We start from the raw sequence: 229,987 nt of genomic DNA on the forward strand, positions 1-229,987 counted from the left end.
CTTTTTTTGAGTTTGCAATTTTAATGTTCTGAATAGAATTTAAAAAAATTGATTAAAAGGAACATATATTTCTGGTTTAAAATGAGGAACAAGGAGAAAGTTGTCATTCAGATGTATAAGAAAAGCATTCATTTTATTTTACTCTATCCAACAGGGATGACTACATCTATCATAATTTTACAACACAATTATCACCAGCAATCCTAATCCAATGTTGCATATGATAACAGAGGACAAAAGGAAGACAAACATCTATCCTGGCATTATTTTTAATGTGGGTTTTTTGAGGGGGGGAGGTGAGATGCCTTTAAATATCTAGCAGCATGTCTTATTGTATTCAGATCTACTACTAAGTACCCATGACAGTAGCAAATGTTATTCCTATTCCTCAACTGAAATTTGCAAAAATCCAAAATTTAGGCAAATTAAAACTTGTTCCAGATTTTAAAAAACCTCAATTCTTTCCCATAGTGTCCAACACATTTTAAGATTGCTTTTAAAGATATTTCAACTATGTACTGTACATTCCTTTCATTTAAACAGAAAGAAGACTGGAAATAATTATTACATGTTTTTGGCTTCATTACATCAATTTGGCTTCAAATTTAAAAATAAAATATGGAACCAACTTGGAATAAGAAAAACTGTAGGGATAAAAATCCATCCACACTGCCACTATTTCCTCTAAAAAAATTAAAAATGTTTCATGGAGTATTTAGGCAAGAAATGATAATAAACATAGCAGGAGCTCCATGCTATTCTGAACAACCCATGCAAGGCTTCAGAGCTATGTTTTGACTCCTTTGGGGAAGGCCAGGAGAGGGGAGGCCTGACTCACCTATAAAGTGAGCATGGGGACATTTCACAGGCTGGAGGAAACAGCATAGAAGACTTTCTTCTTGGACCCCATCAGTCGAAGTTATTTAACTAATGGCGCCTACAACATACATTCTCTACCTGATGAGGTGGGATAGGCCATTGTAATGGATCAAAGATGGTAGGTAGTTTAGCCCCATGCTATGTAAACAGTATCTGTAGTGCAAACTGGCATTAAAGCATGGTCACCTCAAGCCTGCAGTCACTGTAGCACTGAAAATGTGCCAAGTGGAATGGGTAGAAATGGGAATCAGCAGCAGCTTACTTGCATGTTTTAATCAGAATAGTTAACTATTTTCAAGAGGGCAGCTGATGTCATGGCGAAACGATGCAGACAAGTAGAGCTCCATGAAGTCCCACCAATTTCTTCAAGCTAGGAGGCTTTACGGGACCAAAGTCATCCTATAGGGGTGATGAAGACAATGGGGATGCTTCAATGGTCATGAGGAGAGTGCAGTCTCTCCATTTTGACCCAAAGAAAGCCCCTTTAATTGGCAGAAGAGCGGACGGCCATTATGGCTGAACCAAAGCTGTGACAGCTGAAATGGAAGAGAAGAAAGAAAAGATCCTGCAATAGTATGGCTGATCTGGGTGAGAATCTTCTAATTTTTGCTGTGGAATTTCCTCCAGAATACCCCGTATGGAAAGTGGGACTCAACTGAGATGGTGGTAGGATTTTTCCTTGCACCCCAAAGAATAGTGGCAACCAAGACCTGGATCTACTGTCAGATCTGGAAAAGAAATAAATAAATTGTAGGAAGAAGCAACCTTAAAGATAAAGAATAAACTGGATTGGGTAGTTTTCAGCAATTTAAATTGTTTTAAAATATTGAATTATAGTTTTGTTGTCACCTTGATTTGAGGGACTTTGAAAAATTATTTTAAAATACTTTTGGAGATATTTTACTTGCAGCACAAATGGAGAAAAAGAGTAAGAGTGATACCTACTGGTTGGGGAAGACATTATAGAGCTGAAAAAAGTGAAAGAAGAACGTTGTTTTGACTGAGATGGATAAGCTAAATACACTAAATGCACTAAACAACACCTGCAAATTGATGATACTTTTTGAGACAGACTGTGAAACCTTTAGAACCTTTGAGGATTACATATATGCTGGACAGTGTGAGAGTGTGAAATAGTTTGAATTTGTTTTTAAACTAAGTGGAGATTGCTAATGGATTATTTAATGGAGTGATTTTGTGAACTGCTCTAATATTGCTTTTTTGATGTGATAGACAATTGGGACATTGGGATTTTGATAGATTACTGAGTAATTTTTTAATTCATTAAAATAAGGCAAAAAGTTGCAACAGGAAAAAATAAGTGTATTACTAAAAGAAATATTACTGATGATAATAATAACAATAATTTATTAGATTTCTAGACCGCCCCCTCTCCCCGAAGGGACTCCAAGGTATGCAGGAAGTGATGACAAAGAACCACAGGGAGATAAAGGAACTGATACATGATATAGTTGTGAGATCAGAAAACTATGAGCAAATGACACTGAATAATGAACAAGAAATCCAGGAAATAGAGGAGGAAATAGAAAGAACAGAGAAAAGGACAGGAGAGGAGAAATGACAAATAATACAAAAAGATAAAAAGGAAGACATAGTAAAAGCTTATGAAACAGAAAAGGCAAATTACACCATAAGAGATCAAAATATAAAAAAGTATATACAAAAAGATATTCCTGAAGTGAAGAGCGAGCCATTGAATGGCATATTGAAGGCTCAACAGAGTGAAGAAGCTGTAGAGATAGATGAACTACTTAGATCAAACATGAACAGTGTAAAAAGATACAAGATCCCAAGGGAGGAGCTTGGGAGATGTGCCAATAAGTCAATAAAAGTTGAAATGCGAAAATGGGCAAGAGATAAGGGATAGATACAGAATACTTCTTAATACAGGAGTTGTTTTATTAAGAGTTAGCATAGAGTTAGCATGGAGGTAAAAACTAGAAATGGGGAAAATTTTACTGTGTATATTCTTATAGATGTAAAGATTAGAAGTTGAAAGATGACCTTATGTGTTTTATCAATGGTTAGATAATAGAAGCAAAAGTTAGAAACTAAAAGATTAAGAGAATGATTAATCAAACAATAAAAATGTGTTAGTATAGAGAAGTAAATATTACTACCAACATGTGACTATAATTAGTTATGATTATTACTGTCATTATTAGTAGTACTTCTTAAAAGGTACCCAGTCAACACAGTTCATGTAGATATTGAGATTTTATATGTTTTTAAAAATATATAAATTAATAATTTAAAAAGAACAGTTAATTATTTTAATTAAAACAGACCATCTTTGGTTGAGTAATTATGGCTTTTTAAATGTAAAATTATCCTTTTGATTTTCAAAGCAGTTAAGAATGTGTGGTTAATTTGATGTATCACATAAGATGGATTGATTAATCATTATGGGCCCATTTTAACCGATGAGCCTATTTAGGAGATTATTTAGTTTCTGGTGTGTTAGTGCAGTAGAGAATTTTAATACAGAGCACCAAGTTCTCTGCTGATATATGCCATTTCTATCACTGTTTATGTCTCAATGGAGTAATTACAAAATTCATAAAAACAGTATTAATCCCTCAGGAAATAAAATTTTCAGAATTTGTTATAAGCTTAAAAGAAACAAAGACTAATTTTAATTCTTACATTTTTGCATGACACTTTGGGAATTATGATAATAGTCAGTAATTCTATTCCATCCTAAATTGTAAAGAATATCTCTCAGGTCAAATACTAGTTGTAGTATGTTTTATCCATGATTAATGTTTCAGCAGAGCTATAAAATTCTATAATCTAACAGCTTTACATATTATGGTAAAATGTAAAGTTTCTCATGGCACTCAATCACCTACTGGACAAAATATAATGTAAGTGTAACTGTAAAACTTAAAAGTAGTATTTCATTTCTCGCATTATAATCCTTTATGTTTTCATCAACTCTTTAAAAAATCCTAGCCATCTGTTCATGTTCTGCCATTTTAATTGGCTCACCTTGCATCATTTTTTTGCTGTCTAACTTATTTTATTTCTTCAACTCTCTAGATTTGGCCTAAGATTCCTAGGAAAAAGGTTGCCCATGAAAATCCCATAATATTAGGTAGCCCTATATTATATGCCTATTAATCAATACATCCGATACAATTCAGGAGACCTTAGTTCTATGTAGCAAAATCCAGATTGAACTGTAAATATATTTTCTGTTGCAAGCATCATAGATCAGTACCTTGGACAGCTACATTGCTGTGTGTTTGGGGTTCTCGGTATTTGGGACTTGAAATGTTGAGAACACATGCAGAATGGCTACTGAAGGACATTGTTTCATTATAGAATTGAGAGCAGAATGCTAAACATATCACTGAGTTTATGCCATTCATTAGGTTTATTTGCTAAGACTGACAGTCGGGATCATTTGGAGCCAGCAGCAAACATAAATATGGACCTGTAAGTTCTAGTATCTTACTTTCTAACATATTCACTTTCTGATGTGTTGGATTTCTATATCAACTTTCTGTATGGTTTCAGTAAGAAGCCAACATCAGTTCAAAGTTCATGGGTTTTTTTTTTTTTGGGGGGGGGGGGTTAATGACAAAGGGTTATCCAGTATATATCCTTCAAAATCATAGACTTTGGATACATTTTATTGAATGATTTGCCTTAACTTGATTTTAAACATGCACGTGTAAATATAATTAATAAGAACGGAGAAAGAGACACAAGCTGCACTATTTTAGTCCAGGAGGCAACTTGAGTTTCTTCAGCTTTGATAAACTTCAATTCCCAGCATCCCTCTGGACGAGGAGATCCTGATTTCACTCAACCTAGATTTGTCGCCTCCCCGGTTTAATTATATACAGGTGAAAACTCCTCAAAACTTTTTCCTGGAACTTATTGTCGTGTAATTTTGTAATAAAATGAAGAGAAAGCTCAATTGCTAGTACGCTTCTAGGCAGCAATATGGAAGATAATTCTCTTCTTGCACACTTCCAGGACTTAAAAAGATACGCGTCGGCCTAACCTCAAAATCGTAATCCCATGAAATTCCTTGTGGCCTTACGCAGGTTTTTTTGGGGTGGTAGTGGTGGTAAAAGAACCAACAAGATGCGCTAGGCGTTACCACATTGCTGCAAGCTAATTTTTAAGAAGTATGCTTAAAACCGTAGTCTTCCAACTTCATCCTTCCAGTCTGTCGGATTGTGTCATGCGTGATCTTCTCAAGCTCTCTCTTTAAGTAACCCCCCTTCTTCCCTATGGCCCTCCCCCTTTCTCTTTCTCTCGCTCTCTCTTTCTCTCGTTGCTCTCGCTCTCTCTCTGCGACTCGGCCTCGTTTCTCTCCTTCTTACAGTTGTGTTCTTGAATTGCCTCCGCATCAGGATTCTTTGAACCAGCCATCATGGCTGACATGAAAACGGGCATCTTTGCGAAAAATGTCCAAAAGAGGCTGAACAGAGCACAGGAAAAGGTAAGCGAAGACGCAGCAACTGCTAGACAAAAAGCTGAGTCTGTGCTCTGGGATTTCATGGCGTTGGGGAGGAAGCGTAGAAGTGCGAGGGGAAGGGGGGGAACCTTGCATCAGAGCCTTCAATAAATTCGGGGGACAGAGATCAGCACCCCGCGGATCCATCTGAAAAGAGCTGCACAACGAAGCTGAGCCAGAAGACGTGCAGCGCTGCTACGGAGTTGCAAATGCAAACGCTGAGCGCTTCAATCGCGATTTCGGGCAAGGCAGCGTCTGCGGGTACCGGCGTGGATCAACGTCTGGCTTTCCATAGCTGCGCTGCCGCCCTCGCCCGATCCGTTTTCTCTAGACTGGTTTGCACAGAGGGCATTATCTGTATGACTTGGAGCTCTTACAAGATGGGGTGGAAGGCCGGTAGGGCGAGGGACAAACAAGTGTCTGAATTAATCAGAAGGACACGGGCATTTTAAGTGCTGTATCGAATCCTTCCCTGCGGGAAACCAAACGGAGATATTCAAGGCTGTCTGGCCTGTGTTGCCCCATTTGCCTCAATGCCTTGCAGGGCAGTTAAAGGTGGCGTTGTTTGTCTTTCTGCAAAAACAAAAAAAAATAAAAAATATCAGAGGAATCGCGTGAACCATCAAAATCGCGCCCCCTGCTCGCGTACAGCGCACTTTGGGAAAATGGTTGAATTCGGGCTCAGTGGTCTGGGGAGCTGCGGCACAGAATCTTAGTAAAGAGATGGTGGATTGCGGAAAGATGCCTCCCTCCCCAAGGAACTTTTAGTTAATACCAAGTCTATAATTACCGTGATTACTCCCTCCCTCTTCGGTTGGCAAGCTGCCCTCATCAATGGTGTTATATAATATCTCTTGGCCCATTGAATAATTACCATCTTCATGAAGCCCTTTTAATCAGAGGAAAGATGTAGGGGGCAGAGTTACATTCAGGCTGCCTTCTACCTTCTCTTCTGTCATTAACCCAATAATTATGTATTATTTCCTACCACAGAAAATCAAACAGTTGCAGGTGATGTGCTGTTTTGCCTGGGCCAAGGGTTTTGCTTTTGGGGTTAGCTTGCTCAGAGTCAAAAACTGTTTGCCAAGAGATAGTGGCCCCAGATTTTTGCAGCTTCTTGGCTAATGAAAGAACCTGCATAATAATCTGTGAACTGTTTGTGTGCTCCATACAAAACACTAGAGTTTTGATCCTTTTCATTGAATAATAAGGCCCCTAGAGATGTGTGACTTCACTATTTTCTGGAGATAGTCTTGTTAAGACCATCTTTTTTTGTATTTGGGAAAGACATTGGGTCCCTCAGTCTTATACTTCCCACTTTCCTTTTCCCGCATTCTGGTGCTTTGTTAATACTGCAGCTGCTATCAAAGGATCATAAGTCTCTTGGTAACCTGAAGCTTGGAAGGAAAATTAGAACCATAGTTCTCTGCATAAAGATTTGGTTCTCCCTAAGCCTCATCTTTATGTGCCCATTTCACTAGACTCTAAGAGGATTGTGTTTCTTTTAATAACTGCCCAAGCTTAGTGTAAAGTTATTTGATCTTCTGTCTGCATTCATCTGAAGAGTAAAGCAACTTTAATCAGAGTGGCCTTCTCCAAATGGCTTCTGTCAGTAATCCACAATGGCCACCAAAACACCCCCTATTCCAGTGTTTTATCAGAAACTCTTGCCAGGTTTTTATTCAAGATTCAGAGTTCCAGCTGTTTAAAATATGTTAGAAGGAAACAAAGTCCATATTGCTCAGGTTCCTGATGATTTGCAGCTGAATCTGGAGGTCAGTTCTAATTCTCAGGAAGGAAGGCCCAATAAAGACAAATAAGAGATGATACAAATGGAGTAGAAGATTCTGGTAGCAACATGAGATGGAAGAATATGTGGGCTTTGGGCTTAAATTCAGGGAAATCAACTTTTCATGTCTTGCCATATTTAAAAGCAGTGCTTTTTCTCTTAGTAAGACAGGATAGTTTCCTGTAGGTCTGAATTAAATTGCTCAGATATATGGCAACTGAATAACTGCATCGTTATTGGAATAAATTTTGAAATCTGTCAAATATCAATATTTTAAAAAATGATGCTTATTTAAAAGCTATCAAACATTAAATTACTGACATCTTTAGAGAAGGCTGAAGGGCTGCTACCAGTAAATAAATAAACAAATATGAACATTCCTGCATTCAATTCAAATGATAGTTGATTGGATCTATGGAAATCAATGAGAAATTAGTGTGACATTGTTTTCACTGATCTATTAATAGCAAACTTAAATCAGAATGCAATTTATTTGCTGGTTTCATAGATCAGGTTAAGCTAATCATAATTTGTTGACTGAACTGTAACAACCTAGTTCCCACATAATGTTAATTGTGATATTCTAGATTTAAAACCAAACAAACCACATTATGGCTGTGTGTACAGGTAGGCATGTGTGCATATATTGTTATGAGTAAGATATTCAGAAATTATGTAGAGCTTGTTTAGGATTTGTTTTGTAACTCTTTTTTTTAGTTGAGTGATTGAATTTCCAACTTGTTTATTCATTTTCTATTTGGTTATTTTTTTGTTCTGTTTTGCTATATTGTGAGTTGCCCAGAGTACTTTGAGAATCTGGGAATGCCTAAATTGGGAAAAAAGAGATGAATGGCTTAATATGGGATGGAATGGGATAGGATAGGATGGAACACGACCTTGGAGGTCTTTTATTCCAACCCCCTGTTCAAGCAAGAGAACCTATACTGTTTCAGACAAGTGGCTGTCTAGTTTCATCTTAAAAACCTCCAGTGATGGAGTATCCATGAACGAGTTAGATAAGGTTATTTTGAGAAAAAGGAATCAAGAAAAGAAATTATTGCAATTTTCAAAGATCTGTAAAATTATTGTGTAGAAAGTGGAATAGATTGTTTTCCATTTCACCCAAAAACAGGTGATCATTGATTGAAACCAGATTTTGGTTAAACATTTAGCTCATTCCTAATAGAAAACATGATTTGAGATAGAAAGAGCCTGAGAAGATGATGAGGTCTTCTGGAGATGTTTAAGCATTCAATTTAATGAGATGCTGAAGCTGCACCCAGTGCTCAGATACTACATTGGCTGAGAGTTAAGCCAGATAAACAATCAGGTCCAAATCAATGATGTATGTATGTTTATACAGTAGAGTTTAATGTTTTAAGGTGATTTACAGCATAAAAAAACCCAATCGGATCCAAACAAAGTATTAACATTCTCTTCTTATTTAAAAGAAGAAAATTTAGACCAGCAAACTCTTTAAAGAGGATAAAGCCAGAGAACTAGAAAATCAGATCAAATGCAGACAGATTCCTCCTGCCTCCCCTTTAGCTGGAAATTATTCCTTTACAAAAGCATGTGAAGAGATTGGAAAACATTTTTTACCAGCACTTTTCTTTACAACATTAAAAGGCCATCCATCCCTTTATACCACGAATCCAGACTTTCCTTTCAATGCCAAGTCTAGAAGACCCTGCCAACACTCCTTTTCCTATACTTGTAAACAGACATAAGGTGTCATTCTGCCTGTTTTTAATATTCATTCATGAGTGGCATATAGCCTGAAATGATACCGTGTGCATCATCAGCATCAGAGTCAGGGTATGCAGACGTACAAACAATTTTAGAAAAATAATTTTTTCAGAAAGAAAAATTTGATCATGATGTGTTGATAACAGACCTGCTTTCTAAAACAACTGGTTGGGAAAAGGAATGGAATAGAATATCCTTGAACAGGGTGGGATTGCTTCACCGGACAACAATAAGAGCATTCCCATGCTGCAACCTTGAATGGTTATATAGTTTTATAATATGTATTATAGTTTACTGTCATTATTTCCAGTTGTTTCATCTGGCAGGTAAGAAGGGAACAATGGTATTTATATCCACCCTTACCTTGTATTTGTGTGTCTGTGCCTTGGAGGCAGGGTGCTTTACTGACAACTGCATGGAATAGTGCCTGCTGTTTTCTTGACAGGATTTCAGAAGTGGTTGCCATTGCCATCACCTTCTTAGGGCTCAGAAACAGTGACTGGCCCAAGGTAACCCAGCTGTTATACTTAAGATGGGTCTAGAACTCATAGTCTTCTAGCTTTTATCCTGATGCCTTAATTAGAACCCAAACGAATTTAATTCATTACTTGCATCTTTACACAAAAGGAAAAATAGTCCAATCAAAGGACAGATTAGGAATACAAATCAAGTTAGGTAAGAAAAGATAACATCTATACTTCAGATGAGTTCAAATTTTCATGACCAGATGGATTATATCTCAGGGTTTTGGCAGATGTGATCTCAGAACCATTAAACCATATTTTTCAAAGATCATGGAGAACTTGGAAAGTACTAGAGGACTGGAAAACATTGATGGGGTTCAGATCTTCAAAAGGGGGGAAATGGGCCAGGAAATTATAGACTAATCAGCTTGACGTCAATTCTTGTGAAGATCCTGAAAAAGATAATCAACCAACGAATATGTGAACACCTAGAAACAAGCTGAACTAACTTACATGATTTTTGTCAAAAGCTGAACATAGCAGACAAACTTTGCTGCATTCTTTAACAAAGTGATACTTTGCTAAAGTGAATACTATGGACATTATTTACTTAGACATCAGTTAGTCAATTGAAAAAATAGACCACAATCTACTTCTTGATAAGATATAAAAATGTGGGATAGATGGCTGACCATACTCATCATCTAGTTCTCAATGGAACTACATATAAATGAAGGTTAAGTATGCGACGTGGTACTTCAAACTTCTGTCTTAGCCCCAGTACTCCAATATCTCCACCAATGATTTAGATGAGGGGATAGAAGAGGTGATCATCAAATTTGCAGACAACATCAAGTTGTGGGGAATAGCCAACACTTTAGAAAATAGACTCAAGTTATAGTTGTTTTTTAACAGACTTGAACACTGGGACCTATCCAACAAAATGCAAATCAATGGTGAGAAAAATAAGGACTTACACTTAAGCAATAAAATCAAATTCACAGATATAGAATAGTTAGCACCTACTGTAACTGACAGTAACTGTGAGAGGGATCTAAGTATCCTAGTAAACAATCACTTTAAGTATGAACCAGCAGCATGCTGCTACTTCCAAAAAAGCCAATGCAGTCCTAGGCTGCATCAACAGAGTGATAGTATCAAGATCACATGAAGTATTAGAACAACTTTAATTTGGATTGATAAGACTATACTTGAAGATTGCATCCCGTTTTGGTCACCATGATACAAAAAAAATGTTGAGACTCTTGAAAGAATGCAAAGATGAGCAACAAAGATGATTAATTGACTGGAGACTAAATTGATGAATGATTGTGTGAACTAGTTATATCAAGTCTATTGAAGGGACTAGGGCTTACACAATAGCAGTCTTCTAATATATTTGTGAGGCTGTCACAGAGAAGCAGTGGTTCAACATATTCTTCAAAGCATTTGGGGGAATGGCAAGAAGTAATAGAAGTTTATCAAAGAGAGATTCAACCTGGAACTAAAGACAAATTTCCTGACAGTGAGAACAATTAATCAGTGGAATGGTTTCTCCTAAGTTGTGGGTGCTCCATCACTGGACATTTTTTAAAAAGAGCTTGGAGAGCCATTTTTCCAAAATAGTATAGGATGCCCTCCTGGAGCAGTAGGGTGGACTAGAAGACTCCAAAATCCTTTCCCAGTTGTGTTATTCTGTATTCTATTCTTTAGTGCAAGTAAGAGGAGCACAATGCACAGATTTCTCTACTAATATAGAAGAGGAGGAACTCCATCTAAAATACTTATTGCCCAACTCCCTTAAAGAATTTGCTCAATTCTGGGAAGGTTTAAAGTGTATTTGGATGAATTGATTATATTTTAGCAATAAGAACATTCCTAAATGGATATGAGTAAAGCAGAGTATACTTTATAGTATAATCTTTATTGTCATTGTACTTAAATACAGCAAAATTGGTTTTAACCTCACTAGTGCAAAAGAAAAGATTGGCCCATTTGAAATAAATTATGTGAAGAAAAGGTACAAATGGTTTTATTCTCATGGTTAGTAAGCCTGATCGGTATGCTATATCCATCTGTTACATATACATTTGTCCTACCTGTATTAGTCCTGTATTAACCTTGATTATTTAAGGAACTACTGCAACAAATGCTTAATTTCTCAAAACATTCTATATTGCAATTATATATAGGTGTACCTCTGTTGCCTACTAATGTAATATTAGATATAAAAATATATTTAAATGCAGCATAGTTCTGATATACCATCTTAAAAGTAAGCTCCTTTTCTTTATTTATGTGCTGCATTTCCATAACGTATATCCAAAGTTGTACACAGCAATCATGATACACAACAACAATCCTGACCAAATATTAAAGATGGAATCCAAATTAAATTAGATGCACTTATTTTTAGTTTAGATCTATGGAATTAAATCTAGTTATTACTAAATTATCTCATGGATTTTATATTAAACACTGATAGATACCATTCCTTTCCCATCTTGTAGCTTTATTACTTTAGAAAGATTTCTGCAACCTACCGTCCACCATATATATTTGTCTTCAATTCCAGGACTCCAATTAGCGGGGTTTTCTCCAAATTCACACTACAGCAGAAGGAGCTGTCAGGGAATCCAGTTTGAAACTATTTAAGATTTTATTTATTCATGGGCTATGATAAAATAATAACTGTAAGAACCTGAGGTCCCCCCCCCCCCGCAAGTTGAGATAAAAATATCAAGAATGATAGTTCCTTTAGAGGACATTAACCCTGCAGTATTTCAGCAAATAAAGGGTTTCACTGTAATAAATCTGAAATATTCCTTGTGATTTTCTTTTAAGACAGAGGTGACAAGGTGCAAAGGACAGAATCTAATGTTTAAATTCTCTGGCAAAGACTTATAAAAGAAGTTATGCTGAACTAATGCAGAAAAAGTAGCCTTACCATTTTTTTTAAAAAAATGCAAATATTGTTAAGCTATCACTGCTAGTTATATAATCTATCAGTATATGTATGTATGTATGTATGTATGTATGTATGTATGTATGTATAAAATAAAATGCGAAAATCATTTTTGCAAAATGAGAAAATCTAATTATCCTCTGAATAACCTGTAAAGCTCTCCAAATAAATTCAAAGCTCCTGGAAATATTTGATACAATATTCAAAACAGTTTAAAAATCTGAGACAAATCTTATTTGAATCAAATAATTCATTCAGAATTGAATATACGTTTATCAGACAGGTAATGTGAGATATTGAGCATTGTTAATGGGAGATTCATACTTGCAACCTAAGTTGCAAAGCAAAACTAAAAATAGAACAAAGGTAGAAAACATATTTTTATGTAAGATTGTAGGCAGCACAGATGGCTACATCCCAAAATATAAATAACTGAAAAATAACTGTGCATTTTTTAAAAACAAAGACAGTATCATGACACTTTAATATATTTGTTCTGACACAAATTACATTGCATTTGTTCTCATTGCATTGTTCTCAAAGATTAGGAAGTGTAACAGTATTAGAGTTATGTATTCGATGGTCACTGGGAATATTCAGTGTTAGGGCTGTATGTTATAAATGGTTAGCTCATAAAACATCATACTGTAACTTAATTGCAAATAATAATCCGAGGTCCCTAGGAGGATCTTGATAGGTAGATTGAAATGCCAAATCCAATCTTGGAAAAGACTCGCTAGGTGGATAAAAATGCCAGTCCAGTCTAAACATATACTGATCCCAGAATTCCTCTTTCCCTTGCTCAGCTGCTATTTAATTTTTTAATTTAATTAAATTAAAATTTTAAACCGCGCCCTTTCCTAAACAGGACTCGGGGCGGTGTACAGTCATATTAAAACAGTATAATACAAAATATAGATATACATTCAATATACAAATATAGAAATGGGTACGTGGAGGAGGTAGGATGTAGACTGTACAATATGTAAAATAAAATACAAATAAACATTAAAATACCCTTAAAAACTGCCCAATAAGATGTTTGCCAGGAGGTTAAATGGGACTATGAATCGGTTAAGCCAGCTAACTGGAACAGGTGGGTCTTAAGCTTCTGTCGGAAGGAGCGGAGGTCTGTGGTAGTTCTAATATCGGGGGGGAGGTCATTCCAGAGGGTTGGGCCCATCACAGAGAAGGCTCTACTCCTGGGCACCGCCCGTTGACACTGCTTAGTGGACGGCACCCGGAGGAGTCCCTCCCTGTGAGAGCGGATTGGTCGCAGGGATGTATGAGGTGAGATGCGATCCCGCAGGTAACTAGGTCCCGTGCCATGGAGCGCTTTGAAGATAGTAACCAACACCTTGAAACGCACCCGAAAAGCCACAGGCAGCCAGTGCAGCTTGCGCAGGAGTGGTGTTATATGGGAGTATCTTGTCCCTCCCATGATGGCCCGCGTGGCTGCATTCTGAACTAGCTGTAGTCTTCGGGTGCATCTCAAGGGGAGCCCCATGTAGAGAGCATTGCAGTAGTCCAGGCGAGCTGCTATCACTGGGGTGCAGCCAGGACAAGCGAGATCTTGGGAGGGACCTTCCCTCTCCCCCAGAGAGCCTATGCTGGGAGAGAGGAGTGGGATGGTTTGAATGCAGGTGAGTGGGCGGTTAAGTGGCCAGTGCCTCCTTCACTTGTTTGGGCAGAGAAAGAAAAAAGTGCCAATAGCCAAAGGTGAAGGTGCTCCCCTTTGCCCTTGGTGGCAGGGGTACTTTATTGCATGCCTCCTTTCTCCTGCCTGAACGAGTGAAGGAGCATTGGCCACTAAACCACCCACTCGCCCACGTTCAAACCAGCCTGCCTCCTCTCTGCCGGCATGGGCTCTCTGGAGGGTGAGGGAAGGTCCCTCCCAAGACCCATTTCTTTCCTTCCCTCTTGCAGCATCAATCCATAGGGGGAGGGCACTGACTGTTCCGTAGTGACAGGGAAATGGAGGCTTCTTGAAAACAGACATTTTCATAGTGGCAGCTGAAGCACAATCCTGGGCAGTCAGTTCCAGCTCTCTCTTCCCCAAGCATGTCCCGTTGCTGCTGGTGCTGCTATTGGTGAATCCACTGTGGCGGCGGGGCTCTTGCCATCGCTGGCAGCTGCTTCTTGCCATAGCCGCCATGCTGGATTCACCAAAAGCAGAACCAGCAGCAAAGGGACATGTTTGGGGAAGGGAGAACCAGAACTGACTGTCTGGGATTGTGCTTCAGCTGCTGCTGTGAAAATTTCTGTTTTGTCAGCTGGCAAAAAAGCATCAATTTCTCAGTTGCCACCAAATGGTCTGTGCCCTCCCCCTACGGATTGATGCTGCAGGAGGGAAGGAAATAAGCCAGTCTTGGGAGGGACTCCCCCTCCCCCTCCAGGGAGCCCATGCCGGGAGAGAAGACAGGCTGGTTTGAACACGGGCAGGCAGTTTGGAACCAGCACCTCCTTCACTCATTGGGACCAGCAGAGAAAGATAGGAGGTGCACGATAAAGCACCCCCGCCACCAAGGGCAAAAAGGAGCGCCTCTGCCCTCGGCTATTGTGTGCCTCCTTTCTCCGCCTGCCCGAACAAATGAACGAGGCCCTGGCTACTAAACCACCCATGTTCAAACCAGCCTGCCTCCTCTCTCCAGGCATGGGCTCTCTGGGGGGGGAGGTCCCTCCCAAGACCTCACTTGTCCTGGCGGCACCCATTCGCCCTTGGCTATCGCACACCTTCTTTCTTTCTCTGCCCACCCGAACAAGCAAAGGAGGCCCACCCTCCTGCGTTCAAACCAGGCCACCTCCTCTCTCCCCACACAGGCTCTCTGAAGGGAGAGGTAAGGTCTCTCCCAAGACCTGCTTCCTTTACCTCATGACACAATTCTGGGATGGCGGGATATTCTTTTTTTTTTTTGCCAGTACGGGGGCATAGCCTTGACCCCTGTCTTCCTGCTGCTTCCAGTCCAGCACCGACCTGGGGACACTTCTGGTTCTGCTGGATGGCTGCTCCTTCACGTCCCATTCCGGCTGCAATTGGGTTTCTCCTGGCTGGGAGAGACTCTCTGGGTCAGCCTCGCCACTCTAGCCGCACACTGCACCCCCAGAGCGGTCACATGGCGGTGGCACACGGGCTGCTGACCAACCCAGGGTCCACTCCAACCTCAGCTCCTCTGAAGAAGCTCCGGACCCGCTTCCTTCTCTTTGAGAAGTGGTTTGCAAAGTCCAGGTTTTGCAAGGCGCTTGTCAAAGAGAAGGAAGCGTGGGCTTCTTCCAGCAGCTGAGTCCTCCGCTCCGGCAAAGGAAATGGGAGAGCAGGGCAAGCATGATGCAGACAAGTGGGGCGAGTGAGCATCGACTGGGTGGGTGGAGGGAGTGAGCAGGGGGGGCAGGCCAGGGGAGGGACCATTCCGGTATGGGGCCTCTAGAGGCCCCGATATGCAAACGGATACCAGATTTCCGACACCGGTACACATGTACTGGACCAGACCAGCTGAAACCCACCTCTGAATACTGATTCTGTGGTAATATTAATAGATAATAGACAATAGGTAATAGATAAGAGATAATAGAGTAGAAGACAGAATTGGGCAAGATCACAAAGTACCAAGACCTTAACATCAAAATTGGAAGAGTAAAACATGAACTAGCTGTGATCCAAGAAGTTATAGGAACAATAGGTACTATATTGGCACCCACAGTTATATCTTACACTGTGTTTTAAATCTTTGACAACATTTAGATAATTACTAGATAATTCCCACTGCCTTTTACCACCTGAAAACATGATGCGCGGAGGACAAAAATGTAACGCGCTGAGGCGGTGATTGGCAGCGATGTGCTGTGGCAATCCCAGCAGCCTTGAACAGCTCTGAAGCAGAGCGTTCGGAAGCTGAAAACATGAGGCATAGAGGCCAAAAACACAATGTGCAGAGGCCGAAAATGGCTGAAGGTTGAGAGCCGGTGGGTGGGTGGGGCTACATTTGGTATATAAGACACATCCAAATTTTCCCCCTTTTGGGGGGGGGGGGAATATGTCTTATGCTCAAAAAAATACGGTAATTCACTTATCTTCTATTATGTAAGTGATATACATACTTTAAAAGCAATTGGGTTTTTAAAGCCAGCTAGATATTCTGTAAATATTCTAAGACCTCACATTACTTTCAAAATTTGATTTTTCAATATGGACTGTACAGCTTGAAAATTACTATTACTACTATTAAAATTACTATTACTATTAAATTTACCTATTAATTTAGATATTGATATTGATCTTGCTGTCTTTAATCAGCAAAACCAGGTCATTGTATAACATGTTGGATAACAAAAGAAGAGAGAGAAACTTAAATTTGTATTTATATACATAGATCCAGCTGTGCAGTTTAGTAAGCAGTTGGATCCTACTAATCCAGAAGTTTGTATCTGGGTAGTAACACATCCACATTTAAAAAAAACCATGAATTAGTTAAAACTGAATGCAAAATGTTTGCTTGCATGAAACCATTTAGACTTCGGTCTTATATGTGGGACTTCTGTAGTTTAGTGACCTCAATCATGATAACCTAGGTGGTGTTATCCTGAACATTTGGAGAACATAAAGTTAGAGAAAGATAGTACATAGATTACATAGATTAATAGGAAGGGCCATAAATGGATTGTTGTAAAATTGTAGAGAAAGGAAATTAATCTTAAGAATATTTAGTTGGTTGGAGAATAACATGGCAAACTACTCCAGAGTTCTTTCAAGAAAACAAAATGGATATTCATAATCAGGATAATGTCAACATACCACGGAAAAATGGACATTTTATTTTGGAAACTATCCTAGAAGTTAATTAGAAAGGGTTGAAGACAAGTATTAAAAATTCAGTGTTTGTGATAAGGTATTATTGAATGAAAGGATATGCAGAGTTGATATGGCCAGAAATAGAAGGAAATGTTGATGCTAAAAAGATACCTATGCCAGTGGTATAGAATATGGAAATCATAAAACATGATTAATGTCAGAACAAAATGTTAGAAGAAATGTTAAGATTAAATATTGATATTCAGGGAATCAACAATCTTAAATGGAATTGGTTATTTCATATCACAGGAACACCAGATCTTCTACCAAGGACAAAAAAAAAATCATACAAGAAATGGAGTAGCCATTTTTGTTTTTAAAAAAAGAGTCAGTGGGTGCTTTCTACAATGTAGAAAGTGACAAAGATTACAATGCAATTGCATGACAAGCCAAATAATTTTAAAGTGATTCACATCGAACTGCAGACAGAAAGAAAGTAGAATAATTCTGGAGCAACTTGCAATACATTATTAACACACATTTTTTTAAAAAAATCATACTAATTAAAGAAATACTGTAATAAAAGAGCATGGTGTCCAGAATAATGCCAAAAATTGAACATAAAAAGAGAAAACAATCTAAATGAGTTATGTTAGTAAAAATTAAAGCATACAAATTGACTTTCTTTCAACAATCCAAATACCATGCAATACATAGACATTATTGGATGGACAATAAAAAAATGATCATGTACATAATATCTTAGCACAAGGATGGAGAAATTATTAAGTAAAAGCAATATTTGATACCGATTATAGATTATATTTTGAAGATCTTGCAAAATTATAACTTAAAAGTAACTAATAAAATCATTGTATCAACAATATATATCTTCAAGAATTTCTACATGATTTATTTAATAAAATAAAGAATAGATTTAGTCAAGCACAAAAGATTTATCTAAGAAAATTATAGAAGTCAAGTGAAATTCATGGAAAGAATGGATATAGTAAAAGCAAAGATCTACAAGAGAGAGAAAATACAAAAAAGAAATGATGCAAGGGTATAGAACAGTAGTGTCAAAATCAAGGCCCAGGGGCCGGATCCAGCCCGCAGGGTGCTTAGATCTGGCCCACACGGCCACCTTGGAAACAGCAAAGGATCAGCCCACCGTGACTTTGCCAGCGAAAACAGAGTTCGGGAGGGCCATGTGTGGCCCTTCCAAGCTCCGTTTTCATTGGCAGAGGGTTGCAGGAGTCTGTCGCAGCTGAAAATGGAGCTCACAAGGGAGCTCCATTTTCAGCTGCGACATGACACCTGCAAGATCTTTGCAGACAGTCCTCCCAAGCTCCATTTTTGCTGGGAGAGGATTAAACCCATTGCAGCCAAAAATGGAGCTCAGGAGCCCATTTTTGCTGGCAGAGTGCTCGGGCCACCACAGGTGCCCCCAACATGAGTGACATTGAGCTGGCCCTGCCCACCCTGGCTATTCCCACCCCCGCCCCCCAAGGTCAAACACAATCCTGATGCAGCCCTCAATGAAATCAAGTTTGTTTCATTGAGGGCTTAATTGTTAATTTATATTAAATTAGAGGCAGATATTCTGAAAAATAAAATTAAATGAGCCATAGAAAATATTCCTAGAAGGAAAAATTCAATAGCTAATAGAATTGTTTTAAAAACATTACAAGATAATGCATTTAAAGTGGCATTTTATAAAATAAGTACAGTTGGCTGATGGACTTATTTTTATAATATAACTAAATGGCCAAAAGTGAAAAAGAAGAAATCTCTTATTCAAAGAAGAAGAAGAGATTGCAGTAGCTCAACCAAATGCAAATAGTAGAGTAATTCTCAGACTTGGCAATTTTAAGACAGGTGGATTTAAGTGCTGAGATTCTCAGCATGACATCCATGCATCCTAAAGTTGTTAAGTTTGAGAAACATTGAGATAGAAATAGTGGAAGTATGAACAGACTTTATATTCCTAGAAACATAAAGTTATAAGGATGATGACATTAAAAAGTGCTTTGCTATATGAGAGACAAGCTATATATGTGATATGTTAACCAAACCTGTTTCTATAGAAAAATATAAAAAATATGTCAAAGTGTTTGGATTATCAGCTGTACAGCTTTAAATGGGAGGAGTGTCAAGGTACTGAGGATTTAATAGCTGCCAGCTGATGTAAAGTTGTAAACTGTAATCAGTAAGCTAATGCAATGAGGCTGATTCATTGCATCTATGGTATAACCCTTTTAAGACTCTGATGGGTGGTCCACAGAAGTCTATATATATAGGTAGTCATTAGAGGGAGTTTCTCTCTGTCAGAATGTATTCAGTTCTCTCCTTGTGTCTGTAGTGAATGGTAAGGGATTTTATCTCATGCATGTGTTTGCCTATATATATTTGTAGATTAAACCACTGTTAATTGTCTGAAGACACTGTATTGTGTTTAGCACCTGGGTTTATCTCATAATACTAGTCACGCTACCAAAACTCTGACAATTTTGCATTATTTTATATAGAAAGTTTTTGCTTGCAGACAAAATGCACCAGTGTTTCTACTTTGCTATACTATTGTTTGTAATCAGTCTCTGTTATCTTCTTTGAGCAGTTAGCCAGGGGCCCTTCCATTTCTTTAGCTTCTTTGCTGAGGTGGCACTTTCTGTCTGCTGCTGTCTTGTTTTGTATGCATTTGTTCTTAATGCTTGATCTTGTGCAGCCAGAATTAGCCCCTCTGTCTTCTTCTTCAGCTTTCATCTTCTTAGCCAATGAGAACTAGAAATTTAATACTTTATTATTTTCTCAATCTGGGATTTCCAGTTACAAATTTCACAAAACTTAATTTGGTTAAAAGATATTTGGCTCCCCAGATAGTAATTGCTCTAGATAAGCAACCCTTCCTAAAATATTTATTTGTGACCTTTGGTTTGCAGAATGACAGTGAGTCACACTGCAATTTTTGCCTGTGTTTTTGCTGATTCTACAAGATGTTCAATAGATTGTATCTCTGCCAACAAAACAATGACAGCCCATTCTACTGCTCTGTACAGTGCAGCAAAATATCCAAGCCATCTTTACTTTTAATACTTGGAAGGACAGTATGGATATTTACTTCCCTCAGTCCTGCTTCCAGTTCCGTAAACAGACACCCACACACAGAAGGCTTAATACATCTGCTTCAAGTTGTTTGCTACAGCTGCCGCATTTAATCTTGCTAATTTCCTTCCCTTTTTCTATACAACGTATGCCATGTACTGTCCTTATAGTTTTAAGAAATGAAAACAGAATTCAGTATCATTACATTATGATGCATAGTTACCAGCAATCAATATACGAGGGTATGCAGTATTCCATTTGTGGTCTGGAATAGATTTGTATCTTCAAATCTGTGTAGATTTGAAGGTTGGTATGACAAGATTCTGTATATTAAGTGTGAACAAATAAAGAACTGGACCTGAATGGACTTTAGCATGACAGTTCCTGCTCCCAGTGTCTCTCAGGGAGTTTGTCTCTCATTTACCTCTCATTTACGTTTAAGGACTCAGTCATCCTTTCTCCTACAGAATTTTAAGAGCACCATTTCCTTCTGCTAGTACAGCAGGAGGTCTGACCTCATCACTTCCAAGAGGACTTCATCCAAGCAAAATCTCAGCAGGCTATCGGAGATGCAGTAGTTTGATTAGGGCTGTGATGGCAAACTTATGGCAAGCGTGCCACAGGTAGCAACTTGGAGCCCTCTCTCGGTCATGCAAGCAGTCACCCAGCTCAGCTTCACTGCTTATTCGCATGCGCGCCTCCTGCCAGATAGCTGATTTTTGGGTCTTTGCTGCGCATGTGGGAGAAGCACAAGGGGTGGGGTTTCACATGCATATGTGTGGGGGTCGTGCATATGAGCGTGGAGGGTTCTGCATGCATGTGAGGTGGATGGCAGTCATGTGGACCATACAGGGGGTTGCAGCATGCCCCCCATGCCCTGTTTTTGATTTCAGGAGGCTTCAGGGAGGCCTGCTAGGTCCAAAATGGGGCACGGGGGGTGTTGCGCACATGGTGGGGGAGCGGGAGGGTTTGCATGCATGCACAGGGATGTGGGGAGTGCGGGGGGTCATAAGCATATGAGCAGGGGTGTGGGGCGCATTGGCACACGAGGAGAAAAGGGTTAATGATCCCTATCATAGGACATACTATAGTCAACCATGAAGGCCCATTTCATCTGCCACACGCAATCTTTTTTTTTAAAGGAAACAGAAAATATGACTTGGATGGTAAACAGAGAGCAGGGACGTGCGGTCAGGGGAGGCAAGGGAGGCAGAGCCTCACCTCTCTTCATGAAATAATAGTATATAATATTAGTAAACTTTACACGGGAAAAGACCCGAATACAACAAAACCAGCATATATATATATATATATGTATTTGTGTTACAACCCCTGGTATGACTAAATATGGGAGGAAGGTCACTACTCCCTCTTTCTGTCCTTCGGCTTATCACAGAAGACCATGCAGGCAGAAAACCATCTTTTTTTTATTTTTAATGTTGCCTTTTTTATATTTGTGTTGTATTTGTACTGATAAATACTAGTCTCTCTTTATTTATTTATCAGTACAAATACAACACACACACACACACACACACACACACACACACACACACATATATATATATATATATATATATATATATATATATATATATATGCTGGTTTTGTTGTATTCGGGTCTTTTCCCGTGTAAGGTTGAGATTGTCTTTGCAATGTTTCGGCAGGATCACACCTGCCATCTTCAAGCTGTGGGCTTAAAAAATTTTATACAACAAAACCAGCATACCTACACCCGTGAAAATCTACGAAAACAAATATATATATATATATGTGTGTGTGTGTCTGTGTGTGTGTGTGTGTGTGTGTGTGTGTGTGCGTGCGTGCGTGCGTGTTGTATTTGTACTGATAAATAAATAAAGGGAGACTAGTATAGATCTATTTCGAGTCTCCCTTTATTTATTTATCAGTACAAATACAACACGAATATAAAAAGGCAACATTAAAAATAAAAATTTGGTTTTCTGCCTGCATGGTCTTCTGTGATAAGCCGAAGGACAGAAAGAGGGAGTAGTGACCTTCCTCCCATATTTAGGCATACCAGGGGTTGTAACACTAATACATATATATATATACACACACATACACACACATCCGCCTAGCCGCACCCGGGAGCTGCGGAGGCAGGAATGTTGTTCCCCAGTCGCTTTCGTGGCTTCGTCATCCGGGAGCGTCGACAACATTTCAGCCTCCGCAGCTCCCGGGCGCGGACGGACGGATGTAGCCAGAGCGACGCTGAGGCAGTCCGGGCGGACGAAAGAACGAGCGAGCGATGGAGGTCCTTGGTCGCTCGCTTGCCAGACTGCCTCGGCGCCACTCTGGCTACGTCCGTCTGTCTGTGCCCGCGAGCTGCGGAGGCAGAAATGTTGTCAGCGCTCCCGGATGATGAAGCCACGAAAGCGACTGGGGAACGACGAGAACCTTCCTTTGCAGTCCAGCAGAGGCAGGAAGGTTCTTGTCGTTCCCCAGTCGCTTTCGAGGACTGCGGAGCGCGAGCCAGCGGAGCACGCTCAGGAAGGCGGGGAATGGGATCATGTGTGCTGGAGGCTAAGTCAGCCTCAGCTTCCAGCACACGTGGTCCCATTCCCCGCCTTCCTGATGACGTCACCAGCCTCACCAGCCATAAACCTCACCGCACGTCACTGATACATACATACATACATACATACATACATACATCACACAAGAAGTCAATGGAAACTATCAACAAAATGTATGAAGTTTTTAAAAAATGTTTTATTGTTTTTGCATTTAAAATAGTGCAGCGCACCAAAGCCGCTATAGCCATACAATCACAGTATATACACATAATTTCATCTATTAGTTGTCAGTCTACTTAATACATTATCTATCCTTCTATACAATCACATTATTTACAATTTGTTCCAGTCTTGTCACCTTGTCTTATACCAATAATAAAATCTGTTCCAAACTTCCTAATATTCTGACTCCCCTTTATTTTTTAATTCTAGGGTAAGCCTATTTGCTTCCGCACAAGCCAGTTTTTTTCTAATTATGTCTAACTCTGATGGGATACTTTTCCCCCCAATATTGCACATAGGTTATTCGCGCTGTAGTCAATACATGGATAACTAAATAAAGCACATCCTTCTTATACCACTCTGGTATTATGCCTAGGAGGAAAATTTCTGGTTTCAACAGAATTTGATCCCTCACCATTTGTTCCAGCCATAATTGAAAATACGAAGTTTTGATGAACTCTCCAAGAACATTTTCTCTATCCCTAGTGCCTTAAAATGAAGGCGTGCAATGTGGGAGTTTGGCTAAATTTTTAAACATAATGAGTTTACTGAAACAGAATTCCAGATGATTTCCCATAGGCTTTCCACCAAAAACATTAGTTTTGGTGGTACAGTTCAGTTCTTTAGGTTTATTCTAGATGACTGCATTTAACAATCTCTTTCTCCTTAGAGAAGAACAAATGGCCTTCTGCATCTGGTTTCATAAATATACCAAAAGGGAACAAAATAGTTTCTTTTCTATGTTAAATTTCATAAGTTGCTTAGTAGAAAAACCATATAGATGTTTGAATTTTTTTTGTTTTTTACAATCCTACACTGCTGTTGGTTTTTGGTTTATTTGTTTTTGTTATACTCAGAAATGGTCTTATTCTTATACATTCTGGTTTTCAGCAATTCAGCAATTCACAGGTCACTATCTTAACTTAAAAATCTGCTTCTGTGCACTGTTATAACATCATCATTGAAAAGAGAGATCTTTATAGTTACAGGATTGATTAGCAGACAGCTGTGAATCACTACAGTTTTCCTTTAAAATGAATGGGAATCCATGTGTGTTACCTATGGTCATTAATAAGTCATCTGGCTGACTTAGTATTTGTTTTAGAAGATCCACTAGAATCCAGTCCAAAATTAATTCAAAGATTAGAAGAATATGGGGAAGTGGCAGGATTCAAAATTAATAAAAGCAAAACAAAAATGATAACTAAGAATATGACAAAAAAGCAAGAAGAGGAATTGGAATTAGTGACTAAAATGCAAATAACTAAGACAGTGAGATACTTGAGGATTTGGGTGTCAGCAAAGTATTCTACAATTAAAGACAATAATTCTAATAAACTAGTGACACAAATAAAGATTTGGAAAGTTGGAAAAATATCCAGCTATCACTAATGGGATGTATAGTCACAATTAAAATGAATATTTTACCAAGAATTTTATTTTCCAGAGAGCTTTGAATCGGATCTGCTGGGGAGTTTGCCTCGCTCTCCGCAGGCATCCGAAATGCCTCTCCTTGTGCCCTATCCCTTCAGGACGGGTTCCAGTCCACAAAGGACTTCTTGACGACGGCTTGCCGGCTGGGTTTTCACTTAGCTTAGTAGAGCTCGCTATTTCCCCAGCCGTTTTAGCCGCAACACTTCCAAGTTCCTCAAGAAATTGCATTTTTTGTTTGTGTCGCAACATACTATTTCCATTTATTGGCAGATAATGGATCTGACCAATAAGATCAGTAATAGATCTGACCAATAAGACAAGCTTGGAAATAACTTATTGCCTCTTTCGTTTAAAAAATTTGAAATCCAAGGCACGCTTGCTTTTATTTTCTGGTACAATAATGGCACATGTAGTAGCTGAACCAAAAATAAGTTTCAAGTAAGAAGCATAAAGAGCTAACTTCATACAGCAGATGGCAGTAGTTACTTATTACTTGAACAATGGGAAAACATGTGGATGAAGGATTTAAAATTTACATTAAATTATAATTTAAAAGAATTTTTAATTAAATAATGTGCCATTCATATTTAAGACCTGATAAATTGTAAAAAATATATAGAAGTATTTCAAATGTATGTTTGAAATGTAAATGTAAAGAAGAAACTTTTAAACATCTTTAGTGGACCTGTGATAAGCCCAACAATACTGCTTACAATCACTCATAACCTAATCACTTGTCTTGACTATTGCAATGTTCTCTACACGGGGCTGCTTTTGAAAAGTATTCCAAAGCTTTAATTGGCTCAAAATGTGATGGCCCACATAGTTTTGTGCAAGCCTAGATTTCCACTTATGTTACCTCTCTTGCAGGAGGAATTGGCTGCTGATTTGCTTCTGGATGCAATTCAAGGTTCTGGTTGTCACCTTCAAAGCCCTACATCATTGGGACCAAGTTATTTGAACAACCATTTTTCCCAATCAGATCTATTTAACTCACCAGAGTGCGAGACAAGAAATGTTATGGGTTTCTTCTTTTAAGGAGGTCCAACTGATGGCTCCCTCCATGTGGAACATCATCTCAGCAGAGATAAGATTGGCCCCCATTTTGACAGAATTGTTGCAGAAAATTAAGGGACTCAGATTTTGGGATCAAGGAAAAGTTTTATTTGGCGCCAAAAGTTCAGAAAAAGCTAGTCAAGGCAAGGATTTAACATCTGAATGAGGTTCTTAGGGAGAAGCGTGTTCTTATAACTTCCTCAAAACAGTTAACACGGAAATATGCTAAAATATTTCTATTGGCAAGGCTCCTTATTGCTAGGCAGAGAAGCATGCAGGAAGCACTAGTTTCATTCTGATTTATGTGGTTTTAACTTTGCGCTTTGACTCAGAGGTGAGAAAGCTAGTCTGTAGTTTGACATTTTAAACTTCCTTTGTTCAAACTTCAAGCCTAGAAAAACATCTTTCACTTTATAGCACGGTAGAAAGGACCTCAGGAGATCATCCAATCCAATCCTGTATCATTTCACTCTTATGTCCAAATCTCACTTTATGTCCTGCCTTATTCCCCCCTTCAAGACTCTATTTTTAGCTGCAATTGAGTCTTGCCTCTTATTGAGCCTTGTTATGACATTTGGCATTGTATATGGCAAGATTAATATTTCAACAGTACATATTAGTTAATGCAAGCATGTAATACAATCAGTTCAGGATAATGATACATAGCTATGAGAAGAAAGAGACAAGTAATGCATGTAGGGTGTTTCTCAGACCTCATTCTCTCAAGGCACCTTTTCCAGTCCCCAGGGTGCATGTTCCAGTCCAATTGCTAGGTAAGCAAAAATATGCATTTTCCCCACATAAGAATAAGACTCCAATTTCTCATACACACACACACCTATGTTCATGGAGAAGGCATGGGCCAGGAGGTTCTTTTCATTAGTCCAAGCCCCCAAGGTCCCTGCCATGAACATGCCAGTTGTTGTTAAGTCTATCCCCGTTAGGAGACTAGAGTTCTGCAGCGGAATATAGTAATGAATAAGCCGTTGAATAGTCACTCACAGCCACCAAAGGTAAAACAAAGAATAGCTTTACTTGCGTAACAAATATAGGATAAATAGTCTCCAAACAGACTATAAACAGTCTTGAAGTATATACAGTCTATTTACACCTCGTTGAAGTTACAGTTGCTCAACTCACAATTCACCATCTAGATAGGTAACTTAGTTACAGACTAGCCACCATCCAATACACGGTTTTCTCTCCAATACAAAGCTCATACAGTAATAGTCAGGAATAGTCAGGAACAATCAGGAATAGTCAGGAACAATCAGGAACATCAGTAGCTGGGGGGGCATAATAGTTCCTTCCTCCTTATATGACTGCTTAAAGCAATTAGCATCCAATTACATCTCTCTAGCATTTAAAGTAACAGATACATTTGTTACAATCATGGCTTAGATACATTGCCAAGCCAAGACTAGGGTTACATACCTAACATTCTCCCCTCTTGGGTTGTCAATGTATTTACACACAACTTCATATTTTCAATCCATAATCATCATAGCATTTTTTGTATTTTATAGCACCTTGTGCCTTAGTAAAATGGTCAGCTATATTGTGTTCAGACATATAATATTCCAATGCAATCATTTTACTTTGTATACACTCTGTTCCCATATCAAGCAACAATTGTTTTTAACACACAATACAGTACATAATGTAGGTTCAAGATACAATGGATAATGCATCCCTTATCAAACATAGAACCTTTTATATCAACATCGCCAAAACTCCTAACTCATCGGGGTTTACTTAATTCCTTTCCATAATGGTTTACAGAATTCCTATTTACTCTGGTTTTACGCTTATATATCTGTTCGCGTCCCCTTGTATGTTTACCTGAAGGTAAATCAGCCTTGTCAAGCACTCCCAAATCCTGCAATGACTTAAACTCCCTATCCATTGCAGCTTGCCCTACCTTTTTATCCTCAGTTGAATACGTAGTCAGCTCATTGTATGTAGCAGGTACCTTATCCACCTTACATGCAACAGATGCCTGATACCTATCAGGTGGCTGCGTTACACGGGTTGACCTTCTGGGTAACTCAGGATTTATAGGTGGACTATCCTGAACGTCCTCCTGCTTTATCACTTGCTCCTCCTGAGTAGACTCCTTCCCTTCATAACTCGTTTTTGGTATTCCTGTTTCATTATTTTGGTCTGCTCGGGTTTCAATTACTACCTGATTATCAGTTTCTAGTTTGTTCCAACCAACATGCTCCAGAAACTTTGCATTAGCACTATGGTAGATCTTTGTTGTCCCTTGTTCCCAAAATCTATAAGACCTATGGTTTGAGTCATAACCTACAAATATTAACTGCCGTGCACGAGTTTGTCCCTTTGATCTGTGCTGGAATATGAACCCATGCAGGAACTCCAAACATATGTAGGTAGCTAAAGTCAGGTTTCTTACCATGCCACCTAGTAAATGGTAATTCTCCAGTAAAAGCATTTACAACGTTGTTCAGAAGATGATTAGCACACATCATTGCTTCACCCCATAGCTTATCCGGTAAACATGAATCGGATAACATCGTCCTTACCATTGCCTGCAATGACTGTCCTCTCCTTTCCACAAATGCATTGTGTTGAGGTCTGTATGGTGCAGCACATTTATGCTCAATCCCAGTTTTCTTTACCATTTTTTGGAAACTTTGGTTTACAAATTCAGTTCCATTATCAGTTACAATGGTAACTACCTTAAGTTTTATTTTTCTCTCAGCAAACTTTATCCAATTGCAAAATTGCTGAAATGTCTCAGTTTTGTCCTTCAGTAAGTAACAAAACCCATACCTGGAATAATGGTCCACAATACTCAACACATAACATGCACCCCCAATACTTGGTTTCATGGGACCTATCAAATCTGCAAATACTACTTCTAGAGGTTTCTCAGTCTTAAAGCTGTCTAGCCTGTTTGCAGAATTAGCCTTACTCTTTTCCTTACTGCAAACGTTACAGTTCAAATACTTAGTACATGGCTTCAACTTAATTCCTTCCACTAGTTTAGCCGTTTGCTGTAATGTTTTAAAGTTAATATGCCCCAGACGCCTGTGTAACAAATGTATGCATTCATCATGCGGTTTAACATTTGTATACACAGAATTAACTACACTTTCATCAGCCATTACATACAAACCATTCTTTAAATTAGCAGTAACCATTTTACTTGCTTTCTCTATGAGACATGTATCTCCTTTAAATGTTACTGTGTAACCGATACTGACTAAAGCCCTTACTGAAAGCAAATTGAACTTAAGTCTCGGCACATATAACATATGCAATTTCTCCTTTACACATTCACAGTGAGCAGTTCCTTCCTTAGCTGCCTTTAGCTTTTGCCCATTAGCCAAAGACACATGTTGTTTGCTTGCAGACATTTTAACAAAGTTATGTCTATTCCTAGTTATGCACATCGACCCTCCACTATCTATAATCCACATATCGTGGTTTACAGGTGCATTACCTAACCTAGTCAAATTAATGTTAGCTTTCTTCTTAGCTTCTCTAGAGTTCTGTGCCTTTGCCTTCTTGCAGAACCTAGATATAACCTAAACATTTCTTTACAGTGTATGCTGATTGAGTCAAACTCATATCCTCAGTTTGTTCTTCTCTCAATGTTTCTCTCTCCACTCTCCTTCTGGACTCTTCTAACAGTCGTGATGTTACATCAGTCAATGTTAGGTCCTGTCAGGATAGAACCTCGAGAGATGAAACAAACCCATCATAACTCCCATCCAGCGACGACAGTATAATGTAGACCTGGTGCAGTTCAGAAAATACTAACTCCTTCTCATGCAGCTCCTGGAACATTGCTTTCATGCAGTTCAAATGAGCCAACATGTCACTTCCTTTCTGGAGCCTTGTTCTGAACAGTCTACGTGTCAGATTAATATGTGCTCCCACAGTGTCTCATACATATATTCTTCTCAACGTATCCCAACACTTCGCAGCTGATTCCTCACCACAGATATGTACAAGTTGTTGGTCCGCTAATGTGAGTCCAATGATGCACATTGCTCGTTCATTGGCCCGGTTAAACTCAGCTAACTTCTTGGCATCATCATCATTCTGTGGATCCCAGGCAGACACATCTGGCAGATTACGCACAACATTCCATAGCCCTTCACTTCGCAATAGCAGACTGCATGTCATGGACCATGAAACGTAGTTTGTGCCATCCAGCCGGGTGACGGACAACAAATTCATCGCCTGTTTTTTTGCCATCATCTTAGGGATATTCATTACCACAAATAGCTATCTTGTTACGGTGGTGTGCAGCGACTACAGCTTCCCTATCGCTACTAATGGTACTCTGGGCAGACTGGGCCTTGAACCAGTGGTCAGACTGGGCCCATAACCAGTGTTAAGTCTATCCCCGTTAGGAGACTAGAGTTCTGCAGCAGAATATAGTAACGAATAAGCCGTTGAACAGTCACTCACAGCCACCAAAGGTAAAACAAAGAATAGCTTTACTTGCATAACAAAAATAGGATACATATTCTCCAAAAGGACTATAAGCAGTCTTGATGTATATACAGTCTAATTACACCTCGTTGAAGTTACAGTTGCTCAACTCACAATTCACCATCTAGACAGGTAACTTAGTTACAGACTAGCCACCATCCAATACACGGTTTTCTCTCCAATACAAAGCTCATACAGTAACAGTAACAGTCAGGAACAATCAGGAATACCAGTAGCTATCTGGGGGGAGACAGTAATAGTTCCTTCCTCCTTATATGGCTGCTAAAAGCAATTAGCATCCAGTTACATCTCTCTAGCATTTAAAGTAACAGATACATTTGTTACAATAATGGCTTATATACATTGCCAAGCCAAGACTAGGGTTACATCCCTAACATTTGTAATGGAGTTTCTTGCTTAGAGTCCTTTTGCTTATCCCTGAGAACTGGACCTTCAAAGAGATAATGGGAACTGGTGTTTCCAAGGCAGAATAGAACACATAATCCTGATGACGATTGAATCGAGAGCCAGATTGGGAATCGGGGTGGCTAAAATCGCCTTGGGCAGTTTTCTGTTGTCACATTCCCTCCCCATCTGGTAATGGTGAAAGGTGGCAGAAGCGAGAATGTGACCTTCTATTGGAAGAGGTTGTGGGCAGAAGGAGAAATACTGCGGGTTAGTTTTACGTCCATAAGTGTCTCTCTAGGGCTAAGATATCATTCTGATGGACATTGCTCTTCTGCCAGTGACCCTACAGGAATGCCAGATTCCTGATATAATTGGACACACACGGAGGGTGACTCTAGGATCTCCACGCCAATGGCTATAGGGCTAACAATGGGAAGGCGGTCATCCCCAGCCTTTTGAATGCATTGTAAAAGTCACCTTGTAACTTGGCTTCTGCCGCTTCTCCATCTACCACCCTTCTCAAGGACCACCGTGGCCCTGGTCTTTACTCAAAGGTCTGGCTCTACTGGAACAGCATTGTAGGATGAAGGGGCAGCAGATAAGCACAGCCAGCATTTCTGGCCTAGGTCAAGGTCCGACTGATTAATAAGGCTTTGACCCAGTTCCAGTATTTTTAACATATAGTTTCCTTTTCTCAATTGTTGCAGGAGCCCATTCTCCCTTTGTTCTACCCCACACTTCAATGGGATTTTCAGGCGCTTGTCTTTAGGACTTGGGGTTGGCTTAGGTCCAGGATACCATCCCCACTGATCAATAATGCATTGTTGGCGGGAGCGAGCCTGCCTCAATACTTCTTTATCCACCAACTCCAGGCCTCCCATGCCCAGCAACCAGATCCTGTCCTGTTCTTTGGGATTTCCACCATCCCTGGAGCCTCCTTCAAGGATGAAGGGAGTCACTTGGGAATTCTCACAGTATTGGGAACTACTGTTCAGGATGTTATCACACAGTAGGTCATAATTGTCTCTTAAAGGGAACCTTTCCAGTCACAATTTCCTCAACTCACTTACTTATGAAACTATCACATCAGGAAGAAGGTGGGGATCTGATATGACTCGAGGAAGGGCAATATCAGTTTTGGGAGTACCACAGAACCAAATCTTATTTGTTAGATACAATGCCCACAGTCCTAGGACTACTATTGTACTATAGAGAGCCCACCCCCAGGTTTCCTCAAACCTAAGTGTCCCCAGGGAATTCATACACAGGGCCTAGTTACCTGCGGGATCGCGTCCTGCCCCATACATCCCTGCGACCCACTCGCTCACACAGGGAGGGGCTACTCCGGGTGCCGTCCTCTAGAGAGTGCCTGGGGACGGTGCCCAGGAGTAGGGCCTTCTCTGTGGTGGGCCCTACCCTTTGGAATGACCTCCCCCCAGACATCCGGACAACAACCGATCTTCGCTCCTTCCGTATGAAGCTGAAGACCTACCTGTTTTGTCAAGCCGGCCTGGCATAACGTTACTATCTTGCCACCCCAGGTCATTTTACAATGGGAAATTTTGTTTTTAATATTTTTGGGGTTTTAAACTTTGTAAGTATGCTTATTTATGGACTTATTTTTACCTCCTCTGCACGATTTTATGGTGCTATCTTGATTATTGCTCTGTATGTCGCCCCGAGTCCCTGTGGGGAGAGGGGGCGACTAATAAGTTCAATAAAATAAATAAATAAATAAATAAATACTGGTCTCTGTCACAGTCAATTATTTTTGGCATGGCACCTGTCTCTCTCGGGAAGGGGTGATTCCAGAAGAATGAATATCCAATACAGCAAATCACAATAAGGGTGAGCAAACTCACTAAAGCAATGCAAAGTGCAGTTATGGCTATGTATGCTCGACTTCCATTCCCTGACAGGTACACAGCCTTCCTAATACATTTTACACCTAACAAATAATAACTTGTCTTCCTCCTCCAAATCTTCAGCCATACGTTGAGGGTCAGCTTCCAGGAGTGATTACCAGTAAGACCTCTTCTACCCTGTATGTTTTTTGCCCTTGTAGGACAGTTATAGGGGGCGCTTCTTCAAGGATACCACTAAAGGACGGGCTTCATCCTGGTCTGCCTCCCAATACTCATCAGCAGCTGGCTTAACTCAAATCCAATGAATCCAAGACTTGGATTCCAACACTCTTACTGGAGAACACATGACCACAGTATGCAGGCCCTTCCACTTGGGTTTCAAGTTCTCTCCTTTCCAGTGTTTTACCTATACTTGTCTCCCACCTGGATATTATGACTAGAGGTGCTCAGGAATGGTGGGCTAAGGGACACACAATATTGTTGGATTTCTTGTATCTGTTTGTTTAATTCTCCCACCATCTGACTCACCCATGAGGCTCCTAGTTAGGCAAGAGGGTGGCCAGATTTAGGGCATTTGTCTGTTTCAATGTCACTTGAGGATTATAAGTGAAGAGAGTTTGATATTTATAAATTAGTTGGTTGCCCAAAAGTCAATTTACTAGCTTCCTCTATCAGAAGAGCAGTGATGCTGTATTATTCTTGTGAGTCCACATAAAAATTAAAAGGTTTCTTGAGGTTGGGAAGTTCCATAACAGGAGCTTGAGACAATTTTTACTTCAAGGTTTCAAACGCTTGTTTCTGTTTCCGCTCCCAAACAAAGGATTCTTTTTCACCCCCCTTTGTAGATTCATAAAGTGGTTTGGCTAGCAGGGCAAAATTGGGGATCCATTCCATCCTGTCTTTGGGTTGTTTTGTGCACAACAGAGGCGGGCACTTTCTTTCCAAATAGCCGCATGAGCACGTAAAACTCTAAATACATATTTTCTATCTGTGTAGACATTAACCATCTTCCCTTTTGCCAGCTGGAGGGCTCTTCCTCTGACCAGGCATGGGATTCTAACTACTGATCCCTCCTTGTACAATTCATCTGGCAGTTCCCCTGGCCTCCCACTCTTTCTGTCTAAGAGCCTCGGCGAGGAAAAAATGTGTTTCCTCTTGTCTTTTGAAGTTCCTTCTTCTCTGAAATTTGAGCCCAATTAATATATGCTTTGTATGCTAATTCCACAAGTTCAGAGATGCCTTTCCTTGGGCCCTCTCTGTCTTCTGTAATTTTTGCCCTAATGTCATCTGCAGGCTGACCAATGAAGATCATATTGACCATTCTCTTATTTTCTTCAACCTTGGGATCTAATTCGTATATTGCCTAAAGGTTTGATAAATGCATTCTAGGATTTTCCCTGGATTTTTATCCTGTTTCTTTTGAATGTGATAGACTTTCCTTAAGTTCTTAACTTTTGTTTGAGTCCTAACAAAACTAAGGTCCAACCATTTTGCAACTGAATGGACTGAGGTTCCCAATCTGGTTCCTTCAGTAACCATGTCCAGTCTGGATCTTTTGCATGATCCTTCTGCAAAGGCTTATTCATGGTTCCCTTCACCAACCTTCTTTTCTCTGGGGTTAATAAAATTTCCATCAAACTTTGTATGTCTGCCCAACAGTGGTGGGTTTCAAATTTTTTAAGAACCTCTTCTGTAGGTGTGGCCTTCTTTGTGGGAGTGGCTTGCCAGCCATGTGACTGGGTGGGAGTGGCTTGCCAGCTATGTGACTGGGTGGGCGGGACGAACTTGTAAAATGTGGTGAAACTCACTTAACAACACTCTTGCTTAGCAACCAAAATGTTGGCTCAGGAACTCTGGCATTTGAAGCACGCAAGTCTTAAAGCTGTCAAGTTACAAGACCCTTGCACCCCTAATCCTTTAGAAAAAAAACCAGGGGTGTTCAAGCTTTAAGACTTGTGGACTTCAACTCCCAGAATTCCTCTTCTCGCTCTTCATCTTGATGATATGCGGACGGGTGGGAGGAGGGAGCAGGAACTGGTTCTAAATGGCACTGTAGATTTGTGGAACCTCTTCTATAGAAGAGGAGCCCTATGCATGCATTCCTTTTGAGTGCTCTGTGCTTGCATAATATTTAGATTGGGCCCCAAGTTCATCCTGGAAGATATGATATAAATCAAAACAATAATGTTGTTAAATATGTCAGTTTCCTTCCTGTGTTCAAGCATGATTCTAGTCAGTACCACAGTTTATTGATGTAGCTCCTGGTGTAAAAAGTTTTCATTTTATAAACAGCAACAGAATTTAAACATGTTTTGAGGAAGAGCCAATGTCGCGACGATACAGACGTGCGATCTCGATGCTCCGAGACCGCAGCTGATACTTTTGCCACTGGGTGGTCCAATTGGACCTAAACTGTCCCGCAGAGACGGTGAACAGGAAGAATACGTCTTGCTGATCTCAGGGACATTGCAAAGTCCCTGATCGATCCAAGAGAAGTTCTTCAAGCCGGTGACAAAAAATCTAGCCATTAAGCTGATGAAGTTGGGATGGCTCCAAATTGGAAGGATACAGAAAGAGAAAGTGTTTCCAGCTGGTGAGGAATTTTTACCGTTTTAAAAGAGACTGCCTATAAAACACTTAAAGTTAATTTAAATTTGAGAACAGAAGAAATAAGCGGCGGAATTAAGCTTTGAATGGTTTTGGACAGTGGGTTATCTTACTTTTTAAATGCTATGTTCATGGATGGAATTTATGCAAACCTTTTAAAACGAATGGGTTAAGTTTTCTTCTATTTTTTATTATTATTCTTTGTAACATATGGACTAAAATTCTCCTTCTTCATTACTGCAGGGGTTTTTCCCCTTTTCTTCTCTAACTCATTCAAGAATTTGACTTTTTTTTTAACTTGAAATATAAAAAAGATACAAAAGGAAACGAAAATTGTAACAACAGAGGGAAAGAAAAACACTGCTACCCTGGAGGCTGGAGGTTTGTGTATTGGAAACAAAATCTTCCTTACTGATTATTCTGGCTTAGCACTTCAAGGTCTCACTGTTTGTTTACAGAGAGTGATAAGAAGAAAAAAACACAGATGTTCCTTTGAAGTATATCTTTAACCAGAGAAAAGTGAAAATAAGACCTTATTGTGAATTTATGCTTAATCTTGTAAAAACCTTCCAAGCCAGAGCAGCAGTGTTTGTCAGCGGGAGATAATGGCACAATTTCAACAGCAGAAAGAAACTTTAAGCCTGCAAAAGATATTGTTAGAAATTCAGAAATTATCCAACACATTTGAGAGGATGGAGAAGAAGTTGGAAAAACTAGAGTACCTAATAGTAAAATATGATGAAGAAGTTGGAGATGTTTATCAAGTGGAAAAAGTGGTTAGAGTCCTAAAAACCGAAGAGGAAAATGACCATAAAGAAATCAAATCCGCTGATATCTATGGTGATTGGCTTGTGTCTGGAAATGGAAAGAGTGGAACACTGAAAGAGGAATTAAATGGAGGGGAACTCTACCCCAGATGGCAAGATACAGAAGAAGAAAAAACAAACAAATTTATGGCTTTAAAGAGAGAAATTTAGTAGCAACATCATTGATAACTCTACTGACAATTAAAGATAAGCTGATTAAGGAAACAGAAGAAGGGCATCGAAATTACATGAGAGACTTAATAAGCAATGAGTTGCTAAGAGGAGTCCATACAAATTTGATTAAGGAGATGATTAGAGGACTGATACCACAAATGGCAGAAGACATGAGATTGTTTTGCTATTGGAAACATACAAGTTGATAGATGGAAGTGTATAATTTAAAACTAGTTAAACTTAGTGAAATTTAGTGACAATAGATATAGTTAAATAAATAATTGATAATGATAATAATGTATACATATGTATTGTTATGGTAACTAATAATTGGATATGAATATTGAATAGTATCCATGAAAGGAAGATTAGAAATCTTTTTGGTTATATATAAAGGCTAATAAAAAAGAACTAAGTTAAATTTAGTTAAGTTTTGATTATTAGGGGGGGAAATGTTGTGATACAGGATACAATCAAATAAAGGAGGGATAATGATAACAACTACCTGGAAAAAACCACCAAATCCAAAATAAAAGCCTCTCCCATCAGTGAAGAGATCCAGCAAAGAATCATCCCCAGAGATAAATCTTCCAGATGCCCCAAACCCTATGGCCTCCCCAAGATATACAAAGAAGGAACACCACTCAAACCCATAGTCAGCTCCATAGGCTCCCCTCTACAGAATCTTGCCAAATTCCTCGCCAAACAACCCCAACCCTACGCAGAATCCATCACCTCACACGTACAAAACTGACTCCACTTCATAGAAACAGTAAAGAAAGAAAACCTACAACCCAGCGACCTACTCGTGAGTTTCAATGTCATATCCCTCTTCACCCAAGTGCCTATAAAAGAAGCATTGATAGCTATCCAGAACAAACACAATCCCCCTAAACACATCCTGGACCTGACCAACCACTGCCTAACCAACACATACTTCATCCATAATGGACAAAGATTAAAAACAGATAGAAGGAGCACCCATGGGATCACCCCTCTCACACGTCATTGCAAACTTATACATGGAACATTTTGAAACTAACGCCTTAGATAAATCTGAACAAAAACACAAACTCTGGCTTAGATATGTTGATGACACTTTCGTGATTTGGCCACATGGGAAAGAAAAACTGGATAACTTCCTCACACATCTCAACAGTCTGCACCCCAAAATACAATTCACCAGGCTCTCCTCCTTATCAGCTGATAAGGTTCTGTAATGAGCCGAAGGACAGAAAGGGGGAGTAGTGAGCTCCCTCCCATATTTGGGCATACCAGGGGTTATAACACAAATATAAATACATATACATGTACATGTGTATGTGTATATGTATATGTATATGTATGTATGTATACCTATACCTATACCTATACACACACACACACACACACACACACACATATATGCTGGTTTTGTTGTATTCGGGTCTTTTCCCGTGTAGGATTGAGATTGTTTTGGCAATGTTTCGGCAAGATCTCACTTGCCATCTTCAGGCTTGGGCTTAAAATGCAATCGGAGCTGCCATCTTTCTGTAAATCTTGGTGGGAGGGGATGGGGTGCTGGCTTTGTTTCAGTAAGTGGAATGATTGGTTGTGTGGTTGTATCATGATTGGCAGATTGGTGCTGATTGGTGCTGGCTTTGTGTGCATTGTTGTTTTGCATTGTAACGGCCTGGGTGGTGGGTGGTGTTCGTTTGTTGACTAGGGCTGGTTTCCAGATGTTTGGTAGGCGGGAGGTATCATCACGTTTATTCATGTTGTGGGGGTGTTTCTCTATTTCGATGGCTTCCATAATTATTCTCTTGTTGAGGTGTTCTGTTTTGAAGATTAACCTGGCTCCTTCAAAGTTGATTTCATGTCCTGTAGCTTTAAGGTGCTGGAAAAGGGAGGAAGTTTTTTCTTTTTTTCTTACTGCGTTCTTGTGTTCTGTGATGCATGCATTTATTCTCCTGTTCGTTTGTCCTATATATGTTGCTGGGCAGATTTTGCATGGTATTTCATAGACTCCTTGGTTTTCTAGCTGGATTTTGTCTTTGGGGTTTCTTAAGATGTTGGCTATTTTTTGGTTAGTGGTGAAGGCTGTCTTGATATTGTGCTTGTGGAGAATTTTGCTGATTTTATCTGTGGTGCCTTTGATGTAAGGGAGGAGGGTGATGCCATTGTCCTGTTCTGTGTCTTGGTTTTTTTGGGGAGTCTCCTTTTGGATTAGGTTGGTGATTGTTTTTCTTTGGAATCTGTTGGAGATTAATACATTTGTGAGTTTGTGTAATTCAATTTTCAGGTGGTCTTTCTCGGCTAGGCATTCTGGAGATGAGGGTCTTGGCTACAGAGTTGATCTGTGCAGGGTGGTGATGGGATTGTGCATTTAAGTAGCGGTTGGTGTGTGTTTTTTTCTGGTAGATGGTGTGTCCTAGGGAGCCATTGGGTTTTTTGTAGATTAGGACATCCAGAAAGGGAAGTTGGTTGTTTGCTTCTATTTCCATGGTGAATTGTATTTTGGGGTGTAGGCTGTTGAGATGTGTGAGGAAGTTGTCCAGTTTTTCTTTCCCGTGTGGCCAAATCACGAAAGTGTCATCAACATATCTAAGCCAGAGTTTGGGTTTGTGTTCAGATTTGTCTAAGGCGTTGGTTTCAAAATGTTCCAGCACCTTAAAGCTATAGGACATGAAATCAACTTTGAAGGAGCCAGGTTAATCTCCAAAACAGAACGCCTCAATAAGAGAATAATTATGGAAGCCATTGAAATAGAGAAACACCCTCACAACATGAATAAACATGATGATACCTCCCGCCTACCAAACATCTGGAAACCAGCCCTAGTCAACAAATGAACACCACCCACCACCCAGGCCATTACAATACAAAACAACAATGCACACACAGCCAGCACCAATCAGCACCAATCTACCAATCATGATACAACCACACAACCAATCATTCCACTTACTGAAACAAAGCCAGCACCCCATCCCCTCCCACCAAGATTTACAGAAAAACGGCAACTCCGTTCGCATTTTAAGCCTAGCCGACAGCAGCCTGAAGATGGCAAGTGAGATCTTGCTGAAACATTGCCAAGACAATCTCAATCCTACACGGGAAAAGACCCGAATACAACAAAACCAGCATACCTACACCCGTGAAAATCTACGAAAACAAATACATATATATATATATATATATATATATATATATATGTATATGTATATGTATATGTATATGTATATGTATATGTATATGTATATGTATATGTATATGTATATGTATATGTATATGTATATGTATATGTATATGTATATGTATATGTATATGTATATGTATATACGTACGTACGTACGTGTGTGTGTGTGTGTGTGTGTGTGTATACAGTTAGACTATTAAGGATTGGAAATTGTGGGGATCTTAAGATACACTCCTGGGATTGATCAAAGATTGTTAATACTTGGTGTTATTAGTAATCCTACACATTTGGAACATTGAAGGTATGGTGGAATAATGAGAAATTTGTAAAATATTAAATAATAGTATTTAACAAATACAAGGTGTACAGAAATGTTATTTATGTTTAAATGAATCAATTGGAAAATGATAAAGGATTATAAAAAGAGAATAGTATTGTTGAAGTCATATCTATTTGTATTATTGTTGTTTAAAATAGACTTGACTCAGTCAATGCACTGTCTACAAAATAGGTATGGCATGAAAATTAAACTGCAAATAAAAATGTTTTAAAAATACATTTTTCCTATATAGTTTGATTTTAAATATTTTAATTTTTAATTAGAATATGTCTTTTTTAAAGTTTTTCTTGGTTTTGCTCCTGAATTTATGAATCAATTTTAAAAAGTATCCTGGTAAACCAGAATTTCTCTTTATATTTTCAAGAAAATATGGTCACCATAAGCACACAGAGAAAGGCAAAGAATGAGGTGATCCAGAAAGATGGTGTCACAGAGAACAGACAGAGCTTGTTGCCTCTAGCAAATGCCTCTTCCACCTTTTCAAAGCTGTTATGGTCGAGATAGTTCTCACTAAAGCAACAGTTGTCTCTCTCTAGATGCCTCTACTTTAATTTTCAGCTTTTGTTTTTCTAGGCAGAGAAGTGCCACTCTTGGAGGCTCAAGGATGAGTCAGAGCTGTTTTATTTGATGAGGCTTCAAGGCTCTAAGCCATGACATCTTCCCTCTCATTTAAGGAGATCTATCTAAGTCTTCACCTTCAGATATCAGATATCTTCTGTTACAGAAGAAATTGTCTGTGCGTGTGTGTATTCATAGTCTCTGATTGCACATGAGAAGACCAGGTCAGACAGATGTGCAATGTGCCACTCTTTTGTCTCCTGCAGAATCCAGAAATATAAAAACAAAAGATGACATAATCATGTGACTTTCTCCACCAGCATTCACATTTATTGGCTGCAGGTGTGTGTGTTTGTGTGTGTGAGACCCTAACCCTAACCCTAACCCTAACCCTAACCCTAACCCTAAGTCCCTCCCACATTTCAGCAATGCAGGAAACAGAAACTTTATATAGAGGAAGAGGAATATATGAGACCTACAAAGTTACCCCTGCATGCCCCCAAGGGAGTCTGACAACCAAAGAGAATAAGAGTTTGCAGAACAAGCTTTAAATGTTCTTCTTAAACGTTTCTTTAAATGTTTACATTAACACATTTAAAGAAATGTTCTTTAAACCTTTTAATGTAAGTGTGCAGTTGTTGGCTGTGTGCATAACTGAGTTCTGCCATCTAGGATGGCATGCTGCAATTTTGTCTGATTCATATGCAGCTGATCTTTACATTATTCTATGAATAGCAGAGCAAAACTCTTCAGTGCCTAAGGTGTTTGAAGTCTCTTTCTGGAGAAATATGTATGTCTGCATTGCACTTATTTCAAATCCCATTCCATTTTATTTCAACTTGTTCATTAATGAAGTACTTCTATTGCCAATGTGTTGGAAATTCACCCACAGATGTTATGCCTTACTTAATTGAGATTCTGCATCTTGGTCCCTTCAGCATACTTTTGAGCAATGCAAATATTCACCATAATGATTTTGTACATATTTGTATGGCATTAAATATACTTGAAGCTTAATGTGGGTGACAAATCCCAAAACTCATTTGTCAGTTCATGTTTAAGATTTCATACCTCATTAACTGGCAAGGCTATTTATTTCCCTGATTCTCTATTGCTATGTGTTTAAAATTAGACGCAGATTGAAGTAATGTTGATTACTGTCAGGAATAATGAACCATAACATGTAAGGGAAAGCTTAATACAGTTTGGCTTCAACATCCTGACTGGCATAGCGGTTTATTATTCTGCCAGATTTCTTTCTCTATTGTGTTGCAGTGAAGCCTTTGGGATCATTAATCAACAGAAAGTTTTATTGCGTCAAGAAAATATGCCAAAGCCCTTGCTAATTTTTAAAATATTGCCAGGCTATTGATGCAGGAAGATAAAATGGTTATTGCTTTGAATCAACACTTCCTTCTTGGAGACTGTTTTTTAATATTAGCATCATAGCTACTATCGTGTTTCCAGGAAATAAGACAGGGTCTTATTTTCTTTTGACCCCCAAAATAAGCAATTAGTCTTATTTTCAGAGAGGTGTTATTATTTTTGAGGTACAGGAGGAGGCAAGCATGGTCACCTCATGGCTGCTGCTGTGTTGTAATATTTTCAGGAAGGGCTTACTTTTGGAGGAGAAATAATTTTAGCGCATGTGCTCAAAAACCCGATTGGGCTTATTATCCAGGGAGGTCTTATTTGCAAGGAAACAGGATATTGTATAAGTATTGTGAAGTAAACTGGTGAGAAAAAAATAGTAACACATTATCAAAATGAGATGAATATCGATAATGTCAAAGCAATGTAATCACTCAACTGATATTTGTTGAGATCTGCTCAAAGTAACAATGAGTTATCCTGTTTGTCACTTGCAGGTGCTTCAGAAACTAGGCAAAGCTGATGAAACAAAAGATGAACAGTTTGAAGAGTATGTTCAGAACTTCAAACGGCAAGAGGTAGGAGGTTTTTGTTGATTTGATTATCATATAAGTTATTAATTCATTAGATCTTAACCCATAGACTAACAAATACATTAACTAGAAATATGTTTGTATGTAATTTATTCTATGTTTAGGTACTTAATTGCTTCTTGTCCTACCCTCAGGTGCTTTGGAGAATAGCATGACTCCCTCTTCTTTGTAGCAGACCCTGAGATAGTGGAACACTGCTATCATGTCTCCCCTTGTCCTTCTTTTCAACTAGACATATCCAGTTTCTGCAACTGTTCTTCATATGTTTTATCCTCAAGTCCCCTAATCATCTTTGTTGCTCTTCTCCGCACTCTTTCTAGAGTCTTGACATCTTTTTTTACATCATGGCGATCAAAACTGAATGCAGTATTCCAAGTGTGGCTTTACCAAGGCATTATAAAGTGGTATTAACACTTCACGTGATCTTTATTCTATCCCTCTGTTTATGCAGCCTAGAAGTGTGATGGCTTTTTTGGCAGCTGCTGCATACTGCTGGCTCATATTTAAATGGTTGTCCACTAGATGTAAGGGCATCCCAGATGGCATCATAAACATTCCCCCAAAAGGTGATGGGATCTCAGGCATTTCAGCACCAGGAAACCAGATGTAAAATATCAGTTGTCACAGGCAGTGCTAATAAATTGACTCCAAGGCCCCCCTCCTCCCAATTTAATGGCAGTATCATTTTTAGGGATCTGACATGCTGCTGTTCTTTAGAAAAAGGAGAGATCCACCTGTGAAAAGATAGAAACAGAAATTCCATCATAGCATTTTAACAAGATTTGTCAGGGTATAGGGAGTGAATTTTTTTCAATAAGGTAGGGGCCCTAACATGGTGTTTAGCTACCCATTCATTTTGGGATGAAGGTAAATGCTTCCAAGCAACTAATTATTGGGTCTTCCACCTGTGGATCCTAGAGTCCAGGATTTCCTTGATTTCAAAGTATTGTTCACCTTCTATCACAATAGGAACAGGTGGTGTAGGTGCAGGTGGTCTGAGTGGTGAGGTTACTTCTCGTTTGAGTAAACTAATGTGAAATACTGGGTGGACCTGCCTGAGTGTCTTTGGAAGGAGTAATTCTACTGTTACTGGGTTGATGACTTTAGATATAGGGAAAGGTCCAATGAAATTTGGCCCTAATTTCTTTGATGGTTGCAATGATTCCAGGAATGTTGTAGATAAGTATACTCTATCTCCAACATGGAAAGGTTTGGGTTCCACTCTTTTCTTGTCAGCTTGAATTTTAAAAGCCGCTCTAGCTTCCTCTAAAGCTAATCTAACTTCTGGCCATGTCTCCTTAAGTGAGGGGATAGTGGGTTCTTCTGTGGGTAGTTCAGGCATGGGGCTGAAATCCTGGCCTGTTGCTACTCTAAAAGAGGTGAAACCAGTGCTTGAGTGCACAGCATTATTGAAGGCCACTTCAGCAAAGGTAGAAGATCAGTCCAGTTATCCTGTTGAAAATTAATAAAACTTCTTAGATATTGTTCTAGGACCGAGTTCAATTTTTCAGTTCGCTCCTTAGTCTGGGTGTGGTGTGACGAGTTCAATCCTTGGGTGGTGCCAAATAAAGTTAAAAATGCCCTCCAAAATTTTAAGGTGAATTGGACCCCTCTGTCAGAGATGATTCTCTGAGGAGCTCCATGAAGGTGATAAATGTGTGTCAGGAATAACTTGGCTACACTTTTGGCAGTTGGGATTGTTTGGCAAAGTATAAAATGTTCCTTTTTTGAAAACAGGTCTGTTACAATCCAAATGACAGTATTCCTTGCACTTTCTGGTAGTTCTATAATAAAGTCCATCACAATCTCTTTCCAGAGTGCTGAAGGTTCAGCTACCTTCTGTAATAGCCCTGGGATTTTCCCTTGGCGTCTTTTAGCTGCCGCACAAATAGGGCAGATAACTACATAGCTCTCTATGTCCTTTTTAAATAATGAACACCAAATTGCCTTTTAATTAGGTGTAAAGTTTTCACAAAACCAAAGTGTCCAGCTAATTTGGAGTCATGGCACCTTGCCATTAAGTGCAGTCTTTGGCTAGCTGGAACATAAACTTCCCTCCCACCCGAGCTAAGTTATCTTTCACCAGGCAGCTGGATTTGTGGCTCAAAAACCACTCATCGGTGGCTAAAGCTTGTTTAAAAGTTTGGGTGTGTCATTGTCCATCAAAGTTTCTTGTTTTGCCTGGGATCTGGTGGTTACTTTAGCGGCTAGTTGATTGTTTTGTATCATAGTTTCATTACATCTGAGCGTAAATTCAAATAATTTAAAGTACTGAGCCCATCGTACTTGTTTTGGAGAGAGTTTCCTTGTGGTCTTTAGGGCTTCTAAATTTTTATGATCCGTCCAAACTTCAAAAGGGATCTTACTCCCCTCTAGGAAATGCCTCCAGGTTAAAATGTTCTGCTTTGGTCTCAGTATATAGCAAAATGTCATCTAAGTATACCAAACAGCCCTTATATAAATGCTCATGTAGCACTTCATTTATTAATTGCATAAATACTGCAGGGGCCCCTTGTAGCCCAAATGGGAGCACTTTGAATTGATAGCATCCAAGAGGGGTGTTAAATGCCATTTTCCATTCATCTCCCTCTTTAATTCTGATATGTAGTAAACCTCCCTTAAATCCAATCCCTTAAATTGAAAAAAAATCCCTTTAGTGAGGTGTGCTAGCATGGCTTTCATGAGGGGGAGGGAGTACATGTTCTCCACACTGATCGTATTTAAGTTCCTAAAATCTACACAGAGACGTTTAGAGCCATCTTTTTCTTCTCTAAATAACACTGGGGCTGCAATTTTTGGTTCGGCTGGCTCAATGAAACCCTTTGCTAGGTTTTTCTCAATGAATGTCCTCAGTTCTTCCAGCTCCCTCGGGGACATGCTATACTTCTTGGGTTTAGGGAGTTTGGCACTGGGTAGGATTTCTATCACACAATCAGTGGAGCAGTTGCGGGGGGAGCTCATCAGAGACTTTTTTGCTAAAAACCTCAGCCAAGTCTTTGTATTCTTTGGGTATGCCCTGGGTTGGCATAGTGTAAGCGGGCATTGCTGTTTCTTGGTGCTCTGCCCCCTCAGTTTCTTTTTGTGGATTCTCAGCAAAAGTCACGTGCATCTGAATTCTTATGGTGCCTTGCTTCCAATTAATTTTGGAGTTCCATTTTTTCAGCCATGCAAGACCCAAAACTAGTGGTCATTCCATGCCAGGCACCACTATAAATGTAAGTATTTCCTCATGGTTTCCAATGCCTATCTGTAGAGGCTCAGTGGCAAATGAATCTGGCTCCCCCCTGCTATTGACCCATCTAGTTGGCAAAAAGCTATGGGGCTTTTCAGCTTCCTTACATTAATCCTCAACTTTCTTACCAGGGTTGGGCTGATCAAACAGCGGGTGCACCCTGAGTCCACCAAAGCAGATATTTTTATCCCCCTCTCCCAGATGGGGATAAACAGTCTTAGGGGGAGGTTAAGTGGTTTAATTGGTTTGCTTACCAGTAGTTCATCTTCTGGATTGCTTCTGGATGAGTATGGTTCCTCCTGCTGAGAAGCCAGGGTTTCCACTTCAAAGAGGGGAGGGGGTGGAGATTCTATGATCTCCCTGCTCCCATCTCCTTCCCAGTCTGGCCAGGTCTCATAGGTTTCTCCCCCCCCCCCATGGGCACTCTGGTTTCCTTGCCATTGCTTGAAAATGGAATTCTGCAGCTCGATGCCCCTCCTTTCCATACTTGAAATAGGCGGAGGTTTTTGGAGAAGATGCTGTTTGCAGATTGAAAGGCTCTTGCTTCCATTGGGTTGGGGATTTCTTCCACATTCGCTCCACTTGGTACTGGTTCCTGGCCATGTCGATCTCTGCCTCTTCCGCAGTGAGATACCACTCGTGTAAGTGGTTCGGTTTGCCTCGGGCTATGCAGGCATTGTAGAGGTCATCACTCAGCCCATCCTTGAACCAGCTTCCCAAGATATCTCCTGGCCAGTTCACACAACACCCTAGGTCTCGGAATTCTTCGAACTGGCCGGTGTCCCTGCTTCACAACTTTAATGCAGTTGTGTGCTTTGCGGTCTGTGAGGGGTCCTCGAAATGTTGTTGCAGGGCCATCATGAAACAGTTGAAGTCCCACAGTTCTGGCGCATTGGCATCATGTAGAGACACCATCCATCTGGTGGTGGCTCCTTCCAGGGCTAGGGTAACCACTCGCACTCAGGATCCTTGGATTTAAAAATCACGCCCATATTCTTGCATGTAGGTGAGCACATGTGCCACAAAGAATCCCAATTTTTTCGGGTTCCCATCAAACTTTATTCCAAGGGAAGGAGTTTTTCTTTCTAATTGCAGGTTTTGGGGTTGGTTGGGAATGGCCCCCAATCCATGCACCAACTGGGGGGGGGAGGGTTTGCTGGGTTCCTTGCTGTCACTGCTGTGCCATCTGCTAGATCAGCAGGTCCCAGAGGGGGGTTAGCCCCCCCTTGCATCATCCCCAGCTGACGCCCTTCCAACACCCCTTGGTTGTCTTTCTGGCTCCCCCTGGATGTTGAGAATTTCCAAAATCTCCATCACCAACTGGATTACATGTCTCTTCAGATGGTCCTCTCTCAGTGAGGCTTCATTTAGTTCCACCTGGTCAGACGGGGCTTCTATTCCCCAATTTCCAATTTCCACCCCGGTTTTTGGTTACCATGGGTGAGAGTGACTCCTCTGGCCCTCCCATTTCAGCTGTCTTTTGTCCCGATGCTGATTGACCAGTGGGGCTATTTGGGACCCTTCAGGTTCATTTCATCCTCTCTGACAGGATACATGGAGCAGGCCTCCAGGTGGGGGGGGGGAGGTTGACGTCTCCCTCCAGCATTCAGCTTCCCCTTGTTCACTGTTTTGCTCGGACATGATTTGCACGGTCCCCTCGGTAGAGGAAATGTTGCTTCTCTGGGTTGACCGTTTTGCAGAGATGTTGCTTTATGTAAGGGCTCCTCTCCTAACTTAAGAAAGTGAAGACTCATGAAACGGAGTATTTCAAAAGGAACCTTTTATTAATAAGAGTGGAAGCCATTAAAGTCAAAGCAACATTTGAATCCCCTTAGGCAATGCAAGTAGAATTAAAGCAGTAGAGACCCCTCCCATTTGTTAGAATGCAGATTCTAGCCAATACACAAGTGTGAAGATGTTTCCTTTATCAACTGCCCTGAGAGCCGAATAAACATACATCCCCATAGCTATCTTCTGTTACACAGTAAAGTGCAATGTCCCAGATGGTCATCATAAACGTTCCCCCAAAGGTAATGGGATCTCAGGCATTTCGGCACCAGGAAACCAGTTGTAAAATTTCAGTTGTCACAAGCACTGCTAATAAAGTGACTCCAAGGCCCCCCTCCCAATTGAATGGCAGTATCACTTTTAGGGTTCTGACACTATGATTCCAAGATCCCTCTCATAGTTACTACTATTGAGCAAGGTACTACATATACTGTACCTGTGCATTTTGTTTTTCTTGCCTAGATGTAGAACCTTACTTTTTTCACCATTGAATTTCATTTCGTTGGATTGTGTCCAGTGTTCAAGTCTGTCAAGATCCATCTGTATCTTAAGCATTGGCTATTCCTGCCAGCTTGGTGTCATCTGCAATTGTCTATTCCCTTGTTTAAGAAGATGTTGAAGAGTACTAGGCCTAAAACAGAGCTTTGGGGTACTCAATTGCATACTTCCTACCATGCACATGCACTTCCATTGAGGACTACATGTTGAGCATGGTTGGTGATGCTGTCTAACCCACATTTTTCTACTTTATCTAGTATAGGTTATGGCCCACCTTATCAAATGCCTTACTGAAGTCCAAGTAAATTATATCGACAGCATTCCTCTGGTCCATAAATTTTGTCACATCATCAAAGAATGCAATAAGATTAGTCTGGCATGATCTGTTTTTGACAAACCCATGTTGGCTTTTGATTATTATTTTCTTTGCTTCTAGATGTTCACGGAATCGTTCCTTGATTATCTTTTCCAGAATCTTCCCTGGTATTGAGGTCAGGTTGATAGGTCTGTAGATTCCTGGATATATTCCCCCGCCCACTTTTGAAGATGGGAACTACATCTTTAGAGGATTTTCCAGTCCTCTGGTAATTTCCCATGCTCCAGGATCTTTGAAAGAGATAGCAATCAAAATTATTGCTAAATGAATGGTTGTAAGCTGAGGACAACCTGTATTTTCTATTATCTGCCTTTTTAGAATCATCTGCATTCAAACAAAACGCTTTAGTGACAATTTGTATTAAAGAGTGAGTGTGAAATAGATTACTTTGTTCTGTATCTCTATTATAATAGAGATAATGTGTATATCATGCTTCATATATTTATCTCAAGCATCCTTCTAAGGTAATTCTGAAAATTATTACTATTGTCATTATTATGATTTACTGCACAGTCAGCCAGATGTGCAGATTGGATTTGGCATTTTTGTCTACTATCAATCCTTCCCAAAGATCTGGGGTAGGCTGATTTCGTGTTTGATAATGTTATAGATATTGTCAAAGAATGTAAGCTGTACAGAATAAAGCTGTCTTTTACAATTGACCAATGGTGAATTTGTTAATGCCAATTATTATTATAAGCCATCACATAGTCAGCCAGATGTTCAGATTGGATTTGGCATTTTTTGTTTTTCCCCCCCCTCCTTCTTTTTCTTCTTTCTTCTCTTCCTTCTTTCCTTCCTCATTCCTCCCTCCTTCTCCTTCTTTTCTTCCTCCTTCTCCTCCTCCCTCCCACCTCCTCCCCTGCCCCTATCATTAGCATCAGCATCATCAAATATTTACATTCACTTGGACAAAGTGCTTTTTCTCAGTTTTGGTCTAACTCAGGAATGGGCAATTAACTTTCCTAAGGAGCCACATGAGGAACTGGGACTGCTGTGGAGGACAAACCAATAGCTCCTGGCTTCCCTTCACCTACTTGCCCACACTTAGACCAAAGCAATAGTGGGTGGCCAAGCCTGGTTCCCCTCACACAGTGATTGCTGTCACCACCTCAGACTGTTCCTGGTGAGGGGCAAACACTACACATTTGCAGAAAAACACCTTTTCTCTTCACCCTCCTGCAGCTACCTGCCAACGGAAGGAATGCAAATGGACATGCAAAGCTGGACCCAACTCAGTTTCTTCTCCCACCTTTTGCAGCAAACTTATTTACATTTGATTTCTAATTTCCAACTGATCCCACAGAGCTGTAATGTTCATGACTGGAATACATTACATATTGGAATTTGATAAAAATGAAAACAGCCCCCATACTTGTATTTAATCTAGCAGATGACAGAACTCACAAGCACCTTAATTTAATGGCTTTCTTTTCTTCTTTAAAAAGAGGTCATGGAGCATATCTGTGTTTAACAGCCTGTACTAATTGTATTTATTTCAATTTTTCTTTTTAATCAACCAAACATAATTGATTTGTGAGTGTTTGTAAAAAAGGAGACTCTCTGATTAGGCTCTTCTGATGTTCCCAGAATCTCTTGTATGGTTCAGGCCAACTGAAGCACTTCAGTGGAAATATATGCTCAGGCAATGTCTAAGAAATATTAATTGTGGTCTTTCTAACAGCTTCCTCTATTGTCCACCTTTCAAGGCATCAATGTAAATATTATGTTAAGAGATGCAAACTGCAGTTGTCTGAAAGCTTCACTCCAGTAATACTTAAATTAGGAGGAGGAGGAGGAGCTTCCTGGAGGATGGCGGTCAGCCTCTGAGCTCCGTGTTTTTTCGGGGCTCTTTTTGACCGGGCTGGGTGCTGCTGGTCCTTAGATGAACTGGAGGACCACGAACCTACCCAAGGACCACCCTGGCTTATTTCAGGACCCTAGTGGTCCCCCAGGGTGGCCAGACGGCACAGGAGAGTGGAAGAAGCAAACCGGTGTTTTTCGAAAATCTGTAGTGAGCCGGGAAATGGTGGTCGGCGTGCGCGCGCGTCGGCTTATTCCGGGAGACTGCAGGCGTCGACGGCTGCTGGAGCTGGCGTCTTGGCGGTTACGATCTGCTTGGCCGGCGTTTGCGGGCGTTTTTTCAAGCCACGGCAGCTACGACAGCCCGAGGTGAGACCAGCGACGCCCTGAGCGGCTAGCGACGGGGACACGATGGCGTCCCACACGAGAGAAGGCGGAGGGAGGCGTTGGTGGCAGAGGCGGCCTGGAAGATCATCGGGGGCTCTAAACATCAGTCCCCCGACCCGCTGGACCTGCTGGGAGCCCCGAGCCTACCAGAAGCCCAGTGGAGGTCGTGGGAGGTTTGAGCTGGGCTTGAAACATTGAAACATTGAAACATCGGAGTCGCCGGAGTTGTTGGAGGGCGCCGGAGGCCGGCAGAAGGTGTGGAGTGAATAACAGAGGCCGCCTGAAATGGCGCTTAGGCGACGCTGGGGCTTGAAAGGTTCACGGGGAGCCGTCGACACCACCTCCCTCCCATTATGGATTATCCGCTTGTCTTTGTATAGACTTTGAGGACGGCTCAACCCCTTACCATCTGGGGCTTGGAAGGACTGCGGGGAGCTGTTGAACCCCCCCCCGCCTGCTATGGATTATCTGCTCACTCTCTTACGGTTTTTTAAGAACTGCCTAACCCCCTACTATTGAGAACTGTAGATTATAGGCCCTACTTATTTTTTAACCACTTCTACCTATTTCTTTACCCATCTCTCTCATCTCTCTCATCTTGTAATCTTGGTTGCCGTTCTGTCATGATTTTTAACGGGTAGACTTATTTAACACCTTTAGCACCCAGTATCCATCTTTAGCCCGGTGTATTTATGTATTTATTATTTATCATTTATCATGTATGCGAGGGCTGACCTTATTTTAATGCGGGAGTCCCCCCTCTCGCAGTTATGGCCTCCTGCCCTCTCAAGGGCCCACCTCGAGGACGGGTTCATTAACCCAGAGAGGTGGAGGAAGCGCACATTGAGGGGTTTTTTAATTAATTGTTTTTTAAAAATTGTAAGGGGTTCCAGGGGTGGGGGGGGGAACAGGTCAGGAGGGATGGGAGAGCCAGGCACCTAGGTGTGGTCGAAGGAGGAGGGAGCGGAGTGGGGGAGGAGAGGAAAGATAGCATTCCTGCGCAGGGCTCCTTGATACCAACGGTCGTGGGGAGGGGCAGGTGCGAGGACAGATCAAGAGCGCGTAGTCGGTTGGGAGACCGGGGTTTTTGGTCATTCCCGGTCGTTCGTACCAACCCCTGCATACTAGGTGGTCAGGATCTACAGACCCAAGGCCTGAGACTGCTGTTATGCAACACGAGGTCCGTTGTCAATAAGGCCCCCCTCATCCACGATCTAATTTTGGAGGGGGAGCCGGACCTCGCAGGAATAACCGAGACCTGGTTGGGCCACGAGGGTGGTTTACCCCTCGTGGAAATGTGCCCGCCAGGTTATCGAGCATTTCACCAGCCTCGGGCCCAGGGAAGGGGCGGTGGGGTAGCAGTGATTATCCGGGAAGACTTAGAGCCGAGAGAGTTCACCGTGCCACAGACATCCGGGTGTGAGTCCCTTGTCGTGAGATGGGGCCCAGGGAGGCAGTTGGGCCTGCTGATAGTATACCTGGCTCCTCGCTATACATCAGCGGCCCTGCCTGAACTCCTCGAGCTGATCTCATCGGTGGCGGTTGAGACCCCCAAACTTTTAGTGATGGGGGATTTTAATCTGCCGTCGATGGGAGAAGCGTCTGAGGGGGTTCGGGAGTTCATGGCTTCCATGACAGCCATGGACCTGACCCAGTTAATTCAGGGCCCTACTCACGAGGGAGGCCACACGCTGGACCTTGTCTTTGTCTCTGGCCAGTGGACGAGTGATCTGGGAATAGGGGATCTAGCCATTATTCCCCTGTCATGGTCGGATCACTCACTTCTCCAGCTTGACTTCCCTGGTGCTACCCCCCGCCGCGAGGAGGCGGAACCGGAAGGTATTAGATGGTTCCGCCCCAAGCGACTGATGGAACCAGATAGGTTCCAGACGGAGCTTGGGCCACCTCCTGTGGACCTGACCCGCCCCCGAGTAGAGGACCTGGTGGACGCATGGAATAGTGCGACTACTGGGGCCCTAGACCGGGTGGCGCCTTTGCGGCCTCTCCTGCGGCGACGAACCACCCTGGCCCCTTGGTTTACTGAGGAGCTAAGGGTGATGAAACGCCACAAGAGACGCCTAGAGAGTCGTTGGAGATCCTCCCGTTCCGAATTTGACCAAGCACAGGCACGAGCCTATTTGAGGACGTACCTTGTGGCATTAAGAGCGGCCAAACGTCAACATTGCGCCGCTCTTATTGCGTCCGCAGATAACCGCCCTGCCGCCCTGTTTCGGGTGACTCGCTCCCTCTTGTTTGAGAGACCGCGGGAAGCCCCTTTACAGGGCAGAGCAGAGGAGTTTGGGAAATATCTACAGGACAAAGTCGCTCAAATCCGGATGGGATGGGCCCCTTTCAGTGGTCCAGTAGAGACGCCCGTGGCGAGTCTTGAGGGACCGCTTTGGGAGGAGTTTGACTCGGTTGCCATCGAGGATTTGGACAGGTTGCGTGGACGTCTGCGACCCACCACATGTTTATTGGACCCGTGTCCCTCCTGGCTTGTACTGGCATCCTGGGAGGTTACGCGCGACTGGCTCCTGGGCCTAGTGAACGCCTCGTTGGGTGAGGGGTCTCTACCGGCCGCCTTGAAAGAGGCGGTGGTGAGGCCCCTGCTCAAGAAGCCTTCCCTGGACCCAACGGACCTAGTCAATTATCGTCCAGTCTCCAACCTTCCTTTTTTAGCGAAGGTTGTAGAGAGTGTGGTGGCACAGCAGTTCCCACGTCACCTGGAGGAAAATGATTATCTAGACCCGCGCCAGTCCGGCTTCCGACCCGGGCACAGCACGGAGACGGCCTTGGTCGCATTGGTTGATGATCTCTGGAGGGCCAGAGATAGGGGTTGTTCCTCTATCCTGGTCCTATTAGATCTCTCGGCGGCGTTCGATACCATCGACCATGGTATCCTGTTGCACCGGCTAGAGGGGCTGGGAGTCAGGGGCACTGTTTTACGGTGGTTTGGCTCCTACCTCTCTGACCGGACACAACGTGTGTTGGCAGGGGAGCAGAGTTCGACCCGGAGGTCACTCACATGTGGAGTGCCACAGGGATCGGTGCTCTCGCCTCTCCTGTTCAACACATACATGAAACCGCTGGGCGAGATCATCCGTGGTTTTGGGGTGGGATATCATCTGTATGCTGATGATACTCAGCTATACATTTCCACCCCGAACCACCCCAATGAGGCCGTCGAAATGATGTCCCGGTGTTTGGAGGCCGTACGGGTCTGGATGGATGGCAACCAACTAAAACTCAACCCTTCCAAGACGGAGTGGCTGTGGCTTCCGGCCCCCCGGTTCAACCAGGTGCTTCCATCTCTGGCCATTGGGGGCGTGCAACTAGCCCCCATGGAACAGGTGCGCAATTTGGGCGTCCTCCTAGATGCCCGGCTGTCCATGGATGACCATGTAACAGCCGTGGCAAGGGGGGCGTTCCATCAGGTCCGCCTGATGCGCCAATTGTGCCCCTTATTGGACCGGGATGCCCTACGCACAGTCACCCATGTGCTAGTGACGTCTCGCCTGGACTACTGCAATGCTCTCTACATGGGGCTTCCCTTGAGATGCACTCGGAGACTACAGTTGGTCCAGAACGCGGCCGCGCGGGTGATTATGGGGAGGACTAGATACTCCCCTGTAACACCTCTCCTGCGCGAGCTGCACTGGCTTCCTGTGGTCTACCGAGTGCGTTTCAAGGTTTTGATTATGATCTTTAAAGCGCTTCATGGCACAGGACCTAGTTACATGCAGGATCGCATCCTGCCTCACACATCCCTACGACCAATTCGCTCACACAGAGAGGGACTTCTCCGGGTGCCGTCCACCAAACAGTGTCGGGGGGCGACACCCAGGAGCAGAGCCTTCTCTGTGATGGGCCCAGCCCTGTGGAATGACCTCCCCCGTGACATCAGGATTACTTCCGATCTCCGCTCCTTCCGTGTACAGTTGAAGACCCACCTCTTTCAATTATCTGGCCTGGCTCAACCGTAATTTTTCTTATTCCTCCTGACTGTCTTTTTTAAATTTTAAATTTTAATTGTACATTGGGTTTTTACTATTGGGGTATGTTAATGGTGATTTTTAATTGTCTAAATGTTGTAATTTGTTACCTCCTCCGTGCATGTATGTCTTTGTATATATGTATGTTTATGTGTTTGTACACATGTGTTATGTTCTATATGTTCCATTGTACGCCGCCCCGAGTCCTGCCTGGAAAGGGAGTGGCTAATAAATTCAAATTATTATTATTATTATTATTATTATTATTATTATTATTATTATTATTATTATTATTATTATTATTATTATTATTATTATTAAATGAGAAATCCTGGTTGAAACTCTTGTCTTAAAATTTGTTAAATTTATTGTAGATTTTATTTATTAGCCATTCAGTATACTTTATATTTTTTAAGACCCAAAGGAATAGATCCAACCAAAAAAGTATCAGAGTTTGAAGTTAAAATTGTATTTGATATTATGGGATCAATTTTCAAACATCAGCGTGAAAAAAAATGTGATTAAATTATGACTGAGATTCAACTTAATTTGCTGTTGATTACAGATAAGTTGTAGTTTTCTGTTGTTATATTTTAAACTAAGAGATGGTCTTTGCCAAAAGTTTCAAATTTGCCATAACAACTCTGCTTTTACTGACCTAAAAAGCAAATTGTCATTTTTGGTCTATACTGATGATAGTGCTCAAAATATTTGCTCCTAACATATTCAGAATCATACTACAGTAACTCATACTTTGATGTTTATTTTTTCCTTTTTAAAATATTTCTGGGCTTATTTTAATAGATCTTGATTAACAAAGCCTTTCAATTGGCTGGGAGAGAGAAAATAGTAAGGGTAGTCCTTTACTTAAAACAGTTTAATGATCATTTGAAGTTACAACTGAAAAAAGTAATGTCTGACCATTTTTCACAGTTATGACCATTGCAGCATCCCCATGGTCATGTGATTTACATTTGGATGCTAGGCAACTGGTTCATATTCATGATAGTTGCAGTGTCCTGAGGTCATGTGATCGCCTTTTGTGACATTTTGACAAGCAAAGTCAATGGGGAAACTAGATTTACTTAACAGCCATATTACTAACTTAACAACTGCAGTGAATCAGTTAACAAATGTGGCAAGAAAAGTCAAAAAATGGGGCAAAATTCAACAAATTTCTCATTTAGCAACATAAATTTGGGGCTCAAGTCGAGGATTGCCTATATTGGATTAGACAAATGTATGGTGAAAAAATGCCTCTCAGAACTAAGTTGAATACAGGTTTGTCTTTACATGTTTCCAGTTTCTATCCCCAATGGAGGACTAGAACCTGCTAGTCCAGCATTGTTTAACCACTATACCCACATTAGATCTTGTGTGTTTCCTGTTTAAACAATGGACCTCTCTAGATCATTTTGAATCTTCTGGGCATGTAAATTGCTTCACAGTTCCAAGGAGCCAGAAACTTTGGGAAATGACTTGTCCCAAAGATGCTTTCCAAAAGGCAACATTCCATTTCTTGAATGAGAAGCAAAATGTTTTCAAGGAAAAAAACCAAGAAAGTCCACTTGCCTTTTGAAAAGCATCTTTGGGATAACCGTGACATGGATAATTGAGAATCTACATAGACATCAAATGACTTGCATTGAAGCCAAGTATATTGTAGAAAATTGTTTTGCATTACACTTTAGAAGCTAGCTACATAATGGAGTCACTTGGTACATATGTGGGGATTTTTAGCTGATTTATAGAGACCTTTTTCATTGTTTTAGTTTTTTAAGAGATTAAATTTAACCGAATTGATATACTATATTAATACAGCTGTGTATTGCGTATAGTGTATATATAATAATCACATATGAGAATTAATTTCTTCATGGATCTGAGTTGCTTACAGGATTTTATTTTATTTCTATCTTGTATTTCAGGCAGAAGGTTCCAGACTTCAAAAAGAGCTCCGGGGATATTTAGCTGCAATTAAAGGTAATTGCAATGAAAACAGTACATTTTTGCTGCAAAGTTTAAATGTAAAATTTAATTAGTTTATTTGTGAAGCTTGTGAAGTTGTTTTCTCCAGGTGTCACCAATGCTCTATCAAGCAAACTGAGACTAATAGAAGAATGAGTCCATGTGAGATATAAGAAACAGCTCAGTGAGAAAGGTCATTATTATTACTAAACTGCAGCAGTGTCACCAAATATAAACCCACATATAAGTACTGTGCAAAAGTGTTAGGCACTTGTGCAAACATGCTATAAATTAAGAATGCTTTCAGAAGTAGAAATATTAATAGTTTATTTTTATCAATCAACAAATGGAAAGTAAATGTATAGAAGAGAAATCCAAATCAAATCAATATTTGGTGTGACTACTCTTTCCCTTTAAACCAGTACTAATTCTTCTAGGTACACTTGCACACAGTTTTTGAAAGAACTTGGCAAAGTTCCTTCAAGATCCAAACATCTTGAAGAACTAAGCATTCTGTAGATCTTCTTTGGATGTAGGCTGCATTAAAGCCTTCTGTCCCTTCATGTAATCCAAAACAGATTGGAAATCAGGGCTCCATGGGGGCCAAATCATCGCTTCCGGGACTTCTGGTTTTTCTTTATGCTAAAGATAGTTCTGAATGACATTAGATAAAATTTGGGGCCTTTGTCCTGCTGCAGAAGAAATTTGGGACCAATCACATGCCTCCCTGATAGTATGGCATGATGAATAAGTATCTGCCTGTATTTCTCAGCAGTAAGGAATCATTGATCTTGACCAAATCTCCAACTCCATTTGCAGAAATGCTGTCCCAGACTTGCAAGGAATCCTTCACCATGCTACACAATTGCCTGCAGAAACTCATGATTGTACTGTTCTCCAGCTCTTCAGCAAACAAACTGCTTCCTGCTATAGCTAGATCTTTCAAATGTTGACTTATTGGTACAGACAACCTCCTGCCTTTTTTTTGCACTCTAGTTCCTATGTTTTACTGTATAGTGGAATTGCTTAGCCTTGTTTTCACTTAAGAGGTATGGCTTTTTGGCTGAAATTCTTCCATGAAAATCACTTCTGGGCAGACTTCTCCAGACAGTAGATGAGTGTACTTGGTCACACAGGTTTTCATCAGTTCTGTACTGATGGCACTGCTTGACATCTTCCAATGTCAAAGGAAAGTAAGCATGATATGTCTTTCACCTGCTGCATTAATTTCCTGGCCAACCACTGCATCTACAATCCTTAACATTTCACATTTCTTTGTATTTCTTCAAGAGTTCAAACAGAATACCTTTAATCACCAGAATGAACAAAGACTTGCAACAAAAGTCAAAGATGATTTTTAAAAAGTTTCTTTCAACATATAAATAAGAAGAAAACAATCAAGGAAACAGTCAGTCCTCTAAAGAGAGAAGATGGCCAGGAAGAAACAGACAGTAGAGAGAAAGAAGAGCTGCTTAACTCATTCTTTGCATCAGTCTTTGCCCAAAAAGAGACTACAGCCCAACCTACCAAAAACATAACTGTTAAAGACAGACTAAAAATAAAAATTAAAAGCAAAAAAATTAAAAAGAAAGAAAAAAATCTGTCTGACTTTGCTGAATATAAATCACCAGGACCTGATGGATTACATCTCAGAGTTCTGAAGGAACTGGCAGATTTTGTCTTAGAACCATTGTACCATATCTTTAAAAAGTCTTGGAGCAACGAGGAACTAACAGAGGATTGGAAAAGAGCTGATGTTGTTCCTATTTTCAAAAAAGGAAAAAAAATGTCAAAGATCTAAGTAACACCCCCAATGAAAGAAGACTCCGAGACTTGAAATTCCTCAAAGTTCCATTTTATTAGAGATGTCATATTGGCACTTCTGGGAAACCCCAAATCTGAAAGTTCTGGGTTTTCCCCATCCAAAAGAAAGTCGAAGATCCATTCCCTGCACACACAAGTCCATCACATGGTACAATTAATTCATTGTCCCAACTGGAGACAACCTCCAGTCACTCCCATCCAGGTGCAGGCTGAATGCCCTTGACTCCCAAAGGAATGTTGTTATGGCTGATCCTCCACCACTTCTCGCAACTCCCCCTCCCATTTTCCCAGGCATTAAATGTGGCAGCCCTGAAGGTCCAATGAAAAATATGGCTTCCAGGGGACTTCCTGTGGTGACGTCACTTCCATGAGGGCGAAGAAATGGTAGCTCTACTAGCTTTGCTCGAGTTTCTGTTGTGAAGATCCTGAAAAAGGACGAGTTGAACCTGGAGGGATCAACAGGAGAGAGGGGAAGCCCAGGCGCCAAAGGAGGAAGCAAGCAACTTCCCTATCAGATGAGGGAAAACCCATTGAAATCACTGGAGAAGAAATTGGCGTCCATGGCCAATTTTGGGTGGTGACTACCGCACATGAGGGAGAGAAAATAGTAACACAGCAGCATTGGTGAGAATATTTAAGACAACTAAAATGTTATAAATTCTATTAAAGACTCATTGAGCTAGAATTTCAAAGCTTTGAAACGAGCTGGATACAGCTTAATATCAGCAGCTACAAGAAGAGGGAAGGCAAGCAATTTCCTATAGCAATAGAAGGTTTGGAGTGACTTGAGAACAGAACTAAATAAGGAGAGATTTGGACAATAAACAGAAATTGGAGCCAGACAAAACAGTGACAATTGTGAAGAAGAGGAGAGAACTATTTTGGAATACTTGAGACAAAGTGAAATATAGAAAAGTAAATATTGGACTTTTCGAAGGAAAAAGAAAAACCCTATATGAAAGAAGATTTCAGAGATCACAAAAAACATCTAGTGGAGAAAGAATATCTAGCGCCATCTAGTGGAGAAAGAAATATTAATTAAATAGCAGTATATAATATTGCTGATGCAATCTGGAAAAATATTTTGTTTTTTGTTTTTTGTGATATCTGAAATCGGATTTAAAAAATAGAAGGACAACATTGAAAGAAGAAATATAAATATAAACTGAACTGTGGTGAGATAAAATATTGTTATGAACTATTGGTGATACTTTGAAATTATCAATGTTATAAATAGATGACAACATATTATATAAGAATTAAAATTAAGGATTTATTAGCCTAAACATATTGTATACATAGAGAATAGTAAAAAAAATAGTAATATAGTGTTGAAGTGGGGGATGTTAGTTTGAAATTATTAAAGAGACGATATAAAGTTGCATACTGAATCAAATTAAGAACGTGTTAGGTTAAATATATTGAATATTGCATGAATATTGTGTGGATTGACTTGCATACTAAGCCGGATATATAGAAATTAAGTTGTTAGATTGTAGGATTGAATGATATTGAATTGAAATGTGCATGGAAGAGGAAAAGTTCAAAAATTGAAGGGGCTGGTATAAGAGAGTGGAAACAAGCAGTGGGCACAATATATGTTATTGTGGGGGAAAATTGTAAGGAAATTAAAATAAAAAATGACAAGTACAACAACAATTAGTAAAATGAATACAAAGGCAGTATCCAATCCAACATCAGCAACATCTTCGCCCTCAAATCAGCACACAATTGAGAGCACACTGGGTATAGAGAAAGCAAGCTCAACAATGAACCTTCAGTGTATGCAAGATGCATTAGCAATGATACAAGAAACAATGCTGAAAACACAAGAAACAATTACAAAAACACAAGAAACAATTACAAAAATTCATGAAGAAACTAGGAGAAATCATGAAGAAATTAAACTAGAAATGGGAGAAATGAAGAGTGAGATTTAAAAAATAGATGATAGAATAGGAAAAATACAAAGTGAAATAACAAAAAATGAACAAAAAATTCAAAAAGTAGAAACAAAAGTAGAAAAAACAGAGAAGAAAATAGAGATGGTAGATGAGAAGCTGACTACACTAAACAGACAATTAGGGGGAAAATAGTGTTTCTGGAACTTAAAAAAGCTGGCTTCTTTCTGCGCTTTCAAAATATAGTAGAAGAAAAGAAGGAGGATTTGGGGGAAACAATCACAGAGATTGTTGCAAACATATTACAAAAGAACAAACAAGAAAAAGAAACGAGAAGGCAATATCACTTCCTTACACAACAACTAATAAGGTACAATGTAATGTTCAGATGGCTCACACTAGAGGGAGTGATGATTACCTGGCAGGATAAAAGATATAAAATAGACACAGTCAAGAAAGCACATGAGTTCTTTGAACTTCATTTCACTGCTGAGGAAGAACAAGAAAATAAAGAGGAACCAGAGAGTAGAACTCAAGAAGAACAGTCAGTTGAAAACAGGGAGGAAGAAAGAGAACAAAGAAGAAGACAGGAAGGAAAGAGAACAAATAGAACAAGAAGGTAGTAAAATAAAAATAGAGACAAGAAACGCAAGGAAACTAAGGGTGGCACACAAATAACACAATGGAACAAGAAATTAAGTTACTCTCACTAAATATAAATGAATTAAACTCACTGGAAAAGAGAAGGCAAACTTTGACTAGATTATAAAAAATGAATATGGACATAGTATGCCTTCAAGAAGTACATATTGAAAACCAATATAACAAACTTCTAGAATATCCAAAGTTAGGAAAACTATTTACATTAGCACACAAAAAAAGAGGAATTGCAATATACATCAAAGAATGGATAAATGCAAAAAATATAAACAGATGAAGAAGTGAGGATTTTAATGATAGAAATAGAAACAGAACAAAGAAAAAATATTCTCATAGCAATATACGCCCCAAATAAAAACCAAAAAGAATTTTACAAGGAGATCCACCAAAAAATAACAGAAATAGAATATGAGGATATATGTCTAACTGGTTACATCAATGCTATAACAGATTTCAACGATGACTACAAGAGTAACAAAATAAATAAGAAAAAAAAAGAATGCTATCATCTTCCTTTTTTGAAATGGTGCAGGAATTGAGCCTGAAAGATGTATGGAGAGAAAGGAATATAGGAAACAAACAATTTACATATTAGTCAAACCCCCACAAATCATGGTCAAGGATAGATATGATTTGGTCAATCCAAGAATTGAGAAGAGATACAGAACAGATTGAAATAATGACAAACACCTGGGCGGATCACAACCCAATAAAAATAACATGGAAAGGACCAAAAAAGAAAAAGGGATGGTCAATGAATCAAAGAATAGTGAGAGATAAAGAATATATAAAAATGATAGAAAGAAAATTGAAACTTTTCTACAAAGTAAATAAGAAAGAAGAAACATCATTACAAAATTTATGGGATACTACAGAAGTTTGGCAAGGAAAAACAAGGAAAAGAGACAAAACCAAGAATCATTAGAGAAAGAACTTAAAGAATTGGAAATGAACCTGCAAAAAACCCCACAAGAATCAAAAATAAAGGAGAAAAAAGAACTAATAAAACACAAATTAAATTTGATGACACAAGAAGAGATGGCCCCAAAAATCAAATTTGCAAAACAAAACTATTTTGAGAATGCGAATAAACTGGGAAGATGGTTAGCACAAAATTGAAAAAAGAAAAAGAAAAAAGAATAATACATCACTTACAAGATGAAAGGGGAAACATACAATACCGGAAAGAGGAAAAAAATAGTACATAATTTTTTTGAGAATTTGTACAGCAAAGAAAATATATTACAAGACAATATCGAACAATACTTAAATACAAGGAATCTAGATGAAATTGAAGAAGAGAGAAGAGAAATGCTAACCAGAAAAATCACAGTGATAGAATTAAAGGAAGCATTGAAGAGACAAAATAATAATAAAACACCGGGCCCAGGCTGTAGAATTTTATAAAGCCATGCAAGAACAGACAGAAACAGTGATTTTAGACTTATTTAATGAAACACTTATAGAAGCAAAGTTACCAAAATCATGGAGGAAAGCATATATAACATTAATACCCAAAGATGTTTTGGACCACCAACAAATAAAAAATTACAGACCAATTTCTTTACTAAGTGCAGATTATAAAATCTTTAAATCAATAATGGCACAGTGAATTAAAAAATATTAAATGAAATTATTCACACAGATCAAAACGGCTTCTTACCAAAACGTCAATTAAAAAACAATAGGATGATAATTATAAATACACTAGAATATTATGAAGAGAATCTGGGAAAACAAGTTGCACTGGTATTCTTAGACGCCCAGAAGGCCTTTGATAACTTGAATTGGCATTTCATAATCTCACAGTTAAAAATGATGAGATTTGGAGAAAAAAATTATAAAAATGATAGAATCAATTTATTTGGCCCAGGGAGCAAAAATAATAATAAATAGTGACACTACAGAAGAAGTTAAGATATGGAAATGTCCATTATCACCTTTATTATTTATACTATCACTGGAAGTTCTACTAACAAAAATTAGAAACAATCAAGAAGAAAGGGATTAACAATTTAAAAAGAGGAATATAAATCACAGGCATTTGCGGACAATAGGGTATTCATATCGAGGATCCATTAAAATCAGGAATTAAATTAATCCAAAAAATAGAGGAATTCGGTAAGGAGCGGGACTTAAAATTAATAAGAATAAAAAAAGATAATTACGAAGAATTTTACTAAAAAACAGCAAGAATTAGAGGAAAACATGGGAATGCAAGTAGGAAAAAAAGTAAAGTATCTAGGAATTTGGCTGACAGGTAAATGCTCAACAATTAAAGAAGGTAATTATGTTAAAACAATTCAGAAAATTAAGAAAGATCTGGAAAATTGGAGGAAACTACAAATATCCTTAATGGGAAGAATTGCCATCATTAAAATGAATATACTATCAAAAATAGTATAAGGAATTTTTTTTCATAGATTTAAATTAATTAATTGCACAGTTTATTTGGTCAGGGAAAAAAACCACGAATTAAATTAAAATTGTTACAAGACAGTAGAGAAAGAGGATGATTCGGACTTCCCGATTGGGAGCTTTATTACCAAGCATCAGCTCTCACCTGGATAAAGGACTGGATCAATTTAAAAAACAGAAGATTATTAACAATAGAAGGTTATAATTTAGAATTGAGTTGGCACACCTTTATCTGGGATGGGAAAGATAAGATTCATAGCTATTTCCAAAAACATTTAATTAGAAAAGCTCTACTACAAACATGGTTAAAAATCAAAACAAAACATTATAATAAAATCCCAACCTGGCTATCCACCATGGAACTCTGATATACCCGAACGTATTGGACATAAACAAGATAATAACATATAAAGACATATTAGACAACCAAGAAAGGCTAAAAACAAGGCAAGAACTGAAAGACAAGGGAATAGATATTGGCTGGTGGCCCTATTTATAAATACAGGCAAGGTATAAAAAAGAGAGGGAAAGAGACGGATTCTATAAAAAGCTGCAAGAGCTAGATAAAATTTTACAGGGAACCGAAGAAAAATTGATTAAAAAATATATCACTCCTTATTAAAATTTAAAAAGGAAGAAGAAACTGTGAAATAAACAATGATAACATGGGCAATAAATTTTGGGTATAGTATAGAATTGGCGGAATGGGAAAAAAATTGGGAAATAAACTACAAATTAACGATGGCAATGGTTTATAGAGAGAACATGTACAAGATGTTCTATAGATGGCACCTTCCATCAGCAAGAATTGCAAAAATGTTCCCTGAGTGTTCACCTATCTGCTGGAAATGCAACAAACAACATGGAACATACTACCATATGTGGTGGACGTGCGCAGTTGCAAAAAGTATTGGAAAAAAATAAAAGATTGACTAGTGGAGATTACTACACATCAAATTGCACTAAAACCCGAATTATTTTTGTTAGGGATTATAAAAGGAAATTATGAAAAAAAATTAGATACTTAATTTTACACATCATTACGACAGCAAGAATTATATTCGCACAAAACTGGAAAAATAATTATATACCAACAGAAGAAAATGTAATTTAAAAAATATTGGAATGTGCAGAGATGGATAGGCTCACGAAAGAAGTAAAAGAGAAAGACAAATCTGAATACTACTCCGTATGGGATTTATTGTACAATTGGCTAGAGGAAAGGAGGGGAAAAGCAGGAAAGCAAAAAAAGAAAGGAAGAAAGATCAACAAAACAATAGACAAACTACAAAACCGGAAAAGGATTAAAAGATTGAAATATGAGATAGACTATAGCAAATAAATATTACACAAAATGATGTAAATGTAGTAAAAACTATTATACATGGAATATATAGAATATTACTTATAGAATAAAAAAAATGTATGAAATAATGTAATTGCACAAATATATAAAGTCATAGTTATAAAAGATTTAACATATTATATACTTTACAAAATGACATAAATGTAATAAAAACTGCTATACATAGAACATATAGAATATTATATATAGAATGAAAAAAAATGAAATAATGTAAATGCACAAATATATGAAGTCATAGTTAAAAAAGATTTATTGGTATAGATAAAACAGACACAACGGATAGGTAAAAAAATGCAATGTGTTGCAAAGATGTAAAGTTTGTACAAACGAAATAAAATTTATTTTAAAAAAATATGGCTTCCAGGTCTGACATCAGACCTAAGAAACTACAGACCAATCAGGTTAACATCAATACCTGGAAAGATAGTGGAAAAGATAATCAAGAAACAGATTTGCTAACATTTTGAAATGAGTAAAGTAATAACTAGACATCATCATGGGTTTCTCAAAAATACATCATGCCAAATTAATCTTATTTCATTCTTTGACAAAGTGACTAAATTAGTGGATCAGTGAAATGCTGTAGACATAATATATTTAGACTTCAGCAAGGCATTTGACAAAGTAGATCACAACCTACACCTTGGTAATCTAGAAAAATGTGGGATAGATAGCATCATGACCAGGTGGATTTGCAACTGACTGACAAATCATACTCAACGAGTAGTCCTTGATGGTACTACATCTACATGGAGGGAAGTAAGTAATGGGATACTACAGAGTTCAGTTTTAGGTCCAATATCTTCATAATGACTTAGATGAGGGAATAGAATGGGAGCTTCTCAAATTTGCAGAATAGGCTGGCAGGAATAGCAACACTCCAGAAGACAAGCTCAGGGTCCAAAAAGTTCTTGACAGATTTGAATAATGGGGCCTATCCAACAAAATAAAACTTAATGTGGAGAAAAGCAAGGTTTTACACCTAGGCAGGAAAAACTAAAGGTACAAGTACAGATTAGGCAAAACCTGGCTCAAAAACAGTAACTGCGAGAGGGACCTTAGGGTCTTTAAAAGAAAATTAAAAACTTTATTAGATATATTTCAACATTAAAAAGCAGCATATAGTTCCAATTATTACAGCATTTCCATATCAATGTCATTCATATTAACATAGTTACTAACTATATAGATTACTAAACTCTGTATTATATATATAGTTAAATTATTATTATTATTATTTTATTTCTTTAGATTTCTAAACCGCCCCCTCTCCCAAAAAGGGACTTATATCAATATTTACAGATATACAGTGACCCAGGCAGCCAAACCACCACCAGTTCGGCCAAAACCAGTCCGAACTGGTAGGAACCCACCACTGGTGTAATTCCTGTCTCTAGAGGATCCTCTATAATAAAGACCAAAACATCCCTGGAGGCTTGTAGTTTATATTCTTCCTTTTTAATTTTCAATCCTTTTATTTGCTGCTTTTGCCTAATGTGCATCAGTAATACTTCCAATGATAGGATGAAAAGGAGGGGAGATAAGGGACATTCCTGCCTTACCCTTTTAGCTGTACTGAACTTATCTGTTTCCCCATTTAATAATATTTTTGCCATTTGGGTAGAATATACCTCTCTAATCATTCCAATAAATTTATCCTCAAATTTCATAATATTTAATTGATTAATGAGAAAGTCCCAATTTAAATTATCAAATACTTTTTGCGCATCAACAAATATCAGCACCACTTGTTTTTCCGGATGAGCCTCATAGTATTCCAAACCATTCATTATCATCCTTGTATTGTTTCTTATATACCTATTTGGTAAAATCCCATTTTGATCAGAATGAATAATTTCATTTAGTATCTTTTAACTCTTTCCACAATTATTATAACAAAGATTTTATAGTCGGCATTTAATAATGAGATTGGCCTATAGTTTTTAATTTGCTGGTTATCTATATTATTTATATTCTCTTTTGGTATGAGCGTAATGAATGCCTCTGTCCATGAATTTGATAATTTTGCTTGTTCTAATGTTTCATTATATAAGTCCAAAAATACTTTCTCTAATGGCTCCTGAATTGCTTTATATAATTCTTCAGGGATTCCATACGGTCCTGGTGTTTTGTTATTCTTTTGTTTTTTGATTGCCTCCTTCATCTCTATCATAGTAATTTTATCGTTCAACATTTCCCTTGCTATATCCGGTACTATGGGGAGATCTTTCTCCTTTAAATACTGCTTAATATCTTCTTCCATTACCATATTTTTCAGAGTATAAGACACACCTTTTTTCCTGAAAAAAGAGGCTGAAAATCTGGGTGTGTCTTATACATCGAATACAGCATTTTTTGCCTCCAGAAGCTCCGCCCCTTCACCAAAATGGCTGTGCATACTCTTATGGATAGGCTTTGGTCTAATTCCTCAGGGAAAGCTTAAATCACTTAATTGAGTTGTGTTTCACCTTGCCCTTTTGTTCGCCATTATTTCTATTTCCTCTACATTCTTTCCAGATTCTGCATCCATCCACACCACATCAATCCTTGACCACAAATTGTGGGGGTTTGAAAACAAAGTATATTGACTTTTCTGCGGATTTAATTCTCTCCACATATATTTTGAATTTAATTATTGTGCCATTTCAAAGAAAGCAATTGGTAATGTTCTTCTCTTCTTATTATTTTTACTACTTATATAATCTTTCTTAATATCCACTACCACGTTAAAATCTCCTACTAGACAAATATTCTCCTGATCTGAATCTATTATTTTCCGATGTAATTTATGGTAGAATTACTTTTGATCGACATTTGGTGCATATGTTACTGCCAATTTGTATTCATTTTTGACTTATTGTTATTTCTATCAATAGAATTCTTCCCTCTTCATCTGCATAAATCTGTTTCAGTTTTAACCATTCTTTTATATATACTGTTATACCCCTCTTCTATTTCTGCGCCAATGCCAAATGTAGTTTCCCTATTTTTGGAGATTCTAGAATACCACCGTGTTGTTTCTTAACACGGATCTCTTGGAAACAGGTAATATCCATATTTTGTTTTTGAAGTTTTGACAGTGTTTGTTTTCTTTTGGCCGGAGAGTTCATTCCATTTATGTTGATTGATAATAACTTAATTCCTTCTTTCATTTTATTGTTTATACATAACTCTCATTCCTCTCCTTGGTCTTATCTCTCATTGTGTTCTCATCCTTGCTCCCTCTCTTTCCTGATGTTTCCTTTCTGTCCATTCTCTTACTTCTTGGTCCGACCCTTTTCGTTCTGGCTGTTGTTCCTCCTGGTTTTTGTTTTCGATTTCTTATCTTGTTCTTCATCTTCTGCTAAATAATGTTTGTAAAATTATCGTGTCTTGTCTAGTGAATCAATTCTGATCTTCTTTTCTTGCCATGAGATCAACATACCTTCAGGGAGAAGCCATCTAAACATTATATTTCACCAGCTGCGAGGATAAGAAATGATAGTTCCTTCTTTGTTCTCTAATCCTTTTGGGTACCTGTTTCAAAGTTAAGATATCTTTCCCTTTATACGTCAGTGATTCATCTCTTGTCTTCCTATACATTTCATCCCTGGTTATTTTTCTTGCGAATCTTATGTGAACTTCTCTTGGCAGTTTGTGTTGAGGTACATAATTGGTGTGGACCCTATAGACTTCATCTATATTGTTTTGCATCCTGTTTAGTTTTCTGTAATACATCCAGCAGCAATTCTACCATGAGGTTCAATAGGTCTTCCTCTTTATTTTCTGTTATGGTTTGGAATCTCAGGAAAAAGGCTGACTTCTCCATTTCCAGATGTATCATTGCCTCCTCCAGGTCCCTATTCACCAGCATCAATCTTTCTTCTGCTGTATCTAGTTTTTTTCTAGCTTCCACTGTCTTTATCTTCTGTTCATTTCTGGGTATTGTCTCCTGTATTTCACCCATTCAATCGTCCAATTTATGAATATCTCCTTTCATCTCTCCCATCTCATTCTTGATTTCCTCATGGTTATTTGTTATTGATTCCTGTGTTTTCATTATCTTGAATCATACTCAGGGTCGACTGTATGCTCTGTAAATTTAATGTGGATCCTGATTTTTCGCTACCTAACATATCTCCTATTGATCATTATCCTGATGGGGAAGCTGTAATCAGCATTGTTTTTTTTCTGGTCGTTTATTTTTAAATAAACAGTTATACAATAGATAATAGCTATACAAGGCTTTATATAATTATAGCTGATTTAGTTTATATGAGCACACCGGCTTCAAGAAGAGTAAAGCCTTACTGAAGCCCCTTAGCCTTACTGTTGTATCAGCTACTCCTTTCTTATCTAAGATGTCACCTTTCCTCTATTTAGCACAGTAACTGTCACTTTCGTTTCACTTGTTCCACCAAATCTTCTCTTCTCCGTCTTCTAGCCAAGAAAAAACTTATTGTAATTATTCTTTTCCCGATCTGCAAGCTGCAATAGCTAGTCACAGTCTCAGTTCCTGGTCTATATGTCTATAAATATTTTCCAACAAATCTCCAGCTCAAACCATCAACACTCCCTCCACTCCTTCTGTCAATCTCTATTTCTGTCTTCTCAAGGCTCTGCTCCCACCCCAAAAGTGCCGCTTTTTCCAACTTGGAGACTCAGTTGCCCATCAGCTTATAGGTTTCACAGTCTCTGAGAATCTATCTGGTAACTCACTCCAACTGATACTTCCTGCTGCTTCTCTCTCCTCACTTCCTTCTCCATTAATCAGGCCACCATGCCTCCGGATCAGACCATAGTGGCTGGTCTCTTCTGCATCAGATTCAAGGGATTCCTTTTGCCGTAATGGGGGAGTGCACCTCTCCCCATTACCCCCAGAGCTTCCCCTATATATCGCTGGCCCCTCTAGGGTCTAACTCCATCTCTACTGGCCTCCAGACATGAAAAATTGGACAGAAAGAACGAAGCCTGTTCCTCTTCTCCACGCTGGTGTGATGTTCAATGTTCCCTCTAAGGTGCGTGGCTGCGCGGCCGCACACGTGACAAGAAAGCACCACGCAGCAGTTTCCAACTTCCGCGCAGTGATTTCTTTTTTTTTTAAACAAAGTTTTATTGGTTTTTTTAAAAAAAATAATAAGGAAAAGGGTATTGGAGTAGGTTACATAATTTTGACGGTTACAATGTGTGAAGGGTATCCCCGCCCCCCCATACTCATAGTATTCATTTAAACAAATAGTTCAATATTACATAGTAATAGTTTGTCAGCATATAAATTCATATAAAAATTTCAATCAATTTATATAAAGCCGATTTCCTTATTCATTTTTGTGATCTGAGTTTTCTTGGTATTGCTCCCTCTCCCCCCGGCAGCAGAGCTCCGGCCCCTCCCATGTCCTGTATGTCGGGTGTAAGATCATCAGGTATATCTAGGAGTGCTTAATTTTTTCCCATAAAGGCCTGTGCCTCTATGGTTGTGTTGATTCTAACTCTAGTATCCTCCCAGAAAATTAACATACCTTCAGGCATCAACCATCTAAACCACACCCCTTTCTGGTAAAGCTTCTTCGCTAATTGCGAATAGTTTTTTCTTTTCTCTCTGACTTTCTTAGGGATCTGTTTCAGAATGGTTATTTCTCTATCTTGATATTTCAACACTTGCCCTCTTTGTGCACTCAGAATCTCATCTCTTGTGGTCTTTCTGAGAAATTTAACATGTACCTCCCTGGGAACATTGTGTGTTCTAGCATATGCTGAGTTTACTCTATAAACCAGATCCAGTTCCCACCCCATCTGTTGTTTTTCTTTCTGTATATAATCAGCCAAGATGTTTGTCATGATGTCCCTTAAATCTTCATCATCTGCCTCCACTATATCCAAAGTGATGATGAAAGAAACCTTGCACTGTTAAAGACACACTGAAATCCTTCCTTATGATTCTGACAGGTATGTGATTGCAGATGCCTGCACTATGATGTTATCATCATGTTTGCCTTGAGTTGAGCATGGTGGCAAAAATATGGAAGTGGTTGGCCTACAATTGGGTATTTCTTGGTGACCTTTCATCAGGTTCAATCCTGATTATATTTTTCAAAATCAGCCTATCAGATTTATCCTTATAGACTTGGAAAAGCAAGGGGCGTGGGGTGAAAAAAGGTGTAGAAATGATTTTAGAAAAGGGAGAGACATTTAGAAGAGGAGAGGAAACTCAAAGAGTAAAGAGAAGCAGATGAGTCAAAAATAAAGGGGAGCATTAGAGTGGCAAAAATGTTTTAAAAATCATCTTCAAATGTGGATCCTACTGAAATAACATTAAAATAACTATGAAATTATCCTATGTTTCAACTGACAATTGTTCTATAATAATTTATGGCTTAGAATTTGATTGTTTTTATTTGATTTATATTACTGAAAATCTAGCTACCTGTAAAAACCATATGGTAGGTTTGAATTGTATGTTTTGAATTGGAATGTTATGCAATTGTAAACAAAGCAAACAGCAGAGCTGTTGCCTTGACCTATTTACCTTTGTCCATCCATTGTGTGTAACTACATAATGGAATCCAGACAAAACTTGAAGTCAGAAGAAAATACACACAAAAGAAGAACCCTACAGAAACGATTTTTCTGCTAAGCTTTATTTAGCATTTATACTGGCAATAAAAAAAGACAGTACTGCTAAATAAGAAGTGATTACAGTTTTATATAGAAAAAAATATACCGACAAACTCATTCATTTTTAGTATTCACATTTGTCATTGATATCCAATCACTACTATTTTTTATCATTTTATTATTTTTGAAATAACGTTCAAAATAAATATTATTTATATAAATATTATTCAAAAAATAAATTCTAACAAAATTCTGTTTCATAGCCTTATTGAATGTTTATGAACTTCAGAGATGACACTGATAAAGGCAGATGAAATGGAATCCAACCTTGAGATTACAGATGTGAACAACAGACTCTTTCTGCTCAAAATTTTAGGCATGCAAGATGCTTCCAAAAAGCTTACAGAGTCTCTTCATGAAGTATATGAACCTGATTGGTATGGGCGAGAAGATGTGAAAACGGTTGGTGAGGTAAGAATTTATTTTATTTATTTAAGAAATTGCAGATTTAGATTGAATTGTACTTAGAATAGACACAATAAATTAATGTGAGAAGTAAGTGATTACATAAAGGTATATTGTTATTAAATAGACAACTAAGGATGCAAAGGAATTAGGTTTGCTGAAAAGAAAGAAATATTAACCGTAATTGAATATATGATGCACAATGAAAGTGAGGTACTTAGTTATATTAGACGGAAATTTTGTGATTGAGTAATTGAAAATATGGATGCACAAACGCTTGTAACCAAACGATATGCTGTATGTAATGGATGAGAGTTTTATATGTTGTCTTTTATGTTTAAAAAAAATTTAAAAATTAATGTGAGAAGTAAACAATGACTAACTTAAATATCATTAACTCCAATGAATATGTTATGACTAAATATTGATTTATGTAACAAGGAATATAAGGTAGTTAAGAAAAAATATAAAACTTAATGATAAAGCAGAAGACAACAAATTATTAATTAATACAGCTATAGTTATTTTCCAATAATCCTATTCTTGATCTTACAAAAGAAGAGCTTTAAATAGTGTCTAAAACTGAGCTTTTAATGAACTGAACTGATTTCCTGCAGGATAGAAATTCCAAGAAATTGCTGTGCAAAAGTCTATTTTTTATTGCACCTCAACTAATTTTGGATGAGTAGACGCAATTCAGTACAGATAGTCCTTGACTTACAACAGTTCATTTAGTGACCGTTTGAAGTTAAAATGACACAGAAAAAGGTGACTTATGACAATTTTTCACACTTATGACTGCATCCCCCATGGTCATATGATTTACATTTGGATGCTTGACAACTGATTCATAATGTCTGTCGAAGTGTCCCCTGGTCATGTGATCCCTTTTTGTGATCTTCTCACAAGCAAAGTCAATGGGGAAGTCAGATTCACTTAACAACTGTGTTACTAACTTAACAAGTGCAGTGATTCACTTAACAACTGTGGCCAAAAATGTCCTAAAGCTGAGCAAAACTCACAACAAATTTCTCACTTAGTAACATTAATTTTGGGTTCAATTGTGCTCATAAGTCAAGGACTACCTATACTTTAAAATCACTAAAGCAACTGTGAATATTATTCTTGAAGATCATAGGTTCCTTCCTTTTTTGTGATTTTGGTTGAAAACAAGAGCCTGAGTTGCTTGATGTCTTGGAGATCAGCCTGATACCATTGAAAATAGTACACTATTTGTATTAGAGTCCATATAACACATTTTTTCCAAAGCTATGAGGACTCTAAAGGTTGTTCTGGATTCAAGAATAACAAATAAACATAGTGATACAAAGAGGAGCATTACATTAGCAAAGTGAGAAGAGAATTATTTTGACAGCTAATTTGATCAGAAAAGGGACTGAAATGAGATAATACCAAGCAAAAGATAAGAAAATGCAGTGGCTGGGTAAAGAAATAATTTACTAATATTACTATTTTGGCCCAAAATACAGAACACCCCCCCCAAAAAAAAAAATTCTGAAGGCAATATCACTATTGAAAGTCTAGTGACTAATTGTAGAAGTCATGACTAGTTAAATTTGAAGGTGAAAGGGATGAATAGTTTTTTAAAAAACACTGTTTTTAAAAAGTAAGAATAGCAACAACAGGAAGTTAAGCATTCTGTAGACACTTGGTATTATATGGCTTGAGTCAAATGTTGTTTGCCCAGAAAATGCTCCTCATTAATTCAGAAAAGACATTCAGCCTTGATAATTTATAGGAAAATCCAAGATTTTGATTTATTTACAACTAATTTTTAAACTAATAACAATGTGTGTGTTGCTTTGGTAACCCCTTTTCACTCTGAAAACTACTGTGATTAAGCATGGTGCTACTAAAAGCAAAATTTATTTTCACAATGGCATGTACTTACAAGTATTGTTTGCATGGGGACAAGGAAATCAGTATTTCTGTATTTCTTGTCTGCATAGGACTTGCAGAGCATATCATACAAGTAAATTGGGAATTATTTTTTCCACACCTTATTTAGTACAATCAATGGCATTTTATCCATCCTTAATTCCAAGGAGCTCAAGATAGCATTATAGTTTCATTTCACTTCACTTTCATTTATTAGATCCATAGTTTATCCTATTTTATTCTAACTGTAATAAGTTACATAAGTTAAAATATAATTTCCTAGATCATAGTTCAATCTATTGTGTGAGCTCAAGGAATTGGATTGGATTGAATAGGAAAACTGTAGCTAAGAAAATATGGTGAACAAACACAGCTCAGATAGAGATTAGATCCAAATGTGCAATATGAGCTTCATGGCTAAATTTTAATTTGCATTTGTTTCCTTATTTTCATGCAGCTCATTTACATGGTTATCCTCTTGCATTATCTGCCTGTCCAGAATCTAGTGAAATTTTGCAAAGTATATCAGTTTCTGGGCAGGTTCCTCCTTTGTACACAGAATGAACTAGTAAGAACAGTATTAATCCTATTCTGCAACTCCCACAACGATCAGGTATTCATTCTTCATGATGGATTCTTTATGTTTGGTTCTTCCCTTTTAGATTTTTATCTTATTTCACTAATCTTCATTCCCTCATATAGGCTCAATTTTCTAGCTGCAGAGTTTTCTGCAAGTGCCAAATACGGGGATGGAATATTTGCTTTTTATGCTTTGGGAATGCCAAGCATCAGACTCATATGAACACTGCCAAGTGTTTACTAAATAGCTTTGATGCAATCACTCATCCTATTTGTGACTCATTCTATGAGAACATTAAAAAAACCAGCAGGCTGCAGCTATTATAGTTGATTTGACTGCATCTGTTTCCAGTAGCCTTCTCTTCTCTCCAAAGTTGCTTGATGCCCCCTGTATCTCATCTCTGAATAGTTTAAGATCTTATCTACTACTGAGGATTTACAGGTCTCTTCCACATTGCTTTTAGCACCTGGAATATCAGTGAATAAATGTCAGAGATTTTCGAACGTTCTGTCTTGACTAGAGCAAAAGAGAGGAGTCCTTTCAATATGATTTTACTAATATGTGTGCATAGTTCAGCAGGTATACAGCACTTTCTATAAGTTACTTCTTATAGATTTTCTGATTTGAACCATCCACCTCTTCTTCAGGTTGTTTCAGTCCTAAAGGCTTTTATTTTGAAAGGAAAATTTATAATACATCACTGCTGAGACTTTAATTCTCCCTTTCTCTGTTTTATAAGAAATGGTATCAACTTTAGTTTTATATTTTACTGTTGGGTCTATCCTGGAGCCTTAATTTTATTCTGTATAGGTGGCTTATTATTATTATCTTTAAGCCATTATGTTACTTCCATGTTTGGATTTAGTTTCTTGTTCCATATACCATGCAAATATCTCCCCCTTATTGCAGATAATACCCCATTAGTCTGATCTGAGCATTCTCTAAGCCTCTACAAGCAAATAAAGGGGCAGTGTGGTTCCACCCCAGACATCCTGGGTATTAATTGCCACGTTAAATTTCCAGACATTGAGATTTAATCCAGTAGTGACTTCCAGAGAAGAAATAGCAAAGGCAACTCTACTAAAAGTGGAACTGATTACTGCAAGCAGAATAAAGAGCCAGCAAGTAGACCAGCTCTTCACAATTCCTTTCTGAAGGAGACACTTGAGATTGCCCACAAGTGCTTCTGACTGTTGCTCCTTATGAGGAGATTGCAGGACAGTGGTCTCCAGTGAGTGTAAAGCAAACTATTTCAATATGGGGCATACTAAATTATATTTTTGAATAGTAAACACAGAAGTTAAATATAAGAATGCCTGCTTCTATAGATACTATGTTTTAAAAAGTCATAGAAGAGAAACAGGTTTTACCTGACAAAATTGAAAGTGAACTAAGTAGACTTAAAAATGATAGGGTACAAAATGATAAGGGAAAAGATGCTACTCTGGCATAGAAAAGAAACTGACTGATATTTTATTAATTAAAAGATCTATTTAATTAGTTATTTATTCAGTTGGAGTTTTTGCACATTTTTGAACTGCCAATATTTCTCAAAGAGTTATTTGTTATATAAATAACAAATGAAAGCTTATTTTCCTGTAGTGTATTTCAAAAAAATGTTAGATTTGAATAATTTTGTGAGAAGAGACAGAAGAAATGAAAAGAATTTAAGTTTTAGGACATTATGTAAAGATACTAAAGATCAAGATTGCTAAAAATAAAAGGAAGATATATAAAGTTGATTTATTTGATTAAGGTTAAAATATATATGTTATCTCTGGTAATACTTAGCTTTTGACAATCAGGACTAAAACTTCATGATCAGGATTGAAACAAGGAGACTTTAAGAATTTGTTTATAGATAAGAGTTCAAATATAGAAAGAAGATATCATTAGTTCTATTATAAGAGTGATAAATTACTAAAATTGTTTATATTTGTTGTGATGAAGAGTGAAGTTATTGCTTTATATATATTTTCTTTTTTTACTATATTATTTTATTTTCTATTTCTCTATTTTTATTTTCTGTACCTTCTATTTTTATTCTTTTCTTTGTTTTTAGTTTGTATTAGTTTTTACCTTTTCTCCTCCTCCTCCTCCTCCTCCTCCTCCTCCTCCTCCTCCTCCTCCTCCTCCTCCTCCTCCTCCTCCTCCTCCTGCCATATCATCAGTCGTGATCCTGTTGGCAATGAATTTTTAATTTTTAATGAAATTGGGGTTTTTTTTAATAAAAGAAGACTGAAGCCAGCAATATAATCCTCCTTCTGTATTTCAGTTGGGCCTGAGTTCTATACCAATAATGCCTGTATAGGATTACTGAGTTGCTATGTGATTTGTATCAGCTTTCTAGCAGGTTTTCACAGGCATCAGCTATCATTTTACTACTAAGGATTAGTAGTACCAAAATGTCTTTTTCATTGGCTAGTTGTTGAGAACAATTTAATGCACAATTAAGATATATCCTGGAGGCATTGTGTTCTAATGTTTGGACAAATGTAAAATGTCATTGACTTTCAACATCCTAATGTATTTCTAATTTTGAAGTTCTTAGGTGACAATTTAACTTATTTATACTGAAAAAAGAATTCATACAACAATAGTTAATGAAACTTTCTAGCTTTTAGGCATCCTCCAGTGTGCCTCTAGATGCTTGAACAAGTGACCTTGGAGATAAACGTAGATCTCCTTAGGAAAATGGGAGCAGAATTTTTTCAATTATACATAATATATTGTGGGCAAGCATGAATTTTTGGTTTTGCATATGGCAAGAATGAGTGTGGAAGTTTATAAGCAATATCTAAATGCTTTCCTTACTTTCCATTCTCTTGAACTAATGTTGAAAAAACATGGTAAATCCTAAACAGTGAAAAACATCACTGTTTTGATGATATTAGGTACATTAATGTGAAAATAAATGTCATTAAAATTCAAATAACCAGAGTTTCTCTTTCAATGTTGGGCTGTTGGATTGATAGAAATGCTTATTTGGGTTTGTAGGTGTTAATAATTTTTTTTGTTTAAATCCGTATTTTCAACATATTTCATCTTTCTCTACAGAAATGTGATGTGCTTTGGGAAGATTTTCACCAAAAGCTGGTAGATGGGTCACTACTAACTTTGGATACATATTTGGGACAGTTTCCTGATATAAAGGTATAGCATGCCACTATGTGTCTTAAGTCAAATGCTTAGCAATAGAAGCAAAAATACTCTATTTGGAAGGCATAATACTCTATAAAAGCTTTCTTACAGCTGCTTACATTTAATTACCAGAAAACAGACAAGGAGAATTGGGTATTGACCCCTTTGGCTAAAAGACACTCCCTTAGAAATTTATCCTTCAACCTTAAATGTTGATAAGACTGGGGATTCTAGGTGGAATTAACACAAATGGCTTTATTGTTTTGTTTTGCCTTTGCACAAATGTGACTAAATATTGAAATATTTCATAAGATTAGCAGTGCACCTGATGTTCACTCAATTCTTGGGACTCCAGAGAGTAGGAAATTACAGCAGAGATTCTGCCCCACTCACATAACACATAACACATAATTTCTGGACCCGTTGTATCAGTCCCAGGTGTATCACATTTATCTCTTGAGCCAAATCAGAGTTGAAACTAGGTTTCTTTATGGTATATGACAATTTGATTTATATACTGTTTATTTCTTTTGAGGTGAGGGCGTTTGTGAATGGAAGATGATTTATTTTAAGTCTAAATAAATCATTTGTGGTCTGGCTATATAATTCCTCTGGTTTATCCAATAATATTTTGCATTGAAGCTTTGAACATACATGAACATTCATGGAACAAAACTGATAATGAGATTTGCTATATGTTTTGTGCTAGTATTACTAAATCTTTAGTGTGTTAACTAAATACCTTTGTCAAGGCATACACTGCTGAATGTTCTTCTAACATTTAGAATAGTACATTTTTAACATTTTCTTTCAATTACTATATTTGGCTTATGAGTATATTCACCAATCTGATTCAACCACAAAGAATGGTCAATGTGTTTTGTGTTTAACGTCTTTTTTTTAAAATAATCCAATAAATATAAAGTTGTCTTCTAGTACCAGTACTTTGAAGTAGAGCAAAGCAAGAAGCATAGCTGTACCCCAAATTGTTGCTGAAAATAAGTCTGAAAATATACTTTTCCTCCCTAATCTTTACAATCCAAACTAGATAGGATCTATTTTGAAATGTTTGATATGCTTCTATTCCTTCTGTGGACTCCGCTGCTTCTTCTCTGATCATTGCCTAATCTGTGACTCTCCCTGCTATCTGCCAAGTTCATTCACACTTATTATTATGGTCCTAGACCTTTCATTGCTAAAACATTCTGCTGCTCTGTTTGAATTTAATTTCAGAATTAAATGTTTAATTTTTAATATTATGACTATTCTTTTGTTTCCATTCTTTTGCATGTTTTATGTGTAATACTGTTTTAATCCTATCACAAATGAGTAATTGCAATAAAAGCATTATTTTTAACAGCTGGAGTATTCTTTTGATTATTTTTGTTCATTTATACACATTGCTGAAAATTAGGTTCTGAATAGTTTAGTGAGTTTCTTTTATTAATCTTTGGAAAAGATTTCATATGTTTTCAATAAAGTCTGGAGCAACAAATTTTAAATTGCATGTTAAATAAATATATGGAATTTTAGAAGTTCAACGTCTGTGGCTTTTGAAACTGTTTTTTCACTTTGAAAAATACAATCTTTATGCCTGGGTTTTTTAAAATAAAAAATTACATTTTGGGGCCTCTTTATCATTTTAGTTTCATTACAACAACTTTTCCAGGCATACCAGGGAATGAGAAAATGATAATTCAGGTGTCTAAATGGTAAAAAGAGACTTGAATCTGGAACACCTTGATTCCATTTCACATACATCACACTGGCTTAATTTTTAAGTTATGGAAGAAAGTCATAATATTTTTAAAGCAGAAAAGTTATTTTCAGATATCTTGTATTATATTGTGATTGTGATTTTTGACTTGCATATCATTATTTACAGAATCGCATTGCAAAGCGGAGCAGGAAGCTAGTAGATTATGATAGTGCAAGACATCATCTGGAAGCTTTGCAAAGTTCAAAAAGAAAAGATGAAGGGAGAATTTCTAAGGTGAGAGAGAGAAAGAGATACAACAATATACTCTTTACAAGACATGCAGGGAGTGATTGACATTAATCTATGCTTAGTGCTGTTAAGTTGTGTTTTATCATTTGCTTGGGCCACCAATATTGCAGTAGTGATGCTAGTGAGATAGGAACCAGCAACTCTCACTGTTATCTTAATATTGGACAGATGCTTGTCAAGGCCAAGAGACAAATCCTGGATGATATTGATTCAGAAATACAGGAGGATACCTTCAAGCCTTGAGTAAACCATCTATTGAATAAAAGCTTAATGTGAGCCAATCATGTTAAATATCACTAGTTGCAGTACATTGATAGTATATCACATATAGCCAATGATTAAAATGCCCATGAATGACATCTAGATCATGCCTCTGGGATTAGCATTTCCAAATAAAATAGCATTTTCTCTTCACCATTGCACTGGAAATAAATTCAGTATGTGGATGTTACATCCCTGTGTTCTGATTTTAAACAGATTCAGATGTAATTTTGTGAGAGGTCCTTTCCAGATGTATTAGATTGTCGTTTCCTTTTAAAGGACCCTTATATTTGGTCAATCTATTTCCTTGGCCATAGTACAAACATTACGATATTCAATCTTAACAAACTTCTGATTTATTTTTCAACTTTTCAGCCCAGCCTACACTGCTGAAATCTCTTTGTGATCTTCTATCCTAGTGGTACCGTGTTTCCCCGAAAATACACCATGTCCTGAAACTAAACCCTTGCGACATTTTTCGCGTGCGCAAAAATATAAGCCCACCCTCGAAAATAAACCCTCTGGACAATCCCCCCCCTCCGACCAGGCAGAGCACCGCTCGCCGACCTAGCGGTATCCCGAAGGCACCAAGCCACGGGAATGAGCTGGGGGCAAAGGCGCTTGCGTTGCTTGGTGCTTTCGGGGTACCGCTAGGTCAGTCAGCGGCGCTGTGCCCAGCTGAAGAAGGGGGGGTTGCTGGGCAGCTGCTCTCTTGCGAGCGGGCTCCCGAAGAGCCGGGCACAGCCTCAGGGTCGAATGGCTGTGTTGCGCTGTCGCAGCAGCAACGCAGCAGCCATGAGATGACCAAGCTTATGAGCAGCCGCCCGGCAACCCCCCTTTCCAGCCGGGTACAGCGCCGCTGACCGACCTAGCAGTACCCGGAAGGCACCAAGCAACGCGAGCGCCTGTTCACCGCCCTCCGCGTCCCGTGGCTCGGTGCCTTCGGAATGCCCCTAGGTGAGTGAATGGGGCTCTGCATGGCTGGAGGGGAGTTTCGCAGCGGCTTTTCCTCTCCCCGCTCGCGCGAAGGGCATCTGCGCTGCTGGCGCCGTCCGCCGCTTGGTTTTTTTTTTTCAAAGCACGGAGGATGGATGCCGCTCTGGAAGTACGCTCTGTCCATAGAGCGTACTTCCAGAGCGGCATCCATCCTCCGTGCTTTGAAAAAAAAAACCCAAGCGGCGGACGGCGCCAGCAGCGCAGATGCCCTTCGCGCGAGCGGGGAGAGGAAAAGCTGCTGCGAAACTCCCCTCCAGCCATGCAGAGCCCCATTCACTCACCTAGGGGCATTCCGAAGGCACCGAGCCACGGGACGCGGAGGGCGGTGAACAGGCGCTCGCGTTGCTTGGTGCCTTCCGGGTACTGCTAGGTCGGTCAGCGGCGCTATACCCGGCTGGAAAGGGGGGTTGCCGGGCGGCTGCTCATAAGCTTGGTCACCTCATGGCTGCTGCGTTGCTGCTGCAACAGCGCAACACAGCCATTCGACCCTGAGGCTGTGCCCGGCTCTTCGGGAACCCAGTCACAAGGGAGCAGCCGCCCGGCAACCCAAAAATAATAAACCCTCCCCTTTAATAAGCCCAAGGCCATATTTCGTGGGTCAAAAAAATATAAGCCCCTGGCGTATTTTCGGGGAAACACGGTAATAGGACTTAAATTTTGAGAAAGTATGACAGTTATAATACAACACTTACAAATGACAACATGTTATCAAAAGCTGATAAAGCTCTTGGAGTAATATTAAAATATTATTACATATCAAATCAAATGTAACTGACTTCATAAAACATGTACAGTTCAATGACACAAAACCTTAGCATAGGTATGAATTAGATATCTGTGGGGGATTTTTCCCCCCAGTTTTCAAATAAGATTACAGAAGACTGGTTCTCCCTTACAGAAAAAAGGAAATTTTCAGATTGTCACTTTATTTTTGCTCTACTTTCCTACTAAGTGATTAATTAATTACAGTTATATTTAGTGCCTGGAGGGATAGATATATGCTTCAAGATGTCCATATCAGAAGTCAAAATGATTGGCTTGGGATGCTCTTCACTTTGATAATGGAAATAAAAGCATCGTTTGCTGTGCAGCCTTAAGAGGCAAAGTATTTTGATCTGACCTGTTTTAAATAGTTACAGCTGTGAAGAGAATAGCTTTTATGATAGCACACTGGAAGAGAAAGCTTAATGTTTCCCTTTACAGCTATGATTTCTGCCTGCAAGAAAAGAGAAAGAAAATCACATTTGGTAGGACTGTAAGCTTTCCTTTAAAAAGTTCCCATGGGCATTAAATGACATTTTCTCATTAAAGTTTTATTGCCATCCACTTATTTAAGGGATTTGGAATGGAGAAAGAAGGGATAAGTGACTAATACATGCACAATTACACATTTGTTGTGATTCTGAATCAGGAAATTTACAACAGTAACTTTTTCTCTTTCTTTTTAAAGACTTGGTTGTATGGTGTCCCTAAAATTTAGGTTTGGCTCTAGACTCAGCAACTTCAGCTAAGTGTAACCAAGCCAGTAACATGCTATTCACATTCTGAGTGAATAGCTTTCAGGTGTACCCCAGTATAATAAAAATTATCACCAATTTAAGAAAGATTTAAAATTATTCAATAATGAATATCTTAAATTCATTCAGATTTAAAGCAAGGAAGCTGCAATCTTATTAGATCTCGGGTAGTTTAACAAAAATTTCATCAAGTTTAATGCTGTCATGACATTGGCAGAATCTTTAATTTTCTTTTCCCTTTTGGTTTGGAATCTGAAAACATAGTCAACCTCTGGATTAAGTTCTGAGACTGACTGCTTTTGTCCTTAAAAGGAGTACAAACCCAAAGAAATCCCATCAGGAATAATATGTTGCATTGTTCAGAACTGTTTTGTTTTGTTTTTCCCCAAAAAAGTTTGCTAGGTATTTCACTTTGTTGTAGGCAGAAGAAGAGTTTCAGAAAGCACAGAAGGTATTTGAAGATTTTAACACTGATTTGCAAGAAGAACTACCATCTTTATGGTCAAGGTATATTATTTGGAAAGTTATGTGCTTCATCTTTTTATTTCCCCAAAGCTTTTAAAAAATTAAATTGTTTTTTCTCTATGATCTTTTAATGGCATCTTTGTACCCTTAGAAAAAATCACTTGGCTGTTCTAACAGTCATTTTCTTATTAGCACAGTGAGCTTTTTAACTATGATTCAAAAGTGGAGCTTGTTGAGAAACTAAATCTTAACTTTATTTTCATTAAGTGTTGGAGACATCTAACTCAATGAGGGAACAAAGAAAAATAATGAAAACAAAAGGGCAAACCTTGTTCTTCCATAGTTGCTTCACTGACATCCATTGGGTGTAGAGCATGCCCAAGCAATAGAGATCTACACTATGGAGATAAATGTACCTAAAGAAAGCTTAACTTAAGCTTAGTATCATAAGCTAGAAATTTGCAAAGAAGGTTGTTTGCCCATTCAAATTATACATGTAAATTATGTGTTTTACATTTTCAGGATTCTTTGACTAAGAATAAAATGTGCTGTGTCCATATACAATAAGCAGTTTTTCATTTTTTCTTTCTTTCTTTCTCTACACACTTTTAATCATACTCTTTCATTTCTACTTAGGCGCGTGGGCTTCTATGTGAATACATTTAAAAATATCTCCAATCTTGAAGCCAAATTTCATAAAGAAATAGCTTTGGTGAGTAAATACATAGAGAGATATAGATATGGATAAATACAGTATAAAAGTGAGACAGGAAAAATATATGAACTGGATTAAAATATAAAGCTGTCAATAAATACATATTTAATCTGTAACAAGATTGACTCAGCCTTCCATCTTTTCAACATTGGTAAAATGAGGACCCAGATTGTTGGGGGCAGTATGCTGACTGTAAAACCTGTCAGAGAGGGCTGTAAAATACTGTGAAGTGGTTTATAAGTCGAAATGCTATTGCTTATTGCTAACTGCAGCAGTCTCTTTTTGTTATTAAAATTATTGCTGTAATTATAATTATTTAAGACTAGACTAATGGTAAAATTATTATAGCAATAATCATCATTTGTTGGGTTGATTCTATCATTAAAAATAAAAATATGGTTTTCTGCCTGGATGGTTTTCTGTAATGAGCCGAAGGACAGAAAGAGGGAGTAGTGAGCTTCCTCCCATATTTGGGCATACCAGGGGTTGTAACACACATACATACATACATACATACATACATACATACATACATACACACACACACACACACACACACACGCACACACACATATATATATATTTGTGTTGCATTTGTACTGATAAATAAATAAATAAAATAAATAAATAAATTTAGGCATACCAGGGGTTGTAACACACATACATACATACATACATACATACATACATACATACATACATACATACATATATATATATATATATATATATATATACACACACACATATACATATACATACATACACAGACACACACAGACACACAGACACAGACACACACACACACAGACACACACACACACACACACGGTTTTGTTGTATTCAGGTCTTTTCCCGTGTAGGATTGAGATTGTCTTGGCAACGTTTCGGCAATATCTCACTTGCCATCTTCAGGCTTGGGCTTAAAATGCGATCGGAGCTGCTGTCTTTCTGTAAATCTTGGTGAGAGGGGATGGGGTGCTGGCTTTGTTTCAGTAAGTGGAATGATTGGTTGTGTGGTTGTATCATGATTGGTAGATTGGTGCTGATTGGTGCTGGCTGTGTGTGCATTGTTGTTTTGTATTGTAACGGCCTGGGTGGTGGGTGGTGTTCGTTTGTTGACTAGGGCTGGTTTCCAGATGTTTGGTAGGTGGGAGGTATCATCACGTTTATTCATGTTGTGGGGGTGTTTCTCTATTTCGATGGCTTCCATAATTATTCTCTTGTTGAGGTGTTCTGTTTTGTAGATTAACCTGGCTTCTTCAAAGTTGATTTCATGTCCTGTAGCTTTAAGGTGCTGGAAAAGGGAGGAAGTTTTTTCTTTTTTTCTTATTGCGTTCTTGTGTTCTGTGATGCGTGCATATATTCTCCTGTTCATTTGTCCTATATATGTTGCTGAGCAGATTTTGCATGGTATTTCGTAGACTCCTTGGTTTTCTAGCTGGATTTTGTCTTTGGGGTTTCTTAAGATGTTGGCTATTTTTTGGTCAGTGGTGAAGGCTGTCTTTATATTGTGCTTGTGGAGAATTTTGCTGATTTTATCTGTGGTGCCTTTGATGTAAGGGAGGAGGGCAATGCCATTGTCCTGTTCTGTGTCTTGGTTTTTTGGGGGAGTCTCCTTTTGGATTAGGTTGGTGATTGTTTTTCTTTGGAATCCGTTGGAGATTAATACATTTGTGAGTTTGTGGAGATGAGGGTCTTGGCTACAGAGTTGATCTGTGCTGGGTGGTGGTGGGATTGTGCATTTAAGTAGTGGTTGGTGTGTGTTTTTTTTCTGGTAGATGGTGTGTCCTAGGGAGCCATTAAGCTATTTAGCTCTCATCAGCTAGCCATACACTTACTGGGAATCGAACCAGGGCTGTATTGCATATTAGGCAGATGTAATTGCCACTAAGAGCCTGTGGCTTAATGGCTCCCTAGGACACACCACCTACCAGAAAAAAACACACACCAGCTGCTACTTAAACGCACAATCCCATCACCACCCTGCACAGATCAACTCTGTAGCCAAGACCCTCATCTCCAGAATCAAACGCCTAGCCAACAATGACCACCTGAAAACTGAATTACACACTCTCACAAACGTATTAATCTCCAACAGATTCCAAAGAAAAACAATTACCAACCTAATCCAAAGGGAGACGCCTCCCAAAAACCGAGACGCAGAACAGGACAATGGCATCGCCCTCCTCCCTTACATCAAAGGCACTACAGATAAAATCAGCAAAATTCTCCACAAGCACAATATCAGGACAGCCTTCAGCACTGACCAAAAAATAGCCAACATCTTAAGAAACGCCAAAGACAAAATCCAGCTAGATAAACCAAGGAGTCTACGAAATATCATGCAAAATCTGCCCTGCAACATACATAGGACAAACGAACAGGAGAATAAATGCACGCATCGCAAAACACAAAAATGCAGTAAGAAAAAAAGAAAAAACTTCCTCCCTTTTCCAGCACCTTAAAGCTACAGGACATGAAATTAATTTTGAAGGACAAAAATTAATCTACAAAAACTGAACACTTCAACAAGAGAATAATTATGGAAGCTATCGAAATAGAGAAACACCCCCACAACATGAATAGACGTGATGATACCTCCCACCTACCAGACATCTGGAAACCAACCCTAGTCAACAAACGAGCCCCAACCACCATCCAAGCCGTTACAACACAAAACAACAATGGACATACAGCCAGCACCAATCAGCACCAATCTACCAATCATGATACAGCCACCCATCCAATCAATCCACTTACTGAAACAATGCTAGCACTCCACCACCACCCCACCAAGATTTATAGAAAGATGGCAGCTCCGATCACACTTTAAGCCAAAAACACCAGCCTATCTACATCCATGAAAATCTACGAAAACATACATACATACATACATACATACATACATACATACATACATACATACATGTTCTTGTTGATCATGTCATCTTGTTGATCATGTCAAATTGGGCAGTTAGGAAGGAAATGGGAAATCCCAGAATATCTGATTGTTCTCATGCAAAAGCTATACACAGATCAGGAAGACACAATCTGGACCAACATAGTAAAGGAGACTGGCTCCTGGTCAGCAAAAAATAAGACATGGTATATGTTCATTTTATTTATTATCAATATGATATACATATATTGGAGAGAGAGTAGATTGGCAGAAAATAGGCATGATTTTAAAACTGGAGGAAAAACATGAATGACCTGTGCTAATAATGCTTTTTTGATAATTAAAAATGCAAGGCTCAAGTCCAAGAACATAATGAATTTTTTAAAAATTACAGTTAAATAAAAAGAATACCAAGGTAACAAACAGCTTTTAGAACTGACAATTAAGATATTTAGATAGCTTTTGCTTTTTGTATCAGTCAGTAGTCAATTTTATATTATACAAAAATATGAAACAGTCATATGCATTCAGAAGAGCACTACTTTTCAACCCATGATATGCGTTCCATGGATGGTACTTCTGCATTTGGCAGGTTGAAAAGCACTGTAAAAAAAGTGGTAAAAGTGGGGGGATGAGCTAAAGCAGTGGTAGTGCCACACAGGCAAAGGGAGAGTCAGCTGGAGCTGCGGCATTGCCGGGGCTCTGCTGAGCACCCAGGATTTGTGTGTGCGGCTCCAGTTGATTGCTGCTTCTGAGAGTAGCACACATCCTTGGGGAGAGGAGTCAGCTGACCTGCACCAAAAAGAAAAGGAGGAGAAAGGTGGAGAGAGTAAGGGATATAAAAGGAGTTTATGGGGATCACATGAAACACTGCAACCATCATAAATATGAATCAGTTGCCAAGTTTCCGAATGTAAATCACGTGACCCTGGAGCTGCTGCTGTGTAGTCATAAGTCATTTTTTTCACTGTGGTTGTAAGCAAACTATTGTAAGTCATGAATACTTTATCACTTTTTTCCTTTTTGTGGGGGTGGTTGGATGTCATCAAGGTTTTGACACTTTGCTAGGCGACTAGTGGTACTCAAATATTTCCATATCCTAAAAGTGGTACAATCTGTGAAAAAGTTGAAAAGCAGTGCAGTAGAGAAGCTGTTAAAACCTTGGAAAAACAAGAGGAAAAGATGACTGGACTCACTTAGACGGGCAAGGGTACATTATTAGAACTCCTGAAGGATAGGTTTGGAGACAGATCATCACAGAGACAATCTGTGTGCTTGCTAAGAGTTGACACAGATTTGATGGCACATAATCAATAAATCAATCATTTTATAAAGCCGATTGGAACCAAGCTGTGGTGAGTGTGCGCACATGCATTTATCTCCTCTTGCATAAGCAGCTGGCAAGCGCACGGACTCCTTGCGGATGGGTGTGCATGCCTGCTGCTCATGCAATGGACCTGCACGTGCACGTGTGCGCTTACTTCCCACTTGCCTCCCCCCTTCCACTGGTCCGCAAAGGCAATAATGTTGGTGAACTCCAATTTAGGGTAATCTAAATTTGGAGATTAGTTAGATTTGACCTGGGATATACAGATGTCATTTGATAGTTTTAAAGGTATTGTTTTATAGCCTCCAGTGATGTAGTACCACAACAGCAAGCTGTTCCACTGGTTAATTGCTCTTATTGTTAGAAAGTTTCTCTAGAATTCTCATTAGGTTGCTTCTTTCCTCAATTTGTTTCCATCCATTGTTTCTTGTCTTGCCTTCTGGTGCTGTGGAAAATAAGTTGACCTCATCTTCTTTGTTGCAGCCCCTAAAATAATGGAATACTGCTATCCACTGCTGTCCACTTTCTGAGGTTCAAACTGTTCCCAATAAATTGACCAGGCTCTTCTCCAGGCATCTTTCCTGGACCTAGAATAAGGCCAGCACCCAAGGAATGAATCCAATTTTATGCAACAGAAGCTACAAAATTCCTCCACATTCCCATTAGAGTTTCTCTATGCCCAATAGGGCATGTGTCATCCAAAGTAGGGCTGCAGAGAAGCAATCTGCAGATGCAATAAGGATAGAGAAGTACTGGTACTTCATGGCCTTTATTGCCACAAGGTAGGCCTTAATGGCAGCACTGACCCATGTCAGTGCTGCCATTAAGTAAAGTTTGTCCTTTACTGAATACCAGATTAACTAAATTATGGTATCTATTTTATCAATGTATAAATTTTCTGTTTTAGTAGATTCAATGTTAATTGCATTCAATATTAAATTGGGGTCATTCTCAGCTTCAGAGTGTTGCCACATATATTGCAAGCTATTACCGTGTTTCCCCGAAAATACAACCTGTCCCGAAACTAAACCCATGCCACATTTTTCGCGTGGGCAAAAATATAAGCCCACCCCCGAAAATAAACCCCCCCTCCGGCCAGGCAGAGCACCGCTCACTGACCTAGCGTTATTCCGAAAGCGCCAAGTCGCAGGAGGGGGGGAGCGCTCACGTTGCTTGCTGCCTTCGGGATACCGCTAGGTTGGGGAGTGGCGTTCTGCCTGGCCGAAGGGGAGAGTTGCCGGGCGGCTGCTCCCTTGTGAACTGGCTCCCGAAGAGCCGGGCACAGCCTCAGGGGCAAAGCAGCCATGAGGTAATCATGCCCACGAGCAGCCGCCCGGCAAATCCCCTCTCCAGCCGGGAAGAGCGCCATTCACTGACCTAGGGGGTAATCCCCAAAGTGCCAAGCCATGTGGCGCTCTGCCCGCTCCCCAGCTCCTGCGGCTTGGCACATTCGGGATACCCCCTAGGTCAGTGCATGGAGCTCTGCCCGGCTGGAGAAGGGGGTTGCGCGAGCGCCTGTTCCGCTCGCAGCTTCACCAAGCCCTTGCCAGGCTCTCCCAGGCCACCGCCGCTGGCTGCTGCTGCTGCCCCCCGCCGCCGCCGCCGCCCCGCTGCTGCTGCCCGCCGCCGCCGCCGCCCCGCTCCGCTCCGCGCAGCTTCAAAACTCGGGCCGAGTCTTTCAGCATCGGCCGCTCCAGGAGTGCTCTCTATGGTGGGCTGGCTGCCGGACAGGGAGTTTTCCAGCAGCCGGCCCACCATAGAGAGCACTCCTAGAGCGGCCGGTGCTGAAAGACTCGGCCCGAGTTTTGAAGTTGCGCGGAGCGGAGCGGGGCGGCGGCGGCGGCGGGGGGCAGCAGCAGCAGCCAGCGGCGGTGGCCTGGGAGAGCCTGGCAAGGGCTTGGTGAAGCTGCGAGCGGAACAGGCGCTCGCGCAACCCCCTTCTCCAGCCGGGCAGAGCTCCATGCACTGACCTAGGGGGTATCCCGAATGTGCCAAGCCGCAGGAGCTGGGGAGCGGGCAGAGCGCCACATGGCTTGGCACTTTGGGGATTACCCCCTAGGTCAGTGAATGGCGCTCTTCCCGGCTGGAGAGGGGATTTGCCGGGCGGCAGCTCGTGAGCATGGTTACCTCATGGCTGCTTTGCCCCTGAGGCTGTGCCCGGCACTTCGGGAGCCACTTCACAAGGGAGCAGCCGCCCGGCAGCCCCAAAACAATAAGCCCTCCCTGATAATAAACCCAAGGGCATATTTCGTGGGGCAAAAGAAAATAAGCCCCTGGCGTATTTTCGGGGAAACACGGTAATAAAAAAGCAGCTTTCTGCTAGCCATTTAAATTTTGTATTTTCAGATTTCAACCCTGGAGAAGAAAATATATTTAGATCTGATGCACTGAAGATCTTTCCAAATAAATTCCAGTGCAATAAATTCAATTTATTGTATCGCCTTAATGTTTCTGCAAATCAGCTCTATAGGAGGTTGAATTTGGCATATGCCCAAAGGACTCAGACCTCCAAAAGCATATCTCACGAACAGGCTCCCCAATGATGAAAACACTCATGAATCAAGGTCCCTCTGGGTTAAGGAACTTCAGGATGGGTGGGAGAAAGGTAACTTGAATGCAATTTGGCTGTTCCTTCTATACTGCATCAGAAGAATGAATCCAGTAAAAATCTCTCCTTTCTTCTTCTGTCACCCCCAAATATTTCTATTAAGGAAGGAGGGAAGACAGGCCCTGAATCGGGAAGACAGGCCCTGAATCTTGGTTCAGACTTTGGTTCATTATAACATTGCAAAAGACTGGTCAAGGAAAAAGATATTTGCAGACAGAGGCAGGGTGAGATCAATGAGGCATAACATTTATATTTTTATCTGTATGTTCAGACAGACCATGAGGGGTGTATCCTGTTATCTGTCTAGGACAGGGGATAGTCCCGTGTTTGTCTCGCAGATGTTAAATGTTCCTTGACGTATTTTTATTCTCGGCTCTTTCTGTACTTTTCCATTTCTCCTTTTATCAATTTAGCAAATGTATGCCTGCGTATATGCTTACGTCAAAATGACTATATAAGATTGTTGTTTGAGACTGTTCGGGGTTCAAACCCCCTTATGCTATTTTAGCTGTTTGAACCTGCGCAATAAACTTTCTTGCATTGCAAAGAGCTGGTCTTTGAGTCCTCAATTTCCACAACAACATGGCACCCCAGATGGGACTCTTAGACGAGGCGAAATTTCGCTGAGGGCAGGTTTCACCCTTCGAATCCAGGGGAGGCCACTCCCGACTTCCAAGGCGCCGTGGGGAAAACTTATCTCCAGGAAAAGGTAGTGGCCTCCCGTGGGATCGACGGTGCTGGAAAACCTAGTCCAAGAACCCTTGAATGCAAGAAAGAAGGTCTGACCTCTTTTCCTGGCCAGGACGTGTGTGAAGACTTTTCAGGCGAGTATATGTTAACTTTCTGAAGTATCTATCTCATTTGAAGATAGAAGAGGGGGACTGATCACCCCCCTGGAGTCGGGGCGTCGACCCTAAAGAACTCCGTGTTAGGTTGTGTGGGTGGTTGTCACCGCAGTTCCCGTAAGTGGTCGTGGTTTCCGAGGCTTCGGGTCGGTGGTTGTGCTGTTAGAGATGGGTGGGTCATCGAGCATTGCCAGCACACGTTGGGATGCATGTTGAAAGGGTTTGAGTCCTATTTCATTTACACCCATTATGCAACGCCCTATCCTGGAATTTCTAAAGAGAGATTAAGATATTTGTGTGAGAAACATTGGCCCCACCTGGGGGTGGGGTGGTCAACTCAGGAATCTTTCAGAGAGCAAGTTATAATCAGTTGTGGCTTTTGATTTACCAACATGAGGAAAAATATCCCAATCAATTTCCCTATATAGATCAGTGGCGTACCATTGTGGTAGAGAGGGCGGATGAGCTCTTACAATGTCAGGCGGAAAGGGTGCGGTTATGCATTGCCAGACAGAAGGGAAATAAGTGTAAAACATCTAAAAAGAATTGTAACAATTGTTGTAATGAGAGCATAGCAAAACTTCAGAAAACAGAGAAAAATGTAGCTAGTGAAAAGAAGAGGATGTGGTGAGGCCCCCGTGCTGCAGCAGGAGGGGGGGGGGTCACCAGCAGTGCGTAGGAAGCAGAAACTTGCAGATGTTATGCCAAAAACAGAAATCACTGAGGGGAAGTCTGTGAGTGAAGATGAAGAATTGCAATATGTGGATGATGTGTTAGTGACAGGCCAATGCGAAGACATTTGCTGGGAGAATACCACAAGATTGTTGGATTTGTTATTAGATTGTGGTTATAGAGTATCCAGACTGAAAGCGCAGTTGGTAAAAGAGAAAGTGAGATATTTAGGCTATGATATTGAACAAGGACGCAGATCGCTAGGACCAGAACGAAAAGAAGCAACTTAGAACTGAAGAGAAACTCCCTGACAGTTAGAACAATTAATCAGTGGAACAGCTTGCCTCCAGAAGTTGTGAATGCCCCAACACTGGAAGTCTTTAAGAGGATGTTGGATAGCCATTTGTCTGAAACGGTATAGGGTTTCCTGCCTAGGCAGGGGGTTGGACTAGAAGACCTCCAAGGTTCCGTCCAACTCTGCTATTGTATTGTATTGTATTAACACTTAGTGATAGTCATAGGATACTAAATAAGTAATCAACATAAATCATACTAGGATACTAAATAAAATAATATAAATCGTAAGATACAAGCTACAAGGTTATAGTCATAAGAAGATAGATAGTAGGAAAGATGAAAAGAGAAATAATAATACTACCTTGATTCTCTGAAAATAAGACCTCAATTGGGCTTTTGAGCTCATGCGCTAAAATAAGCCCTCCCTAAAATATTGCACACAGCAGCAGCCATGAAGTGAACACGCTTGCTGTCTTCTGTGCCTCAAAAATAATGAGACCTCCCTGAAAATAAGGCCAAGTGCTTATTTCAGGGATCAAAAGAAATTAAGACCCTATTTTATTTTCGGGGAAACACGGTAGATAGAAGGCAAAGATATGCAGATAGTTCTCGACTTACAACCACAAGTGAATCCAAAATTTCTGTTGTTAAGCAAACTATTTAAGTGAAATTTGCCCCATTTTGCGACCTTTCTGCCACAGTTAAGTGAAACTGGCTTCTCCATTGACTTTGCTTGCCAGAAGGTTGCAAAAGGGATCACATGACCCTGGGACACCTCAACTGTCATAAATATGAGTCAGTTGCAAAGTGTCCAAATTTTGATCTTGTGAGCATGGGGATGATGCAATGGTCATGGTCGTAAGTCATTTTTAGTGCCATTGTATGTTTGAAATGTTGCTAAATGAACTGTTGGAAGTTGAGGACTACCTGTATTGCCATTGTTGTTACAGGATTATAACAAACTAACATTTTCTTGTCCTATCAATGTGCACATTGCACATGCAGTACAGTCAGTATTAGATAATAAGGGACATTTATGGATTAGTAACCAGAGATTGACTAAGTATCAAGCCATGTTGATTGAAAATCCCCAAGTACAGTTGGTAAGGTTGAATCCAGCTACATTGATGCCTACAGAGACTGAAAAGGAACATGATTGTTTGCGAGTATTGGAGACTGTTTATTCAACTCGCTCTGATCTGTCTGATATACGTTTGAAAGATGCAAAGTTTTATTGGTATACAGATGGCTCCAATTATATGCATGAGGGGAAGCGTGTGGCCGGATATGCGATTGTGGAGAATGAAGGTGTTGTAGAAAGTGGACCGATGGGAGGGAAGTGGAGTGCTCAGGTGGCAGAATTGTGGGCATTAACAAGAGCTTTAGAAAGAGCAGAGAAAGAGACTTTGAATGTGTGGACTGATAGCAAGTACGCTTTCCTGACCTCACATGCTCATGGAGCAGTTTATAAGGAAAGGGGTTTTCGAGATTCTGCAGGGAAGTATGTCCAGCATGGACATTTGATTAGTCGCCTCATCGATGCAGTACATAAACCTGCAAAGGTTTCTGTTATGCATTGTAAAGGCCACCAGAGGGGGGACGATAGGATAGCCCAGGGAAATCGACTAGCAGATTTGGAAGCCAGAGAAGCAGCCAAGCGAGCGGGCCCTACTCCTGATTTAGCAATTCATGTGGCAATGGATTTAGGAGTGATTCCACCAGAAATAAAGCCAACATACACTCAACAGGAGTGTATTAAGGCCACTCATGATTTACATGCTAGTATAAAAGAAGGTTGGTATGTGATGCCAGATAAAAGAATATATGTGCCGACGTCAGTAGCATGGACATTGGTCCAGCTATCACATGAAACTACTCATATGGGGAAAACTGCCTTAGAAACCGCCCTGAGTAGGGATTATTTCATTAATGGACTGGCTGGAATAGCAGCGAAAGTCGTGGCCAAATGTATTATATGTACTAAGGTAAATCCGAGGCAGGGACCACTCTTGCCCCCTGGAACCATCCCGGTGTCATATCTCTCAATGGATTATTTAATGATTGATTTTACAGACATGCCAAGGTGTGGCCCTTATAAAGCAATGTTGGTTATGGTTGATATGTATACCGGATGGCCAGAGGCTTTTCCCACTAAAACAAAACAAGCTAGAGAGGTGGCTAGACTGCTCCTTAAAGAGATAATCCCTAGGTTCGGACTTCCATCCCATATCTCATCAGATAATGGGCCTGAGTTTGTCCATCACATTAACCAGGCGGTGGCTAACGCAGTGGGGATCAAGTGGAGGTTCCATAGTGCGAATCACCCTCAATCGGGAGCGATGTCTGAAAGAATGGACAGAACCCTTAAAGAAAGGATCATTAAAATCTGTGCGGAATGTCATTTGAAATGGACTGATGCCCTTCCATTGGCTTTGTATGCTGTCAGGTGTTCTCCCCGACGCCAACATAAACTGTCACCTTATGAGTTAATGTTTGGGTGTCCACCTACATTGTTGAGAAGAAACTTGGCGGGGTGGCCTGATTTGGGACATAAGGGGGGTGTTTGGAATATGGAAATGGTGCAGGAATTAAATAAGCAAGTTGAGAAACTCCGAAATTATGTTCAAGAACAAAAAACCCCACCACTAGTGACTAAATGTCACCCATTTAAGCCAGGAGATAATGTATGGGTAAAACATTGGAAGAAGGAACAGCTGGAAGGGAGATGGAAAGGTCCATATGTGGTTATAATGGTGTCTCCATTGGCAGTGAAAATAGCGGAATCCAAGTCTTGGATTCATTGGACAAGGGTTAAAGCTGCTGATGTGGGATGGAATGTGTCGGTGAACCACAAAACCCTACGAAACTGACATTCAAACGTACTTAAATCATATGTATTATGTATGTAAATAGGTTAAGTGTACCCAGGTTGTGTTAAGAAGGCGGAAGAAGAGGACCTAGCCCTGCAGGGACCACACCCGGAAGCTGGTTCCCAAGCACGGCTGAAGATTGGTATGGACACATGTTTGAAAGCTGGGTGTGGGAACTTTGGATATTAGCAATAGGATCACTAATGATAGTATTATTCTACTACTGTCGTGAGCGATTTTGTGGTATTCCAAAGCCTGTGGATCCTCTGATTCCCTTGCCCACTCCAACTCCTGAGGGCCAACAACAGATCACGTGGCTTGAAAACCTGGATGGAAAGGGATATGTACCTTACAACATAGCCGCATAGCGAAGAGAAGGAAACAGCGAAGTGTTGGGGAAAAATGGCCTTTAGGGGAAGGACCCTGTACTCAATGTTTAAATGATGGAGCCCTCTTCTTTCGTTTGGAGAAACCAAAAATATGTACCAGGTTTGACTTAACCACTTGTGCTCGATCCGGGAGAAGAGGTCTAAGTATATACAAAAGATGTAATGGGACAGAAGGGGTACTATGTTATCAGGATTGCAATGGCTCATTGAATCACTGTCCACCCCCTCGTCAAACACCCACCAAAGCACACGTAAAAAGACTTTTCCCACAAACACATGCACCAAAATCTCATGTTACACCAAGAGAAGCACCTAGACGGGCACCTCACTCCACCGAGGCCCCTGATACCTGTTCTCCTTGTATTACAAAGGCACAAGTAGGGAGAACCATTCTTAACACTTTAGTCTACCACACACAATCACCTAGAAACTGTAAGCCTCAGCTTGTCAACTGCATAACAATGGCCATGGGAGGCGCTGGAGGCTCATCCATTGATCTATAATAATCTTTCCAAGGCAGGAAATATTACAAAGAGGGAACAGCTTACAGGTATTGTCTGGACACTCACCACTAATCTTGTAGGAAGAAACTGTTTTGCTAGAAATGGTACACATTATGTAGGAGAACTTATTTGCTTAGGAATTTGGAATGAAAAGTATAACCAATGGACATCACCAGGTAATGCCACAAAACCTGAACATTTTAATAGAACACATCTAGGTTACCTGAACTCATCCCGGACGGCTGATGAATGGGTAGCTCCTAAAGACATGTATTGGATATGTGGAAAACTAGCTTATGAACAACTCCCTTTTAATTGGTCAGGTTCATGTGTCTTAGGTTGGATAAAACCATCCTTCTTTTTGTTACCAATTCAATCAAAACAAATATTAGGAGTCCCCTTATATGAACAAGTAGGATTGAGAGCAAAGAGGGAAGTGCAAACTGTGTTCACAGACTTCCCTTGTAAAGAATATTCTGCTTTTGATAAGGAGGATGAGAAATGGACTAGTGAACGCATAGTGTGTACATATGGAAGAGCAACATGGGCAGAAGATGGATCATGGGGGTACCGCACCCCTATATACATGTTAAATAGAATCATTCGGTTACAGCAGTTCTGGATCTGGCAGGGGTAAGAATAGACAAAGCACTTAATGTTTTGTCGGAAGCCACTGATAAGATAAGAACTGCTGTGTATCAGAATAGATTGGCCCTAGACTATCTCTTGGCTAAAGAAGGAGGGGTGTGTGGAAAGTTTAATTTGTCCAACTGCTGCCTCCAAATCGATGAAACAGGGAAGGTGGTAAAACAGCTGACTGCAGAAATTAGACAACTTACACATAATCCCACTCAAATATGGCGAGGATTTAATCTGAAGGAGGTGTTTGGGGGATGGTTTCCCAAGCTTCCAGGATTACAGGCCATAGTTGCTTTGATTGGGTTGATTGCAGCAGGATGTGTGATACTTCCTTGTGTATTGCCAATTTTTGTTCGAACCATCTCTAATAGTCTGTCTTTATTAGCAGAAAGAAAGGCAACTGCTCAAGTGATGGCTGTGCTAGAATATGAGAACTTAAGACCTACAATAGAGTTGGAAGAATATGTGACTCTTCTGGGAAACTCAGATGAGTCACAAAGGGGGGATTAAGGAAGGAGGGAAGACAGGCCCTGAATCGGGAAGACAGGCCCTGAATCTTGGTTCAGACTTTGGTTCATTATAACATTGCAAAAGACTGGTCAAGGAAAAAGATATTTGCAGACAGAGGCAGGGTGAGATCAATGAGGCATAACATTTATATTTTTATCTGTATGTTCAGACAGACCATGAGGGGTGTATCCTGTTATCTGTCTAGGACAGGGGATAGTCCCGTGTTTGTCTCGCAGATGTTAAATGTTCCTTGACGTATTTTTATTCTCGGCTCTTTCTGTACTTTTCCATTTCTCCTTTTATCAATTTAGCAAATGTATGCCTGCGTATATGCTTACGTCAAAATGACTATATAAGATTGTTGTTTGAGACTGTTCGGGGTTCAAACCCCCTTATGCTATTTTAGCTGTTTGAACCTGCGCAATAAACTTTCTTGCATTGCAAAGAGCTGGTCTTTGAGTCCTCAATTTCCACAACACTATCTCCTTCTCTTCTTATTAGAACACACCCATTGATGAGCACCGCACAAGCGATCCTCGAATTTTAGATGAGTGAATTCTTTTAGGCATACTGATTATATGGGCTGTACACATTTGAAGGAACACTAGATGGTAATGGTAATTTTATGATCTAATTTGCTGCCATCTACTAATCATCTGGAGCTATTGCTCAAACTTCTTTATTACTTCAAAAGGAAGGAGGAAAATGAGTGCAAGACTGATAGCAGTTTCTTAGGTATGCAGACCTCCAAGTCTTTTACTGCTAGTACACATATAGGTTATTATTGCAACAATAAATTTAGTACTGTAAAAAGAGATAATAGTGCCAGCACACTCTCATTCCTCCCCATTTGTCTGTGCTGCTGCTGTTCCAAGTTCATGGTTGGGCTACTGTGTCTGTGCTACAAATAACTGAACACCATTAGATGTGGCAGCAAAGAAGTGGAAATTCATGCAATCAAATTTGTTGAAGGTGTGGGGTAGGAACTAGACAGCAAGAGGGAGCCCATTGCATCCCTGTGTTTGTGAACTCTCTGATAGCTGTTTCCCTAGCCTTTTCTATATATTGTAGATAACATAATTGTAACAGATTTTGTTATATTTTAGAGTTGATTAAAGGATCCTATCTAACCATAATGTGAGCTTCATAATTCTAAGATGCTAAACCTGAAAAGCATCTTGTCTTTATTCTGATTTATATAAATGACACCAAGCATTTATAAAGCATTTTTCTCCTTCATTTTTTCATTGAACAAACCAGCAAACAAACTCTTATTTAGTACATTATAAGTATTAAGTGTGAAATTTTGCATTTGTGCAATTTGTAATTTGTGTGACTGCAATGATGTCCCATATTTGAAATTGTGTTTAACTTTAATTCTATTGTGTGAAAAAAAGTAATAGTGTTATATTCCACAAATACTAAAATAGCTTTGTTAAAATGACAGTTTTGTTGTTGTGTTTTTTCTCCTTAGCTCTGCCACAAACTTTATGAGGTGATAACTAAATTGGGAGAGCAGCATGCTGACAAAGCCTTCACAATCCTTGGGGCACCCAGGTAAAAATATTTTATCAAATGGCAGCGAAATGTACAAATAATATGAACTGATTATTAGATAGAGTAAAAAAAAATCAGCTGATAAAAAAATCATGTATTGAATATGTGTGTTCATCTTTTCAATAATTCCTTCTCTCTGCATTAAAAGGACACCTTAGTTGTTAGAAATTCAATATAATTTTGTAAAAGTAAATTATATGTTGCACTGGAAAGAGATTGGATATTTACTAGAGATGATTAAGGGAGCCATTCTTGCCAGTTCCAGAGCAAACTGACTTCACTGGTAATTTCCAATTCATGTGCAGTTCAGTATGCAGTCATCATCTGGATTTCTTAGTTCCCCAAATTTTGACAGTTCAAAGGAACTAAAATTGTGTGTGTGTGTGTGTGTGTGTGTGTGTGTGTGTACACTATATTTGGACATAATGTATTAGTAATGCAATTTTCATATTCTTTTTTGTAACAAATAAAAATGAATGCAAAATGGATGGAATGCATTCAGCTGGGAAATGAGAGCAGCCTATAGGGAGAGGGAGCATTTTAGTTATTACTTTGCTTCATGGAGATTGTATCTTCTCCTCTCTGTGGTCTCTGATTTCCAAATGTGGGTTTGTGTCTGGATAGAGAGGCTTCTAGAGTTTGGTGGGAATCACCCTCCCCCCCCCCCAAATACTAGGTAGAGCTCTTATCAATAGTAATTTCAGCAAACTTCCTTTAAGGTGTTCTTCTGTCTAAGTTATTTTGGCAATGGAGACTCAATCTTTCACCCTAATCCAGCACTATAATCTGGATTTCTCAGAGAGATGCTGCTCCTAGAAGAAATTCTTCTAGCAACCAGATACTCCTTGGGTGTAGAGCTCATTCATGATAAAAAGAACTAATTTCTTACCTGTAACTCTAGTTCTTGAGATGATCATTTATTAATTAATGCAATGTAGACTTCTAATTGAGATGATAATTTCATGGTTCCCTAAATTTTCTCAATTAGTCTTAAGAACTGGAGGACCTTGGTAAGAACTGTGGTTGGTTATATGATTGCAGGAAGATATCTAGGCTCTGATCAATGATAACTCAGTGACGTGCGGTGAGGTTTATACCTCGTGAGGCAGCAATTTTTTTAGACTTGTGGACTTCAACTCCCAGAATTCCACAGTCAGGCATGCTCAGTTGCGACCTGCCGCCCTCCGCCCTGGGATTCGGCCACGGCACCGCCCGCCAGAGCTGCGCAGAATCCGGGGTGCGCTTGTCGGGCGAGGGCAGTGCAGATGGGGAGCGGACGGAACGGAGGAAGCCTCTCCCCCCCTCGAGTCTAGAGCAGCGAGTCATTCGATAGGAAACTTGCCTCTTGGAAGGAATGACTCAGTTTGGCTCCTGCTTTGTCTCTCCTGCCTCTTCGCTTCTCCGTTCGGTCGTTGGACGGCAGATCGAAAGTGGGAGCCAAGCTGGGTCATTCCTCCCAAAAGGCAAGTTTCCCATCGAATGACTCGCTGCCCTGATGATGAGAGGTTAGGCTGTGCCTCAGTTGCCTCACCTGACTGCACGTCACTGTGATAACTGTAGTTCGTGAAGCCAGAAATCATCTGGAAAAATGATACTTCTGTAAAACTGCCAAGAAAACTGGATGAATGTATTCATGAAATCACCAGGAATCAAAGCTGAGTCAGAAGAAACTTGTTGTTACTGGTCTACATTAGACAAGGTTCAAAAACAACACAATGTGTTCACCTACTAAAGGCAAAATGTAGTTATTGTACGTGATAGCTAGAGACAAGCTTTTATTTCTTCATTGAACTTTTGCCAGTACTAAAACAATCTGAAACAATTTGTACTTTCACATGTTATTTTATGTATTGGTATGCTGTGACCATTTCCAAAGTTAGACCTGTTTCATTGACATCATAACTATTTTATAATTTATTTAAAAGGAAAATATTAGTAAATAGTTAATCATTTCTCCAAATTTGTAAGTGGTGGGAACAGGTAAATATCTTCAAAAAACACAAAAGAAATTAATTTTAAAAGAAAACTTTTCTTAATCGTTCTGTTTTCTATTTCTTTATTTGTCTAAGCATGATATTATTAAATAATATAATACACAAAGATTAGTAGAATACTTTAAAAGATTAAGGTGTGTGTGTGTGTGTCAAAATGAGAAATATCTTGCAAATTTCTCCCCAAGAAAAGTGTTTGCATTAGTTTTATTAGACATACTAAAACTGTACCTATCATTCAGGATACCTTCATTATGGATTTGTTTCGTGTCATGACTGGTGTGCTGAATGACAGTATATTGATACTGTTTAACTGGCTGCATTATGTCTCCTCAACCAAGATTGGTTGGTCTTTATCTACTTAGATGCCTACCAGCATGATGGGAATTGTTTAGACTGGTTTCTGATTATGGGAAGTAAAGTCTATTTTATCTGAAGGCTAGGTGGACTATATAAATATTGCTTACCTGGGATTGGGGAACTTTTCAAATAATTTTAACAAGAAAACAACATTAAAGCAGCACATAAATAAATTGTTGAAAGGTCTGAAGGTGATTGAGTTCAAAAATATATTGCACTTTCTGAAAGCACATCACTTTTGCACCAGGCATGTTTACACAAGAAATATTTATAAATCCTATGAAGTCTCTTGTAGCTGTACCTTCCTTGAAAATTAGAGGGAAATAAAATAAGAAAAAATAACATTTCCTTCTTTCTTTTATTAAAACATGCTCTTTTATATTTCTTCTCTTTCCATAGAAAGAGGTGGTGAGTGAAAATGATATTCCTCTGCTTTAGTATAGAAAACATGATTGAAATTTGAACAATCATGTATTACTTTAGTGCTTCACAAAGATGTTGAAAACCACATTTCTTCTTGTTGTGATGCTTTTAGAGTACGATAGCTGCATGTATCTTCAGAATATGACATTAGTATTTTTATAAATTATAAATCTTAGGTGGAGTTTGGGCACCTAACCCAAAATGATGCTTAAATGTTTGGCTCTTTAACACTGAAACTATAGTACAATGAAACTTTACTAATTAGGTGACTAGCTCAATATTTCTTGTTATAGCTTAAAAACCAAGGGCTTTTATATGTACTTTATAATACAATACAATAGCAGGGAAGGGACCTTGGAGGTCTTCTAGTCAAACCCCCTGCCTAGGCAGGAAACCCTATACATTTCAGACAAATGGCTATCCAACATCTTCTTAAAGACTTCCAGTGTTGGGGCATTCACAACTTCTGGAGGCAAGCTATTCCATTGATTAATTGTTCTAACTGTCAGGAAATTTCTCCTCAGTTCTAAATTGCTTCTCTCCTTGACTAGTTTCCACCCATTGCTTCTTGTTCTACACTTAGGTGCCCTGGAGAATAGTTTGACTCCTCCTTCTTTGTGGCAACCCCTGAGATATTGAAACACTGCTATCATGTCTCGCCTAGTCCTTCTTTTTATTAAACTAGACATACCCAGTTCCTGCAACCGTTCTTCATATCTTTTAGTCTCCAGTCCCCTAATCATCCTTGTTGCTCTTCTCTGCACTCTTTCTAGAGTCTCCACATCTTTTCTACATCGTGGCGACCAAAACTGAATGCAGTATTCCAAGTGTGGCCTTACCAAGGCATTATAAAGTGGTATTAACACTTCACATGATCTTGATTCTATCCCTCTGTTGATGCAGCCTAGAACTGTGTTGGCTTTTTTGGCAGCTGCTGCACACTGCTGGCTCATATTTAAATGGTTGTCCACTAGCACTCCAAGATCTCTTTCACAATTACTACTGTTGAGCAAGGTACCACCTATACCAGCGATGGCGAACCTTTTTGGCTTGCGTGCCACAAGTGGGGGGAGCGCAGGGGCATCATGTGTGGGCGTGCCGCACCCATAATGCAACGCGCGACCCCAGTGCACATGTGCGCACAATGCGCCCATTTTTGCATGCTTTTTTCGCCCTCCTCAGGCTCCAGAGGCTTTATAGGAGCCTGGGGAGGGTGAAAAGAGCCTCCCCCGTCCCCCAGAGGCTTCAGGGAATGTCTGGAGGCCTCCCCGAAGCCTTCGGAACGCCCAAAACCACCCTCCGAGCAACCCGGGACTTCCAGGTTGCTCGGAGGGTCGTTCCAAGCGCTCCGAAGGTTCAGGGAAGCCTCGGGACGGTCCCTGCACAGGCACGAGACGTGCGTCTCCATCACCCGGGCCCGGATTGCCTCCGCTGCGCGGCGCCTCGGGCCCGGCGTCCTTGCGCCGCTCCACCCAGCCTCGGCACACTAGCCAGGGCCCGGCCTTCACATCGCCGCCGCCGCCGCTGCCAGGATGGACTCGGCCGAAGGGAAGTCTGTCAGGCCTCGGCCGCGCTGTCCTCGCCTCCTCCTCCTCCTCCTCCTCTTCTAGCCGCGCCACGCCGGCCGCGCAGCCACCTTGATCCTGGCCTCGGGCGGGGCCGCACCGCATCGTGCTCAATAGTTGCAACTCAGCTCCCTGCCGCCTTTCCCCTCCTGTCTCCCAGCCGGGGCGGACCGCCACCGAGTTGCGACTATTGCCGCCGCTGCTGCCGCCGTTCAAAGGACCCGCCTCTCACCCTCTTCCTCCGGTTGGCAGGTTTCGATTTGTTCGCTGCCTGCCGGGGCCCGGCACTGCATTCGAGCCGGAGGGGGAAAGGAGGAGAAGGAGAAGGAGGACAACAAAGCCCCCTTCGCTTTCCCCGTCCCCCTCCCTTTCGGCTTAATCCTTGCGACGCCTGCGCAAAGCCCCAAGGGGATGGATTCCTGTGCGGGACACATGGCAGGAAGGCTATAGAGTCCCCCCTCCCTCCGCCGTCCAGACGGTCCCTGAAGCCTTCGGAACGCTTAAAACGACGCTCCGAGCAACCCGGAAGTCACTCCTGTTTGCTCGGACGGTGGTTTTAAGCGCTCCGAAGGCTTCAGGGAAACCTCCGGATGATCCTTGAAGCCTCGGGGGGGCTCTTTTCGCCCTCCCCAGGCTCCTATAAAGCCTCTGGAGCCTGGGGAAGGCGAAAAATAGCTTTTAAAAAGGTGAACTCAGCTGGCCATAGGTTCGCCATCACGGACCTATACTGTACATGTGCATTTCGTTTTTGTTGCCTAAATGTAGAACCTTACTCTTTTCACCATTGAATTTCATTTTGTTAGATAGTGCCCAATGTTCAAGTTTGTCAAGATCCTTCTGTATCTTAAGCCTATCTTCTGGAGTGTTGGCTATTCCTGCCAACTTGATGTAATCTGCAAATTTGATGAGTTCCCCATTTATTCCCTCATCCAAATCATTGATGAAGATGTTTAAGAGTACTGGGCCCAAAACAGAGCCTTGGGGTACTCCACTACATACCTCCCTCCATGTAGATGCAGTTCCATTGAGGACTACACGTTGAGTGCGGTTGGTCAGCCAGTTACAAATCCATCTGGTGGTGATGCTGTCCAACCCACATTCTTCTACTTTATCTAGTAGTAGGTTATGATCAACCTTATCAAATGCCTTACTGAAGTCCAAGTAAACTATATCGACGGCATTCCTCTGGTCCACTAATTTTGTCACTTTGTCAAAGAATGCAATAAGATTAGTCTGGCATGATCTGTTTTTGACAAATCCATGTTGGCTTTTGGCTATTACTTTGTTTGCTTCTAGGTGTTCGCTAATTCGTTGCTTGATTATCTTTTCCAGAATCTTTCCTGGTATTGAGGTCAGGCTGATAGGTTTGTAGTTTTCTAGATCTCTTTTTTTCCCCTTTTTTGAAGATGGGAACCACATTAGCTCTTTTCCAGTCCTCTGGTAGTTCACCGGTGCTACAGGATCTCTGAAATATATAGTTCAGTGGTTCTGAGATCTCGTCTGCCAGTTTCTTCAGAACCCTGGGGTGTAGTCCATCCGGTCCTGGTGATTTGAACTCGTCTAGGGTAGACAAATGTTCACTCCTTTTCTTCCCTATTTCAACTTGTGTTCCTAATCTGATTTTTGTGGTGCTGTTTTTGATAGGTTGGACTGTTTTATCCCTTTGTGTAAAGACAGATACAAAACATGAGTTAAATAGTTCTGCTTTCTCCCTGTTGCTTGTCACCTTCTTGCCACTTTCTCCCAGCAATGGACCAATTGTTTCCTTAACCCTTTTCTTGTTTTAAACATATTGGAAGAAGCTTTTTTGTTATTTTTTACTTTTGTGGCAAGCCTTTCTTCATTGTGAGCCTTAGCTTTCCTCACTTCATCTTTACATGCTCGGGCTATTTGCTGATATTCTGCCTTAGTTATGTCCCCCCACTTTCCACTTGTTGTACTTATCTTTTTTGTCTTTCAGTTTGTCAGAGAGTTCTTTATGCAGCCATGCTGGTTTCTTTTTGGAGCTATTTTTTTCTTCTTCATTGGTATTGTGCTAGACTGGGCTTTTGTAATCTCATTTTTCAAAATTTCCCAAGCTTCTTGAGTTGTTTTCCCCTTGATGATTCTCATCCATGGAATTTTTCCCAAGCTCTCTCTAAGTTTATTGAAATTAGCTCTCTTAAAGTCCAAGACTCTGGTTTCACTTTGTTCTACTACTTGTGTTTGCATAATGTTGAATTCCGATATTGCATGGTCACTTGCCCCCAGGGTTCCTATGGCTTCAACATCTTCTATCATTTCCTCTCTGTTAGTGAGAATTAAGTCCAATATGGCTGATCCCCTTGTTCCCTTCTCTACTTTTTGGGAAACAAAGTTGTCTGCTAGGTTTGTTAGGAACCTGTTGGATCTTCCACTTGGTGCAGAGTTTGTTTCCCAGTTGATGTCAGGGTAGTTAAAATCCCCCACTACTATTGTGGTGTGCTTCCTACATACCTTAGTTAGCTGACTATCAAAAGGTTCATCTACTTCCTCTGCTTCGTTGGGTGGCCTGTAGTATAGACCTATGGCAATGTAATTTCCCCCCAATCTTTAATATTGACCCAAATGTATTCAAAATAGTTCTCATCATTGTTGTGCTCTATTTCTGTAGAGATGTAGTTATTTCTTATATATAGTGCAACTCCGCCTCCTCTCTTATTTGGTCTATTTCTTTTAAATAATTTAAATCCTTCTAACTGTATGTTCCATTTGTCGGTTTCATCCCACCAAGTTTCTGTAATGGCAACAATATCGTATCTTCCCACTTTTACTTGAATTTCTAATTCGCCCTGTTTATTCCTCATACTCTGTGCATTGGTGTATAGACATTTGAGTCCATTTTGATTGAACCTGTGTTTACTGTCTACATAATCTGTGTTATGCCTGACTGCCCCTATTTTCTTGTCACTTGTTTGATTCATGCACATGGTATGGCACTCGTTATTAAATGCTTGGTTTTGCTTGACAATGGGAGTGATAATCTTACCCGCACAAACATCTGTGTTACATGCACTGTTAACCCTATGAATTTTAGACTGCTGGGGACAGAAATGTTCTGCATCAATTAATTCTCTGTCCCCGCTGTTCAGTTTAAATGTTTATCCAGAAAATCTGTGAATTTAATGCCAAGTAACTCAGTCCCTTTCTTGGATGGGTGCAAACCATCTCTTTTGTACAGTTTTTCATTGGACCAGCTGCAGATATCATGACTAATAAAACCAAAGCCTTCCCTTTTACACCACTCCTTTAGCCACACATTAAACTCTGCTACACACTGGCCCTTCCCTTTTTGTTCCTTATATACTGGTAAAACCTCTGAAAAGATAAGCCTACAACCTATACTAAGTTCATACCCCAAGCTCTGGAAATCATTCTTCACAGAAAGTACATCTTTTTGGGACAGATCATTTGTGCCAAGGTGTATAATAGCATCAACATCACAGTCCTTACTTGCATTCTTGACTATCTTAAGAATACGCCTCTTGTCTCTGCTGGCAGTAGCACCTGGCAGACACCTGACCTCTTTTAAAACCTCCATATCCTTTCTTTATTATTCATGCTTCTAGACCGCCCCCTCTCCCAAAAGGGACTCGGGGCGGTGAATTTACATCCCTTATGATTGAATCACCAACCAGAAGGTGACTTCTCTTTTTGCATACCTTGTTCTTCTTGTGCGACTGATGTGTAATACCTGGTTCCCCATTTCGCCTTTCTGAAGTAGGTTCTTCATTTTGGACCATGATCCCCTTATTATTTGAGTCCTCATTATCACAATTACCTTGACCTGTCTCTTTAGTGTCCCCATTAGGGTCAGCAAGGGCGCTATATCTGTTATGCTGGGTCACAGCAAAAGCTTTGTGTTTATGGTTCACAGCTCTCACCCTGCCAGATCCCACGGTTGTCCAGACTGCTCTTCTCCTGCTGGATCTTTGCGGTAGGGGGCTGATAGCGTGGCATCTCCATAGAGTGGAATGACCAAATTGGACACCTAATTTCTGCTTGGAGAGCACAGATTAGAGATTCTAGATAGGTAATCTGTCTATGTAGACTAGTAATTTGTTTACAAAGGGGACAATATCCAAACTTGAAAAGAGTACTGCGAAAGACAGGTGCAAGACAGCTATTACATTGAACTAAATAAAATCACAATTTCAAGCACACTAATCCAGAATATATTATTACTATTTTGGTTTATGAACATATGAAATGTATATTAAAAGTAGGACATGAAATATAAATGGTAATACAGAGAGATATAGAGAAATATTTTCTAATAAAATCTGATGAGCATTGATATTCAGAAATGAAAGTTAGCAATGCTGTATAATCAAAGATTATGCTCAGAGATCAATAACAGTAACAGAGTTGGAAGTGACCTTGGAGGTCATCTAGTCCAACCCCCTGCTCACGCAGGAGATCTGTATTAGGGATTTGAACCGCCGAACTGCTGACCTTTCTGATCAACAAGCTCAGTGTCTACTGATCCACCTAGTCAGGCAATGAAATCTGAATGTTGATTCTTCACATGTCAGTGCATGAAAAATAAGAAAGTATGATGTTCATAAAATTAAGCTAGGACTATACTAAGGGCTCACATCCACTTCATTTTGTATAATGTAGGAAAGTTGTACAAATAGTTGTTATATCAGTTGTCGTAGATAATAAGGATTTTTAAAATTCAGGAAAACAAGGAGCCTATAAAATCAAAATCTAAGCAAATACAAGATTGGTTTCTAGGATTTATTGCATTTTATAGATAATGTAAATAAATTAAATGTCTTTATTTTCTTTTGTAAGTGTTCCTAGGTGTTCCTTGAGAATGAGTATATTTTACATATTTTGCATTCCCCTAGCGATTCTGGTCCACTCCGAATTGCAAAAACTCCATCACCACCTGAAGAGGCTTCCCCACCACTTAGTCCTGAAGCTAATGCAAATCATACATTGGCAACTCCGAGTTCTCCAGCACCTACACGTCCTAAATCTCCTTCACAGGTAACATAATGCAGATAATATTTTTGCACTCATAATCACAATTTAAGGATACTTTGGTTAAATCAATTTTGAACTAAAAGCTTCCAATTGCCTCTGGTATCAGTCTAAGCAGCAGCAAACCTAGCTTATCTATTTTTATCCTCCTGATATAAAAGGGATATAATTTCTTTTCCTGCAGGCAGAATATGATTTTATTTCTTTTGTCATTAGTGGTTTACTAATCTGTTTGAAGAAATTCTGGCTAAGTCTGCTGATAACCAACTATATTATTTTTCACAGATTAGAATATCCATTCATGGGAAAAATACTATGCAGCTGTTCATCCCCATTTCACACTGTTGGATGAGGTTCTGCTATCTCCTTACTAATTGTAATATTAACTTAATGGAAGAGTCACATTTGATTTCCAGGAGATATCTATCCTCTTGAGCAAATAACATCTGCAAAAAAGAGAAGAAAATACCCCCACACAAAAAAAGATAGTTTCAAGGTTATACATTGCCCACACTGACTAGTGGTACTTCCTTCTGTTATAATAAAGATTTTCATTTTTAGAATGATTCAAAAGGAGGGGCAGCCGGTTTAATCTTTAAGTTTTGGCACCCTGGGCCAGTGCCTGCTTGGCTATTCCCTAAAGCCAGTTCTGTTTGAAGATATAGTGCCTTGCAGCCAGAAAGAAGTGGGTAGTCCTTCAACATGTTGATAGCAATTCTGCAGGTTGCTAATTCTTCCTTATGCCATAAATTGTCCAGATGGAGAGTCCAGAAGGCAGAAGGAGTTTGATCATGACTGGCTCAAGATTGATGTCACCTTCAATCTTTCCGAGTTTGGGAAAAGGGGGGGGGCAAATTGTTGGGGACAATATGCTAACTCTGTAAACCACTTAGTGAGGACAGTAAAGCAGCATATATGTGTCTAAGTACTACTGCTATAAGATGGAAAGCATTATCCTTAACAGCCCAATTTCTGCCTGCCTTATTGGTGGAGTGTCTGCAGGATGAAAGCCATTTGTGAGGGTATGTTCCTTGGCTAATTGGCCATTTTTGTGCTATAACAAGCAAGAGACTCTGATAATATTGCTGAGAGATCTTTTTCATTCCTCTTTCCTGTGCAGTTCTGTGCCATCACCCAGATTTGATCATGAGAAATAGTACTGCAGTGTTTTTCAAATTTGGGAACTTTGTGATATGAAATTCCCCAGCTAGCAGCACAAACCAGTTCTACCAATTTTAGGGATATAGTAAAATTGGAGCTACTCAGCAGAACTTCCAATGATTGAGAGATAACTACATGAATACAATTTTGGTATTTTAAAATATTTGTTGTGTAATTTAATACTATCTTTTATACTCCTTGATTTACAAGCATTTGTGTAGTAACCATTTGAAATACTGAAAAAATATTGTTGTTGTTGTTGTTGTTGTTGTTGTTGTTGTTGTTGTTGTTATACAAGTGTATCACAGCGGCCAGTTGTTTCGCCGGGTTTGGCATTGATTAAAAATCTAAGAAATAAATAAATAAATAAATAAATAAGATTATTAGTCGGGCCCCACCTAGGGGCCTAGGACGTCGTAACATATTTTTGTAATATACGTGCGGATCCAAGCAGTGCAGCTTTTTGCATTTGACTGATGTTGATTTTGTCAAGTTTTAACTGTTTTAAATGTAATTCCAGTGCTTTTGGAATAGCACCCAGTGTGTCGATTACCACTGGAATTACAACTGCTGGTTTGTGCCATAATCTTTGAATTTCAATTTTTAGGTCCTGATATTTCGCGATTTTTTCATGTTCCTTCTCGTTGACCCTGCTATCACCTGGTATTGCAATGTCTATGACTGTAACCTTATTTTTCTCAACCAGTGTGATGTCTGGCGTCTTATGCGCCAGTATTTTGTCTGTTTGTATACGAAAATCCCATAGGATCTTGACCATCTGATTTTTGGTGACTTTTTCAGGCCTATGTTCCCACCAGTTTGTTGTTGTTTTAATATTATAATTTTTGCACAAATTCCAGTGGATCATTTGTGCTACTGAATTGTGCTGCAATTTATAATCAGTCTGCACGATTTTTTTACAGCTGCTGAGTATGTGGTCAACAGTTTCATCAACTTCTTTGCAGAGTCTGCATTTGGCATCATCAGAGGATTTTTCGATTTTGGCCTTAATGGCATTTGTTCGGATAGGTTGTTCTTGCGCAGCCAGGATTAGTGACTCTGTTTCTTTCTTTAATGTACCTGTTGTTAACCATAACCAAGTTTTTTCACTGTCCATTTTATCTTTTATTTTTTCCAGAAATTGACCATGTAATGCTTTGTTCTGCCAACTCTCCATTCTTGATTTTATCACATCTTTTCTGTATTCTTGTTTCGTCTGTTGGGCCTTCAGTAGATTTTGTTATTTACTTCGATTAATAGATGTTCTTGACTTTCTTTTAGATAATCAGCCAGTGCATGTTTTTCTTCTTCAACTATTTGCTTCACTTGTAATAATCCTCTGCCACCTGATTTCTGGGGCAGGTATAATCTATCAGTGTCACCGCGTGGATGTAAACTGTAGTGCATTGTCATTAGTTTCCTGGTTTTTTGGTCCAAAATGTCCAAATCAGCTTGTGTCCAGTTAACTGTACCAGCTGTGCATCTTATAACTGGTATTGCCCGGGTATTTATGGCCTTGATTGTATTTCCACCATTTAATTTAGATTTCAAAATTTTCCTAACTCTGTTGGTGTACTCTCCCCTGACAATAGTTTTTACTTCTCCATGTTTGATGTTATCCAACTGCAGAATGCCTAAGTATTTGTAGGCTTCATTTTCGTTGCATTTAATTAGGTGGCCATTGGGCATTTCAATTCCCTCACACGCAGTGATTTTGCCCCTTGTTATGGATACAGTGGCACATTTTTCCATGCCAAACTGCATTGAAATATCGGTGCTGAATACTCGGACTGTGTTTGTCAGTGATTGGGTTTCTATTTCTGACTTACCATAGAGTTTCAAATCTTCCATATATAATAAATGCGAATTTTTTTCAGCTTCTTTGGCTGTTTGGTAGCCTAATTTCATTTTTTTAAGATTACTGATAGCGGGATCGTCGTGATGATGAAGAGAAGAGGTGAAAGTGAATCACCCTGGAAAATTCCTCGCTTGATATTAAACATTCCGTAGTTCTCATTCCCTACTGCCAACTCAGTTCTCCATTGTTTCATCGCCTTTTCAGTGAAGGATGTAATATTTTTGCTAATGCCAGTTGTTTCTAAGCATTTTATAATCCAACTATGTGGCAATGAGTCGAATGCCTTTTTATAATCAATCCAGACCATATTCAAGTTCGTTTTTCTTTTCTTACAATTTTCTAATATCATTTTATCAATCAGGAGCTGATCTTTTGTGCCCCTGCTCCTTCTTTTATTGCCTTTTTGCTCTACTGGCAAGATGTTGTTTGTTTCCAAATAATCCATAATATTATCTGCAATAATGCCTGTGAGTAATTTGAAGGTTGTTGGCAAGCATGTTATTGGTCTGTAGTTTTTAGGTATTGTTCCTTTAGTTGCATCTTTCTGAATCAAGTATGCTTTTCCAGTTGTCAACCATTCATCAATTTGACCATTTTGTAAAATTTCATTCAGTTGCCTGGCCAATATTGCATGTAAACTGGTCAGATATTTGAGCCAGAAACCATATAATTGGTCATTTCCAGGTGATGTCCAATTCTTTACTTTTTTTACTCGATTTTTGACCATCTCAGTTGTTATTTCTAATACTTGCATTTGTTTGTTACCAATGCTTTTCTCAAAGTCATGTATCCACTTTGCTTCCTTATTGTAGTCCTTTGCAATTTCCTACAATCCTTTCCAGAAGTCAGCTGTTGCCTGCTTTTCTGGTTTTTCACTTTTGGTGTCACCATTCACATTAAGACTTTGATAAAAACGCCATTGGACTGATCGAAATTGTTGATTTTGTTTGTATTGGATGATTCGTGCCTCATATCTCTCAATTTTTCTAGCTGTTGCTGTTATCTGCTGTTTTACAATCTCTACAGCTTCATTGATGTTTCTTGTATCCAATCTATATCTTCTGATTAGCTGATCTATGATTTTACTGTTTTTAAGCTGTTGCTTATACATGTTCTTTAAGTTGCTAGCATCTGCCCTTAATTTTTTTACTTTTTGTTCTAATCGGATTTTCCACTTTGGCTTTGATGCTTTTCCCATTGTGTGCTTAGGTGCTTTGATTTTAATGCCTAGTTCATTAGTGACTATTACAGCTGCACTGTACATTAGCTGATTCGTTTCCAAGATGGATCCCGATTCAATTGTTGAAAGCACTGCATTAACCATTTTCATAATAGGACCCAAAATTTTCTTAGGGACAGTTTTTAATGTTGGTAAATTGTTCTGACCCCCCTTCCTCCTTTGCCCACACAGAACACACTCCGGGACAGTACAAGGGAACAAGGTTTATTGCACAAACAAACAGAAGGTTCCGTGGCAGTAAACCACCAAGACAAAACTCACAAAAACAAAACACGAAAGCAGCTATCCAGCTTGCTAGAATTTCAGACTAGAACTTCTGGCATAAGTCATCTGTTGACTGCTGCAAAGGGCGTATGCACAGTCAACCCTTTTTATAACCTGGAGAGGAGCCTCCTGATCAGCAGCTGAGAGCTCTTATCGCCGATAATTACGCCCACGCTCCTTGCGTCTATAGGCACAGTGGTAACGAGTGTCCAGGAACTCCCTGCTCAGTTCTGACTCACTGTCTCGTGACTCCTCCCCGCTGCTCCAAGGCATGGCATCGGGAGCCCCCCTCCTCTAGCTCTCACCGCTGCTCCATGCCTCAGGCGCCTCCTGGTGGCCGACCAGACTCTCCGATCCCTGCTCAGCATTGGAACCCTGTCCAGGGTCCCCCACCTCTGGAGCTGACTCATAGGGACCCTCGCTCTCGGAGTCTGGTGGCAGCGGCAACGACGCCTGCTGGGCCACAACACTATCCCTCACCGCAGGGCCCTTCCCCCGGGTCTGACGCTCGGGATGCGGTTGTGAGGGAAATTGTACATGATAGGCCCGCACCAAAGCTGGAGCATGCACAGCCGTCGCATCGGTCCAGGTCCCCCCGTCCGAGTCCTCATCCGTCCAGTCGACCAAATACTGGAACCGTCCCTTGAGCCATCTCGAGTCACGGATCCGGGTCACTCTGTGCGGTGGATGTGCGTGCACTTCACACGACGACGGCAGGGGCGAAGAGGGACTTCGGAGAGGACAATCTGACCACTCAGGGATCAGGAGCGAGCGATGGAACACCGGGTGTACACGCATCGAGCGCGGGAGGATCAGACGATAAACCACCGGGTTGATAACGGCCTCCACCGGGAATGGCCCAAGATACCGGTGGTCCAACTTCCTTGTTGGCCGGTGGGACGGAAGATGCCGCGTGGACAACCACACGCAATCACCCACAGCCAATTCCGGCACCGCACGTCGAGACCTGTCCGCTACTCGCTTGTAATCCTCCTTCGCCTGATTCAAATAGCGGCGCACCATTTGGTGAACCACCTGAAGCTCAGAGAGGAAATCTTGCGCTGTGGGGACCGGAGAGTCCACTGGGGTGAGAGGGAAAAAATGAGGGTGGTACCCGACGTTCGCCATGAAAGGCGTAATCCGTGTGGAGGTGTGCTGCGAGTTATTAAAGGCAAACTCCGCCACGGCTAGGTACTCCGCCCAATTATTCTGCTGCTGGTTCACGAAGCAGCGCAGATATTGTTCCAGAATCCCAATCACCTTCTCCATCCCCCCATCGGTTTCAGGATGGTGCACCGAGGATAAACAAACTTGGACGTCAAGAGCGGCCATCAGCCCTTTCCAGAACTGGGCCGTGAATTGTGTCCCACGATCTGAGACGACCCGGTCAGGTAGGCCGTGCAGCCGGAACACGTGTTGGATGAACATCCGGGCGGTGGCGTGGGCTGTCAGCAATCTCCGGCAGGGGATAAAATGCGCCATCTTGGTGAGCATGTCCACCACCACCAGGACCGTAGTAAAACCGGACGACGGAGGCAATTCCGTCAAGAAGTCCATGGATACAGCTCCCCAGGGTCTGTCCGGGGTCGGCAATGGCTGTAGCAAGCCTGGAGGAGCTCCCATTGCTGATTTGGCCTGTCGACACTGCACACACGACGTGACGTACGTCTGCACGTCGTGTTGCAGGCGAGGCCACCAAAAAGTACGGGAAACCAGGTGCAATGTTTTGAACAGGCCAAAATGTCCCACTGCTGGAGTGTCATGACACTGGGAGAGAACCAATCCACAGAGAGTTCCTGTAGGCACGTAGAGCTGATCCCGATACCTCAAAAGGTCCTCGTCAAAGGTCCACGGGGATGTCGGCCCTATCTCTGCCCGCCGTTGTTCCACCCACTCGTCGTTCCGCTGCGCATCCCGTATCAAAGACCGTAAATCCACGGGTTCCTGGATTGCAGCGAAGGACTCGACGGGTAGGACCGTCCGGGGGGGAAGTGAATCTGCAGGGTCTGAGTACTCCGGCTTTCTAGACAGGGCATCCGCCCTTTGGTTCAAGGCACTGGGGATATACGTGACCTTGAAATGGAACCGGGCAAAAAATAGAGACCACCGGATCTGGCGTTGATTCAGCTTACACGCTGTTGTCAAAAACTCCAAATTCTGATGGTCCGTCTGGACTTCGACCTGATGCCTGGCCCCCTCCAGGTGATGTCGCCAGGCTTTGAACGCCACCTTGATAGCCAGCAACTCCTTCTCCCAGATGGTATAATTGTGCTCGGAAGGATTGAGTTTCCGAGAGTAATAAGCGCAAGGGAAAAGGGTACCATCAGGGGCGTGAGCCTGCAATAACACCGCCCCCACCGCGATGTCAGACGCATCCGCCTCGACTACAAGGGGCGATGGGGATCAGGGTGTTTCAAGATCGGCTCCCTCATAAAAGCGCGCTTCAAGGCCAGGAACGCCTGTTGTTCCATGGGCCCCCAGTGAAACGGCACTTTCTTTTGCAGGAGCCGAGTGAGGGGCGTGGCCACGAAAGCAAAGCCAGGGATGAAGGACCGGTAATAGTTGGCAAACCCGAGGAGTCTCTGAACATCTTTCATCTGTCGAGGAGATTGCCAACTACGTAACGCCTCCACCTTGCCTGGCTCCATCGCAATTCCTTCAGGGGATATACGGTGCCCCAGGAACTCAATGGTAGTCTGCCAGAACTGACACTTCTCCAGCTTGGCAAATAAGCGATGTTCTCGAAGTCGCTGCAAGACCTGACGCAAATGATGTTGATGATCCTTCCGAGACGTGGAGTAGATCAAGATGTCGTCCAGGTAAATGACGACAAACTGATCCAAAAGGTCCCGAAAGATATCATTCATAAAATGTTGGAAGACATCCGGGGCATTGGTCAACCCGAACGGCATGACCGTGTACTCGAAGTGTCCGTATTGGGTGTCAAAGGCTGTCTTCCATTCATCCCCCGCCCTGACTCGGACCAGATTGTAAGCCCCACGCAAGTCCAGTTTTGTGAACACCGCTGCCTCCCGGAGCCACTCCAACAACTCAGGAATCAGAGGCAACGGGTAACAGTTACGTATCGTGATGGCATTCAGGCGCCGGTAATCACAAGAAAGTCTTAGATCCCCGGTCTTCTTTTTGACGAACAAAACCGGGGCAGACAAGGGCGAAGATGAAGGCCGGATAAACCCCTGGGCAAGGTTCTTGTCAATAAAGTCCTGCAATGCGGCCAACTCTGGTTCAGACATGGAGTATAAACGGCCCGTCGGGAGTTTCGCATCAGGTACCAGGTCAATGGGACAGTCATAAGGCCGGTGCGGTGGCAGTTGATCCGCCTCCTGTTCGCTAAAAACATCCGTGAACTCCGCTAAACGTGGCGGCACTGTCACCTTGGCCGAACTGGGCACCTGAGCCGCACAAACATGACAGGTGTGGTCGACACATTGCAAGGACGGGAATGAGATCCGGTTCTGCGACCAGTAGATCTGAGGGTCGTGCGCCCGCAGCCAAGCCAAGCCCAACACCAAGGGGAAATGCAGACCCGAAGCCACATAAAATTGGATGGCCTCCTCATGCTCCCCGAGGATCAGGCGCAAAGGCTGCGTGACGTTCTTGATGGGCCCAGACAGAAGCACCCGGCTGTCAATGGTCTCTACTCGCATCGGAGGGTCCACCGGACACAGAGGGATGTTGTATTTTGTAGCAAATGCTGCATCCATAAAGTTTGTGGTAGCCCCGGAATCGACCAAGGCATGGGCTGGAATCCCCTGCAGACTACCCGACAAGAGAATGTGCGCTGCTAAAATCATATGCCGTGGAGGCCCCTCCGCCTCTGTTCCGGCCTGTGCCCAACCCGAAGCCTTCCTCAGATCGGGCTTACCCCGTTTCCCGATACGGAGGTCCGTCGCTATGGGGAGGCCGTAGACCGTGCAGCCCCTCTACCTCCCTTCTTGAGGCAAACCATAGCCAGATGTCCCGGATCCCCACAGTAAAAACACAACCCCTCTGCACGCCGTCTATCCATCTCCGTGCGTGACAAGCGAGGTCTGGCTGCACCCAACTCCATGAGCTCCTCCCGTGTGACAGGAGTCTCCTGTCTCTCGTAACCTCCCAGGACGCTCGGCGAGGCCTCCGCCTCTGCAGCCGGCCATCAATCCGGAGGCATAAATGAACCAACGCATCAAATGTTGGAGGCCTGTCCACTCTCACCAGCTCGTCCTGCAGGTCATCTGACAGGCCGTCCTGAAAAGCATCCATAAGGGCTGGCTCACTCCACTCAGAGTCCTGACTAAGCAGCTGGAACTCGCTAACATAATCCAGTAAAGAACCACGCCCTTGGTGCAACTCTTTCAGGAGTCTGGTGGCTGTTTCCCCCTTGATGGGATCTTCAAACATCAGCCGAAGATGAGTACAAAAGCCCTGAAAGTCGTCCAGCAGGGGGCTCGGCTGAGACAGCAAAGGAGTAGCCCACCTCGCTGCTGTGCCTGAGAGCAAGCTGATAATAAATCCCACCTTTGTCTGGTCGGTAGGAAAGTCCTCCGCTCTCAAGCCGATAAACAACCGGCATTGGGCCAGGAACGCCGCAAAAAGTTTTGGATTGCCATCAAACTTATCCGGCATGGCCACTGGGCATTTCCTCAGTTGCTGCTGGGGGTGGGGTGGGGGGTTGACAGGAGCAGAAAGTTGCGCAACCTGCGCTGTTAACAAGGCAAGTTGCTGTGTGAAGAGGGCATTCTCCGCCTGGAGTTGCTCCATTATTGCTGAATGGAGGTTTGTTTGGGGCAGCAGTCAAACTGTTCTGACCCCCCTACCTCCTTTGCCCACACAGAACACACTCCGGAACAGTACAAGGGAACAAGGTTTATTGCACAAACAAACAGAAGGTTCCGTGGCAGTAAACCACCAAGACAAAACTCACAAAAACAAAACACGAAAGCAGCTATCCAGCTTGCTAGAATTCCAGACTAGAACTTCTGGCATAAATCATCTGTTGACTGCTGCAAAGGGCGTATGCACAGTCAACCCTTTTTATAACCTGGAGAGGAGCCTCCTGATCAGCAGCTGAGAGCTCTTATCGCCGATAATTGCGCCCACACTCCTTGCCTTTATGGGCGCGGCGTCCAGGAACTCCCTGCTCAGTTCTGACTCACTGTCTCGTGACTCCTCCCCGCTGCTCCAAGGCATGGCATCGGGAGCCCCCCTCCTCTGGCTCTCACCGCTGCTCCATGCCTCAGGCGCCTCCTGGTGGCCGACCAGACTCTCCGATCCCTGCTCAGCGTTGGTCCAGGGTCCCCCACCTCCTCTGGAGCCAACTCATAGGGACCCTCGCTCTCGGAGTCTGGTGGCAGCGGCAACGGCACCTGCTGGGCCACAACAGTAAATGTTGCCTTTCCTCACTAGCCAGAAAATGCTCCATGATCTTGTCCTTCAGTTCTTTTTGTTTTTGAGTTGGTTCATCAGTTGGTTCAATGGTAACTGGTTCTGGTGGTAGTGTTGTTATTTCCTCTCCGACAGCTTCCTCTGGGAGTTCTACTACGATTTCTTTAGTTGTGTCTTGAGTATCAGTTAATTCTGCTTGTGATGTTGTTGTTTTTTTGTTTTGCAATTTGCCTGAATTTCCTCAAGTTCAACTTCGCTGAAGACTTTATTCCGTATAATAAATCGCCTTTGATCTGATAGTCGTTGTTCACTAACATTTAAATCTGGATATTGCTGTTTCCATAAACCATACATTCGCTTTAAGTAGCCTCTTTTTTTTTGGCTCTGAATTGTAATAACAGGCCATTTTGGCACGATTTTCATCTGCACTATATTTTTGTCATTTTGTTGGCTGGTCCACTTGTAGCCCACTTGTTGATGGATGCCCAGGGACCTCGACATCCGCCGCGGCCCTTGTTAACCTGCACGACGACCGATGTGGTATAGAATTTTTAGTCGTTTCTTTCACCATATTGTATGGGTTGGCGAGTTTTTATGGGGCCAGGTTGCCAACCTGACCTCAACCCTCCTCCTTTCTCATCCAGGCTTGGGACCGGCAACGGCGGAGTTGTTGTTGTTGTTATTATTATTACACAATTGCATCACAGCGGCCAGTTGTTTCGCCGGATTTGGCATTGATTACTAGTCGGGCCCCACCTAGGGGCCTAGGACGTTGTAATGGATTTTCATAATATATGTGCAGATCCAAGCAGTGCAGCTTTTTGCATTTGACTGATGGTGATTTTGTCAAGTTTAACTGTTTTAAATGTAATTCCAGTGCTTTGGGAATAGCACCCAGTGTGCCGATTACCACTGGAATTACCACTGCTGGTTTGTGCCATAATCTTTGAATTTCAATTTTTAGGTCCTGGTATTTCGCGATTTTTTCATGTTCCTTCTCGTCGACCCTGCTATCCCCTTGTATTGCGATGTCTATGATTGTAACCTTATTTTTCTCAACCAATGTGATGTCTGGAGTGTTATGCACCAGTATTTTGTCCGTTTATATACGAAAATCCCATAGGATCTTGACCATCTGATTTTCGGTGACTTTTTCAGGCCTATGTTCCCACCAGTTTGTTGTTGTTTTAATATTATAATGTTTGCACAAATTCCAGTGGATCATTTGTGCTACTGAATTGTGCCGCAATTTATAATCAGTCTGCGTGATTTTTTTACAGCAGCTGAGTATGTGGTCAACAGTTTCATCAACTTCTTTGCAGAGTCTGCATTTGGCATCATCAGAGGATTTTTTGATTTTGGCCTTAATGGCATTTGTTCGGATAGCTTGCTCTTGCGCAGCCAGGATGATGATGATGATCATTATTATTTGGTTATTTGGTTAATCTTTGGTTAATCCTCAGTTTGCTTTTGAGCCTGCAAATCATTCTTGATGTTACTCTTCTTTGTTGGTATATTCAGACCATTAGTTGCTTTCTCTTCACCTTCCAAATCTGATACATTCGTTTTTGAAATCCACATTTTTCTGGCTCAGACTGATAGTAAGCTTCCAAAATATTATTATGATTATCATTATCATTATTATTAATATTATTTTTATGTTAATCTTTGGCGAGATTCACAGCCTTTGGGTCTGGTTGGTAGCCTAACAGCTCGAGTCCTAACCAAGGATCTAGGAACTGTTAAGGTAACGTCGGAGGATATAAGCTGTTCCAAGTAGGTGGTTTTTTGTAGAGTCAGAATGTTCAAGTCAGGTAAATTTAGAATTTCCAAATAGCGAGGTAGCCCTTTAGATTTCTTTTTTCAGTACTCTGATCTTAACCAGTTCCTAGTTAGTTTTTGGTCAGCTTTGCCTTCAATATATTTCAAGTATTAGCCATGCATAGCTTGCTTTTCCAATTTTCAGCTCGCTTTTCAATTACTTCTTTCTTATATTCAGCTTTTAACAGTTGTCTTCAAAAGGCCTCCTTTATTTACTTCCGCAATCAATGGTTCTTCACTTTTCTGGATGTAATCATTCAAGCTGTGTCTTTCTTCTTCCACAGACTGCTTTACTTGTAGGAGTCCTCGACCACCCTCTGCTCTTGATAGAAAAAATCGGTCAACATCACTTTTAGGGTGTAAAGCATGATTCATTGTCATAAGCTTCCTTGTTTTTCTGTCCAAATTGTCCAACTCCATCTGGGTCTTGTCAATTATTCCTGCAGAGTATCGAATCATAGGTATAGCCCAGGTATTTATGGCTTTTATGATGTTTCCTCCACTCAGTTTGGACTTTAATATCTTGCGAATTCGTTGAATGTACTTGGCTGAGGTTAATTCCTTGACTTTATTATGCATTAAGTCAGACGCCTCTAAAATACCCAAGTACTTGTAGCCTTTTTTTAGTTTTACTGTCTTTATCATTTCTTCATTCTCAAGTTGTATTCCATCATGTTCTAGGACCTTGCCTGCCTTGGTTGCCATTGTTGCACATTTGTCAATTCCAAACTGCATACCAATGTCTTGGCTAAATTCTTTTGTGCTTTCAATTAATAAATTCAGTTCAGCTTTTGTTTTACCAAAGAGCTTCAAATCATCCATGTACACCAACTGTGAAATTTTCAGTCCTTTCTTTGCAAGTTCGATGCCTGGAGGCTGTGCAGATCTGGATGGGGAGGAACAGGCTCAAGCTCAGTCCCTCCAAGACTGAGTGGCTGTGGTTTCCGTCATCCCGATTTGTGCATTTTGTTCCATCTTTGATGATAGGGGGAGAAATTTTAGCTCCCTCAGAGAGGGCCTGCAATCTGGGAGTCCTCCTAGTAACACGGCTTAGTTTAGAAGAACACCTGACAGCCATGACCTGGAGGGCCTTTTTCCAGGTTTGCCTGGTACGTCAGTTGCGCCCCTTCCTGGATCGGGATGCTCTATGCACAGTCCCTCATGCCCTCGTCCTTTCTCGCCTGGACTACTGCAATGCTCTCTACATGGGGCTGCCCTTGAAGAGCATCCAGAGGCTTCAGCTGGTCCAGAATGCGGCCACGCAGGTTATCATGGGGGTACCTAGGTGCTCCCATGTTACACCCCTTTTCGGCAGCCTGCACTGGTTGCCGGTTGTTTTCCGGGTGCAATTCAAGGTACTAATTATGACCTTTAAAGTACTCCATGGCTTAGGCCAAGGGTACCTGCGAGACTACCTACTGCCACCAGTAGCCTCCCACCGTCCAGTGCGATCCCACAGAGTTGGCCTCCTCAGGGTGCCGTCGGCCAGACAGTGTCAGCTAGTGACCCCCAGGGGGAGAGCCTTCTCTGTGGGAGCGCCTTCCCTCTGGAATGAGCTGCCCCTGGAGCTTCGCATAATCCCCGACCTCCAGTCCTTCCAACGCGCCCTAAAAAGTTGGCTTTTCCAGCAACAGGCCTGGCCTGTTCTATTTTAGAACAATAAAATTTTATCCAATTTTTAAAATGTTAGTGTTATATTAATTCGGTTTGTTTCTTGGATTATTTCTAATTTTCTTTTAAGTTTTATAATATGTGTTTTTTAATGCTGTACGCCGCCCTGAGTCCTTTGGGAGAAGGGCGGCATATAAATCCAATAAAACAAGTAAACAAACAAATAAAACAAAGAAGCAAGTTCGTATCCACAATTCACCTTCTTCAAAATGGTTATCAGTGGTAGCATTGAGAGTATAAAATAGGGGTGAAAGGAAATCACCCTGGAAAATGCCATGTTTAATTTCAACTTCACCTAGTTCTTCTCCATTAGCCATAAGCTTCGTTTTCCAGAGGTTCATTGAAGTTTCCATGAATTTTTGTATGTTGCTGCTGATGCCAAAGATTTTCAGACATTTCTTGATCCAGCTGTGGGGAACTGAATCAAACACTTTCTTATAGTCTATCCAAGCCATGAACAGCTTGGTTCGTCTTTTCTTTGAATTCTTTAGGATTAGCTTGTCAATCAGCAGTTGGTCCTTTGTTCCTCTTGAATTTTTGCAGCATCCTTTCTGTTCTACAGGAAGCAAGTCATTTCTTTCCAAGTATCCATAAATTTGGTTTGCAATGATACCAGTAAGGAGCTTGTATGTTGTTGGCAAACAGGTGATTAGCCTATAGTTTCCAGGGTCCTTTCCTTTTCCTTTTATCTTTTTGGATCAAAAATGTCCTTCCAGTTGTCATCCAGTCATCATTTTCAGGTGTTTTTAAGATCTGGTTCATTTGGGCTGCCAATCTTTCGTGCATAAGTGCCTTTAGCCAGAAACCATGTAGCTCATTTGGTCCAGGTGCACTCCAATTCTTCACTTTTCTTGACTGCCTTTGCACCATTTCTTTTGTTATTTTCACTTCCATTTTATGCACTTTAATAGAATCTTCAACCTGCTTGATCCATTTTGCATTTTTGTTGCGCTTGTTGTTTTCCCACAAATTCTTCCTGAATTTCAGAGCTTTCTCTTTATCAGGCTTTTCATTTGTTGTTACTCCATCTCCACTTTCTAAGCTCTTATAAAACTGGTGCTCTGAACTGTGAGTTTTCCTTGAACTGAATTACTTCATTTTCATACCGTTTAATCTTTTCAGCAATGGCAACAATCCTCTGCTTCAGTTCTTCAATTACTACCGCAATCTCCTTATTCTCAAATCTTGCTTCCAGGTTGCTTTTGACCTGCTTTAGCTGACCTTGCCTTAGGTTCTTCAAGTTGCTCAAGTCTCCACGAAATTTTTTGATCTTCAATTCCAACTGAATTTTCCTCTTAGGCTTCCCCTTCTTGCCTCTTTGGTTCCTTTGTATTTTCAAACCCAATTCTTTGGTGGTTATGAAGACTGCTGCATACATCAGCTGGTTTGTTTCAGCTAATGTAGTGGTTTGAATGGTTTGCACAGCCTCATTGACCTTTTTTAGTACATTTCTCAATTCTTTCCGGTTCACTTGGTTCAGCTTTGGCAAACATGTTCTTTCAGCATCTTCCATGTGATGCTTTATTTTCTCAGCTAATTGAGCAGTATCTGTTGGTGCTTATTCTTCAGTGCTTCCTTGTTCTTTATCTTCATCCATTTCAGCAGCCTCTTTCTCCCTTTCTTCCTCAGTTTGCTTTTGAGTCTGCAAATCATTCTTGATGTTACTCTTCTTTGTTGGTATAAGCTGTTCCAAGTAGGTGGTTTTTTGTAGAGTCAGAATGTTCAAGTCAGGTAAATTTAGAATTTCCAAATAGTGAGGTAGCTCTTCATGTATTGCTCCAAGGGCTCCAATTACAATTGGGACAACACTCGATTTCTTTTTCCATAGTCGCTTAACATCAATTTGCACATCACCAGGTATTGCAAGGTCAATGAACCAAACTTTTTTCTTTTCAACTATTGTTATATCAGGTGTGTTGTAGGCCAAATGCCTGTCAGTCTGAATTCTGAATTCTGCAATCCCACAAGATCTTGACTTTTTCATTCTCTAGAACCTTCTCAAACTGATGTTCCCAGTGGTTTTTGCTATACTCAAATCCAAACTTCTGGCACAATTTTCATGAATGATCTTAGCAACTCAGTCATGGCGTTGTAGGTAGTCAATTTGTGAAATTTTGCTGTACCCACTGATCAGATGGTCGACTGTCTCATCTTTCTCATTACAGAGGCGACATTTGCTATTGGTGGTAACATGCTCAATTTTTGCTTTCATGTAATTTGTGGCTAAGGCTTGTTCTTGAGCTGCCACAATAAATTATTATTATTATCTCTTTTATTCATTAAGCATGAAACTCAGTCAAGGGAACATTTAAAGATGTGTCGCAAATACCATTGACTGGTGCTGATGGTTGATACGGGTTGCTGCCAGCATCCTAGGTATCAACAAAGTACCATTATTATTGTTGTTATTATTATCATTATGTGGTTAATCTTTGGTGAGATTCACAGCCCTTGGGGCTGGTTGGTAGCTCAACAGCTCGAGTCCTAACCAAGGAGCTAGGAACTGTTAAGGTAACGTCGGAGAATATAAATTTCCAAATAGCGAGGTAGCCCTTTAGTTATTGCTCCAAGGGCTCCAATTACAATCGGGACAACACCTGATTTCTTTTTCCACAGCCATTCAACCTCAATTATTTATTATTATTATTATTATTATTATTATTATTATTATTATTATTATTATTATTATTAGTTTTGATATATCATTTAATCTTTCAAATATACTAATTTTTCTTTCAGCTGAGGAAAGGACCTCCTGTCCCACCGCTGCCTAAACTCACACCAACAGTAGACATGCAACAAGAAAATATCATCAGTTTATTTGATGATAACTTTGTTCCAGAAATAAATGTGACAACCCCTTCTCAGGTGAGTCCAGATTGAATGTATCAGTCTTTTCCAGCCGTTATCTATTCAGATAGATAATGCTACAACTTGTTTACCCCAAACCAAAAGACCTTGGCAATGTTGATTGGGATCACTGGACACATTTTTTTAAATGGAAATGATAGGAGTGACTCACATACGAGCTGTGAAACATAGAATAAGTTGTTCTAGTCACTGACAAAATATTTCCATTAATTTGAGACTGTTTTATACATTTAGGGATGAAACCTAGTTCACAAAAACCTGGAGACATTTGATAGTGAATCCCACAAACACTCTGTGTTTGGATGAGCATGACTAAAATTTGTCCAAAATGAGCGCTTGCTATGTAAATGTCAATAATTCTTGTAATAAATATTGTATTTATTTAAAGGAAAATAAACATGTTGAAGTATTAACTGAATAAGAGCTTGGGGCTAATAAAATCATTCATGAATTCCTCACAAAATGGCTTACATGAAACAATTGAAAGCTAATTCAGAAAAAAGTATGCTATCTTACCCATTTTCTATTATATCCATGACAACTTCCTATATTCTAAATGGACTAATGCCACTGAATTCCAATCTCGTTTTTATGAGAAAAAGGATTTATGCATTCCAATTAAAAATGTTTTTAAAATGTTATAATTCCAACAGAATGAAGCTCCTGATGCTAAAAAAGAAGAGTCTTTGTTAGATTTGGACTTTGATCCTTTCAAGCCTGATAATGCATCTACTGTGGTAACCCACTCCCCAATGTCTCAGGTATGTTAAAATATTATGTTATTATACTACGTGCCCCAGTGACGTGCGGTGAGGTTTATGGCTGGTGAGGCACTGACGTCATCAAATGATCATCATGAAGGGAGGACTGTGACATCTTTGATCTTTGCAGGCATGCAAGCAAAATACCCCAGGATCATGGTGGCGGGGACAGCAACTCCTTCCGCTGTGCTGCGGAGAAGAGCCACGCTGTGCAGGAGGCTCCTCAGTGCTAACCTCAGATCAGCACGAGCCACGGTCCCCTTCATATTGGCTCAGGAAAGAGGTGAATGGGACCGTGTGTGCAGGAGGCTCCTCAGCGCTAGCCTCAGATCAGCGCAAGCTGCGGTCCCCTTCATGTTGGCTCAGGAAGGAGGTGAATGGGGCCACGTGTACAGGGGGCTCCTCAGTGCTAGCCTCTGATCAGCACGAGCTACAGTCCCCTTCATGTTGGCTCAGGAAGGAGGGGAATGGGACCGCGTGTGCAGGAGGCTCCTCAGCACTAGCCTTAGATCAGCGGGAGCCACCGTCCCATTCCCCTCCTTCCTGAGCCAACATGAAGGGGACCGCGGCTCACGCTGATCTGAAGCTAGCGCTGAGGAGCCTCCTGCACACGCGGTTCCATTCCCCTCTTCCTGAGCCAACATGAAGGGGACCGCGCCTCATGCTGATCTGAGGCTAGCACTGAGGAGCCTCCTGCACAGCGCGGCTCTTCTCCACAGCGCAGCAGAAGGAGTTGCTGTCCCCGCCACCGTGATCCTGGGGTATTTTGCTTGCATGCTTACAAAGATCAAAGTTGTCACAGTACTCCCTTTTTTAGAGGCTTTTCCCTTTTACATTTTTTTCTTTTCCTCTGCCTCCCCTGACTGCACGTCACTGACGTGCCCCATAATCAGGATTGTTTTACACCACAATCCTGTGGGAATCTAGAAATGCAGGTTTAATTTATTAAGAGCAAGTTGCTGATTCTTATATTAACCCTTATATTAAGGGTTATAAAGAAGTGTAATAATTAAAAAGAAAATTTTGATATGGTTGGCTAATATAATTTGCAGTGATATGCAATGGTTTAGGAGATGTTGAGGAAGCAGAAAAATTCTACAAAATAGGCTTAAAATCAATAATGAAAAATGTGCAAAATTTTGGCCAATTTACAAAATGTATGCTGATTATAGGATTTAGAATTTTTCTTAGTGTTTCATAACATATATTTGAAATGAAGTTAATAACAGAAAGTATTGAGTGATGTGTTGTAAGAGCCAGAGTAAACATATAGCTTTGATGCCACATAAGGCTGCATGTCTTATTTGGAAACATAACAGATTAACTAGTTCATCAATTCAAGTTGCAGGTTTCCCAAAGCACTTCACTTTTAAATTTTATTAATGCTGATATGTCAGACTTTACACCCTACAAGTGTTAAAAAAATTCTTAGCAGAACACCTGTCTTTAACAATAGATTTAAATTAAACATTTGTTCCTGTGACCTGGAGCCACTGACACTAGCCATTTAAAAATGCACTCTGTACATTGTGTCACAAATCATGTAAGAAAGTAGACTTCTGTCAATCAGACCAAATATCTGATATTTGATCTGATATTGTCTACTTACATCTGTTAATCTGCTATTTCAAAAAAAAATTGTTGCTTGTATAATATATGTGGTATGAGTGTGGGCTTGTGCACATGCATGCAAACTTTCAAATCAGTTTTTGACTCCTGGTAACTACCTGGACACAAATTCCTGCAGTTTTATTGACAAAATTGCAGAAGTGGTTGGCCATTGTCTCCTTCCTAGGGTTGAGAGAGTGATTGGCCCAAGGACTTTGTGCCTAATACAGGATTAGAATTTACAAGTTTCTAGCCTTATTCCTTAGGTGTTAAACCAGTCTTGTTCTCTATAACACCAAATTTGCTTAAACAAATTTCTGTAATTGAAAAGTTTCTAGAGAACTGAAGCAAAATGTACTGTTCATACACATGAACAGTAATAGATTACAGTTTCAAAATGTTTTTTTTAAAGTCACCTTTGCATATAAAAGTTTATATTGAATTATGATTTCCCCCCTGACTAGTAACTATTTTATTTTATTTTTGATTTTTACTAGTTTAGTCACTTTTTTACCAGTTTAGTAATACTAGTTTAGTAATATTTTGGATTTTTACTAGTTTAGCCACAAAGAAAGCAGTCATTAATTTCATTGATTTTTAGTAAATGAAAGTTTTCATATTATCATATTATCGAGGAAAATAATACTTTACCTGATACGATCCTAAATAGGAACAGCTGTTAAATCTACTTCTTAAAAGGTTGTTTTATGATAGAACTCCTTGGTTACATGCTTATGATTATTTTATCTTGTTAAAGCTGTTCATCTGATAAGATTGAGAAACTAAAATTGAAGAATGGGTGACACCAGAAAAACTGACTATACATTCACAGCAAAAGTCTAATAAAGCCAAGCAGGAATAATTTCATTAAATGAAACATATTACATAACAAGGCAAGCTAGGACACTTAGAATATAGTTTTTGAAGAAAAAGATAATTTTTAAAAAATCTAAATGGCCCAAATAGAAATGAGAAATAATCACAGATGGCCAAAGTATAATAATATTTTAAAAATTAAGAGCATTAGAGCTAAGGAGGAAAAAGGGGGAGAATGGAAAGGGGGGAGATTACAATGCTTTTTCTTTCAATGTTTTTTTTCTTTTTTTAAAAAAAACTTTTTTGATATCTATTTTTTGTCATCAGATTTTTATTTCAACTTTTGCTATAGAGGCAATTCTTGACTTAAAACCATCCATTTAATGTCTGTTTGAAGTTACAACATTGCTGATAAAAGTGACTTATGACCACTTTTGACACTTAATGACTGTTGTGGCATGCCTATGGTCACGTAATCGATATTGGGTTGCTTGGCAACTGGCATGTATTTCTTACAGGCCACTTGTCTGACTGACTTGCACTGTGCCAAAATCATGTGATCACCAGTTGGATGGCTTCCAACAAGCAAAATCATTGGGGAAAGGCACTTTTTCTTAATGACCACATGATTCACTTAAGTGTGATTTGCTTACTTGTGGCAAAAAGTTCATAAAATGGAATAAAACTCACTTAACAACCGCCTTGTTTAGCAACAGAAATTTGGGGGTTCAATTGTTGGCATAAGTTGAGGACTATCTGTAGTGTAAAGTTCATTTTATGTATGCCTGTGTATTCTTTGCCTTTTTTGTTTTTGCTATTATTTTATTTTCTTAATTTAAAAAATAATTAAAAATAAGGGATGTGATCATTCAGTCACGGACATTATGGCTATCAAGAATGCTCTTGAGAGCTACCAGTTTACCACAAGTGGGGGGCTTAACAGCAAATCTCCTGGAGAATTACACTTTAAGAGATAACGTTGGAATTTCTTTTCATTGGATAAAACAAATATAAATGTTTGGAATATGGTGTAGGCTGGACTAGGATGCAACTCCTTTGCCAAATTTGGTTATGAACATGTATAATTACATTATTATCTAATTATGCTTTACAACACATAAAAATATGTGCAAATGAGATTTTAAACATGTCTTTCTTTCCCCTTCTCAGACGCTACCTTGGGATCTGTGGACGGTATGGCTGACTTTTATTTCTTTTTATCTTGTTTTTGTTTCATATTTCAATGGTAACTTTAATGTGCAAAATATGCCAATCACAAAAAAGTTGTCTAAATTTTAAGAGGCATTAAGGAAAGGAATAAGTAATAGAACAACAGTTAAACGTTGATTTCTCTACTCAGATTTTAATTTAGTTTGAGAAGTCTCTGAGGTTACCTTCTGTATCTGTATTTTTATAGTAGTCCCAAAATTTTAAAATTGTCTTGTTTTTTAAAAAAATTAAATATGCCGTGCAAGATTATTTAATGGAGGCAAATAGTATCTGTTGATAATTACACCTGTAAATAATATTTATATCACACTCTTAAACTATAAATTATTCTACTAATATGTGGTGACAGAATTTAAGAATATGAACTGCTTTAATGTTAAAGAGCTCTAAGTAATGTAATAATTTCTTTGTAAATACAATTTTTAATACTGACAGAAATTATGCTGATATGGGAAAAAATACTCAACTGTTTCTTGTTTTCCTCTCATTATTGTGAATTACAGAAAACAATTTAAAAAATCTTACACTGTTGGAAAAATTATGTAGACTCTTTGGTTACATTCATACCATTCACAAATTACTGATACAGATACTCTATGTTACATACTAGTTTCAACTATAGTGGTTTCCACCAAGGTGCTCTGTTCCGGTGGGAACAGAGATTTAATCTCATTGGTTGAAGGGTCTGACAGCTCCCTATAAAAGGGCTGCTGTCAGACTCAACCTTCGCTGGATTGTTCTCACTTGTTGCATTTAATAAAGAGCTGTTGTTACCGTTAGCCTGTGTGTATCTATCCATTACCCGATCTAACACTGGCGACGAGGATAGAATTGGAAGGCAACTAGGCAAACCAAAAAGAGCATAGCAATCCAGCAAGTACATCCAGCCTGAAGCTCAGCGCGGCTTCGAGCAGCCATTTTCGAGCAGCAAACTGAAAACTCCAACAGGACACAAAATGGCCATTCATGCCCCACGATTCTGTATGACCCAGTCACCGAGCACTGGGACTCGTATATGCTACGGGTTGACTGCTTCCTCGAGGCCAAAAACCACATGGGCCTTTCTGAAGGCCGCAAGAAGAATATGTTCCTTGGTTACTGTGGACAGGAAGTGTTCAAAACTGCCAAAGACCTGTCAGAACCAATGCCGCTACAATCAGTTGCTTGGTCCGTGCTCCAGCAGATGCTGGGGACCCTCTACCCACCCAAGCCATCTAAGCACGTTCGCCGGCATGAATTTAACATTCACAACCAGCGGGAAGGCGAATCAATCAATGAGTACGTTGCGGCGCTACGAAAGGCAGCAGCGTACTGCGAGTTCCGAGACCTAGACAAACTCATTCTTGACCGCATAATTTGCGGTGTGCGGGACATTAATTTACAGAGGAGGTTACTTGCCAAGTCTAACTCACTCTACCAATTGCCTTGGACAAGGCCAGAGTGTCAGAAACGGTCGTCAAGTCCACAGAGACACTGCAGCGTCAAAACACTCTGCAAGACACGCGGAAGAATACACGCGTTCACTGCGAGGCTGCAGAGGTCGAGAGCTCTGAAGGCGAAGAAGGTGACAGCTGCCGTATGCTCAGTAGCCGCACCAAGCCGGCACGCAAATTTGAACAACAATTCCCGCCTTGCTCTAGCTGCGGAGGAGACCATGCCCAATTGGCTTGTCATTTCTGCAACGCTACTTGCCAGCGCTGCGAGCAAAAAGGGCATATTGCCAAGATGTGCAGAAGTGAGCACCCCATGGTGACCTGGCAGCCAAGAAGCCGAGCTAACCACCAGCAGAGGCCCAACCAAGGGGCATGGCAGAAGCCACCACGGTGCTCAGAGGGCGACGCCAGAGTCACCTACCACACCTCAATTGGCCAAGTCCGCACTAGGCGGCCAAAAAAGCTGAAGGTCACAGTCCTCATCGAGGGCTCTCCTTGCAAGATGGAGATCGACATGGGGTCATCACTGACCATCATGCCATGGTCTACACTCAAGCAGGCTATTCCTAGCCTGAAGAAGCAGCATCTACATGCCCCTGACATCCTCCTCCACGATTACCAGGGGAACCAAGTCCCCATCGTGGGCCAGGGCACCTTCCGGGTGCAATTCAAGAAATACAGCAGCCAACTCCCAGTGACAGTGGTCAGCGGTGACCTGCAGAGCCTCCTGGGGCTTGACTGGTTCGAAGCCCTGGAAGTGACCGGTATCAACGCCTTGAAAGACGAAAGCGCTGAAGCAATTTTTAAGGAGTTCGAGGATGTCTTCGGCATCAGTCTGGGTAAGTATGTGGGGACTCCAATCTCCTTTAATTTGGACCCCAACATAGTCCCCACAAGGCTAAAGCCCAGGAGAGAACCTTTCGTTTTCCAGTAGAGTAGAGGGAGGGGTCACATGAGGGTTTTGTCACAGTCTGATTGGTCCATTAGACTGAGGGAAATTCTTCAATATTCCGCCTTTCCCATTGGCTCCCAGTTTCATCTCAGTCTTTTGGTCCAAGCACTGTGTATTTTTGGCTCCTAGGTAGGAAAAGTTTTTTTTTTAATTTAATCTGATCTTACTAACTCAATTCGATTGCAATTGGATATTTTAAATTCTAAATTCAGAGGCTGCGGCTCAGGAGACAGTCTCCCTGTCCGGACAGTTGGGGAGGGCCTCGGGGGGCAATTCTCCTCCCCCTCCATGGGCCAAGAGTCCAAACCGGTCCCCGGGTGTGCGGGGGTGTCGGTCTCTAAAGGCAGTCTTGGGGCTCGCAGGGCCATGTCTAAAACAAGTCTTGCAGGCACCGCTGAAGAGCTCCGTTTTGCCACCCACCTCAAAATTGGCCGCTGAATCAAGCCGCGCTGTCCCTGGCTGTTAAAGGGACCACGGCAACGTGGGATGCCGACAGGGGCTTGTAAAGCTTAGCAGAAGCCCAGCAGGTCTACAGGAGCCGCGGCGCCTTAAATCCAAGCCGCGGCGTCCTAATCAAGCTGCGGCAACACCCAGGAGGTTTTTTTGAGGCCAGATTGCTTTCCGGAGGCCATATTGAAGCGCGCCACGTGTGCAGGCCGCTAGCAGCCACGTGGGAGGTTCCCATCACAGAGACTCGTGTGTGAAGGAGCTTCAGCAGTTGCTGATTGGAACGCGGAGCCTCACCTTTCTACCCAGCAGAAAGTATTCAATGCACGTGAGTGGGGTGATGGCGGCTCAGCCTACAGCAGGCTCTTCACAGGCTCCAGAGAAGGCCCTTATGGAGGGTGGAGAGGCCCAGTTGACCAGGCCCAGAACCAGGACTGTTACATCCAGGCCTCAGACTGCCCAGCGTTCTTCTAGGGCAACCACTAGAGATGAGTTGAGGAGGCAAAAGGCCTTAGACAAGGCTGTAGCTAGGGCAGAGAAGCAGGCGCAGGCTTCCAGGCCCAGATCTAGATCCAGATCCCCGATCAGGCCTCCTTCTGTCCATTCAGACTCTTCCCATAGGGGGTTCAGTCCATCTTCTCCTTCAGTGTCCCCGGTTAGGTCACCCAGGGGTGCCAGGATGGCAGTATCTCCCCCCCCCCCAGCCTCCTCAGATCCAGTTGGAGGGGAGGAGATGGATCCACTAGAGGGTTCTTCTAGGTCCTTTCATCATACAACTAGATTAGCTCCTCAGGACCCTGGTCCCTTCCAGGAGGACCTTGAAGATCTGGAACATTTGCCTGAGAGCATTAAGAGGCTTATTTCGGCTGCCATTTCTCGAGGCATCGCACAAAGAGATAGCCCCCCCCCCCAATCCCAGGGCTTCGGGGCTTCTCAGACATCACCTTTCCAGAGCCTCATCCCCATCGGTTGTGAGCGAGGGCTCCACCCGAGGGGAAGATAATTATAATGACATCGGGTTTTCTGAGGATGAGGATTCCGCCCCCCCGGATCCTCCCTCATCCTTGGCCTTGCTTCCAATAGCAATGTTTAAACCTCTTTTGCACAAAGCAAGGAAGACAACTAAGATAGGGACTGGGGACCCACGGTTCCCCCCCCCAGGGATCCCGACATGGCGATGTTCTCTAATACAGCTACGAACAAGGCAGAAATTCCAGCCCCTCCCTTGTTCCTGGAGGTTGTGAAAAACCAGTGGGCTCGGCCCTCTAATTTTTCTAACCCAGGCAGTAACGATCGCCGCTTCTACAATGTGGAACAGGCCTTCGCCCAGGCTCTCCAACTGCCTAATATTGACACCCCTATAGCAGCCCTGGTCTCTTCCTCCCCAGTGGTCTCGGGAGATGCAGCTGATAAGATGAAGCTGGAGGATAAAAGGGTGGAGCTAACATTATGTAAAAATTTTAATGCCTCCGCCTGGGCAGTCAAGTCAGCAGCTGCCGCTTCCTACTTTAATTGTACTACAGTGATGTGGCTTCGCCAACTTCAGGATCGCATTCCGATCCAGGATGAACGTCTACATCAGGACATAACTAAAATTTTAGCCGCCTCCCAATTCTCGGCAGATGCAACCTTGGATGCAGTGAGGTTTTCCTCCAGCGCCCTGGCCACCTCTGTCACCTCCCGTCGCCTGTTGTGGCTCCGCAACTGGCAGATGGACAATGAGGCTAAGTGGGGTCTGGCGGCGGCTCCCTATTCGGGGCCGAACCTCTTTGGAGAGGCTCTGGATCCAATATTAGTTGAAAATAAGGACAAAAAGAAGGTCCTTCCTTCCAATGCCAAGAAAGCAGAGACCCGTCCGGCCCCTTACCGCAGGTCTTCCTTCAGGGCTCCCGAGCAGGACCATCAGCAGAGATTCAATTCCTATAGGTCGGATAGGCAGTACTCTTGTCCCTTATATCAGGACCGCAACAGGTTCCAGGGTCAGTCCAGTCGGCTCTTTCGTGGAGGGGGCGGCCGCCCCTTCCGCAGGGGGAAGTGACTCGAACCCGTCTCTTCCCATAGGCGGCCGTCTGGCAAGTTATGCGGATCAGTGGGATGGGATCACCTCCGATGCATGGGTCAGGGCTACCATTCGACACGGCCTTTGGCTAGAGTTCCTCTCCACCCTCCCGAGGCTCTTCAGAATGTTCCCTCCCTCCCGGGATCCGGAACGCCGGCACCTGATGGATCTCGCCATAACACATCTTCTAGAGATCCAGGCAATAGAACTGGTACCACCCGCGGAGCGCGGGTGGGGCCATTACTCCAATCTGTTCTTGGTCCTGAAGAGCTCGGGGGGCTGGATGGCGATTCTGGACCTCAAGCGCCTAAACCAGTACCTGGTTTACAGGCAGTTCAAAATGTCTTCCCTGAAGTCCATCCTCCAGGGCATCCAGCTGGGAGACTATCTGGCATCAATAGACCTCACCGAGGCCTATCTCCATATTCCCATCCTTCCATCACATCGCAGGTGTCTGAGGTTCTCGCACGGGGATCTCCACTTTCAGTACCGGGCCCTCCTGTTCGGGTTGGCCTCGGCGCCACGCACTTTCACAAAGGTCCTGGCGGCGTTGGCAGCTCACCTGCGCATGGTGCCGGTGAGACTCCAGTGCTACCTAGACGACATCCTGGTCCAGGCGGGTTCCCGTTCTCTAGCGTTAGCCAACCTCCAGCTCACCATCCAATGCCTGCAGTCTCTGGGGTTCTCCGTCAATTTCGCCAAAAGTCACCTGTCTCCATCCATGCGAATCCTTCACCTAGGGACAGTGATAGATTCAGTGTCAGGCATCGTCCAGCTCTCCCCGGATCGGTTGGCCAGCCTCCGGCATCTGGCGGCCACGGTCAGAAGAAATCGGTCAGTTTCCATCCTGACCTTGTCTCAGCTACTTGGCAAGATGGTGTCGTACATCGGGATTGTTCCGTGGGCCCGTCTCCACCTGCGAGCTCTCCAGTGGTCCTTGATCCCCTTCCAGAAGAAGAGGATGAGCAACTCCCCCTGGTCCATCCGTCTTCCAGCAGAGGTCCGGACGTCCATCCAGTGGTGGCTGTCACCAGCACTATGACAAGGCTGCTTGTTCTGGGAGATGGACAGAGTGACTGTAACGATGGACGCCAGCCTTTTCGGTTGGGGGGCCCTCATGGGCTCCAGGATGGCCCAGGGCCGTTGGTCCGCCTCAGATCTCTGGCACAACATCAACTGGCTGGAGCTGAGGGCGGCGCATTTGGCCCTCTGACAGTTCAGGGACCTGATCCAAGGGCGACATGTACTACTGCTGATGGACAATGTCACCACGAAGGCACATATCAATCGTCAGGGGGGCACTCACTCCCGAGCCCTCCGGCTGGAGGCTCTGAAGATCGGCTCCTGGGCAGAGAAATATCTCGCTTCCCTGGTCTCGGAACACATCTCGGGGGAGTCCAAACACCAGGCGGACTGGTTGAGCCGAGCAACCCTCGACAACGGCGAGTGGCAGCTGCTACCCGAACTGTTCCAGAAGATATGCCAGAGGTTTGGTATTCCACAAGTAGACTTGTTTGCCATGCCTGCCAACACGCAGCTGCCGAGGTTCTTCTCTCGGTTCCAGACATGCACGGCAGAGAGCATGGACGCCCTTCGGAGCAAGTGGCCTCCAGGCCTCCTGTATGCTTTCCCTCCCATCCCCCTCATCCCGGGGACAGTCAGGAAGATAGTGTCAGAAGGGGCTCACGTTATCCTGCTGGCCCCCTATTGGCCCAGAAGACCATGGTTCGTGGACCTGGTTCAACTTTCAGTTTCCCAACCGTGGAGGATTCCTCGGGAGGAGGTCGTTCTGTGTCAGGGGGTCCTGATCCATCCGGAGCCCCAGTGGTTCCACTTGACCGCCTGGCACTTGAACGGCAGATCTTGAGGGCGGCTGACCTCTCCTCCGGTGTCATAGAGACAATAGAGTCCTCTAGGCGACTGTCAGCCCCCCGGATCTATAACTCCACTTGGTCCGTGTTTGTTAGGTGGTGCACTCCATGGGGACTCTCCCCCACAAGGGCCTCTGTGGCCAATGTTCTTGCAGAAGGGGTTGGAGGACGGCCTGTCTCACAATATCCTTCGCCGTCAGGTGGCAGCTTTGTCCACCATCTTGGGGGGGAGGGGTCCCACTCCCTTTCCCATTCCGCCCTAGTTAAACGATTCCTCAGAGGGGCGGCGAATCTTAGGCTGCCCCCCATTCATAGGTTCCCTATGGGTCCTCAGGGCATTGATGGGGGCTCCCTTTGAGCCCCTCCGCACAGTTCACCTGAGGTTTCTTTCGCTGAAAGTGGCATTCCTCATGGCTGTCACGTCGGCTAGGCGGATTTCAGAACTGGGCGCCCTCTCGTCCAGGGACGACCTCTGTCTCTTTCATGAGGATAGGGTGGTTCTTCGCCTTCATCCCACCTTCCTTCCGAAGGTGAACACCCCTTTCCATAGGACGCAGGAGATTGTCCTGCCCAATTTCTGCCCGGCCCCTTCACATGAAAGGGAGCACCTATGGCACAGGTTGGACGTCCACCGGGACTTACGCATCTACCTCAGGCAGACATCAGAGGGACGCAGGTCAGAGGCCCTCTTTGTTTCCTTTCAGCCAGGGTCACTGGGGGCCAGGGTATCTTCTGCAACCATCGGTTGGTGGCTGCGGCAGGCCATAGTAGCGGTCTACAAAGCATCAGGCCAGACTCTCCCATCAGGCATAACGGCTCATTCGACTCGAAGTGCCGCGACTACGGCGGCATGGGCCACAAGGGCCCCATTCGAGGATATCTGTTGAGCTGCCACGTGGGCGTCCCCGACTCCATTCATATGTCACTACCATCTGGACGCGTCGGCGGAGGCGTCCTTCGGATGGCGTGTCCTGCAGCAGGTGGTGGCCATCCCTCCTCCTGGGCCCTAGGGGTTCTTTCCCTCCCTGGGACGTAGCTTGGGTATGTCCCTCATGTGACCCCTCCCTCTACTCTACTGGAAAAAAGAATGTTGGTCTTACCGGAACATGTCTTTTATGTAGAGTAGAGGGAGGGGTCACTACCCACCCTAGTTAGTTGTAGGGCCGGGCTTAGAGGAGGGCCGGGAGGTTCCTGGGTCTTCTTGTGTTTGATTACAGATGTGGAACTTCGACATCGAGGAAACTGGGAGCCAATGGGAAAGGAGGAATATTGAAGAATTTCCCTCAGTCTAATGGACCAATCAGGCTGTGATAAAACCCTCATATGACCCCTCCCTCTACTCTACATAAAAGACACGTTCAGGTAAGACAACGTTCTTCTCTCAGCCCCAAAATAGATCTGGAAATTGACAAGCTCGTAGGCCAGGGAATCCTAGAGCCGTTTGATCACGCACGCTGGGAGACCTCTATAGTGACACTTGTCAAATCTGACAGGTCTGTCCATATCTGCGCAGACTACAAATGCACAATTAATAAAGCATTATAACAAAGCACTTACCCTGTACCAATTGTACAGCACCTATTACATTCATTAGGCCCCGGCAAAGTATTCGCTAAATTGGACATAATGCAGGCATACCAATAATTGCCTGTAGATGGTGCTATGGCGGAGGCCCAAGTTATTGTGATGCACAGGGATGCATTCAAATGTCACCGCCTGCAGTTCGGCATTAGTATCCCCCTTGGACTGTTCCAAAGCATCATGGAATGGCTTTTGCAGGGGATTCCAGGAGTTGTCCCTATTTCGACGACATCTTGGTATCACTGCAAATGAGGTGCAATTATTCAAACATGTATGAACTGTTTTGGCTTGAATCAGAGACAAAGGCCTCCGTCTCAAGAAAGAAAAATGCCAAATTAAGGTGCCAAGGGTTGAATTCCTAGGGTACCTAATCAACGGCTCTGGGATTCACCTGACCTCAAAAAAAATTAAAGCAATCCAGGATGCCCCTACACCTCACAATCAAACCGAGCTACAGGCATTCCTCAGGCTCCTTAATTTCTACAGCGTCTTTCTTAAACAGAAAGCAACTGTTGCTGAGCCCTTACACCGTCTCCTGGCTAAGAACACAAAGTGGTCCTGGGGCAGAGCCGAAGCCACTGCATTTGCCGCGGTAAAAGGACTTCTCTCGGCGGACACTTGGTACAGTACAGCCAGATCCTGCCACTGGTGTTGACCTGTGATGCTTCTCCATTCGGCGTTGGCGCCGTCCTCAGAAACCGCATGCCCAACGGAACCGAGGCTCCAATAGCCTTTTACTCTAGGATTTTGTCTGCTGCCGAGCGGAACTACAGCCAGCTGGACCATGAGGCTTTGGCTGCAGTGGCTGGAGTAAAAAGGTTCCATGAGTACTTATATGGCTGTGATTTCGAACTCATTACGGACCACAAACCGCTACTGAGCTTACTGGCTGGGGACTGGCCTACCCCTGTGTCATTATCACCGCGGATGACCAGATGGATCATCTTCCTTGCTGCCTACTCCTACCGTCTCATCTACCAATCAGGCTCCAATTTGGGGCACACCGACGCCTTGAGCCACTGCCTGCTGCCAGAACTTTTTGCTGACCCTACCCCTGAGATGCCAGTCCTTCTCATTGACTGCCTAGAGACTGGTCCTGTCTCGTCCAGTGACGTTACCCGTCACTCTGCAAATGATTCCACCATCAAACAAATTTTGAACTGGGTATGGAGGGGATGGCCCAAGGGGCCTGTTGGGTCTGAATTCAAGATGTACCATTGTAAACGAGTTATCTGTTGCAAATGGCTGTGGGGGGACCGGGTCGTTGTTCTACCCAAACTGTGCATTGTATTATAAGAGGCTTTACACGTAGGGCATCCTGGAATTGTTAGGATGAAGTCTTTGGCTAGGAGTTATGTGTGGTGGCCTAATATGGACAGGGAGATCGAAGAATGGGTGGCTACCTGTACACCGTGCCAGGAGTCCAGACCAGCTCCCCCAGAGGCACCCGCTAAGGAGTGGGAGCTACCTCAAGCACCGCGGTCTAGATTTTGCTGGACCAGTTCATGGCCAGACATTCCTCATAGTTGTGGATGCCTGCTTGAAATGGCTAGAGGTAGTCCTGATGACTTCCACTACAGCAGAAGTGGTCATCAAGGTACTATGGAGACTTTTCTCCATGCACGGCCTGCCCGATGTCTTGGTCTCTGACAATGGGCCCCAATTCACAGCCATGCAATTCGAGACCTTCTTAGCAGCTCAGGGAATCAGACATCCCCTGGTCGCTCCATTCCATCCAGCCTCCAATGGTCAGGTGGAGAGAATGGTGAGATCTGCAAAAGAGGCCCTCTCTAGGATGGGCCCAGGAGATTGGCAAACATGGGTTGACCATTATCTGCTAATCCAACATATCACCTCCAGTGCCACTACAGGGAGAAGCCCCTCTGATTGTCTCATGGGTTGCCGGCTAAGGTCCCACTTAGACTGGCTACACCCAAACTATTCTGCCGCATCGCCTCCTGACTCCAGAAACAAAATTCGGAACTTTAGTGTAGGGGATTCAGTTTACGCCCACAACTACGCCGGGGGAACTCTGTGGATTCCTGCCACAGTGATAGGCATCACCGGGCCTTGCTCTTATCTTGTAGTGCTCGAGGACGATCGGAATTGGAGAAGGCACGTTGACTAACTCCGTGGCCACCTCTCCAACTCCACTCTTAGACAACCAGAGGTAACTCCTGCACAAGTTAGCCAAAGCCCTACCCAAAGGGAGCAATATGCCACTCCTTCCACAGGCAGCTCAAGGCCGAGGGTACTGGGGAACTTATCTGGTTGTGTTGCAGGCCCGCAGTGAGCTCCGAGCGAACCGGCTTTAGAAGCTCCAGCCGCGGCCTGTGAAAGGTTCCAGGAGCTTCCACCAAGCGGAGCTGCGGAGCAAACAGGTCCATCCGACCTGCTCAAAGAACACCCTCCGACTGAACTGTGCAGGTCAGGCAGAGCTACCCAAAAGCCCGCCTACCTGCATGACTACGTGATAGTAGGATTGTTCCATCTAAGAGGGGAGGGGTGTTACATACTAGCTTCAACTATAGTGGTGTCCACCAAGGTCCTCTGTTCCGGCGGGAACAGAGGTTTAATCTCATTGGTTGAAGGGTCTGACAGCTCCCTATAAAAGGGCTGCTGTCAGACTCAACCTTCACTGGATTGTTCTCACTTGTTGCATTTAATACGGAGCTGTTGTTACCATTAGCCTGTGTGTGCCTATCCATTATCCAATCTAATACTCTAAATCATAAATTTGTAAATGAACATTAAACAAACATAATTCAAAAGAACATAATGTTATTGGATTAATTGGGTTTTTTGGTTTTAGTTCACTGAGTAGTCTCCATCCAGTGGAAATCATTTTTATCTACATTCAGACTGACCATGAAACAAAAACTTGAAACATTTTGATTACTCTCAGTTACGCCACACACCCCACCCCTCCCACCCACCCCCCCATCTTCAAATCTAGAAGCACTTTAAAGTTTTTTTATTGGTTGAACAGAGCAAGATTGGTGCTTATTATCCCTCCCTCTAATATGGACTTTGCCCTGACTTGGATGCTCCTTTGTCTCAATCTGTAATACCTTCTTGGTGTTCTTTGAGCTTGTTTCCTTGCAGGCATTTTAATTTCCAGCTAAATATCATTTTCGGTGTAAAAGGGAGTAGGGTTTGCTGTGTTTATATACTGTAGATTACTCTGTCAATGATGGTGGAGGTGTTGTTTTCTGCTTCGTAGTTCTTTGTTTAGTCTGTTTTCTGCTTGATTGTTTGACTAGTTTCATAGTTTCTTAATTAAGATATTGTTTCCTGCTTGATTCTTTGTCTGGTGTTAATCCAGAGTTAATCCTTTTATCGGGTTATTGATTGCTGGTAAGAAGTGTTCTGGTCTTTTTGTTTCCTTTGTAGCTTTCTTTGTCTCTTTTGAATGGTGTGTAAATGTTGTTTATTTCTATATGCCTATTGATGACTGATTTCTTTGAGTTGCCAAGCTTCTAGGAATTTCTGAGGATTTTTGGATTTGGATTGATTTAGGATGCTCACAGTTTCCCAGCTGAAACTATAGTTAAGTCTGTTCCTCTGTTGTGAAATTAAGGCATTTTCATTGTGTCTTCTGATTGCCAGTTGGTGTTCATAAAGGAACTCTGAGTTTTTAGGTTTATTTGACATGTTTCTTTTCAGTACCATGGTGAAATATCCTCTCCATTTTCTCTGATTTTTTCTTTTTAATATTTTCTTTCCTCACAGACCAATAATGAGGTGGTGCAGCCGGTAAGTAGTTGCTTTCTTCAAATGTAGATTTTCCTTACAGATATTGTAAATTGTATTAATTCCTTAATTGTTTCAGTTGATTTTGAGTTCTGTATTTTTTCTCCCTAACCTTTATCATGCTCATCTTGTTTTTTTCTTTACTTTCCTACCTATTTAAAGCCTGATTCTCCAAAAAGTCATTCCCTATGTAACCTGGTCATGGAGGAAAATCCAGACAGTGGGTCAACAGAAGATTTTAGCAAGCCCCAAACTGATTTAGGTTCACTCAATGTGAGCCTAGACCCAGATTCCCTCAAGAAGACAGTGGGCCAGGAAAGAACTACTGGTGGTCCTATGCCTTTTCTTCAGGCAGAGGAAAGCTCAGCAGAATCATCTGATATGCTAGCTGCTCCTACTTTGCCTGCTGTAGCCAAGCATGAGGATGGCACATCATGGACATCTTACGCAAATGAACATGAAACCACTTTCCTAAGACCCTGCCTGGACATTAGTCATAGCGGAGATGATGGCACTGATCTGGTGGAGAACAACCAGCTTTTAGTGAGTGAAACTTTGGCTGAGAAGTCTTCAGTGAAAACTGACAGTTTTTCTGGTGGCGAGCCATTTAGTGTGGAAATGACAAAAGAAGCGAATCCGGGCTTAGAAGACTCTTTCTGGTCAAATACGGACCCAAGTGAAAAGGTAGACACCAGAGGTCCTAAGCTCAAGGAGTCCTTCAATGAAATTGAATGTCTTAAGGCCTTAGAACATCCCGATAATGAAGCTGTAAAAAAGACTGAGGTAGAAATCAGACAAGTTTTAGAATGTACAAATTGGCAACGAGAAACAATTACTGATAGTTGTCCCCCAAATTTTGATGTAGACTTTAATAAAGCTAATATGGTTAAGGAGACAGTTGGAAGAGATTTCAAGAACATGAGCAGCTCTACAGCTCTAGAACATAGTAGACTTGAAATGCAGAATGCTTTGTGTTCCCCGTGTCAGGATCCCGAAGAAACATGTGAGGGTAAGGGGGGCATAAAATGCACACAGGAAAGTGATATGGCAAATATTATAGGAACTGTTAATCTCCAAGTCAAAGAAAATTTTTCTACAGAGTTTGGACATCTTGGGTATGATTTTGAAGCAAAAGAGGCAGAAGAGTTTTGCAAAAAATATGAAGACTGTGGCCTCAATATCTCTCAAGAGAGTAAAGATATTGAATATAAAGCTACTTGTATATCCCTTGACAACGATATGACTGTGCAGCATGGGCTTGAGAATCCAACTAATGCCTATTTCAGTAGTTCTAAATTAGAGAATATGGAAGGTGAATTGGTAGATAGGGAAATATTTTGTGTGCCTGAAGAACCTAACATTAGTTTACCTCAAGTATTGGAGATAGAACCCTGGGATGACAGCTGGAATCCTACATTTAGTTCTGATTCCTGGGGGTTTTCTAGCCAGCCAATTAGCTATGATTCCTGTCCCTTTCCTCCCACACAAGACTCTATAGATGGAAACTTAGACAACCTATGGCCAGGTTTTATGCAAGATTTAGGAGAATTAAACAATAGCTGGGGAACTGCATGTGTAATGACCAGTCAGCAGAATCAGGAAGCGTCTTTACAAGGATCATCTGGGGAAGAGACAAACATTAGCACCTGTGGATCAAACAAGATAAGTAGGCCATTGATTCTGTTCCAAATGGGAAACTCTGGAAAGGCTAGCACTGAAAACTTCACTAGCCCCAAAGAAAATGAGACCAACAGCTCAGATTTATCTGAAGATGAAATTGCTAACCGGAGATATGGATTGTTATATCAAGAAACTGAGGCTGATAAAGAAGAGGTACCTACCCTATTATATAGCATAGTTTAGAAAAGAGAGATTACCTAGGTGATATTTACCTTTATATAAAATATGAATTTTGTGAATAGTCCTCCTTATCTTTCTTTTGCTAATCTATGTAGTCATGCGTTCATGGCACAATTCAACTATATAATTATGCTAGGTTGACCACAAAAAGGTTGAATGTTGAATATGCCATCTTATTTTGTACCACATCTTATTTTAGAATTTTGCTTTTAGATAGTTTATGTTGCTGGCATCTCTTCCAATTATCAAAGTGTATCACTGTGCTTTCTTTTTATTTTTTTATTTTATTGTCATTATTACCCTTTACTTTAAAAGATGTATATGTTTGGGCCATTTACAAATAAGATTTTGATATTAAAATCTGTCTTCTAATTTCTAATTTGGCCTAGGCATCAAGCAATGCTTTTAATGGATTTGCACAGGTAAGGAGTAACTTTATATTATTTATAAATCTATTTAGTTAAAATATTTTTATAGCCATTCTTCTGGGAGCTCACAACAACAACAAAATCGTAGATCCATTAAAAAAAAACTTAGCACCTCAGTCAATGCCTTTGGATGCTTCAACAACCTACCCAAGGCATCTTTACTTTATCCCAAAGTAAAAAGTCAGGTCTTGATGACCTCCAAGAAGACTAAAAGGGTTGATGCCTGCTGGATCACTGGAAAGGAGGTACACTCTAAAGTAGGGGGAAGCCATGGTAAAGCACCTTTCTGAAGTCCTCTTAGATAACAACATTTCAGGGAACAGACTTGGAGCATGCTTATCCTATTTTATCTGGCAGATATTGTCAGAGAGTAAAGCCATCTCACAATCAGTCCGTTCCTGTGCCATGTAGGGCTATAAACATGATACCAGGTTTTTAATTTTACCTAGAATGAAATTGACAGCCAGTGCCACTTGGGCAACACATGGGCAAATCTTGAAGCACCAAGCACTATGTGTGTCCATGTTCTGGACTAGTTGCAGCTCTTGGGCTGCCCTTGTGGGCTGCCCTTGTCAAGGGCAACCCAATGTAAATGTTTTGAGGTAACACAAAGAGGAAATAACTTAAGTATGAGTAACAGTAAGTAAGGCTTCCCAGTCCATGAAAGGATACAATTTGCACTCAAGATGAATCTATGCAAAGACTTTTCCAGTAATGGCTGCCAACTGCTTATTGATCAGGACCCGTGCGTGCAGGAGGACCCTCAAATTGCACACAAGTTCAGTCCACGAAAGTGCTACCCCATCAGAATAAAACATGAATATCACCAAACGCTGAGAGGGAACCACCCCAAAGACATTCTATCTTGTCAGGGTTGAGTTGTTGTTAGTGTCTCCCTATCCAGACACACACAGATTCCAAGCACTTGGTCAGCAATGTGGTAGAATCCTTTGCCCTACCAGGAATGGAGATATGTATCCTGTGTCATCAAGTGAATTCACTCAGTAATTTCATGTAAATGTTAAAAAGGAGAGTGAGAGACCTGAGACAACCCACAGTGCAAGGTCTAAGGATTTAATCTCACCCCCATAATACTGACTGGAACCAGTATTGAGAAAGGAGAATACTGCAAGCAGTGCCTCCCTAACTCCAGCAAGTGGGATCTAACGATGATGGAGTTGTAGGTCAACTCCACAATATAATGGCAAATTCAATGCATATCTAGATGTCAGTATGTCATTAGTTTAGAGGTGTACAGACTTTGGATCTAAAGTAGACTCCCTTATTGCACCTGCTTGAAGCTCATTAAGGCTATGCCTTTTCCTGCCGGTTCCGGCGGCTACGGCGACAGGCAAGCCTTTGCCTGCTCCCGCTCTCCCGGTGGGCTTCCCCCGCTTCTGGGGGGGCACAGGACGCCCCGGAGAGGCGTCCTGCCGAGGGAACGGCTTGCGGAGGGTCCTGGCGTCGGCGGCGGCTGGCGGGGGCTTCTCCGCTTCGTTCTAGGCACCGGGGAGCAGTATCGGAGGGCGCCCGTGTGCGCGCGTCTCGCCCCATGCCGATCGGAGAATATACTTCTGAATGAAGCAGCGGCGGTGTGGTGAGAGGCTTCCTTTCTCCATTCCCTTTCTTTTGAATTAATGGACTTTTCAGCCTTTTTTTAAACAAAGTTTCTTTCGGACTTTTGCTGGAGGTGCGGCTAGAGGGAGGGGGATTTCCCCCCCCCCTTGGACAAGCGGCTTGAAAAGATTTTGCTTTCGCCCCCAGGGGAAGGAGGGAGGGGGAGAGCCAACTAATGATGCCTCACCCCTATAAAAGTGACTTTCCTTGGACTTAGATCCAGAACTTATGGGTGAACTGAGAATTTTCTGAACTTTCAAAAGTTTGCTATGCCTCTGAGCCCAAAACTGGCAGGGCAAGATGGCACACTTCCGTTGTCTTTGTGAACTGTGAAATCTGACTCTACCTTCAAAATTCAGGCTTCCGGTCTTTGTCTCCGAGTCACCCAGAGGAATCTCTTGTGGATTGTGATTCCTTGAACCCTTTGGAGAAAAAAAACTTTAACCTATTGCTAGAGTTACTAAAGAAATTCCCATCTGTCTGGATTCTCTGTCTCCTGGACTCGTCTGCCTGCTCTTCTTCTCCAGCTGCCCAGTCTCTACAGTGACTGATTCCTTTGCTTTTCAAACCATGTCTCCAAAAAGACCACCTCCTGGAAAACCTGGTTTTGCTACTTCTGCTCCAACATCTGCAACATCTAGCCCAGCCACACAGTCAAAGATAACAGAATTGATGCAACCCAAGACTACAGAGATAGACTTTCAACAAATGCTCCAACAAATTTTACAGGGCCAAGAGGAAATTAAGAAACAGCTAAGGGAAATGAAAGATGAAATCAAAGAAAATCAAGCGCAAATCTATAAGAACTCACAGAGACTGGACTTTGTGGAGGGTGGGGTGGCGGAGGCGAGAGGGGGGGTTGAGGCCTTGCAGAGGGGAAACAAAGAACTTGATACCCAACAAATGAAAATAGATTTTGAGAGAATGTCCTTCTATCTTAGATTCCAAAATGTAATAGAAACAGATGGGGAAAATATAAGGGACATAATGACTAATATTTTAGCTGAATACATACACAAAGATAAACAACAGATGGAATGGGAGATAGATCTGGCTTATAGAGTGAACTCAGTATATGCCAGAACACACAATGTGCCCAGGGAGGTTCATATCAGATTCCTTAGGAAAAGCACAAGAGATGAAATTCTGGGTGTGCAAAGGGGGCAAACACTGACATACCATGATAGGGAGATAACCATTCTAAAACAGATTCCCAAAAAATTAGGGAGAAAAGGAAAAATTATTCGCAATTGGCGAATAAATTATACCAGAAGGGGGTGTGGTTTAGATGGTTGATGCCTGAAGGTATGCTGATATTCTGGGAGGAGACAAGAATTAGAATTAACACACCCATAGAGGCACAGGCCTTTATGGAAAAAAACAAAGCGAACCTAGAAAAAACAGAAGATACCACAATGGTCACACAGGACACGGGAGGGGCCGGAGCTCTGCCAGCAGGGGGAGAAGGGGCAATACCAAGAAAGCTCAGATCACAAAAATGAATAAGAAAGCCACAATGTTATAAACAAACCGAAAGTAATAATGAAATTATATCTAGATTATATATTATAACAATATAAGCTGACTGAAAAAAAATTTTTTTCTAGAATTAATATGCTGATCTTTTATGACTATGGACTAATGCTTGATATATGGATGTAACCTATGAGATTGGAGGGAGGGGGCGTCTGTCACACTTGCTACTGCCAAAATCTGTAACCATTCCACTTACCCTTTTCCCTATAAATGTTTTAAAAAAACCAATAAAACTTTTTTTCAAAAAAAAAAAAAAAGGCTATGCCTTTTCCTGTACTTGTACAACAATCTCAAAAAAATCATCTGGGTTAAAAGACAGTAGAGCAGCCTTCATGCCATTGTCTCAAATATCTATTGCCCCAAGTCTGCATGGCTACCATGCTGTTCCAGGAAAAGGTACCATTCTTTAAGGAAATGTCAGTTAGTATCATTGCAAATGTTCATATCAAATCCAAATATCTGATATGGTTGAATTTTTTAAAACTTTGCTTTAAATTTGTTTCCATAAAAACATTGGAAATACATATATTTAATGTGTTCCACCATTTTAACACTACTGTTCTTCGTTAAGTTAATGTGAATTAGTTGGCTATCACAGTCAAGCTGAAAGTTGTTGTGGAGTTTGGTGTCTTGTTAAACAAAGGTTTGGCCATCTTGTTGCCTTTTAAGCTGTGTATTACATCTTTAAATTTAATGCAGTAAATAAATAATGTATGGTATATCAAATTGTGCAAACCAGGCAGCTGCTATTGTACATAACATTATTCATAAAATTTACAAAAACTGCAATACTTAGCCTAGGATCATATGAAGACTCTACAAATTATGACTTATGATCATAATTGAGCCTGGAATTACAGTTATAATGTGCCAATCATTAAATGAATGACCACATGACCATGCATGTTTGTACAACTTTTTTTCAGCAGTCATTAAATGAGCATGGCAGTCATGAACTGAACAGTCATAAAGTAAATGTTCCTGTTGTTAAACAAACATCATAATTGTTAACAAAATATAGTGTCTGCAATGGGAATTTTTTTTGCTGGAAACATTTTTTGATAGGAACACTAGTTTCCATTAAAATACATGTAAACTGTGGTCACATGATTGCAGGATATGGCAAATGGCCATAAATTCAGGCCAGATGCCCAAAATATGATCATGTGACCATAGGAAAAGGTGGTCGTTGGATGTTTGAATCTGGATCGTAAGTAGTCCTGGGGAGATCCATTGTAACTTTAGATAGTCACTGAGTGATAAGTCATAAGTCAAGGACTACCTGTACTGAAATCAATGATATATGAAATCCAGTTTTATATTTAATAGATTCCTTATAGATAAAATAGCAACTCAAAGTACTACCCAAAAATGTTAATATAAAAATACTTTAATAATGAATGACATTGAATCAAATCTAATGTTTAATAAGAAAATATAACAGAAAAGTTTTAATGTCCACCAACAAGCTTCATAGTAATAATTCAGAGTGCCTCATTTCATTGCAAAGTCAATTTGTTTCTAAAAGGAATGTTTTTGCAAATCTCAGTCTTAGATTCTTAAATGCTTAACTCACTAAGAACTATGAAAAAATGATGTGATTTTTCAAATGTTGGGAAAATATTAAATTAAATAAGAAGACAAAGTTAGAATTGTATGTTTTGGGGAATGATCTTGTCATATTGTACATAATTTTAGTAGGTTTTTAAATGCTAATGCTTAAACAATGTATTCTTTCTATATGTACATTACCAGGACACCTCCCTGTTTTCAATGCAGCCAAGTCAGGATATTACAGATAGTAAGGTAAGTTGTTCCATTTTGTGGAACTTTCTAATTGCTTTTGGAAATTGCCATTTTAAAGCTATTAGAGACTGTCAGAACAACAAGTTTTAAAAATATTGATAGGGTGTATTCAACAAAGAAAATTAATTTAAAGCTTAATAGCTTAAATAATTTAGTAAAAAGTTAAATAAAATTTTGATCTAAAAAAGCTATAAATGGATTAAAGGTTCAGATAAATTTGGAATATTTACTTTTGTTGTAAAATTTTGGCTCCCCTGGGTCATAACAAAGAGAAATGATGATTTTAGAAACTTGAGACTAGAGGAGACTAAAGATTCTAAGGTCTAAGCAGAAAAAAAAACAAACCTGTGTTTCTTGTCAGTTAATATTGGGACCACTGTTCCCTCTAAGGTGCGCGGCTGCGCGGCCGTGCAGGTTGCAAGAAAACACCGTGCAGCAGTTTCCAACTGCCGCGCAGTGTTTTGTACTGTCACAGGCGTCGGAGGTTCTTTGCAGGCGGCTAGAACTGGCCGCCCGCAAAGGACCTCCCCGGACTTGTTTTGATGAGCGCGGGGCGACTGAGTTCAGGAAAGCAAGACTGGGGAGGTCCTTTGTGGGCGGCCAATTCTAGCTGCTTGGGCCCGGCGCTGCGGCAAAAATAAGCCCCCAAAGCCTTTTCAAAGCTCTTGCCGGCGCCCCCACCCGTGGTAGCGGTGCCTCGCCCTCTGTTCGGAGCACCTGAGCCCCGCATTACCCCTGCCCCCTCCTCCTCTGCTGTGCTTTTGAGGAGCCATGAGGCCGCGGGAGCCAGTAGGAAGGCGGCGGAGGGGGCGGGAGCAGGGGAAAAAGGCCTCATGGCTTCTCAAAAGCACGGCAGAGGAGGAAAAGGCAGCAGGGGTAAGGCGGTGCCCAGCTCAGGTGTTCCGAGTGGAGGGGGACGCGCCGCTGCCACGGGCGGGGGCACCAGTGGGAGCTTTGGCGGCTTCACTCCAAATATGGTGGTGCTGTTTGAGGAGGAGGAGGAGGAAGCAGCTGTTATACTGATGGCGGCAAGGGCTCGTCGTCGGCATCTTCAGTGGCAGCCCTGCCCCCTCTGAAAAAAACCAAAGATGGAGCAGATCCACGCAGATGACGTTGCCGCAACATGACTGGAGGAAGAATTCTGGGAGTTGAAGTCCACAAGTCTTCAAGCTGTCAGGTTTGAAGACCCTGGGGTTTTTTTTCTAAAGGGTTAGGGGTGCAAGGGTCTTGCAACTTGACAGCTTTAAGACTTGCATGCTTCAATGCCAGAGTTCCTGAGCCAACATGACTGGAGGAGGAATTCTGGGAGTTGAAGTCCACAAGTCTTAAAGCTGTCAAGTTTGAAGACCCCTTGGGTTTTTTTTCCCTAAAGGGTTAGGGGTGCAAGGGTCTTGTAACTTGACAGTTTTAAGACTTGCGTGCTTCAAATGCCAGAGTTTCTGACCCAACATTTTGGTTGCTAAGCAGGAGCGTTGTTAAGTGATACTATATAACACTTTTAATTAAGCGGGTACCTTGAATAAACATAACTTTGAGTTTCAAATAATACTGATTTTGTTGTTGTCTTAGGTGACACCTGTGAAAAAAATTCAGGTGCTGCTCAGGCATAAAAATGTGCCGCTCAAACACTATACTTTTCTGCTCACACTGAAAAAAAATTAGAGGGAACATTGATTGGGACTTAAAGACACATATGACAAAATGACGCAGGATATGGCAAATGGCCATAAATTCAGGCCAGATGCCCGAAATATGATCATGTGACCATAGGAAAAGGTGGTCGTTGGATGTTTGAATCTGGATCGTAAGTAGTCCTGGGGAGATCCATTGTAACTTTACATAGTCACTGAGTGATAAGTCATAAGTCAAGGACTACCTGTACTGAAATCAATGACATATGAAATCCAGTTTTATATTTAATAGATTCCTTATAGATAAAATAGCAACTCAAAGTACTACCCAAAAATGTTAATATAAAAATACTTTAATAATGAATGACATTGAATCAAATCTGCTGTTTAATAAGAAAATATAACAGAAAAGTTTTAATGTCCACCAACAAGCTTCATAGTAATAATTCAGAGTGCCTCATTTCATTGCAAAGTCAATTTGTTTCTAAAAGGAACGTTTTTGCAAATCTCAGTCTTAGATTCTTAAATGCTTAACTCACTAAGAACTATGAAAAAATGATGTGATTTTTCAAATGTTGGGAAAATATTAAATTAAATAAGAAGACAAAGTTAGAATTGTATGTTTTGGGGAATGATCTTGTCATATTGTACATAATTTTAGTAGGTTTTTAAATGCTAATGCTTAAACAATGTATTCTTTCTATATGTACATTACCAGGACACCTCCCTGTTTTCAATGCAGCCAAGTCAGGATATTACAGATAGTAAGGTAAGTTGTTCCATTTTGTGGAACTTTCTAATTGCTTTTGGAAATTGCCATTTTAAAGCTATTAGAGACTGTCAGAACAACAAGTTTTAAAAATATTGATAGGATGTATTCAACAAAGAAAATTAATTTAAAGCTTAATAGCTTAAATAATTTAGTAAAAAGTTAAATAAAATTTTGATCTAAAAAAGCTATAAATGGATTAAAGGTTCAGATAAATTTGGAATATTTACTTTTGTTGTAAAATTTTGGCTCCCCTGGGTCATAACAAAGAGAAATGATGATTTTAGAAACTTGAGACGAGAGGAGACTAAAGATTCTATGGTCTAAGCAGAAAAAAAAAACAAGCCTGTGCTTCTTGTCAGTTAATATTGGGACTTAAAGACACATATGACAAAATGACGCAGGATATGGCAAATGGCCATAAATTCAGGCCAGGTGCCCGAAATATGATCATGTGACCATAGGAAAAGGTGGTCATTGGATGTTCGAATCTGGATCGTAAGTAGTCCTGGGGAGATCCATTGTAACTTTAGATAGTCACTGAGTGATAAGTCATAAGTCAAGGACTACCTGTACTGAAATCAATGACATATGAAATCCAGTTTTATATTTAATAGATTCCTTATAGATAAAATAGCAACTCAAAGTGCTACCCAAAAATGTTAATATAAAAATACTTTAATAATGAATGACATTGAATCAAATCTGCTGTTTAATAAGAAAATATAACAGAAAAGTTTTAATGTCCACCAACAAGCTTCATAGTAATATATCAGAGTGCCTCATTTCATTGCAAAGTCAATTTGTTTCTAAAAGGAATGTTTTTGCAAATCTCAGTCTTAGATTCTTAAATGCTTAACTCACTAAGAACTATGAAAAAATGATGTGATTTTTCAAATGTTGGGAAAATATTAAATTAAATAAGAAGACAAAGTTAGAATTGTATGTTTTGGGGAATGATCTTGTCATATTGTACATAATTTTAGTAGGTTTTTAAATGCTAATGCTTAAACAATGTATTCTTTCTATATGTACATTACCAGGACACCTCCCTGTTTTCAATGCAGCCAAGTCAGGATATTACAGATAGTAAGGCAAGTTGTTCCATTTTGTGGAACTTTCTAATTGCTTTTGGAAATTGCCATTTTAAAGCTATTAGAGACTGTCAGAACAACAAGTTTTAAAAATATTGATAGGGTGTATTCAACAAAGAAAATTAATTTAAAGCTTAATAGCTTAAATAATTTAGTAAAAAGTTAAATAAAATTTTGATCTAAAAAAGCTATAAATGGATTAAAGGTTCAGATAAATTTGGAATATTTACTTTTGTTGTAAAATTTTGGCTCCCCTGGGTCATAACAAAGAGAAATGATGATTTTAGAAACTTGAGACGAGAGGAGACTAAAGATTCTATGGTCTAAGCAGAAAAAAAAAACAAGCCTGTGCTTCTTGTCAGTTAATATTGGGACTTAAAGACACATATGACAAAATGACGCAGGATATGGCAAATGGCCATAAATTCAGGCCAGGTGCCCGAAATATGATCATGTGACCATAGGAAAAGGTGGTCATTGGATGTTCGAATCTGGATCGTAAGTAGTCCTGGGGAGATCCATTGTAACTTTAGATAGTCACTGAGTGATAAGTCATAAGTCAAGGACTACCTGTACTGAAATCAATGACATATGAAATCCAGTTTTATATTTAATAGATTCCTTATAGATAAAATAGCAACTCAAAGTACTACCCAAAAATGTTAATATAAAAATACTTTAATAATGAATGACATTGAATCAAATCTGCTGTTTAATAAGAAAATATAACAGAAAAGTTTTAATGTCCACCAACAAGCTTCATAGTAATATATCAGAGTGCCTCATTTCATTGCAAAGTCAATTTGTTTCTAAAAGGAATGTTTTTGCAAATCTCAGTCTTAGATTCTTAAATGCTTAACTCACTAAGAACTATGAAAAAATGATGTGATTTTTCAAATGTTGGGAAAATATTAAATTAAATAAGAAGACAAAGTTAGAATTGTATGTTTTGGGGAATGATCTTGTCATATTGTACATAATTTTAGTAGGTTTTTAAATGCTAATGCTTAAACAATGTATTCTTTCTATATGTACATTACCAGGACACCTCCCTGTTTTCAATGCAGCCAAGTCAGGATATTACAGATAGTAAGGCAAGTTGTTCCATTTTGTGGAACTTTCTAATTGCTTTTGGAAATTGCCATTTTAAAGCTATTAGAGACTGTCAGAACAACAAGTTTTAAAAATATTGATAGGGTGTATTCAACAAAGAAAATTAATTTAAAGCTTAATAGCTTAAATAATTTAGTAAAAAGTTAAATAAAATTTTGATCTAAAAAAGCTATAAATGGATTAAAGGTTCAGATAAATTTGGAATATTTACTTTTGTTGTAAAATTTTGGCTCCCCTGGGTCATAACAAAGAGAAATGATGATTTTAGAAACTTGAGACTAGAGGAGACTAAAGATTCTAAGGTCTAAGCAGAAAAAAAAAACAAGCCTGTGTTTCTTGTCAGTTAATATTGGGACCTCTGTTCCCTCTAAGGTGCGCGGCTGCGCGGCCATGCAGGTGGCAAGAAAACACCGCGCAGCAGTTTCCAAATGCCGCGCAGTGTTTTGTACTGTCACAGGCGCCGGAGGTTCTTTGCAGGCGGCTAGAACTGGCCACCCGCAAAGGACCTCCCTGGACTTGTTTTGATGAGCGCGGGGCGACTGAGTTCAGGAAAGCAAGACTGGGGAGGTCCTTTGTGGGCGGCCAATCCTAGCTGCTTGGGCCCGGCGCTGCGGCAAAAATAAGCCCCCAAAGCCTTTTCAAAGCTCCTGCCGGCGCCCCCACCCGTGGTAGCGGTGCCTCGCCCTCTGTTCGGAGCACATGAGCTGAGCCCCGCATTACCCCTGCCCCTCCTCCTCTGCTGTGCTTTTGAGGAGCCATGAGGCCGCGGGAGCCAGTAGGAAGGCGGCGGAGCGGGCTGGAGCAGGGGAAAAAGGCCTCATGGCTTCTCAAAAGCACAGCAGAGGAGGAAAAGGCAGCAGGGGTAACGCGGTGCCCAGCTCAGGTGTTCCGAGTGGAGGGGGATGCGCCGCTGCCACGGGCGGGGGCACCAGCGGGAGCTTTGGCGGCTTCACTCCAAATATGGTGGTGCTGTTTGAGGAGGAGGAGGAGGAGGCAGCTGTTATTCTGGTGGCGGCAAGGGCTCGTCGTCGGCATCTTCAGTAGCAGCCCTGCCCCCTGTGAAAAAAACCAAAGATGGAGCAGATCCACGCAGATGACGTTGCCGCAACATGACTGGAGGAAGAATTCTGGGAGTTGAAGTCCACAAGTCTTCATGCTGTCAGGTTTGAAGACCCTGGAGTTTTTTTTCTAAAGGGTTAGGGGTGCAAGGGTCTTGCAACTTGACAGCTTTAAGACTTGCATGCTTCAATGCCAGAGTTCCTGAGCCAACATGACTGGAGGAGGAATTCTGGGAGTTGAAGTCCACAAGTCTTAAAGCTGTCAGGTTTGAAGACCCCTGGGGGTTTTTTTTCTAAAGGGTTAGGTGTGCAAGGGTCTTGCAACTTGACAGCTTTAAGACTTGCATGCTTCAATGCCAGAGTTCCTGAGCCAACATGACTGGAGGAGGAATTCTGGGAGTTGAAGTCCACAAGTCTTAAAGCTGTCAGGTTTGAAGACCTCTGGGGTTTTTTTTTCTAAAGGGTTAGGGGTGCAAGGGTCTTGCAACTTGACAGCTTTAAGACTTTCATGCTTCAATGCCAGAGTTCCTGAGCCAACATGACTGGAGGAGGAATTCTGGGAGTTGAAGTCCACAAGTCTTAAAGCTGTCAAGTTTGAAGACCCCTTGGGTTTTTTTCCCCTAAAGGGTTAGGGGTGCAAGGGTCTTGTAACTTGACAGTTTTAAGACTTGCGTGCTTCAAATGCCAGAGTTTCTGACCCAACATTTTGGTTGCTAAGCAGGAGCGTTGTTAAGTGATACTATATAACACTTTTAATTAAGCGGGTACCTTGAATAAACATAACTTTGAGTTTCAAATAATACTGATTTTGTTGTTGTCTTAGGTGACACCTGTGAAAAAAATTCAGGTGCTGCTCAGGCATAAAAATGTGCCGCTCAAACACTATACTTTTCTGCTCACACTGAAAAAAAATTAGAGGGAACATTGATTGGGACTTAAAGACACATATGACAAAATGACGCAGGATATGGCAAATGGCCATAAATTCAGGCCAGATGCCCGAAATATGATCATGTGACCATAGGAAAAGGTGGTCGTTGGATGTTTGAATCTGGATCGTAAGTAGTCCTGGGGAGATCCATTGTAACTTTAGATAGTCACTGAGTGATAAGTCATAAGTCAAGGACTACCTGTACTGAAATCAATGATCAATGACATATGAAATCCAGTTTTATATTTAATAGATTCCTTATAGATAAAATAGCAACGCAAAGTACTACCCAAAAATGTTAATATAAAAAATACTTTAATAATGAATGACATTGAATCAAATCTGCTGTTTAATAAGAAAATATAACAGAAAAGTTTTAATGTCCACCAACAAGCTTCATAGTAATAATTCAGAGTGCCTCATTTCATTGCAAAGTCAATTTGTTTCTAAAAGGAACGTTTTTGCAAATCTCAGTCTTAGATTCTTAAATGCTTAACTCACTAAGAACTATGAAAAAATGATGTGATTTTTCAAATGTTGGGAAAATATTAAATTAAATAAGAAGACAAAGTTAGAATTGTATGTTTTGGGGAATGATCTTGTCATATTGTACATAATTTTAGTAGGTTTTTAAATGCTAATGCTTAAACAATGTATTCTTTCTATATGTACATTACTAGGACACCTCCCTGTTTTCAATGCAGCCAAGTCAGGATATTACAGATAGTAAGGTAAGTTGTTCCATTTTGTGGAACTTTCTAATTGCTTTTGGAAATTGCCATTTTAAAGCTATTAGAGACTGTCAGAACAACAAGTTTTAAATATATTGATAGGGTGTATTCAACAAAGAAAATTAATTTAAAGCTTAATAGCTTAAATAATTTAGTAAAAAGTTAAATAAAATTTTGATCTAAAAAAGCTATAAATGGATTAAAGGTTCAGATAAATTTGGAATATTTACTTTTGTTGTAAAATTTTGGCTCCCCTGGGTCATAACAAAGAGAAATGATGATTTTAGAAACTTGAGACGAGAGGAGACTAAAGATTCTATGGTCTAAGCAGAAAAAAAAAACAAGCCTGTGCTTCTTGTCTGTTAATATTGGGACTTAAAGACACATATGACAAAATGACGCAGGATATGGCAAATGGCCATAAATTCAGGCCAGGTGCCCGAAATATGATCATGTGACCATAGGAAAAGGTGGTCGTTGGATGTTCGAATCTGGATCGTAAGTAGTCCTGGGGAGATCCATTGTAACTTTAGATAGTCACTGAGTGATAAGTCATAAGTCAAGGACTACCTGTACTGAAATTAATGATCAATGACATATGAAATCCAGTTTTATATTTAATAGATTCCTTATAGATAAAATAGCAACTCAAAGTACTACCCAAAAATGTTAATATAAAAATACTTTAATAATGAATGACATTGAATCAAATCTGCTGTTTAATAAGAAAATATAACAGAAAAGTTTTAATGTCCACCAACAAGCTTCATAGTAATAATTCAGAGTGCCTCATTTCATTGCAAAGTCAATTTGTTTCTAAAAGGAACGTTTTTGCAAATCTCAGTCTTAGATTCTTAAATGCTTAACTCACTAAGAACTATGAAAAAATGATGTGATTTTTCAAATGTTGGGAAAATATTAAATTAAATAAGAAGACAAAGTTAGAATTGTATGTTTTGGGGAATGATCTTGTCATATTGTACATAATTTTAGTAGGTTTTTAAATGCTAATGCTTAAACAATGTATTCTTTCTATATGTACATTACAGGACACCTCCCTGTTTTCAATGCAGCCAAGTCAGGATATTACAGATAGTAAGGTAAGTTGTTCCATTTTGTGGAACTTTCTAATTGCTTTTGGAAATTGCCATTTTAAAGCTATTAGAGACTGTCAGAACAACAAGTTTTAAAAATATTGATAGGGTGTATTCAACAAAGAAAATTAATTTAAAGCTTAATAGCTTAAATAATTTAGTAAAAAGTTAAATAAAATTTTGATCTAAAAAAGCTATAAATGGATTAAAGGTTCAGATAAATTTGGAATATTTACTTTTGTTGTAAAATTTTGGCTCCCCTGGGTCATAACAAAGAGAAATGATGATTTTAGAAACTTGAGACGAGAGGAGACTAAAGATTCTATGGTCTAAGCAGAAAAAAAAAACAAGCCTGTGCTTCTTGTCTGTTAATATTGGGACTTAAAGACACATATGACAAAATGACGCAGGATATGGCAAATGGCCATAAATTCAGGCCAGGTGCCCGAAATGTGATCATGTGACCATAGGAAAAGGTGGTCATTGGATGTTCGAATCTGGATCGTAAGTAGTCCTGGGGAGATCCATTGTAACTTTAGATAGTCACTGAGTGATAAGTCATAAGTCAAGGACTACCTGTACTGAAATCAATGATCAATGACATATGAAATCCAGTTTTATATTTAATAGATTCCTTATAGATAAAATAGCAACTCAAAGTACTACCCAAAAATGTTAATATAAAAATACTTTAATAATGAATGACATTGAATCAAATCTGCTGTTTAATAAGAAAATATAACAGAAAAGTTTTAATGTCCACCAACAAGCTTCATAGTAATAATTCAGAGTGCCTCATTTCATTGCAAAGTCAATTTGTTTCTAAAAGGAATCTTTTTGCAAATCTCAGTCTTAGATTCTTAAATGCTTAACTCACTAAGAACTATGAAAAAATGATGTGATTTTTCAAATGTTGGGAAAATATTAAATTAAATAAGAAGACAAAGTTAGAATTGTATGTTTTGGGGAATGATCTTGTCATATTGTACATAATTTTAGTAGGTTTTTAAATGCTAATGCTTAAACAATGTATTCTTTCTATATGTACATTACCAGGACACCTCCCTGTTTTCAATGCAGCCAAGTCAGGATATTACAGATAGTAAGGTAAGTTGTTCCATTTTGTGGAACTTTCTAATTGCTTTTGGAAATTGCCATTTTAAAGCTATTAGAGACTGTCAGAACAACAAGTTTTAAAAATATTGATAGGGTGTATTCAACAAAGAAAATTAATTTAAAGCTTAATAGCTTAAATAATTTAGTAAAAAGTTAAATAAAATTTTGATCTAAAAAAGCTATAAATGGATTAAAGGTTCAGATAAATTTGGAATATTTACTTTTGTTGTAAAATTTTGGCTCCCCTGGGTCATAACAAAGAGAAATGATGATTTTAGAAACTTGAGACGAGAGGAGACTAAAAATTCTAAGCAGAAAAAAAACACAAGCCTGTGCTTCTTTGTCAGTTAATATTGGGACTTAAAGACACATATGACAAAATGACGCATAACATTATAATCAGTAATATTAAAGAAAATATTTGAAGAATAGAGCCAGACGTTAGTAACTACAATGGATAGACAATGTTTTATGGATAGATTATGTCTAAAAGATGTCAGTGAAGAAATGAAAGATATGGAACAAATTTTATCTGACAAAACAATATTGAAACTATAAACGGCATGCGAAAAGAATCATTTAGAAAAGAATATCCCAAAGAAACTTTGTAAAAGTTTTAAAATTTAAATTTAAAAGGCAACCATACATGATAAACCAAGAAAATACTCTGGAAAATGTTTTGTTATTCAATCTACAAAAGAGGCTTATTAAAGTTGTGAAGAAGTCTGTGTGATGGGATGAAGAATTGAAGAAAAATCAAATCCTAGAACAACTCTTTACAGACTTTTTGCTGACACTTGGAATGAAAAGTTTATATTTTTGAATTTGCTTATAGAGGGGGGAATGAGATATGGAATTAAGAGGTATCACTTTGTAGCTATCTAGGAAACAAAGAGTTATTGAATTTGTTTATATTTGTTGTGATCAAGGTTGGAAATCACTTCTTTCTACAGGTAGTCTCAATATGTTACTGGTCACTTAACTGCCGTTTAAAGTTCTGACACCCCCCCCCCCCCAAAAGGCTACATACGGCCCCATTTTGAAGTACATCTGCTGCACTGCCCCCATTTGATCAATCACAGGGACACTGCAGTTCCCTCCACCACTCTTTTCACTATTCTGCCTCATCAGGACCATTTAGTGCTTGGCCCACAATTCCTTACACAAGAGCAGCTGCTTTCTGCCCTGATCATCTGGCTATCATGAGATTGCACATTTTACCTGACTTTTGCTAGACTTTGAATTACAACCAGTGTGGCTTTATTGGCAAAGCATAGAGGCTTGTTTGGATGTCTCTCTGGCATTGCAATGTAATGCTGCCCTCTAATCTAGCTGGGTTCTCCCCCCCCCTCGGGCTCTTTTTGGCATTGCAAAGCTTTTTACTGCTTGTTTGACTCTTATGCATCCCAGGACCTCCATCACCTATGAAGCAGCCCATGTTCTGCTTAGCAACCTGTATGTTCATTCAATGGGGTCATCAGAACAGGGGGGTAGGGGTCATTAAGTGAGACTATCTCACTTGACAGCCATTCCCACTTGTGACCATAATAAGCAGGCACCCTGATGGTAATTTAAAGATGACATTTCTAGAGATTACATTCATTTTTTCAGAAAGACACAAATTGTTTTCAATAATACATAAATATAAATTTTAAAAAATCTGTTCTCCAGGACTTCAAAAATGAGCATTCTACCACATACTTTTTCTGTAGTGAATTTGTTCCTTGAAAGGAAATCTATGACTTTTAGATGGAGATTAAATGATAAATTATTACAGAAAGACTGGATAATCAAAGACTATAAAAAGAAATTGATAGTATTTTTGAGAATATCCAATGGAATAGAACTAAAAACATTTTTGAATACAAATAAAGCTGTTAACAGGCTATTTTGTAATATACTGTAGTAAACTGAAAAAGAAGGCACCATTGTCAGTGTTTTGACAATGTTATTAGAGAGGGATGCAAAGTTTTGGGAGGCTTGTAGAGTGCTCCTGGGGGCTGAGGGGCCAAAAATGAGCAAAACCTGGCCTGTTTTATTCAAAAACAGCCCATTTTTTGCAAAAAAGGGGGCATGCAGACGGTTTGGGAGGCTTGTAGAGTGCTCCTGGGGGCTAGGTGGGGGCAAAAACGAGTAAAAACAGTCCATTTTTTTGCTCATTTTTGCCCTGCCCAGCTCTCAGAAGCACTTTGCAAGCCTCTCAAACCGTCTGCATGTCCATTTTTGCAAAAGGGGTGGGGTTTCGGTAGGCCAAAAATGCTGTATTCAGTGTATGAGACGCACCCAGATTTTTACCCCCTTTTTTGAGGGAAAAAGGTGCGTCTTATATTCTGAAAAAATAGGGTAAACAAGTTGCCATCAAAGACATGAATTTCATATCAATTTAACTTGAATTATGCCAGACAAAATAATTTTGAGTTTGTAAATAAACCAGGGAAATGGTTGGCTAAAGCTTCAAGAAGGAGATATAGTTTATCAGATAGTACAACTCAACAAAAAACTTTCTATCACTACTATTCAAATTTGTATAAAAGACAAATGAATAGAGCAGTGTTCTGTCAAAAAGCAAAATTTTCTATGGTTCATAGACAGACAGATTACAACAATACCAGATAAATAGATTGAAAATAATTTTACAAGATTTATTTATTAAAATAATTATTAAAATAATTTATTATGATGATGGATTTTTACCTAAATGACAATTAAAGACAGATTTTGACATTGTAGAGTATTTTGAACAGTATAAAGAAAAACAAACTGCATTAGTCTTTAGATGCAGAGATAATCTTGATTATCTCTTTTTGCTTATAGTTCTAGAAGCTGTCAATTTTGGTGAGAACTTTATAAAATGAGAAAAAAATGATATATTTACAGAAAGCACAAATTATTGTAAATGGAAATTTAACAACACTGTATATGATCCAAAAACAACAATAAACCCATAACAAGCATTTTCACTATTCCCAATTCTGTTTTTATTGTTTTTAATATTGATGAACAAAAAACCAACCAAAGATACTAATAAAAATATGATGATATAGGATCAGTTAGAACCAATGATAAAATGGGCTTCAGGATTGAGATAAAAATAAAATATGGCTATGGAACTGGTATGTATCCACAAACATGCACCTGGTAATAGAATCTCTGGTTATTCAGTTGCACATCCTAGTAGATGCTGATATAGGCTCATTGACCCATAATTGGGAGTGACATCCAGCAGTAGTTTTCAGATGTCCATCAAGAGGATCAGCTAAGGCTGAATCTCTTTGCAATCTGTGCCATCAACTGTTTTCTTCTATTTCAGTGGAGACAGTAGATTTCTTCTAATTTCTGTGCTTCCTCATCATTCTGTATTTGTTTTCATTGTCTCTACTGCTCATCATTGTTTTGACAGCAGTATGGGTGGCATTCTAACTCTGCCTGGTAGCTCTGCCACCAGTCTTTGATTTCTATCCCCTTTTCTTTAAGCCCAAGAACTTCATCGTTTCATTTAGGCCAGATCATCTTATGGTATATTGGGAGAAATCCAACATCTTAATTTCCTAATACACCATTCGGAGAATCTACCAGAGGTAAATTGTCTGAAATATTGCAATATTTGCAACCAAATCATCCTCTCCTGAAGACGAATAATTGTAAATGGTGTAGAATGTTTTATTTTACTTCAGCAAGAAATTGTTACCTCAGAATTACAGGGTTCTATGTGTGTCACAACCATTTTGTGGGAAATGAGCCTTAAACTCCTTAAACATTTGAATTGTACCGGTTATCCCATTGTACGTAGAAGGAAAAATGTTGGTATGGTCACCTGCCAACAAATAGTGCATGCAAGAAAAAAAAATGAGGCTGATGGTGACTCATCTTGTGGTCATACTAGAGGTTCTGAATATCAGATAGAACCTTGTCACACTAAGTTACACCATAAAAATGAGAATTACAAAGCGTAATAAAAATATTTTGAAAAAAGCATTGAATTCAACTTGATATTAACTCAAATTTGTTTTTGTGACCATAAAATGCTTGTAAATTCTTATTTGAAGGTTTCGTATTAAATGTAAGAATGTAAATGCATGTCTTAATACCGAGAATTACTATTTAACCCCTGCAATTCATAATGGTTTCTTCGATGGTGCAATAATAGTCATTATCGACTTTAGGCATCCATTTGAGAATACTTTCTATGTCATCTTGTTTTGTTTTGAATAGGGTGTGCACCTATAACTCTGTCTTAGGCACAGGCAATGTAACAGATGCGGCAGGCGGTGTTGGCGAAGCAGATTTCCCACGAACCCTCCTTGTCTTCTCTTCAAAGGCACGGATGGTGACTGTGTTCCAATCTTCCACAGCGAAGGTTGCTTTGAACCTTACTGTTGAATGGATCTGGGTGAATTTTAGTTGTGATACTTTAGCATACAGCACATTATTGTACTGAAACTGCTTTGAACACAAGGAGTAATTTTTAAAATGTGTGGGCTTCATCTGGATGATTTTGAACGGCTGATGTTGCTTGGCTTTTTTCAGCAATCTTAGGAAAGAAACTAGTGAAAAGAATTCTGCTGGTAGCATAGCACATTCAATTCTGCTATGCATATTATCCACTTCTTGAATGCAAGAGTGGCCTGGTACAGAAAACTTCATTTCAATGCTTGCAATGTTTGGGTGATTGGATGACCTTCCTCCCTAAAGACTTATGCCTGCTCAAGCTAATATGCTGGAACATACATACATACATACATACATACATACATACATACATACATACATACATACAACCATTCTTATATATATAGATTCTAATCAAACTGCAGTGGCATGAAACATGTATATTTGAGTGAGTCCGATGGGTCATCTTCAGTTTCTGGAACATGGATCCACTTGGTTCATATAAGTCTGAACTTGCTTCCATATCATGGAAAAGAGACATTATTTTGGTATTCACGTGTCCAGAAACGGAGGCAACACTGGGCGCTGCAGGCTCCATCCTTGCTCCATCACATTGGAGCAGCCAAGCACAACAATTGGCCGCTGCAAATAGAACCCTATAGTTCTGAGTGTTCATGTGATAGTGTAGATAGAACCTTATAATTTTGCTATTTGTGGCAAATTTATTTAGACCTTTTATGAAATAAGTTATTAAAAAGTTAAGTCATGGTATATAGAACCTTGTCACACTCTTAACTCATTTTCGATGAAAATGTCAGATAGAACCCTATAATTCTGAGGTAGCGAAATGTAGATTTTCATGAATATGCTGTCTGCATACATGAAGTTTTGAATTTCCTGTATCTGTTTGACTTTTTGGATTTATTTAGCAATAATTTCTTTTGTTCATATTTTCACTGAAATAGCTTCGCATTTTTCTCACCTACTGATTTTTTTTTAAAGAAGAGATGGTTGAATGTATCCCTAGTATTGTGTCAAGTCTCTTGTGGAGTCTTTGCATTGACTATAGACCATCAGTATCATATCCATTAGACTTTTAGTCAAAAAACATTGCTTCTTTACTTGTAAACACATTAAACTGCTATTCTAGTGAGTATTATGCTGCACTGAAATTTACTTAATTTTTGTTTTAATCTAAGGTAAAGGTAAAGGTTCCCCTGCACATGTGTGCTAGTTGTTCCAGCTCTAGGGGTGGTGTTTATCTCTGTTTCTAAGTCAAAGAACCAGCGCTGTCTGAAGACATCTCTGTGGTCATGTGGCTGGCATGACTAAACACCAGAGAGCTGTTACCTTCCCATCTCTATTTTTCTACCTGCATTTTTATGTGCTTTCGAACTGCTAGGTTGGCAGAAGCTGGGACAAGTAACGGGAGCTCACTCCATTATGCGGTGCTAGGGATTCGAACTGCTGACCTTCTGATCGACAAGCTCAGCCCACTGAGCCACCACATCCCCTAATTTTAATCGAAGAATACTCTATTATGTTTCCTAGTGATTCACAGAAAAGAGTTATTTTATTTGGGCCCTATTGCACAATTTCACAAGCACCCTTATTTCTTTATGTGCTTTAGGATCCTCACAATGAATAATCAGTATTATTCCTGTTGTGTACATAGTTCTCCCTCTGGTCTGTTTGTGCTAGGGGGCTATACTCATCTCTGATTGGTTGTCTGTTTGACAGCTGATATATAAAGAGCTGTCAAGCAGAGTCTCAGCTGTTGCTGTTAGCTGAGAGATGTGTGTTGTGAGCTGCCGCATTTAGCAACCTTGTTAAAAATAAATCTGTTAGCCTTTTAAGCCTGGATCACCTCAGTTATTGAACCCTTGGTTCTCCCAGCTAGAACACTGATGACAAAGATGGGATCTTAAGCTGAAGCACCAGGGACCTGTACACTGGTCACTAATACAGAGCTCAGTCACTAAGAACTAACAATTTCTCTCAGAGGAAAGAGATAACAAAAGTTGAGAAAAAAAACCCAAGCCTAATTCCTCACACACACCTACGAAGTCACTACAGTCTGACAGGAATGGCTTCGATGAATACATTCATAGCTTTTAATTGCGCCACAGAAACATGGAACTCATATATCACATATTTTGAATTTTTTTTTGAGGTGAACGACTATACAAACTGTCAAATAGTCAAAAAATGGCATGTTTCCTGAACTTGTGTGGCACAGAGATGTGCCAGACTCTACTCATGCCTCAATTGGTGCACTCAGTACCATGGACATCTTAATGGCTAAACTGAGGAACCACTACGTGCCAATGCTGTCCCAAATAGCCCGCTGCCATGCATTCCACCGAAGAAACCAAATGGAAGGAGAATCAGTCAATGACTATGTGGCAGCATTGAGGGCGGCCACCCTATACTGCGAGTTTTGAGACCTTGATGATGTCCTCCTAGACCAAATTGTCTGTGGCATTCAAAACCTCCAAATACAGTGCCACCTCCTGGCCAAAACTAAGCTGACTCTACAGACTGCGCTAGATGAGGGTCATGCTATTGAACTGTCAAACAAGTCTACTGAGGAAATCCAGAAAAAAAAAAAAACCCACAACCAACGGGAAAACTGTTTGAAATCCATCACAAAGACAACATGCCCAGACAACACGACAGACAAGGATGATGAGATTCACTGCCTCAAGACCAAGCAAAGCAAAAGTTGGCAGGGTAAGGCCAAAATTCCTGAAATTAACTGCCCTGGTTGTGGCGGGAAACACAAACAGATTGCAGGTTTAAAACCGATATCTGTTTGAGGTGTAGAAAGAAAGGCCATCTTGCAAGAGTGTAGGGAAGCACAAGTAGCCACTAGTCCACAGGGAGACAATTTCTACCCTAAAAGGCAGACCCGATACCGCCCTAGGCAAGACAAGAACTGTTTCTCTGTTCAAGGAGACCAATCAGAGACAGTTGTAGACCAAATTGCCCATAAGACAAAAGGAAAAATATTCCTGACAGTCAGCCTAGAAGGGAAGCCCTGCACTATGGAGGTTGACACTGATTTGTCCGAATCAATACTTTCCTGGAATGCAATTAAAAAACTACTCCTAAGAATAGCAAAAATCTGGTTAGCATCCTGTTCCTTAAGAATCGGGGATTTTCAAGGCAATCCCATTCCCATATTAGGGAGCCACAGGTTCCGGGTAGCTTTTAAACAATTTAAAGGGAAGCTACCACTAATCATAGTGAATGGGACTCATCCCAGCTTATTAGGACTCGATTGTTTCGAGTCTTTGGGGTTGAGAGTTACCAGAATAGATCATATTAGCAGAAGCCCAGAATTGGACACACTGTCAAATGCATTCCCAGATGTTTTTGAAGAGGGCCTGGGGAAGTACACTGGGACACCCATATCATTCAATTTGGACCCCCAGGTACCTCCCAGATGCCTCAAACCTCAGAGGGTGTCATTTGCACTCTGACCAAAAGTTGATGCAGAGCTTGACAAATTAATTGCATAAAGAATTCTAGAGCTGATAGACCATGCTCGCTGGGAAACTCCCATAGTCACCCCGATAAAATCCAATATATCAATGCACATATGTGCTGATTATAAATGCACACTCAACCGTGCATTGCAACAGAGCTCTTATCCTGTTCCTGTTGTACAGCACCTCCTGCACTTGGAGAGGGGAAGTCTTTGCCAAGCTGGACTTGGCACAGGCTTACCAGCAGCTACCTGTAGATGAGGTTATGGAAGAAGCCCAAACTATAGTTACCCACAGAGGGGCCTTCAAGTGCCACTGACTACAATTTTTAGAGTTGCTCCCCGAATATTTCAAAACTTAAAGGAATGATTACTGCAGGGAATTCCAGGCGTCATCCCCTATTTTGACAACATCTTGGTCTCTGCTGCTACCCATGCCGACCTGCTTAGCTGCCTCCGCACCATTCTTCACTGATTTCAGAATGTCAGGCTGAAGCTAAAGAACTCCAAATGCCACATAGCAGTGCCAAGGGTGAAATTCCTGGGCTATCTCATGGATGCAGCTCGCCTGCACCCACACCTGTCAAAGTTCAGGCAATCCAGCAGGCTCCAACTCTAACTAGCAACTAACTCCAACTAAGTTGAGCTGCACGCCTTCCTGGGGTTATTAAATTTCTACAACATTTTCCTGCCTCACAAGGCATCACTAGCCGAACCCTTACACCGCCTGTTAGATCAATCAGCGCACTGGTCTTGGGGAAAGTCGGAAGCCACAGCATTCAAAGCTGCCAAAAGTTTGTTGACTTCTGACAAGCATGCTCATGCAGTATAGAGAGACTGTACCTCTAGTACTGTGGCGAGCCTGTGATGCCTTGCCATATGGGGTTGGGGCTGTACTTAGTCACCAACTATCTTCTGGGCTTGAAGTGCCCCTCATTTTTTCTCCAGGACTCTATCTTCTGTGGAACGCAATTATAGTCAGCTAGATAAAGAGGCCCTGGCTATTGTGGCTGGTATTAAGTGGTTTCATGAATATCTGTTGGCCGCCATTTCCATCTAGTAATGGATCACAAGCCACTGCTAGGGATCCTCACTGCTGACAGGCAAACAGCACTAATTCTGTCACCCCGGCTAACCCGACGGACAGTGTTCCTCATTGCATAAAACTACACACTCTTATCACTGACCAGGCAAACATCTCTGCCACACAGATGCGCTAAGCCATTACCCCCTTCCTATAATGGTGGAAGACCCAGCCCAGCATCAACTGCCTGCTAATCAATGACTTCCATTTCCCTGTTACAGCCATAGATGTCGCCAAACACACAACATGTCGTCTGTATTGGACTGGGTCCCTGCCAAAGTATGTCAGGGATGGCCCTTAGGGAAAATAGACCCAGAGTACCACCCTTACACAGTGTGACAACATGAGCTGTCCACACAGCAGAGTTGCCTCCTTTGGGGCAGCAGGGTAATTGTCCTGGTCCCGCTTTGGAAATCAGTCTTAACTACGTTACATGAGGGCCACCTGGGCATAGTGCAGATGAAGGCATTGGGCTGCAGCTATGTGTGGTAGCACAACATGGATCTAGATATCATACACTGGGTATCTGGGTGCCAGCACTGCCAGGAGTCGAAGTCTTCTCCAACCAGGATGACTGTACAAAATTGGGAAAGGCCAAGGGCACCATAGTCATGAATTCACATTGATTTGGCAGGGCCCTACAAGGGACAATCATTCCTGATAGCAGTAGATGTCTTTTCAAAATGTATGGAAGTCATACTAATGCCCGCTACAACATCAGAAGTTGTTATTAGGGCCCTTAGGAAGCTATTCGCAACTCACAGGCTTTCAGATCTGTTGGTGTCAGACAGTGACAATTGACAGTGGCTCAATTCACAGTTTTCCTAGCAGGCCTGGGAATCCGCCATGCACTGGTAGCCCCTTTTCACCTGGCAGGAAATGGCTAGGCTGAAAGGACTATGTGCTCTACTAAAGAAGCATTGGAGAAAATGGGCCCAAGAGATTGGCAGGCAAAGATTGATAAATACCTCTTAGTGCAGCATGCCACACCATGCCCATTGGCTAATATGAGTCCAGCCGAACTACTGATGGGCTGAAGAATAAGAACCACACTCGACCACCTACATTCTGAGCATGCCCCAGAGAAACCCCTAGGGTCAACCAGGGAGCTAAGGGGCTTCATCTTAGGAGCCGATGTCTATGCAAAGAGGTGGGAAGGAGTGTTGTGTACATAGTTCTCCCTCTCGTCCATTTGTGCTAGGGGTGCTATACTCATCTCTGATTGATCGCCTGTTTGACAGCTGGTATATAAAGAGCTGTCAAGCAGGGTCTCAGCTGTTGCTGTTAGCTGAGAGACGCGCATTGTGAGCTGCCGCATTTGGCAACCTTGTTAAAAATAAATCTGATAGCCTTTTAAGCCTGATTGCCTAAGTTCTAAGGAGGGCTACCTCCTGTAGCCCTGACCCGCCCCCGGGTAAAGGACCTGGTGGTCGCGTGGAATAATGCGACTACCGGGGCCTTGAACCGGGTGGCGCCTTTGCGGCCTCTCCGGCGGCAACGATCCACCCTGGCCCCTTGGTTTACCGAGGAGCTAAGGGTGATGAAGCGCCGCAAGAGATGCCTAGAGAGTCATTGGAGATCCTCCCGTTCCGAATTTGACCGAACACAGGTACGAACCCATTTAAGGACGTACCTTGTGGCATTGAGAGCGGCCAAACGTCAATATTGTGCTGCTCTCATTGCATCCGCAGAGAACCGCCCTGCCGCCCTGTTTCAGGTGTCCCGCTCCCTCCTGTTTCAGAGGCCGCGGGAGGCCCCTTTACAGGGTAGGGCAGAGGAATTTGGGAAATATCTGCAGGATAAAATCGCTCAAATCTAGAAGGATTGGGTCCCTTTCAGTGGTTTAGTGGAGATGTCCACGGCGAGTCTTGAGAGACCAGTCTGGGAGGAGTTTGACTTGGTTGCCATCGAGTATTTGGACAGAATGCGTGGACGACTGCGACCTACCACATGTTTACTGGACCCGTGCCCCTCCTGGCTTGTACTGGCATCCTGGGAGGTTACACGTGACTGGCTCCTGGGCCTAGTGAACGCTTTGTTGGGTGAGGGGTCTCTTCCGGCCGCCTTGAAAGAGGCGGTGGTGATACCCTTGCTCAAGAAGCCTTTCCTGGCCCCTACGGAGCTGGCCAATTATCGTCCTGTCTCCAACCTTCCCTTTTTGGCGAAGGTTGTAGAGAGTGTGGTGGCTTATCAGTTTCCATGACATCTGGAGGAAAATGATTATCTAGACCCGCGCCAGTCCAGCTTTCGCCCCGGGCACAGCACGGAGACGGCCTTGGTCGCATTGGTGGATGATCTCTGGAGGGCCAGAGATAGGGGTTGTTCCTCTATCCTGGTCCTATTAGATCTCTCGGCGGCTTTTGATACCATCGACCATGGTATCCTGTTGCACCGACTGGAGGGGTTGGGGGTTCGGGGCACCGTTTTGCGGTGGTTCGGCTCCTACCTTTCCGGCCGGATGCAACGTGTGTTGGCAGGGGAGCAGAGGTCGACCCTAAGCCCCCTTACTTGTGGGGTGCCACAGGGGTCGGTCCTCTCGCCACTCCTGTTCAACACATATATGAAGCCGCTGGGTGAGATCATTCGTGGTTTCGGGGTGGGATATCATCTGTACGCTGATGATACTCAGCTGTACATTTCCACCCCGAACCACCCCAACGAGGCTGTTGAAGTGATGTCCCGGTGTGTGGAAGCCGTACGGGTCTGGATGGATGACAACCGACTCAAGCTCAACCCCTCCAAGACGGAGTGGCTGTGGGTTCCGGCCCCCTGGTTCAACCAGTTAATTCCATCTCTGGCCATCGGGGGCATACAACTGGCCCCCGTGGAGAGGGCGCGCAATTTGGGCGTCCTCCTGGATGCCCGGCTGTCCATGGATGACCATGTGACAGCCGTGGCAAGGGGGGCGTTCCACCAGGTTCGCCTGGTGCACCAATTGCGCCCCCTATTGGACCGGGATGCCTTACGCACAGTCACTCATGCGCTGGTGACGTCTCACCTCGACTACTGCAACACTCTCTACATGGGGCTTCCCTTGAAATGCACTCGGAGACTACAGTTGGTCCAGAATGCGGCCGCGCGGGTGATTATGGGGAGTACAAGGTACTCCCATGTGACACTCTCCTGCGCGAGGTGCACTGGCTTCCTGTGGTCTATCGGGTGCGTTTCAAGGTTTTGATAACAATCTTTAAAGCGCTCCATGGCACAGGACCTAGCTACTTGCGGGATCGTATCCTGCCCCATACATCCCTGCGACCAATTCGCTCGCACAGAGAGGGACTTCTCCAGGTGCCGTCCACCAGACAGTGTCGGGGGGCGGCGCCTAGGAGCAGAGCCTTCTCTGTGGCGGGCCCAGCCCTGTGGAATGACCTCCCCCCGGATATCAGGACTACCCCTGACCTCTGCTCCTTCCGTGCAAAGCTCAAGACCCACCTTTTCCAAGTAGCTGGCCTGGCTCAACCATAGTTTGATCATATCGCTCCTGACGGGTTTTTAATCTTGTAATTTTACTTAGGGGATTTTAAATTGCAATCTTAATTCTATTTCCATTTATCTGTCTACCTCCTCCACATATACGTCTATATTTATTTGTATGTACTGTCTATATTTGTATTTTATGTGTTTTTATTGTACGCCGCCCCGAGTCCTTCTGGAGAGGGTGCAGCTAACAAATAAAATTTTATTATTTATTATTATTATTAGAAATGCTAGAACTCTATTGATAAAAATGGATAAAATCTATACCAAATAGAATTAAGGAGGAGCAATATTAAGTAACTTTTTTTTTTTGTAAAAAGTTTTATTGGTTTTAAAAACATTTATGGGAAAAAGGTAATAGGGTACATAGAAAATTTTAGTAGCTTCCATGTTGGCAGTATAACCCCCCCCCCCCCAATCTCACTCTTTTACAATTTTAAAAATAACATGTAAAGGATAGCATAAACAGAATTCTTACTTTATGTCAACAACATGTTCAATCATCTCTTTCTTTATCACTTTCTAGTATATCAACAATTGCAATAATATTTCAGATGTTTTTATTTTTGTGACCTGAGTCTTTTTGATATTGCTTCCTCCTCTCTGCTCCCGGGTGGAGCCGTGCCCCCCCTCCATATCTTATACATTGCTGCTTTTCCCCCCACCTCTGCTATCTTCGTCCTCTGGGAGGGAAAGATGTTTTTTAATAAAGGCATCTGCATCATCCACTGTCTTAATTCTAACTCGACTTCCCTCCCAGAAAATCAACATTCCTTCTGGCAATAACCATCTGAACCAAATTCCTCTATTATATAGTTTCTTTGATAAGGAAGCGTACTTCCTCCTTTTTTCTCTGATCTTTTTTGGAATTTGCTTTAGAATGGTAATTTCTTTGTCTTGGTATTTTAAAGGTCCCTCCCTTTGGGCCCCTAGTACCTCGTCTCTCGTGGCCCTCCTGAGAAATTTAATGTGTACCTCTCTTGGAACATTATGAATTCTGGCATATGCTGAATTGATTCTATAGACCAAGTCCAGATCTGCTCTTTGTTTCTCTTAAGGTATTCAACATATGCTGAATTGATTCTATAGACCAGGTCCACATCCCCCCAGATCTGCTCTTTGTTTCTCTTAAGGTATTCTGCTAAGATTGTGCTCATAATATCTTTAAGATCTTCATTTTCTGTCTCTGGTAGGTTCTGGAACCTGAGAAAAAAAGACATTCTTTCCAATTCTATTTTGGCCATAAAATTTTCCAGTTCTAAATTTGGCTTTCGGACCTCCTTAACCCTTTCTTCCATCCCAGCTGCGCTTTCCTCAAGTACTACAATTCTCTGTTTATTCTCTGCTGTATTATGTTGTACCCCTCTGAGTTCATTTTTGAGGTCTGCCACTTCCTTCCTCAGTTCATTTTGACCTCTCATAATTTCCTGGAACATTTGGTTGACAGATAGTTCTTTTGAACTCTCTCCAGCAGCTTCTGTTTGAAGCAATGAAATGATCTTCGGCTGCTGGGTACTTGGACTGGAAGCGGCTGAAGCCGGGGCCGAAAGTGACTTGCCCGTTGGGGGTTTCTTAGGTCCCATTTTCTAAGTTAAGAGATGGTAAATCTTATGCAAAGAAAATGGCGTCACCAGGGCACGAAGCCGGGCGGGTCCAGGGCAACAGGCAAATCCGAAAGTAAAGAGTCAGTTCTTCACTGTTCCAAGACACAGAGGTACAACAAAAAGGGAAAAAGCAAATAAATCAAATCCAGAAGGTCCACGAAGCAGAAGAGGTCCGGAGCACCCTCGTAGGAGGTATTAAAAGATGCCAGAAATAATTTCTTTTTTCCCCATGGTGGTTTCAAAAAGCAGACTTCATTTGTAAGTACAAAAGCGAGTGTGGAGGGGAGCCATTTCGACTCCTCCTTTCCGCAGGGAGAAGAGCAAAAGTTTTAGTTTTTAAAAACAGCTCAGCAAACACTATTGCAACTGTGATTTTAGTCTTTCTCACAGTTAATTCAAGTGAGAAGTCATCTTTTGTTCGCTCTCCATTCAGGAGTGGAGAGAGAAAGTTTGAATGCCGCTTTGTCCGAGGATGGTTTGGAAAAGAAAAACTCCCCCCTCCAATCTTCGGCTTAAAATAGATTGAACAAAAACTTACGATAGCCTGCTGCTTATCCGTTACCAATAATTGAAAAGATTAGGAAGGATCCTCCACAGCCAACATTTCAGCCACATTTCCTTTGATGTAACTTGTTTCCTCCGGAATCCATTAGGCGAAGAGGCAAGCATGCCCCCCCTTCTGCTCCCCGGCTCCTGGGACAAAGCTGGAAAAAACCCCACCAGCTGCCGCCGAGTCTGGGGGGATCCAGCAAGCCACCTCTACGGCAGGAGTCCCCTCCAAGGTCTCCTGTGCTCTAAAAGGAGTCCACCGAGAAGACAAGCGGCAGACGAAACGTCCGTCGCCTGCAGGGACCGGAAGTGATCTCCTAAGTAACTTTCTTACATGTTTCTGTTTTCCAGGCTAAGCTCATATTTCATTAATTGTGTATTTTATTCAGTACCATCTCTGAACTCCTCTATGATTTGATTGTTAGAACATAATATGATCAGCACTGCAATTGTGCTTGATTATTCCAGATTGAGGATTTAGCAGATTGTGTGAACCCAAACATTGAGCTTTATTTGTCTGCTTTTCCTAGTTAAAGGCTGAAGAAGCAGCTCCATCTTTGGAAATCCAGGCAGAGGAAAACAGCAATATGGCTGTCTCTGATACCAAGTCAGAAGCACAGGCCTTGGAGACTGATAAGTCCACAACTGAAACTGTGGTGAGTAATTGGTAAAGTGATTTTAGAATTTATTATTACCCAATTATTATAGACAAAATCAGTAGATAAAGTGTTTGTTTGTGTCTTTACTGTTTGATGAGAGGATTGAACCTGTCCCTTCAAGACCAATGTTCAAATCTCATACTAAGCATCAGGGGCACTGGATAAGATAAAGAAGTCAGGACGGTGGGCATCCTGTTTATAAACATGCATAAAATTTTGCTTGTATTTTTGTTTTATGCTTCACAATTGCTGGGATTTATAGTTGCACCAAAATGCAAATGGAAACCTTTGTATTATTTGCAAGGGGTTATATTAACAGCAACTCTGAGAATTAAAAGAAACAATATTTTTATTGCATTACCATAAAACATCAAAATCATTTCACAATATGAAATCCCCCTTGCTTTTCTCATCATTCTTTTATTTTTAATCCATAGCATGTTGCAATTCAACATCAATTGCTTATGATAACTGCATAACATATCTCCTTATTTGCATGTCATGGTTGTGTGGTTTGTTGTGCTTAGTACTTCAATCACTAGAAAATACCAGGATTGTAGGATAAATTGGAATGGATATGTATAAGCGTAAATAAATGAATCAATAAATCTCCAGGAGAAGGCTATCTAGCAAATTACATCCATAATGTTACTAAGAAGAAATCTATGCTACACCCTCCAGCAACTGGCACTGAGAGGCATTCTCTTCATATACTGATGGCAAAAGATATATCTTCATTAAAAATCATAGGCAAACCTTTCTCCCATGATTTTGTCTGCACTTTCTTTTAAAAGCTCTTTTATTTATTATGGGATTAGATATATTAAAAAGGATCTATGTAAATAACAAAGAGTTTTACTTTCTTATTTGCAGATGGACTCAGTAATTGAAGGTGCTACTGAAACTGAGTGTGTTGATGCCACTTCTACAAATGAAGGTGGTGAAGTTGCTATTACTGATGAAATAGCAGTTACTGAAAGCAGCATAGATTACATTGAAGGAAAAGCAGACGACATCCAGGTACTACCAAAGCAGGAACCTTTTTTACCCTCCTTTTTTCCTTCCAGCATGATTTTAGAAAATTATGGTCTTAACTCTCCCACACATCCCCAAGTTTGGTTGTAGCTTGTCCCAAGAATTCTGGGGACTAATGAGTGTGTTATTGAGAATTGAGGTATTGAGAATTCTCTTTGACATTCCTCTGTAATCACTTCAGTAGTTTTTAGAATAATTGTGTAGAATTTAAATTAAAATCTAGCACAACTTTATGATGATGTAATAATATGTTTTAAAATTGAAAGTTTTAAAAAATTAAATAAGCTAATATTGTAATTTTAAAAAAGTTTATAGCCTGTGTTATTTTAAATTGTGTTAGTTAGGTTTCACAATATTTTCTAAGCCCAACATGACACATTAATTATTTATTATTTATTATTTATTTTATTGAACTTATTAGTCGCCCCCTCTCCCCACAGGGACTCGGGGCGACGTACAGAGCAATAATCAAGATAGCACCATAAAATCGTGCAGAGGAGGTAAAAATAAGTCCATAAATAAGCATACTTACAAAGTTTAAAACCCCAAAAATATTAAAAACAAAATTTCCCATTGTAAAATGACCTGGGGTGGCAAGATAGTAACGTTATGCCAGGCCGGCTTGACAAAACAGGTAGGTCTTCAGCTTCATACGGAAGGAGCGAAGATCGGTTGTTGTCCGGATGTCTGGGGGGAGGTCATTCCAAAGGGTAGGGCCCACCACAGAGAAGGCCCTACTCCTGGGCACCGTCCCCAGGCACTCTCTAGAGGACGGCACCCGGCAAGGTAACAAAAATTCATTAAAATAAAAATTAAAAAATCAATAATATAAAGTAACAAGATTATAACGTAAAGTATTTCAGATTAATTTACAATAATAAACTTCTATTAAATATTTGATATAAATTTATTAATTAAGTGTTTTAAATAGTACATTATGTTTGCTGGTTTAAAGATCTTGTTAGAATGTGAATGGAAATATTTGAGATATGTCTCCAATATTCTGGTTCTTAGCGCAGGATTTTTAAAGTAATATTTCTGAAACATGCATTTATATCATAATCATTATAGATGATTAAAATTGATCCTTCTTTAACTGATTCCCCCTCACTCACTCCATCTCCTTTGTGGGATTTGGGACAGGGCATTAGAGCAGCCCCTTTTCTGCCTAAGAATTCACTTTTCTGAAATAGATGCTCTCTTTGAGAGCCAGTGGCCTGACCAGTGCCATCATCTCTCCCCCTGGCCGGGTAGACAAGGGGAGTGGGTTGTGGCCTCTGTCTGGATGAGCTGCAGGTCTGTCCTGGAGAGGTGGGAAGCGGCTTACCCAGGTGACCCTTTGCAGTGACTGCAGGGGGAGCGCCCCTTCTCGTCTCTGACAGCTGGCATGCTGAGCAGGGCCAGCTGGGTCCCTCCCCACAAAAAAGTGTTAAAGATTAAAAAAAACATTGCCATTGGTTCAGTGAGCGTGGCTTGGGGGGGCATGTGACTGTGTGTGCGTGAGTGACATCAAGTTGGCCATGCCCACTCAGTCACATGCCCTCCCACCTAGTCGCGCCCACTGAACCAGTGGTGAAAATTTTTGAAACCCACCAATTGTGCACACCTCACTTTTACTTTCTTAAATATTCAGGTTTGAGGTTCATTAACATTTTGGATTGACCAAGAGCACTGTAGTTGTTCAATAATAAATTAATCCTCCAAAATACAGCTTGCCTAATAATTGTGCACACAGTGTATTTATGTTATTAGGGACTTGTGTGGATTTTTTGTGAGAATCAAAGAGAAATATAATTATGGTTTTGGAATTTGATAAGTTGTTACTGAAATCACTTTTGGATTTTTTTTTGACAAACTAATGAAACATAATTTTTATTTTAGGATTTGATAATTAGAATTGTATGGGATTATCGAAGTAATGTAGACTAAGAATTAGATATATTTCTTATCCGTATCCATGCCAAAGAAAGTCAAGCCTTTTTTCATTCATTTATAGTTTACCTTTTGTCTCATTCTTTTTTTTTCTATTTTATTACTTGCTTACTTTTTATTCATGTTTTCAAAAGAGACAGCATAGTAGCGGGATGGAATGTGGGGAGAGAGAATTGTATTCTGGTATTTGCAAGAGTCTGTCAATGTAGCTTTACAATAAATAGAATTAGCTCATCTGGTTGTGATATCTATCTTATCTTGTGATAAGATAGATAAGGTACTGATAGATACAGGTACTTTTATTCTTGCAAGGTTGATATTATCTTTGTGTGGTAGTCTAGGCAAGAAACATAACCAGAAGTACCAGATCTATATTTATTATAAGGTTATAAGATTACATTAACAGAATCTTTCAAGCCTGAAAGCCTCCTGCCCTTCACTACTCTCCTGAAAACTGTCCCTAATTTTCATACTTTCTGTACCTCAGACTCTAATTTTATTTATCAGATTATTGTCTAAGCTGCAGTTTATTTTCTTGATTCACAAGGTCATTTCCACATACATATTACAAATACTCAACTTGGTATAATAACATCTAACAATATAGGCATTTGCAGGACTTTACCAGTATGGGGCTGAAACCCCACATATCTGCTTAATAGAAAAGTTTATTTAATGTTTTAATTCTTTCTATCTAACACAAAGTTTTTAACCGTTTGATATAAATTTATGAATTAAGTGTTTTAAATAGTACATTATGTTTGCTGCTTTGAAGATCTTGTTAGAATGTGAATGGAAATATTGGAGATATTTCTCCAATATTCTGGTTCTTAACGCAGGATTTTGGTTCTTAGCACAGGATTTTTAAAATAATATTTCTGAAACATACATTTATATCATAATCATTATAGATGATTAAAATGGATCCTTCTTTAACTGATTCCCCCGCACTCGCTCCATCTTCTTTGTGGGATTTGGGACAGGGTATCAGAGCAGCCCCTTTTCTGCCTCAACGCACATTTATAGGATACCTAAAATTGCTAAGGAGAAGAGTCCAGACACCTGGAGATTCTGCAGCACTGGTCTGAAGGCACATGAGTTGGGCTAGGATACCACATAAACTTAAAATGTGTGGCTTGGTTTCTAATGCAAATCCATTCCAGTGTGGTTAGCCTGTGGTTTAGTGTCTTGACACAAACCTCAAACAATTGAGTTAATCCTGTGTAAATCAAAGCCGAGAGGACCACAAACATCACCACTGAAGTGCATGTTCTCCATTACAGTACTTGACCCGAAAACAGGTTCAGGGGTCTTCCCCAGGGAAACGGAGGGAGCATTCTTCTTCCTTGCCAGATTGCCAGATTGTCCCTCCCACACTTTCGGCGTGCTCTGCTCAACCATGAGAAGGTGCATATGTACCTTTGGAGTTGCCGAGGCAGGTGGGAGGGAGGGAGGGCTCCTTCCCTCGGCTGTTTGTTTTCTTAACTCTAGGCAGCTATGCCGGCTTGTCCTTAAGGAAGTGCCATTTGGAGCTCCCTTCATGGAGGTAAGGTTTAAAAAGCAGGTAGGGAACAGGAAGGAGTATCGTGGGCTATGGAAAAGGTGCTGCTCTACGCCTTTTGATCTCAGCATGGAGAAAAGTGACCCTGTGAAGGGACTGAGCCTGCTACTGAACTTGGAAGCCGAGAGGCTTCTTTTCCACCCAGCCACTGGCTGCAGAGCACCAAAAATTCCTGCCGCCATCTTCATGCATGCACAGCTTTCTTCTCACCGGCTGGAGGACATTTCAGTGCCCCGCGACAAGCAACTGCTTGGAAAAGAAGACTGTGATCCTCTGGCACTCAAAGAAGTGGCTGAAAGGGTTATTTGCCAGCCTGCCACTTCCCAGCTCCGATCAGTATGCTGTCTGACGGACGAGTCGTGTGGGTGAGCGAGTGTCAACCAGGACACTGGTTTGGGGTACGTGGCCAACCTGCTATCCCTACTGGTTCAGCAGCCCAGGCCCAATTACTACTACCAGTTTGCCCGAACCGGTATGAACTGGTAGGAAACCAGCTCTGTGCACAATTATTGGGCAACTATTAGTGTGCAGAATTATTAGGCAACTAAATAAAACATGAAAATTTCCCCATCTCACTCATTTATTTTCATCTGTTAAAGTGAGAATAATAAACATACAACTCAAAACTTACAAATTTATAAATAAATATCTGACAGTTCAAAAAAATAGGGACTAATATAGCTACCTTTCTTTTCAATAAGTCATAAGCCTTCCATTCATGGAGTCTGATGATCAATTTTTTGTGCAGCATCAATCACAGCCTCCCAGACAATGTTCAGAGAGGTGTATTATTTTCCTTCACCATAAATCTCCCATTTAAGAATGGCCAACAAGTTCTCAATAGGGTTTAGGTCAGGTGAGGATATTTCTTCTTCTTTAAGGCCTTTACTGGCTAGCCATGCAGTGGAGTACTTCGATGCATGCGATGGAGCATTGTCCTGCATAAAAATCATGGTATACTTGAAAAATGCAGATGTTTTCCTGTACCACTGCTTGAAGGAAGTGTCTTCTAAAACTGGCAGGTTTGAGATTTGATTTTGAGTCCATCATCAACTAGCTCATCTTTAACAAAACCAGCCTATACCAGTACCTCCACCTTGCTGGTGTCTGAGTCTAAATGGAGCTCTGTGCCCATTACTGATCCAGCCTCAAGTTCATCCATCTGGTCCGTCAAGGGTCACTCTCATTTCATCAGTCTATAAAACCTTTGAAAAATCTGTCTTCAAATATTTCTGGGCCCAGTCTTGCCGTTTCAACTTATGTGTCTTGTTCAGTGGTGGTCAGGTTTCAGCCTTCCTTACCTTGGCTATGTCTCTGAGCACTGAACACCTTTTTCTTCTGGACATTCCATGTAGGTTGCAGTTCTGAAATATGACAGCACTGGAGGATAATGGGTTCCTGGTAGCTTCATGTTTGATTCTTCTCAAATCTTTGGCAATTAATGTCTTTTTTTCTCACCATATTTCTTGCAACCATGTTGATTGTTTGCAACAAAACATTTGATGGTTCTGTGATCACAGTCCAATATCTTAGCAATTTCAAGAGTGCTGCATCTTTCTGAAAGACTTTTTACAATTTTGACTTTTCAGTTAAATCCATTTTGCCTGAAAAAAAGAAACTGCCTAATAATTATGCACACCTTGATATAGGGCAGCGATGGTGAACCTTTTTTGGCTCGCGTGCCATAAGTGGGGAGAGCGCATGGGGGTAGTGTGCGGGTGTGCCGCACCCATAATGCAATGTGTGACCCCCCCCAGTGCGCATGCGCGCACTACAGGCTCCCTTCCTCATTTTTTGCATGCTTTTTTTGCCCTCCCCAGGCTCCAGAAGCTTGATAGGAGCCTGGGGAGGGCGAAAACAGCCGCCCCCCCGGAAGCCCTCCGGAGGCTTGAGGGACCTCCAGGACGCTTCCCTGAAACCTCCGGAGCAGTCAAAACGAACCTCCGAGCAAACTGGAAGTGACTTCCGGTTTGCTCTGAGGGTCATTTTGAGCGCTCCGAAGGCTTGAGGGACCTTCAGGACGCTTCCCTGAAGCCTCCGGAGCAGTCAAAACGAACCTCCGAGCAAACCGGAAGTCCGTTCCCAAACTTCCGGTTTGCCTGTAGGGCCGGTTTTTTGTGCTCCGGAGGCTTCAGGGAAGCTCATGAAGCCTCCGGAGGGCCTTCGGGGGGGCAGGGGAGGATCTTTTTGCCCTCCCCAGGCTCCTATAAAGTCTCTGGAGCCTGGGGAGGGCGAAAAATGGCTTTAAAAAGGGTGAACTCAGTTGGTCAGCACGCACATGCGCACTGGCCAGCTGACAGGGCAGCGCCTTGTGTGCCCTGACAGATGGCTCCGCGTGCCATAAGTTCGCCATCACTGATATAGGGTGTTGATCTCCTTAGGCCACACTTTCCCTCATTACACAAATACACATCCCTGATATGCTTATATCCACTACACATTCAAGGTTATATAACTTGGAGGTGGAAAATATCCATACCAAGGATGATATGGTCAAAATACTCACTTGCCTAATAATTGTGCACATGGTGTATGTAGGCTTCTGTCCCATTTAGTCTGCATTGCCCTCATCTCTCTCTTAATGGTTAAATATTGCAAAAAAGAGAATAAATTAAAAACTATTAAACATTTGCAAAACATAATCATCTTTTTGAGATCTCAAAAACTAATATATTTCTCCACTAGATATTTCCAAAAGAAATACTATCCAAAACAGATAACCATTCAATGTCACCAGAAATAAGAATTTTTAACCATAATCAGATAAATCAAATTTATCTTTTCCTTCTTCCTCCTAATCTTATTTAAGTTCCATAAATAAAAAATTAACTTTTCTTCTTCCAGCATCTTTTCTTGTTCTTTCAAAATTCTTATCATTTTTCAAGTCCAGTTGTAGTTTTTTATGAAATAACACCAATAAATCTCTTATATTTCCAATTTGAAAGGAGAATCTACATCTTTTTCAATTTTTAAATGATTATTCAATTGCACTTATAAATCCAATGAATCCATCTGTTGTTCTTTGTCATCAATAGTAAGTTCTAGTTCTTGTAAAGAGTTAAAACGTTCAAGCATTTCATTGGCCAATAAATCAAATATTTCCTTTAAAGTAGTCAGGTTTCCTCCTTAAATAAAGAGGGGAAAAAGCCCCCCCACCCAGTAATTGGGGGGAAACTTGCAAGACAACCATAATGGACCCCAGTGACATGTGGTGAGGTTTATGGCTGGTGAGGCTTTGACACAGTGGTAGGTTTCAAATATTTTTAGACTTGTGGACTTCAACACCCAGAATTCCAGAGCCAGGCATGCTCAGTTCCAATTTAAAACGACAGTATTTGTTTTCCTCCTTTGCGAAATAAGTTTCCTTTTTTCATTTTCTTTTTCTTCTCCCTTCCCCTCCTTCCTCCCTCTCTCCCTTCCTCCCCCTCTCTCAAACACACACACACGCTCACACACACAGAAAGAGAGAAGTTGGATTGGACTATCTCTCCTACCCCCTTTCCTCTTTCACTCACTCTCAAACACACACATACACAAAAGTTGGATTGGATATCTTTTCCAATGGCTTGAAAGCAGCTCCTCTGCCATCCCCCCCATTCCCCTGCTGCCTTCCCCAAACACCTCCACCATTGCAAATGCAGCCTGCTGTCTGGGTGGGAAATGCCTGTAATGCAATAAAGCCCACCCACTCACCTCCTGCTGGCAGGCTGGGGTGAGAGGAGAGGCAGAGAAGCTGGAGGGGAACCGATCCGAACCTTCCAAAAGAAAGAGGCTGGGGAAAAGTGTGTGTGCTACAGCATGGCTCTTTGCCTGGCTTCCGTGGATGACTCTGCTTAACTGTTTAAAAAAGCCTCTAAAAAAGCGCCCTCTACTATGAGGCAGGAGAACTGCGTGCCTAACCTATGTCAGGAATTTTTAGGCTTTTAACCCTTGGTTAACTCTGCTCGAGTGATCATAAAGCGCCTAGTCAGACTAGATGAGGCATGCAGTTCTCCTGCCTCATAGTAGAGGGTGCTTTTTCAGAGGCCTTTTTTAACAGTTAAGCAGAGTCACCCACAGTGAGGCAGCAACTAGCTCAGCTTTTTCCTTTTACATTTTTTTTCTTTTCATGATGAGAGCAGTGAGGCTGTGCCTCACTTGCCTCACCTGACTCCACGTCACTGATGGACCCTGTCCATTGTGGTCAGATGTCATGATGGCTGTTATGTGAAGTATCCACATAATTGTCTCACTTACACACACACACCCCAATCTTCCCTGAGGCGGCCTTGAAAAGTCTAGGGCAGTCCCTTCTGCACATCTCCCAGGGCCTTCCTCTCCCCCTAAGACATCCCATGCTCTGTTTCCCACCCCTTGGAGTCCACAATTCAATGCAGCTGTCCAGAAAATGGCTACTTGCAGCATCACACCATGTGGCCCAGGAAAGAAAAGGCCTGCCCTGCTTCCCTAATGTAATTCCAGAAAGCTCTGCATTAGTCCTCTCTGGAACTTCTGTTAAAGAAACAGATCAGGCCTTTTCTTTCCTGGGCCACATGGCATGATCCTGAAGTAGTCACCATTTTCGGAATGATTACAATTCAGTGCAGCTGCCCAGAAAAAAAGTGGCCACCATGTAGCCCAGGAATGAAGCAGCCTTCCTTCCTTCTCTAACCCAAGCTCTGGATATCTTTGAAAGGTAAGTGAGGTATGATCACAAAAGGATAGCATATTATATCACTTTAAAAAAAACAACATTCTAGATATTTGGAGTTAAGAGGTTGCTCTAAAAGTCCAGAATAATTTTTGAAAGTATCAGTAATTGATATTTTTACTCAAAATATTGCTTTCTTCCTCCTTTCACCTTCCTTTTTTCTTCTTCTAAGGACAACCTTAGTAACATCCCATCAGTAGTTATAGAGCCTGCCTCAAACAATGAAGATGGAGACGATCATGAAATACAAGTAACTGAATCTAAAGATTCTATGGAAGAAGTTGCTAATCAGAAAACTGAAGTACCCACTGTTGAATCTTCAGATGATATAAGTGATCCAACAAATGTAATAGAAGTACGGCCTGCATCTTCTGAGAAGCAGCCTGCAGCAACAGATGACATGCCTCCCGGCTTCCTCTATAAGGTTTATTTCAGGATTTATTAGTAGTATAACCAATATCTCTCAAAAACTTTAAGATGGGAGGATTTCAATTCTCAGAACTCTCCAGCCAACATGAGGTGAGGAATTCTGGGAGTTGAAGGCCACCACCTTGAACTTGGCAAGGTTGAGAAATACTTGCATAGCCTCAAAATGTAACCAACAAAATGTTGATATAAGTCTTGTTTTTCAAGTTTTGTCACACATGAAGATGTATAGATCATGTTGCCAAAAATATTAAAAGGACCTATATAGAGACATATCAACAGCCACTCTTAGTTGCTTAGAATGTGTCCAATCTATGGAACATTTTTTCTTTCAGGAGCAAAAAAAAGAAACAAAGAAATGCTTTACTTAGTCACTACAGTAGATATATTGTGCCTTGTAACATTAGATGAAGTAAAATATCTATAAATATATAATTAGTCCATAGACACTTATTTCTGTTCTTAGGTTGAAGCTCTGCATGATTTTGAGGCGGCCAACAGTGATGAACTGACGTTGGAAAGAGGCGATATTGTATTGGTAATCCCATCAGCAGGAGAAGCAGATCAGGTAACAGCAGATGGGATTTTCTTATATTAAGTTTTTAAATAAATTTGCTTTTTACTGAAAAGTGAAATGCTCGCAGCAATATTTTTATTCATAGGAGAAAATATTTTAGAAGGGCTTTGTAGTGAAGAAACAAAGTATGCTAAAATTACTATAGGCCATATTGTAAAAGCTGATTATTTTCACTCATAATGTAGATGGAGGAACATTGCAATGAAATTGTAAAAATGTTTTATGTATATACCTCCTCCATACCATATGTTTATATATTTAATTGTACGCCGCCCCAAGTCCCTTCGTGGAGAGGGAGCGACTTATAAATTGAATAAAATAAATAAATAAATAAATAAATAAATTGCTAACCTTTGCTCTTTTTAAAAAGATATAGACATGCATAGACAATACATATGAGCAATTCTTATGGAAATATAATTAGAAAACTAAAGTTTTATTTTCCTTTCAGGAAGCAGGTTGGTTAACAGGCATTAAGGAAAGCAATTGGCTTCAATACAAAGATGCATCAACATACAAGGGACTGTTCCCTGAAAACTTCACCTGTCGTTTTGAATAATTCCCAGCTCCAGAGGCAACATCCTCAAAGGAAGCTCAGTTTGAACATCTCCAACATACAGAAGTCCATAGTTGAGCCATCACTTCAGACAAAATTCAGCTGAAGCACGTCAAATGAGCATGATTGCAAGAAATTAAAAGCTAGCATATTCTGAAACAGTATGTGGGGGGGGGGGGGGGAGTGCTTATTTGTTCACATATATATGGCAACAGGTTTGTTTGTACTTTGTCAGAGCTATGGTGATCCTGTAACTTGACCTTTCCCCATGCAAATGAGTAGGCTCCTCAATACCAAACCTTAACTTTTCTGCACTAACTGTATTGAATTAAGTTGCTGCACTGCAGAGGACTTAATTAGTAATCCTGTAGTACTGAAATCAAAGTATTCTATTTTCAATGTATTTTGGGAAAAATCTGCCGCAAAAAAACCCCATGTTATTTTCTTCCATATGTATGTACATATACAGAGATACCTGTGTGTTGTATGCATACATAGCACATAAAAATTCTAAGAAACTAACCTGCAGCACAAGTTATTGATGATATTAAATAGCAAACATTTGACATGAAATCAGGAAAAACTGGAGAACATGTGTAATTGTTAAGCTTAGGAAACTAATAGAGAGTTATTACAGAGGAAAGGTAATATGCATTAGAATCACTGTTATCCCCTTTGAAGGTTGGCTATCAACTGATGTTATGCATTAGCAAATATCTTATCTACTTATAATCATTATTTAATGTAGAACTGTTCATTCAAACATTTGCTCTTATTATCAGGTATCAGTAGAGAATTCTGTTACAAAATAAAACTAGCTGCATCATTACCAAAATATTGAATAGTAAAATATGCATTTGTAATACAAAATTGTCATTTCAAGCATTATAAAAAAGCTACCAAACTCATTTTCAAAGCAGTTGAAACACAAGTGAAGGCATGGCTCATTCACCTCTACATTATCTATCTACTATAGATAAGGATGAAATTATTCTGACAAGCAAACTATAGTGGTAGATTTTGTATTTTTAAAATGTCTGGATGAATAAATACATTTCAGAATTAAGTGAAGATGAATTAAGAGAGTATGCATTTATCCAACATATATTTAACAATCCTCCAAATTATGTAGTGTATATCAAAAAGATATCTGTAACTATTGTTTTTCAGTGTTGTGTCATTTTAAATAAATCTATGATCAACTCCATAACCTCAATTTTTATATATGCTTTTGTACATATATTATCACAGCATTTTTAAAATTCTATCACACATCTTATTGATCTTAAACTAAATTATTGTTCTTCACTATACATGGTTCATTGTATGAAAGTGCTAAATCTATGATTCAGTAAGCAAGAATGAAGTGTTAGCCCAGATGAACATATGGTGCTCAGTAGCTTACAACACTGTCACTTCTACAGTTTGTCCTTTATCAGGGCTCACTGAAATTAATTTTTACCTAACGTCTATTTCATTACATTAATAAACTGGGTGTGTAAACACCCACAAATTTAACTAACTACTGTATGTTTTGAAAGGCCAAGAGAGGAAATCAATACTAAACACAGTACCTTAGTATAAACTGCTTTGAAACTCATTGAATTTGCTACTCAATGCATTTTGATGTGAAAACTTTGTCCCAATACTTATTGTTTGGTACTCAGTGCATAAGCTGGACTTGTCAGTATCGACTGCCTTGTGATTCATTACATTATTCCTTATGGGAAAAATTATTTAGTATTCATCACTTTTGGGACTCATTGTGCCTCGCCGAATCAATTGAGGTTGGGTATCACTGTAATTGAGAATTGGATTACAATTAACATACAAAGCTTTATTTCATGCCTGGACTTGGAGGCACTTACTGTGAGAAGTTTCTACTGGAGGACTAAGAGAAGCAGTTTATTTGAAGTGTAAGTACCAATTTTCATAAAAGTCAATTCAAGGTATATGGCTTTTACTGTCCATTTTAACAATTAAAAATGTAATACTTAGGGAATTTTTCACACAAAACTTGAAATAATATTGCAAAGCCATGCAAGTTGGTCACAACCTAAGAAAGTGCTGAAGAACTTTCTATTCCAAGCAGAAATGATCCATTCAATATATTCAGCCATATGATGGGCATTCCTTTGTCATTCTTTTATGTTCCATTGTCATTATTTACTTTATGGTTCTATTATTTCTACTTATGCACCTTTCATTTTTATCTCTATTTATTATTGTAAGCCACATAGAGTAGCCCCACAGCAAGGTAGGTGATAAATAAATTTAACAAATTAGCAAATAAATTTAAAGTTCCACTGCTAAATGACACCAGAATAAGACAGGCAAGGGCATGTTATCTCCCAGTATAAGCTCCTGTTTTAAAAAATTTCTTTTGGAAGGTCTTGAAAATTATTTGCAAAGCTTTCAACTGTTGAGAAATAGGGTTGCTGGATTTAGGTGAAGTGGGACTATTGTTTCTATTTTACAAACTGCCAAGAGATAGTTACCAACTTACAAGTTTGTTTAGCAACTGTTCAAAGTTACAATAGCACTGAAAAAAGTGACTTCCGACCATTTTTCACACTTATGACTGTCACGATGTTAAAAAGTTTGCTAGGCATGAACTGACTGAAACTGACATTCAAGAGTTAAACTAAGAAAGCTTTATTGCGCAGGTCATAAAACACAAGTTATCTGAAAGTGATTTATTGCGCATGCTTCACACATTCCAGAACCATTCCTTTGTTCTTTGTCCGGCTGCCAATTTGGCAGACGGAGCTTTTATTATCAAAATGTAACCATTAGTTAGTTCTGTTTTATTTACTTTTATTTACTTTTATTAAAGTTTGTTTATTAATTAGAATATACCTCTCAAAGACTTTTATTTTATTTTCTTAACATCTCAATGATATGCTGAAGGGAATCAGCCCGGTCCATAGACCTTATTTTCTCCAGGGTGTTTTTTCCCTTGACAATGACAGTTGCAGCATCCCATAGTCATATCATCAAAATTTAGATACTAGGCAACTGACTCATATTTAGTTGCAGTGTCCTGGGGGGGGGGGGGGGACGTGATCAGGTTCTGATAAGCAAAGTCAATGGGGAAGCCAGATTCACTTAACCATGTTACTATGGTTAACAACTGCAATGATTCACTTAATAACTGCAAAAAAGGTTGTAAAATTGGGCAAAACTCACCTAACAAATGTCTCACTTAACAATATAAATTTTGAGCTTAATTGTGGTCATAATTCAAGGACTACCTCTATTCCGAAGTCATTGGTATAAAAACATTGTTAATAATTAATTTCAGAAATTACAGGTTGAGAATCAGTTTGATATAGTGATCAAGGTATCTGGATAGAAACTAAGGGTCCATAAATTCTAGTCCTACATTAGACACAAAGTCGGATAGATTAGATTAACAGATAACAGATTAACAGAGTTGGAAGGGATCTTGTAGGTCATCTAATCTAACCCCCCACCCAAGCAGGAGACCCTACATCATTTCCAGATGTTGGCAGATTTTTTTAAATTATAGTTTCCAGTATCTTCCTGGGTATTGATGTTAGGCTGATTGGTCTGTACTTTTCTGGATCTGGGTTTTTTTTGTTTTTTGTTTAAGATGGAAACCACATCAGGGTCCAAAGTGTGACTGCAGGGGATAGGGGGCATCCATCAGAACTTTGAATCGAGGTCGTAAATACCTCCAGGTAGGTTCATTAGGACTTCAAGGACTACCTCACAAAATTGAGAATTTACAAAGAAATCTATGATATCACTTTTTATTAATGTGTTTCTTTAATACACAAATGTGTACTTCATTTTAAAAAAAAGATGCACTGTTAAAATTAAAATTTAAAATTAATGCAAAAATTATAGCAAATCTAAATCCTTATTAGCTGACCACTATACAGTGGTAAGACTACTGATTTAATTCCCCCGCATCTCAGAAGATCAGATGTATTTGCAACCTAAATTAGTACATTATAAGAAGTATTTATTCATATTAGGTATGATTTAATCACACACGTACAGAAATATGTATGTGCATGTGTGTCTGTGTTCTGTCTGCACATATATGTAGATGTATGAAGATGCAAAACAGGTTTGATGAAGTATTATAGAGCAGGAAGATAAATTCCTTTGATTAATAATTAAATTAACGATGCCATTAGGAGTTTCAACAATAAGTGAACTGCCAGCATCACCATAATAGTTCTATGAGTGGGAATCTTCAAGCCATTCCACAGTCAAGTTTTCACTCTGAAAAAGGAAACAAAATTGTAATATTACAATTAGCATATCCTTACATATAGGATTTAGTATGAAAGGAAAAGGATTTTAACTTAAATCTCCCCAATTCTCTGTGCCTAAGATTGTTTTGTTGTGTGCAGCAGTCAATCACACGAACCTTCTAAAGTTGAAATACAATCAATAGTGTACTTTGATGTAATATAAATACAGCCAAGTAATAAATTTACCACTGTTTGTTTTGAAAAATACTTACATAGTCAGGAGACTTAATATACAAGAAATTCATTGCAAAATAAAATTATTTTACTAAACTAGACTGTTAGGAAAACTGAGAAACAAAAGGGTGGAGTGAAAATGTTCAACCTCTACCAATGCCCCAAATGTGTTTTTTCAAGAGGCAACTGGACTTTTAGATTATTCTTTGAAGACGTTGTAGTTCTCATCTCAGAAGCTTCTTGGATGAGAAGCAAAACATCTTCAAAGAAAATGTCTAGTTGCCTCTTGAAAAAGCACCTTTGGGACAACCATAACATGAATGACTGAAAATCTCCAGAAACATCCTGCCAGCATTTCATTCCTTTCCAAGAAGCATTTCAAAGACTCCTGAAATATTCAACAATTTATAATTTAATTCTCAAATACTTTGGAAAGTCAGTTGGTATAATAGTAAAACATCTAATAAGAGTAAGAAAAAGAATAGAATAGAATCTGGAAGGGACCTTGGAGGTATTTTAGTCCAGCCTCTTGCTCAAGCAGGAGAATCTATACCATCTCTAGATAAGTGACTGTCCAGTCTATTCTTAAAACCTCCAGTGATGGAGCGCCCATGATTTCTGGAGGCAAGCTGTTCCACTGGTTAACTGTTCTCACTGTTAGGAAGTTTCTCCTTAATTCCAGGTTGCTTCTCTTTGATTAGCTTCCAACCATTATTTCTTGTCCTGCCCTCTGGTGCTTGGGAGAATAATTTGACTCCCTCTCAAATATTGAAATACTGCTGTCGGGTCGCCCTAATTCTTCTTTTCTTTAGACTACACCCAAAACCTGCAGCCATTCTTCATATGGTTTAGTCTCCAGACCTTTGATCATCTTAGTTGCTCTTCTCTGAACTTTTCCCAAAGTCTCAACATCTTTTTTGTAGTATGGTGATCAAAATTGGTTGCAGTATTCCAGGTGTGGTTTTTAAAATATATATATATATATACGTTTTATTTATTTACAAACATACAAAATACACAAAAAAAAACACTACGTTTACACAATACAGTACAAACAGGAACTTCCTGTTCTTTCTAATAGCAATTTCAAATCGATACAATTCTCCTTATCTTATTTCCCCTTCTAGTATACTTCATTTGAATTTCACCATTTTTAACCCTCTTATTTTACTCATCTATCTGCTATATTGAGTGATTACATCTCCTTAACTTCTATTTTTGGACTTTATTGACTTCTTTCATTGATGCTTGTTTCTTTCCTCCATCCACTTATACCATTTTTCACATATCTGGTAATATTCAGGTAATTTTCCCTGGATTTCTTTTGTTAATTTGTCCATTTCGGCACAGTCCATAACCTTTCTTATGATTTCATCTTCGCTTGGTATTAATTTATTTTTCCATTTCTGAGCGAAGGCAATCCTCGCTGCTGTAATTATGTGTAAAATTAAATACTGGATTTCTTTTTTATATTTCTCAGTCATTATTCCTAGTAGAAAATTTTCTGATTTCCAATCTATTTTGACTCCTGTTATTGACTCTAGGCAATTTTTAATCCTTTTCCAATACTTTTTAGCCTCCTCACATGTCCACCATACGTGATATGTTCCATGTGTTGATTCACATTTCCAACATTTTGGGGAGGTATTTGCTGAGATTTTTGCTAATCTTACTGGTGCAAGGTGCCATCTTAAAACATTTTGTACTGGTTTTCCTTGTATGCAACCAATAGTGTTTTTTAAATTTGTCCCCCAAAATTTTTTCCATTTATCTAATTCAATATTCTAGCCAAAGGTCTGTGCCCATTTTACCATTTGTTCTTTCACAATTTCTTCTTCCATTTTATACTTCAGAAGAAATTTATATCTCCCTATCATCTTTCTTTCTCAGTTTTGGATTATTTTATCTAATTCGTATGGTTCTATTTTGATGCTGTATAATTTAGTATCATTATTGTATTTAGTTTTGATTTGCAAGTAGCTTAGTCAGTCAACTTTCATGTTTTATTCTGCCAATTCTTCGATTGCTTTTAAATTTCCCTGTCTCTGCATCTTAACACTTTATTCATATCTGTAAAATTTGGGTGCATCATCCTTTCTGTCAGGGATTTTCACATAGTGGCTTTTTAAAAATTTGAGCCAATTTTGCAATAACTCATTTCTAATTAGATGTTATTGAAAATATTTGTGCGTTTTATTTTTTATCATCCCATAGAAACGTATGCCAACCTGCTTGCAGATCATGGTGTTCTAAAGTCAAGATTCTTTTATTCTTTAATTCTATTCATCCTTCACCCATGTTGTTGTTACTGCTAATGCGTATAACTTCCAATTTGATAATGCTAAGCCTCCTTTCTCCTTGCTATCTTGCATTGACTTTAGTATAATCCTCGCTTTTCGTCCTTGCCAGATGAACCTAGCAGTTAGTTTGTTTAATCCCTGAAAGAATGTTTTACCCGGATTAATAGGTGCGGCTTGCAACAAAAATAAAATTCTTGGTAAAATATTCATTTTAACTGTGGCTATACATCTCATTAGTGATAGCTGAATATTTTTCCAGTTTTCTAAATCTTTCTTTATTTGTGTCATTTTGCCGATATCCAGATCCCCAAGTATTTCACTTTCTTAGTTATTTGTATTTTAGTTACTAATTCCAATTCCTCTTCTTGCTTTTTTGTCATATTTTTGTTTTGCTTTTATTAATTTTTAATCCTGCCACTTCGCCACATTCTTCTAATTTTTGAATTAATTTCGGACTGGATTCTAGTGGATCTTCTAAAACAAATACTAAGTCATCGGCATAGGCTTGGGTCTTATATTCTTCATTTTTAAGTCTTAAACCTTTTATTTCCTGATCCTTCCTAATTTCATTTAACAATATTTCCAGAGTTAGTATAAACAGCAAAAGAGAGAGGGGGCATCCCTGTCTAACTCCCTTTTTTATTTCAATCTTCTCTGTTAGTTCTCCGTTCATCAGAACTTTGGCTTTCTGGGTGTTATATATTTTTTCTATCATTTTTGTAATTTTTTCTCCGAATTTCATCCTATCTAATTGCGTTGTTATAAATTTCCAAATTACGTTGTCAAATGCTTTTTGCACGTCAAGGAAAACCAGTACCAATTGCTTTTCTGGATGTGCCTCATAATATTCTATTATATCTAGAATGACACTCGTATTATTTTTAATGTGTCTGTGAGGTAAAAATCTGTTTTGGTCTGGATGTATAGTGAAATTGGTTTGTAGTTTTTAATTTCTTGTAAATTGGCTTCTTCTTTTGGGATTAGTGATATTATTGCTCCCATTCAGGCATCCTAAGACTTATAGTATCTTGCTCAATAGTAGTAACTGAGAGAGGGATCTTGGAATCCTAGTGGACAACCATTTAAATATGAGCCAGCAGTGTGCAGCATCTTCCAAAAAAGCCAACACAGTTCTAGCCTATATAAACAGAGGGATAGAATCAAGATCACGTGAAGTGTTAATACCACTTTATAATGCCTTGGTAAGGCCACACTTGGAATATTGCATTCAGTTTTGGTCACCATGATGTAGAAAAGATGTGGAGACTCTAGAAAGAGTACAGAGAAGAGCAACAAAGATGATTAGGGGACTGGAGAATGGTTGCATGAATTGGGTATGTCTAGTTTAATGAAAAGAAGGACTAGGGGAGACATGATAGCAGTGTTCCAATATCTCAGAGGTTGCCACAAAGAAGGAGGAGTCAAACTATTCTCCAGGTCACCTGAGTGTAGAACAAGAAGCAATGGGTGGAAACTAATCAAGGAGAGAAGCAATTTAGAACTGAGGAGAAATTTCCTGACAGTTAGAACAATTAATCAGTGGAAAAGCTTGCCTCCAGAAGTTGTGAATGCCCCAACATTGGAAGTCTTTAAGAAGATGTTGGATAGCCATTTGTCTGAAATGGTATAGGGTTTCCTGCCTGGGCAGGAAACTTTTTTTTGAAAATTTTCTCTGAATTTCATCCTATCTAGTTGTGTTGTTATAAATTTCCAAATTACGTTGTTGAATGCTTTTTGTGCATCAAGGAAAACCAGTACCAACTGCTTTTCTGGATGCGCCTCATAATATTCTATTATGTCTAGGATGACTCTCATATTGTTTTTAATGTGTCTGTGAGGTAAAAATCCGTTTTGGTCTGGATGTATTCGTTCATTTAAAATGTGTTTAATTCTTCCTGCCATAATTGCTGCAAATATTTTATAATCAGATTTCAATAGTGAAATTGGTCTGAAGTTTTGGATTTCTTGTAAATTTCTTCTTCTTTCAGGATTAGCGATATTATTGCTTCCGTCCATGATTCAGGCATCTTAAACATCGTTAAACATTTCCACTCCTAATTCTTCCAATATTATTTGATTATATTTGTATAACTCCACCGGGATTCCGTCTGGTCCTGAGGTTTTATTATTTTTCTGGTTTTTCAGGACTAATTCTACTTCGGGTTTTGTAAAGTGGCATGAATACTTAACGTGATCGTGATTCTATGCCTGTTTATACAACTCAGGATTGTATTCGCTTTTTTGACTGCTGCTGCACATTGCTGGCTCATATCTCATATCAAATGCAAAACATAAAGTCTTTGTCACAGTTGTTGTCCAAACCTCCAATCTTACCTCCAATTGCAATATTTGTTATACAACTGGTTTTTCACTATCCTGCTTTTCTTCATCAGATTCTTCATCAGATCCTATAAAAACAAAATATTTAAGACAATGCAGCCATTAAACTTTACGTACGTACGTACGTACGTACGTACGTACGTATGTATGTATGTATGTATGTATATGTATTTGTGTGTGTGTGTGTATACACATCTGGAAACCAGCCCTAGTTAACAAACAAGCCCCACCCACCACCCAGGTCGTTACAATACAAAACAACAACAGACACACAGCCAGCACCAATCAGCACCAATCTACCAATCATGATACAATTACACAGCCAATCAATCCACTTACTGAAACAAAGCCAGCACTCCACACACAACCAACCAAGATTTATAGAAAGACGGCAGCTCCGACCACACTTTACTCACACAAACACGAAGGCAATCTTACACGGGAAAAGACCCGAATACAACAAGACCAGCATACCTACACCCGTGAATATCTATGAAAACAAATATATATATTCATGTGCATAAGAACTAAAATTCACGGTCTCCCAGTTTGTAGCCACTAATTTAACACTACATCAAACTGGCTCTCTATTATAAGAAACTAAAATTATCTAATGTTATGTCTAAATGTCAATTAATTTAATCAGAAACATTTTGTAACTGTTTCTATAATTGTCCTGCTCCTCATTAAAATTAATCTAACTTGCCAAATACATACATATGCTTTTCAATCATAGCATTATAACAAAAATATACCAAACATGTAGAAGTGACTATCTTTTGATAATTTCTTCAATCTAAAAGAGAAACCTACCTAAATGTATGTATACAGCCTGGAATAACCTTAGCAGCAAGGAAAATGTATGGTTCAGTATCAAGTAAATAGCCTGACTCCATTTTCTAGTTTAAAATTAAAACCTTTCTGTTTTCACTGGCAGAGGGTTGCAGGAGGTTGTTGCACCCGAAAATGGAGCTCAGAAGTTGCCCTTGTGAGCTCCGTTTTTGCTGGCAAAGGGTTGCAGAAGGCCATTGCAGCTAAAAATGGAGCTCGGGAGCCCATTTTTGCTGGCAGAGCATTCTGGCTACCACAGGCACTCCTGACACAAGTGACATCGAGCTGGCCTTGCCCTCCTCCCCAAATGGTCAAACGCAACCCTGATACAGCCCTCAATGAAATCGAGCTTGACACCCATGCCCTAAACTTTCTTAGAAGAATCTGTTTCCTAAAATTTGAACCACAATATATGTAAGTACTAAACATGGAGAGCTCAAAATTTTCCTTCAAGATCACTAGATAAAAGGGAAACCATTTCATTTCTTGAGTCTTACTATCTCCCCCAAATGTTCTTTTGCCTGGTTTCACCAAGTAGTACAAAACCATGTAATGCTTCTGTGTCAGTACCACATTTAGCATATAAACCCCAGCAAAAAGCAAACTTCAACATAGTTTAGTTATTGCTCTATAAATTTTAAATACTAAAAATCTCAGAATGGAAGCATTTTATTTCAAATTAAATACACATACATTTTTATATGACTTTTTAAAAATAAAATAACTACTCACAAAGGTAATACTATTGTATATTATTTTATATAATCATTATAATATAAAATGCTACTTGCAATATTGTTACATCCTAAATTTATTTTGTGCCATTTTTATTTTTTAACTATTGTTAAACTTACAAGAGAAAAACAATACAATATCATCTATATGGAATTCATGAGAATGAGAAACATTTTAAATTGCATGAGGTACTAGTTTATTAGTTCAACAAAAATGTTTTGAGTAGAATGACATTTTCATTTATCCAGCATTTTGTTGCCAGCAATAAAAATGCTATATAAGCCAGACAAACATACTGCAATGGTCAAATTCATTTGAGATACGAATAAATAGAACATGAGCACAGAGCTCATTATACATATTTCACCTATTTTATATTTTGGTGTTTATTATTTCTATTGTTCACTGGAGCTTCCCGGCTCACAGGAAAGCCTAATACAGTTTCCAACAACTTCTCCTCCTCTGTGTGTCAGGCCTGCAGTTATATTCCTTTTTAGGATCTTTGGCCTGCCACACTCTCTATTATTTCATTATGCTGTTTCATTAGTGTAGTAATTGGGAGGGGGAATAGAAAGGAGTAGAATTGTGGAATGTGTTGTTGTCATTCCTTTTTAGAAGCCCAAGGTCATCTTTTGTCTCCGCACCTCTGCACTTGACCGGAACCAGCTGTGTGGAGATGCAAGCGTGACCGAAGAAGATTGGACCATGTGATGGATTTATGGGTGTGGGGATAAGATCATGAACTTTCAACTGGGTGGAATCCCAAGAAGGTTTAGATTTGGGATTTTCACAGATGTACCAACATGTCTGTCTTATTAAATTGAAACTTTAAGGATAGCTCTGCCTTGGACTCTGATTTAATTCTGCATGATATTTGGAACGCTGACACTGTGAGAGTTTAGGGGAATGTAGGTTCTGATTTCAGTTTAGTTCAGTTTAGTTTTTAAAATCTTAATCTATGCAGTTTTAATATTTCAATTATTTTAGGCCTTTTAAACTAATTTTAACAAGATTGAATCACTCTTGCCTCTTTTTTTAAAAAATTAATTTTTATATGCTGTTTTTAGAGATTAACATGGAGGAGCAACAGCAACAGGAATGTTTTCCTTCTGTGGTTTTATCAACCCAAGATAAATGACATTATGATGCACTTGCCAACGATCCTAAATAGAAATTGTAACACTTTGCTTCCTTTATCCCAGAAGAGTGGAGCCTCCCATCGTCTCCAGCCACAAAGAACAGTCAGCTCCGTTCCTGTGCTGGTTTTCTCCTGTTTGTCGGCTTCCTTGGGTCAGCTCCATTCCTGTGCTGATTTTCTCCTGTTTGTCGGCTCCAAGGGAGCCGAAAAGCTGCTCTCTAGGACTGGTGAAGCTAAGGAGTAATGCTCTGTGAGGTTGAAGGAGAGATCACAATCTCCTGACGAACACCAGAGCTGTTTCTCTATGCCTGGAAGAGAAGAAGAGACAGTCTAAGATGGCTGCCAGAAGGATGGTAGAGAGAATGACCATCTAAGCAGTGCTGGAGAGAAATTGGTGGTCAGTGTTGGGAACTGGGAGAGAAGAATTTTATTTATTTGAATTCTCAAATCCCAAAAATAATTTTGAAAAGGGTTGACAATTATTTAATGGCTAGGCACTTGGAAAAAAATATTAAAATTGAAGGAGGCAGAATCAGAGGGAGGAGAAAAAAGAAAAATTGCTAAAAATACAGAAAATTGGACTTTTAAACTGGACAGGCATTTTATTGGAAAGGCATTTTGAAACGCTGGAATTATTTACTCAAAAATTAACATTACATTGTGAAAAAAACTGTTTAATATTGAAATTTAATTAAAGAGTGCCACCTGCTAATGGAAGGAAGAGCAACACATTCCCAAACTTTTGCTTGCCTACCAGAGATTTAAACATGACCCCTCTCTGAACTTTAAGAATATGAAAGAAAATATTGCTGAAAAGACCCCTGACAATATAAGAGTGGATTTATAGAGGAATTTAAAGAAGTGCTGGAAGATTTAAGGGGCTCTCCAGAGGAACAGAGGATTAAGCTTGGAATATAAAAAAATAAGAACAATGAACCTTTTGAGAAGTGTTTGTAAGTTCGAACATATGGTCTTTGGATTATTGGACAAAAAAGGATTCAATAAAATTCAACGAGATGCCTCATCAAGAAGGAGGAAGTGAAACTTGGGAAGAGGTGGCATCAGCATTTCAAAGTATAAAGGAGACACTGACAAAACTCTACAGGAAAATCATGGAAAAAATGGAGAGTATAGATGAAATGCTGGGAAATATAATATAAGAGACAGTGAGTGTTCAAGACGCCCAGGAAGAGGAGTAACCAACTAGAAGAGGGGATGGAAAAAGGAAACAGACAAAACAAATGGAACGGGAGGAGGGGGGAGACAGAGATAATAATTTTAAAAAATAGAGATTGATGACATAAGCCAAGCAGAGAGTGCTCTAAGGAAATTAAAAAAGAAACCCGGGAAACAGGAAGATTTTTATGGGAGAAAGATAGGGGCAAGAGCAGATATTTTGGAAACTAGACAATGGAAAAGGATAGAAAAAAGAGAAAAGTTTAAAATGAATAGGCAAGATGAGGAAACAGATAAAAATAAAGATTCAAGAGTTGAATATGCGAGACAAGCTAAGAAAAGAATAATCAAAGCCTTAAGACGGGTTAGAGATGATGGTTAGAATAGGGAATATGTTTAATATAGTAGTGGCAAATAAAATAGAACAAAAAAAACAGGGAGGGGATTTAGAGAAAGGGGAATTAATAAAAATACACATTTTTATGTAAGAAAAAGTATTTATGCAATACTCAGATACCACACTGTTAACACACTAATGTGTAAAAAATAAAAAACTTGGGGAAAAAAGAACTTGCAACACCCTGCTTGTCAAGTACTGAGGATTTAATAGCTGCCAGCTGATGTAAGGATGTAAGCTGGTAAAATGAGGATGATTCAGCAATTCAGGCATAGCTTCTTTAAGACTCTGATGGGAGCCACACAAGTCATGTACATTTTTAAAAGGTGTCTATATATTAGAGGGCATTTCGCTCTCTCATCGTGTATATCATTTTTCTCCTTGTGTTCATAACTATATGTCTGTATATATTTGTATATAAACCACTATTAATTGTATAAAAGCTCTGTGTGCTAGGTTTTTGCACCTGGGTTTATCTCATAATAATAGTCATGCTGCCAAAACTCTGACATTGCTTTATGCTGATGATATGATCCTATTATTGTACTCACAAGTAGGATTGCATAGGTTACTAAGAGATTTAGCTGCTACTATCAGGATAACTCTCTAATTACTAGCACATCCAAATAAAAAATTATGATGTTTGGTAAACATACCGAGAGACATAGATGGCAACTAGAGAGGGAACCAATTGAACAGGTTAGCACCTTCATATACTTGTCTATAACGTTTTCCAAGACCTGGATCTTGGGCTTGTAACCAACAACGGAGCACACTTAGAGCAAAAGCTCGCTTGTATCTATTACTCTAATTAAAGAATCACAGTTACCCAGGCTCCTTAGTACCCCTAATCAAATTTTTGCCAATTTTTTAGCCACAGTAGTCACCTAGAGGTGACCGTAGAGGCAATGGCTTTGGAGGCAAAGCGAGCTGCGTTAAGCGCAGCATCCGCAGAAAACTCGAGAGCTGCTTTTAATTTGTTTAAATCCCTGTGGGCCCTAGTGTCTTTATTTGGGATCCTGCTCTGAAGTTGCTTTAGCCAAAGGAGAGCAGATCTGCTAAAAATGAGGAAGAAGTGGAAGCTCTAATAGCCCAGGCAGAGGCCTGGTGACCTTTGAGAAGTGTTTGTTCTAAACGCTTGTCTTCAGGCTTAAGCGAATTCTCAGGGGCATTGGCAGCTGCATTAGGAGAGGCCAGAACTACCACAGGCAGGTCGATGGCTAGAAGGTCTAGAGCCTTAACTAAGGCAGATCCTACATTATACAGGTACTTATCAAGAGAATTAGGAAGAGGACCGGCGCTCGGAGAGGCCCATTACTTTTGCACTACATTCATAAAACTCCTAGGAGAAGGAACCACCTCCTTCTCAACAGTAGATTCTAGGAAAAGAGGATCCTCAGAATCCTCAGTGTCAGAGGCTGCAGGCTTAAGATCTGGGGTAGGCTTAAAACCAGCAATCTTTTTTGCCTTAAACAGCAAGGACCACAAAAGAGCTGGTTTGAACAATCCCACAAAGGCTGGTTGGTCAGGGGCCAGATCCTCGTCCTCAGAGAGGTCAGAATCTCTGGGTGGCTGCTCATCCTCATCCTCTGCTGTGGCGGACCTAGAAGTCAAAGGATCAGCAATATCCTTACTAGAAGAGTGTTTCTTTTTACTCTTGAATTTAGAGCCCTCCAATTTAGATTTAGAACTGTGGCCAGAGGATCTCCTACGTTTGAGGCCCGCAGCTATCCCCTTTTCAATGGCTGAAGAGATAATGGCAGCTACATCAGGGTAATAACAGGGGTAGTAGCAGGGGTTGGTTCAAACCCCAAAAATCCTGGGGAAGAGGAAGCCTGATCTGCCACCGGAGAAGAGCCTGCATCCTCTAAGGCAGGGGTGGGGAACTGTGGCTCTTTTGCGACTTGTGGACTTCAACTCCCAGAATTCCAGAACCAACATAGCTGCCTCAGGAATTCTGGGAGTTGAAGTCCACAAGTCGCAAAAGAGCCACAGTTCCCCACCCCTGCTCTAAGGAGTCATCCCCACTTTGAGGAGAATCAAAAACCCCTATAGCCGTGATGGCGAACCTATGGCACGCGTGCCACAAGTGGCACGTGGAGCCATTTGTCAGGGCACGCGAGGCGCTGCCCTGTCAGCTGGCCAGCGCACATGCGCGCGCTGGCCAGCTGAGTTCACCTTTTTAAAACTATTTTTCGCCTTCCCCAGGCTCCAGAGGCTTTATAGGAGCCTGGGGAGGACGAAAAGAGCCTCCCCCGCCCCCGCGGAGGCTTCAGGGACGGTCCCTGAAGCCTCCGGGGGGGGGTGGGGGAGGCTCTTTTCACCCTCCCCGGGCTCCTATAAAGCCCCTGGAGCCTGGGGAGGGCAAAAAAATGTAAAAATGGGGGGGGCATGCATTGTGTACGCATGCGCACTGGGGCGGTCGCGTGTTGCATTATGGGTGCGGCACGCCCACCCTCGACCCCCCAGCGCTCCCATTTGTGGCACGCGAGCCAAAAAAGGTTCGCCATCACTGCCCTATAGAATCACCTATCTGAGAAGGAGAACCAGGATCAGAAAGGGAATCCTCTGAATCAAAAGAAAGACCCACAGGTGGGGAGCTACCAGGAGAGACAGGGATCACCTGGAATGGATGAGGGCTCTCTCTGCCATCCTGTGCGCGCTTGCTGGGAGCTTTCTTGTGCGATGAGGACTTGAGCTGCCCTTTCCCCCCCTTTTTTGCTGCCTTAGGAATCTTTGCGGGAGGTCCTCAGCTGCCTCAGCTGCCACCCTTTTTCTAGAGGTCTGAGCTGATGAAGAGCCAGCAGTAGGGCTCTCTGGTGGAGAGGTCTGGGGGAGGTTACTGCCCCATCTCCTGTGCTGGAAGCCATCATTAGAAGTCAAGCAGAAACAGCCACCCTCAAGGTAAATGCTGCAAAAGAGCCCCGTTACCGACTGTTGGCTTCAAAATGGTGCCTGCTCTTCACACCAAAATCAACTGTCAGTACTCTCTGGCTTGAAACCGCGCCTGCTGCAATCTCTGAGGGAAACAGCGATCTTCCTTAGAGCTTTGCAGCCCCAGTGCTGTGTTCCTGACAACAACCGCAGGGTTACCACCTTTGGGCTTGCCACCGGGGCAATCTCCAGCAATCCACTCCAAAGAGAAGCATTGGAGCCATTCCACTGCCTAATACAAGCCTCAGACAATCGCTGACAGGAAAAAACGCTCCGCTCCGTGGCAAGGGACAAAGCTCCTTGCTTAATATACACTCTCCCCCTGCCTGCAAGATCTTAAGAAATGGCAGGGATTGAAATATGGAAGTTTTAGAAATAGCCAATCAGTAAGAAAGAACAATATAATCAGAGAAATACAACTACACGTCCAGCCCAGAACTGGCTGAGTCTAAAAACTGGGGAAGAGCAGCAAGGAGGAAGGCTTTATTATCTGTAGACTCAGCCTATTGGTTACTGGAAAGAGTGAACCCTACATGACTGCTGTCTCCACCAATCGTGGAGAATCTATGGCATGCATGCCACAGATGGCACACAGAGCTCTCTCTGCGGGCACATGAGCCGTTGCTCCAGCTCACTCCACCATGCATGTGTGTGCATCTCCTGCAGGCCAGTTGGTTTTCAGATCTCTGCCATGCATGCGAGGTGTGCATGCGGAAGACACATGCACATGTGCAGGGAGCACACATCTATGCATGGGTGGGGGTCACAGCGCCCATAGGGGTTTGTGCACAGATGCACAGGAGTCGCACACCAATGCACGGAGTGCATGTGGCGGTCATGTGCGCATGCACGGGGGCAGGGTGAGTGCAGGGGGTTGCACATACATGCATGATGCTTACACAGGAGGTCATACGCACATACAGGGCTGCGTGGGGGGGGTCACACATGCATTGCATTATGGGTGCATGTGAGCTTTTGGCATGTATCTACAAAAAGGTTAGCCATCACTGAACTAGCCCATAAATTGCCTTCTTGTAAATGAGTTATTACATGGTCATTTTGTAAATAGGCAACTGGTGACAAGTATTTTATGAATATGTATTCTCAAAATTCCAAATATACTCCCCAGACTGCTTGATCTAAATCTTAATTACCTGCTTCAGATTCCGGAGGGGAATAAAACTGCCCATCAGAAAGGAGCCCAGGTTGAATAAGGGCAGCTTGTTCAGAGGCATCCTGTACTAGCAATAGTCCTAAAAGGAAATAATCATAGTATTTCTTTATTACTTTATCTTACAAAACAAATATAATTAGTCATACTTTTAATATGGTGCCCTGATTTAATTCACTTTAATATTACATTCAAATTATAATTGCATCTCATGAATTCTAATGTTGTATACTTTAAGACTTCTTCTGTCTGCATACATTACTGGAGGAAAGTGGGGGAAGAAGGCTTACTGGTTTCTTTTTCTGCTTCTTGTGGTAAAACTTTGAAATCCAAGAACCATGTTTCTATCCAGGCAAGAAGAAAAGATATGATAGGCAACACATAGCCAAAAGCACCCTGAGATAACAGCTTAAAGAGGAACAAGGAAGAGGGGAAAAAAAAACAAGTTATGTAAAAAAACAATAAAACAGTTATATGATTTAAATAATAAACAATATATACTATTATAATCCATACCTTTGAAATAATTACTTTTATTAATAAGAAGCCACTGGTAACAGCAGTTGTAAACTGAAAGAAATATGAATACATATATACATACATATATAAAAATGTTTCTCACCAAAATAAACAACTATAAACAGGCAATCATTGAGGTATAATAGTTCTCATAAAGCTTTGGCAACAATTAGCAATCTTAAAACTTTTAAAACTAAGTACTTACGTAAACAGCCAAATATTATCAAAAGAATATCCCATACTTCTCTGCTTTTATATGTACCCAGAAATTTGTTTCCCCCATTTTAACAAGCCTATTCAGTACAGTAGGTTTTGAGTATACCTTAAAGATACAACTCCCAGAATTATTGCTGTAACGAAAATAGGAAACAAAAGCATTATGCATACCACCTTCAGTTGTGCAAAATAAAGTTGAGAAATAAATCTAAGAAGGAATGGGGAGAAGAACAGCAGCAGCAGCATTTGTAAAGGGTGGGGGAAATCCAATTACCTCAGTCCTAAACCCCTAAATAAAAAAGTTCTATATCTGTTGAAATGTAAAGCTCATTCAGTAAAGTGCTTTGATTACTAAAATAAAAAAGTAAACAAAAGAGACAAATTATCCTATCTATCATTATCTTACCCTAATAATAATTGAAAATTTGTAGAATAACCTAAATTCAATTAAAATTAATACATAATATCGTATTTGAATATTACTCTACCCATCAAACTTTCTATGAATTATTTTTAAATAAAACAAACAAAAAGCTCTAGGTGCTTTGCTAAATGTTGATTTCCTTAAATATGTATATTTTTGTAGAAACTTTTTTATAGTCATTTTTTTTATTTGAGATATGGTTTAAGATAAACATAGTAAGATTTTAAATTATACATTTCATTGTTCTGCAGAAGTTTTGATTGTAGCTAGTTAGGTTATTTATTTGGGAAAAAAACCTTGAAGCATTTTATTTGTAAATAAAGGTTTTATCACACATAATGATTATAACTACCCAACAGGAAACCTTTAGCTTTATCTATTATAAGCCTAAGGGTAATTAACACCATTTCATGTCTATTTTATAGCAATGTAGATTCTTCATTCCAAAATTCACTTGATCAATCTGCAACTTACTGCTATTGCCCACCAGTGCCGTAGTCTGCACAGCGCATATGCAAGTATCAAAATCTTGAACCGAAAAACTGCCAGAAGCTATGGAATAAAATATGGAAAGAAAAGATTATATAAAAGCATCTTCTTAATCTTTTATGGTCCCACTCTTTTTTTTCCCAAGGCACTGTTTTGCCAAGTTGCCACCACTTGCTGCCTTCTTGCTACAATGTACTTCCTCTGAAAAGATTTTGCCTGTAAAACGTAATTATTTCCATGTCTTCACAATCTAACCTGTCTGAGAAGATTCCTCCATGATCTTTTGGTATAAGCATATCCAATTTTGTATTCAATAAATTGTCAAAGATTAAATTTGAATTAATACTGACAGCATAACTTCAAATCTGGGAGAAAATTATAATAAAAATTCTGATATCTCTAAAACTATTTGTTCACATAGGTAAACTGTTTTTATTACACTAGCCGCCTATAGTAACCCCATGGCAAAATAAGCAGAAAATAAATTTAATGAACTTTTTAAATTATCCAACTCAAAGTATTTGCATATTATAATAACTAATAAATGATATATTTTGGAACAGCTTTCATCATGCATTGTACTACAATTTTTATCTTTCCTATCAACATTTGTACATGTACATCAACATTTGCTTCCTCAATTTACTTCCCTAGTACCATGGATTGTTTACTTCATTAGTCTGTTGTCCATTATTTTCTTGATACATTTAGCATTGTTAATGTTAGACTCAATCCTTATCTTTTTCTCAGTTGTCAGGTTTCTTAGTTCTCTGACCTCAAATCATGTACCACAGGTTCAGATTGAGTTCCGTTGTTTAAAACTAAAACTTTTGATCCATCAATCAGATGCTGGCACAAAAGTGATGTTTAAAATGATGGTTTTTATAGTGCAGTGATGGCTAACATTTTTGTCATCGCGTGCCAAAAGCGTGCACCCATAATGCAATGTGCGCATGACCCCCATGCTTCCCCACATCACCCTGCCCCACGTGCATGACCCCACCAACATGCTCCCCCCGCATGTGCAGCAGAGACACGAAAACCAGTTGGTTGGCAGGTGGACCTGAGCTGAGCAAACAGTTCACGTGCCCACAGGAATGGCTCTGCGGGCCACCTGTGGCACGTGTGCCACAGGTTCGCCATCATGGTTATAATGTGTTGGTATAAGGAGAACCAAACAGAATTCAAATATCCTTTATTTAAATCCACTCTTGATTACTTCAAGTCAATCTTAATTCAGTCTTGAAGTTTATTTCAGTTCAGCAACATAATTTAAAGAAAAAGTCATTCTGACCTTATTAACTTATCATACAGGCTAGACTGGAAGAAGACAATTGGAAACTACTTTTGCACTTTCCAAAAAAAATGACATGGATATTCCCATGAAGTTTCCAGAAGTCAAGTTTGAGTAAAACAATAAATTTGTTTCACTTATTAACTAGCTTTTTAAAAATTCGTTAAAATTCTATAAATCTCTTGGGGGATTTAAGGAGATTCACATCTCATCTCTCCCATACTTGTTCTCTCTTTTATTTTTAATTATTTCAATACTGGAAATCTGGATGGGGGGATGCTTCATAGGATGTTTTTAAGTTTAAAATCAGTGGAAAACTTGTCAGATACCACATTTTTCTGTTAAAACAAAATCTTAATGGTAAGTTGTAAACAAAATGCAATATAGAGTCCTGGATATGAATTCCTCTGTCTATAGTGCTGAAAATCAGTTTTTTTAATGTAGCTATTTATTCTTTTAAGATTTCTTGTTATTTTTAAATTATTGTAGATTAAATAGAGGAATTATTTTTTTAACAATTAATAGTTAAAATGCAAAAATACAAAATACTTACAAAGATATCAAAATATGAATAATGGTAGTCATAATGCAGAACTTCTTTTTCTAGTGTTTTTTCAATGCCACCATTTACCTAAAGGAAATATTTATACTAGTCAGTAACCTTATCTGTAACATGTTCCTTTTTGCAATGATAAATTGAATTTAAGATAGCAGTTACATAATTCTAAGAATATAGTGCAAAGTAATTAATATTTAATACTACACAGAATTTATAGAAATCTTGATATTTCTTTTAAGTGAAGTCTAAAGATCTGTAACTGCTGTTCTGAGTTTCATTTGGATGCTTTTATGTTTTGCTCCTGAAGTGATTCTGACAGGATGGTATCCTTAAGAAAATTCACTACTGTGTTCTCCATTTCAATATTATTTTTCTAACTGTAGGTCAATTTAAGAAATACTGCTGTAATTTTTCTAGAATAAATGACTTTTTTGTGGAGATTTTCAGAGTTTTCAGTCAGGCATCTGCATCTCTGGAACTTACATAGTGCAAGCTTCATTATGATGAGGTGAGTCAAAGTTTGTAAGATTTAAGAATGTAAGTTAATTCTAATGAGCCTTAATTATTTAATGAACTATTCTCACAACTGATCCTAGTTAATTAAATGATTGGAGAAGAAAAGTGATTCTTTTTTCATGCTGAAACATTGCATGTTGGAAGATTTTATGAAAAAAATGAAATAAACACAAAATGATATATATTTTCTGACAATTTTTATGTATCAGGAGAACCTCTGATAACATTTAACAGAAAATATATATTTTTCTTCCATATCTAGATCAAACTTTAACAGCCAGATTGAAACCACCTTATTGGCTTTGTTGGCCAAAAATAAGTAATTATCAATACATGTTTTTGGTAGTAGCTGACATACCCACAGATGGGCCGGGCTCTATATCTCTCCACACTCACAAAGTACATTGTTATTCACGAAGAGCCTCCAAGTAGTATAAGGGAGGTCAGATCTTTCAGCCATATCCTACTTTAACGTTATTCCTTCCCTCAATGATCTCCTTCCTCCATCTTTTAATTCAATTTTGTTCTTGTATCCTCAAGAATGTTTGTTTTTGCCATAAAGTTATTAATAGATCTGAGTTGGCGGGCTTGTGGCATATGACCGTTCAAAGGATGTTGAGCATCTCTTGCTTAGTTCTTTCAGCATCTGCTGTTACTTCTCTCCTGATCTTAGGTGCGGCAATGCCAGTGAGAGGATATATTTTGTCAATTGGTGTAGGTTTGAAATAACCTGTCCCTAAGCATACTGCTTTTTAGCATACTATTAAAAATATTGCTTTTTGATTGCGATATCAACTTGTTTTGCATATGCAGATATGCCCCACACTGGAGCAGCATACTGTGCTGCAGAGATGCTCAAGGCCAAAGCTGATGTGCGTAATGTAGATGGATGAGCTGCCCATGTGTAGTTTATCAATTTCCTGATAATTCCTGATAATATTGTTCCTCAAACTGACTTTAGCCTTTGTTCAAGCAAAGCTGTTTAAAAGAGAATGTCCTGTTGAATATCATGCCATGATACTTCAATATTGGACAGTGCTGTAGTCGGTTCCCTTGCCATGTAACATCCAATTCTTCCCTTGCATTTCAATTTCAGGGGTGGAAAGCCCACGCTTGGATCTTGTTTGAGTTGGGCTTTAAATGGTTAGTGGTATAACAGGAAATATATGTAAATATGTTTTCAGTTATCAAAATTGTAAATGATATAATAAAAACCCAAATGAAACTTCTCCAATCAAACTAAGCCATCTCTATAAATTCAGGTATCTACTAGGAAGCCAAGAAAAATACCATCTACATTAAAACTGAAGTACCACAAATGGAAAAAAATATTACGGGAGCAGAAAGTAAGGAAGAAATAAATATATGCAACATTTTAACACTCCATAGACATGTTAGTTCACTACTTTATAAAATGTAAAGTGACAATTTGTTGGTTTTTAAAGCGTAGTATAAATCCTGTGCCTTAGTCATCTGGAAAATGTTCTGCCCTTTCCCCAACACCTCTGGTGTTGGCCACCTCTGCATTAGATCCATGTATGCTCTGGTGAGTTAAGTCCTCCTGGGAAATGATACATGGTTGGATCCAGGTGAGGGATGTTGCATCCTTGAGAGAGAAGGTAGCCTATTCCTTCCTCAAGAAACTATCACTAGATCCAACATTACTGGATAAAAACTTTCTTTTTTTATATAAGATTTTTGAGAAGGGGTATAGCTTTATTTTACCCTGGAAGATGAAGCTTATCTAGTCCAAGTCAAGTTTCAGATTAGGATACAGTACTGAGACAGCATTAATTGTTGATGATCTCTGACACAACCACCATAAAGATTCCCTTTGTTTTCTCAGTGATCTTGATAAATGATGATATCCTTCTGGATCAGCTTCAGGAGTTAGGGTCAATTTCAAGGCCTTCTCATTATACAACTAGTTCTAACTGGAATTGTGGTGAGAGGTGAGGGATGTCTATAGAGCCTTTATGGATTCTTCTGGGCTTTCTCTTTTCATTCCAATTTAAAATGCTCATGAATCCACTGAATAAGGTTAGCATGGATATGTTCCATCACATTGTTAATTATGTCCAGCTACATATCTCTATGTCTATCTTTATCTGCCAACCATGTGATACATCAAATTTGTTTGGAGGGTATGATAGTCTAGATGGTGAAAAAACAAACTGTAGCAAGATGAAGTAGTTAATAGATTTTAGAGGCCCTTCCATCTTTAAGTCTTACTTACTTACTTAAGTGTTGCTATGTCCATGCAACACTCCTACTTTGGGAGCTGCGCTAGCTCCCAAAAGGCTTTCAAGGGCAATTGAAGATGGCTACCATGAAGCACTTTATAACCTAGACTCATTTATCCTTGCTTATTCCAGAAGATCCAACAAGGAGGGGAGGTTTTGGGTCCTCTATATGAAACAACAGTATTTATGAGACCTAGTAAGTTCTGTGGTAGCGCCTGCCTTTTAAACTAGTATGCTCCCTGAGATTTGAATTACCATTCCTAAGGTCTTGAAAAACCTGGCTCTTCTCCTAGGTATCGGAAAGAGTGATAAGCCTGTTTTGTGATGGTTTATAGAAATTATTTTGGCTGCCTGAATGTATTTTCCTATTGTTGATTTTATTTTTGTTGGATATTTTTAAAATTTGTTTTAACCTAACGTAGCTGTCCTGAATCACAAACAGGGAAGTTCTTTTGAGTTGGGCAACCATACAAACTAAATACATAATAATAACCAAACTTTAGATAAAAAAATCAACATATAAAAGATACCAGCAGAAATAATTACTCCATCTTTCTCTTAGTGGGAGCTATATTACCAAGCAGGGGCTGTGACATGGATAAAAGATTAGATAAAATTAAAAAATAAAAGGGTTTTGACAATAGAGAAGAATGATCTGCAATTAGACTGGCCTACATTCATCAGGGAAGGGAAACATAAATCACACACATATTTTCAGAGATACCAAGTCAGATATGCTCTTCTATATGTTTGGGGGGAAATTAAGAGAAACCATTATACCTAAATACCGACTTGACTATCAACCATGGAGGAAGTGATATACCCTAATGTACTAAACTTAAATAAGATAGTAAGATATAAAGACCTATTAGATAATCAAGGAAAATTAAAGTCAAATCAAGAGCTAAAATGTCAAGGAATAGAGATGGATTGGTGGCCATACTTACAAATTCAGACAAGATATAAAAAGGATTTAGAAAAATATGGCTTCTATAAAGAACAAGAAGAGCTTGATAAAATAATACAGGGGATGGAGAAAAAAATGATAATAAAAGCATATAATTATTTCCTGACATTTAAAATGGAAGAAGAAACGGTCAAGGAAACTATGATAATTTGGGCAAAAAACTTTGGCTATATTATTAAATTGGAATATTGGGAAAAATTGTGAGGGGAAAACTACAAATTAACAATGTAGGCAGCCTATAAAGAAAATCTATATAAAATGTTTTATCATTGGCCTTTACCCCCCAGCAAGATTGGCCTAAATGTTCCTAAATAGATCGATGGAATACAGGAGATGTAAGTACAAACAAACATTTTTTCATATGTGGTGGACATGTCCAGAAACCAGGAAGTATCGGATCAAAATAAGGAAATGGTTAGAGCAGCGATTCTCAACCTGTGGGTCGCGATCCCTTTGGGGGTCGAGCAGACCTTTCATAGGGGTCACCTAAGACCATCCACCTCCACCAGCGTCACCCATGCTCAGGAGCGTGTCCTGAAGCAGCAGGTGCATGAAGAGTGCTGGGTGGCGAAGCAGCCACCTCCCGGCTCTGGGCACAACCCAGACACCACCCCGCAGGGTCTCCACACCAGGGAAAGGCCGAGGTGCTGAAGGGAGAGAGAGTCAGGTTATTCTGGGTGGTGGATCAGCCTCGGTGCCGACGGACATTTGAAGCGAGCATGGTTGGCGGTGCCGCTTGAGCCCAGCCACCTGCACAGGAGGTCAAAGGCTGCTGGAGAGCAGGAGACCGGCAGGACAGTCAGGCCACCTGCTTCAGCTGGCAGGACGGGCTCTCGCCCAGGCAGGCGCATGCCAGGATTCAAGCTGCCTTGGGCCTGGAACGCTGCCTTTGCTGCCGCCGCCGCAGGTCCTGTCCTGCAGGCTAAACTGAGCTCGGAGGCATTTTGGCCCCCGGGAAGTGCTGGCAGGAAAGGCCAGAGGGGAGGACAGGCCCCGCCCACCCATTCCTTCCATCCTGAGGAATTCCACTCGGGACGGAAGGACAGTTCGATGTAGTTTAAGCCTCCATTTAAAATCCCATTTGAAGAGCAACTTCTTAATCTGTGTTAAATCGATTGCTCGCACGAATTACCCACTACATGCTCCTACACCTGGTTGTAACGATTCAAAAGAAAGAAAGAAAGAAAGAAAGAAAGAAAGAAAGAAAGAAAGAAAGAAAGAAAGAAAGAAAGAGAAAGAGAAAGAAAGAAAGAAAAGGGATGGAGAAAGGAATGGAAGGAAAGAAAGAAAAAGAAAGTAAGAAAGAAAGGAAGGGAGGGAGGTATGAAAAGAAAGAAAGAAAAAAGGAAGGGAGGAATGGAAAGAAAGAAAAAGAAAGAAAGAAAGAAAGAAAGAAAAGGGAAGGAGGAATGGAAGGAAGGAAGGAAGGAAGGAAGGAAGGAAGGAAGGAAGGAAGGAAGGAAGGAAGGAAGGAAAAAACTGGGTAACGGAATGTAAAAAAAGTAAACTTAATAAAGTGAAACTCATGTAAACCACGAACTGCTGCTGGAGGCAGGCAGGGAGGTCGTTTTATCCTGGAAAATCCCAGCCTGGCTGATCTTCTCCCAAATCAAGATTGGCAGATTAATCACAATGCTTTAATTATGTTCAATTTGTAATAATGAAAATGCATCCTGCATATCAGATATTACAATTCATAACAGTAGCAAAATTACAGTTATGAAGTAGCAACGAAAATAATTTTATGGTTGGGGGTCACTACAACTGTATTAAAGGGTCGCAGCATTAGGAAGGTTGAGAACCACTGGGTTAGAGGAAATTATGATATGGACATGTTAACTATGGAATTAAAAGACAGAGGAAAAACGGAATACTATATGATTTGGGACAAATGGTACAGATTTGTACCAGATTATACATAAAGATTATTTAAGAGTATATTAAAGTGAAAAGGTACTATATATGTATTTATGAATATAGATACAATTTAAAGCTAAAAGGTAAAATATAGATGTATAAATATTTATATAATATAGAGAACAGTGATGTATATAATTGGAAAATAAGAATAATGAAATAACCATTATGTAATTATGAGCAAAACCGATACTGGAGCGCTGTAAAGATTGAAAATGTAGTGTAAATGATGAAATATATGAAATACGTTCAATAAAAACATTTTTTTAAAAAAGATTTCTCTCTGAAGGAAGAAAAACACTCATGCATTTGAATTGAGAATTTTCATATATAGCTCCTTCCCACTGCACAATGTAATGATTTTATACCAAATCTACTTTTAGAAATTATTTATGGCAGTAATAGCTGGGTAGTAGTATTATTTTACTAACAATGTATAATTTCAAATTAAAATATTGCAAAATCATCAATAATTCCTTTTAATTTTTGCACAAAAAGACAACTTTTTAGAAATCCAGTCCTTATTTTTTGTCCTATATCCTAATATGCCTAGCAAGACACCTTCAGCCACTTCTACAATATAGTACTATAATTACACAACATTCCATTAACTTGTTAATTATTGCAAAATATGCTTAAGCAGCATATCAAGCATTCCAAAACACCAGAAATGTTAAACATTACTAAATAAGAACTATACTTTCTGCATTTTACTCATGCACATTAAAAACTTGTTCAAATTTTATGATGCTGAATCCAGAATTCCTATCACTAAACAAACTTGAGAAAACAAATTGTAGAGTTGTATAAATTGTGGGAAGGATAATTAGCTCCATATTATTTCTTTCTTTGTGGAAAATGTGCATATATATTTAAGATAATAAATTACTCAATTGTTATGTTTTTAAAAAGTAAATAGATATGGTCAAAAGTTATCTTTAGTATAGAAGTGTGATTTAAATAACTTGAAATGATCTTTATAGTCAAAGCACATGAGTAATTAAACGGGTCATATTCTAACATAAATGTTGTGTGTGTATGTATGTATGTGCCTGGGCGTGCATTCACACAGAGTAAATAAAACAGTTAACATAAAAAGTTCTTTCTCTGCACATCTTTGCACATCTTGTAACTAAATGTCACAATTAAATATGTTACAAGTAATGAACCCACCCTCCAAATATATATAACTAGCTGGATACCTGTGTTCCACTATGAAACTATGTGATCGGCCTTGATAAATTGACATGGCTTGAAAATTAATGAGTAGTTAATGAGCTTTTCCTCTCCCCTTCTCTCCCTCAGGTTTACCCCGTAGAATCTTCTCCTATCCCCCTTCTCTCCCTTAGGCTGGCCCCATTGATCCTCTCTATTCCCTTCTCCTGTGATCGTGGAGACAGCAGCCAGACTGGGTTTACTCCGTCCAGTAACCAATTGGACTGAGTCTACACTTATGATGTTATCAGGCCCTTGTGGCTCCTCCCCAGTTCAGACTCAGTCCAATCAGGACTAGCAGTGAGAATTGATCTCTCCTCCAAATTTTAGCTTTATAGCATTAATTGGCAATTTTTTACAAAAAAATTTTCCTTTAAATTGGCTTTTTAAATCACTTTTTTCTTCTGACCAAATTGGGGGGAAATTCAAAACTGCTTCCAGGCTGCCTCTCTTCAGCTGTTCTGACTGCCTGTGACCAGAGTTCACTCAGGAAGCCTGCCTTGCAGTCGGATCAGCCAGCTCACGAGCTACGGCTCCGTAGCTGTTTCTCCAAGGCGTTCCTGGACTCTGGGCACTCGAAGAGACACGCGACCAGCCCTTTGATGCGCAGCAGTTTCAGGCAAGGTCGGTGGCCATTCTGTGGAGCGCCCAGCCACTTTGAGTGTTGGCCGCCATTTTGCAGGTCGGAAAAGCCCACAAAGATAGTGGTGGCCATTTTGAGGCTTGGAAAAAATGTCAGCCATTTTAAGAAAGGCACGAATTCTGCAGCAGCCGTTACAGGTGCCCAGCGACCCAGGAACATTCCAGGTGGACCGGATCAGGAGCGCCTGGCCATCAAACAGGTGAGACCGTTGCCTACCTTTATTGTGGCGTTGATTTATGTCGGGGGACCAAGCTGTGTCTGCAGATAGAGGATTAGAGGAGGCAGGGTAATCGGGGGCCAAGAGCAGTAGGAAGAGGCAAGCCAGAGGCTCCTTCCTCAGGGGTAAGTCCCAAGGTCTCTAAAGCCACTACCAGGGCAGAAGAGCGAAGGCAGAAGGCTCTTGAGAAAGAATTTCAGAAGGCCCCAAAACAACAACAAGTTCTAACTGCCCAGCCCTCCCCCCTCTTCCCGAGGGTCTTGGTCTCCCTAGATCCACCTGTCTTGTTTCTCATGGGCATTTGCCCTTCACTGGCTGATTCAGATGGGGAATTGTCTTCTTCTGAATCCTCTTCTTCTATAGAACCTGACAACAGAGGCAATTTCTTTAATGTCCCTCTCAATAGGGAACGCTCCTTTGAGCAGGCTTCCCTTCCTATGGTGCATGGTTTGGGGATTCCCCAAGCCATGTACACCTCTCCTGCAGATATGGCAACCATCATTGTTGAAACCATCAAACAGGTCATGGCTGCTGGCCTACAACAGCTCCCCCAACCTGCTCCATCACATAGCCACAAGCATAAATCTTCTGCAGCTGCTCAACAACCTGATCCTTCTGCTTCTACTTCTCAGGCCTCAGTTGGTGGTGAACAAAATAATCCGCAGGATTCAGATCTGTCTGACGACGAGGTGGTCATCCCAGATGCCCCGGCCTTTGCCAGATTATTTAAAACCGAGTGTTTTAAGTCCCTACTGCTTAAGGCCATTAAAGCTGCTAACTTACCATCTTCTGCTTCAGCTTCTATTTCACAGGAAAAACCAGCAGAACCGGCTACAACTGAGGGTCCCAGTACCCCATTCACCAAACCTACTGTGGAAAAAGAGGTGATCCCTGTTCCCAAGATCTTTCTGAATGTGATCCAGAAGCAGTGGGAGTCCCCGGGCACGGGTCCACAGCCAACCAACCTCGAAAAACGTCTCTATAACATTGCACTGGAACTCACCAAATTCCTCAAGTCTCCCCCAGTGGATGCACAGGTTGCAGCACTTTCATCCCCTACTGTGGTCTCTGGAGCCCCTGAAAAGGTCCTCAAGCCTGAGGAGAAAAGGTCAGACCAAACCTTAGTCAAAAACTATCAGGCAGGAGCCTGGGCTGTTAGGGCCTCCACTGCCACTTCCCTTTTCTCTAGAGCGGCCATAGGCTGGATTGAACAGGAGTGCATTTCTCCTACTGACACTAGATCACATAAGGACCTCAATAAGATTAGGGCAGCCGTTGAATATGCGGCTGATTCTTCTCTCAATACTGCCAGGTTTGCTTCCAAAGCCATGGCCTCTTCGGTCACAGCCAGGCGTCTGCTTTGGCTCAAGCCATGGCAGGCAGATGTCCATACCAACTGGCGCCTGGCAGCCTTCCCCTTCGGTGGCACCCAATTATTTGGTACCTCTTTGGATCCGTACCTCACGGAATCTAAAGACAAGCGCAAGGTCCTTTCATCCACATTTAAAAATCAGGACAGTCATCCCACTCCTTACTACAGGTCACCCTTTCGGCTGGCAGACAGGGGAACATCATTCTCCCATCCGCAACATCAGTCTACACTCCCAGACAGGGATCTCACCAGGACAGATCTAACAGAAACGCACAACGTTCCCCCCCCCCAAGAAGTCTTACCGTGGAGGAAGAAACCACCAATTTTCACGATGAAAATGACTATCTGGACTCTTCCGATCAGAGGCCACCTGCGTTCTTTGCCCACCGCTGGGAAGAGGCCACAACAGACAATTGGGTACTCAAAACTGTCAAATTTGGTCTCATGTTGGAATTCCTCTCCATCCCCCGGAACACTTCGTGCCATGCCCAATCTCTTGGTGTCCTCGCAAGAGGGCACTGATGGAACAGGCCATTCAGCACCTGTTGGAGATCTGGGCCATGCAACTAGTTCCTCCCCATCAGGAAGGGCAGGGTTTTTATTCCCGCCTGTTTGTGGTACCAAAGAATTCCGGGGGATGGAGAGCAATGTTGGATCTATAATCGTTGAATTGCCATATTGTCTACCGGTAGTTCAAAATGCATTATCTGCACACCATCCTGCAGGGAGTCAGGAAAGGCAACTTCCTGACATCGGTAGATTTGACTGAAGCTTACCTTCATATTCCCATCTTCATAGCCCGGTCCCCAGGGTATTCCCCGGTCCCCAGGGTATTCACAAAGGTGCTGGCTGCCCTAGCCGCCCACATCAGGTCATCTCCAGTTCGGATTCTCTGTTACCTGGATGACATCCTCTTGTTGTCCAGGTCTCCAACTCAAGCAGAAAAGGATCTCACTCTTACCATTCACACCCTGAGGAATCACGGGTTCAGGGTGAATCTCAAGAAGAGTCACCTCATTCCCAGCACTCGCATCCTTCACCTCGGGGTCTTGATAGACACTGTGATGGGGAGGGTTTTCTGTTCAATGACCATATTCTCAGTCTGAAGAAAATTGTCAGGAAGGTGCTGCGCCTACCCAAGGCGCCCCGTCTTCTCTCTCAAGTCTTGGGCAAGATGGTATCTTGCTTCGGGGTTGTCCCGTGGGCCAGGTTCCACAGCAGGACCCGTCAATGGTTCATGCTTCCCCTCAAAAGGCCGACAGGAGCTGTTCCCCTCTCCGGGTTCCCCTTCCCAGTCAGGTCTTACAGCCCCTCAAATGGTGGCAATCCCAGCCAATTTTGCAAGGGACTTTGTTCAGGGATCCGGACCATCTCATACTTATGACAGACGCAAGTCTGATGGAGTGGGGGGCACACATGCAGGACCTAGTGGCTCAGGGTCTGTGGTCCTTTGAAGAGAGCCAGAACAGCATAAATTGGCTAGAGTTACAGGCAGTTCGCTTCGCCCTCAAACAATTCCAATACAGGATTCAGGACCGCCACATATTAGTTCTAACAGACAATACCACGACCAAGGCACACATAAACAGGCAGGGGGGAACACGTTCCTGGCCTCTGATGCAAGAGTCCAACCTGTTGTGCTGGTGGGCGGACTCTCACCTGTCATCTCTCAGAGCAGAGCACATCTCAGGGGCCTCCAATGTCCAGGCAGACTGGCTGAGCCGGACCAGGATAGATCAGGCGGAGTGGAGCGTCCATCCGAACCTCTTCCATCGACTGACACTACGATTCGGTCTCCCAGTCCTAGACCTGTTTGCGACGGCAGACAACAATCAGGTACCCAGGTATTACTCGCGATTCATGGATCCTATGGCAGAAGGAGTAGACACCTTCATGTGCCATTGACCCAAAGGTCTCCTGTACACATTTCCGCCCCTTCCCCTCATTCAGAGAGTAATTTGGAAAATGTTGGAGGAGGCAGAACTATTGCTGCTAGCGCCGGATTGGCCACGCCAACCTTGGTATGCCAATCTAGTGACTCTGTCAATCTCCACTCCATGGCACATTCCAGTCTCTCTTGTCTCTACACCAAGGGTCAGCTTATCATCCCGACCCCGAGTGGCTACAATTAACTGCATGGGGATTGAGTGACAAGCCTTAACAGCCGATAACATCTCCCTCAACGTCATTGATACCATTCAGGCATCACGCAGAAGCTCTACTAACCACATTTACAATACCACTTGCAGGGCATTTGCACTGTGGTGTACCAACAAGACTATTGACCCACTTAAAGCATCCATTCCACAGATATTGGACTTCTTACAGAGGGAGCTTGATCAGGGTCTTACCCCTAATATGTTACGCCAACAGGTGGCTGCTTTGGCTTCTGTCCTAGATGGTCTTGTCTCCGACCATCTACCTTCTCATCCTTTGATACAGAGAGTTCTCCATAGAGCATCCAACCTGCATCCCCCTGCCATCCATAGATATCCGACTTGGGACTTGCCTCATGTCCTAGAGGCTCTGACTTCCTCGCCCTTTGGACCTATGAGATCCACTTCTTTGAAACTGTTGTCCTTTAAGACATTGTTTTTGGTGGCTATAACATCTGCCAGACATATTTCTGATTTGGCTGCCCTTTCAGTCAGGAATGACTTATGTGCGTTCCATCCAGATCAAGTTGTTTTAAGACTGGACCCGACATTCATACCAAAGGTTAATAGCTGCTTCCACAGAGGTCAAGAGTTAACCTTGCCTGATTTCTGCCCATCTCCTCATGAGAGGGAGCGTAAGTGGCACACTCTTGACGTATGACGTGCCCTCAAGATCTACATTGACTGCAGCGCTTCGTTCCATCAGAACGAAACTCTCTTCGCATCCTTTCGCTGGGCCTCATTGGGTAATAAGGCTTCATCGTAGAGTCTGGGGTGGTGGATCAGAACCTGTATTAAACTGTCATGAACTTCAGTCCTTGCAGGTTCCCCTAAACATTACAGCTCATTCTACATGTAGTGCTGCGACAACTGCTGATTGGTCCATGCAAGACACATTGGAAGAAGTCTGCCGGACAGCCACATGGGCATCTCCCACGGTCTTCATACGTCATTACAAGTTAGACAAGTATGCGTCGGCTGACGCAGCTTTTGGGCGCAGGGTGATGCAACAAGTGCTTCTGCCTTAACGGACTTTCTTTAGTATCCCCATCCTAGTGGACAGCCCAGTCTTTGGTACATCCCAGTCTGGCTGCTGTCTCCACAATCATAGGAGAATGGGTGCTGGTTCTTACCTGATACACTAATTCTCTGTTGAAGTGGAGACAGCAGCCAGCCCCACCCTGGGGTGCATCATGCAATTCAAAAAAAATTTTATGCGGAGGAGAGAGAGAGAGAGAGAGAAACAGAGGATATGGACTTGACACATGTACGTTTTTGCTCACAATTCTCACTTGAGTCTAGTTTTCTTTCGTCTGAACTGGGGAGGAGCCACAAGGGCCCCATGACATCATAAGTGTAGACTCAGTCCAATTGGTTACTGGACGAAGTAAACTCAGTCTGGCTGTTGTCTCCACTTCAACAGAGAATGAACGTATCAGGTAAGAACCAACATCCATTCTCTTCCTCAGTCTTGCTTCACAGAGGCCTCTTCAATCTTATCCCCTTCTCTCCCTCAGTCTAACTCATTAGCATTTTTCCTAACTCTAACTCTAATGTCCAAGTTGCAATTGGAACAGAGTTCTTTTCAGGTGGAGAGGGGGAATAGAATGTCTAACTCCTTAGCATCAGAGCATTTAATAGTAATATAAGAAATACTAATGATCTGATGATCATTTCAAAAAAATTCTTTCTTAGCGAGCACCTAGACGCTAAGAGGAACATACATGCCAAATTTCAAGTTTGTGGGCTTTACAGTTCTGGAGATTTTCTGATGCTGCGTGAGTGGCATTTCATTTTTATTTTATTTTTTCATTTATATATCTAACATACACACACGCACGCATGCACACTGTTTCCCTAAAAATAAGCCCTCCGTCGATAATAAGTCCCCCCCAAAATATTACAACCCAGTAGCAGCCATGAGGTGACCATGCTCGCCACCTACTGCACCTCAAAAATAATAAGACCTCCCCAACTTCTTATTTCAGGGGTAAAAAGAAAATAAGACCCAGTCTTATTTTAGGGGAAACACGGTATAATATTTTAAGAAACTAATAGATTTTCCACTTTCATGTCATATTTTTGCATAAATCTTAATTCTTATATTTTTGCGAATTTATAGTTAATCTTTAAAAATTAATAAAGCAAGTAAACCTGAATAATGAGAAATCTTTCCACTTGGATTTGTGTAATATGGACTTGTGTAAAAAAGAAGAGTGATATTCTAATTTTAATTATTTTAGCTCCCCTTATGTATACTATGGGTATACCATACATACAAATTATATGTAAATATAAGCCACAAAAATTCATCTCATCTTATCTGATTACAATAAAATTATTCCAAGAATTCATAATCAAACCTCAAATTGATTTTTTTTTAAATCATCAACCTTTAAATCAATTTTTCATTGAACAACAGCTGAGGTGACAAATAACCATCAATTCAGATTTTGGAGAGACCAAAATTGTTCTCTGGATCACACAATCAGCATTGTACTATACCAAGAAAATCAAACCCCCAACTAAACCTCTTTCCAAGTAGACTTTCAAAAGTACCTACATTTATTTTGCAGTTATATTACTCCTTTTTGTTCCTTCACAGTTTCTCCTTAACGGGAACAATAAAATATTTTATGAAATTTAATATGCCAGCTCCATTTTCAGAATCAAAAGAATTTCCATCTCCAAATAGCAGCTGATTCATAAAATAACAATATAAATCACTTATTTTTTCCACAATATTTAAAAAGCTAATGTTCGTCTCTAGATAATACTCAATTTACAATCACAATTGAGACCAGAATTTATGTTGTTAAGCAAGGCAGTTGTTAAGTGAATTCAATTTTGCGGGGTTTTTTTGGGGGGGGGGGCTAGGGTGAATTCTGTTTCCCCCATTGATTTTTGTCTGTTAGAGAAGGTCCTAATATGCTGCAAATATTGTAAATGGATACTAGTCACAAGCACTCAATTTTTTAACACTTGACTGTGGGGATGCTGCATTGATTGTGTGAGGATCTTTTTAAAGTCACTTTTTTCAATGTCAATATAACTTTGAATACATACAAAATGAATGGTTGTAAATTGAGGACTCACTATATCTGATATAGCATATCTGGTATTTGATAGGGTATCTGATATAGACTAAGATTCAGAGATCTACAAAAAATCAAAGTGCTATCTCAAGTGGTATCTTTTCTTAGAATTTTTACATGATGCAAACACTTCTAAAGAAACTGATCAAATTTGTTACATAAGTAGCATGTTTAAACTGTTTCAAACAGCTCAGTGCTGTATAGTTAGGGGAGGGGGTAAGTGTCCCAAATTTAGTCCCAGTTCAGTAGGCAAAGGACTGCAGCCTAATTTAATGAAAAAAAACAATCTTCACTATTCCTGCTTTCACAAATTCTCAAAATATTTCTACTTTTAAAAGGAACTCACGTTTAATTCTATTATCCACAGCAAGGTTATAAACAACAAGTCAAATGTGACAAATAAACAGAAAGTTCTTCGAACATCGGAAATGCCTTTTTCCCCCCGGGTTTCATAGGGCTCAACTCTTGGCATTAGCTGTGTTGGGTTGATGGAATGAACATCCCTTAAAGAAGGATGAGAACCCAGATTGCTGCCTTGGGCGTTTTCTTGATCACCTGACATCCAACTCATCCTGTCTTTGGTTACAGCAGCTTTGTTTCAGCTTCAACATTACTACCAGATTAATCCATTTTGAAGATTTCTCTACAAAAGAAATGCCACAATTAATCATATTAGTCTATTCTTTACTAATAAAACTTGATTACGCAATATATACATCCCAAAACCAATCTGTTCTAGAAGTTTAGTCTTTGGCCTTAAATTTTCTCAGCATGACAAAAAAAGGTTGAGGGCTCATGATTGAAAATAAGTTGATGTAACTAATAAAGCATGATTGTTCTCGCCACATTACTCCACAGTAAGTCAAATACTCCTAATACAACAAAGTGGGTAGGACAAATTATGCTGTTATCATCTTAAGTAAAGATAGTTCATTTCTCTTTTCAAACTAAAGATAGAAAATATAAATAATATTTAAAAGTTTAATATATTTTGGTTTCCAATTAATAATTTATTTTGGTATATTTTGGAAACTGAGATGGATGGTATATAAATTTAATAACTTAATAAATTTCAAGGTGTTTTCTTATTTCTAAGGTTCAAATCCAATCCAAATTCTGATACTGGCAAGTTAAATCATATTTGATATTTAAAAATAAACTCACTGATCTCTTTTCCAAAGCAACATAGAATTTACATAAGTGATTCACATAAGTTTATTTATTTAGCTATAGATTCATTTTCCCTATTATTAGAGATTATATTGTGCAAGTAGAATTTATTGAAATTTTGAAGGCATGGCTGTGCCAGTTCAATGAGTTTGGTATTTTGGGAGTGGTTAATGAAGTAGATGTCACTCTGTCTCCCCCTTGCACACTTTACACCCTCACTCTCCATCCTGGTTAATTTTATTTTAATTGAATTTTAAATGTATGATCCTTACTTATTGTTTTAATGTTTCATTATGCATTTTAATTGAATATCTTAAGCCACTTAACGAGGTGAATGGCATAGAAGTTTAATAAAAATGAATAAATAAAAATTTACATAACTACAAAATAAATATAGTAAAGAAAATATAAAGGGCAGAAAAGGGAGAGAGAGATTTGAAAAAAAAGGGAAAAATATAACCAACATAAAGAACTTATCACTCTTAAAATAAAATCAAGCATCTCTTCATTCTGTATTTCTCTCTGTTTCTTTAAACTACAACATCATCCCTCCCTAATTAAACAGCAAAAATCCAGTAGGGGTTATCAGAAATGACAATGTAAATCTAAGGTAATCCTCAATTTACAATCACAATTGTTAACCAAGTTTATGCTGCAAAGTGAGACAGTTGTTAAGTGAATTCTGCCCCATTTTATAGTCTTTCTTGCCACAGATGTTACACGAATCATTGCAGCTAAGTTAGTAACATAGTTGTTAAATGAATCTGGCTTCCCCATTGACTGTTTGTCAGAAGATTGCAAAAGGTGATCACATGACCCTGGGACACTGAAACTATCATAAATATGAACCAGTTGTGAAGCATCCAAATTTTGATGATCAAAACATTTTATAGTTTAGTGTAGTACTTAAGGTGCTGGCTTAGGAAACTTTGGACCAGTCACCCAGACCACCCTTCTTCATAGTTGTTGGGAGAAAAACAGTAGGTGGAAGAAGTATTATGTGTGTTTGCTGACTTCAGTTACTTATAAAGACGAGATAAAAATTTAAAAGTAAATAATCCTCAGTCAGTAGGCTTCTTGATAATGAGTGATGTAATCAAAGAACTACCAAGATGAAAACATCATCTCTACTAACATTGACAGGACAAGCTACAGAGCAAAGGGAACTTCCTTCCAGCACTGAAGAAGATTGCCTTTTAATGGTAAATGTTATCTAATACATAAATATTTATTTTTTTAAGAACAGTTTCTTTACAACTTTATTCTGACATTTTTGGATTATGTCCCTACTGATAGTTTTGTGGTGTTTTTAAAAGTTAGATTTAAGTTCTTAATCTTTCACAGCATTAGATGTTTAGATGACCAGTTATAAAAGGAAAATCTTTAGTCTAACAAACAAAACATAGGGACAGGACTGAATGAAATATATTCTTGGTTCCAATTTCCTGTTAAGAGTGCGCACGTAATATATACATAATGTATCTTGAAGATATAGTCAGAACTGCCAACTGATAACATTAATTGAAGTCTATTCAGCGGTTGGTTCAGTAAAAACACATCAGAGTTTTTCACCCACTTAATAAAAGCTTTTAACCCAGCAATCACTACTGGACGGCATCGGAGACGAGCATCTTACACTTTCTCCTCCCCACTCCTGCAACTAAGCCTGATCTTTCCTCTCTGGGTAGAGGCTGTGCCCAGCGCACTGGGAAAACTAGGAAATATCTGCACCGGAGGCAAAGTAGGCCCACTGGATGCCATATCCTGCTATTGCCCGGCGGCTAGAAGAGACGAGAGGCTGCGGAAAAGAAAATCCGCACTCTTCTGAGTTCCTTTCGGGACCACCCATGGAGAGAGGACAGAGGCTGTCACAATTGTCCCTCCCCTTTACTGATTACGTGCTGGAACGGGAAGAGAGAAAAGGCCAGCAGGAATGGCGTGGGGTGGAAGCCGAGCGCCTTCACAAGGCCCCAGGGGAGAAGGTGGCTGAGCAACGGTTTTCAAACCCGGGGGGGGGGGGGACTCTTACCGGGTCGCACCGCTCTGCTTTTCTCGAGAGCGGGCCAAGCTTGCGGAGGTCATCCCACCTCAAGCGGCTCCTCACCCATCCGTCCGCCCAGCAGTAATTAAGGACACACCCGGTTGGCGGTGATAACACACAGCCCGGAGACCTTGAGGGAGGAGCCGGATGGGTAGCGGAACGACTAATTGTCAGAGCGGCCACTAAGGCGGTGCCAGCAAAGGGCGAGGTACTGCTGGGCGGGGCCATCCGAAAGAAAAGCAAGGGGGGGGGCAGTCCGGAGGGCGAAAGTTCTTCCATTTTATTTGGCTCTTCAGCTTCGGAACCTTTTTCCGTAGAGGTGGTTTGTCGCTGAAAGGCTATATTCTGCCTGCATGAACTAATTGTGCGAGTTTCCAGTTATGGTGAAAATTTAATGTCCATTGTAAGGGTCTGCACTACAATTTAAACGATATCATAGAATACAAAACATTAAAAAAATAAAGTGTAAGTCGGCTTTATGAAAGGTCAGGAAAGCACGTAGACTACCTCTACTTTCCCCCATGCTTCGTGCTGCATATGCGCACTCCGGGCCCTGGGATTTAGTTGGGACTCCCTGCTAAACTTGCTCACAAGGTACATTGGAAGATTTTTAATGGCATTTTTTCCCTTCAGCACCCTTTTCAGACCTAAACTTCAACTTTTTCCGCAAATCAATTTTTTGCTTCAGTTTTTTGCTTCAATTTTCCTAGACAATTCTTTTTTAAAAAAGATTTTATTAGTTTATAATGTAGCATACAAAACAAAATACAAAAGTAAATAATAGGAAAGATTGAGAAGGAAAAGGGAAAGACAAAAGTGGGGAAAGAAAAGAGGATAAAGAACAAAAAGGCATTGACTTCCGACCCCCTTCCATACAATAGAATAAGATATTTTCCTGTGGCTTCGGCAGGAGGGGCTACAACAGGGTTTGTTAAGCCTGATTGGTCCAGAGACTGAGGGATTTGTAAGTATCCTCCTTTCCCTCCTGGCTCCCAGTTCCCTCAGTCTTCGGTCCAAGCACTAGCTGTGGCTCCTGTGAGGTAGTTTTTATTGATTAATACTAAAAAAATTGCAAAAATTGGATAGATTGGAAATTCTAAATTTATCACAAAACAACCAAATTAGCAGTCTCGCTAAAGGGAGCAGGGGGCTTTGCCTCCAGGGCTCCGAGGAGCTCCCTGAGAGTCGTTGGCTCCTCCGGAGTGCTGCGGAAGCCGTTACAGTTTAAAACAGCGCGACGGCTTCCAGCAACCCCTGAAAGCAACAAGAACGCTTCGATTGGGGTTTTCGCGCTGTTCCGAGCCCTGCCGCAGCTTCAAAGACCCGCCACGGGGTGTTATCGGCCTGATCTCCAGCCGCGACTTCAAAGGCCTGCCGCGGCGTGCTATCGGCCCAAACTCCAGCCGCGGCTTCAAAGGCCTGCCGCAGCCTGTTAAAATTTGCACAAGGAGCGCCGATCGGATCTCCAGGTGGAGCGGCGTGTGGCGACCTTTATTGGAAGCAGCTGGGTGCAGAAGGAGCCTCTGGTTCAGCTCGTTGCGAGGCTAACCCCTCAGAGCCCCTTTTAATCGGATCGCCCGAATTTTCACCCATGAGGCACAGCGACCATTTTGGTGCAACCTCGTGGGCAGCAACCTCTAGCCACGTTTCCTACAGCGGCTGAACCAAAGCACGGGAAGTCACAGAGCAGAGGCACACCAGGCCTCGCAAAGCAGCTGCAGCGAAGCCAGGGGTTAAGACCGGCAGGCACCCCCAGCAAGACACGTGAGTGTAGCATGGCCTCCACAGTTTCGGATCAGCAAGCCCAAGGAGAGGGGGTGGAGGAGGCCCAAGCCAGGCTTAGGCCCAGGACAGCGGCCCTCAGGCCTACAGCAGATCAACAGCCTTCCAGAGCTACTGCCAGAGATGAATCCAAAAGACAGAAAGCTCTGGAAAAACAGGTGGCCAGGGCAGAAAAACTGGCACAAGCTTCTAGGCCTGAATCCCCCACCAGATCCAGGTCTCCACTGAAGCCTGCTCTTAAGCATTGGGCTCACTCCCCAGGGGTTTCAGCCCTTCCTCTCCTTCTGTCTCTCCTGCAAGGCCCAGAAGGGGGGTGACCTCTCCTTCTCCCCCCATTTCTCCTAGGACATATAGGGAAAGGGTGGAGGATCCAGGTGAAGGGGGCTCTAGGGACTATTTACCACCAGCCCAACTCGCACCACGAGGGCCATCTCGAAGCCCATCCAAGGAAGATTTAGAAGACTTAGACCAATTTCCAGACAACATTAGGAGACTCATCTCCGCAGCTATATACAGGGGTATTTCCTCGGGCTTAGCCCAGAGGGAGGGTCCCTCCCAGGGGAGGTCTAGACCACAGGCGGCTGCCAGACGAAGGTCCCCCTCTTCCTCCAGAGATCACGATGTCCCCAGACCTCCTTCCCCCTCAGTGGTTAGTGAGGGTTCTATTTTGGGGGAGTCCACTCACCCAGACTTAGGCTTCTCTGAGGATGAGGAGGCTACCCCTCCAGAGCCCCTGCATTCCCGGGGCTTTTTCCTGCTTTCAAGCCTATGTTACACAAGGCCAAAAAGACCACTCAAATTGGCACGGGGGCTCCCCCAGTTTCTCAACACAGGGATCCTAACCTGGCCATGTTTATAAATCCCAACATGGATAAAGAGAAGGTTCCTGCTCCTCCCCTCTTCCTAGAGGTGGTGCAGAATCAGTGGGCAAGGCCTTCTTCCTTACCTAACCCTGGGGGCAATGACAAACGTTATTACAATATGGAGCAGGCCTTTGTCAAGGCCCTGCAACTTCCCACAGTAGATGCCCTGGTCACCCTGTTGGCCAATGCGTCCACGGTAGTCTCAGGGGACGTGGCCGACAAGTTGAAACCGGAGGACAAGCGTGCGGAGCTTACCCTTCGTAAGAACTTCAACGCTTTGGCCTGGGCCATTAAAGCACTGCGGCAGCCTCCTACTTCAATCACATGACGGTCATGTGGCTTCAGCAATTGCAGGACCACATCCCGATCCAGGATGAGTGTCTTCTCTAAGACCTCACTAAAATCATTTCGGCCCCACAGTTCTCGGCAGACGCCACCCTGGATTCCATAAAATTTGCGTCCAGATCTCTATCCACTTCTGTAATGGCAAGGAGACTCCTGTGGCTCCGTAATTGGCAAATGGACAACAAGTCCAAATGGAATCTGGCGGTGGCGCCTTTTTCGGGTCCCAACCTCTTTGGGGCCTCTTTAGACCCTGTCCTTGTGGGAACAAGGATAAGAAGAAGGTCCTTCCCTCTAATACCAAGAAGCCGGATAATAATCTGTCTTCATACCGGAGATCTTCTTCTTTCAGGTCTTCAGAACAGGATTACTGGCAGCAAAGATACGTTCCCTACAGGTACGATAGGCAGAACCAACGGCCATTTTACCAGGACAGGAATAGGTTCCAGAGCCAATCCAAACATCCATTTCGTGGGGGGGGGGCTGTCTCTTCCGCAGGGGGAAAATGACTCCAACACGAATCTACCCATAGGCGGCTGCCTGGCATCCTTCGTGGATCAGTAGGATCAGATAACATCAGATGCCTGGGTCAGGTCAACAGTCAGAGAGGGCCTCCAGCTGGAGTTCCTTGCCCCTCCCCTGATGCTCTTCAGGACTTTATCCCCCTCCAGGGACCTGCAGAGGCGCCGCCTGATGCTCCAGGCAATCCAGCACCTGCTGGACATACGGGCGGTCAAACCGGTCCCTCAGGAGAAGTGGGGTCAAGGAGTGTACTCAAATCTCTTTGTAGTCCCAAAGAGCTCCAGGGGATGGAGAGCAATTCTGGACTTGAAGTATCTGAATTCCTTCCTGGTCTACCGGCACTTCAAGATGTCCTCTCTCAAATCCATAATACTGGGAATCAGGCAGGGCGACTTCATGGCATCAATAGACCTAACAGAGGCATACTTACACATTCTGATTCGGCCAACTCCCCAAAAATTCCTGTGTTTCTCACACGGGGGTCGACATTTTCAGTACAGGGCTCTTCCCTTCGGCCTGGTCTCTGCTCCCCACACGGTCATGAAGATCCTGGCGGCAATGGCGGCTCACCTGTGGTCCAGACGGGTGAGACTTCATTGCAACCTCGACAACGTGCTCATACTCGCCCAATCCCGGGCGCAAGCAGTCCAGGATCTGCAGATTACCATTCAGACACTGTAAGCTCTGGGGTTCTCCATCAATTTTCCCAAGAGCCATCTCTCTCCATCAACAAGAATCCTCCACTTAGGCACAGTAATAGACTTGAGAGCAGGTCTAGTCCGACTCACATCAGAACATCTTAACAAGCCTGCAGACGCTAACACGACACATCCACGCAAGTTGGTCTGCTTCCATCCTGACCTTGGCACGACTATTGGGCAAGATGGTGGCATGCATAGGGATCGTCCTGTGGGCCCGACTGCACTCCAGGACACTTCAGTGGACTCTCATCCCTTTCCAGCGACAGAGATTGAGCAACTCTCCGCGTCCCATTCGACTCATGCCAGACCTCTGCTGGTCCCTGAGGTGGTGGTTGTCCCCGTCCTTGAACCGTGGGGCCGAATTCTGGGAACCAGACCGCGTAGCCATCACGACGGATGCCAGCCTCTTTGGCTGGGGAGCAGTGATGGAGACCAGCCTGGCACAGGGGCGATGGTCCAACTCTAACCTGCGCCACAATATCAACTGGCTGGAGCTGAAGGCAGCCCGTCTAGCCCTTCTTTACTTTCGGGACTCGATACTCAATCGGCATGTCCTCCTCTTGACGGACAACGTTGCAACAAAAGCACACATAAATCATCAAGGGGGGACCCACTCCATGAGCCTGTGGCAGGAGGCTCGGAAGTTAGGTCGGTGGGCAGAGAAGAATTTGGCATCGATCCTATCGGAGCACATCTCGGGCATTGCCAATCGCCAGGCAGATTGGCTGAGCAGGGCAACAGTGGTTCACGGCAAGTGGCAGCTGGACCCAGAATTATTTCACAGAATCTGCCTCAAATTCGGTGATCCACTGGTGGACTTGTTCGCCAGCCCAAGCAATGCCCAGCTTCTCTGATTCTTTTCCCGCTTTCCTGCACGCAATGCAGAGGGCACGGACGCTCTCAGAAGCCCGTGGCCCCCCTCTCATCCAGTGCACCCTGAGGGAAACAGTGTTAGAGGTGGCCCACGTCATTCTGGTGGCCCAGTTTGGGCCGAGGCGTCCCTGGTTCGTGGACCTTGTCCAGCTATCAGTGTCCCCGTACTGGAGGATTCCCCAGTAGGAGGTCGCTCTGTGCCAGGGGGTCCTGAGACACCAGAGCCCCAATGGCTCCAGTTGACTGCCTGGCACTTGAGCAGTGCCTCCTGAGGAACACGAGCCTGTCTGCCAAAGTTATCTCCACTATCGAGACGTCCAGATGTTCCTCGACCACTCACATTTATAATTCGATATGGTCTGCCTTTGTGTCATGGTGTGGGAGGTTCCAAATTAATCCGGCTTCGGCCTCGGTCACCCAGGTCCTCAAATTCCTACAGCATGGGCTAGACCATGGCCTGTCCCATACCACGTTGCGGAGGCAGACAGATGCCCTTTCCTCAATCCTAGCAGGGGAGGGTCACTGATCATTAACTCAGTCGCTGTTGGTGAAACACTTCCTTAAGGGCACGCAAAACCTGTGCCCTCCCCCGGTTCACAGGTTCCCCACATGGGATCTGTCCCTGGTCCTTAGGGCCCTAACAGAGGCCCCCTTTGAACCTTTCAGGACCATCCACCTTAGATTCCTTACCCTAAAAGTGGTTTTCCTTGTGGCCGTCACCTCGGCAAGATGCATTTCCGAGTTGGGCGCCCTGTCGTCCAAAGAGGACTTGTGTCAGTTCCATCAAGACAGGGTCGTCCTGAGGCTAGATCCGACCTTCTTACCCAAGATTAACTCCATGTTTCATAGGGCGCAGGAGGTCATCCTGCCCAACTTCTGTCCCTCCCCGGCTCATGAGAGGGAGGTCGGTTGGCATCGCCTAGATATCCGCCACACTCTCCACATTTATCTCAGGCGCACATCCTGCTTTAGGCAGTCAGAGGCCCTTTTTTTGTCCTTCCTTCCTAGATCTCAGGGGGCTAGGGTATCCTCCGCCACTATCGGTCGGTGGGTGTGGCAGGCCATTACAGAGACCTACCAGGCAGTTCACTGGGTTCCACCGAATCACAGCCCAATCTACCAGGAGCGCGGCTACCACCACCACCTGGGCTACCAGGGCTCCACTAGAAGATATTTGTTGGGCGGCTACCTGGGCTTCCCCTTCCCCCTTTATCCGACACTACCGTCTGGATCATTACGCTCGGGGGATGCGGCCTTCGGCCGTAGGGTGCTCCAACAGCTGGCGACCACCCCTCCCCCAGAGCATACGGCCCGCCCTGGGACTTAGCTTGGGTATGTCCCTGTTGTAGCCCCTCCCGCCGAAGTCATAGGAAAAAGAGTGTTGGTCCTTATCTGAATGCTTCTTTTATGTGGCGGAGGCAGGAGGGGCTACTTTCCCACCCTGGGGTATATTACAAGGGTCGGGGTAGTCAGTGTTTTCGCAATGTATGTGGTGGTGTTTCCTTACATATTGCTATCAGCTTTTTTCCATTCGACCTCAGAAACTGGGAGCCAGGAGGGAAAGAAGGATACTTGAGAAAAATCCCTCAGTCTCTGGACCAATCATGCTGTAACAAACCCTGTTGTAGCCCCTCCCGCCTCCGCCACATAAAAGAAGCATTCAGATAAGGACCAACGCTCTTTAACATCAAACCTCAACTTTTTTACTTTTACATAATTGTTTAAACTAGCCATTTCTATAACAATCTATCTAATCGGTAAAACCCAAAATCAACATTTCATTTTTTCCCACCTCAAGCACAAAGTCTAAAAGCAGTTTCCAAGTAGAAATAAAAGCCTTTGAATTTTTCTTTGATCAAAGCAGTCAATTTAGCCATCTCTGCTAACCATCAGTTTTGCAGCCATTTCTCCATTGTGGGAATTGAGTTGCCTTCTATTTCTGTGTGGAGTCTTGCTGCAGTCAACATGTATAATATTAAAGTTTCAAAATAAATTCCAAGTCTTTTTCCATTAAATCCAAAAGAAAAGTCTCTGGTTTTCTGTTTATATTCATTTTAAGAATTTTCTGTATTAAGGTATGAATTCTACTCCAATATTTCTTTGCTTTATCACACGTCTACCATAAATGATAAAAAGTCTCTTCTTTACATTTAGATTTCCAATGTTCATCTGAAGTGCCTTTATACATTCTTGACAACTTGTCTGGAGTGAAGTACTAAGGATGCATCATCCTATAGAAGTTTTCTTTTAAGTTATACAGGTGAAACTCAAAAAATTAGAATATCATGCAAAAGTTCATTTATTTCAGTAATGCAACTTAAAAGGTGAAACTAATATATGAGATAGGCTCATTACATGCAAAGCAAGATAGTTCAAAGTGTGATTTGTCATAATTGTGATGATTATGGCTTACAGCTCATGAAAACGCCAAATCCACAATCTCAGAAAATTAAAATATTGTGAAAAGGTGCAATATTCTAGACTCAAAGTGTCCCACTCTAATCAGCTAATTAAGCCATAACACCTGCAAAGAGTTCCTGAACCTTTACATAGTCTCTCAGTCTGGTTCAAAAGGAATCACAATCATGGGAAAGACTGCTGACCTGACAGTTATGCAGAAAACCATCATTGACACCCTCCATAAGGAGGGAAAGCCTCAAAAGCTAATTGCAAAAGAAGTTGGATTTTCCCAAAGTGCTGTATCAAAGCACATTAATAGAAAGTTATGTGGAAGGGAAAAGTGTGGAAGAAAAAGATGCACAAGCAGCAGGGATGACCGCAGCCTGGAGAGGATTGTCAGGAAAAGGCCATTCAAAAGTGTTGGGGACTTTCACAAGGAGTGGACTGAGGCTGGAGTCAGTGCATCAAGAGCCACCACACACAGACAGATCCTGGACATGGGCTTCAAATGTCGTATTCCTCTTGTCAAGCCGTTCCTGAACAGCAAACAACGTCAGAAGCGACTTACCTGGGCTAAAGAAAAACAGACCTGGTCTGTTGCTCAGTGGTCCAAAGTCCTCTTCTGATGAGAGCAACTTTTGCATCTCATTTGGAAACTAAGGACCCAGAATATGGAGGAAGAATGGAGAGACACAGACTGCAAGATGCTTGAAGTCCAGTGTGAAGTTTCCACAGTCTGTGTTGATTTGGGGAGCCAAATCTGCTGGTATTGGTCCACTGTGCTTCATTAAGTCCAGGGTCAATGCAGCTGTCTACCAGGAGATTTTGGAGCACTTCATGCTTCCGCAGACGAGCTTTATGGGATGCCCCGAGTCCCTTTTTGGGAGAGGGGGCGGTTTAAAAATCTAAGAATCTAAGAATGCTGACTTCATTTTCCAGCAGGACTTGGCATCTGCCCACACTGCCAAAAGCACCAAAACCTGGTTCAATGACTGTGGGATTACTGTGCTTGATTGGCCAGCAAACTTGTCTGACCTGAACCCCATAGAGAATCTATGGGGCATTGCCAAGAGAAAGATGAGAGACATGAGACCGAACAATGCAGAAGAGCTGAAGGCCGCTATTGAAGCATCCTGGTCTTCCATAACACCTCAGCAGTGCCACAGGCTGATAGCCTCCATGCCACGCCGCATTGAGG

The 229,987-nt window shown here is 40.8% G+C and overlaps 2 protein-coding genes across 11 annotated transcripts; one reads left to right on the plus strand and one right to left on the minus strand.

The window, feature by feature from the left end:
* The first annotated feature begins 5,159 nt into the window (after window positions 1-5,159).
* AMPH (amphiphysin) lies at window positions 5,160-185,344 on the plus strand. 9 transcript variants are annotated; one of them, XM_081932577.1, is made up of 26 exons: window positions 5,160-5,359; window positions 41,756-41,836; window positions 55,856-55,910; window positions 71,035-71,129; window positions 76,660-76,755; window positions 78,629-78,736; window positions 81,947-82,032; window positions 82,627-82,702; window positions 97,742-97,824; window positions 107,038-107,179; window positions 123,313-123,441; window positions 124,098-124,205; window positions 127,800-127,823; window positions 139,935-139,958; window positions 140,118-141,788; window positions 142,205-142,237; window positions 147,152-147,202; window positions 149,552-149,602; window positions 154,479-154,529; window positions 155,579-155,629; window positions 156,680-156,730; window positions 171,863-171,988; window positions 172,865-173,011; window positions 181,382-181,633; window positions 182,102-182,203; window positions 182,664-185,344. In XM_081932577.1, exons 1-26 carry the CDS (start codon window positions 5,291-5,293, stop codon window positions 182,769-182,771), a joined length of 3,870 nt encoding a protein of 1,289 aa, XP_081788703.1. In that variant the 5' UTR covers window positions 5,160-5,290; the 3' UTR covers window positions 182,772-185,344. The 9 variants fall into 9 exon arrangements, with proteins under 9 accessions (XP_081788703.1, XP_081788708.1, XP_081788709.1 ...); XM_081932582.1 differs by lacking the exon at window positions 140,118-141,788 and having other exon boundaries at window positions 182,664-185,343; XM_081932583.1 differs by lacking the exons at window positions 140,118-141,788; window positions 147,152-147,202; window positions 154,479-154,529 and having other exon boundaries at window positions 182,664-185,342.
* Window positions 185,345-186,530: 1,186 nt separating this feature from the next.
* On the minus strand, window positions 186,531-221,481 carry STARD3NL (STARD3 N-terminal like). Of its 2 annotated transcripts, XM_081932609.1 has the most exons (9): window positions 221,295-221,480; window positions 218,442-218,738; window positions 203,749-203,826; window positions 201,887-201,964; window positions 200,770-200,823; window positions 200,544-200,661; window positions 200,237-200,335; window positions 191,866-191,939; window positions 186,531-187,025 (listed from the first exon to the last, which is right to left on the minus strand). In XM_081932609.1, the coding sequence occupies exons 2-8, from the start codon at window positions 218,664-218,666 to the stop codon at window positions 191,884-191,886; spliced, it is 708 nt and encodes a 235-aa protein (XP_081788735.1). In that variant the 5' UTR covers window positions 218,667-218,738; window positions 221,295-221,480; the 3' UTR covers window positions 186,531-187,025; window positions 191,866-191,883. The 2 variants fall into 2 exon arrangements, with proteins under 2 accessions (XP_081788735.1, XP_081788736.1); XM_081932610.1 differs by lacking the exon at window positions 200,770-200,823 and having other exon boundaries at window positions 221,295-221,481.
* Window positions 221,482-229,987: the final 8,506 nt, after the last annotated feature.

The sequence above is a fragment of the Natrix helvetica genome (assembly GCF_964273705.1).
Source record: "Natrix helvetica genome assembly, chromosome: Z".
Lineage (NCBI taxonomy): Eukaryota > Metazoa > Chordata > Lepidosauria > Squamata > Natricidae > Natrix > Natrix helvetica.

Excerpts from the sequence above, each read along its gene's own strand:
- AMPH (XM_081932577.1), top strand. The coding sequence starts at position 5,291 with ATGGCTGACATGAAAACGGGCATCTTTGCGAAAAATGTCCAAAAGAGG. Across the intron at positions 139,959-140,117 it reads ATAATGAGGTGGTGCAGCCG|CCTGATTCTCCAAAAAGTCA; the intron begins GTAAGTAGTTGC and ends ACCTATTTAAAG. Across the intron at positions 141,789-142,204 it reads CTGAGGCTGATAAAGAAGAG|GCATCAAGCAATGCTTTTAA; the intron begins GTACCTACCCTA and ends AATTTGGCCTAG.
- STARD3NL (XM_081932609.1), bottom strand. The coding sequence starts at position 218,666 with ATGAGTTGGATGTCAGGTGATCAAGAAAACGCCCAAGGCAGCAATCTG. Across the intron at positions 203,827-218,441 it reads TGTGGATAATAGAATTAAAC|GTAAATGGTGGCATTGAAAA; the intron begins GTGAGTTCCTTT and ends TATTTCCTTTAG. Across the intron at positions 201,965-203,748 it reads ATTCATATTTTGATATCTTT|CTTCTGGCAGTTTTTCGGTT; the intron begins GTAAGTATTTTG and ends TTTATTCCATAG.